This window comes from Mytilus edulis, chromosome 8 (assembly GCF_963676685.1).
Source record: "Mytilus edulis chromosome 8, xbMytEdul2.2, whole genome shotgun sequence".
Classification (NCBI taxonomy): domain Eukaryota; kingdom Metazoa; phylum Mollusca; class Bivalvia; order Mytilida; family Mytilidae; genus Mytilus; species Mytilus edulis.
The window spans coordinates 30180807-30463120 of NC_092351.1; the positions used below are offsets into that span (position 1 = coordinate 30180807).

General features: G+C 32.0%; 4 protein-coding genes and 1 long non-coding RNA gene across 5 annotated transcripts; 2 read left to right on the top strand and 3 right to left on the bottom strand.

Annotated features, from left to right (window-relative positions):
- Nucleotides 1-25891: 25891 nt before the first annotated feature.
- On the bottom strand, nt 25892-50208 carry LOC139486965 (uncharacterized). The gene is made up of 3 exons (XM_071272004.1): nt 50181-50208; nt 49392-49435; nt 25892-27934 (listed from the first exon to the last, which is right to left on the bottom strand). Exon 3 carries the CDS (start codon nt 27900-27902, stop codon nt 26337-26339), a length of 1566 nt encoding a protein of 521 aa, XP_071128105.1. The 5' UTR covers nt 27903-27934; nt 49392-49435; nt 50181-50208; the 3' UTR covers nt 25892-26336.
- Nucleotides 50209-76820: 26612 nt separating this feature from the next.
- Nucleotides 76821-80748, bottom strand: LOC139485365 (uncharacterized). Its single transcript, XR_011655301.1, has 3 exons — nt 80562-80748; nt 78124-78281; nt 76821-76940 (listed from the first exon to the last, which is right to left on the bottom strand). It is a non-coding gene; the product is annotated as an uncharacterized lncRNA (long non-coding RNA).
- A 30354-nt stretch (nt 80749-111102) lies between these two features.
- On the bottom strand, nt 111103-152252 carry LOC139485364 (glycine receptor subunit alpha-2-like). Its single transcript, XM_071269801.1, has 8 exons — nt 151854-152252; nt 121288-121358; nt 120365-120432; nt 115295-115521; nt 114738-114820; nt 114327-114461; nt 112609-112961; nt 111103-111418 (listed from the first exon to the last, which is right to left on the bottom strand). Exons 1-8 carry the CDS (start codon nt 151916-151918, stop codon nt 111290-111292), a joined length of 1131 nt encoding a protein of 376 aa, XP_071125902.1. The 5' UTR covers nt 151919-152252; the 3' UTR covers nt 111103-111289.
- Nucleotides 152253-155448: 3196 nt separating this feature from the next.
- LOC139486637 (CUB and sushi domain-containing protein 2-like) lies at nt 155449-199658 on the top strand. The gene is made up of 13 exons (XM_071271563.1): nt 155449-155536; nt 180491-180655; nt 183891-184067; nt 186075-186254; nt 187094-187270; nt 189037-189216; nt 189979-190155; nt 192161-192337; nt 193338-193514; nt 194021-194200; nt 196224-196403; nt 197907-198086; nt 199305-199658. Exons 1-13 carry the CDS (start codon nt 155449-155451, stop codon nt 199376-199378), a joined length of 2112 nt encoding a protein of 703 aa, XP_071127664.1. The 3' UTR covers nt 199379-199658.
- Nucleotides 199659-221363: 21705 nt separating this feature from the next.
- LOC139486638 (serine-rich adhesin for platelets-like) lies at nt 221364-277219 on the top strand. The gene is made up of 30 exons (XM_071271564.1): nt 221364-221420; nt 222627-222734; nt 230560-230888; nt 231503-231632; nt 232787-233115; nt 233731-233860; nt 235007-235335; nt 235929-236079; nt 237226-237554; nt 238169-238298; nt 239447-239775; nt 240390-240519; nt 241667-241995; nt 242610-242739; nt 243888-244216; nt 244831-244960; nt 246108-246436; nt 247051-247180; nt 248328-248656; nt 249271-249400; nt 250084-250263; nt 252081-252095; nt 258549-258771; nt 261403-261512; nt 262353-262490; nt 267826-267891; nt 268324-268503; nt 270014-270193; nt 271434-271622; nt 276671-277219. The coding sequence occupies exons 2-30, from the start codon at nt 222662-222664 to the stop codon at nt 277006-277008; spliced, it is 5844 nt and encodes a 1947-aa protein (XP_071127665.1). The 5' UTR covers nt 221364-221420; nt 222627-222661; the 3' UTR covers nt 277009-277219.
- The last annotated feature ends 5095 nt before the right edge of the window (nt 277220-282314 follow it).

Genomic DNA, 282314 nt, shown 5'->3' on the forward strand with positions numbered 1-282314 from the left:
CTCATTTAGATTAATAAAGATTTCGAGTTGAAATTCGAGCTATTTTATATGTCTTTTTGAGTTCGTAATTAAATTTTCTATCGCGGAACATGTAATAAATCATATATAGGCATCTGTACAGCCTTCAACACTCCGTATAGTCAACTACAAGAGGCCACCATGCACTATGTGAAAACAAAATCAAACGAAAAAACTAACGGTCTATTTTACAAAAAAACATATATGACACATATGTATACAACGACAACAATTGAACTTCATGCTCCTGACTTGGGGCAGGTACATAAAGAAAGGGCACGTGGCGGAGTTTAACATGTATGTGAGCGAACATCGGACTGTAACAGTAGTGTAACAGCACAACACGAGAAAAAAAATGTAAACTAGACAAAATGATGCCCCCGCACTCCACTCATTTAACCGCTTTTACCCCAAAAAGGACAAAGTTCAATTTTTCTCCCAAAAGCGGAAAAATAATAAAAAGAAAAACCCTGACCACATGCACACCTTCAATACATGTACAAACAGCTAGCAGAGTGATAAATTCCTAGCATTCAAACTGTAGGAGGAGTTATCTGGAAACGCCCTACTTATGCAAGGAAATTTCCCAAAAATGACAAAGTTCCACTTTCTCCCAAAAGAGCACATATTAATAAAAATTAAACTCTGACCACATGCAGCACACCTTCAATATATGTACAAACAGACAGTAAAGAGAAAACTGCCTAGGATTCAAACTGTTGGAGGAGTTATGCGGAATAACTATATACCCATAATGGGACGGAAAGACGGACGGACGGACAGGGGTTAAACACTATGCCCCCAACTTTCAATTGCGGTAAAGTTGCGGTGGCTTAAAACAGTTTCAATTGGTTGACTCAAAAGATCGGTACGACTGGGTAATTTAAATCCATCGGGGTAATCTCGGGTTCCCCAGAAAGGTAAGGAGATTCTGCTCAACGTGTGGCATCCGTCGTGTTATTCGCGAAATTACAAACGGAGTGATTTGGTTTTATTTGGAAGTTCACATTCGAGTAAAGGATGAAGGTATTATGGTTACGACAATTGGAACATGTTTGTCGTCACATGTGAAACAGATATTCCAAAAAAATTATTTTGCAATTAGTGCGAGATAGATCAGAAAATTCAATTGATTAAAAGTAAAAGATTGATATTCGTATATATGTTCAAATGATCATTCACGCTAACAAAAATCGGAGAACTCTTATTTTATAGTATTGATGCTTTGTCGCTTAGTCCGAGCCCCCATCCTCCGATTTTCCTGTGACTTAAGTGTAAGTTGATTTGAAGTGTTTCATTTGTTAAGAGAAAAGTTTAAGTCTTTTAATTTGTGTCGAGTCTGCGACATCAATGTATCGACAGTGAGACACAACAACGTCATCGAAAGTGGTGTCATTTCGGGACCTTTTATAGCTTACTATGGGGTATGGGTTTTGCTCATTGTTGAAAACCATTCAGTTTTGTTTTAGTTAAATAAAACCGAATTAAACTGTTGTGACATGGTAAATTTATTACCTCCATGAAGTGTTTTAAAACTTGTATAGGCGTTGTTCCTCAATATTAAGAAAAAGCATCTGCAAAAAAACATTTAAAAAAAAAAAGTTTTTACCGATGAATGTACAGCCGATCAACATTACGCTTTTACACTGAAAGCAGCAATATCAGGCAAGACACAGCATTTCGTTGACTATTTTAATAAATACTGCTTCTATTTGAGAACTTCGGATCAAATAACGGGACCCAGTGGTTTGGGGATATCCCAATTATGTCCGAAATACTGTAAAATTTGTAGGATTTTATTATTTTATTATTGTCTGCCGTTCCCCTTTTTCATACCAAATAACTCTGAACAACCACTCGAACTTTAATTTGAATTTTAACTTTGGCCATACCCATCCAGAGCACATTAGACAAACGACATATTGAAATCTGTTAAAGAAAAAGAGTGATGTCCCTTGTTGCTAAGGCTCGTTGAGATAGCACTCCGTTAAAAAGTTTAATTATTAATGAAATAGAGGTAAGATGGATCCACAACTTGAAGCAATATGTAAGCGTATGAATGCTGATCGTATGAAACGCCTCCTGAGTGTTCTACAAAACGAAGAAAGTAAATCTGACGGAGATGAAATGAATGAACATAATCAAAACAAAGAAAAAATGGCGTCTTTTTCTGAAGTAGTCACTGGTAAATCTCAAAACAAACAAACTGAAAACAATCAATCTGAGACACCTCAAAGTAATAATACCGGAAACTTTGTAAAACCCATCTTTCTTAAAGACGAAGATGTACATGGCTCAGTAAAACCCCCAAGAACTCTTTGGCTCACAAATGTAGAGATATACAATGCCATAGGTACCAAAGTCCCGGCAGAGTGTATTAAAGGTATTCAACGGATCAGAGAAATGTGGCGCCTTTATATGGACAACGAGGAGGACAGACTGTCTTTGTTAGTGACAGGGCTTAACCTGCGTGGCAGGCAGGTGCCCCTGTACTCACAAAATCCTCGCAATCCTGGTAGGCTTCAAGAAAATACTATTCGTATTAAGGTGAAGAATGTCCCTCTGTCCGCTGACGATGGACAAATCCACAGAGCTCTAACTCTACAAGGGTGTGAGATTCAAGACCTTTTCCGAGAATATTTGAGAGTCAATGGCGAATTAACTGCTTGCCAGACTGGTGACAGAGTGGTAATCAGCAAGGTACTAGACAAGACTATACCAAGAAATCTGCAGATAGGCAAATACATGGCTAGGATTTTCTATGCTGGACAACCTGAATTCAACAGAAGCATCAATTATGAAAACAATGTAAAAACTTGTCATAAATGCTTGCAGCCTGGTCACTTGATATATGAATGTCCAAATGACTGGGTTTGTAGAACTTGCAAAGAAAGTGGGCATAAAATGATGGACTGCCCAACTGACCTTCAAAGTGAACATAAAAATGATGACAACTCAGAGGTTGATGATAATGAAAGTGCAGAAAATCTACAATCCAATGAAGCTCAGACAAAAGAACAAATGTCTGAAACAACTGACAAAACCACTAACACATCACAACTTAAACCATCACAAAATAGTAAGGGGTCTAGTAAACACAGTGATACAAGAACAGGTTCAACAAAAAATGTGCAAATATCAAATGTCAGTAACTCAGCAAATGATAAATCCCAACAATCAATTGATAAATTTGTGAGAACTCCAAAAAATGCAAGAAGAACCACAGCGAGAAATCATACCCCACCAACACCTACTGATGACATTGCACCTAAGAAATCAAAAGGATAGACTATTTTATCATTTTATAGTCAAAACAACTGTTGTAACATATTTCAAAATATTGTATTGTAATGATTTACCACTGAAATGTACATTGTATACTATAATGAACTGAACATATATTTTTATATTATTTAGAAAAACAAAAACAAAAAAATATATAAATGGAAAAAAAAGCAAGCTCAAATACAGAGTTTAACCGAAGTAAAGATGAAATATTTAAAAATGTTGGAATGTTATTAAACAAGATATGGTATGAAAAAGTTAATATGATGTTGAAAAAGCTATTAATAAGACTAAAGTTATGCATTACTATACAAATGTTTGTATCTTTAAGATGTCAATTGAAAATATTAGAATCAAAGTTATGGTGTTACATAGATTATTTAACAGGTCAAAAGATAATATATATTTTCAGAATCATGATCAATCAGATTTTGCATAATCATTTGTTTAAGTATTATCATTGTATATACATAGGAAAAAAAGTCAACCAGCTGTTTTTAAAAAACTTGGTTTTCCCTATGCTATATTTAGAAACATCAAATCAGTGTGAAAATCTATCGGATAACAGAAGTTATTCATTGACCAAAAAAAATAGTTTATATTATACAATTTTTTGTTGCTTTATAAATTTCAATCAAATATATTTAGCTGTTAGTACTACACCAATAGTATCATGGACATGGGTATGTAGTACTATCATTTTGTTATCCGCCAAATGTATATTGATTAAATTTGAAATGTTCGTATCTGAAATGGAAATGATAATGTACAACATTTATGGTTTTATAGCACGAAGATCAACATGTGAAGTTGAGATTTTATACAATTACTATAAGAAAGTAGATGAGAAGTTAATCAAATTATATTATAAACAGAGGATTACATGTACAATGTCGAGGATGTTATATATCAAGCAATTTTGTGCTTACTTGCAATACTGGGTTTTCCAAAATCTATTTTTAGAAAGATGTTATAGCAAAAAAAATCGTAAAACTACTTTTAAACAAGAACAAGGTAGATTACATATTGTCATTTTCAAAACCTGTAACTGTACGTATGTGAAACAGTTATTTCTTACAATGTATTTGTATAATGTAATTGTGCGTAAATATGATTTAAATATGCATGTACATCATAAAGGCGATACGTTTTGTGAGACTTTATGGGACTTACTATTAGTTGATAACAAACACCAACCTTTTGTTGCAAGTGATAACAAAGTAATTCGTAAACAAACATATAAAAACAATCTTGGGTATATATCCAAAATTACTTACCTTATCAGAAATGTGTTCATCTTCAGAAAACATCTGTTTCAGAATTGTAAAAGTAATCCAAAAAATCATTTACGTATGAATTCTAAAACAGTATTTAAATCCATTCTAAGTTCAGGCTTATCTATAGTATGCCACATTTGCAAAAACACTTTTCAATTGCAAAATACTCAATTCAAATGTTTAAAAAGTCTAACTCGCACATTATTTCTATTTCACTTAGTTTTTAGTGTACTGCAACATAATCCATTTAAACCGATAGAGGTAGAATTATTTGTCCAAATTGAATGCTTTTTTAATATACACATTGTAACAGGTGATGAAACAAATTATGTATACCTGGGTACGTCCGTACTTCACGGGTTAATCATTGACACGAGATTAAACATGTTAAATAAGGTCGCAAATTTTTACCTGTTGTCAATTGAAAGTTTGTACTTTAATGTTAGAATAGATCGTGTAGATAGGTCAACGAAATTAAATAACCCTTTAATTAATCATTACAATGACAAATATCAATTTATGTACACTTAATGTTAATGGTATACAAAATAAAGAAAAAGGATTAAGAGTTATAGATTGGGTTAAACGTAATAAGTGTCCCATTGCCCTTTTACAAGAAACACATCTCAATGAAGAAACAAGGGCTAGTCTAGAAAAGGAAACTGATTTTATTTTTCACTGCAGTCATGGAACTACGGCAAGTAGGGGGGTAGCAATAGGTATCAACAAATATGCAGACATTGAGGTTATTAATAAATTCTGCGATAACGACGGAAGACTTATTTTATTAAATGTGAAAATGGACAATGTAATATTGTCTTTAGTTTGTCTATACGCGCCAAATTATAGAACAGATAGAAATTCTTTCTTTAAAAATGTAAACAATTTTATAAAAGAAAATTCTATAGGCATTACTCTGGTTGCCGGCGATTTTAATGAAGCGTTGAAGACTTTAGATAGGAAAAGCTTAAATAAAAATACGAAATTTTCTGAGCCTGTTAATAGTTTAAAAGTTCTAATGAAAAATCATAATTTTATAGATATTTGGCGTATTTTACATAAAAGCACACAACAGTTTACATGGAGAAGAAAGGATAAGACACAAGCCAGTAGGATAGATTTAATTTTAATTGCAAAAGAATTTCAGTCTCTCGTTGAATATTGTAAAATTAAACCGGCACTGATTAAGGTGACTGACCATCAAGGGATAGTTTTAAACTTTAAGACAGGGGCTTCAGAAAGAGGGAATGGATACTGGAAACTAAATAATTCTATTTTAAAGGATATTGAATATAAAAAAACAATCAACACAGTAATAAATCAGTTCGAAAATCGTTTAATCAATAATGACAGTAGCGATATCCGTCTATTATGGGACAATCTAAAGGTTGAAATTAGAGACGAATCTATTTTATACTGTAAAAGAAAATCGAAATTATCAAGGGAGACAACAAGAAAATTAGAAAGCGAATTAGAACACTTAACGACAATCAGAGATGAACAATTAAACGAAGATGAAACACTTACAAATAATATAAAACAATTAGAATTACAATTAGACACAATTTATGAATATAAAGCAAAGGGGGCTCAAATTAGATCAAGGGAGAAATGGATAGAGCTAGGGGAAAAAAATAATTCTTATTTTCTGGGATTAGAAAAACAGCGACAGGTAAAAAAATCTATTAATAAACTCAAAAATGAAAATAACGAGGTAACAACAAATCAAGAACAAATTTTAAAAATGATTAAAAACTATTATAAAATATTATATACAACCACGGCCCCAGATAAAGATCTACTGCATAAATATATAGGTGATACTGTTATGGAAAGGGAGATAAATGTAAATGAATTTAAAATTTGTGATGGGGAGGTTACTATAGATGAATGTACTAAAGCTATTAACACGATGAAGTTAAATAAATCACCGGGTCTAGATGGTTTAACATTAGAATTTTATAAGACGTTCTGGGAAAAATTAAAAACACTGTTAGTAAAAGTTCTAAACAAGGGACATGAGGAAAAACTTCTTTCATATACACAACGAACGGGTGTTCTTACTTTATTATTCAAGAAAAATGATCCATTATCTTTAGACAATTATCGTCCAATATCATTATTAAATGTAGATTTGAAAATACTATCTCATGTTTTAGCACAGAGACTAAAAGAACTTCTTCCTAAATTAATTAATGAAGATCAAACTGGATATGTAAAAAATCGATTTATTGGATTTAATTTACGGCAAATTCAAGATATAATGGACTATGCAGAATCAAACGGAATAGATGGGGCTATAATATTTGTTGATTTTACAAAAGCTTTTGATTCTTTGGAATGGGAATTTATGTTAGGTGTTCTAAAACATTTTGGTTTTAATGAATCATTCATATCATGGGTGGAAACATCATATAAGGGAATACAGACGTGTGTAATAAATAATGGATGGGTATCCGAAATTTTTGAAAACTCTAGAGGAATCCGTCAAGGGTGTCCTTTATCGGCTTTACTTTTTGTTTTATCGGTCGAAATTATGGCCGAGCGATTGAGGCAAACCTCAGACATTAAAGGTTTTCGCATTACTATAGACAATAAAACACATAGCATCAAAATATCACAATTAGCTGATGATACAACTCTGTTTTGTAGTTCAAAATCAGATATATCTAAAGCTATGAATATAATTGAAACATTTGGCTCTTTCTCAGGGTTGAAGCTAAACCGTAATAAAACAGAAGGAATTTGGATTGGGGCGCTTAAAAACAGCGTAGATAAGATTGAGGGCATACGCTGGACAGACAAACCTGTCAAAGCTTTAGGCATTTATTTTGGTCACGATAGACTTCAATGTGAAAAGTTAAATTGGGAACCTAAAATAGATAACATGAAATCATTAATTAAAACATGGGAAAAAAGAAAATTAACAATGGTTGGGAAAATATTGATCATAAAATCTTTAATATTACCAAAATTTACATTTTTGGCTACTTCGTGCAAAGTTCCAGATATTTACTTGAAAGAAATTGAAAGCTGTTGTTTCAAATATATTTGGGAAGGAAAAAATGACAAAGTAAAAAGAAACACACTTATTGGCGAATACCAAAAAGGGGGGTTAAGAATGATCGATTTTGACAGTTATTTTACAGCACTGAAAGCCTCATGGGTCTCTAAATTAACAACAACCAATATGCCAAACTGGAAGATTATTCCTTCTAAATATTTTAACAATCTTGGTAAAAACTTTCTTGTTTTTAACATGAATTTAGATAATATTAAATCAATAGATGAACTTGCAAAAATACCCGATTTTTATTTACAAGTAATTTCAAGTTGGGTTAAAACAGGAGGAGGTTTATCAACATTTTCTAATCACTTTTCTAATATTAGAAAACAGATTATTTGGGGAAATAAATATATTAAATGTCGCAACAAATGCTTATTTTTCCCGAACTGGGTTAAAAGTGGATTGGTTTATATTAACGACATATTCGATCGTGAAGGAAATTTATCCGAAAGTTTTATTTTAAAAAAGTTAATTAATAAAACAAACTGGATTGCAGAGTTTAAGATGTTAAAATCCTGCATCCCAAAAGAATGGATGCAAGTTTAAAAAAAAGAAAACTCCATTAAGAGTATAATCAATATATGTAAGGTTAAATTAAGATGGCAAAATAAACAAATTGAAACAAAAGATATCAACAATAAAATACTCTATAAAACTTTAGTAGATAAAAAATATATCAAGCCAATAGGTATCAACATTTGGACAAGATATTTAAAATTAGAATACATACCACAGATGTCATTTGTATACGATTTTATATTTAAAATTTTAAAGGAAAATAAGTTAAAAATTTTCAGATGGAAACTGCTTCAATATATTATTCCTACAAAGCAGCTACTATTAAAGTGGAAAATATCTGAGAACGATAAATGCAATTTTTGTAAAACAAAAGAAGAAGATTATTTGCATTTCTTTATTACATGTTCATTTTTGAAAGATTTTTGGGAGAAAGTACATTATCTTCTAGCAAAAATGAATTTTCAAAACAAGGTATTAGCAAAACATATAGTATTTGGATACAAAATATCAGATCAAGGGTATAACGGTTTTAATTATTTCTTGACAATTATAGGTTTTTGTATTTACAAGTCGTACTATGTATCCGAGCAAAAACTGAAATTTTTAGATGTGTATGCTATGTTTATAAAGGATTTACGAAGGTTTATGAATGAGAACCAAACAGTATCTCAAAATGTATTTTTCATAAAGTTAAAAAGATTAATATAATTGATGGGAAAAAAAAATAATGTTTTATTATATTTTATTATATTCTGTGTATTTTCCTGGATACTCAGAAAGTAATTCACAGGGATACTTTATTGAAGCTTGGCCAATGAAGTAAAGATGTAACAAGCAATTTGAAGAATAAAGAATATTTATTTGTTGGTAGAAAAAAAAAAAAGAAATCTGTTAAAAAATAGATTTTTTTTCACATAGTGCATGGTGTCCTTTTGTAGCTGACTACACGGAGTGTTGAAGACTGTACGATGTCCTACAAATGTATATATGATTTCTTACACCCACTGCATTTAAACTGTGGTGGATAGTTGTCTCATTGACAATCACACCACATCTAACTTTATTTCAAATCCTATATTGCGTTTTGTATACTGCAACATTGTTTATTTAGTACGCATATCCCGGAGCCCTCTTTTCGGAAGCCCGAGCAAAAGCCTTGTTCCGCGATAGCAAATTTAATTACGAACTCAAAAAGACATATAAAATAGCTCGAAGTTCAACTCGAAATCTTAATTAATTTAAATGAGACATAATTTCGAATCTTACTCAAACTCTACCTCAAGAAGTGACTCAAGTTCAAAGTTGTAACTAGAACTCTGTCTTTAAATGTGACTCAAACTCGAAGTCCAACTCGAAACGCAATGCTAACTGGAACTTTAGTTCTAAGCATGACTTGAATTCGAAAAATAATTCAAAGTTTAAGTCAAACAGTAACCCGAAATTTAATTTGAACACTAATTTAATAGATCATTCAAGGCACATACAACATGGACATGTATCTAAAAATAGAACAGGTTTTTCCGAATTGGTCACGTGGTTTTACCTCATCAAGTAATGAGATAACCACATCAAAAAATGACATGACCCGACCAATAATGAAACAAACACATCAAGTTGGGTTAAATCGTCAAATTTTGAAACATCATTACGTAGTAATGTTAAAACCATATAAAGAATAGACAAATCATTATTAAGAAATAATGTAATGAAACAACTACATTACGTTAAGTCACATACACATCAAGTAATGTTAAAACCACATTGACTAATGACACAACCATAATAAATAATGGCGAAACCACATCGAGTAACGACAAAACCATATTGAGTGATGACAAAACTATATCAAGTCAAAACGAAACCATATCGTGTAATATCGAAATATCATTAAGTAATGACTATTCCATATTGAGTTATATTAAAACATCATTACGTAATGTCAAAACCATATGAAGTAATATCAAAGTTCCACATAAGACAGCTGTGGCGTTCCATATATATTGATTGGTGTAAAAATGCAATATACATACAATTTATCTAGTTTTACGGGAAATTATTTTGCTCTACTTTATGAGTGTGCGTTATGCATAAAATTGAGAAAGGAAATGGGGAATGTGTCAAAGCGACAACAACCCGACCATAGAGCAGACAACTGCCGAAGGCCACCAATGGGTATTCAATGTAGCGAGAAAATCCCGGACCCGTAGGTGTCCTTCAGCTGCCCCCTTAAAAAAATATGTATACTAGTACAGTGGTAATGGACGTCATACTAAACTCCGACTTGTATACACAAGAAACTAAAATTAAAAATCATAAAAGACATGCGTTTACTTTTCTACATTGGTTAGAGGTATAGGGGGAGGGTTGGGATCTCACAAACATGTTTAACCCCGCCGCATTTTTGCGCCTGTCCCAAGTCAGGAGCCTCTGGCCTTTGTTAGTCTTGTATTATTTTAATTTTAGTTTCTTGTGTACAATTTGGAAATTAGTATGGCGTTCATTATCACTGGACTAGTATATATTTGTTTAGGGGCCAGCTGAAGGACGCCTCCGGGTGCGGGAATTTCTCGCTACATTGAAGACCTGTTGGTGACCTTCTGCTGTTGTTTTTATTTGGTCGGGTTGTTGTCTCTTTGACACATTCCCCATTTCCATTCTCAATTTTATTGTTTACATTTGTACCAATCACAGGTAAACAACATTTTTTTTGCTTTGTTTGTACATGTACATCTACAAATAAATTTTCCTGCTACCTGCTTTCATGTTGATCAATCGGTCATATGGATATTTCTTTCTGGGTAATAGTTCATTTTGGGGTTTTCTTCGAGTCCGCGTTTCAATAATTATAAAAATCAGAGACAATGGTTAAGATTTAAACAACTTATGCTCAAATACCAGGTGAAAATTGTAAACAATATATGTACATTATCAGAAATATAAAATGTATTAGTTCTCGCTGCGAAACAGGAGAAAATTCGGCAAGCCTCGCTTTTCGTCCTGTTTCTAAAGCTCGTACACATAAATTTCACGTTTATCGACAAAGTACATTTCTAATCAAGACATTATTCCACAGTTGTTGATATGAATTTATCTTTTTATTCAATATTTCAACGATATTCGTATAAATAAGAAACAGCAACTTATTTTCCGAACGGAGAGTCATAAATTCAATGAATATTATTGCGAGATATACGGTATAAACGGTAAGCTTCGATGCGTTTAGTTATGAACGCGAATGGTTCGATTAATATAGCTAATTACACAATTAAGCCAAATGTTCATAAAAGGGATTTGCTGCACATCATATTCTAAAAAATATTAAATTTCATACAAATATATTCTATTGAATCTAAATGTTATCATTCAAAAATTTATGTTTTGACAGTTTCCGTTAAATTTTGCCATTTTTAGATATATCGGTCCCTCTTTTCTCGGCTACTGTTAAAGCGAGACGTTTTATATATAAATTAATAGCTAGCGAGGCATGAAGTTCATATGATTCAATCCAAAGTATTCTCAAAGTGCGGAAACAATCTTGAATTGATGCAATCTTGTTCGCCTTGAAATCGACGTAACATATTTAGTCAAAATTCTTTAAAAAAAATCACCGTTATAACGAAAAGAAAACTGTGACAGAGTTTCACACGAAAGGGAAGGCTTAAATTCTTCTGTAATTTTCCGTCTACATTATATAAATTAAGAAAGTTCACTTGTCATGTTTTGTATTGTTGGAATTTCGGAGCCCTCTTGTTCGTCCGTTTAAAGCACCATGAAACAATTGCCAGCTAACTCCCAGTTTTCAAAAATCTTTAAATGTGCAGTATGTCATTGATACGATTTGAGTTCTCAAAATGAATCAAGATAAAATAAGGATATTAAGACATTTGTAAAAAATAAAAAACCCTTGGTATGTTTTATTACTTTTTGAGAACATCTTTATGTTAAAGATATGAATCAAAGTACTGAAGTACTAAACATCGGAAGACCGCAAGTTCTTGTGGACGGTCAAAAGCACTTGTCTCAGAAAACTAAATCACATCTCTTTACCTGAAAGTGACGCTTAAGTACAGATATATATTTTTTCTGAGACAAGTCCGTGCGTGGATGATAAATTCAACCTCATCGTAGTAGTGATACAAATCAGTAAACTCGATATATTGTTATACATATATCTAAATATTTGTTAATTACAGTTACATGTATATATATTTTTCATCCATTTGTATATCATTCTATTCCACTATATTATTTATAGTGCTGTGCAATTGCATGGTGGACATTCTTCTGTAATAATTCGATTTTTCTAATAGATTGAATTTGAGTGGAAATTCATATTTTCCAGCAAAACATTCAATGTCCCACGCAGAGAGAGGGAGCAAAGACATATAACTCTGCATGGGAGATTGCAAACGGTTTTGAGATATTCTTCTGCATGCGGTAACACACTTTTTCTGTACGTGTGTATAAATATTAAAGATTTTTTGCTTTATATATGTTTCTAACGAGTTTAACGACATTTTCATCTTATTAATTTATGTTAAAAAAATATAGTTTTAGGAGTATCCATATGCATTAAAAATGAATTAAGAACAAGTGATAGAATGTAATTTTGCACTCGATAATGTCCGCGTATTTATTATTATCATGTTTATAGATCGGTTACAATCTCAAAACGAAGGTTACGTAATGGACATTTAGGCGACAGCAATACACACGAATGCCCTCACGGCCATCCGATGTAAAAATGAATACAGAAGTTGTTCCTTAAGATATCATTAGATAACCAAACACACGGACCTAGTTTTGTTTTCTCTTTTTGATTTCTTATTAAATGACCAGTGGCGGAACCAGAATTTTTGAAAATGATGGAGCTGCATTTGTTGGATCTATAAGCAGTTTGATTAAGAGGGAGCTCGGGACTCAGATTTGCCAAAACTCCCTGTTTAAAAAATAGTACAAGATAAGAGGTGGCGAGAAAATATATTCGTCCTCGGTCAATATAATCTGAATAGACGCATATATAATGTGTTGACCTTGTCAAAAGTCTATAATTCATAAATGTGATTCGGCGCCTTCCAAAACCATATATTATGAAGATAAAGCGACCTATGAAATGATCCACTCGGTGCTGATGAAAGTGAACATTACATCATAAATAAGACCGTTAGTGATCTCGTTTGAATTATTTTACATAATCTTTTCGGGGCCTTTTATTGTTGACTATTCGGTATGGGCTTTGCTCATTGTTGAAGGCCGTACGGTGACCTAAAGTTGTTCATTTTTGTGTCATTTTGGTCTCTTGTGGTGAGTTGTCTCATAGACAATCATATCACGTCTTTTTTTTCATATCAACTTATTTTCCGTTCACATTTTCCGTAATGAAATGAGGTTGCATTCTGTTTTTTACATGTAGCTTTTTTTTGTTGCTTCGAATAACAGGGCAGTGCTTTTAGTTTCAGTCGATATCCACGCCATCTTGAAATAATTACTTGTCACATATAAATTCTGTTTGTTTGCTTCATGATGTGGATGATATTCAGCAACAACTATTGGCTTAAATGAGATTAAGAATTACAGACTGTTCTCTTCTGAGGATATTAAGCCATCAAATGTCGGAAAATTAACTATGTGTATTACATTTCAGATCAAATGTTATTAATTCATGGTCGTTTTATTATGCATATATTACACACTGAAATTGAAAATTAAAATATCAATCATTAATACGTTTTTATTTGCATTGCTTATCTGTAATATGCACGATTTATTTGCTAAAAAATGTTCCTGTACAATGTTTTCAAAAATGCATTAAATGTATTTTATGACTTTTGTCAATCTAGGCACACCTCCAGATAGACACACTTCGAGAATCGTGTCTATCTATTTGTAAATATTTTAATTTTCAACAAGTAAAATGAACAAAATATAAAAAGAATGGATGTATAACGCACACTCTTCAAGTAGAACAACATAATTACCCTTAAAAACTAAATATTTATATAACATTTTTATATCAATCATTATATATAGATTCTTACATTGATACCAGTGGATTATCGAATTTATCCAATCGAGATAGTTAAATTATAAATTTTAAAGTCCGAGCCGCCTCGGCGAGGACTTTAAAATTTATAATTTAACTATCGAGATTGGATAAATCCAATAATCCACGAGTAACTATGTAAGAATCTGTTTCTCTAATGGTTAAAAAGACATTTTCTTTTTTTGTTAACCAAAAATCCCCTTCGAGTGCCTTTCACATTGCACGAAGTTGTCAATTTCATTAACACCTGTTATCATATTTTGATTCATTCAGTTAGCTAAAAAGGTCATGAACCTTAAAATCATCCAATGATCTTTTGAGATCACTAGCAACCACACGTTGATTAAATTATTTTATACAATGGGTTCGGAAAGGGATAAATTTCCGTAGAGTTAGAGAAATAAAATTCCACATTTCCAATACTAGATCAACAACCCGATGCACACATATTACCTTCAGTTCACATTCAGCATCCAACGAATATTACCTTGAAACAAATACAGCGAAGTACTTCAGAGCTTTTTAGAAAGCTAAAACTTATAATTTTCTTAATTTTCAAAGTGTATATCACTGATGCGTTTTGTTTTAATCTGTGTCAAAAAAGCGTTTACCAGAACGTAATGGGTGTTTGCACATAACGTAATTGGTGTTTGGACATAACATAATAGGTATTTGCACATAACGTAATAGATGTTTGGACATAATGTATTATGCATTTGTACATAGCGTTATCGGTGTTTGCACATAATGTAAGCGGTATTTGCACTTTACGTAATAGTGTTTGCACATAATGATGAAGTTTTTATACATAACTTAATAGGTATTTGCACGTAACGCAATAGGTGTTTACATATAAGGTAAACTATGTTTGCACATAGGGTAAACGATGTTTGCACACAGGGGGAACGATGTTTGCACATAAGGTAAACGAGGCTTGCACAAAACGTATAAGTTGTTTGCACATAATGTAAAAGGCATTTGCACATGACGTAATGAATGCTCACAGAGAGTATCAATTGTTCGGCAAAACGCATATGAATTATACCATGATGTGTTGTGTTTTTCACTTGAGATACATATGTATAAACACAACATAACGCCAAAAGACTATAATATCATGCGGTTAAAATAGAACAAAGGTGTATCAAAACAAAACCTTTAGAACATTCTGCATAACAATCACATTTTAGACAGGACGCAATTTTTAACTGACTTACGTAAAAGAAGAATAGACACAACATAGATACAATATGAGAGAATGTAAAGGTGGTTGATCATAAAGTTTCCAAGTATTCACAGAATATATAGTAGTTAAAGCATGATGTAATGCATATTGTACACAACATACTATAGCAATGACATATCATACTACTTTTTGACCAAACAAATAACTAATGTGACATAACTCAGAGATGCCGTGTCATGAAATACAGACATTTGCACATAACATAAAGAAGAAACGACAGGACGTAAAGACAAAGCGACAGAACACATTAAATATTTACACTCTAAGACATTTCCGGCGTTCCATAGTATGCTATTTGAACAATTAATCTCATGAAACAATGTCAAGTCACATATATATTCTACACATATCTCTCCCTTCAAGTAAGTTAAACGATTATATTAAGATACCTTATTTCTGATATGCCATCACAGTTCAATAAGCCTTGCAAACGTGTTTATTTTCAGAACAAATTTGTGGTCATTCACATGTATGCACTTTATTGTTTACTTACATGAACATAAATTTATTACTATACAACTTTTTTTAATTTTTCATCCTTAAATGGTGACTGTTTCAAAGGAATGCCTTATCAAACAAAACCATAGTTGTAGAGCATAATTTCGACCTCTAAGTAAGGCACGAATTCGCCAGAATTGTTGCACAATTGCCTTCTCACTTCCAACTGCCAAAGAGTATCTTCGTTAAATGATTTCAGATGTTTACATCTCGGTGAAAATATATAATGAAACTCCCAAGGATTTTGATGATCCATGATTTACATGAGAACCAGACAACAAAGAGTAGCAAAGTGTGTCTTCTTTTAACACTGGACACTTTTAATTTGCAAAACACTCATTTGAAAATCCGCCGCCGCCTCAAATAAGACCTACAGTGTCATGTATATGACCAAAATGTGCGGAATTACATGGGATTCAATAATTTCATTGGTTTTCTACTGTTACTATTGAATTTATTTTGCTATTTGATTGATAAAAACATGGGATTTTCATTATCCCATGGGACAGGGCAAAATCCCATGGGTTTGACCATTATCGAATTGGATTTTGATTAAATCCCATGCGATGTTTTTTGGTCCCATGGGATAATTGTAGTCCAATGGGACAAACAAATCCGATGGGATTTTTAATATCCCTAATCCCCACCCCTAAACCATATATATTCTTGTATGAGACAATAAAACAAATCAAATGAGTATGGGACCATAGGAATGGCGAGTTATTGGAGCTTTGTTTGGGAGACCCAGTAACAGCATCCTGTTACAATTACTTCTTGTTTGAATATAATTTTGGTTTTTATTATGCATGTCTTACTTCTATATTTTTGGATAAATAGACTCATAATCTGGCAAATTGTGAGTTGAATCTTTTTCCAAATGATGCACACGTAAGGTAAAGGTAACGATATGAATGCAACTATGAGCAAAAACCATACCAGTGGCGGATCCAGGGGGAGGATTCCAGGGGTTGTAAGTTCAACCTCGAACCCCCCTTATTTTTGGACAATCAATGCATTTGAATGGGAACATATAGTTGGAACACCCCCCTACCCCCTTTGTCTTGGGTTGGGAGCCCCCCTTTTTAAAATGGCTGGATCCACCCAGTATATTATCTAGCTAGCTATACAGGCTATAAAAATATGAAATAAATCAAACAAGAAAATTAACGATGTAGGCAACTGTTTTGAATTTTAAAAAAAGCCTTTCATAACAATGTTAAATTTTGTGTGCATTTATTTTTTTATTATTTTCAATAATGGACAAAATTGCGTGATTGATTATTGTAATTTAAGTTAAATTTGCATACATACATGTTATAAAATGGGAAGTGGTAACTGGGAATTTGTCAAAGAGACAACAACCCAACCAAAGAGCAGACAACGGCCGAAGGTCACCTATGGGTCTTCAATGCAATGAAAAAATTTCGGCACTGGTCTTCAGCTCATAAATATGTATCAGAAATGAGAATGGATTACAGCTCTCAGTTGCATTAATAAAAACCTCGCAATACGTTCTGAATATCAGAATATACAGTATTGCACGATTCTCTTAAAATGTACATATGGAGCTGAGAAACTGTAAAATTAATCATGCTAATTTAACATTGAAGTCCTTGGAATCAATCTTAATAGTCATACTCTTGTACAAAAGAATATAAGTATGCAATAGACATATATGGTCTTCAAAAATAAGAGTATCGATGCTATTTATTCATAACAAGATCTTAATCAAGTAATAATTTTGGTTTGTTTTAAATATTTCGAAGGTTAGTATGACCTCCTTTTTTGTGATGATGTTTTCGTTTTAAGTTGGAAAACATTGTTTGTACCAACAAAAATAAAAACACAAAGTTAATCTAGAATTATGTTTTTATCATTATTTTGCATGTTTAGGTTGTCGGCAAGATGAAAAAAACAATTATGCAGTTCAAAAGTCAAAATGTGAATAAGCTGAGGTTCAAGTCCTACCTTTGCAGATTTTAATATTTTGCATGAATGAATTTTAAGTTTATATCATATAGGCAGAGAAGAAAAAAAAACTTTTCAATTTTCCTGCTTCTGAAGGATAAATGTAAAACATCTTGTTTTCGGTAAGTGTTATGCTCTGTTTTAATAGTATTTGTGCATTCATATGTCCAGTCCTTCCTCTAAATTGTATCCTCTTTAAGTTTTTGGTGAGTGTTCGCCATGAATTTCAGTAAGTAACTTGTGGATTAACATGTATATACTCAACATTTAGTACTAATATTAATGGGATTTTAATCATGTTTATGTTCCAGAACATATGAGTATTTGGACTGTACGCATACAGTCTTCCCAATTTTAAGAAGTTGGTCAAGTTTATTAGAAACAAATGTACATTACAGATCAACATAACTGAAATCTTTAATAGATTAATACAAAAAGATTAATTGCAGTTGAAATAAAAACACATGTTTGGTCGAGCTGGTACTAGACAGTACAAGTATACTCAAATGGTCTGACTGTATGCATATGGTCGGACTGTAAGAGTATACTTATATGTTCAAGACCGTAATCGTAGGGTCCAAATACTGATATGGTCTGGAACATGTATACATGTCTTAGAATAAATATCAAACACATTGGTGTGTGTGAACTTTGTAATAAGTTATTCGATAGAACTATAATATCCCATTTTTACTTTTAATATAGAAGATTATTGATGTATGTATAACTGTATATAAAAATGAGACAGCTAGCCAACAACACAACAAATTAGAATAAAACAATATAATTTTGTGTATCGATGTTTTAATTTCCAATATGTCCAAAGAGTTCAAGGTATTTTTTCATTGAAATAAAACACAAGTTGAACTCTGTCAGAACTTCAAAAGCTTACAGAAATATTGTTTTTGCTGTCTGCGTTTTGTATAATATATTGCAAATGCTTGTGAATAATGGAATGTTATTACAATTGCCTAAAGTTTTAACATTGATATTTTCATATATTATATATATAAGTTGGGAAAATACCCAAATGTTATAAAGAAGAATAAATTAATTGATTGTTATATAGTATTAAAATAGGAAGATGTGGTATATTGCTAATTTGACAACTCTCCATCAGAGACCAAAGGATGTAGGAGATTAGCAACCGATGACACTGGACAACCTTCAACAATCAGTAATATCCATACCGCATAGCTATTTTATTGAAAATCATATTATTGCAACATGTATGCAAACAATTTTGTATAATACATAACTTCAGATTTTATTGATTCTTTTTCAGAAGAATTGAAATTCATCACCTAGAATAAATGGAGAAAACATAGAAACAAGACCAGAATAAATTCAAAGACAAAAGTTGGATCAGATATTATTTTCATCACTCAGTCAATAATTTGAAGTTCTTAAATACCAAAAGATATTGAAACCACAATAATGTCAATGTTCTGTGCTGAATGACCAAACAGTGGACTATACGATCACACAATGCTGGATAATAATAAACTATTAATGTTTTGTGTGGAGGGATATTGTGAACAAAATAGATTTACTTAAATAGCTACTAGTATGATAATCCTAATAATAGAGTTTTTCATTGATTTCAAATGGTAAATAGTTGTGTTTCAAGAAAGTATTCTATAATTCACAAATAAACATATATTGATACTTACATTAACTGCTTTGTTGTTTAAAAGTTTAGTTTTGAACAGTTATAGAACAATATGTTGAATTAGCATTTCCAAAGAAAAAAAGATATTCAATTAAAAAGATTCATTTTATAACAATGTACTACCAAAAAGAATACATTGTAACATACACATTACTGTATATTTATATCTATATATTTATAATTTGAATCCCATGGAATTTAAATTTGTCCCACGAAATATTAAAAATCCCATGGGATAATTGTAGTCCCATGGGATATTTGTTGTCCCATGGGACAAAAAAATCCCATGGGACTACAATTATCCCATGGGACCAAAAAAAATGCCATGGGATTTAACCTAAATCCCATGGGATAATGGTTGATCCTATGGGATTTTGCCCTGTCCCATGGAATAATGAAAATCCAATGTTTTTATATATTAAATAGCAAAATAAATATAATAGTAACAGTAGAAAACCAATGAAATAATTGAATCCCATGTAATTCCGCACATTTTGGTTATATACATGACATTGTAGCTCTTATTTGAGGCGGCTGCGGATTTGCAAATGAATGTTTTGCAAATTAAAAGTGTCCAGTGTTTTTTGTTCCTAAATAATTGAAGCCTGCTTGCGCAATAAGATGTTGTACGTTATAGTCATCTGAAAATGATATAAGTGTGTATGTACACATTCTTGCAAAGAGGTTATCAAATGAAGCCCCTACCAACTGATATTGGAATTCTTTTGAACGAATTCTTTCTGAAATTTTTAATTTCTTTTCGCGTAAGGCACACTTTTTCAAAATAAAAGCTGTGCTTTGATGCACCAATGTTCCAGGTTCGAAGACATGCACCACAATGAAAGCATTGCATATAGTCCAAATTTTTAACACTGAAACACCCGCTTTCTGCTATAAGCTCTCTCACTCTCTGGCTTTGAATGGGGAATTTTGCAAGGGATTGCAATCTACTTTCATACGTTTGGAATGCTGGGGAATGCGGCTTCCCTTCGCCAAAAATAGTTCTAGCATCTATGAAAGGCTTAAGTGCAAGCTCGGCACGATTGGCAGGAACAAGACCATTTCGGCGATGCTCTGGTACCAATAACGGTATTGTTTGTCATGTGTCGCCGCCTCAAAAATACTTTGGTAAATTGTTATTAAATCATCGTATACTTACCATTTTTCAAACAAAGTCTGAAGGTTAAATTGTGTAACTCCTATCGCCCGAATAACTCTTATGGCATTTGAACCATAAAAATATCTAAATAAATCACTCAGACACAGTGTGTGGTATGCAGCACAGTTTTGCAACTTTTTCATGTCCACTGTCAAGCATTTGTCATTTATGAAAACACTTCAGTTTTGCAGAACAGAAATTGCCAGTGTCTTTATATCATGTGAGAGGCTATCTGGTAGCAGCTCTAGCTTGTTCAATCGACGCAGTGCGTTTATTTTGTGTTGACAAACTCATCAACGTTTTCACGATTCCTGTTACTGCTTGTTCCTCAGAAATAAAAAAATTAAGATCTTATTAACTTTGATATAGATATAGGAAGATGTGGTGTGAGTGCCAATGAGACAACTCTCCATCCAAATGACAATTTAAAAAGTAAACCATTATAGGTTAAAGTACGGCCTTCAACGCGGAGTCTTGGCTTACACCGAACAACAAGCTATAAAGGGCCCCAAAATTACTAGTGTAAAACCATTCAAACGGGAAAACCAACGGTCTAATGTCCTCTAGCAAAAGGAGGAATAGTTCGTTGCATTGGAGGATAAACGGCATTTCAACACAATCATTTAGTAGCAATGGACCGATACCACACCCCAGCTGTTCATTTGAAATTAGATTCACTGTGCAATCGATTGTCGTTTTAAATAAAATGGAACGAGATGAAGTTTTGTAATTTTTTAACTTGTCTAATGAGACGATTTAGTTCTTCAAAATAACTAGATCCTATCGGAAAGTCTGTTGTTCAATATATATATATATATAAATATATATAATGTCTAAAAATAGCAACAATCAACATTCAACCTATTTAAGCGTGGATCAGTTTGGGAAAATAAACTGATACAGTTACTGAATTAAAATTATATAAATGTCTAAGTATATAACTTAAACACGCTAATTGATACATTAAAAAGTTCTATTAGATTATAAATAGAAATACGCAATATTTCGCTAAACAAATTAGCTTCATCAGGCGTGTGCATCTCTCAAGGTGAAATCGGATGCATGACAAACAATATTTTTGTAGCTTAATCTATACAAGATTTAAGGAAAATGTAACATATTTATTGACGTTGCATAAAATATGTTTGTAGCTACAACTACATTAAGGTGGAATAAAAGTTTAACACTTTTTAAGATGTTCGATTATTTGTATGAATTTCTATAAATTAATTTGTATGATTTCAAAATAATTATGGTTTTGATTTGCTTTTAAATCTTTTCTACGGAATGCCAGTACAGGTGGCTCGGGAAAGATCTTGGAAATTGGAAAGAGATCGAAAAACATTCAAAACTATCCAAGATCTTTCCCGAGCCACCTGTACTGGCATTCCGTAGAAAAGATTTAAAAGCAAATCAAAACCATAATTATTTTGAAATCATACAAATTAATTTATAGAAATTCATACAAATAATCGAACATCTTAAAAAGTGTTAAACTTTTATTCCACCTTTATGTAGTTGTAGCTACAAACATATTTTATGCAACATCAATAAATATGTTACATTTTCCTTAAATCTTGTATAGATTAAGCTACAAAAATATTGTTTGTCATGCATCCGATTTCACCTTGAGAGATGCACACGCCTGATGAAGCTAATTTGTTTAGCGAAATATTGCGTATTTCTATTTTTAATCTAATAGAACTTTTTAATGTATCAATTAGCGTGTTTAAGTTATATACTTAGACATTTATATAATTTTAATTCAGTAACTGTATCAGTTTATTTTCCCAAACTGATCCACGCTTAAATAGGTTGAATGTTGATTGTTGCTATTTTTAGACATTATATATATTTATATATATATATATATATTGAACAACAGACTTTCCGATAGGATCTAGTTATTTTGAAGAACTAAATCGTCTCATTAGACAAGTTAAAAAATTACAAAACTTCATCTCGTTCCATTTTATTTAAAACGACAATCGATTGCACAGTGAATCTAATTTCAAATGAACAGCTGGGGTGTGGTATCGGTCCATTGCTACTAAATGATTGTGTTGAAATGCCGTTTATCCTCCAATGCAACGAACTATTCCTCCTTTTGCTAGAGGACATTAGACCGTTGGTTTTCCCGTTTGAATGGTTTTACACTAGTAATTTTGGGGCCCTTTATAGCTTGTTGTTCGGTGTGAGCCAAGGCTCCGCGTTGAAGGCCGTACTTTAACCTATAATGGTTTACTTTTTAAATTGTCATTTGGATGGAGAGTTGTCTCATTGGCACTCACACCACATCTTCCTATATCTATATCAAAGTTAATAAGATCCGAATTTTTATCGATTGATAACGAAAACGCCGCACTTACACTTGTATTGTGCCGTTATTTTTCATGTTTGAATTAATTTAAGTTTATCGATTTAGGCCATTTGATATACAGCTTCTTATATTGTCGTTAAGCCTAATTTTATCTTCAAAATATGACGTACAATGTAAATAGTATACAGTGATATTGACGGAAGATTTTTTAATTCATTTTGTGAACTCAAATACTCGAAAGAGGTGTGTCTACATTGGCAGAATTTATATAACAGATACAGATACAGATAAGCTAGGTATTCTGTGATGGAGAGATCGAGTTGTTGTAATTCCCATCATACCACATCTTCGTATTTTTATATAAAAAAATATAACCTATTAATGTATCATAGCAGATCGTGCATTCTCCTTAATATATATGCATGATATATACAAAAGGGAACATGCTATAACATAGCAATCTTCTCTCCATTTAAAGGTAGGTTAAAGTATGTGTGTGCTTTAAATCCAAATGGCAGCTACCTTACGAAAAATATATAAATACATTTTGTTGGTTATAAAAAAAGACAAAGCTTTATTAATTTCTTGCGTCCAAAGCGCTTTTCTGGATTAGTCTTCTTTGGAACGTCAACAGCCGGATACGTCAACAGCCGGATATTTAAAACAGTTTATCTTTTTATAGTTCGTTCTTTTGTTGTACTGTTACACCACTTTCCCAGGTTAGGGGAGGGTTGGGATCCCGCTAACATGTTTAACCCCGCCACATTATGTACGTATGTGCCTGTCCCAAGTCATGAGCCTGTAATTCAGTGGTTGTCGTTTGTTTATGTGTTAAATATTTGTTTTTCGTTCATTTTCTTTTATATAAATAAGGCCGTTAGTTTTCTCGTTTGAATTGTTTTACATTGTCATATTGGGGCCTTTTATATCTGACTATGCGGTATGGGCTTTGCTCATTGTTGAAGGCCGTACGGTGACTTATAGTTGTTTTGTCTGTGTCATTTTGGTCACTTGTGGACAGTTGTTTTATTTGCAATCATACCACATCTTCTTTTTTATATACATTTGGCCAAAAAAGACATTTTCTTTTCTCATGATCATAGTTGAATGCCGTACGGTGACATAAAGTTAGAATCTTTGTCGTTAAATCCCTTGTGAAGAGTTATCTTATTGACAGTCATACTACATCATTGTTTTTTTTTTAAATATATCTGAAACTATAGCATTTAGTGCAAATCTGACCAGTAAACTCATTGATGGTGTAGTTTTAAGAAAATTTGGCGATTTTTTGGTTATTATCTTAAAAAAACATAGTAGATAGAGCTGAACTGTAAACATCAATTATGATCTGATTCAGCAAATGACCATATACAACAAATTGATCAAAACTATCAATTGATCCTTTACGGAGTTATTGCCATTCTTAGTCAATGTTTAACGATTTTCATCCATTTTTGTAATATTTAACAAAAATCTTCTCTACATAATCTACTGAACCTTGCTAAGTTATTACCCTGGAGTGATAATCTAAGGAAACTTTTGCAGTTTTGGTTATTGTCTTTAACATCATTATAAATAAAGATAAGCTGTTAAGAGTACCAATGTTAAAAAAAGAAAGATCTACAATTAAGTCAAATGATCAAAATTGTCAATTTAATTCGCTGAAGGATTTTTTGCACTTAAAAGGCAATTTAACATAATTTGTTCAACATGTTGATGCAAGATTTAAAGAAAAAACTATAGGTGAGCGATTCAGGCTCTTGAGAGCTTTTTTTTTTTTTTTTTATCTAAAACCTTATAGCCAAATCAATTAAAGGTTAACTTGGCCCGAGGGAACAGAAACTTCAGTTTCTTAATCCTTTCTAAATTTATAACTTGCAAAGGAAGTCCACTGTCAGTAGTATCGACGCATTGATGTTAAAAAAACACTCAATAGTTCCTATCATGGTTTTCTTGGTAAAGGGTTTTGCTCTAAAGGAAGCTATGAAATCGAGAGTTCCATCTGGTGAATATGAAATCATCCTCGCCGAATAGCTTAAGAACACAATCACGAGTTGGTTAAACGTTATGGAATGTCCGTGTCACAGACGCTATCGGATATGTTCCTTATTATATATATATAATGTCGTAACTACAAACGCTTTCCATTTTCATGAATATGACCTACCGAATTATACTATGTGTCCGGTTTGTAATAGCATGAGCACCACGATGGGTGCCACATGTGGTTTAGGATTTGCTTACCTTTCCGGAACATCTGAGATAATCTCCAGGTTTTGTGGGAGTTCGTGTGGCTTGGTCTTACCTTTTCTATGTTGTTTCTTGTGTACAATTGTTTTTATGTTTGTCTTTTTTTCTTTTTTAACCATGTTGTTGTCAGTTTATTTTCGATCTATGAGTTTGACTATCACTATGGTAACTTTTGCCCCTCTTTTAATATGTTTCATTCATCCGAAGCGCTTTTTCGGATTATTTACGCTCACATCCGCAGTTTTAAAAGGCAAGGATGCAAAATGTATACAGTATAATATACCAACATTTGTAAGCAACTTTTGTTTTGAAATTTTGTCTTTTACTGTATTATTTGTATATTGGTCAAATCTGAATTCTTAAGCATTCTAATGTTTATTTTATCATCCATGTTATAATCATTGTTATACATTAGTTTTGATGTGTTTGAGCTTTAGCTTTTTTCCATTTGCTTATTGACTTTCTGTTTAGAATTTTCCACGGATTTCGATATTTTTTTTTATTTTAATTTTTCTATATTACGTTTGGATTTAAAATGCCTCAATTAACCATAATAGTTTAAAAGCAACTTTTTATCTTTTATGTGATGTCATATAATAAAAATTCATTCATACGTGTAGACAATTTGAACTGATATTGATATTGTTGATAGCATGACTGAACTAAGCTCTTTTATTATTTCTAGACAGTACGGGATGTTAACTTCACACTCAATCTCATGAAATAATTCCAATACGAATCACAGTTAAAATATATACAAATGTTTCTCTGCAATGTCATATTCAGAAGAACAAAAATAGCTTATACTATTAAATATTTCTAGTTCCTGTTATATCATTGCATTTTTTTTAAGCTTTTGAAATGTGTTACCTTTAGAAAAAATGGAAATTTATATACATGTTCTACTATAATTGTTGTCTTTTTACATAATATATATTTATAGCTTTACAGGTTTGTAAATTTTTACACCCTTATATGATGAATATTTTAAAAGAAATCGTCATCAGACCGAACTTATTTGTAGAGCATAATTTCCACCTCCAAGTAAGGCACGAGTTGGTCTGAGTTGTTACAAGATTCCTTTCGCATTTCATATTGTCGACGAGTATTATCGTTCAATGTATTCAGATGTTTACAATTCGGTGAAAATCTGTAATGAACCTCCAAAGGATCTTGATGTTCCTTAATATTTGTAAGACCAAGATAACAAGAGTAACATAGAATGTCTTCTTTTGTTCCTAAATAATAGAAGCCTGCTTCGGCAAACTGCTTCAGATGTGTAACGTTATATTCCTTCAAATTTGATAAAAGTGTGAATGTAAAATACCTTACTAACGGATTATCAAATGAATCCCCTACTAATAGATCTCGATATTCTTTTGAACGAATCTTTTCAGAAATTTCCTTTTTCTTTTCACGTAAGGAACAATGTTCAAAATAAAAATTGTGCTCCGATGCAGCAATGTTCCAGACTCGAAGACATGCGCCACATTCGTAGCATTGTATATAGTCAATATGGTTAACACTGAAACACCCGGCTTCTGCTATAAGATCTCTTACCCTCTCGCTTTTAATTGGGAATTGTGCTAGTGAACGCAATCTAGATTCTTTCGTTTGAAATTCTGGTGAGTGCAGCTTCCCGTCCATATATTTAGCTCTAGCGTCTATTAATGGTTTGAATGCTAGCTCGGCACGATCAGCAGGAAATAGTCCATTTCGGCGATACTGGTACCAATAGCGATATTGTTTGTCTTTTGTCGCCGCCTCAAAAATACCGTTGAAAATCGTTACTAAATCATCGTATAATTGAACGTTTTCAAACAAAGTCAAAAGGTTACACTTTGTAACTCCAGTCGCTCGAATAACTCGTATGGCATCATCGCTATTAAAACATCTAAATAAATCATCAAGACAAAGTCTCTCGTAAGAAGCACAGTTGTGTAACCTGTTCATATCCACTGTTAGGCATTTGTCATTTATAAATACACCCCAATGATGCATATAGGACATTGCCAATGCCTTTGTGTCAGGCAATGCGCTATCTGGCACAAGATGTGGCCTTTTCGATTTACGCACTGCGTTTGTCTGAGTAGATAAATTAATCATCAGTTTCACAATTCCTGTGATTGCTTGTTCATCAGATATAAAATATAACGATCGGATTAACTTTACTCCGTCATCATCCTCCCACAAAAGGTACGGATCATTGCACCGAAGAAGAAATGGCATTTCGACTTCATTATCTAATAACAATGGAACTATAGTACAACGCGGTAGTTCAGACATGGGTGGTTCATGCACGATTAGAGACACCGTACTTGCAATTGTCCTTTTAAATGCATTGATACGAGATGATTGTTTTGAAAGTACTATCATAATCTTTTGGACTATTTTAATTTGAGCTTGCAATTTATCAGAAAAACGATCTTCTAGCGTATAGTCGGTTGTAGAATATATATCGCTTATACCATTCCGTTTAAGACGACCAATAAATTTCCTTATCCTATCCACGTCTTCGGTTTCATCGCATACCAAAAATAAAATAGAAACATTACGGACATGTTGTGCCATTACTGCCATTACTGCTTCAAACAATGCCAGAGAAAATATGCCTAGAAATAAAAAAATAAAAATTGTGATTTAAAGTCAAAGGGAGTGGTTGAGTGGTTCACCATCATACAGACAAACATTTATATGTAATTGTTATCAATAAGAGATCAACACAATATTTGTGCAATGATTTCAAATTCGTATATTACAAAAGAACATTTCAAATATAATATAATACACGTTTATATATGTTCACATAATACTCAAATCTAACGCACTTTAAAAATATAATAGTGCTTGTAAATGCAAACATAATCATCATATTGATATTTCCAAAGGGTTTGTTGCACACAAGACCCATCTTTAAACGATTGTCACATCCATTGCATTCCAATACTCTAGTTCGTACGCTCCGTGTGAATGGAATGACACATACATATAGAAATAATAAAGTATATTTGGTTGAGGAATAGCTCACCTAAAACCTTTATCAGATTCGCTCCGTTTTAATTTATGTAACTACTTCAGGCTTTGATCTTTGAATTGACTCTTTCTTCATTTCTTCATGTTACGACTTTAAAAAAGGGGCGAAGGGACATTCAAACTCGTAGATCGAAATTAAACTGACAACGCCATGGCTTAAAAAGGAAAAGACAACCAGACAAATAACAGAACACATGACACAACAAAGAAAATTAAGGATTGGACACACAAACCCCACCATAAACTGGGGTGATCTAATGTGCTTCAAGAGGGAAAGCAGATCCTGCTCCACACGTGACACCCGTAGTGTTGCTCATGTTATTACGAACCAAGTAAATAGTCTAATCCGGTAGGTCACATTCGTGAAAGGGGACCGGGATTGTAGTTATGACATTAGAAACATATCGGATATCATCTGTGAAACAGATATTCCATAACAATCATCCAACTCGTGATGGTAGCCGTAAAATTTACGAAAGGATGATCTTAACGTCACTTCTTGGAACTCTTGATTTGTTAACTTCCTATAAAGCAGCAAGCCTCTTTCAAGGAAATCTTGATAGGAAATACAAGCCCAAGAAGGAATATCTTATCGATTGGGAGATAAATATACTCCGTATGCAGGCGCTACTGGAATGTTGCTACGTGAAAATGGAAAGTTCACAATTTAGATGCTGAAATCATCTCTTTTGTCGTAAAGCTTTGTATTCAAGCAACCCTCATTGCTGATTTTTAGATGTAACTGAAGATATTAGGCAGACTAAAATGTATTTTTTTTTCTTTATCTCTAGTTCGATGTGATAGCACGTTTAACATAACCACCAAACTTTATTCAGTGAGAGCACATCATCTATAAAGAGGAAAGTAAAGTTTAAGAATATTGCTAACTTCTTTTGTGTCTTCCTGCATAAAGTTAGCCTCATTTGAATAAAGGAACAAGTCGGCAAGACGAGGGGTATAATTGGTTTCCATGGGAATGCCGATAGTTGGTTGAAAAACACGTCCTCCAAATGTAACAAATATGCTGTCAATCAAGAATCTTGATAGTGTCAGTTTCAGAGATTTTTGTTGTTTAAATCAGAGTGATTCTTAACAAAGAAGAATTCAGTCCTTCTCAAGGCAAGATACTTGTATATACGTTAAACATTCTTTTTTTATGAAACTAAGCAATTCCAACTCTTTCAATTTGTCTTTTAATATGGAACGAATAATACTGGTCTTCAGTGTAGAAAGGTCAAACGTTTTAATACTAGTGCAAGATGAAAAGGTCGTTGATTGCATGTACTATAAAAGATGAATGAAATTCTTTAGAATCCACATCTGATTCCCGCTACCTCTAGAATAGACAGTATCACAATAAGTTTGAAGCCTGGCTTTGGTTGTTGATAACATTGATGTTAATGATTTAAAAAGAGGTTTCGTTGAGCACTTGGAAGAACTAGCAATATATTGTTGTTTGTTAAGACATCTATGTAGTTTAGGTATCCAATACTCTCCTTTATCTTTGTTTGCCGTTCCAAAGGAAAATAGAACATACCTTTGCTTATACAGGATTCCCTCTTTAGTAAGTGTCGTGGGGTATATGTTGGGAGTCAAAGTGAATTATCAATACCTAATTCAATAATTATTCAGTCTATGTTATGAGCTTCACACACAAAAACAATGTTGTTTTGGGCTTTGCTGTATATGCGGGCACAACAACATAATTGTAATGGAGGTAGGACTACTGTTTTTCAACATTCTGGTCTTTAAAGATTGACGTAGCATGGGTATTGATAGACCCTTTCAGTTACGTAATTCAGTTTTGTATCAACGACCTCATAATACATTCGAAAAGAGTATATCAGTCTTCTTTCTCGCGTTTTGCCATTGCCTGACTTAACTTATAAGACGTCTTGGTATTGGTTCCTGTCAGTTCCAAATTATTGTTTACAAATGAAAGATATAAGTAATTGAATAAGCTTGAACTTCACATTTTATACAAATTATTAGAATAACACAAATAATATTTAAGAAAAATGGAATGAGGTTCCTTAAATAGAAGTAATGATCGACTCTTTATAAGAACGTCCGTATAAGAACATACAAGTTGGAAGCAATAAATCAGTATACTGTAAGCCATATACCGAAGTTCCCCTCTTGAATCCACAGGTTTTTCATTTGATTAAATTCTTCATTAATAGATGTTTAGACAGCATGCTCACGTACATTAAATTTCTTTTAATCAACAAAAAATATGAGTGACAACAAATACGAGATAATGTACCGTTCAAAAATGTTGACACTATTTTGTAAAATCAGTCTCCTAAAGACTCTCGACATATCCCACATAGGTGTGTTTTTATATAAGAATCATCAAAAATTTATGATCGTTTGTGCGGAAGCAAGATCGAGTAAGATTGCGTCAGATTGAATTTTCGTAATTATGATATAAATGTTAAAAGGAACTGATATATCTGTTCAAAGTAACACTGCATTCACGCATTCGACCATTAATAGATTCCTTTTCCTTACCTCGTTATAAGATGAAAATTAGAACAAAAGATTATCACATTGGTTCCTTAAGGTGGTACCTAACACTACATCTTTAAAATCAGCTAAACGTTTTAGTTACGTTGTGTTGTAAAGGAAAAATTAAGCATCTCTATGATCACAATTATTGTTTGTCAAACTGCTATGTAACCAGTGTAATTTTGATGATAAAACGGTTGGTTCAATTTTTTTGAAATCTTTGTATTTTTGTCAAAGGGTCAAAGTAAATACTTTATCAAAATTTTATGAAAATCAAACGAGCCAAATTAATCTTAGTGAAGGTGTTGGGTACCACCTTAATACATTCAACATACATACTGTATAGTAACTTATATCGGGAATAGTGAAAGCATTTAACGAATGAAAAAAAACTTGTACATGTATTAAGGTAACTTAAACGGTTTGCAATTTATACAAGTTACTGTAGTGCGTGATAATATTTTGTTAGGGAATTCGATGATTGCTATACAACGGTTCATTCCAGTGCACTTAACCAATCAAGATAAACTTGTTCCAGTGTTTTAGGAAATAGTTTTACGTTGTATCCATGTATTATTTATGAAGCATTCAATATGTCAAAGGGGGAATTTTCTGCATAAAGTCAAAAATAGGGCTCTTCACGGTTAGTTCGGCCATATTGGATAGGGAGCAGATTTTTTAGAAAGAGGTGGAAATAGTATGAAAGTATGGAAAAATCCTATGTGTGTTTCCAAGCAACTGCTCTGTTTTAATGCTGTTTTCCCGTATTTTTCACACCAATTTTATCTCCATTATGAAAATCTGCCCCCTATCCAATATGGCCGAACTAACCGCGAAGAGCCCTATTATGATATACTTTTGACGCACAAACTTTCCATTGCCTTAAATACGCAAACGAACGTTACAAAAACTTTACCAATACAGAACGGCATGTTTCTGCAATTAGGCCTATAGCAAAACGTTTGGTTGACAAAGTTTTATACGCAATTGCAAACTTTAACTTAATACATACGTCATTTGCTCCCTACCCAGTTTACCGCTATTACGTATTATGATGTGAACCAGTCATTGTTATAGAATCTTACACAACTTGAGTCGGTAAAGTAAGTATAAGTTTGCCTTCATACGTTTTTTGCTTTGGTATATTGATTAAATCATAACATGCATGCATATGTTCATTGACTTAAATGACCTTCAAACTGGACACTTGACGAGTGCAAGTTATTATTTCATCATTGAAACTAAAGGAATGAAAGGTAAGAATTACCACTTCTTTTATTTTCACAAAATTAGAGTATTATTATTTTCGAGTAACCTTTTCCTGAAAAAAAAAAGAAAGTTTACAAATCAGACGTTTTAATTCATCACACAAGTAATTTTTCGAAGAGAATTGTCAAAATATATTATACACACGTCTACGCCAGGTAAATCTAGGTAGGTATCCCTATAATGAATGCATTTAAGGACTATGACATCCATGGGTAAGATAAAACGAAGGAACCTAAATTCAACGCTTTATCTGAAAGAATAATCAAACATCGCCCATTTCATATGAATACACGGCTTTGTTCATTAGCCTTCATTGTACAGTGATGATATTCTTACTATTCATAATGACGTATTTGTTGCTGATCACATAGATTATGTCTCAGACATTAGTTATATATGCCGTTAGTTTCAGGTTTAAATTGTTTTATAGTTTTCAATTATGTAGCTAATAATATGAAATGAATTTTGCTCTCTGTTACAGGCCGCATGGTATTCCAAAGATGTTAACATATATGTCACATAGTCTATGGTTGGGAGTTACACATTGGCAAGTATACCATATATTCGTATCAATATTAAAAGACGCATTTCATGGACTTCTTAAGAAATAGTTGAAATAAGCAAATCTTGTACCCTCCTTCCCCTTCTACATAATTACATCAGTGTGTATTAAAAATATCTTTCTTATATCATTAATGTTTGTCCTTTATCAAAGTTACGTAGTGGAACATTGAAGTTAAATATGAAAGTTCGTACTAATAATAACCCTAAAAAAAGTCGTTTATGTGAATGGTGTAATAAGAAGGACGAAATTAAGATACCAGAGGGACAGTCAAACTCATAGATTGAAAAAAAACTGACAACGCCATGGCTAAAAATAAAAATAAAAACAGACAATAATAGTACAGAAGACAAAACATAGAAAAACTAAAGACTAAACAACACAAACCCCATCATTGGAAAATGTGTGTTATTGCAAACGAATACCACTTTGTTCATGTTTGGCAAGTTTATAGATCTGTACGAACATACTGTTTATCAAAGTATTATCGTTTTTGTTTTAATAATCAATAACTATTGAATATACAACATGCTTCTATAAAGTACTATCAAATTATGCAATTATGTAAAATCTGTACGGAATACTCAATCTAGTATAGTCTCATAACTTTATATAACTTTGTATTACAATATTGGTCTCTGTTGTCTATTAATGTTGTATATTTTGTGAAATATGTTGTAAATGTCTATGCTTTTGCATATTGATTAAATTATAACATGCATGCATATGTTCATTCACGACAAAAAGATAGCAAACTGTTCATTTTTACATTTAGATGAATACACGGAGTTCTGGGCTATATAGCTATAAGACTCTGCTATAAACAAAAAATATCAAAACATAAAGTATGCAACATGGAAAACGAGAACAAAACTTTATCAATTTTGTGCATCTGACGCGTTTATCTTGATTTAATTCCATTAGGTGTGCTCATAGCCGAGTTTGTGAAAGCCAATTATATATTAGTACCAAAACAGTTGGAGGAGTTTATGATCAAAATGGAACCTAAATATCATAGCAAAGTCCATCTAATGTCAAATTTTCCTGATGAATTTGAAACTTTAAAGTATTAATTATTTCTAAATTTATAATTTGACAATCATAGACAGGTGTTTTTAAAAATCATCTCAGGTACTGACTACTAAACTGATGATACTCGGGGACCGATAGTCCAACAAAAGAAATTTCAACACATTGATTTAAAATCAAAACAATGCTTTATAAATTTCTTAAGCCAGAAGTGCTTCTCTGGATTTAACTAAAATAATTGATATTATTTCGCTACAGTATTAATGATATTTTCATTTTATAATTTTTTTTGTGATTTTTTAATTGTTCTAATTTAGCTAAATATTATTCGACTTGAAGTTATAAACCATGACATATTTGACGTGTATTCAATAACAAACATAACGGTAAGTTGTTTAATGCAAATAAAAAGAAGATATTCAAACCCATAAAACACCATGATGAAAACACAGAAACAAAAATTAAACAAAACAACAAAATAGAGCTTAAATATATTTCTCATTTATAACTGGTTTAACTAGTAACTCTATATTAACCACCAGTGCTTAATCTACGCTTATAAGTTAAACTGGTTATTACTCGAAAGTAAAGTTATTCAGAATATCAAGTATATCATGTATATCTGTTACAACAATATGTGATGACATATCGAAATCACTTCAATTTGTTTAAAGTTTAAAGATCTGTATTAACATAAAATGTAAAATAACATAAGGTTCACAAGTTCCACAGATCAGCAATTGAAAAAAAAATACATATGTAGTCAATATTTAAATATATTTTGGGAGCAAGCCAAGACTTACACAGATGATAAAAATAGAACGTTTAAATAACTATTATTAATTGATTCGCGTTGGTAGTCTCATTCAGAGCACTAAGTTAAAAAAATCAGTTTTTCTAATAGCGTTTTTAATTCAAACTGTATACAGATGTTCATTTTTTTCACTTGAAGTAAAGAGTTCCAACTCGCATTGTACACTATAGTCAAATAAGCCAAACAAACTAAAAGAACTTTTGATCTTACTTTTTGTTTGAGAATGTTGTGTTTTTAAAAGATTAAGACTTTGTTCAAATTATTCATAGTTTTTAGAAGATTACCAGAAAAATAAACACATGGATACTGTTGACAACCATGAACTAGACTCCCAATTTCCTTTGAATTTCTTTTGATAATATTAGGAAATGTTTATATCAGATGATATTGACATTGCAAAAGGAGAATATGTCAAAGACAACAACGCGATTAAAGAGCGTAAAACAGCCCTACGCCACCAATGAGTCTTCAATACTGAAAACATCGGATATCTTTAGCATGCCACTAAACAAAAATAAGTACTACATGTAGTTCAGTAAAAATAAACATCATACTAAACAAATTAATGAACTCAAATGAAAACAAACATGTCAAGCTAACACAGGCTTGAGGTTGCTGGTTTTGGACAGGCGCGAAAATGCGGCAGGATTTAACTGTTTCGTGAGATCTCAAGTTTCCCCTACACCTCTAGCCAATGTAGAATAAACAAAAGCACACCAATACACACAGTGAATTTTTTTTTAACAGAAGCTCGACTCCGATGACTGGATAGGTAACAGAAAAAACAAGCAAAATGACAGTTATACATAAATAAACAAAGGATTTCTAGCAGGCACTTTCATGCCATCTTCAGACCTTTATCAAACCGAATGAAAATATATGTCCTTTTCATATGAAAATCAAGCACAATCCCGCCTGTTAGGGGTTAAGTATCATAAAATATATGAGTAAAATATAACTCGCATCATGCCAACAACTGGTTTTAGAATAAATGTGTTGTTTCCGATGCAATGACCCTATGAGTGAAGCAATATTAGTTTCAAAATATGCCATCTGTAATTTCAACCGTCTCGTAACTATAACCCTTGAAAATAAGTTTGTTTAAAAGTTTTAAATGAATAAATCAACTGGGCTTCTTTAATACAATTAACATTTAACACATACTCAATATGACAGTACTGTTGCTATTATACTATTTAATTAAAAAAAATACACGTGTATTTATTGTTACGGTCATGAGTTCATGAGTTCATTCAAAACCAACAAAGGAATGTAATTAGATTAAATATAAATAAGAAAAAAAAAGTTGGCTTATACTTCAAATGTGGTATCTAATTAATATCGCGCATTTAATTATATTAAATAGCTATCTATTTCAATAATTTTTTAACGTACCTGTCCAGCTCATTTGTTTTATTTGTTGTTGACGACAACGCAAACACAGAGTTAAGCATAAAACAAAATAAACGGAAACGGACGTTATAATTAAATAACTTAAAACCATGCAGTGGACTACGAGGACACGGGTTTGAATTCATTTAATCCTACGATTACGGATGTTCTATAAAGTCTTCTCAACAAATGTACTGTTTTTGTATCTGATAAAGCCTACTACGCTCATGTTATACATGACATAAACCATGCTAGGGATTGTATAATTAAATAATGCAATTGTGTTGTCAAAAAGACAGCTTCTCAACAGCAAAGATAACATACATACAACTAGAGCGTAGGATTTTTGTTTTTGAATTCAAAGGTATAAACACAATATTGATAACGAAACTAAAGAGAACAAACACAAATTTACAATTTACACAAAATACTATATAAACAGGTTTAGCTAAGACATACTTCAACTAATGACGAACATTTATGACAGACATATTGAAATGTAAACAAGGAAACAGATTTTATTCTTTTATCCCGGTCATGCTGTATATATATCTCGACCGGTAGAATAAATCCCTTACAAAAACAACAAAAAAAACAGTCCAGAAAAAGCACTGATAAGTAGCAAGGACATTATACATAATCAGTTGGAAAGCAAGTCATTGAAAACGTCCGTTGTCGTCAAGCTCTATCAGCAACAATAGCAGCCTATGTATTGATTATGTGGCGCTACAGTCGGCGGTGGCGTTTAAAAGTCCTAGAAATCAATCGGCTAAAAAATCGACGTTTTTACTATTTTGTCAACTTGCCATTCTTTTATAAAATGATTTTTAAAATTTGAAGGTTTTGTGAGCAATATAGTTTCATAACGACACAGACACATTGTCCAAAATAACTTTTATTTACTATTTCCTAATCTTCTCCGTTCTAAAAAATTACCAGCCACTTTTTTTGTTCGCCAAAATCATCGAATTTAAATAACTTGACCTTTGCGTATCGAAATACGGAGAAGAACAGTAAAAATCTTAAAAGAAACCGGGTAACCTATTTCAAATTTATACACAATTATAAATCTTTGATAAACAGCAAACAAATATATTGTTATTTTATGGATTATAAAAAGGATTTTGACTGTGACGCTTTTTTAATTTTGGATGAAAATGGCGAAATGTGGTATAAATGGAAAAGTGTTAAATCTAATAAAATGTATTCTAACTGGAAATCATGTGTCAAACATAACGGACATTTTTCTAAGTTTGTTAACTGTAACTTTGGTTTAATACATGGAGAATCCTCATCACCTTCTTAAATGCTTTAAATTTTTAAATCTACGCTTAAAGGTTGAACTTGCTATTACTCGAAAGTAAAGTTATTCAGAATATCAAGTATATCTGCTACAACAATATGTGATGACATATCGAAAGCACTTCAATTTGTTTAAAGTTAAAAGATCTGTATTAACATAAAATGTAAAATAACATACCGTTCATAAGTCCCACAGATCAGCAAATGAAAAAAATACATATGTAGTCAATATTTAAATACATTTTGGGAGCAAGCCAAGACTTACGCAGATCGTAAAAATAGAACGTTTAAATAACTATTATAAATTGGTTCGCGTTGGTAGTCTCATTCATAGCACTTAGTTAACAAAAATCAGTTATTAAGGTCTTTCCTCTCCGCGAGGAAAGACCTTATTGTTTTTCTCCTGTTTTTTGTTTTTGTTTTTTTTTTTTTCATCCAGCATTTGTTTAACATGGCCTCCCCTTGTTTCTGTTGGAGTTATCAAGACCAAATATGGACCATCGGTAGACCTCATCATGAAGTATTACCAGATGAGGCTGTGTAGGATTTCATCATCCCCTTTAGAAGTTATCTCCCTTTTATTGTTTTTTTTCGACATGCCCCCCCCCCTCGTTGTTTCTAAAGATATCATGACCTTATTTGGACAATAGTTAGATCTCATCATGATGTGTTACCATGTGAGGCTGCTAAGGATTTCATCATTCCCTATGAGAGTTATGTCCCCTTGAAGCAATTTCTTTCTTTTACATTTTTCTCAAAATGTATTCAAGACAGAATCGATTTGAAAACGGCAACTTGTACAGGACCAGATGGCAATGTTAATTAACATATACAATCATTTTGTTGTTAATCCTTATAAGGAGTTATTTCCCTTGAAAAATATAAACAATTTTTGAAAAATTGTATCTCAAGAACCGGAAGTCGTAAAGACTTGGGACCTACACCAATAATCTTAAGTTCATGTGACCTTTAATTTGCACCCAAGGTCAAAGGTCACCGAGTGCAAAAAAAAAATTAAGCTGCAATTTCAAGCTTTCATATTAAGAAAACGATAAGAGTTTGCTGCATACTTACAGCGTATAAAATGTTTCTCTCGACGAGCTCTACATTTTATACACTTAGCTCAAAAGAGTCCGACTGTCTGTTCAAAAGTTACGACGGGATGATTCTTAAAAGTGTAGTATTGTGTGTCTATCTTTTTAAAGGTAACAGATATCAACCTACTATAAACTGCAAAGATGATCAGTAGTTCATGACCTTCAATTTGAGGTCAATGTCAAGTCATGATGAAATTTCACCTTGACCTTCGCATTTTAATATGACCTTGACCTTGTAATATTTGAAAGGTCAAGTAGTCCTGAGTTGAATGGTGATAGTCCCATGTCTCTACGACTTCCGGTTCTCAAGTTTTGTATTGCATCATATATTTGATGATTAATTGTGACCTTGGTGAACTTTGAAATTGTCCACATTCTTTTTCTATAATGTTGTCCTTCAACTGTAGATCATTTATCATTTAACAGATTTGAGATATCTATTGTCGTTTTAGAAATAATGCAGTTTCAAGTTTTGCGAGCGGAGGCATGTATTTCCGAATCATCAAGAGCTTACCACTTAAAATGTTTTAGAAATTGAAGAAGTTGACATAGTTATATGTTTGACCAAATACCAAAAACATTCCATGGAAAAAAACACCAAAAAATCAATTTGAAATTTTCATGTTTTGCATTGACTTTGTAAGTTTCATAACTTCTATTTATATAGTTGATATTGCATCATTATTTGCACTTTGTCAAATGGGGTCATCTGATATATCAAATTGAAGGTCTTAATAAACTCTACTTAAAAATGAAAATTTTAAACCCCCTTTTCATCCCAGGGGGAAGGGTGGGGTCATTTAGTGCAAACATTCAAATTTCTCAGATGGTAAGGTTGTCGCATATCAAATGAAAGAATATTAAACGTACATTTCAAATTTCAAATTGACGTCCCCCAAAAATAGGTTGGATGGGGTCATTAAGTGCAAAAATCAAACTTTCAAGAACATGGTGTTGTCGCATATCAAATGAAAGCTCATCTACCCTGTGTTACATATATCATACTTCCGATCTCAAAAATGTAGACGGATGAGGTCATTAAGTGTAAAAAGCGAAAAGTTTCAGAAGGTATGCTTGTCGTATATTTTGAATAGCGTTTTTAATTCAAATTGTATACAGATGTTCATTTTTTTCACTTGAAGTAAAGAGTTCCAACTCGCATTGTACACTATCGTCAAATAAGCCAAACAAACTAAAAGAACTTTTGATCTTACTTTTTGTTTGAGAATGTTGTGTTTTTAAAAGATTAAGACTTTGTTCAAATTATTCATAGTTTTTAGAAGATTACCAGAAAAATAAACACATGGATACTGTTGACAACCATGAACTAGACTCCCAATTTCCTTTGAATTTCTTTTGATAATATTAGGAAATGTTTATATCAGATGATATTGACATTGCAAAAGGAGAATATGTCAAAGACAACAACGCGATTAAAGAGCGTAAAACAGCCCTACGCCACCAATGAGTCTTCAATACTGGAAACATCGGATATCTTTAGCATGCCACTAAACAAAAATAAGTACTACATGTAGTTCAGTAAAAAAATCATCATACTTAACAAATTAATGAACTCAAATGAAAACAAACATATCAGGCTAACACAGGCTTGAGGTTGCTGGTTTTGGAAAGGCGCGAAAATGCGGCAGGATTTAACTGTTTCGTGAGATCTCAAGTTTTCCCCTATACCTCTAGCCAACGTAGAATAAACAAAAGCACACCAATACACACAGTGAAATTCTTTTTAACAGAAGTCCGACTCCGATGTCTGGATAGGTAACAGAAAAAACAAGCAAAATGACAGTTATACATAAATTAAGAAAGGATTTCTAGCAGGCACTTTCATCCTGTTCAGTGTTAGCCAAGGTTCCGCGTTGAAGTACTTAACTTGTATACTATTGATATATGTGACTTGGATCGATAGTTGTCTCATAAGAACTCATACCGCATCTTTTGTTTTCTATAGCTTCACATTATGAATTAACATGTGTCCAAACCTTTACGAGAATCGGTGATCAAACACACTTGTTTTACTTAAAACCTTTATCTTTTAGGGAAAAAAAGCAATGCCCAGCTGCTGTTGTGGATGACAGCTCCTAACAATTTTAGCTTTATAAACAAAACTTAACAGGCGGATACGTTCGATGTAATCTCAGCAGATAGAATCAACAGGTGTTAAAGTAATACAAAAATGACGTTGTGTTTCCTTCTGCCAAACCATAGCACCAAGCTATCTAAGAAATAAGAAATATAAACTACAGTAGAAGGAGCTAATGGAACATTTTATCTTTAAGGATAGGAACATCGACAATACAAAATCAAAAGCCGTCCTGTTTGCATAGTTAGTTTTTTGAATGGATATTACTATTTGTAATTCTAATATCAAATTGTAAAAAAAATGTTACTATTTCAAATTTATGATTAAATATGAATGACTTCAGGCGGATACAATTTATTTTTATACCGGATAAGTAATTGAGCACATGTATAATGTGTTTTTCTATGTTGTGATGTTATGCTATTGTTTCAGAAAAAGGGAGAAGGTTTTGATCCATTAAAACGTTTAATCCCGCTGCAAATGTTTGCACCTGTCCTAAGTCAGGAATCTGATGTACAGTAGTTGTCGCTTGTTTATGTAATATATACGTGTTTCTCGTTTCTCGTTTTGTTTATATAGATTAAACCGTTGGTTTTCCCGTTTGAATGGTTTTACACTAGTAATTTTGGGGCCCTTTATAGCTTGTTGTTTGGTGTGAGCCAAGGCTCCGTGTTGAAGGCCGTACTTTAACCTATAATGGTTTACTTTTAAAATTGTTATTTGGATGGAGAGTTGTCTCATTGGCACTCACTACAAATCTTCCTATATCTATATTATAAACAAAACATTAACAGGCGGATACGTTCGATGTAATCTCAGCAGATAGAATCAACAGGTGTTAAAGTAATACAAAAATGACGTTGTGTTTCCTTCTGCCAAACCATAGCACCAAGCTATCTAAGAAATAAGAAATATATACTACAGTAGAAGGAGCTAATGGAACATTTTATCTTTAAGGAAAGGGACATTGACAATACAAAATCAGAAGCCGTCCTGTTTACATAGTTAGTTTTTTGAATGGATATTACTATTTGAAATTCTAATATCAAATTGTAAAAAAAATGTTACTATTTCAAATTTATGATTAAATATGAATGACTTCAGGCGGATACAATTTATTTTTATACCGGATAAGTAATTGAGCACATGTATAATATAAATGTAGGCAATGGTACTCATAAGTGCGTTAGCCACGCTAAAGTGTGATGCTCCACGCTAATCTACGATGCTGTCTCACGCTCGACGGTCTACGCTAATGTACAATGGTGTCTCACGCTAAAGTTCGATGGTTGTTTGTTAGCTCTAGTTCGATGGTATGTCACGTTAGGTGCAATGGTTGGTTGTTACCTGAACGATGGGATATCACACTAATATTCGATGGACCAATAGGGTAGGGTCAAAGGACTGACAATGTCAGAGTGATTGGATGTTAAAGAATAGTCTTCTAAAGCTAGTATGCTAAGGGACAATATACATGTATGTGATGGATTTTATAATTTACCAGAGGGATTAAGTGATTGGTTCTACGTTAGAAGTCCAACCACGTAATAATTGCTTAAATTTAGATGTCACAAAAAACTATATTTCCTCTAAATGATTTTTTACAATTTGCACGTATCTAATATTTGAATTATTTGTGTAGCATGCCGTTCACACAGTCTATCAATAATCCGAACACCTCCCCTTACAGTTGAATTGTAAATTACAAATAAAAGTACGAATTCCTTCATAGCCGGATTATAAGTAACATATTTGTACAAGCTATAAGTTAAATGCGAGAGAAAGGCAATGTTTTCCGAGCTTTCTACTACTTCGTAGCGAGTATAAAAACATGTTATATTTTCCTATGTTTTAGCCGACAGTTCATAATTTCCGCTTAAAAACATATACATGTACCTTTACTTTACCGACAGTACCTTTTTTTTTTTTTTAATAAAAACGACAATATTTTAACGGGGACCGCAAAGTAAACTGCAAAGTAAACAACTATTTAAATGCATCCGTTCACTTCCGATAAAATCAGGTTACAGAATACTTATGAGTATACTATTTTGTATTTTTCCCTGGCTTTTAAATATCCGTATAATAGTTCAATATAAAGAAACTTTTTAAATCTTAATTTGGATCCGAATTGTGAGGTCAATACTGAATATTTTTGAAACCAGGCCAAGACTTACATAGATTATAAAAATATCAACGTTTTGTTAACACAAATTGTTTCCGCTTCGTTGCTCTCATTTAATATTCTTTAAACAGGTCGAGAATCCTAGATTTCCTGACGTCAGAATATATTTGCATAGTAATTTCCCAAACACAAGGCCAATATGGCCTTGAAAAACTGCAAATATGTGTATTGTCAAATATATAATATAATCTTGGATTTGCATGCTCAGATTAAAAAAGTATTGTTTGCTAGCTTCACTATTCGACTTTCTCTTTCGCCTTGTAAAAGTAGTTGAACAGTTCTTTTCCATTGTTATGTATTGCACCAATTGTGCAATAATTTCACGGACTGAAACAGTGAAATTTCAGACGAAGTGACCACTGTCTAGTATGAATTTTGTTTGAGCTTTTTTAAACCTGTATATTGTCATTCCAAAAACATTTCTGCCTCAAAAAACACGACAACTTACACTGAAACACTTCTTACTGAACTGGATGTGTAAACTTTTTATCAGGACCTGAACTAAAAGTAAGTTTCAAGTTGATTGGACTTCAACATCATCAAAAACTACCTCGACCAGAAACTTTAATCATCAAGTTTAACCTGACGCGGGACAGACCAGAAAACATAATGCCCATAAATGGGGCAGTACAATGGTCAAAATGTTATGGTCTATACATAAGGATGTATTGGTATCAATATAACTGGTCCCCTGATATTTAAATTTGTTAAAGTTTGTTTTGGTGATAAAATATCTAGAAGATTTTGTATCATAGAGCTGACCGGATACCACAATAAATAGGGCGATAATGTGTTGCAAGTGCTACTTGCTTAGTAGAGAGATTAAAAATTTCGTGTGCAGACGGGAAGACGGCAGTTTCATGAACAGTAAAAATCTTTAAACAAGCCAATAAACCTAATTTGCTTGAAAAGCGGGGCTAAAGATACCAGAGGGTATGATGGCCAGATGTGGACATTCTTTCTTTTGCGTTCTTGCGTTTTCTACTTTCACTCTGCAAACGCTAAATCGAGAAATTCGCAAATCCGAAAATCAATAAATTGAGAAAGCAAAAACGCGAAGTCGAGAAATCGATTTCCTGTTTTTGCGTTTTTGCCTTCGTGTTTTTGTGGTGTTGCTTACTAGCTTTCTCGATTTCTCGATTTGTCGAATTTACATTAAAGTGGAAGGAGAACGCGAAATGGCCACATCTGGCCACCATTAAAGAGACATTCAAACTCATGTGTTGAAGTCTATGAGATATCTACAGACACTTTGTACAACAAAAGAAATAGAAAGAAATAGAGACCATGACACAAAGAAGAGAAATGGTCTGTTTAAAAAATTTGACATAATGTTATTAAATCCTTATCCTTCCTGTTGTATTATAGACTCTCGACTATCTTATCAAGATGGTATCCATAATGATCGTATCAAACTATATATCTAAGATTGAGCAAGGGTTCATCAGATTGAATTTAAAAAAAAAGAACTCTTACATGGTTATGACATTAAAAATGACTCGCACAATACTTATATATGCCGTCCGTTCTTTTTTGAACTTTTTTTGTCATTTCGTGGCGTTTATATCGGAACATGAAATATGAATATTTCTTTTTGTTGAAGCCCGTTTCGTGATTTAAAGTTGTTACCTTTCACGTCAGTTTGTCACTGGTTGAGTGTTGTCACATGGCAATTATACCCCTTCTCCGTATTTTTAATAAGAAACAAACAAATTGTAAGGCCATTCTAACAAAATAATTGAAATTAACAAATCTTGCAACCCACCTGACATAAATAATGAATTGAGAAGGACAATAGAAGATCACCACTAGTTCATTTCCTCTTAAAGATGAGTTGCGTTTAATATTGCCATAAGACAGTGGCAATACGACAAAAATTACCAAAACAAAAGGTGGCAACATAAAAATGATAACAACACTTTGTCAATTTCATGCATTCGAAGCCCTTTTCTTGATTTGACTAAAATTGACATAAAACAGTATGGCCAAGCCCATTTAAGAACAACCTTTCCTGGGGAATTATTAGTTATTTAAAAATATTTGTAATCAGACAATTTCAGTTAGTTTTAAAACAAAAATTATATCAGTACAGACCTGTAATCCTGAACTGATGATAACCTCGGGAACTGATAGTCCAACGACAGTAACATTGACTCAGTACTGTACAAATAAAAAATAAAAAAAACAATACTTTAGAAATGCCTTGCGTCGAAAGTGCTTTTCTGGACTCGAATAAGTATGCAAATTTTAATATTTATCATATTTTTATTTCAGAGTTTTTGTACTAATAACACTTTTTGATTGTTTTGTATTTTTATTAAATATTATTCATCTTGGAGTTATAAACCATTGATTGGCTTTATTTATGCAATGAAAATAGAAAGTAGATACGATGGATATTCAAATCCATAGAAACAGAAATCACGATGGAAACAAAACAGAAACAAAACATGAAACAAAACGACAAAAAATGTTCTTAAAAATACAGATTTATCAATATATTTCTCAATTTTAAACGGTTTAAATAGTATCTCTATAGCAAAGAACACTCCTCTCACTTCAAATATAACGTAAGAACGCTGAAATATTCAGGATACCAAAGATGTATACTTTATAAGTTGTCTGGATAATGTTATATTCCATATTGAAAGCACTTCGATTCATTATAAACTTTTAAAAGGTACATTTTGAATCTGTATACCATGAAAATGTAAAATTACCTACCCCTCAGTCAGTCCCACAGAGCAGTAACTGGAACTAATTGATATCTAGCAAACATTAAATACATTTTGAACGCAAGCCAAAACTAACATACTAAATTGTTTCGCTTTGGTCTCATTCATAGTTCTTTGTTTAAACATAAGTTATTTAAATTGTGAATTCAGTTCTAAATGTATACAATTGTACACGTCTTTCACATCAGGTAAAGATTTACAAGTCGTAATGTACATACCCTTTAAGAAAACAAGCTCATTATAAACATAATGTAAGTTCTTTTGGACATACCTTTGTTTGAGAATGTTGTGTTGATAGAAGATAAATAAGTGTCTTTGTTCTTTTTATTCATACATTTTAGAAGATTTAACAGGAAGGTTTAAGCATATAAATATTGTTAAAGAAAATGGACTCAACTTATTATTTCTTTTGTTTTTGTTTGGGTGCGTTTTTCTTTTAACAATATTATGTATGGTAATATGTTTCGTTTATAATGAAATCGAGAATAAAAATGGGGAATGTGTCAGAGAGTCAACAGCCTGATCTCCGAATACGACACAGAAGAAACTAAGTAAAAGTTCACTGATACGTCGATTAACAAAGGACTACTAGCAGCTACCGAAATGCCAGCTCCGGACCTCAACTTAACCGAATGAAAGATTATGTCCTCATAATATGAAAATCACGCACAAACCCACTCATTATGGGGTAAGTATTATATCATCATTTTATTGACGAGAAGTACATAACCGGTAGCAATCCAGCATTTATGAACTAGTTTGAGCTGAGGGTTGTAGAATAAAGGAGTTTATTTCCGATGCAAAGATCTTATGAGTGAATCTTATTAACTTTAAAAAATGCCATCGTTAAATGAACTGGCAGCTTTATCAATCCCTTCTCAACAAGTCTGTTGTAAAGTTTCAAATGAATAAATCTACCTGGCTTATCTTATACAGTTTACATTCAACAAAAACTTTGTATACACTTTTTCTCTCTCCAAAAGCATGATAATGCTATTGAATTTACAAAATACACTTGTATTTACTGTCAGTGTAGTAAATTTATTCACAGCCTTCAAATGAATGTATATTGATTCTAACTGGAAAATAGTGCAATGGGGTATGAAGGAATATCACGCATTTAATTATTCATTCTATTTAAAAAAAAAGTACCTGCTCATTTATTTTTATTTGTTGTTGACAACTACACCAAACCAAAGTTAAGCATAAAGCAAAATAAACATAAAGCAGACGCTTAAATTTGAATAAGCAAAACCATGCTGTGAAGTAGGAGGCCACGGATTTTAAACCATTTAGATAGACCTACGCTTATATGTACTATATGAAAACTTCCAAACAAATGTGTTACTATATCAGGCTACGGAAAGAAGGGACAATAACTGTCATATTCCTTTCATGGTAGTAACATTTTTTGGGCAAATGGCTGCTTAACGTAAAGAAACCCATGTACATGTAAGTGACGTTTTGGTTAGTAAACAGATGTCAGATAGGAGGCAAACAAAATAGCAAACAAGAAGTACAGAGAGCGTGAAGACATAAGTTTAATATTGATTCGGTGTCAAAGGCGTATCGACTGTGTCATTGTTTTTATCATTTAGGATGTTCTACTGATTGTAATGCCTTTGTATTTGTACTCATTTCTCTTATAAGAAAATTATTATTCTAATATTTATACCTTTCATTTCCATTATAATATAATTATTTTTATTTGTTTGCAATAATGTTAAAGAAGTTGTGTTATAGTTAATCTCGCACGCTCATATGGTCATACTACCGATGTTAAGAAAAAAACAATTATACATTTGTATTTAAAAAACATATTGGAGGTCCTTGATTAAAAATTCACAAACGAATGAATGAAGGAAAATTTTCCTCATAAACATGCATGTATAAAGTAAAAAATATTTGGTTTAAAATTATCTACAGTTGCGTTTGTACTACAATATAAATGTTTCATAACTTTACGAAATATTTTATATTTAAGACATCCTCACCCAACATAAGGGATGGAAATCTTAACAAATGTTCTTTTGTTTTTTTCTAAATATAATTTTGGGGCCCTTTATAGCTTGTTGTTCGGTGTAGGCCAAGGCTCCGTGTTGAAGGCCGTACATTGACCTATAATGGTTAACTTTTTTAAACTGTTATTTGGATGGAGAGTTGTCTCATTGGCACCACATCTCCCTATATCTCTTTACATTATATTTTAAGATCATTTCGAAAACGAGAAGTCCCATTCGTGAAACTGAATTTGTTGAAAATGATCCTTCCATTTTTTGACTCAAATGAATACAATTATTATGGTGCAGTCACAAGGCCATGCATGCTATGGATTCTTATTTTGATGAAAAATGAAAAGGTTATAATATATTAGGTTTTATTAAAAAAAAAACCTAAAATCTCATGATCGGGAGGAATACATGTTTATCAAGATATTTTGGAGAAAATCACACCAATGAGGTATCTAATATCAATTCTGAAATGATGTCAGTACTTTTTCTATGCCGTCATCCCAATGAAAATATCTACCATAAAGTACTTCTTTCATCAATGAAAAAGTGGCATATTACCTGACAGAAATGAATACTTTCAATGATAACATGATTATGGTTGAACTAGAATAATTTGAATCTGGTAGATGGTATTATATATCAGACATAAGTCACCAACGCAAATAAAAATAACTAGTTAACAGTCGGTTTATGCATTTAATAGTTTTTGCAACTATTATAGTAATAAAATAATTATCAAAATTTGATAGCCTATACATAAGGATGTATTGGTATAGATATAACTGGTTCACTGATAATTATCCACATCTGGCCATCATTTAAGGGACATTCAAACTCGTGTGTTGAAGTCTATGAGATATCTACAGACACTTTGCACAACAACGGAAATAGAAAGAAATATAGACCATATCACAAATAAGAGAAATGGTCTGTTTAATAAATTTTCGCATTCGATCATAAATTAGCGAAATCAAATTAACTACAAAAACAAGCAGACTTTTCTAATAGTATAATATTATTCCTTATCAAACTTTATAACTACCAGGCAAAAAATGTATTGTGCATTTAAACCGGTCAGTTTTGTATACAACTTATGTAAAACTGCCAGTTTTGAGTTACAAGAGCCTTCAGTTTTAAAAAAAACCCACATAATCATCGTTTTAACAGATCCTATTCCTGCTTGTACCTAAGAAAATAAATTTGATATGTCCTCTTGAAAAGGGAAAAAAAGTTGTGTGCATTGGAGGATCGATGGCATTTTAATACTATCATCTAGTAGTAATGTACCAATACAATTTAGTCAAAATTAGATGCATTGTACATTCGGTTGCCTTTATAAATGCAGGGGAATGAGATGATGTTCTTGAAAGAACTATCATAATTGTTTGCAACATTTCGAATCAGACATTGAAATTCTATAAAATAACTTTCTCCTATTTCAAGTCGGTTGTAGAAAATATACCGCTTACACCGTTCTATTGCAGACAATCAATAAATGACTATGTCCAATCCACGTTTTCTGTTTTAGAGCATACCAAAAAAAGACAGAACTATTTCGACATTCCATGCCAATGCCAGTACTGTTTGAATCAATACTAGAGGAAATGTGCCTCAAAAGTGAAATTACAGTTTAATGCAAAGTAAAAGCGGAGGGAGCAAATAGTATTTTTATATACAGCTGTCAAAAAATATATAATGTTATTACAGCAATACAATCTGTCTGCGCATGAATTTCCAAATTGAAATATTAAGAACGTTTATATAGGTTCATCTTATATTGCTATTTACGTATTTTAATTCAATTGAGTCTTGTTTATGCAAATTAATAAAATATCAATAGCTTTGTTGCACACAAGGCCCACCTTTTATTTCGCTTTTCACCTAAGACCCTTTTTTTGTCATATAGATTTTTACATCTTGGATTTGAAATGTTTCGGTTTCCGTTTCGATTTCGATGTAATGACATGAATTTAACATAAGCGTATCGGACGAACGAAATTGGAATAAAACTGTAAAAAAAAAGGACTTACGAACTTTTCTTCCTCTCGACTCTAAGAGCTGAATCTGTGAAAGCCTAGAATATAAAGATACCAAAAAATGTGGGGAACTACATGTCTAAAATGTACCTAAAAATATAATTACAAAGTCCATCTAAGGTAAAAAAAATTCCTAATGTAATTGGAACTTTAGTTTATTAAAATTTTCTGAATTTATAATCAGACAATGTTTAACTTTTGTATTCGCTGATCTCGGTACTGAGCTGTTGACACCCTCGTGGACTTTGATAGCTGAACAGATTTCACTATTGATGATATTTTGGTTTTATAGTTTTTCTACTTATTTCATGTATTTTATAATACTTTCTGATTGTTTTCTGTTTAACAAAAATGAACATTATTCGTCGTGGAGTTACATGAAACATTTGACTTTTATTCTATAAAAACACAAATGTTTATTTCTTATTTCAAATGGAAAACAAATACAAAGGATATTTAAACCCCCACAAAATGGACAACAGGATGGTAACAGCCAGAAAAATATTAAACAAAACAACAAAATATGGACATTAAAAATACAGATTTGTCAGTTAATTCCTCACATATAACTTGGTAACTCTATATCAAACAATACTGCTTACACTTTATGTATAACTTAAAACAAACTCGAAAGTTGAATTATTCGGGATATTATATATGTATATTTATACATTAATTAAATTTGAAGTTGTCATGACAATTTGTTATGACACATTGAAAACACTTCAATTTGTTTCAAATTTTAGGGTAAATTTTAGATCTGTATTATAAGAAAACGCTTACCTACCTACCAAGTCAGTCACACAGATCAGCGGTTTGAACTAATCGATAGCTAGCCAATGTTAAATACGAGTATATTTTTGAAAGCAAGCCAAGACTTACATAAATGGTGAAAATAGAAAATCTAAAATAAGACTAAATTGAGTAGAAGTTTCATGTCAATGTTCTGTGTTTGTAAATTATTTGAATAGAGTATTCAATTCTAAATGTATGCAATTATATACGTCTTTCATTTCAAGTGAAGATTTCAAAGTCGTTATTTAAAGACCCTTTAACATTATTTAACCAAGACGAACAGAATTTAAATACTTTGAACACACATGTATCTTAAATGTCTTTGTTGAGATTATTTATATTTTTTAGTAAAATTAATATACGGTATACATGTGCATTTGATTTTGTGGAAAACAATGGTCTTAACTTAATTTTTATTGGTTGTCTTGTGTTTATGGGGCTTCTTTCAAATCTATTAATCATTGTGAAATGATTCAATATAATGATATTATGAATAAGGCTTCTCTTATACAGTTCACATTAAGAAACATACTATTTGTTTTCTAATATACTTCTTTTACATTATAATACTTACTGCCAGTGTGAATAGTTTATTCAAAGCCTTGAAGGTGGTATGTGTGTCTGAATAAAAATGATAGAATTTGTTTGAAGTTTGTAGTTTCAATTGATACATGTTCAATAATATAATAAAAGTGAATATTAAAAGAAAAAAAGGTTACTGTACGTTTTTTTCTGACTAAAATACAAAATAGCTAAATTAAATGTCGATTCTGAAAGAAAATGCACTATTTTAAAGTTACCAACCCTTAAAACGCCAATTTAAAACATTGAACTTTTGATATCGCCATTTAATTAGAGACTTTTTTCGGAGTTTTTCTCGGAGAAAACGTATCAAACACCATTCTGACCCTATCGAAATTTCGAACATTCCACACGACAGGAATGGAATATAACCACAATGTCATTGCCTGGCTGATATCGTAACTCTTTGCATCGTAGAAGAATTCAAACTTATAAATTTTAATGATAAAAACATAACCTAAGTACAGTCAATAACTGAAGAACATGCTAGATGATGCATACAAGCGCCTCCAAATTAAAAAAGACACACGGAATATAAAACATTTTATAGTAATTGAAATTTTTTAAAAGAAACAGTAAAAGTCATATGAAAAAAGATTTGATATTGATTGCAATTTCTATTCTTATTTGAGAACGACGTCGCCATTTCATTATTACAATCAATCAGCGATGTCTTAGTCTACACTGTTCAAATACTTACTGATATTGAGCGTAGCGATATCTATTAAGAATATTGCCTGATAAAAAAAACAATAGAACAACATGATTCGTACTCATACAAAGATCATACATAAGAAAGGCCACTTTGATTTAGGCACCGATTCTACCAAAGAGGTAAACACTATTTACAGATTTGAGAGTACACGCCGTTACTTACACATGTTACAGTTTGTTCAAAGTCTTTTAGATATCTTTAGCCTTTGTGTTGTCAGTTTGTTTCCGACTTATATAAGTTTTATAGTCCATGTGGTATCGCGTGCCATTATTGTTTTCTTAAGATGTCTTGCGCCAAGTCAAGAATATATCAGTTGTTATCAAGTAGTCTGTTTCTGGTTGCGTTTGTGTTTGTATTTATTACGTGATGTTGTTGGCCCAGTGTTTTTTACTAGTGTAAATGACATGTTCTCTGTGTTTCGTTACGGACCCGGATTTGTTTTTGAGTAATTGATTTTTGACTTCTGTAATGCGATATACTAATGTTGCCTTTATTTATACACAGTCGATCAAGTTTTCATTTGAAGAACGAAGTGGACGGAATGGACCATACACGGTTTGACCGATATTTTAACTTATCGGTATTTCGTTCATTCTCCTTTTGTTCTTATTGCCTAAATACTTTTATATCAAAGACATGCCATGATTCTCTAAAATCTTAGGCATTGACGCAAAAATCAGTGCATCGACTTTACATGTTCAATAAAGAAATGAAGATGTGGTAAGATTGTCAATGAGACAACTCTCCACAAGAGACCAAATGACAAAATAATTAACAACTATAGGTCACCGTACGGCCTTAAACACTGAGCAAAGCCCATACCGCATTATTAGCATTAAAGTTCCGAAAATTACAAAAGTAAAACAATTCAAACTATAAAACTAAGTGCCTAGTGTATGTACAAAATTAAACGGAAAACAAATATGTAACTCATCAACAAACGACAATCACTGAAATGCAGGTTTCAGACTTGGGACAGTCACAGACTTATAGAATGTTTCGGGGTTAAATATTTTAGCAGACCACCCTCCTAACACTGGACAGTGATGTAACAGCAAAACATAAGATCGAACTATAAAAATCAGTTTTAAAAAAGCTTAACTTATCAGATGGATACAAACAACATACAGTTAACAAGAAACACAGAGTGGACGTGGTCCGGTACTTGTATACCCCTTTCCTATAAAAATACAGTAAGTTGTGATAGGAGAGTACTCAAAGTTACTGACTGCCAGTTCAAAGCCAATAACAACAATTAAATATATCATACATCTGAGACTCAATTAGTAATTAGAACGCATCCAACATCTTATGGATTTAGTGTAAAGACGTCGTAACAATCACAGAAAAACATGCCAAAATAACAATATCGACATATTGTAGATCCATGAATGTGTATATGTATATTCCAATAATATTCAGTTTGCTTTTAAGTTACTGATAACAAAATCAATATTAATACCAATAAAATCAATATCTAATTATCTAATTACAGTGTTGAACTGGTAACCTCTCAGACTAAATTTTTTTGAATGATTGGTAAGTTTGCAAATATCGGGGGAAAAAATCCGGGCACGGTAAAAAACATTTCCATAAAAATAAGGATGTGCTATTCCGTTTGAACTTACAACCGAATTTATAAACCAAATCTTCACATCTATTGAAGAATTTAGTAAAGGTTTTAAGAAATTTACGTTCGTTAAAATCAAAACCGTCACAACAGACATAGGCATTCTGAACTAGTTGTGAAATATTAACACCGTCAGATGGTGCCAAAGGAACATCACCATCTAAAAGAAGAAATTTAACAGCTTCAATCATCTCATCACACCTACAGTCGATCATCGTCAAGTTATCAATGAAATGCACGCGACTTTATCCATACAACTGAAGACTTATAACAAAATTTTATCATCTCTTGGCACATTATCGTAATGAATGTTAATGTTTTTTTTCCTTGGGTAAAATCAACTATCTATCAAATAATTGAAATTTAAAATGTACGAAGTGTGTGTCGTTTGTCGCGTTGACATGTCTCAAATATCTTACTTCATATCTGCTTTGGATTTATACTGATATTATCTCCATGTTTAAGCCATATTTAGGGTATTAGAATGTTTATCTAAAATACGCACGTTGAAATATAAAGACAACAGTAAAATACCAGGGTTCATAAGACATAAATCAATTGAAACAAAAAATATGGGCGACAAACGAAAGCCGGAGGATATGCATTGATCAACTATCAGAGAAAAACAAAGGAACAACAGGAACACCAAATGCAACTAAAAATATACAACTGTCGACAATGTTGAAAAGTATCAATAAAACAATACGTGACAAAAGTACAACACATACGCAAGAACATTCATAATAAGCCCTCAAACAAATGATATAATAGTCAACACAACATATACAGTCTTTGTTTAATGTATAAGGTACACGAAATAACGCATAACTAAAAAGCAAACACGGTTTATCATAAACTTGCTTCTTTAAACAAGATTAATACTAACTAAATGGTAACTTCTATTAAATAGCATTCTTCACAGATTTTTTTTAAGATATCCAAACTGCACTGAAAGTGTTATAAACATCAAAAAGACTCGATGCCTTGTTGTTCATTTGTACCCAAATCGTGTCATTTGCTAACAGTCGCATATTGATGGTTTGGGATGCCATATTATAATATTTGTCAGTGTAGAGCCACGCCATAATCGCACCATTCTTCCGTATAGTAGTGTGAGCGGTTACAAGGCCTGACATCATAGTAACAGATACCGAGTAAAAACCGTCCATGTCTACAGTAAAAATACCCGTAGAGGGATCGTATGCATTTCCACTATTATCGATGACTTCGCTGTATTTGATAATACTATCTTTCTGGTATGGTTGCACACCTCCAGGTAATGTCACTGTAAACGCAGCTGTAAATGATTTAAAAATGTATTATAAATACACATGAACATAGTTCAATTGTTGTACTTTTCAAGGCTGTCCTATTTTAAAGGAGGTCTCGGTTCAAGCTTACAAATTTACATCGCCGCTTGCTATATATATGTGCATTTCCCAAATCAGGAGTTTACATTTCAGTGGTGGCCATACTTTAAGATTATAACCAAAAGATAGACGAAAAATGCCAAAGGGACATGTTTTTTTAGACGCGTCATTAGAGCGAAAAATGCATTTCAGGTCCTCAAATTGGCTGAATTTTGCCTAGTATATTGAATTTTGTAACTTAAACATGTTAATATTTGTTAAAAATATTAATTGTTTACAGTTTATATAAACATCTTTGTTACGTTTGGAGGACTTTTTGTCAACAAATTATCGACAAGCCCAAATGAATCAACTGTGTCCCTCTTCTAACCAAATTGTGCCTTTAATCTTTTCAGGCTGAGGTCATTAAGGAACTATGAAAGGAGGGAAATAATTAGCAGTATCCTTTGATTTTATTTTACGCTATAAGGAGTAGGTTCAGTAAGATTCCTTTTTGACTCAAAAATATAGCAGCTTTACAAAATTGTGAAAATGTTATCTATGTAAGCTAATTCCTGGACAGTAGATGCTTCTGCTGCATGACTATGCACTGTTTTTGACAATACAATGCACATATATCGGGTACTAGCATCAAAAAGTCATGCTATGTTACTGAAATCTTCACAATTTTAGCATCTTAGCTAAATTTTAGACGGTTTCCGTCTTAAATGGAAGTTGCTGCATTCGTGTTCATTCCTAATAGTTCAATGTAAGTTGTATATGATGATAGTACATAACATACATAAAGGTTGAGGATGAACATGGAACATGAACACTGTCATGTTATCATATTTAAACTTGATTCTGAGCGTCTTTAAATACTAAATCAGCTGCAAGCTTTCACTGAAACTAATTGAATTTTTTCAAATAGACGCTTTAAAAAGTGTCCAAAATCTTTCGTTAGATGAACCTGAAATCTGAATCAAAAATCGGCCCTTACCGTATCTATTTCTTTTTCAATGAAGCAGTTTAAACGCGGACCGTGGAGAGGACCCCCAAAATTAACTGGTTTACAAAAAGAAAAATCCACATTACCCCTTGCCCAACAATGAAGCGGGATAAAAGGAGACTGTATTCGTATATGTACAAATAAAGAAAAAATGTATTTGTTTACCTGTTATTTGTACAATAGATTGCTGATTGCAGGATAAAATGGATTGATCAGTTGACACTATTGCTATGTATCATGATAGTTTTATTACTTGGAACATATTTGTATTTTATTATTACTTATTTATTTTTTTATGAAATAAAAGCATTGCGTCCATTTTTCAAGAGAGTATTTACACATTTGAATATGAACCTTAAAACTTAAATACACTGTTTTATTTATGGGACAGGTTAAGGATGGCTTTCAAAACAAATGTAATAAAGCAGGACATAAATATCAGATCAAAAAATGCAAAACGAAAAAAGCCACAAAAAGCAAAGTATATAGCTTATTTCTATAAATGTAAAATATTATATGACTACGAAAAATACGCTTTGACAGAACATATACAGAACACATAACTAAGAACGCAAAATCATTAATAATGCTATATATCAAACTAATCTTACTAACAAGTAAAGTAAATATAATAGAGCAAAATAAAATGAAACAGCTCCAATTCTTTAGTTTTTGATTTCTATAATATTGAGAATGAAAATGAGGAAGGTGACATTAAACCGACCAAAGAGCAGAAAGCAGCCGAAGGCCACTAATTGATATGCAATACATAGTTAAAATTCAGCAACCGGAGGCGTGCTTCAGTTAAACCAAAGTATAATTGAACTAACTTATGAATTGATATATACTTACTTGGATTTGGAATGCCTGTAAATAGAAATCTTACAGTACAAAATCCTTATTTGAATGTGAACACAAAATGGGAATCAGGCGAAATACCTTTGCAATTATTTATGATGCAACGCTATGACACATCCCCTAACTTAAGTATTTTGTTATGTGGTAGATTGATTCCTTGCTGTCATATTAAAAAAATCATTGGTAGGTAAAAAAAAGTCCATCATTTAGCTCGGACTGTCGTCAGATAGTTCTCTTTAAAATAAATTATAAACTTTTCCAATCGAGATTTTCACCAGTTTGTCAGCTATTTTGTTATTATATATTACTCTTACAGACAGCCAGATTTTTGGTAGTTTGGTTTATTACTTACAAATGTAAGGATTTAATTAAAAGTAAAAAAAGCTAGAATGTTTAGTTTGAACAAGATTTTAATAGTCACCTTTAAATCCCTTTTTTAACTTAATCACTTAATCAATTTGAATTTTATTGGAAGTCCAGGTTAATTTGAAAAAAAGTTATATAACAATTTAAAGATAACTGTCTTAATACAGGTCAGAGACTCACACTATTCCGTAGTAAATTTCTTTTAGACAATAAATACAAATTGCGCTTTCTCAACAAAATTTGGACAGTGTGCTGTTCTACTTTTGGACCAATATGATAAAATTATAGTAAACTTCATCGGCTCTGCCTTAAATTAAAATATGGACAATTTTATGTTGAAGGAGTCTTGAAATCTTTTGACAACCTCCAATGTGCTGATTATTAACCTTTGTCTACTGGACCAAATCACTACTTAACTCTAAAACTCATGACCCAAATATTTTGACAGTGTCATTTGATCCCAGACTTGCTATTTGAGGCATAAACATGGATAATTACATTTAAAAGGGGCATAAAAAAAGATGGCAAGTAACACACTGTCAACACTTGGGACTATATTCAACAAAAAAATCAAGGGACGACAATTGAGTGTTTGGACCTAAAATGGCTTAAAATTCTATCGTTTTTTACTTATATTAATTAAATCCGTAGACTTGACAGCAATGAAACAAACTATATTACAACCTGTAATTCAGTAAGTTTAATATATAACTTAGTTGGCAGTATAGTTTGATGGTTGATTTAAAAAAAAATGCAAAAATTAAATGTGACTATTTGAATTCAGTCCCAACTGAAAATACAAAACCTACTTAACAAGATTAAATCCTTAAATTTGATTTCAATAAACCTCATTAAGCTATTAAGTTTTGTTAGCTCAATACATGATTTATTTTGATGAGCTGATTAATACAAGAGTAGACAAAATGTAAAGGTCAATACGGAGTCTAAGGTGGTCGACACTGGTCAAGACAGGTAAAGACCAGTAAAGACAGGTAAAGACATGTCAAGATTGAGTAAAGACTGGTCGAGACTGGTGAGACTGAACAGAGACTGATAAGACTGAAACGAGACTGGTCGAGCATTTGTACACACCATTTCGATTTCATCAATATTATCAAGTACTGAATCAGACTTATCAAGTAAAGTGTAGCCCAGAGCCGAGTATAGTAAAATAAGACTTTAAGTTATGTCGAGATAATTTCGAGTCTTGTAAAGTAAAATTTGTGTTCGGCCCTACTGTTCGAGCTCTAAATATAGTCTTTTCTTTTCATTGCCCACTGTCCCACATTTTCCTTGTTATAATTCTTTTACATGTATTAACAAGCATCTGAAAAAATCTTTGTTAATTTTTAATATTTGTTTAGAATATAAACTTGTCAATTACAAAAAAACAAGAGAGAACATTTCCCTCCAAAATTTTACAGGCTATTATCTAAGAAAACAAGCAAACGGACGTATATTTTTTTTCTTTTTGTTCATGATACCCTATCAATATATATATATATACTAATGTTATGAAAACGATCTATCTCGAAACTAAGTAGCAAACTTCTCTAAAAGTAGACAAAACTGACACTTAGTATAACTATATAAACATAATATATGGGACAAAACGGCTTAACGTAAGTTTTTTTTATTGCGGTACTTCATCATAAAATTATATTACCTCTCAATATAAACAAAACCTTAATTGAGATATGGCGGTTATATTTAGATTGGAATATTTCAAATTAAAATAAATGGTCTCCTACAAATCTGGTTAAATTCGTTAAACAGTGTGCAATTGTTCTAATACGGAATTTATCAGGTCAATACAATTCTTTAAGTAGGATAATTTGCACACTGTGTATCTTATAATATTTATTATGAATATTGGAATATAGGCCAATCGATATTTCTTTTTATTTTAACCTGAAATAAACATGAATGTAAAAACAACTTCATACAATAGAATGATGTATGCACATTTTTGCCATGACTGCTGCTTAATGAAAAATAAAATTAGTATGCTCCTTATAAACAAAATGTACAAAATGTTCGTACCACAGACTGGAGGACTTCCACTCCAGGTTTCATCCTTCATACATTGACGAATCAGATCACCAGATTTTCAATACATTATCACTATCACAAGCGTACGTAATATTGTCGTTTTCGTTTATACCAGTCTTATTCGTTATAGTAGCGAAATTTACTTCTGCAAGGTCAGGACATTCTATTAACTCTACAATTTAAAACGAAACCAATGTACATACATTTGTAGTTATGAATGATTGATCTTAGAAAAATTACCTAATCATTTCAGATAAAGGAAGAATGATATAAAATAAAACAACGGCCAAGACAGTACAACATTACTTTTTTTTATTTAAAGTTGATAAATCCAATAAAATCAAATCGTACCCTGTCAAAGGGTGGATCCAGAAAGATAAATGTTTATTTGCACAAAATAATTAGATCAATAGAGTGAAAAACGAGTGTGGCCAATAATTGAAAGTCTATAAACTATTATGATGTTTGTGATGATAAAGTTGCAAATATTAAAACAAAACAAAACATACTAAATATTTGCCAATACAATGACATACATACGTTATTCTGTGGGTAAACATAAGTGGACCGGTTATTGCATCTTTTCAATTTCGTCAACGACTTACTATTCAAAATTCCAAGACGAATAAACCTGTAATCTCGATATTTTGTTAATTTGGAATAATTTGAATAATGATGAAAATAACAAAACTTAAAAAAAAAATTAAATCGAAATTCCTCACATTCCCATCGTTTTTAAGACTAGGATATATCAAAATAAAGTCGTTTCTGATGGGTTTTTTTCAAATTTTTATTAACCTGATTGAGATAACATCAAAGTTTTAAAAAGCACCACTCCGAACTCTCTTATTCGAAAAGTATACGTCATAAGAAACTTCCAGGTTAGTAACTTTTATATATAGCTACCCTTTAATTTCAGTTTTTAGAAAATTTGAGAAAATCATATTTCCCTTAAATACCTCCGAAAAAAGAATTCGCATATTGAAAGAAACGTTATACACGGTATATAAAATGTCCGGTTGACATTATGCTTTGTTTTTGTTTTTTTTACATCGATTGATATGACATTCTTATTGACCAATTTACTGCTATTTCGCAAGTATAATAACGTTATAACTTCTACATCTGCCTTTGTTTGTTCTATGGGCAGGTTGTTGTCTCTCTGACACATTCCTCATTTTCATTTTTAATTTTATTATATAGAAATTTGTGTCTTGGGTCAGAGTCATTTTTTATAAAGTGTTTTTGTCTTTCTCTAAAGCATGATACTTTTATCTTCGTTCGTTTTTTAAGAACATTATATAACCATAATTTTTAATTGTCTTCAAGTTTAGAAGGATTAATACTTGTGAAAATGTAAATAACGTTCAATGTTAAATTCTATTGCAAATGAAAGAGTCTTAAAATCACGCACTCAAAGATCTTAGGATAATTAAAGTATCCACATCTAGTGACAAGTAGTTATTAAACATGTTCTCTTAAAACATACATTTACCAGTAGTACACACACTGTGCACAAAAATCTGATACTGACATGTGTTCATATCACAACATACATGTGTATTTACCATATGGCTTAAAAAAACTATTTGTATTGCTTTCCTTATGCTTTTTCTAATATATGCAATCAGTTTAAACAATATTGTAATCAATGTAGTGTACTAAACATATTTATTAATAAAGGATTAAGAAACAAGTTCTTGCAACTTCTATTAATCCCTTTCCCCTTTGTAGCGGCATAAGCCTGTCCCTTTCTTTCTACAAGGGTGTCTTTTACGTGCAAGAGATATATAAACTCATCATAGATACCAGGAATGATATTTATATTTACGACAGACGGGCGTTTCGTCTACAAACGGCTCATCTGTGACGCTCAAATAAAACAATGTTGAAAAAATAAAATAAAGTACGAGGCTGAAAAGCATTGAGAACCAAACCTTTCTTATATGGCACTAAACACGCGTCAGCCATGTACCGTCCCCTTACGATGGACTGTCATCGTTTCTAGAAGCCATATCGAGTTCTATCATTGAAATAATGGAAAATACATGTAATACATTATTATTCATCACAGCTTTGGGTGCTGTGATTAGCAATAAAACATTATTCCATTTTATTCACGTCATTCTAATTGAATAATAGTGTTGTATAATTTTACTATTCATGTTTAATATTTATTTAACATACATATTGTTTAAGTTGAATATGGTCTCTCATAAATCTGAACAGATTTGCTTATGTTTACAAACTGTATCTTTTGTAAATGTATTGTGTAATTTTATACATCAGGTGAGAGGTAGATAAAATATGGAATTGGAATTGAATTTCTATTCTATATACAATATTGAATTCCATATAAGTATACTAACCTAACTATTCACTGGGGTAAAGCTGATGACCGTAACTGCATTCACGGTCATCCCAAGATGTCGGATGAAAAATTGGGTCAGTATTTGTATTGTCTGTTTAAGTGTTTCTAAAGCATTTTCTTTACAAAGCATACATTGGTTCGATGTAAATGTATAAAAGAATCACACGGAAATCACATATTACTACCGAGAAATGTGTATGAAACAGGAAATTTGATTTGAAAAAATCGCTAAGATGACCGTAAATCGTAAGTAAAATATTTTCAAGATGACCGTAACATAAAACAAGGATGACCGTGATTGGTAAATAGATGACCGTAATTTGTAAAGGATGACCGTAATTTATAAAGGATGACCATCGATTCTAACAGATATTCGTATTTGTATTACCTTTTTTGTATCAAATAATCAGTAAGTGTGTTTTTATAAAACGTATTTATAAGACTGCATTATCCTATAGGTAGAAGAAAATAAGACTTGCTTCAAATACATAGTTCACCAACTGTATTAAATCGTATCCGAATGAAAGAGGAATCTTGCTAGCTTTAAACATGAGGGTTGGATTGTTCAACAATTTTTACATTTCTAAATCTATCCGATGTACAATGTATATATAGTACTGTAAAAAATCTAAATACAAGTAAAAACCAAATTATAAATTTAGAAGAACTAACTGTAGCATTCAAAAGATGTTCCATCAATTTTAAAGTCAGTGGCGATTATGTTCAAGAAGGGTATCCAACGGAATTAAAAATGAACTTTATTAGGTCGTTAGTTTTCTCGTTTGAATTTATTTTACATTGTTATTTAGGGGGCATTTTATACTGACTATGCGGTATTTACTTTGCTCATTGTTGAAGACCGTCCGGTGACCTATAGTTGTTGATTTCTGTGTCATTTTGGTCTCCAGTGGAGAATTGTCTTTTGGAGAGTTGTCAAATTGGCAATTATACCACATCTTTTTTATATTTATGAACTATTGCCAAAAATTGAAGCAAAACTAAAAGAGATAGGGCGATACGAAGACTTCATTTCCGTATTGAAATCCTTATCTAATGGAATATTTACTGAACATATTGCTTTTCATTTGTTACGGAATGTTTAATCTCAGGCAAACCAACTGAATGCCGAATACATTTTGCAGTTCCATCGGATCCGGTGTTGTCAATGGACTGTTTGTATACTTCAAGGCAGATGTTAAGATTTTAATCTGATTCCGCTGGATAATCTTATGCTTAATCAATGTCTTTTTTCTTTAACTTTTCGTCGCATTGCTGTCAATTTGTATTATATTCTTCCCTACACAGTTTTGAGTTATACAAGGAGATAACATAAGTCCTAACCTGTTTAAGATTTTCATCAATGACCTTCCCAACTATTTGGAAAAATCTCTAGACCATGTAAATATGAATAGGCATATTATCTCTAAATCCTTAAAAACTAGTACTGAATGCATGTTTTTGAGCATGCTATTAAGCTTATCCCTCTATATGGAAGTGAAATTTGGAGCTCATTCAATCCCTTGATAGCAAAATTTAGATATGGAAACCAACTAATTTGCATGTATAAAATGTATTCAAATTTAACTTGTGAAAAGCTACACAGTAAATTTTGTAAATTCATTCTGGTCGGCACAAATAAAAACACAAATTGTGCAGCCTTATTTTAACTTGGTCGGTTTCCACTGTACTTTAGTGAGGTCTATTTTGAATTATTGGCTTAGACTAAAAAATAAGAATAATTTCCTTTATTACAAGATGCATACCAGCATTCAAATCTCTATATTCTCAGTATAAATCGTCATGGTTAGCTTTCTCCAACACAATTTAAAAACTCTTTCTGGTTTTGCAAATCTAAATGATGGGGAAAATATTTCAAATAATACCATTAGGAAAATATTGAAAGAGACGTGTATACAAATTTTGGAAGGATCAACTGACCAAGAAATCAGAAGGAGAGCTCCGCACTTATGTGACAGTTAAGGATAATTATGGTTTCGAAAAGTATCTATATAAATATCATAACAAAATTTTAGCGTAGGAGATCATTAACAAAATTGGGGTAGTCATCTCACCATTTGTAGATTAAAATAGAACGATACCAGGGTACTCCTCCAAACCTTAGACCGTATGTCAGCAATGTTATTCTGGTAATATTGAAAATGAAGTTCATTTTCTCTTTTATTGCACAAAATATAACGAAGACAGACACTATTTATATCACATCTGAATCATGTTCCAATTTCATTAACTTAAATTCCCAAGGGAAATTGCTACGGCTGCTGTCTTGTGAGAACTCAACTGTATGAAAAGAGTTATGTAGATTCTTGGTTAAACACTGCAAATAGCAGATTTATATTCCATGTTTAGCAAAATTAGTTATTGTTGTTATTTAAAAAAAAAATTGTTAAATGACAGGATTCAGTTTCTCTATTGACGGTCAGCCTTTAAAAGTTACGGTCATCCTTAACAATTTACGGTCATCTTTTAACCAATTACGGTCAGCCTTGTTATGAATCGCTAATCCTGTTACGGTCATCTCGATTACGATTTACGGTCATCCTAGCGAATTTTTCAAATCCAAATTCCCGTTTTATACACGTTCCTCGGTAGAGATTTGTGACTTCCGTGTGAATCTTTTATAAATTTACATCGTATCAAAATCAAAAGTACAAAATCATAGGACGGCCGTAAGGCCTTTTACACGGAGCCTAAACTCAAAGCGAAAAGCAAGCTAGCATGATCCCCAAATTGTGTAAAAAAACTCTAGGCTGGAAACCGAACGTTTTAATCCATAAAAAAAAGGAGAAACACTAGCTCACTACATCAACAAACGACAATCACTAAACAGACTTCCAATTTAGGACAGGAGTTAACTGAAGCTAATTCAAATGTTTTAACCGGTTCCAACCTTCACTCTCAATGTAAACAGTAGTTTAACATTACAACATAAAAGGTCACACTATGAAATATCAATTGAAATGACTTAAATTGATCAAAATGAACGAATACATTTCATTAATGACACAATATAAGTACATTGTATCTGCATTTTGTCCGATATATAATTTCATAGTTATTATTAATAAAAAGCGACTTATTCAACTGTAAAAGAACACTTGTCTATAGGTCTAACAAAAAGGTAATTCGATTACTTTCAGTGATGGTTATTATCTTATTTGCAATTAGATATTAATTGAAATTTTGTAGTTAGTACTGGACAGGATAAACGTTTACTCGTGCCAAGAATTTTCATTTCCTTAGCTTGAATCGAAGATACATTTGTACATTTTTTTAATTAACAAAGATTAATAGGCTAATTTCATTGATGGTAAAATAAATTTAATGGGACAATTTCCAAATGATTCATGACTATTCCCTTTCAACTATGTTTGAACTATATAAGTAATTGCGAATTACCTTTCTTTCGTAGTATGCGCCTTTTTGGATTGGTTGCGTGTTTACAAAATGAACTGCAAATCGGGGCATTATCAGCTGGTGAACGGTCTGCTGGTTGATTAAACACCCTCTCATTTGGAGATACAGTTGTTTCCACATCTGAATGGTCAAAATTGAATTATAAAACAAATTTTGTAATTAAAATTTTCTATAACTATGATCGTTTTCGCGATTTACAAAAATATATACATTTGTCGTGAAAACATGTACTTATGTTAATATCACACTAAATTCATGATCTAAAATGAATGTCGTATATCAAAAGTGTTTATAGTGTTGACAAAGAATTTTGAGAGAATGACTTAAGGTGGTACCTAACACTAGCGGGAGATAACTCTGTAAAATCAGCTAAACGTTTTAATTACGTTGTGTTGTTACGGGAATATCAAGCTTCTCAATGATCAAAATCAGTGTTTGTCAAACTGCTATATAACCAGTGTAATTTTTATGATAAAATGCTTGGTTCAAATTTTTTAAAAGTTTTATATGTTTGTCAAAGGGTTAAAGTAAATACTTTGTCAAAATTTTATGAAAATTAAACGAGTCAAATTCATTTTAGTGAAAGTGTTGGGTACCACCTTAAGGAAATATTGAAAAAAAAACATATGTAACAGGAACATCTAAGCAGTTTTAACATCATGAATGATATGAGTGTTACTAAAAAAAAACTTATTGTAAATATGAAAGACATGATTTTACTCAGAAACACACATTATCACTCAAAAACAAAAAGGACTATTCAGCAGGAAACACATAGTATAAAATGTAGAATATTACTCCGAAACAATTTGTTTAACAAGGAAATATTCAGGAGGTATAACATATTATATTGCAACTAGTTGTTTTTATTTCCTAAATATAGTAACATAGCTACATGTATATTTTGTATAATATCAAATTCATGGAACACTTTTCCTACAATCAGGGGTTCATTAAGGCATGAAAATAAGATTGACAATGGCGTTACTATTTGAAAAGCTATCAATGTAGTTTTTGTTGCTGTATAAAACAATTTTAGGTCCATGACATAAGAATATAAACTTGTTTGTACTCGGCGCAAAACTGTGGAAGGGCTTCTAGAACCTCGTCCTTCTCCAGTTTCTCAGCCTCATACAAAAGAATTTACATTTTTCTTTCATTGACTTAATATTGTATATTTATACAGAAGTTGAACTTGCCATATGGAAGAATTTCTTGATTTAACAGAATGTTGAAAGGTTTTGAACAAATTAAAACACGTACTTGATTAGATATACACCAACAAGTATTGCTGTATCCTGCCCGGCGTCTGACATCGATTGTTTTTTTTTCATTTTTGAAAGCGACTTGTTATAGTGGAAAGTCAATTTACTTCTCAAAATAAATATTATAATTTTTAAATAATATTTGTTTTCGTATTTGTATACTTAGTAAATAGCTTTCAAATAAAAACCAAAGCTTGCACCAATAATTCGAAGAAACGAAAGACAAACATTTCCAGACACGCAAAATACAACGTTTAATCAATAGTAACTATGATAAGCTCAAATAAAGAAAAATGATTTGATTAATGCAAAACAAATAATACCCGATAATAAATAGAAGTAGTACAAGTTATCTGTGACCTTGATGAATTCTATACAAAGATATAACCATCTTTTAGCTGAAAAAGGACCGTCTGTATAGCTTTCTTTGCTCCTTAAACAGAAAAGAAGAAACACATATTTAATATCTCAATCTCAATTACATAACGTCAGTCAAATTATATTTTATAGATTTAATGTAATAATCTTATTGTATTTTATAAACTGTATAAATTCTACCTTCTTCACAAAGGAGTAGGTCCACTAAGACCACTTTTTTGGCCCCAAAATAAAAGCAGTTTTACAAAATTGTTAAAATGTAATCTTTTAGTTATTTATTGAAAAGTAGAATGTTTCTGCTACATAAATATGGGCTGTTTTTTTTTAAATACAATGCACATAAATCGGGTACTAGCATCATTTAGTCATTCTAAATTACTGAAATCTTCTTAATTTTAACATTTTAGTTAAATTTTGGACGGTTTTCGTCTTAAATGAAAGTAGCCGCATTTGTGTTCATTCATAATATTGAAATGTAAGTTGTATTTAATGATGATACATAACATATATAAAATTTGAGGATAAACACAGATGCGGCCACTTTCATTTTCTACAAAAAAAAACATATGAAAAGGGAATTTTTCTGGAATATTTGATAGATTTTTTCATATATAAGCTTGAATCGGGGCGTTTGTAGTGAGTAAAACAATTGAAATCGTTCATATAAACTAATTGAGTCAACTGAAATAGACACTTTAGTGTTGAAAAAATGTTCGAAATCTTTTGCAGCTGAACCTGAAATTTGTGGCCAAAATCGGCTTTAATCGGAACTACTGCTTTTGTTTTGAAATAAGGTATTATGCGGTAGTAATCTAGTCTCAACAAGTTACAATATACAATACTCTTAACTGTTTTTGTAACATTATTTCGTCTTTTTAGTTATTTTATTTGTTTTTATATTATTCTCATGCTCCACTTAATAATTTCGCGAGCCCATTTTTGATCTTTTGCGTCTTTTTAAATCAAGAAAAAAACGGTATGGTCACACTAAGCTCTTCTGCGTATACATAGTCGGATGTGTATGACTGAATAGATTCCGTGTTGTTGTAAATAGATTGAAACCAGATAGCTACATCTCTCACTAGTAAAATAAAAAAAATGTCCAAATTTCATGCGCATTTAGGAACTCATGTAAATACTTTTCAGGACAGTCAATTTTATTTTTTTTAAATCTATTTGTTTCTTATCTAGAATGATATGTGTGTGTGGAGAAGAAAACTATTTATACCGTAAAACACAAAATATTTGAAAAAAGTTTAAACTATCATGAGATATATAAATATACTAACTTAAAAACAGCAAAAGTTACTATATCACCACTCCATGATTTGTTAGAAATACAAGTCCATTCATTAATGGTCGTTCCAAAAACTGTTACATTTATGGACGACGGAGATGGTAGAGATGAGTTTTGAATCCGTAGAGTAGTTACTACACGTTCATCACTATCTGGTCTGGTATAATTATAGATCCACTCCATGTCGTCAAGTTCTTGAGGAAATATACATCCAATTGCATCTTTAAAAAAAAAAAAATTATTGACACTATGTAAGTTGCATTTTCAAGTATCATACTGGTGTCAATATTTGTTAGAAGTTTTAACATAAAATCGAATACAGTGTAACCTTGTTACTGCATGAGACCAGGTTCCTGACAATTTACGCATTTCACGATTAGCAGAAATAGTTTGAATAAATGCTGATAAGGATGACCTTACAAATTCGTGTAAAATTGATCTTTAATCTATTAGGGTCTTTTTTTTTTTATTCAGGATGTCCTTAAATCTGTCCAAAGGGTATCCTAAAGATAGATTGATGGATAACTTAGGCTTTTCTGAAAATGTTCACTATGCATTTGTATCGATTGTGGTAAACGCCATCCAAAGTTGTAATAAATAGTGAAGTTAAAGCGCATCTGTAATAAATAACACATATTTTAAGATATTTATTGTCGTATAATCAACCTATGATTGATCAAATGAGAGCCCATAAACTAATCCCATCAAACCTTACCCATGCCATTGTCTAATTGGATCTGTGTTTATTGACTACATTACTTTTCTCATGCGTTCATGTTTCAATACACCTTATGGCTCATGTATAGTGTGAATGCCACTTCGTTATCCAGTTGTATTAGAAATGTAACTCCGACTGCGTAACGCAAGACCTGATTTATTGGTACGGTATATGACATTTCCCGTTAATTCAATGTATCAACTTCAGAATCAAAATGCGGTTGGTGTATTTTTTTATGACATTCTTTACTCAGAAAAGTAGATAACTGTTTCCTCAATTTTTAATGTACTTTTCACATTAGTTGTTTTCTCTTTTACGACAGGATAAACAAAGTTTGTTTTAACTGATTATAAATATAAAATATATCCTACCAACCCAACATCGAAACTTTGTATGATTTATATGGCGCTATTTATGAAAATTGGGAATATTTGGTCATTTGATCATAAAGTGGATTAAATGCATTGAATGTTTAATGTTTACATGTTACGAAAATTTGCACGATGAAAGCAAGATATCATCATACGTAAACACCTAACACAAAAAACGCAAAACCACAGGTATGATATAAAATACAGTTTGATTCCAAACCATTTGTATATGCAACAAAAAAAAAAGCCGCGTTTGCGGAACCAAATGTATCGCTTACCATATGAATCTAATGACTATTTGAACAATTTTAACTGCAGATGGTATGTAATGGTAAATGGAAGAAACAATTAATCCATGATTTAATAGTAATATACGGAAAATATCTTTTACAAAATGTTCGTCTCGATACTAGCTTTTGATCATAAAACTAGTTTTTGTTACAAATCCATGGTCGTTCAAGAAAGTTATTAAGATTATTAAAACTTAAACCACAGAGCGAATGTAAAGTTAACTAGCAGAAAAACTTAATTCATTTGTAAGTAAAATATATTATGATCATAATAAAAACTTCTGTCAAAGTTGTGTAGGAATTCAAGATAAAAGTGATTAAAATTCCAGAACTTTAATAACCGAGTAAATGTAATATTAATTTGCAGAAAAAACTAATTTTAATTTTAATCAAAATACGGATAAACATAATTCGATATTCAAAATTTACTTCTGGATACTATTTATGATCATAAACAAGTTTCTGTCCAAGTTTTGTAGGAATCTAGGTTAGTTGAAGAAAGTTGTTAGAATTTCAAAAAAAATATTTGTGGGCGCCTCCATACATCACGGTAATGTAGGATCGACATGTCTCGCTTTTGCGAAAAAATGGGCAGATTTGACAAAATTTATTCACCAACACAAAGAATAACTTTAATAGTATGTTTACTCAGTTGTGTCATACTCTAAACGGTTATTGTTCCACTAATTAAAAACGTCGTGGTATTCATACAGGCTCCAGATTCATATAGTATACATTGCATTGCCTAAGACAACTTCATGATACCAATTTTATTTTATTCCACTTGTGTTTTGATATCTCTTTAATCTAATTATATATTATAAGTAGGTTAATCGTTACAGTCCCTGACCAAATGGCAAAACAAACGCCCAAAGAATGAACGAATGGAAAGCATTAGTATTTATGTGTATGGACATGATAAAAATCGAAAGTTCATGTTTTATGACTTTAAAAATATCAATCAATTTTGGTGAGTAGAGAAAATGCGTATTTCTGTACTATTGCATACGAGTCTGCAATATATGGAAAATAACTCACCAGGAACACCTCAACGAGAGAACTACAAATACAAGGTTGTAAAAGAACTGTACAAAACATCAAGAGACATTAAAAATAAAAACGTGTTAAAAAACTGCCTAGAACACTTAAACAAGATAGCTACAAATACAGGGTTTTCAAGAACTGCTCAGACAACTTAAACAAAACAACTCAAAATACAAGGTTATAATAGATCTGCCCAGAACACTTAAACAAGAGTACTACGAATACATGGTATTTAAAAAGAACTGCCCAGAAAACGTAAACGAAAGAACTAAAATACAGGGTTTTTAAAAGAACTGCCCAGAAAACTAAAACAAGATAACTACACATACCAGTTTTTTCAAGAACTACTCAAATCACTTAAACAAGACAGCTTAAGACATAAGATTTAAATCTAACAACATTGAACACCAGAATATAGGAACTACAAGTTTAAAACATCATTTAGAACACTTAAACAAAAATTGACTTTAACAAGGTTTACGATCCGTTACGGGTATATCATATGAGAATATAATACATGTTCAGCAATATAGTGCTACATTCCGTGTACAGTCAGAGAATAGACATTATAATGATAATAGTTTTTGTCATATTCATTTCAGCTTATATAAATAATGATAATCTTGATTAAATATTAATGTATCAGCTATTATGATATAGGGTTATTGCATGCATATTCCCCAATATTCACGCAATAACCCTTTTATTGTATATCAATATGACATTTAAAGTAAAAATTGGTTTAAACTAAATTTTTGTCGTTGATGACGCCATGAGTTCTGAAAATTTATTGTATAGTGCAATATTATAGGGTTATTGCATGAATATTGGGGAATACTGTCCCAAGTAGAATTTTATATTGCACGAGCTTGCGAGTGCAATATATGTTCTACGAGAGACAATGTATCGCTTACCATATGAATCTAATGACTATTTGAACAATTTTAACTGCAGATGGTATGTAATGGTATGGTAAATGGAAGAAACAATTAATCCATGATTTAATAGTAATATACGGAAAATATCTTTTACAAAATGTTCGTCTCGATACTAGCTTTTGATCATAAAACTAGTTTTTGTTACAAATCCATGGTCGTTCAAGAAAGTTATTAAGATTATTAAAACTTAAACCACAGAGCGAATGTAAAGTTAACTAGCAGAAAAACTTAATTCATTTGTAAGTAAAATATATTATGATCATAATAAAAACTTCTGTCAAAGTTGTGTAGGAATTCAAGATAAAAGTGATTAAAATTCCAGAACTTTAATAACCGAGTAAATGTAATATTAATTTGCAGAAAAAACTAATTTTAATTTTAATCAAAATACGGATAAACATAATTCGATATTCAAAATTTACTTCTGGATACTATTTATGATCATAAACAAGTTTCTGTCCAAGTTTTGTAGGAATCTAGGTTAGTTGAAGAAAGTTGTTAGAATTTCAAAAAAATTATTTGTGGGCGCCTCCATACATCACGGTAATGTAGGATCGACATGTCTCGCTTTTGCGAAAAAATGGGCAGATTTGACAAAATTTATTCACCAACACAAAGAATAACTTCAATAGAATGTTTACTCAGTTGTGTCATACTCTAAACGGTTATTGTTCCACTAATTAAAAACGTCGTGGTATTCATACAGGCTCCAGATTCATATAGTTTTCTAATCTACATTACGAAAAGTTCCAATTGATTTCAAATGTAATACATATAAATGTATACGTATAATGCATATTTTAATGAAGATCTAGACACTCAACTACTGTATAATCAAAAGCATTGGAAACACAAACAACAAACGTCAACAAACACACCAAATATAAAATATAAACGTACTAATCAAATTTTAAAGAAAGACGAGTCTCATTTATTGCAAAATTGAAACATGACAAATATGAAAATACGAGTAAAAAACCAGCGTGGAAGCTACTTTGACAGCCATTTGATTCTAATTAATATACTAGTTCATTGTATTGTCTTAAATCACTTCATGATACATATTTAGTTTTGATCTACTGGGATAATAAATTATGTCTTTACTATCAATCTTTGAGTTATATATTGAAAACTTAGCAATCGTTGAAATCAACGTTTTCTAAATAAATAAAAGGAAAAAAAGAAAAACACAATTTCTTAGGAAAAAAACATTGATCAAATGGCAAAATATAGACCCAACTTTAAACGAATGGAAAATAATGATAAGTATGTGTACGGATATGAAACAAATACAAATTCCATTTCTACATGACTATAAAGAACTAAAGTGATTTTGTTGAGTACAGAGATCAAATGATTATATAATATTGCACAAGAAACAAAAAAATGGTTTTAAGTACTCTATCACTCTAATTTTATATGTTTACCACATATGACTCTTACAGCATGTTATTTCACAGTTATTCTGAGGATCGCTTTTGATTTGTGATAAGAAAAAGATGCCTACAACTTCGAATTATTTTTTTTTAAACCATTTGAAAAACACGGCAATTTAACAATGGTGTAAGGAAATATATTAGTTTTGGATTTTCACTACCGTGAAGGCTCATTCTATTCGACATCTCGGGTTGAAAATTCAACGGAACACATTTTTAGACAGCATCCATTCAGTTTAATTTCCAAAAGCATTATATTTTTCGAATTTATTTCAAATTCAAATCTGTATAATATATGGGGTAAAATAATGTGAAATAACTTATAAAAAGTAAAAAATGTAAATACAGTAAGTAACCAGTGACTGTCGAAAACGCAAAGATATGACTGACCATTGTCATCGAATTAAAAAGGTAAATCTTGATATATTTATTCTACATGTATCTATAGAAAAATTTCAACTGGCTTAATAAATGTCACCAGGAAAGTATTGTATCCAAGATGTGACATTTTCTATGATTGGAGTTCAAAGGTGAATCTCAACATATGTTGACAGATGTCTACATGTTTTTTTTATGAATAATTTATTACTGGTTTAAATTAAAAAAAAATATAGAATAAAGAACTTTCTGCGAAGGATACTAAAGGAAAAAATATGCTTTAACCATAGATGTAATATCTATTATGAATGAATAAATTAAACTATAAAACGTTTTTAGATAATATTTACAACTGAATATCTACAATATTGTATACCAGATGTGACATTTATTATGATCAGAGTTTAAAGGTGAATATGGAAATAGATGCCTACATGTTTTTTATTTCTAAATGTCTCTATAGAAAAATTTCAGCTGGCTTAAGAAATGTCACCAGGAAAGTATTGTATCCCAGATGTGACATTCACTATGATGGGAGTTCAAAGGTGAATCTCAACATATGTTGACAGATGTCTACATGATTATTTTTATGAATAATTTTATTACTGGTTTAAAATTAAAAAAAAATAAAGAATAAAGAACTTTCTGCGAAGGACACTAAAGGAAAAATTATGCTTTAACCATAGATGTAATATCTATTATGAATGAATAAATTAAACTATAAAACGTTTTTAGATAATATTTACAACTGAATATCTACAATATTGTATACCAGATGTGACATTTAATATGATCAGAGTTTAAAGGTGAATATGGAAATAGATGCCTACATGGTTTTTTTTCTTAATGTCTCTATAGAAAAATCTCAGCTGGCTTAAGAAATGTCACCAGGAAAGTATTGTATCCCAGATGTGACATTCACTATGATGGGAGTTCAAAGGTGAATCTCAATATATGTTGACAGATGTCTACATGATTTTTTTTATGAATAATTTTATTACTGGTTTAAAATTATAAAAAATATAGAATAAAAAACTTTCTGCGAAGGAAACTAAAGGAAAAAAATATGCTTTAACCATAGATGTAATATCTATTATGAATTAATAAATTAAACTATAAAACGTTTTAGATAATATTTACAACTAAATATCTACAATATTGTATACCACATGTGACATTCATTATGATCAGAGTTTAAAGGTGAATCTCACCGTAGGGAAACAGATGCCTACACTACCAATAATTTACCCATACTTTTTTGGTACATTTCTACCCTCGTGCATATCAGTACTGCAAGGAAAGACTGAAAACTTATAATGTTATACTTTCAATGAAATCAGTACTGATTTTGACAGTACTGTTTCAGTACTGATTTTGACAGTACTGTTTTAGTACTGATTTTGTCAGTACTGTTTCAGTACTGATTTTGACAGTACTGTTTTAGTACTGATTTTGACAGTACTGTTTTAGTACTGATTTTGTCAGTACTGTTTCAGTACTGATTTTGACAGTACTGTTTTAGTACTGATTTTGACAGTACTGTTTCAGTACTGATTTTGACAGTACTGTTTTAGTACTGATTTTGACAGTACTGTTTTAGTACTGATTTTGACAGTACTGTTTCAGACAGTACTGATTTCGTCAGTAATGATTCAGTACTGATTTCGTAAGTAGTGTTTCGTTACTAATTTCTTCAGTACTGTTTCATTTTTTAAATCAAACTATCTGTATAGTGATGCCTAGTTGTTTTGTATATTTGGGGTGGGTTAATTGTTCTCTTTGACACTTACCCCATTTCCATTCATTTTCTATATCGTGACATGTAAATGTTTTCGTTATGTTTTTTTTTTATTTCTCTGATTTTTGTTGTCCTGAAGTGGTTCAGCTTTAGATCCAGCTCTTCGACAGTTACTTTAGCTTCTTTTTTTTTTCTTTTTTTTTTAAATATTCTGGCTTTATGTCATATTTATTGTCAGAATTGCATCTTGTGTGGTCTACAAGGTTTATGTTTTTAATACTTATTAATACTTCTATTTGACAATACCATATTACATGTATTTATATCTTGCTTGAGTCAAATCAGAACATATTGAACAGTGGAACTCGATATATTACTTTTGAGAAGATGGGTGGATGGATTGATGTTATGTGATCCAGTGGCAAGTTAAGTGCAGGAAGAGGACATGATACTCAGATATAAATACAATGTAATTAACATAGTTTGTACAGAACTAGATCAATAATGCACTGAGCTCCTTTTTAACATGCTAGTTCACCACAAGGAGAGAATCTGCTACAAGACGTGTCCCCCTACATGAACAGGTACCTTCAGACTGAACAGCGTATGTTTTTCTCCTTTTACTGTGAGCTGATCGAATATTCAGAATACGACCACTTTTTTTAGTCTAACTTCTCATAAATAAATTTCCAATCATATGCTCATTGTAAGATTTTTGTCGAGCCTTCGACTTTAGTCGAAAAAGCGAGACTAAGCGATCCTACTTTCCGTCGTCGTCAGTGTCGTCGTCGGCGGCGTCCACAAATATTCACTCTGTGGTTAAAGTTTTTGAAATTTTAATAACTTTCTTAAACTATACTGGATTTCTACCAAACTTGGACAGAAGCTTGTTTATGATCATAAGATAGTATCCAGAAGTAAATTTTGTAAAAATAAAATTCCATTTTTTCCGTATTTATCTTTTAAATGGACTTAGTTTTTTCTGCGGGGAAACATTACATTCACTCTGTGGTTAAAGTTTTTTGAATTTTATTAACTTTCTTAAACTATCCTGGGTTTGTACCAAACTTGGACAGAAGCTTGTTTATGATCATAAGATAGTATCCAGAAGTAAATTTTGTAAAAACAAAATTCCATTTTTTCCGTATTTATCTTTTAAATGGACTCAGTTTTTTCTGCGGGGAAACATTACATTCACTTTGTGGATAAAGTTTTTAGAATTTTAATAACTTTCTTAAACTATCCTTGTTTTGTACCAAACTAAGACAGAAGCTTGTTTATGATCATAAGATAGTATCCAGAAGCAAATTTTACAAAAAAATAAATCCATTTTTTCCGTATTTTACTTTTGAATGGACTTAGTTTTTCTGCAGTGAAACATTACATTCACTCTGTGGTAAAAGTTTTTAAAATTTAAATAACTTTCTTAAACTATCCTGGGTTGTACCAAACTTGAACAGAAGCTTTTTTATAATCATAAGATAGTATCCAGAATTAAATTTGAAGGAAAAAAAATCCACTTTTTCCATATTTTACTTTTAAATGGACTTAGATTATCTTCCAGTTAACATTACATACCTGTAAAGTCTGCAGTTAAAGTTTTTAAAGCATTTATTAGATTCATAAACTATGCTGGATTTTTACCAAACTTGGACAGTACATGGTAGCTTCTTACAATCAAAAGATTGTATCAAGAGGAATATTTTTATTGATTTTTTTCCTCATTTTTGTTAAGCCTGTGATTTACAGCAAAAGTAGGCGAGACACTGGGTTCCGCGGAACCCTTACAAATTTTTAATGGTTGAATACATTTATTGACAGATTTCTTTTTTTTTTTGTATACCTTAATCATGCAATTTCATTCACTTGTAATGAGTGTATTATGAATAGTAACTTAGATACATGTATGCACAACTCTTGTACTCTTTCTTATAAAACTGCAGAGCGTATTTTACGAAAAGAATATATGAAATTTGGTGTTACAATATTTAGGCATCCCGTTAACGGGGAGTTGAAAGGGTAAGCACTACATTACTCAGTATAGCATGTTCACATGAGGACTGATGACTTTCAGAAACTCTTGGTTTGTACTTCCTCAGAAATCTCTGATTGATTTGAATCTTACAGACATACAAACAAATGTACATTTTGTAAAATAGCATAAAAATTTAAAGAAAGATTTCCAACAGACTGATTAATGTCTGACGGAGGTCATTTGGTACATAATTAACCTTTTTGATTTTTGAACATATATGGTTTGCTTTTCAAAATTAATTTTTATTGACTGAATAAAAAACAAGCTGAAGAACTCAAATTTTTGTTCTATCTTCTTATCAACTGCAATAACTTCCATCGAAATACAATAAACAGTAATCTTAAGAATGAACAGCATTAAAAAGTACAAAAAATTGTGTTTTCTCTCTCTCAATTTAATGTTTTTTTTAAAATAACTGTTTCATAATTCTGCTTCAATGTCATTTTCCATTGCTCTTCCTATGCATGTGATATATATCTTTGCCAACTTGTTTCTGGAAAGGAAAAATTGGATTATAACATTTATCATTTTGTTAAAGTCCAATAATAAGATTAAACATAGGTCAACCATGACATAATGTGAATCAGTGTACATGCATTGCTAAAGGTGGTATAACGTTAATTATACAAGGTTTATATTATACAGGGAGAAAAATGAAAGAAAAAAATGGAACAATGTTTGATTTACCTACTTGAAAACTGGCCTTGAAGTCATTAAACTTTCGAGTCAGTTATTTACTCAAACTCCAAAATCAACAAATCAACCAATCAAAATGCTGGATTTCAATTTTCGACCACGATTTTTTTTTCTCCGGGCACTGAGAAAATTTTGTATGACTTCAGGGCCTGATCTTATACGATTTGGAGAAGAACTTTAGCGTCCCAAGTTTGGGTTCATGGCAAATGTCCATGTTTTCAATACGGGCTGCACTTTTAACATTTTTAATTTGTTTTGTTATAAATTAGGTCGTTAATTTTTCTGAATTAAATTGTTTCATATATTGTTTATGTCATGGTCTTTTGTAGCCGACAATACGGTATGAGTTTTCTCATTGTTGAAGTCTGCACAGTTGTATATTATTGTTCACATTCACATCGTCTCAAATTGGGTGGATAGTTGTCTCAGTGACAATCCTACAACTTTTTATCATTTTATACATATGCAATAGTTTAAAAATTAAATAAAAGTATTCTTTTTGTGAATTTTTTCATTATAAGTACCAGTGGAAATTCTCATTATAATAAATTACTATCTTTTAAATCTGTTATTCGGTTACAGAGAAAGAGATCTTTGTTTATATTTCCTTTAGGTTCCTAAGTTCAACTATGTCCTGCTGTAACACTCTGACATCTTTGGATCGGCAACAAAACACATATGTATTAATATAATCTGATTATTCGAGCACAATATCAATGCAATCTGTGAAACAGTTAAATGAGAAGTTGTGTGTACGGATATGTACTTCCCGTAGACTTCTTTGTTAACTTTAATGATATCTTTCAATTGTTGAAGAATTGTATTTCTACTCTTTATTTTTTTGAACTTGCTCGTTGTTGGTTTGTTGTCATATAAACACACTACAACATTTCATGATATTGAAATAAAATTATAGGAATAACTGCAAATACTTACTTTAAAAAATTCATAATTGAGTGTAAAACTATATATATACCTACCTTTCAAATTATTTCAATGTTCTACTGTCACCTTTCATACCAGTTCTATCTCTATCTCATATTTTATCTGTTCATGACAATTTTTAGTCGTTGATCTAAAACTTTATTTTCCTCATAGACTTAGTCTTTGTGTTCTGGTGGGATCCATTTTTAGATACCTATAACAATAGATCATACTGCATCAAATACTTTGCATGCATTTATAAAAAGTTGTTTTTCCCAACATGCATGTTATGGTATTAATTATGGACGTAACACTTTGTAAATTGTCCTTTGAAAAAATACATCATGAGATAAAGATTGTATCGATGATTTACAAAATTCTGTAAAGTGGTTCAGGAGTTATTGATAACACTTACGTGGGACATAAGGACAAGATATGTTCCATATGTGAACACATTCTCACTAAGAAAATGTCACCAGAAGTGCAAGTCAGTCATCACAACGGATAATGTTTATGTGATACAGTTAAACATTAAAACCATTGGTAGTAAAGTTGTGCGGGATGTTTAATTTTCAACAAATGCAAGATTGGTTATCTTTAATCGGATGCCTCATATAGCATGTATAGAAAGAAAGTGCCATGATCTCTGCAGGTTAATAACTATTGCAACAACTCTTTGAGAGGCCGTCGGTGGCCTTTTGTCTGAATATGCAGCAGGGCAAATTCCTGTCCACCTTCAATATGCTTTCGTTGTCCAGTGGCAGTCCAAGTTTCATTGACCTTCTTTCACCCCAGATGACATCTTTTACAGGACTTACCTATTGTACTTATTTAACAATTGTTTTGAACATGAATGTATTATTTGCTACTGGACATTAAGCAAATTTTTAATACATGTACTCTAATATGCTATTATTTTGAGGAATCTCAGTAGGATCATTTTAAACTATAGGGATTATCCTCTTAAAATATAAATATTATTCATACAAAGTATTGCTCAATAATTATGTGTCGGATTACTAGTATTCGTGTGTCGGTCCAATGGGTCGTCGGACTAATAGGGCGTCAGGCTATTGGGGTGTCGGACCAATATGGTGTCCGAACAGAAAGATTTAAAAGGCAAAAAAAATAAAAAATGTGCAACTTATAAAAGGTTCTGGTCTGGAAGTGGTTTCTTCATTTTTGTATTCTGTAATATTCTATATCATTTTTCACTTTTTATTATTAATTTTGCCTGTTATTCTCTTTTCTTCATATTCAAGCATCACACTATTATCGATTCTTCATTGCTTCTGTCTACTTTATAACAAAATTGGGAATAATGTGAAAGCCAGCCAAATAGGACATTGGAAAATTGTCTGTTTTCTGTTTCTTGGTTTATTCTTGCTTGTCGTTGGAGGCAAACTTTGTCTTTCTGTCTCTTTAGTTTGTGTGTATTATTATAAATTAAACGAATGTAACACAAATTTGCCATCTTTAAACAAATTTGTTGAACATTGCGTCTGTTATTTAATCTCTTTTAACAGAAGGAAAAAACTAAGATTAAATATAATCAACAGATATATAAAAACAACTATGAACTAAGTCTTTGAAGTTAGATGCATGATTTTTGTTATTAGTTGTTAGTGGCTTTGAACTAGCTGTCAGTAACTGCAAGTACTCTCAGATCTGTATTTAGTGACTTTTTTGTTGAGTAACGGTAACGTCCATTATGTTTTTGTTACTGAGATGTATTTCTATTTGCATTCATCTGTTATTTAAAGTTAAATAAACCTTTTTCAACTGAATTTTATAGTTTGTTGTTATGTAGTACTGTTACAACTCTGTTCACGGTTTAGGGGGAAGACCCTAGCATGTTTAACCGCACCAAATTCTGTATATATGTTCCTGTCCGAAGTCAGGAGCCTGTAATTCAGTGGTTGTTGTTTGTTGGTGTGTTACATATTCATTGTTCGTTCATTTTTGTACATGAATAAGAACGTTAGTTTTCTTGTTTGAATTCGTTGACATTTGTCATTCGGTGCCTTTTTTTAGCTGACTATGCGATATGGCTTTGCTCATTATTGATGGCCGTATGGTGACCTATATTTGTTAATTTCTGGTCATCTGATCTGTTGTGGAGAGTTGTGATTATTCCGCTCATTTTTGGTGCCATGATTGGCAAATAAAATATATGTTGTTGCTGTTGTTGTTGTGTCGTTGGCAATAATACGGCATCTTTTTTTATAAACAAATATATATGTAAATATAAATTTGAACTAAAGTCTTGAAGGGAAAGACATTGTTTTTGTAAAAATGTCAACAGAATATAGAATGTTGTGTCAACAGAATATAGAATGTTGTGTCAACAGAATATAGAATGTTGTGTCAACAGAATACTTCTGTTGACACAGTATACAGAATGTTGATTCCGGCAAAATATATGATCTGACAGGATGCTCACGGAATAAAACTTGTGATGGAAGAAGACATACATTTGACTTGTAAAACATACATGAACAATAGCAATCCGTAGATGATTCGAAAAGGATCCGCCATCTCTGACGTGTCGTAACAATCGTCTCTTTCTGTAACTTTAAGACTTTCTGCAAGTGGCTGGTAAACCGATATTTTCTCTGCTGTATTTCTGTATCCTATCCTTCCCGGCTGATCTACTGTTGTCTCAAATTTTGCCGTTGATGTTATTATCGTAATCACAAAAGAGCGTCAATATGGAACATACAATTGCCTATTGTAAAACGTTTATGTGATTGGATTTACACATGACGTCATTCATTGTTTACAAACGTTATTTTTGCACTCGCACTGACATTTCAACAGTTCAACAGTTCAAACTTCTTCTGGATTGAATACCACAATGGGATTGAAGGTAGATCAAGGTATAGTAGTACATTGTATATTTTAAAACTTCGAAAAGTGTAGCTATGCGATCTGGGCAATGCGATATATGGGTTTGCTCATTGTGCATTTGATGTGGTAAAAATCAGGGGCGGATCCCAGATTTTTGGAAGGGGGGCGAAGATATTAAATTTTGCCGAGCGGAGCGAGTCGGAAAGTTTTGGGACCTTTTTTTTTATGCTGTATTCTCCCTATTAATTGTCTATCATAAAATGATAGTATTGATCCAAAGCTGTGTACTGATATATTTGATGTAGGACTTGTCAGTAAAAAATAGACATGGAAATTAGATGAAATTTACAAGACCGACACGAGTTAAAAAAGACAAACAAGCAGTTTTTATCAAAATGTTTGATTGATATGTTTCACCCAACATAACTTAGGGAACCGAAGTGAGGGGTCCCAAATCCACTAAAGACTACGAAAGTGTCTGAAATGACAACGAAGTTATGAATGACGGTCAACAAATGGAGACATAAAAGTCACATCCAGTAGGCAGGTTGCATGCAGTCTGGTCTTGAAAAAAGTATTCAATATATATAAGTCCGGCAAAACAGACATTCCAGTCAGACATGCAAACCCCGGCCACAAAAAAATACGCCCGTTTTTATTCATCATGTTCATTTCATGCTAAATATTTTTGTTTGGAAATTTTAGTTTTTAATAGCAAAAAAGTGGACAAGACTATTGTTTTCAATCAAGATACGGCCAAAATTTTTGTTTAAGGCAAGAATCAGAGTCATTTTTTTTCTCTTAAATATCTCAGACTGCCTCCTCAAATCAAATGGTTCGTACCTGAGACTTGAAATTTTTCTAGAGCTTATACTGACTAGGGATCATTAATTTGTTAAACATGTTTTCGTAGGTAAATAATATTGTGGAACTTTTTTTTCATGAGAGTGTAATAGTCTATAGATCTAGAGTATTTACCATTACTTTCTGTTTAGTGGAATAGTGAAATAGAAGTCAATACGTTCTTGTGCTATCCTGTGTCGCTTTGAAGGTTTCCTGATTGTCATGACAACCTCAGCCTAAGCAATGTGTATTACTGTAATTTTAATTTCAAAATGACCGAGTGCCGTTTTTTCAACGCACTGGTCAACTCCACCATAGCAAATCACATGACTTTGACAATCAGTAAATACCGGCCAGCGAAAAATGTCTTTATAAGTAAAGAATTGTCGTATAAAAATTAAATACTCGGGAAATGGCAAAGTTCACGAAGTCTAGTCTGATTAATCATTTTACCAAAAAAAAAAAAAAAAAAAAAAGTCCGAGCAAAAAGGGGGGGGCGGGGCGTACCCCCTCTACGCCCCCTCTGAATCCGCCACTGAAAATCATTCAACAGTCTTCCTATTTTTATGTTGTAAATAAAGATGTCTGTGAAATATTTAAATTTCTATTTTATTTTGGTACTGGCTATGGTTACATTGAAATGTAACAGTCGTAAAAAAGTTATTGTTACAATGAAGTTTATAGGCTATATCGCCGGAATGCAGACCTAGGGTTGACTAAGGAACTACATAGAATACTTACGAGTGTAACAATGATACTTATGTCTACGGTTACATTGTGTTATTGTTACGTAAATGCACTCAAATGAAAAATTATTTTTTACAATATTTTATACATTTTTTTAATTTTAATTTGATTGTCAGTGTACACACAACCAGTATGTTGTTTCAGTCCGATGCATTTTTGGCCCGGTGTAACCACTCTCAGTGGCGGATCCAGAAATTTACATAAGTGGGGGACCACTGACTGACCTAAGAGGGGGCCAGCTCCAGTCACGCTTCAATGATTCCCCTATATAAGCAACCAATTTTTTTCCAAAAAGGGGGGGGGGCGGCTCCTCTGCCCCCCTAAATCCACCTCTGACTCTAGGCAGCCCTCATAAACAAGTAATTGGGGTGGATGGGTTGGGTGGCTCAGTGTTGTATTAATATATAAGAAGATGTGGTATAACTGCCAATGAGAAAAGTCTCCTGTTCATATAAGTCGTAATATGTAGAAGTAAACCATTATAGGTCAAAGTACGGTCTTCAACGCCATGCCTGCATGAGCTCTCACCGAACAGCAAGGTGTAAAGGGCCCCAAAAGTGACTAATGTAAAACCATTCAAACTTGAAAACCAACTACTGAATACCAAACTCCTGACTTAAGACAATAACCTTTTGTGTATTGTTGCAATCTCAAAAACGTGTCCGATAATTTAAGAATGTGTCCGGTTAAAAAAGCCAGAATATTTCAAAACTCATATACCCCCAATGATACTCTGTACAGTAAAAACGCAATTCAATATCAATGGTGTGGGATACGATAGAACCCGTATTGTTCGGTTGGATTGTAATTGATTAGAAAAAAAAGTCGAAGCAGGTGCCAAAAAAAAATCTGTAGGAAAGGTTTAGTAATCCGTACAGACAAATGTCCAAGGTATGCTACACTGTGCACGCTTTCTTCTGCTTGCAGACACAGACTATAGGTCTGGTTTAAAAAAAATTGCACAATAAAAAGTTATTTTTATTTGAAGCGCTTCAATTTATGATTTTCTTTATCAATATGATTATTATTATTATAAAGTTCAGACAGAGGTACTTCACAATTTAGATTTAACTAATACATCATGTACATTTTATATTGTATTTTCTTCCCGGTGCTTGACCACGTTTACTGTATGTCATTGATAAACATTAGTTTGTTCAGCATAGGTAATTCATAACAAGCATAGCTGCAGGCTAAGTTTACAACACATAATTAACTATTGATTACTTAATGTCCAGTGGCAAATATGTCATGCGTATTTAGAAAAAAAACCATTAACATTGCATTTAATAAGTTTTGTAAAGTTTAAATCATCGTTTATAAATAGTAAGTAAATTTTATTGTTTTAATATTATCCGGTGATGCCTATAAATGTCTTTTTACAAAATGTATGTCTATGACTGCTCGACCGGCGTCCCGCAGAAGTTGTTTCGCCAGTGCAATTTGACATGTTTATCAAATCATTGACGCGTTTTTGAGGAATCGGACACGTTTCTGTGTGCTACCATAGATAGATGTATAACATCTCTGGCTAGGTGCTACATATATGACTATGTACGATAAATTTTCAATTAAATTAAATTTGCACTTCAATCTATTAAACATTAATGTACTTTTGTATAAAGTAGTTAGTATATATTTAAATGTCTTTCGTCGTTGTTTCACGGATCTTATTATAAAGAGCACATACATAGACCGATGGTTAAAACTACACATGTATGAAATACTTGCCACTGGCAAACACCAATACTTTGATGATGATGAACTAAATTATCATATTTTCCTCTTTTTTTTTATTTAGAAACAAATTTCAACTTTGATTGATTACAATATTATATATACATGTAGTATCAGAAGTCCAGTCCATTAGTGATTACTCACGGGACTTATGGTAGTATATAAAGTAATAAGTAATTGTTGATGTCATACCATTCCCTTCCATAATTGTGCATTCTTTTTTATTTTTACATAACACAGAAATGAGGAAAGTTTTAACATAAGATAATTTATTGTAGCCTAGACCTGTTGGTGACTTTCTGCTGTTGTTTTTTTTTTTTGGTCGGGTTGTTCTCTTTGACACATTCCCCATATCCATTCTCAATTTTATTATTTATAAAATCATTACATTTTCTTTCCTCAGAATGATTAACAGCAATGGAGACAGGAGCAGACATGGGAATGTTCGATGTGAAAATTGAAGACCTATAAACAAAATGATGTATCTAGACAATATGGCACTCATCAGAAAAAAAAACCCCAACATTTAATCATGAACCATTGAATCCTGAGTTTCGTACAAGTACCAAAACATTAAAGGTGGATGCTTATAATGAGCTCATATTAGAACTAAAGTGTCCTCTTGAATTACCACTGTACATGTAAAAAGACACATCATATCAGGGACTTAATTGAGGAAAAGAGCCAGGAAACTTACATTCAACATAGCATTCCAAAGAAAAGATGGCATAGGGGGAGAGCAATGAAACATGATACATGCAAAATTAATTGTTTCTTTGATTGTTTTATTTATGTGCTTTAAAGGGTCATAAAATAACCAAGGGGCATGAAAATGACAGAGATTTTTGCCACAAACTTCACATGTTGGTATGACATTGTATGTTTTATTATATATTAAAAAATGGTAATGATAAATTAAAGAAATTCCAGTTATGATTAAAAATAAGGTAATCGAGACATTGTTTTGTGTTGATTATAATGCATTACCTAACATAGTAACATATAACTGCATTAATTACAACATATTTTAAGCAATAGCAAAATTCCAAAAAATGAACAGTATTGAAGATTCTTATCTTGTTTGATATATATATAAATTATGCGCTATTATACAATTGATACTGTAAAATATCAGCCTCGACCCACAGTGTGAATCTTCCTGATGTCGAGTGCGTATTATTTTTATTAACACTGAAAGACAGTCACAATCAAAATCAAGAAGTAAGCAAAGAATCACAAAACGAAAGGGCATTTACAACAACACATTGAAAAATACATATATAAAAACAACACGAACTCCATTAAAAACCGGGAGTAAATTCAGGTGCTCCTAATGCGTATTATTTTTATAAACACTGAAAGACAGTCACAACCAAAATCAAGAAGTAAGCAAAGAATCACAAAACAAAAGGGCATTTACAACAACACTTTGAAAAATACATAAAAGACAATACGAACACCATTAAAAACCGGGAGTGAATTCAGGTGCTCCTAATGGGTAAAATCCGATAAACTGCTTATCTTGCTTCATTTCTGTTGTGTTCTCCTTCGCTTCAATAGTATTTCGATAGACGAGAGTAAGCTTGATAATTTTCCTTGGTCATGTTCACGTCGCTAAAAAAAATCTGCGCAGCAGAGTGATATAGTCTAAGAGAAAAACGTAACCAGCTAAAAAAGGATAATAATAATATTGTCACAGAATTATCAAACCTATATTTGGATACCAACTGTACTGAGATGCACATTGTAAAAACTTCTCTAATGATAAACACTTAATCAGAGATATCTAGAAAAGATACAAAATATGCCACAAATTATTATATAGCATACTATACTTACCGAGTTTAAAAGTTTTCAGTTCCAAATATTTTTTGAAACAATACACATTCAAGTTAAAAAGATTAACAACACCAAATCTACTGAAACAGTACTGAAAATAACAATACCGAAATAGTACTGTCAACATCAGTACTGAAACAGTACTGACAAAATCAGTACTGAAACAGTACTGACAAAATCAGTACTGAAACAGTACTGTTAAAATCAGTACTGAAACAGTACTGACAAAACCAGTACTGAAACAGTACTGTCAAAATCAGTACTGAAAAAGTACTGATAAAATCAGTACTGAAACAGTACTGTCAAAATCAGTACTAAAACAGTACTGTCAAAATCAGTACTGAAACAGTACTGTCAAAATCAGTACTAAAACAGTACTGTCAAAATCAGTACTGAAACAGTACTGACAAAATCAGTACTGATTTCATTGAAAGTATAACATTATAAGTTTTCAGTCTTTCCTAACAGTACTGATATGCACGAGGGTAGAAATGTACCAAAAAAGTACGGGTAAATTATTGGTAGTGTACATGTTTTGTTTTTATCAAGTGTTTAAAACGTAAATTACAGATTTAAATAGGAATACTGAAATATTTTGCGAAAGTCACAAAAGAAACAATAATTGCTTCAAACATACATGTTAGATTTTATAAAAAGATGAGTAAATTAAACGATAAAATTGTTATTTTATAACATTGACAACTGTATATCTAAAGAAATATCAATAAAAATATGAAAAAAATCGGTTGAATGTAAAAACAAATCTAAATTTTCGATCACTGACTAACTTGAAATTTAAAACATACTCCTTGTGCTTAAAAAATATTCAAACGAAGTTTCAGATATTCTGTTCTACAGAATCGTCCATTGATTTCAAATGTAATACATGAACAAGTACATGTATGATGCAACGTTTAAAGAAATGAGCGATCCAACTGTGACTAAATCGAAACACTGGTAATACACACAATAAAAGTAAAAGATAACGCATCATAACGAAAAATTAGGATTAAAAAGTACGAATCACACCTTCAATAGTTGACACACTCATGTACTTTTAAAGTGTTACCAGTTATTGCTCCACTGGAATCAATGTGGTACTCAAACAGTCATATACTTAATTTTAATATTTATTGCCTTGTCTTAAACCTCTTCATGGTACACATTTTATTGTGGTCCTCCAGCTTTTTGATATCTCTATCTACTATCATACTTTGAGTTTTATATTTAAAACGATAACAAACGTTTAAGGCAACGTTTTCAATACATAGCTCGAAGTTTGATGGTAGCGATACCAAGTTTGTAGTTTACCGTAAAAATGAAGTATTAACTAAAATACCCAACTTTTATGAAAATTAAAATTGGAGAGTTCTGGTTAAATAGAAAAATCTAAAACATTAAACGAATAGAACAAAATGTAAGTTTGTGTATGAACATAAAAAAAAATCCAAATTCAATTTTTTCAGGACAATAAAGATATTTATTAATTTTGAAGGGTAGCGAAATCAAAGAACATTATACTACTGCTTGAGAAAAATACATCTGGATGTAATTTGTCTTACATATTATGCTGAAAAACATTTGTCTTGGTTTTTAATGCACTACTTCTTTTTTTATCTTTAAGGTTTATGTAAATCGTATATATGCGATGAAAAAGTGATACTTTCAACATGAAGATATTAGAGAATTCCCTGGTTGATGTCTAATAATGTGTCCATTGGCGATAAACCAAAAATACTTCAATTGTGTAAGAATTGTTTTTTTATTTTTTATTTTTTCTTACACATATGTCTTGGTTTTTAATGCACTACTTCTTTTTTTATCTTTAAGGTTTATGTAAATCGTATATATGCGATGAAAAAGTGATACTTTCAACATTAAGATATTAGAGAATTGCCTGGTTGATGATAGTTGTTTCTTTTATATTTGATAATAAGTTGTGTGAAATATATTTTGAAATACTTTGAAAGACTAAACTATATAACTATACTCTTATGAAAATAGCTGCTTAACATTTTCGATTTTAAAGTAGCTGCTTAACATTTTCGATTTTAAAGTAGCTTCTTAACATTTTCGATTTTAAAGTAGCTGCTCAACATTTTCGATTTTAAAGTAGCTTTTTTCAATTGCAATGTGTACCTGGCATAATCTTCTTATGCTACATATAAGTGAATACATTTGTCATAATGTGATTAGTATTCTTCTTCACAAGGACAATAACGAACCGAAGTTTAAAAAATAAAAATGAAGCTATTCATGAAATAAAAAATTAAAACAAAAACTTTTAAATTTCACCAATCGTTTATTTTCAAAGACGTAAAAAAGATGTATGAAATTTTAACTTCAATATTTATTAAGGCTGTACATAGATTTAGATAACTTAAAATTATCTTACCATTTCCAGACTGTGTTGTACATGTACATTCATCATGTATGCAAGCAAGACTGCTGCCTGAAGAACACAGTGTTACACTGCAGTCATTTGCCTGGTGGCACCGTTCGCCCATAACAACTGTAATTACAACATTTTATAAATTAAGTCATCCGAAGCGCTTAACTGGAATAACGGTCATTATAAATGTATCCAAAAAATTAAAAGCCAAGATACTGTGATTGTATTAATCCAAAAAGCAAAACGTAAAACATATCAAAACCAAGTAAAAACTCCATTTTACTTGCACGAGTTAGAACCTTCCTTTTTTCTAATGATTTCTAAATGAATTAATTGATAAGATAAGAAAACATCGATATGATTGTATTAAAAGAAACATTTTTCATATGTCTAGCGTCCTAATTAGTTTCTACATTAACCATCATAGAATTGTTCAAAGAATATTTGAATATTCTCAAACGGAAATAACACTGAGTCAGTACTATATACTGCACGAAAACGGATTTCGAATAGTTTAAATGACACATTAGTTAAGATATAAGGAGTATGCTACAATTGCAGTTACAAATAGACAACATTTTTTTTATAAACGAATATTACCTAGAACATGGGTCAATGCTTAAAACATCTACGGTTTAAGTTTGTACAGAAGAGTCAATGACTACAAAATATGAAACAACTCAAAAGAGAAAAAAATCAACGGCATGATACATGCTAACACAATAAATGACATTTCAGACAGACCCCAGCAGACGACATCCACGCTGGCTTGCAGAGTGTATTTGTGTTCGATAATTAAAAGTTGTCTAAATTTGGTAATTGCTATAAAAGTTTGAATCAAATTTGTTTTACAATAAGATATTTTTTTCCTTTTTTGCTTTAATCATTTTAAAAGGTCTTAACTCTTCAGATGGATACTAAACACACACAAATTTACAAAAATTCAAACGAAACAAAGCACAGATCTGAGACTTCTCGCAGTTACTAATGAACTCATCATAGATACCGGCTTGAAATTTTGTATTTGCGCCAAACGCGCGTTTCTCCTACAAAAGACTCATCAGTGCCTCTCGAACTAAAAAAAGGTTTATGTAAGATCAGTTTAATAATATTAAGTTATGAAATGATTATTCATAATTAAAATAATTATACAAAAATATGAAGGCAATGTTAAAATATCTTACAACAATGTAAATTATGACAAGAATATGAATATTAACATAATTTATAACATTTATTAAAAAAAACAACATTAAAAACTCTGGCAGCTTTGACCTCATATGAAAATTGATAGTAGGTGCATGTACCACTAATTGAATAATTTATAGAATAAGATATAACTTACCGACACAAAGAGCCAAGCACAGAATAAGAAGCTTCATGTTAATGTTCAAAGGTGAGAAGAATTTAAAATCTAACTATCAATGACTTGAAATCAGATCTTTTATACTGAGAAAATCTTAACGCGTCATAGATAATGCCGTATTATTACACATTTTCATGACATTGAAAGACTGTAAATCATATTCCAAATATAGAATATACAGACACGTAATAACTCTCCAGAACTATTACTGAATGTGTTTATTTTGGAAAATGGTTGCATTTCGCGATTGTACCCTCTTTCTAAGGAAATGTATTATAAACAGCTCTTCTAGCTCTATTATGAATTAATAAATTAAACTATAAAACGTTTTTAGATAATATTTACAACTAAATATCTACAATATTGTATACCACATGTGACATTCATTATGATCAGAGTTTAAAGGTGAATCTCACCGTAGGGAAACAGATGCCTACATGTTTTGTGTTTATCAAGTGTTTAAAACGTAAATTACAGATTTAAATAGGAATACTGAAATATTTTGCGAAAGTCACAAAAGAAACAATAATTGCTTCAAACATACATGTAAGATTTCATAAAAAGATGAGTAAATTAAACGATAAAATTGTTATTTTATAACATTGACAACTGTATATCTAAAGAAATATCAATAAAAATATGAAAAAAATCGGTTGAATGTAAAAACAAATCTAAATTTTCGATCACTGACTAACTTGAAATTTAAAACATACTCCTTGTGCTTAAAAAATATTCAAACGAAGTTTCAGATATTCTGTTCTACAAAATCGTCCATTGATTTCAAATGTAATACATGAACAAGTACATGTATGATGCAACGTTTAAAGAAATGAGCATTCCAACTGTGACTAAATCGAAACACTGGTAATACACACAATAAAAGTAAAAGATAACGCATCATAACGAAAAATTAGGATTAAAAAGTACGAATCACACCTTCAATAGTTGACACACTCATGTACTTTTAAAGTGTTACCAGTTATTGCTCCACTGGAATCAATGTGGTACTCAAACAGTCATATACTTAATTTTAATATTTATTGCCTTGTCTTGAACCTCTTCATGGTACACATTTTATTGTGGTCCTCCAGCTTTTTGATATCTCTATCTACTATCATACTTTGAGTTTTATATTTAAAATGATAACAAACGTTTAAGGCAACGTTTTCAATACATAGCTCGAAGTTTGATGGTAGCGATACCAAGTTTGTAGTTTACCGTAAAAATGAAGTATTAACTAAAATACCCAACTTTTATGAAAATTCATATTGGAGAGTTCTGGTTAAATAGAAAAATCTAAAACATTAAACGAATAGAACAAAATGTAAGTTTGTGTATGAACATAAAAAAAAGCCCAAATTCAATTTTTTCAGGACAATAAAGATATTTATTAATTTGGACGAGTAGCGAAATCAAAAAACATTATACTATTGCTTGAAAAAAATACATCTGGATGTAATTTGTCTTACATATTATGTTGAAAATCTTTGATTCCCCAGCTTATTCAGTAAAATTTCCAAAACACCTTTTTCAAATTCAGTTTAAATTAAAAACTGTAGAAAAAGTTTTTTGAAATCCGGCAATCAATTATATACAGTACATAAAATTAACACTAAAATACCTGATACTGTCGAAGAAACCAAGAAATGAATGACCACTGTCATCGAATTAAAAAGGAAAATCTTGAAATTCATTCTGAATATCTCAGTTGACAAATCTCTATGGATGACGAAATTTAACCAGACAAGTATTTTATATCAAATGCCACACTCACTATGGTTGAAGTTCAAAGGTGAATCTCGCCATATGTTGACAGAACTCAACATGTGTTTTTATTATCAATTTTATAATTAGTGTAAAGGGGAAAATATGAATGAGACTAAATACCATGGGTCAGAGATTTCTAAATGAATAAATTAGTTAAATGATTAAAATGTTATTTAATGATATTAACTACTAAATTTTGGTAAACATATCAATTCAGCATAAAATAAATCGGTTTGTGGTGCATATACCTAAAATTGAGTTCACTGACGTATCTGTATTTAAAAGATACTCTGAGTGCAGTTAAACATTTCAAACAAAATGTTTGTTTGTTTAGGGGCCAGCTGAAGGACGCCTCCAGGTGCTGGAATTTCTCGCTACATTGAAGACCTGTTGGTGACCTTCTGCTGTTGTTTTTTATTTGGTCGGGTTGTTGTCTCTTTGACACATTCCCCATTTCCATTCTCAATTTTATTATATATACTTCAAAATGTTACATAATTACATGCATGACAATGTATATTGTAACTCAACTTTTGAAAAATCAAAAACATTGAAAATACACACATCAAAAGTTGAAGCAAAGGCCACCGCAACGTAAAACTAAGATTAAGCAACACCAACAACGCATAAAAGTATTAAAAGGCTTACAGCAGTTCAGGTAAGCTATAATACCAAATGTTCCAATTGAATTCAACGAAAATAAAGTTTAATCAACACAAATTTCACCTTAAAGTTGAACACTGATAACACTCATGTGCTATCCACGTGTAAGCAGTTGTTGAACAACTAGTACAAATTATTGCTATTCATACAGCTATCTGATTCATTTATGAATTGAATGCTTCTTTTAAAGAAAATTGCGGCATAAAAGTGTGACCGAAGTACATTTTGAAAATACTAAAAATGTACGCACTATCAACACTTTAACAACAGTATAAAACTATAAAAAAAAATTCAGTACTTATAACTACATTATTTGGCTACAATTATGACAATCACTAAAAATGTACGCACTATCAACACTTTAACAACAGTATAAAACTATAAAAAAAAAATTCAGTACTTATAACTACATTATTTGGCTACAATTATGACAATCACGAGTACTATCAAGTTTTGCTAGTAATTACATGTGTACTTTATTTTTAATATCTATTTCAGAACGACACGACATTGCTGTTAGCCTATCTAAATAACGTATTATAATGAATCTTACATGTAATGTAATTTCATATGTAAATATTGCATTGGCTTTAACCTCTTCAGGAAATATTATTTTAGTTAATTAGTAGTTTGATGTCTCTACTATTAGACTTTGAATTCTATTATAAATTAACTAAACATTTAATGCAACATTTTTTTAATATATAGCCCGAAGTATGATTGAAGGGATATCAAGCTTGTAGTATATCGTTACACGTAACAAAAGAAAATCTCGAACTGTAAAGCCTCGGTCACACCTTACCGGATAGCTCGAACGGACGCCTAACGGATAAAAAAAAAGTTATCCGTTGACAAAATTTTTATCCGTTGGGAGTCCGTTGGTGTACTAACGGACATGTAACGAATGCCTAACGGACACACAACGGACATTGAACGTACGTGAAACGGATACGTACCGGACAGAACGGACGTCGAACGTACATCCAACGGACGAGTACCGGATAAAACGGACACCCAACGGAAGCGTAACGGATAAAACGGATGAACAAAATAATCTGAAAATTAAAGGCAATAAACCATCTAAAAATTTAAGGCAATAAACCATCTGAAAATTAAAAGCAATAAACCATCTGAAAATTAAAGGCAATAAACCATCTGAAAATTAAAGGCAATAAACCACATACACGTGACCTTAAAATGATTGTATCTAGTACATGTATATATGTTATAATATTTGCTTCTGGGAAAGTGTGGTCAGTAGGACAGGTATCAAAGTCACACGTACCAAACAAATAGAACAATTTATCCGATTTTTTTTAACGTTTTTACACACGAGGGTCACTTTAGTTAACTGGTTTAGTTGATTTTATTTTGTATTGCGTCTTGTTTAGCATGATATGTGTGCAAATATAGAGCTACTCTGATTAAAAAAAATCAAGGTAGAAGCAGTGTGGTAATTCAGTCTTATAGAGTTTAAGTTGATTTTCTGAATTTGTTTATATTATGTACCTCTGGTATGAAAACGGATATGGTGTTATGCGGAATTCTCCATCCGTACTGCATGCTACGATATTTTACTCCAGAAGCAAGGTGTCTAAGTGTAATTGCTAACTTGAGTCCTGGTTCCAGCGGATTTCTGTAAAAGGTATTCTGCTTGGCTATGCGAGGTCCAACCTGCAATATATCGTCGAACATCTCTGTGGGCATTCGAAGGAAGTGTACAAAGGACTACCGATCCTCCCGCCTAAGTTCGGTCATGAGTTGGTCATATAGACCAAAACTGCGTCGTCTTTCAGGACTAAGCCATGGTCGTGTCCACCATCTCCTTTGTCTTCTCCTTCTTCTCCTTTCGACAGCTATAAGGTTTATATTTGCTACATTTAAGTTGAGTCTAGTCTGAATAAGAGCTACTTTGTAGCGAAGACGTGCTCTTACTCCAAGATCCATCACGAATAATAAATATTCATGACACTCAAGAAAATCTGACATACCAATTATTGGCATTTCTGACGTGAAATTTCAATTGGCATTTGTCCGTTTTACATCCGGTAGGCATCCGTTTTATCCGTTATCCTTCCGTTAATGTCCGTTTCACATCCGTTTTATCCGTTAGGCGTCCGTTAGGCGTCCGGTAGACGTCCGTTGGTGAATTGGTCTACCGGATCTCCAACGGATGCATAACGGACACGTAACGGATACAAAACGGACGACTAACGGACGCCTAACGGACGTTCAACGGACATTTTATCCGTTGGACGTCCGTTCAAAGTTTTGAACATGCTCAAAATTTTCCACCGGACAGAACGGACGTCAACGGATAAAACGGACGCTTAACGGACATGCAACGGATATGGACGGACGCCTAACGGATAAGAACGGACGTCTAACGGACATGAACGGATTGAAAAAAAGTTATCCGTTAGGCGTCCGTTCGAGCTATCCGGTAAGGTGTGACCGAGGCTTAAGGAACATTTAAATAGGAAAGTCCCTGGTTAGTAGCAAACTCTAAACTTAAACATTAAATGAAAGGAAAATAATTGTAAGTATCTGTTAGTGAATAGACACAAAAAAAAAGAAATCCATTTCCTCATGAGGATTAACACAATCAAAATAATTTATGAGGAGAGAAATCAAACGTTTCTATAATCCGAATTAGATAAAGGCAACAGTAGTATACCGCTGTTCAAAACTCATAAATCAATGGACATAAAACAAAATCGGGGTAACAAACCAAAACCGAGGGAAACGCATTAAATATAAGAGGAGAACAACGACACAACACCGAAACGCAACACACACAGAAACGGACCAAGCATCAGACAAAACACCACGAGAATAACAAATATAACATGAAAACCAAATACATGAATTTGGGATAGACAAGTACCGTGCCACGTCTTATCTCAATATCTCAAAAATAAGAGAAAACCCAAACGACTCAACGTTAAAATGCAACACACAGAGAAACGACTAATAATATAACAATGGCCATCTTCCTGACTTGGTACAGGAAACGTTTAAAGGGGAATAAAAGTGGTGGGTTGAACCTGGTTTTATGGCATGCCAAACCTCGCACTTTAATGGCAAAGTTAAATAGAAAAAGACATTAAGTTGTAATTATTCTTACAATTGTTTTTAAAAACTTTAGAGTTCACAGCCTACTCGACCTGTTTCTTGTTTCAGCAAAAGTTTGAAAACCGCTTTTGATTTGTAAAGAAATAGATGGTAGAAACTAGGAAAGAGGTTTTAAATATTATTTGACAGAACCAGAAATATAGCATTTGAAGGGACATATTTTCATTTTGAACATCCATTAGCGTAACGCGACATCAAATCCGATATAAAGGATATAAAAAAAATGTGAAATTAGTTATAAACAGTAAATGATATATATATATATGATAAAATATCTGATACTGTCGAAGAAAAAGTAAGAGATGAATGACCACTGTAATTATATTACAAAAGAAAATCATTATCAAGACCGCTGTTGATAAACCTCATATGGCCAAAGAAATGAAACCAGAAAACTATTTTATATCACATGTGTCACTCACTATGGTCGTAGTTCAAAGGTTTATCTAACCATATGTTGCCAGAACTCAAAATCTGTTTTGAATAATAATTGTATTACTCGTGTGAAGGGAAAAATATAAATTAGACTGATAAACTTTTTCGAAAGTATCTCTTTAAAGACAATCAAACATTTAAACCGTGGTGAACGATTTCGCAATATATCAATTAGAAAAGCGATTACAATTTTAATCCGCGTGCTGTAAAAAAAATATCAAACCAAATGTGTGTTAATACGTGTAACGTTAAAACGTTTAATCCCGCTGCAAATGTTTGCACCTGTCCTAAGTCAGGAATCTGATGTACAGTAGTTCTCGTTTGTTTATGTATTTTATACGTGTTTCTCGTTTTTTTATATAGATTAGACCGTTGGTTTTCCCGTTTGAATTGTTTTACACTAGTAGTTTTGGGGCCCTTTATAGCTTGTTGTTCGGTGTGAGCCAAGGATCCGTGTTGAAGGCCGTACAATGACCTATAATGGTTTACTTTTTTTATAAATTGTTATTTGGATGGAGAGTTGTCTCATTGGCACTCACACCACATCTTCCTATATCTATATACTTCAAATGTTCAAAAAGATTAAACAAGAAGTGCCACAACTTAGACAGTGGGTTAATGCATTTGCTTTGTATGTGTTAGCTTCACTTGTAACAACCATTGTGCCACACATACAGCCACCTGACGTATGGTAATATACATTGCATCGCCTAAAAAGTCTATAGTATAAACATTTTGGTTGTGATGTCCCTACTACAACTTTGGTTAAATTTCTAAAGCATCACATTTTTCGAATTTAGTCTAAATTCAAAACTGTATTAAAAATGTTATTAAAATAATGTGAAATCAATTATCAACTTTAAAGTTTGCTCAACTAGTAACATTGTACCTGTTACTTTCGACAACAAAAAGAGGTGATAAGTGACTAATGTTATATAATATCTGAAATTCACTTACTCGCCAAATGTATAGCACAAAATATTTGAATTGATCTAATTCAAATATAATGTTCAGTTCTAGCTTGACCAATGTAAAATCTCTTATATACTTTCAACACGTGTATGATAATAACCAAATACACGTGGTAAGGTTTACATACCGGTGAACATAACTTTAATAAATATATCTATGACGTGTATTTTTGATTGAGTTAAATCTGCCAATTGATATTTTATCGTGTGTTTTTCTATGTTGTGATGTTATGCTATTGTTTCAGAAAAAGGGAGAAGGTTTGGATCCAATAAAACGTTTAATCCCGCTGCAAATGTTTGCACCTGTCCTAAGTCAGGAATCTGATGTACAGTAGTTGTCGTCTGTTTATGTAATATATACGTGTTTCTTGTTTCTCGTTTCTCGTTTTGTTTATATAGATAAGACCGTTGGTTTTCCCGTTTGAATGGTTTTACACTAGTAATGTTAGGGCCCTTTATAGCTTGTTGTTCGGTGTGAGCCAATGCAAGGCTCTGTGTTGAAGGCCGTACTTTAACCTATAATGGTTTACTTTTTAAATTGTTATTTGGATGGAGAGTTGTCTCATTGGCACTCACACCACATCTTCCTTTATCTATATATCTACAATCAGGTTTACTGGGATAAGATACTTGCATTTAACCGAACAGAGTATATTACACCTTTAAATGTTCAGTCGTTTTTGAGATGACTGTTTTGTCTCAGAAATGCTTTAGCAAAAATAGTTTGATGTATATTATTGCTTCTGATTCGATTTTTATATAATTATGCTACATATTGATATAATACTAATAAATAAAGGCAACGGTATTATACCGCTGTTCAAAATCATAAATCCATAGACAAAAAACAAGCATCAGACATAATCCAACGAGAATAACAAATATAACATCAAAACCAAACACATGAATTTGTGATAGACAAGTACCGTGACACGTCTTATCGCAATGTGAATTTTCACTAGAAAATAAGAGAAAATTCGTAGTTACAAGAAGTGAAGTTCTTTTTTAATGAATAGATTTCCTTGAATAACAACAATATAAGTATCTGGAGCTACCAAAAGTTATGTGGTGTATCATTTAAAGTATTAATTTTGTTTGTGTACACTCATTTCAAAATCAAAATTAAGGTATAGTAATTATTTGTTCTATTCTAAACGAACTGATATTTTCAACAACTGTCCCAAACAAGTTGTTATCCTGCTCATTATAATAAAAGCATTCCGTATAGGCAGGCAATCAGTGACAAGTGAATATGTGCCAAAACATAAATAACTGAAGGAAAAAACGACTGGGTCAATTCGAAACCCGCTTAAAAAGACTAGGTTATAAATACACAAAGATTATCAGAAAGGAAAAGCAGGGAATATTCATGTATCAAAATTTATTACAATTCAGAAAATTTAAATTGTAATGAATTCCAAACGACTCAAGTCCACAACGATGGTGTGTAGGTGTGCGACATCAACAGGAAGTACTAGCAGGTTTCGAGTGATTGGTGTGTTTTAAAAAATCTTATATCATACTGAATACCTTTTTAAGCTCACCTGGCCCATAGGGCCAAGTGAGCTTTTCTCATCACTTGGCGTCCGTCGTCGTTAACTTTTACAAAATTTTTCTCTTCTGAAACTACTCTGCCAAATTTAACCAAACTTGGCAATAATCTTTATTGGGGTATCTTGTTCAAAAAATGTGTCCGGTGATCTGGTCAACCAACCAAGATTTTCGCCATGTCTAAAAATAGAACATAGGGGTAAATTGTGGATTTTGGATGTAGGACACTGAAACCAGAGCATTTAGAGCAGATAATACAGGGGTCTAATTTTTTATCAAGTAACGATCTATCTGCTCTGAACTTTACGGATGAATCAGACAACCGGTTGTTGGGTTGCAGTCCATGAATTGGTAATTTCATAGAAATTTTGTCGTTTTTGGGTTATTATATTGAATACTATTATAGATAGAGATAAACTGTAAACAGCAATAATGTTCAGCAAAGTAAGATCTACAAATGTGTCATCATGCCCAAAATGGTCAATTGACCCCTTAAGATGTAACTGCCCTTTATAGTCATTTTTTACCATTTTTTCATAAATTTTTGTAATCTTTCACAAAAATCTTCTCCTCTGAGACTACACGGCCAAATTTAAACAAACTTGGCCACAATCATCATTGGGGTTTCTTGTTAAAAAAAATTGTCCAATGACCCGACCTACCAATCAAGATGGCCGCAATGGCTAAAAATAGAACAGAGTGGTAAAATTTAGATTTTGGCTTATAACTCTGAAACCAAAGCATTTGGAGCAAATCTGAGATTGATTTAAATTGTTGATTAAGTAAATATCTCTCTGCTCTGAAATTTTTAAATGAAATGGACGAATGGTTGTTGGGTTGCTGCCCCCAATTGGTAATTTTTAAAGAAATTTTGCCGTTTTTGGTTATTATCTTGAATACTATTATAGATAGAGATAAATTGTAAACAGCAATAATGTTGAGCAAAGTAAGATCATCAAACATGTCATTTTTGGTCAGTTGACCCCTCGAGGAGTTATTGCCCTTTACAGTAAATTTTTAACATTTTTTATTGATTTGGTAAATTTTTATAAAATTTTAAAAAATAATTCCCTCTGTTACTAATGGGCAAAGTTGATTTTAGATAGAGATATTTGTAAGTTGCAAGAACGTTCAGTAAAGAGCTTCAAACATTTCACCATCCCCAAAACATATTTTCTCGTGAATCCATCTGTGTCCTTTGTTTAATATACACATATACAAATGTGAGCGACACAGGCTCTTAAGAGCTTCTAGTTACAGTTACTACTATATTTTGACTTCATGATTGTATCAATAGGCAGACACGAAAACGAAAAAGTATTGAATTGTTTTTTATATTTTTTTTTTATTTGGTCTTATAACCAATGTATGAAATGAATGCATGTCTGACCTGACCTTGACCTAGATTTTATGAATCATTGGACAATTATATGTTTTGATGATTTTGTCAATTAGTCAGATATTATTATCAATGGTCACTCATGTTTGGTGTATATAATGAGTGAATGAGTGACGTTTCTGTCTAGCAGGGTTTATCTGTCCTCGATCTAATTTGATGGTTCATTGGTTAATGTTACTTTGTCATGTTTTTAGTTTTATCAGGCACATTAAGCAATAGGTCAAATTTGTTGTGGAATGGAATGATTGTAAGGTGCACGTGTCTGTCTGGTAGTTTGTTTTTTTACATTGACCTTTTAATTTTTATTCCATTATGATTAAAAGATAGACAGAAGAGACATTTCAGCGTGTGCAATCGAAATAGCTAAACATAAATTTATAGCTATTGTTGTATAACATTTGATAGAGACACAGACATTAAAGAAAGTATATTAAGATCCTTAACGTCATTTTATCAATACAATTTTATAACATCATCTTCGTATAGTACTGTATAAGAGTGGCAAAATATACCAGAGGGACAGTCAAGACTATCTTACACCAGTTTCGTTGCCCAAATCGTAAGAATTTTTATGCATTCATAGTTAATGTAAGCATGATATGTAAATCAACCGTACTACATGTTTTAATATGCAAGAGATTTTACATAGGCTTGGCGCGAATTCAAATGAATAAATAAAGCATCCACAATATAGACAAATTTAATTGTATGAAAACATTGATACGTATGGCAGTTGAAAAACACTCGTATTTCTATTTTTTGAAGTGGGAAATATGTCAATATGATATGAAACAGTATTTGATAAAACAAAATTATTAAACTAAAGCTCAACACTTAAAGCAGAATTTGTATAAAAAAGCGAACCATTTCTGACGTCATGGTATCCTCTAATCGACGTTGCCAGCATATTAACAAGTCCATCGGATGAAATTGCTAGATAAGGAACAGTAAATTTCTTATGTATTTTTTGTTTTATTTTTCTGTAATTATATATTCTCATTCGAGTAATTGCTATCCCTTTATGATAGCATATGCCAGCCAATAAAGTCCATACATGTGTATTCATTACATTATATTCCTTTCTATTATAAATGTCTTTTAAGTCATTATAAATGACACGTACATTGCTCGTTAAAAACCAACGTCAACACAGAAGTTGATAACATATTCCTTAGATATTCTTTTGTCACGAAATTTGAAATCTATAGATACAGAAAGATGTGGTGTGAGTGCAATGAGACAACTGTCCATTCAAAACTATGTATGTTTGCAGCAACCATGTTTGCAAGACGAAACCGTTTGAGGAAGAAGTGACACAATTCCATACAATAAATTAAATGTAAAGTGCTCTGGAAGAGTAAGTATATCTAAATTGTCTGTCATACATTGTTAAAATCTTGTTCCTGAAAAATAACACGTTAAAGGCTTTAGGGTCTTGGTATTTGATATAGTATACATGATTCCAGAACATTTCAGTACTACAAACTTCTTCAAAACAAATTTTCACATGTGTTATCTTTATAAAGATAGGTATGTATGTGAGTGCATTATGTAAGGTCCTAATATCAATTACATAAACTGTGGGGTCCGCTGGATTATCTTGTCCTGATTTTCCAAGTGAAGACAGGGAGGTAATAATAGCAGGTTACTAGTAGATAAGTAATAAAATATGATATAGTCAGTTATCGCCTGCCACAACTACTGTTCACTTGATTCCAGTTGGTTATCTACCACGGTTTCTTAATAACATGTATTTATTTATAGAAAATATAATCCATGTGGGACAGATAGCACATATTAACTCGACATATCCATCTAGATTTGTTTCAATGTGTTGATTTAAAACATGAATGTCAGTCTATATTACAAACACATCAGTCTATACACGAAAGCAGTCCATTTAAGATAAATTATGGATACATGATGGCAATGATGAAAAAGTAAAATCACAAAAATACTGAACTCAGAGGAAAATCAATACGGAAAGTCTATTATCACATGGCAAAATCAAATAACAAAACGCATCAAAACCCTAATGTTTATTTTAAAACTAAACCACATCCTAACAACAATTTTAAACAAGGTACAATGTATTTTTTTTTTTTTTATATTTAACATATTTTATTTATAATCACCTGTTACATCAACCCTCAGTTGCCCAGGGAACAACTAAGGGGGCCCCATTTTTACAGACTCATTTGTCGGGGAAAAAGCAAATGAGAAAAAAAACCTCCCACTATAAATTATTAACATCCACCTTTATAAATATTATCTATCCTTGTACAAATGTACCTGTACATGTAGTCCTTATCGATCTATATATCTATACCTCTCACCATATATAATTATTTGAATAAAGTATGTTTTTATCATTTTTTATTTCTCACAAAGGCTACCTGTATTTATTAAGCAGTTTCAATTTTATCGTACATCACGTCTTTTGTTATGTTAATAATAAGGTACAATGTATTGATATGAAGGAAATATACACAAATCAGATGATGATTCTTAAAATAGACTATAAAAACTCCAGTGTCTAGGCCGTTATAATTGTAATTTCGAATTAAAAAGGGGTTTCACTGCACACAATGTATAAACAATAATATTTTAATTTATAATATACATTCGTGCTCAGTTTGTTGTGCAGTAGGTTTGATTGTGTGATTTTTTTCTTTGTCTTGTTTTGTGTCTTTTTTTCATGGTACATGTGTATCTTATGAGGTAGCCCCATTATGCGGTATCGGTGAATTGACTCATTGAATTAGTCAAAACGTTGTCCTAAGATATGTCACTTTAATGGACATGGGAGGAACATCTTTCTAGAGTAATCCTATCAATTTTGATGTTATGTTTCAAATATAATTTAAGGCGTTAATGATGATTTTGTTTGTTTGTTTACATTGAACCATTTTTGATTGTTTACATTTAATCATAAATAATTAACCATTTTTAACCACTTCGCTGTAATTCTAATTTACCTCGTGGTCACCCATAGATTAATAATAATAATATGGAAACTTAATTTACTTAAAAAATGTATGTCTTGAAATAAGAAAAAAACTGCTGACACTCGTGACATGAAAATGAATAAGTTATATTTAACTCAAAGAATACCATTTTTTATATCGAACAGGTAGATTCAGTGACCTAGACATTTATAAAAGGTTGGAATATTAAAGTAAGATGCAGGCATAATCTCTTATAAAGACGTTTTAGAATAAAATAATCTTTTTTGATTCGAGCGTCACTGATGAGTCTTTTGTAGACGAAACGCGTCTGGCTTTAATATAAAAAAATGTTTCTATGATGAGTTTATTTAAAACCTTTTTGAATTGTTCTACCTCTGTGGAACATTAAAAAAATGTAAGAATGACTTTATGGGCACAGCTGTCGTATTTTGTTCACGGATAGAAAAAAAGAAATATATAGTATTATATAGCAGACATAAAAATTTGGAACCATTTCAATGATAGTTTATGTCAACAAAGACAATGTATATACTGTATCTCTTTATTTTGCAACGTTATCTGTTTTTAATAGAAATTTGAAAGTTTGTAGAAAACTACTACAGCAAGTACGATTAATCATAGTAGGCCATATCATGAAATATGAACAAAATGATATGTAGGTGACACACACAAAGTTCAAAGCGTTTTCTTTTAGATGTAATGCTCAAACTTCGAAACTGCTACAAATGTATATGAAATTCATCCATTAAAAGTAAATTTTGGTTGAAGGATTTTTTTTGTTTATCTCAGATTCATACTGCTAACATTACTTATCCTCGAGATTTTTTTAAAGATTTTAAATCATATCAGAGCCGAACGAACTTACTGTTAGGCTGATTGTATTTTCGTGGACGCACAATGCAAGCTGGGGTGTATTGATCATGCATTAGCTAATATAATAATACTGTAAAAGGTTTAGGTTCATCAAATATATTGTCAATATAAGCTACTAGTCCAGCTGATTCGTGCATATTTTCAAAAGAATTGTGGGTTTGATGATAAAAGCATGAGACTTTGCATAAAGGTAAACATGTATATTGTGGTCAATTTAGGCTATGGACCCACTCTGAAAAATCCAAAATGGCGGAAATTTTCAAGATGGCGGACAGATGCTATAAATTTCAAAAATTTACCAAAAAAAAGCTAAGAGATTTGACACTAAATCTTTTTAGAGTAAATACAACATAAGGAATCATTTCAGATAAGTTCTATTACTATTTCGAACTACTCAATAATTTTCAAAATGGTGAACATTTTAAAAATGGCCGCCAAAGCAAGTGAAATACACAAAACCAAAACTGCTAAAACCTTCAACTATTTTTTTCACTATCAAATTGTACTTTAAAAACATTTCTTCACGAAAGTAATTACAGTTCTTCAGTTGTCAAAGTGTATCACAAATTGATTGGTCATCTAGTCTCTGTCACATTCCCCACCACATTTACAAAGTGCTGTGCATAACAGCATGGCCTTCACGAATTTGCATCGTCTACGACATCCATTTTCAATTTTACAGCCACACTTTATCAGCTCCTTACAACAGGCTGAGGCTTGTTGCAAGGATGTCCAATAGGGTATCCACATCTGTGTTTTGTCCTTTTGTCATCCCCATTCACTCGGTGAACCTACTTGGGGAGAAGGTTCTAGACATTTCCCCCAACAAAGGCTTGCCATGTAAACAGCTCGTTTTGTATGTTCTAGTAGAGCAGATTCTGATGGAGGAATGTTATATATTGCCCTTCCTTTCCTAGTGAATAGATCTTTCCGTGCGTCGTTCACCTTCGTACATTGGCTTGTTTTATCATACATTAGTATAACATATCGCTCTATCTGAAGCATGAAATTGGAAATAACATTTGGTGATGCTGTTCTACTTAATGTTTCAAACACAGGTGTAATCTCTTCAAAAGAGCTCCATGTATCCCATGCGGTTTTCTTTCCTTTGTAAGCGAACGACGATACTTGATCACAACCTGTAAAGGAGTGAAAGAACAAAAGTCCCCGTGAACGTAAAGGTCCAAGACTTTTGGCGATGTCATGAACAGCTAAATATCTGAAATATTTGCCAACTCCAAAAGCAATCCAAAACTCATTCACCTCAATTTCATGGACAATAGAAATTGCAATAACTACGACATCTGTATCAACTGTCCTCAATATAACCCGTTTTAATCCTTCTTCTACAGCATCATACACATGCAGCATCATCCGTGTATCTGCTTCCTCGTGTGTGCACGGTGATAATTTACTAATATCTTTTGGTAGGCTGCATAGAACATCAGTTCCTTTCGTAGTAATCACCTGTTTCTGTTCATCAGACCCTCTTGCTGAAGCCACTAATTGTTCAGCTAAATATATGAACAGCTCTGTTTTATTGTCATTAACCCTAAGAAATGCCTCCCAGTTTCCTGGTACTCTTGAATCTGGCAGGACACGTCTTTTCACACCTTTGCCTCTTTTACATCTTGTTGAGGCTTTCAAACTATTCGAGATGTACTCATCCCAAACTACATCAAGTCTACTTACAAAGCGCAACTGATCATGTATGTAAGGCATGAAAATGTCATTGAAATAGTCTTCACATGTCTTACTTCCACGGGGTTTCAACATATTAATGATGGCGGCGCCATCTATGAACAACACGTCTGCATTTGGTGCCTCCTCGTGCAGCTCTGTCAATCTTTCTAATGGAACTAACAGGTCAGATTTTGATCCTAGACGCATTTCTCCAAACTGTGAAAGAGCTGGAGGATATGATTGGTTTTCATGCCGAAAGAATTCCTCTAAGTTACCATTTCTTACTTGGCATGAAACATATAATTGTGAAAAATGAGAACAGTTTTGCTTCAAAGATGTTATCTGCTGTTTGTCTTTTGTTTCGGTTGTTGTCGACTGAACAGCAATAGCTTGTTTTGTTTTATTGGTACATGAAGCGACTTTGATTTATTTTGGAGTCTTTTAGTTACAAACTGATGGTATTGTTCTTTTCCAAGATTTTCTACATTTCGTATAGTCTCACAGACACGTGGATCAACAATGTCTCGTGTATCTAGAATCAACAAATCTGTACTTTGCTCCTGAAAAGGATTTCCCATTTCCTCAAAAACGGCACACAAAGCTTTAACTTGATTTGAAAGAGTTGTTTGTTTACTCTTTGTTTGTTCATGATGTCGAACATCAGGTCCCTTACTTTGATCTCTTTTAATCCATTCTTGTGGCGTTTGGAATTCGTTGATTACTCTGGCCATTTCCAGTCCAGACACCATCCAACGCTGAAGTTGTGCCATATTTTCAGTCAAGCCTATTGCTCCACCTTCTCCTTTGACAAGTTTATTGTTTTGTTCGTGTGCTTGATCTATAGCAATTGACGAAAATTTACTATGCGATTTATGCAACACAAACTTGCCATTTTCAAATTCTGTTGCAACACTTGGAGCTGTATCGTTCAATGCCATCATATCCCGTACATGTACTGGAAGCCACCTTGCATAGTTTGGATGGTCTAAAGCAAAGAACCATGGAATAATCTGTGTCATAGAATCTTTGTATAATTTGAAGTTACCTTCTCTTAATGATCGTACAAACAGCAGAATGTACAATTCAAACCTCAATGTTAACGACCAGAAGTGAAAAAGTGGACTTTCAATTTCTCTCAGCTCACGCCAACATCAGTATCTTCAAGGCTAGGTTCTTCCATACACACCCTGTATGCTCGTTGCATAAGAATATACAGTGCACTTGCAATTACTTCATGGGCGTGTCGTGTTCTGGAGACATGAGAAGCTCTCAAAAACGAATCTGCTGTTCCTGATGATGCTATATTCGATTGACTCAAGGCACTTGTCCAACCACTATTGTCTAACCAATCGCCTATGGTTCTCAGCGCTGCTATTTCTATGTGAAGACTTCCAAACAGGACGACAATTTGTTTGGCCAATTCCATTGAACTAATTTCGCAAGTGCATAGAGAGGCTGATCACAGGTTATTACTGGTATCTGTCCAGGATTTAAAAATTGAACACATTGTTTTGCTATATTCATAGAATGTCTAATCATTGCGATAGATTTAGCTTCTTCCTGAAACATGGGTAACAGTGAACTTATATCTAACGGTGCATTGATATCTGATGTGGCTTGACTAGCGTGGAAAGCTGCCCAGGAATATTCCATGTCTTCAATGTCATCTGCTTCAATTTTGGTATTTACATGATTAAACCACCTGAAACATTATGTTTTACTTTATATTGAGTTAGTAATAAATGATAAAGTGTTCTAATATATATGTGTGCATAGAGACAGACGAATAAGCAATTAACATAGCAAATGTGCAAATAATGAGTGTTAATATCACATGAGAGGCGAGCAGTTGAAGCATGGCTATAAATGGTAAGTATATGTGTATAGTTTTCTATAAAGGTTAGTATTATTGACATAGGCATACAGTTTTCTAAAGGTAAGAATTAGTTTTATATACGTATATAGTGCTAGAATTAAAAAGGTGAGTATTGGTATAGTTTAGGCAACCATTCTACAAGTTGTGCTAATGTATACTGTTATGGAAAGAGCAGAATATTCACAATGTGTTCAAACATCAAACATTTGAAAACTCAACGTTCAGACAACAGCTAACCTACCAAACTCAATCAAATAAAAGCTACAATAATAGTTGTTTATTGCAACTTTTTAAAGCTGGTATCATATTGCGGTTCTCAACCAGACTTTTGTCTTTCAGCATACGTCTGAAAATTAGAACATACCTGTACTCCAAATTCATTGCACTTGCTATCACTGTACCATCGTTAATCATCGGACCATGAACCGTTGGTATTTCTGCAGGTTCTTTTGGAAGAACAACAGGAGGGACGATGGTATAGGCTTTTGGTAACGGTTTCAGGTCTTCCCTCTTTGATACTGTAGAATCAATTGGTATGGTTAATCTCTCGACACCAACATTTCCTGGAACTGGATGTTGAAAAAGTGATATGGCAGTTCCATGCAACGATCCTTGAGCAGTTGTCGAACTCGGGTTATGGTCGATATTATCCACGGCTGCAGTTGTAAACACACCACTCCGAAGTTTTGCTGGACATACCACATTTTCATTATTGAAAGCCTCACAGATAGAGTTGCCAAGAGCAGTAGATAAATTCATTATTCTGTCATAGGATAATGATAAACCTAAAGAGTACATTTTATCAATCAACCCTCGTTTCCTCGTTTCAGCATGTAGCAGAAGGCCTAAATATATTGGGAGAGGTGGCTCTCGTTCTGTTGAATGGAAAACTGCGGAGGAATCCTTTCGTCTGCGTATGGAGGAATTAAACTGAAGCAGCTGTGAAATAGTTAGTGTAGTCTGTGCTTCAATAGAATTGCTTGAATGCATTTTAATATTTGGTCCACCAAGGATCATTCCGACTAATGTTTTCAATGATTGTGGAACAGAGTTTTGTTGACAACCTGTCTCAAACGTTCCATTAAATATATATTGCATTGCCATCATGTCCTTTCGCACTATTTGTGCAGCCTTAGACAATAAAATTGCCTCATCATCATAATTTGTTCTTGTTGCCTGTTTTATTGCAGCACCAACATCATCGTTATATAATAATAGCACGTCTCTTCCTTGTTTATGGACCTGCAAGTCTGGGATTGCTGCAAGAATTCGGTTTTTTAGATCTGTTGAATGCACCCTTGCATATGTTTCTAACCCAAACTGTTCCATTCGAGAGGTATACATCCGCGTTAAGTCTGCTAATTTGAAAATTGGAATTACATCAGAGTCTATGCGTGATTCTTCTATGTACACTACCAGCTCCGCGAGGACGATCCCGTGGATACGACTGTCTGAACTTTCATCAATAATCTTTAGTGGTCTTGCTCTATTATACAAATGTGTCAGGCACTTAACATGATAAATGGCTTCTTTGGGAAATCATGTCACCTGCGCTTAGTTTTGCCAAAAGTACTGTATCTTGCAGGTCAAGTGCACATTTACGTGCATGTTTGTCTATTTGAAACGTAGATGCTTTGTGTAGATCTCCTGAAGACTCACCACAGAAGAATCAATCTTCAGTCATAGTCATTGTTGCAGAGCCAACACTTTGTCGTGTTATTTTACTTTTAGTCCCAACCTGCTCACCACTCTCTCCTTTTCTCTTCTGCTTTTCGTGTCTGTCAATCTTTAACTCTGAAAACTTATTTCTACATGTTTTGTGCCATTTTGCATTGTGCAGCTGCAAGTTTAAAGCCAAACCGTTTTCGTCAATGAAATGTTTTAATCTAATCGGAATCGGGAACCATTCAATTAGCTGACATCGTTCTAAAATTGTTTCAAGTGTTTTGTATCCTGTTCCTACATCTACGTCAGATCGCTTGCTATTAGCGGGACACTGTAAATTTTCTTTAGTCTGTTCTTGGCAAAAAATACATTCGTTCCAATCAAAGTCGTCAGATATAGAAGATGTTGATGGTAATTCCGGATCTACAATTTTGCACTGTTTTGACATTGCTAAAACTACTAGTTTATATCTCAAAATATACTGCTACAAGACTACCAATACCTAAAATGACAAAAACAAATCTTATTTGTTCATAATGCAATCAAGTTTCCCTACTTTTAAACTCTTTAGCACCCCCAAAAAATCATATGGTAACCTAGGATTAGCCAAATTTGTTAATTTTTATATATGACGGCGGCCATCTTGAAAAAAAGCCGCCATTTTGAAATTTCAAGGTGGGTCCATAGCTAATATTGTTTAGAATACCCATCTCTACTACCATGCAAAATTTGATGCTTTTATCATCAAACCCACAATTATTTCACCAATCAGCCGAGGGTTCTGAGAGACAGCTGTTTAACCTCCAACAGCAGATACAATGCATACTCAAGACAAGCAAAATATATATTTACATTGTTTGTACTAGACCGACATCGACATGATGAGCAGAGTCATGATGAATTGCTACTTCATATCGTCTGTTGTTTTACCCGGTAGAGGTTTCGACTCTATGACATCTCGCATTGGAGGAAAACACACTACAAACTGACCAACAATTCAAAAAAGAAATTGTCTCTTTTTTAAGCAATGCAAGAAAGTTTTGATCTGTGAACTAAACAAACGTTAAAACAACCATTGATCTGATGCACTTTAATTTGATTATTGAGAAAACATCATGTTTGTCATTAGAAAATTTTTAGATGAATGGTATGATATTGATTGAACCTTTATAACTCTTTCTTATCTTGTTTCATCAATTATTTAGATGAAAGTCTAGTGTCATTAAAACGAAAGAAACATTTTTTATCTTTCATAATCCATTTTCATCTTTCCAATTAATTTTCTTCTTTGCTATGTTTGATATACAAATAAAGCGTACATTATAGGAAAAAAAAGATTTAGTTTGAACAAATTTTAGATATAGGAAAAAAGTGAGTCTTGCCGAGCTTTTATTTTGTTTCATTAGCAAGTAAAAAATATAGATTGTTTTGTCTTTATGTCTATTTACTTTTCTTTGTTGAGATTTTTTTATATCTGTATGTCTATCTACAAATGTACATCTATCATATATTGAAATTCAAATAATGCATGCAATAAATACAGTTTATATTTTAATTTTCGTCTAGACATTGACAATGAGGGTCGGTTGAAACCCACAATTTACGACAAAAGAGACGACTTCAGCTTCCCTATTATAAACGTTCTTTTTTATGTTGCAATATTCCACCAGTGTGCATAGCTAGTATATATCTCTGAGTTGAATCATTATTACAGGGTTTTTTTTCTATCATGACTTTCTTAATAGAGGGTTGCTGCTCACTTGGAAGCTTTTAAACCTTTTAAATCTTAAAATATACACTTAATAAATTTAACGGACGCCATCATTTTTTGGATGACCTATATGGAATATCTGTTCGAAAATAACAACTGATATGTTCCAATATTCGAAACTACTACTATATGCCCTTTATTAAAAAGTGGCCAACCGAATAAGATTAATCATTGGGTTTGTACCAACATGAACAACACGACGGTTGCCACGTGTATAGCAGGATCTTCTCACTCTCCGTAACACCTGCAATGAAGTTGTCAGATTACCTTTGAACAATGAGTTATGAATGGCCCATTTGTACCTTTTGTGTGTTTTCAAGTCTCAAGACAGCTAAAATTTTGATTATCATGTATCCACTATGACACTGACAATAAAGCAGAGATACAGGATAAAATTTAAAAGGAATATGAAACTTCAGATGCGGTGATCCTGCAGATCAAGAACATCGCCGTCACTAAAATCAGACCCAAAACACTGAATATATTAATATGAAACAAAGACATTTATTTTTTTTCCTTCTAAAGTGCGTTTTTTTTTATTGAATTTAATTGTATACAAAAGTGCAAATAAATTATAGCAAAGTATCACAGTTTTACACACCTATATTTTCATTTTAATCTTTATCGTCATCTTTGGCACCGTTTTCAATGTAGCATGGAATGTTAAAAGGATAATGAAACATCTATTTACTAAACCAAGTAATAAATCCAAAACACTAAATTAAATATGATAAATGACAATGGGAAGATAAGTCTTGATAGTTTGTCTACTTGTCGGGCCTTTACTCTGTCTGTAAGTACACTATCACTACGACAGAACTGAAATGAGATTAAAAAAAGTAGTATCAAATTAACGCTTTTAACAGGCGTATTACAAATTTACTAAACAATCAAAGGTTGTTGATTATAACCTATTGTATTCAAGTTTTTATTATTTTTTAATTTGTTATCATATCAAAATACACTTCTAGTCAATATATTTTATAATTCCAATTGTTTTTTTAAATGACATAATAGAATAAGAATTTATTTTCTTATGACATAATTCTTATTTCATTTAAAATCAAAACTCAAACGCGAGAAAAAAAAGTATATAAGAATAAACATAATTAAAGCATGGTGCATGGCTAAAGAATAAGTTTAAATCGGGAAATAATAACCATATATCTATCTGTATTTTTATAACAAAAGTATATATTAATATTCATCGGTACACATTTGCTTCACGCTTTTTTGGTAGAGTTCTTGTTACTTAGTCGTTAATTTTCTATGTTGTGTGTTGCATACTATTATTTGTCTGTGTGTCTTTCTATTTTTAGCCCTGGCGGTGTCAGTGTATTTTCGATCATCTGTGAGTTTGTGTGTGCTTATGTTAATTTTCGCCCATCTTTTGAACTACATCCAAATTAAATCGATAATACATAAAACAAATAAAACACATATGACAGAATAGCAAATGATATTATATTTAACACTTTTTTATCATATGAATTATAAGATAAAAAAATCTAAAATTCAATTTTATCTAAATAACAAAATAAAATAGTTTTATAAATGTGTACATTGAAGCGTTTTTTTTTCTTTCTAAACAAGTTATACTAAATTAAATGAGGATGTGCTGGACTTTACAATTCAGTTTGATGTATCTTAATGAATTATTTTTTCTATTTCAGTATAGTATATTGTTTATTCCAAATAAGTATTAAGTAATTTTACCATCACATATTCTTTATAAAAAATATGCAAACACAATCTAAAATTGAGAATGGAAATGTGGAAGTGTCAAATGAGACAACAACCCGACCGATAGACAGAAAACAGCCGAAGGCAAAAGTTGGGTTGACTTTTACTCTTATCTAATTCTTTAATCGTTTTTAACACAAGTTGATATTACAAACTGTCAGCCTGAAAAGTATGAAAAATGAAAAACTTTTTGAAAAAAAACACAGATTACAATTGTATAACAAAAATAGAATTAAGAAGAAGATGAAATATTTCTATGTACGTACATGTTTCTTATCTGTAGAATTTTCTTTGCTTTTTCGTCTTGCTTGGACGTTGACGTATGCAAATTCTAGCAATGAAGCAAACACAAAGATTAAACATACTGACATCCAGACATCTATGGCCTTAACATATGATACTTTTGGTAAAGATTCGCGTGCACCGGCACTTTGTGTTGTCATGGTGAGCACAGTCAGCACGCCTAGTGAGATTCGTGCTGGAATAGCATCAATATCCAACCAGAATGATACCCATGACAACGTGACAATAAGAATGCTGGGAACAAAAATTTGTATGATGTAATATCCCCTGTTCCTTTGAAGATGTAGTTCGGCTAACAGACATGCAAACTCTCCAGCTAAAAAGAAATAAAAAGCGAAAAAGAATGTTGAACAGTTCAAATGAAATGAAAAGGATTAAGATTATTATCTATTATATAGTTATATAGACCCTTTTCAATTTAAAAAGAATCTATATGAATTTGTGTGAAACACTTCGACCGTATATGTTTGAAACCATTCAATTATATGCATTATGCACGTATACACAGTATAATTGAACATCGTAGGAATTGGGTAACAAATCAAAAAATTGCAACCAGTAACCTTGATCCAAACCAGTATTGGAACCATAGGGCGACAATAAGATTTTTTCCGAATAAGACACCAATATTTAAATTAAGAAAGCAGGTCTTGAATCATGATTTATTTTGATGTTCACTTATATATATGTTTCTATCTAAACGCTGAAGTAAAGTAAAAGATAACAACAGAAACTTCGTTTTAAGCTATACTATCAGGAATAAAAAAATATATGGAAAGGTTATAATGTTACAACTCATGACTACTAGTACTTAGTCTAATTATGTAACCACAGGTGGAGCAGGATCTGCTCACTATTTCATCTGATATCACCATCTGTTTCTTTTGGGGTTCGTGTTGGTCAGGCTTTATCAATTTTTATATAAAATTACTTTTCTATGAAAATTGTCGTCTTTTTAATTTTCTTTTACTGCCATTGCATTGTCATTTTATTTTTGACTAATGAGTTTGTCCGTTTCATATATATTTCGCCTCTTTTTAAAAGCTCTGCACTGGATATACTAGGTATAATAGCAAAAACTATCATCTGATATATTTTACAGATACATATAAGAAAAGATTTGTCCATATCACATTTACACATTTATACCAGAAACTAGTGTTACAGCTACTAAATTAAATGCATAAACATCAGGTTTGAAGTACATAAATAGTAGACATTATACGACTACGACCTACCAAATAAGACTATTTATCGGGTTCGAACAACATGAGCAACACGACAGGTGCCACATGTGGACTAGGATCTTCTTACTTTTTCGGAGCATCTGGGATCACCTTTAAATTTTGCGTGGGGTTCGCGCTGCTTGTCAATGTTGTTTATTCTGTTCTATTATTATGTGTCTGTTTGTCTTTTATCCTTGGCGTTGTAATTTTTTTTTATCTATGAGTTTAACTGTCCCTCTGCTATTTTCGCCCCTCTTATACAGACAAATGACTCACAAAATACCATGGCATAAGCAATTAAAACTCTATATTAACAAAACAAGCTTCCGAGCGAGAACTTCTCTATTTTCACTACTTTGGAAAAAAAGCCTTCGGCTATTGTCTGCACTATGGACTGGTAGTTGTCGCTTAAAATATTTACCAAAATGGTAAAAAGAAAAAAATAGTTTACTTACTTGTATTAGTACGCCTAAAACAGCTTTTAATATCATATTCGTCAAAAAGAGTAAACTGTGCAAGTTCTTTTTCATCAAATTCGATTGGTTCTATGGGTTCCCAATTAAATTTGACATTGTCAACGGTATATCCATCTAAAAAGTACAAATCAAGACAAATTGCATAAATTAAATTCCAATTTAAAAACAAATACAAGACATATGTCAGGTCAGGGTCCATCGGATATTACATGCAATAGTTAATTGGGAAATGTTGTATTAATTTTCAATGGAATAATGCTTTACATGTAATTATTTAATATCTACTAGCTAACAAGCCCATAGTTTCAGAGCTAGCAATCCGTTTTATATAGAAAACACGTATATTCACAATCAAAACATATGATTTTAAAACATGACGTCTATACTTACAACTTTCTATCTGTATAGGACATGTCTGTGAATCCAATGGATATTTGGACAAATCCATAACACAACTGAGAGTTAATCCAACCCTGAATAACATATGTTATATATAATTTGTTTTCTTATATACAAAAGTTACAAGATTATATTGCTATGTCAATAAGTTCTATAAGATCGATCATGTCTTATATCTTCTTTTGAACGAATATTTTTTGAAATGAATGTATTTAGATAAGTTCACAAAAATAAGAAACAAATACCAAATGCATAAGCAAAAACTCAGTTTTCTATTTAGTTCTGCTTTCACATATAATGGTTTACCCTTAAAAATTGTGACTTGAATTGAGACTTGTCTGGCACTCATACCACATCTTCATATATCTATGTACATGTAATTTCGTATTTTATTGCATCTTTATTATGTTATTCGATTTATTGGAAACATTTTTATATTTAGCATCTGTATTGTGATTGTGAATTGACTATATTTCAAGGAAGTGAATTCACCAATATATCTTTTATTCAGCTCATGTAGTGTTTCAAATTTAATTCCTTCGATTTACCTCAAGCTATAGAAAACAGTGCCATTTCGGAAAAGATGCATCATTTTATTCGGAACAGTAATATCATGGAATAATCCTCTCTTTTCATTTGCAAAATAAGTATCTGGTACCCATATCTTATCCATTACTTTTTGATCCAGCTCTAGTGATTTGTCATCTGTTAAATGTTCAAATGACAGCCTCTCGTCGACCCATTTTTGCCTTAGAAATATGTCAATTGAAAAATCCTGCAAGGATCAAAATATTTATGATTGTAAATTGAATAAACATGTTATAAACTTTGTTGGCAACTTCAACAATTATCATCTGGTGTACACGGTTTCCAAATTGTCTATGCTATCTAATTTTTATATTTTCAAGTGCTTATATAAATGAACACAGTCATGATGAATTTCAACAAAAAAAAATTTTTTTTTCAATTTATAATACATTTATACTTGTCACTAGCCATTTTACCTTCACATATAGTATAGATAAAATATAAATATATAAACCTCAAGATTACAAAGTTCTAAACCACAACTGATAGCATTTCCAAATACAGAAGCTGAATATATCATGATGTTATGTAAGTTTTTGACGGATAAGCAAACTAACGGGCGAATAAGACAATAGAATTAAATATGCCTATTCGTCAAAGACGTGAAGTACATGTTCGGTGAGTAATATCAAATAAATGCATTTGTGCATCTACAACAACTACAATTGTTATTCCTTTGTATACAGACAACCGTTGAAAATAGGAGTACAAGGAGGCCAACAAAAATTTGTTAATGTGCATGTTCCTATTTATGTAATATTTTTCTCTGTTTACATGCGAAAACTATTATATCTTGTTAATTAAATGAAACGTGTACGTCATTAGATATCATTTGAATAAGAAATGTCAAAGGATTGCAAGTACATAATGTTTTACATAAATATTTCGCATGCAAATTTAAAAAGTAGCATCTACAATGATTAGATCTGACGGAAGTTGCATTCTTGAAAAAAGATATAACACATAAATATGTTCGTAATCCATATCACATGATGAGTAATAGTATAAATCACACACAATTATACAACATGTAACTGCATCTTTATTTTTAACATTCTTCACAAGAGATATTTGTCTTCCTTTGTACAACCCCTTAGGTGTATCTTTTGTACAATAAATATATATTTTAATTAATTAAAAGACGAATTAGACGCAAACAAAAAACACATAAAAAACCAAAGTATACTTAAATGAAGGATTAAAAAATAGGAACAATGACATGTGGTACGATTATAAATGTGCAAACTATCCTCTAGAGACCAACACACGTGACTTGTTTTTCTGTCAACTAAAAAGCATTTCAAAATATCAATGAATGAATTTAGTAAATGTGGTCAAAACTTGAAAATTGATGAATTAAATGATATTAATGTTTTGTTTTTGAATTCATGTTTAACAATGTAAACATGACGGAAATTTTGCTGAGTTTGTTTTTTAATTGTGGATTTAGCCTAATGAAAGGCAAATCCTTATTTATTTTCTATATCATGTCAATAACATTGAAATATAATTAATAAAACAAGGTTGTAAATCATCTGACATGAGGATGGTCAATCTATATTTATCAAAAAAATGTCGATGGTAGAGTTATATTCAGCGAAAAAAATACATGATTTTCAAAGAAAGATTGTCATTGTTTTGTATTTTTTACGGGTATGATTTGCAAATAAATATTTTAAAACTCTTTATATTTTTTAAGAGAATTAATTTTTGAATTAAAAAAATTTTATTTGCAGACTCCGATTGAATCTGTAAAATGATGTAGTATTATCATAAATTGTTAAAAACTGAGAAATGTATTCTTAAGATATTCTTAAACAAGAAACTAAACGGCTAAAAATAACTAAAACAAAGCAACGGACATAGGGTAAACATGATCAGCAGAAACGCTACAGTATGGTTCGTTTGATCTCAGTAATTCATTGGTTAAAATCCGATTATGACGTCGAATTTTCTTGCTTTTCTCTGAATTTCCTATTATGACGGCATTATAAAGGCGACCATGTCTGATGACGTCACATAGAAAGAACACGTATATCATTCAAAATGAAGGAATAAGTTTGCCTGCATAATGTTAGAATATCATTAGAGAAACAGATTCCACCTCTAAATCTCGTGTAATACGATATTTATCCACTCTCGACGGTTAAATTTTGAATACATGTATCTTGTCTTAGGAAGGGATAAATCCTACTTTGTAAAGAATCACTCTGATTCAAACAAAAAATTCTCTGAAACCGATATTATCAAGATGCTTGATTTCTTGATTGACAACATATTTTTTACGTTCGGAGGACGTGTTTTTCAACAGACTGTCGGCATCCCAATGGGAACAAACTGTGCCCCTCTACTTGCTGACTTGTTTCTTTATTATTATGAGGCTGACTTCATGCAGGAACTTCTTAGGAAGAAAGATAAGAAGTTAGCAATATCCTTTAACTCTACTTTCCGCTATATAGATGACGTTCTTTCACTAAACAATTCAAAATTTGGTGACTTTGTGGATCGCATCTATCCCATCGAATTGGAGATAAAGGATACTACAGATACAGTTAAGTCGGCTTCATATCTTGACTTACATCTAGAAATTGACAATGAGGGTCGGTTGAAGACAAAACTTTACGACAAAAGAGATGATTTCAGCTTTCCAATTGTGAACTTTCCATTTCTAAGTAGCAACATTCCAGCAGCACCTCCATACGGGGTATATATCTCCCAATTGATACGATATTCCCGTGCTTCCATTTCCTATCATGATTTTCTTGATAGAGGGTTACTGCTTACAAGGAAGCTATTAAACCAAGAGTTCCAAATGGTGAAGTTGAAATCATCCCTTCGTAAATGTTACGGACGCCATCACGAGTTGGTTGACCGTTATGGAATAACCGTTTCACAAATGATATCAGATATGTTCCTTACGTCGTAACTACAATCCCCTTCCCTTTCATGAATTTGACCTACCGAATTAGACTATTTACCGGATTTGTAATCACATAAGCAACACGATGGGTGCCGCATGTGGAGCAGGATCTGCTTACCCTTCTGGAGCACCTGAGATCACCCCTAGTTTTTGGTGGGGTTCGTGTTGTCTATTCTTTAGTTTTCTATGTTGTGTCATGTGCACTATTATTTTTCTGTTTGTGTTTTTTCATTTTTAGCCATTGGCGTTTTCAGTTTGTTTTGGATTTATGAGTTTGACTGTCCCTTTGGTATCTTTCGTCCCTCTTTTTTTAAACGCTTGGACAAGCCTCGAATTTTGAATTTGAAAATTTAACTGTCTCGAGTGGATAAATATCGTATTACAATCGATGCAGTGGTATAATCTATATGTATCAGGCTTCAAGATTGACAAGTTATTATGTTCACAATATCATGCTCTAAGATTGTATGTGATTGCATATCTGAAAAACCCGGATAATTCATAAATGGTATTGGAATTAAACGATAAAAAGGGTAAATAAACGACAAAACATAACCACACATTTTCATTCTTTTATAAATAAAAAAAACTATGTATCGCTTATATAATAATTATAATATAATTATAAGTTACATCAAGTAAATCTAAGGTTTTAATCTAGGTAAATATTAAAATCTATTATTCTAAATCTACATTAATTAAACATTTACATATTAACGGTATACTTATGGTTAAATTAAGAATGTAATATTCATTTGTGTTATTCTTTGCTATAGACTGGATTACATGTATATAATTGTCTATTCCTACATTTGTCAAACACCATGCTAAAATGGTATGTAAAAACATTACGGTTGTAAGCTGACCAATGGGCTTCTTCTTTTTTCTACCCTAGCAATAAATACCAAGTACGTTTGATGACGGTTATTTTTTAGTAATTTTATGATTGTTCTTGAAACAAATGTACTAAAACTAAAAGAAGAAGGGATAGATTAGTAAGTACAAAGGCAAAGGTAAAAGTAAGACACTTTCTAATGAAAGTATTCATTAATACGCTGAAAGGTTTTGTTGCTCTTGAGAATTTTGTACTAATATATCTTTCAAAAAGATCGTCTCAGGCATTAATAAATAGTTTTTCGTTCATCTGATGCAACTAGTTTCAGAATCGATAAAATACCAACGTGCAATGACAATGATGTTACATTACTAACAAGCAAGTTTGTTATTATTTATTATTATACTACACGTTAAAATGCCATATTTTGATTGGCTAAGACGAGGGTGTCAATTAACTCTATCACATGGTTGAGCGGGTGACAATTTTGTTTAATATCACCCTCTCGTCTAGACCAAGCAGAAATCGATAATTCAAAGAACAGTGAATTGAATTTACATCAAGGAATTAAATACAATGCTTAAGTTCTACGTTTTGGCTCAGATTTTATTATCGACTGTTAAAATAAATAAAATAAAACATCTTGCTTGACTTTTGTTGTTTTTTTCTAATGCCCGTAACGTTGTTATAAATGTAACGTCATAGAAAATACTTAAAAAAAAAAGTAATCTGTATAAGCCAATAATGAAAGGACATTCAGTATAATAAATTAAATAACACATAGCTTAAAGGGTGATAGAGGAGATTGGAACCCCTCGAAAAGGCATTGTCAACCTTGGCTTCACCGCGGTTGACAATGTTTTCTCGGGGTACCGATCTGCTCTATCACCCTCTCAGCTATGTGTTTATTTTATTTCATTTAAGCCACTCAAAAAATATGTTCCGTAGGGATCTTAAATATAAGTTATCGCACCTTTATATGATAACAGACGACTTGGGTCAAGTCAATTCGTTTTTTTGTTGATTATTTTTGTGGTAGTTGGTTGCATATCAAGCAAACATATCCTCGTGAGAAGCCCTTATAAGGCTTAAAAGTATTGGTATAGAAAAGTTAGAATATATTTGGCCTATAAAATACAAATGTAAGGGTTTATTTCTTATATTTTTTTTATAAACTAAAACACTCTTTAGTGCATTTTTCTTTGTTATATATAATCATCTTTTCCTTCTGTTTTTATAACAGAAGAGAACGTTGTTTATATAAGGTTTACTCACCATCGAAATCTCACTGACTGAATGTAAATTAGTTAACTTGATCTGAATAGTGACATTAGTAGGGTGATCTACAAAATAAGATAAAAAGATCGTTGATTCAGTGAAAATAAAGAGAAACGTCATTAAAATGCAGAGAACGTAGAACTCTCCTAACATGGATTGGTGGTTTTGATGTCAACTTTCAAACTAAACGTGGCAGTATATCCAGCAAATACAATGTGTTGCCCATTTAATATTCATGTTAACGTTCTGTACTGTCTGAAATTAATATACCCGAGGACAACATTCATATATCCTAGTTAATCCATTTGATACTACACTGTCCTATATAGTATGCACGTGAATAAGTACAGTTATCAAAGGTACCAGGATTATAATTTTACTACGACAAACGCTCGTTTCGTCTTCATAAGAATCATCGGTGACGCTCAGATCAAAAGAGTCAAAAAGCCAAACAAATACAAAGTTGAAGGGTTTTTAAACTGATTTAATTTAATGCAGTTACCTCAAATTTGCAAATACATCTTCTAAAGATCGAAAATGTTCGAACAGACCTTTTTGGTGTCCATTTTATGTTATGTTTTATGTTATGTTATTTTATTAAATAAATACTGACATGAGTTTGTCAATAATTCAAATTATACTGATTATTATATTTAATGCTTGTACATAATAATATCAATGAAATCATTACACTAACACCTTTATATAATGTACATGTACCTCCTTATTTTTAATAAGACCGCATTGAAAAACTGAAATCACTTTAACAATGTGTTTCCAGTTTTGTAATGTGAGAAATTGTATACTTCCTGTTGGTATTTGATCGAATATTCTTATGATTCAGAAAATATCTACCGACTATGTTTTCATTTTCATTCATAAAACTATATAGCTTTTCTATAAATTTGCTATCTTTTTACCTTTTTCAAAGTCTGGAGCAATAGTTGCATCATATGTTGTGTTGTTCATCAAATTCTTAAGCACTTCTTGTCTGAAATTTAAAAATAAGATAATTACTTTTCGAAAGCCAAATATTTATACTATATTTCATATCATACCTATTCCGTCAACACCCTTTATCAAGTTGTATCCCTTCCCCCGGCCAGTAAATCATTGATTGTATTTCTTTATTATTTTCTCACACAAACTTAAGTAACCACATCGTATTATCAATATTTCTTATTTAATTTGCATATGTGGGAATACAGTAATAAAAATGGTCGAGAGGACGTCCGGTAGCTAATCTTGACGCTGTTTATTTTTCGATAGACGACGTTGACCGAACCTCTTTTTGGAACTAATGTAATCAAGAAGGCCGCGATAATAACTCCGATGTTAACACAATTTATTTCTACTGCACGTTTATCGTTAAATTAAATAATAAACACAAAAACATTCGTTTAAATTATAATAAGTGTTTTTGTACTTTATTATTTTTATTTTATTGAGTACATATTTGTGCGTTAAACTACTAATATATTCATGCGTCAGGCCTGTTTGATGACACAAATGTACAATTCACGTGTGATAGAGTATTTCAAAGAATTAAATGGTTTAATCGCTTGTTTAAAGGCACTTATTGGTTAATAAACTGAATCAAGTCACTCACAAACATATCATATGTTTGTGAGTGAATTGGTCAAGTTTATACACCAATAAATTCCTTTAAAAAAGCGTTGTATCCTATAATAAATGCAATAATTAAACATGTTGTATTATACATTGTCCAAAAACATAGAAAGGAACGATTAGGGAAGGTTTGATAGACATAAAAGTATTTACGGGCCAGGTGTGCTTTATTAATGCTGCATTATGGTTTAATCCTACATATTGTGACTTGGATTGCGAGTTGTTTCATTGGCACTCATATAACATCTTTTAATATTTATATTTGTATTCTTAAAATAAAGTCATCATTAACAAAAGAAAAAAATAAGGTATCAGGAATAATCCTGTTATAACCAGTTCAAACCGTCAGTATCGCGGTGATGTTTAAATAATACATCTTATTTATGGCACCACTGAGACAAATACTATGCCGTAATCGTGTAAACTTTGTTTGCAACGATACTTTGTTAGAATGTATTGCATTCACATTATGGTTCATTGATTTACTATTGATGTAAATCTCTTGGTACATTTTAAAAATAAATTGTCTTTAAAACAATCGAAGGATAAATAAAACATCACATAAAAAGCGGTGAAAAGTTCCAAGGGAACATCCAAAACTCATATAAGTAAAACAAAATCTGACAACACAACGACAAAAAATGAAAACGACGAAAATGAGAACAAAAATTAAGTCCAAAGTTAAATAATTTATTTATTTTTTGCAAGACATCGAACATATTTCGAAAGCAATTAAATAAGCGGCATTAACCGATAACAGTTGTATGTTTGTTTGTACTGAATTATACCTATGTCTGCTGTGTCTTTGGTTGATGGTTTTCATATCCTATTACTATTTGTCCGCAATTATTACTAGAAATCAAACATTTCCACTGGAGATTTTGGTACATGTACATGTAGTTAAAGTGTTCTTGGATAGTGTCTATCACAGATTCCCAAACTAGCAATATCGTCTTCACTAATTAAAGGAAATATGTTTGCCAAACGTATTTGTTAGATTAATCACTATAAATTAAATTATAGATCTTATCTTAAACTCATCGGATCTGATATAATGCTTCATTAATAATGAAATTTTAATTAATGGAAGCATTACTAGTATTACTTTATCGAGGAACTATTAAAGATTAAAAAAATATGGGAGTGTATAAGATAACCAATAACATTTGGGCTACTTTCATCTCATAACGTTTTAAACTTAAACATTAAGTGAATGTGATACAGTAAAAGTTTATCGAAGATAATTGGGAAACGGACGTTATATTTGTTATCTTATTTTCTGTACTGTCAAACATTTATTTTAATCATTACTAAACACGGTGATCATATACATACTCTATATTCCAAGTGTTGTTATACTTGCCAATATAGTTCCTTTATCATTTATTAACAATGAAAGATCCTTACGATGGAAGTTTCATGACACATTTAATACTCCCTTGGTACAAAATACTATGTATATTGCATAACTTCTAAGTTCAGGTTGGCTAAGTGTAATGTGAGTTTTAATTACTCTATGGTGTCAGTATCCGTTTGAAAAATTCAATACATAAACATATTAAAACATAACAGAGGTTGTATGATGCATTCACTGTTTAAAACAATTACAAAGGTTTTCTATCAATTATCGAATTTTCGACCTGAAATCTATTAATGCATGCAATACAGCGATCTAGTGTTGTACCATAAATCTAAATAATTAAGGTTCCGTTTAGCGTTTATATTTATCTTCTTAAGTTTTTATTTAACATATACCTCGTGTCCATGAGAGTCAAACATTAACAATTGATAAAATAATATATTCATAAAGATATTTCGTCTAAATGAGGAGCGGCTTTTTTTTCTCGATGGAATACTTAATAAAACTAAATACCGCAGATTGTGTTTTTTAATAAAAGCTGTTCCCACTACTCATGCATGTAAATGATAACAAAGAATAGATTGTTGACAAACCTTTAATGCAAATGATGACGAGAACATTGATATGACGTTGTATGAACCCTTCTGTGTACAAATTAACGGTCTACATGAAGGCATGTTGCCATATTTTTTTAATTCTTTGGGTCGAATAGCAAAAAACTCCCATACCTCATTCTTGCTAAGTTTGATTTCAATGAAAATTTGTTAGACATGAAATGTGAGTTATCAATCTGAAGGACGGCGTCAAGCGATTATAAAAGAGAGGTCTTTTGTTTGATGTATTTGAGGTTGTTTTTTTTGTCACTTGATTTTTTGGTGGGGTTCGTGTTGTTTAGTTTTTAGTTTTCTATGTTGTGTCATGTGTACTATTGTTTTCTGGTTTTTTTTTTCATCTTTTGCCATGGCGTTGTCAGTTTGTTTTGGATTTGTGGGTTTGACTGTCCCTTTGGTATCTTTCGTCCCTCTTTTCTCTTTGCTTAACGAGTTTGCGTTTACAATTTACCTCGGAGTTCGGTGTTTTGTTTTTACTGTTTACAGGCTAGGCGAACTAAATTTTGGACTTTAATGAATCTATGACAACAATTATATAGTTGAAGGCGGGCGGAGTCAACAAGACAACCAAGTTTTCAGTTTAAAGTGTAGCGTAGACTTGCAGAAGCTTCGAATACTGACAAAAGGCTAAAAAAAAATGTACTCAATGGAGATCTGGGATATTGACAACACAATGTTGAACTTGAAATATTTTAACGCATGTTTTGGGCCACCATCATCTAAATGACATTTAAAGAGAAAGTTTGGATAAATGACTCCTTTGGTAGTGAACGATTCATCTTTGAAGAAACTGTTCACAGAAACACAATAAACGTGTACTGTTAGTAGTCCATGTGACACTTGTTTTTGTTTGTACTTGCAACACTCATGTGAACGTTAAACTAATAAATAACTGGTTTTTGAGATATTTGTTACAGAGATAAATCTCGGACCCTTTACTACAGTTCAATTCAAACAAAGTATAGTGTTTAGAACCAAAACATCTTTATTTCACTTAAAATTCTAGAGTAGGGACAACAATTTTAAAGGACGATGTATGATAAGAGTCATTTTTGGCCCCCTCTCAGAACCTGTCCATATTTATACCATCAATAGCCATTGGGCAGGTACTTAAAAAATACCAACTTTTATTTGTTCCCGTGACTTATTGGATGCCTAGCAACCAATTTCTAAAATAAAACTTGCATTGTCTGTTTTTCGTCAAACAATCTCTTTTTTAATGATTTTTGATGGTTTATAATGTTGAACAATATTATATTGATAATCTGTTCAAGGTTTTTTGATTCCTTCAACAAAGAAAATACATGTATAATGCATAGCAACTACAGAACACAGATAATTTTGCTTAGCAATCACACTATTAAGGGCATGTTATGTATGTATTTGAACAAAAAAGTTACATTAGGTGTATGACAAGAACATAGTACTAATACAAACAAGCTAGTTTGTTCCATGCATCACTTTCAGACTTGAATTTTGCTTACAAACTACCTAGCAACGTGGATTTTGCATAGCAACCGGACTATTTTAGGCATTTCACAGATGAAGATGCACATACCACAAAACCACAAATAAATAGTTAATACCTACTGGCTAGATTTTCAAATGCATTAGTTTTAATAATGGTATTTTCAATAAAATCTACTAACTAACGTGTATTTTTCATAGCAACAATACTATTTCAGGCATTTAATGTATGTTATTGCATACATAACATACATTTGGTGCTTGATAACATATTATTCATACAGATAAGCTAGTTTGTTCCTTTCATAAGTTTCAGACTGGTATTTTGCTCAAAAACTACCTAGCAACATGTATTTTACATAGCAACCATACTATTTCAAGAAATAAATATTTATTTGCGCATACATATTTCGTGGCATGACATCAACAAACTTTTTCTTCTTGCAATCTTTGGTTTCCTAAGCATCAGTTTCTAATTAGTTCTTTGACCTAACACTACCTTGCAATGTCAATTTTGCATGGTAACCATTTTTTGTGGAATCTTCAGTAACCTTGTGTCCAAAAATGCATATGTCGGTCGGAAATAAGTACAATGCAAACTTAAAAAAAAAAACTCATGCTCAATTTTCAACAAGATCATTTTGGATGTCAGTCGTTCGTTTACATTGATTTGTATGTTAAAAAAAAGAGGGACGAAATATACCAGAGGAATAATCAAACTCATGGATTAAACGCCATGGGATAAGATTAAAAAGACAAAGAAACAAATAATAGTACAGAAACGCAACATAGAAAACTAAAGACTTAGCAACACGAATTTGTATTTAAAATTGACATAATACCATGCAGCATTTACAATTACGTATATATCTATACTATTAAACGATAAAACATAATTGTATGTGCCGCTTCTCCTCTTTCCACAATAAATCCGCTTCTCCTCTTTCCACAATAAATTAATCACCGTGCGTTGTTGTCCTATAGTGTTACATAGTCGCATTTGTCATCCATTCTTATGCTTATTCAGTTCAGGTTATTTTGAGAGAAAAAACGAAAAAAAGACGTCCAGATATTGTTTCTGTCACTGGACGTTGTTTTATGTCAGAATAGACTTCCGGTTTTGCGTCTTTTCTGTATACTTTGAACATACATTAATACAGTGTATTTGCTATCTGCTATCATTTTCAAGTTTACTATCTCTAGTGAGGGTGTAAATAATATATCAATGACCGCCGTTAATCGATATCAATATCCTGAGAAAAGATAGTAAAAAGAAAATAAATTTTATTTAAAGTAATGAATGTTCATAATATACAGATAAACGCTAACATTATTGAAATTAACAGAAAAAAGAGGAACCTGGCTAGAAAAACAATTGTTCTGTCCCTAAGCACCCATGACTTTTGATACTTTTGTGAAATTCTACAGTCATACAAACATTCATCGGGTCACTAAGTATTAAATAGAGAGGGTCTGGATATTATATCAATGACCGACGTGGATTGATTTGTAAACTGAGAAATGTTAGTAAAAAGCAAACATACTTTATGTATAGTAATGAATGTTCATAATACACTAAATGAATGTTCATTAAAATTAATACAAAACAAAACATATGGAATTTTGGGAAAAAAGGAGGAGGGGTAGAAAAAACAATTGTACTGTCATCGAGTACCTATGACTTTTGATACCTTTCCTGAATAGAAAACAACAAATTGGGAATTTTTGAAAGAAAGAGGAAATGTAGAAAACAATTATCCTGTCCTCAAATACTTGATACCTTTCATTAACTTATTTACAAAACACTCATCCCTCAACACTTAACATACTTACAACCACCCTCTGAAAGCCCTCTATATCGTGGGTGTGTTCTAGTATAATTATATGTAACAAGCGTTTGAATAACTTTTATCGAAAACGGAAAGTCGAACAATTGTCTGTCATTCAAAAGTATTCAAATAATAAAATGTCAAACTCACACACGTTCAAGATAAGGGTTAGCTGTCGGTGTTTTAGGTCACGATCAACTCTATTGTTGGTCAGCTTATTTTAGTAGATGCAACTTGAAATACGGGGAGAACCATCTACTTTTAGATGGAAAACTGTCAAATTTCGGTAAATAAGATTAAAATCCAAAAGAGTTTGCTACGTGTCATGCTTATCATACAATAGAAATAATAAGACCGCAATCGAGACTCCTTCACAATAATAGGAACAACACGTGAAATGTGTTGTCAACTTTTCTGTGAGTAATATATAAATTCTGTAAGTTAATGTAGTTTTCAAACAATTGTATTTATCTGCACACAGCGACTCTCGTCAATGTTTTGGCTTGATATTTCATGTTTTGGTATGCAGCTTGTCTACATTATTCCTTAACACATTAAAAGTCATTTATGTTGGAAGTTCAATGGAATATTAAGTGCTCTCTTGGTACATTGGTGTACAAAGCACTATTTATTGCGTTATTTTCAAACTCGGCTAGGCAAGTTTGATTTGTATTGTTCATAATCACTTGTCGTCATTTGACATATGGTTGTATGAAGTCTGATATAAATATAACGATATGCTTTCAATTATCAAATGAACGGCTGTTAATCTATTAATACATGCAAAAATAGGAAAGCAATCTGATGCAATATCATAACTCTGTATGATTGAAATTCCGTTTGAATTGATAAACTGGAGTGTATATTAAACATATGCTACATTAACTCAACTATTTGTATGCATTAATGATCAACATTGGTTAAATATAGTTTATTAATGAGAGTGGAACATAAAACGCTCATAAGATAACATTAAGTCAAGAAATAATTTATAATTAGAAAAACATATGAAATATAAACTACTTCTTCCTAATCAACTACATCAATAGTTACACAGAAAGATGAAGATGAGAGTAATCTAAAATATAAAACCTTTAAATATTTCTAAATTTATCTTTTCTTTGATAATAACAATAAAAATCCGTTCGGTATGCTCTTTGGCCATCTGTTTGAACTCAATTTCATTAAAATCCGATGTTCTGATAAGCTACACTCCCTAATCAGATCATTGGATTTTAATGACATTGGTTTAAACTGGTTTTGTTTCAAGTTAAATATGATAAACCATCCAGTCAGTAAGGAAAAACAACACATCCATAATGAACTAAATATGCAGACAGTCTGATGACAATCTAGATATTAGATTTTTAACGGGGGTACGAGTTGGACTTATTTGAAAGAACACACTATGTTCAATAACGTAAAAATGTTACTTTCTATTAAAGTCTAACAGACAAAACTGTCTTAAAAGAGCCTTGGTCCTACTACATGTTGTAGTTTAATTGAAGTACTGTGTTTCCCCAATTTGTTTTTACAAAAAAGACTTGGATGCGATTCCCTCCTAATTATAAGAATGAACTATTATCAACTTTCAAATATGAAAACCTTGGTCATCCTAGTTAAGCTTATAAAAAAAAGTTTCTGTTAAAATGAGATGAAAATTAGAATGTTTGCATTTTCAAGTATAGAATTATTCAAACGATGTATTTAGCTATGACGAGAAAGAAAACACAAGATGAATTATGCAATACCTAACATCTATTGTTTCGACATATTAATTATAGCTATCATAACAATGATGCACATAATTACATCAATTCCTTCGAATTCGTCTTTTAAAATTCTGAATAATTTTATTTTTGATGTAACGCGTCTTGTGATTGGCTGACGTTGTTTTGCTTATCAGCTCATAGACATATTCTAGTCATATGACCGTGAAGTCGTCAACGTTTTTTTTTATGGTTTACCCCGGTTTAAAATGGGATTTAGAATTAAATTAAATTCGAAATAACATAAAAAATGTGGTGCATACTTTAAAATAACGCGCTACGAGGTTATTCAGTGTACACCACATTGTTTATGTTGTTTCTTCATAGACATATAAAAAAAAATACAGTTATACCTTAAATGTAATTTCGGTATAAAGCTACGTAATGTTTATATAATGTAAGTAATCAATCACTTTAGTTGAGTAGTTTGATTCGTAGTGAAATTAATCTAAAGAGGACAAACTACAGGGCTTAGGATGTTTGGAAGATAATAAATAATTAGCCGTTAATGAAAAGGAAGATTCTAAGTTAGCTATGCGTATGTGATCAATAATGGTAAAATGTGAAATAGGTAAATATTCACAACAAATATTATAATATAGGATAAAATCCATTTTAACATCGACTACCTTATCTTGTATTAAACATGTACAAGGTTGTTGTTCATTCGAGTTTTGATAGTTTTACTAGTCAGCACAATAACTCATGCCTTTATTGTGCAGCATTGTTATTCTAACACAGCACTGAATCTGAATTTTGCAACAATGTGGTTTGTTTGATAACTTATTGCTTGACTTTTAGTCAATCAGTCCTTCAAACACAATAATTTTTGAAACAACATAACTTTCGGCATTCAATTTTTCATTCATGTTATAAAAAAATGTACTTTCAATTAGAGAACATTTGAAAAATACGTTTAACAATACTTTTATATTCGCGTGCTGTCTACACTGTCATGCTGTCAGTTAACTTATAAACTTATTTCGTCCTTGAAAATCTGTTGTCATTATCTAAACAGATTGTATCAAGCATATGTTAGAGGTTGGCAGACAGTATCAAAAGTGTTAAGTTCAAATTACATCGAGAATGAAACGGAGAATGTGTCAAAGATACAACAATCCGACGAAAACAAAAGAAAAAAGTGTTTCAGGAAACTCGCACATACACTTTGTGTTTAATGATAAACTCACACACGTTTAAGATAAGGGTTGGCTGGCGGTGTTTTACGTCACGATCAACTCTATTGTTGGTCAGCTTATTTTGATCGATGCAACCGGAAATACTGGGAGAACCATCTACTGTTGGCGAGAAACTGTCAAATCTCTGTAAATAAGATTAAACTCGAACGTGTTTGCAACGTGTCATATTTAAGGAATGACTGTAATATTTTTTCTGTCTATGAAAAAATAACATAAAAAAATGTGGTGCACACTGAAGTACGCGCGTAGTGGGTTATTTAACAGTGTGCACCACATTTTTATATCATTTCGAATAGACAGAAAAATATATTACAGTCATTACTTATAATTTAATTCTAAATTCTATTTTTAACCGGAGTAAACCATGAAAAAACGTAAATTACGTCACGATAACATGACTAAATTATGTCTATGGGCTAATAACAAAATAACTTCATCAAATCATTAGACGCGTTACATCCAAATCTATTTTTTTTACAAATGACAGGCTAATCTAAATTAGGAGAACTGATAAAACCACTCGGCAATCGAGACCCCTTCAAAACAATAGGAAAATACGTTATAAACATTTTCTACTTTTCTGTCAAAAAACGTATAAATTCTGTAAAATGAATGTTGTGTTCAAACCGTTATCATTATCTGCACACAGTGACTCCCGTCAATGTATCTAGCATACCGACTTGGCTCGATATTTTATGTTTTGTTATGGTTATCTACATCATTCTTTTATCACATTAAAAGCCATGTATGATGGGAGTTCAATGGAATAAAAGGTGCTCCCTCGGTACATTGGTGTACAAAGTACTATTTTATATATCGTAACTTTAAAAGTTTGCATGGCAAAGTCTCATTTGAGTTGTGTAAAATCACGTGGCGTCATTTGACAGTCCATAAACTGTCAATACATAAACATTCAAGCTTAACAAAAGGTTGCATGATACTTCTGAAGTCTGAAACAATTATATTGGAATACTCTTAAAAAGTGTATGCTTGTTAATTAATTCAATCTGTAAGATTGAAATTCCGTTTTAATTCATAAACTTGGGTGTATATTAAACATTTGCTACATTTTCTTGTGTCTTGATGATGAAGCTTAAATACATATAATTTGTTTATGAGAGTATTACACTAAAAACGAATAACAAAAAATCTAGTCTAGAAATAAATTCAGAATAATTTAACAAACAATTACACGGCTCCTACTTAATCAATCACAACAATATATTTTCAAACAGATCAAGATGAAAGATATAACAGATTAAATATTTCTAAATTTATGTTTGTTTTCTTCGATATTAACAATATATTTACGGTCCAAAGTGAAATGAAGCCTACTGTTTTAACTGGTTTTGTTTCAAGTGAAATTTGAATATTAACAGACACATAATGAACGAAATATGAATACTGTCTTAATGTATGTCCTAATACTAGATTATTAACGTTGGATACAAGTTTGTCTTATTTGAAAGAGCACTCTATTTTCGATAACGTAAGATTATTCCTTTTAGTGTTACAGACAAAGATGCATAAACAACTACATTTTGGTGCAGTGTCATTTATACCAGTTAAATCTAGGGGCCATGACTTCATTGATGTGATGTAACTGATTTACAAATATTTTAACTTCGACACAAAACCCTCCTGTTAATAAGAATGAACTATTAACAGCTTTCAAACAAAGTCACCATCGTCACCCTCGTGCAGCTAATAAAAAGTTTCTATTAAACTAAGATCAAAACATTGTATGTATGCATTTCCAAGCATAGAATCACACAAAACAGAGACAGAAAAGCACAACAAGATGACTTATGTAATACCTAACATCTCTATCGTTCCGACATATTAATTATAGCTATCACAACAATAATGCACACTATTACATGATCTTACATCATCAATCTATTCTAATTTGACTTCTACATAGGTGGCTGTGATTTCCGTATTTAACTTAGCAAAACAATTTTCATATAACACTAGTCATCAATAATTATAGTTGGGAATTTTGTTTTTGAGGACTAGATAATAGGGGCTTAGGATGTTTGAATAAAAAACATATCTAAGCCGTGCATGAAAAGGAGAATTCTTAGTTTTGTAAAATATAAAATATATAAATATTCACAACAAATATAATAATATGGGATATAATACATTTCAACATCGACTACCTTATTTCGTATATAACATATACAAGGCTGTTGTTCAATATATTTTTTATATTAAATAATCAGTACAATGAAGCATGTCTTTGTTGCGCAGCATTGTTAATTCTAACACAGCACTTAGTTTATCCCGTCAATTTGGGGGGAAAAAAGGTTGAAAGTGGTTGGTTGGCTGGTGTTTTGGTGTATATGACTGAATGTTATTTTTTTCAAAATGACTTGTTGCTTGACTTTTAGTACATCTGTGTTTCTATGGTGATACCCTGTGTACTTTTTTACATTTCGAGAAGAAACATAATAATTATAGAAAAATATAATTTTAAGCATTCAATTCTTCATTCTTCTTACAAACCAAGTATTGTACAATAAGAGACTTTCATTTGAGAAGACCACTAAAAAATACTTGAATATATGCGTGCTGTCTACACTGTCATGCTGTCAATAAATGTATAAACTTTTATCCTTGAATTTTGTTATCTTTATCTAAACAGATTTTATTAAACATATGTGAAAGGTCGGCAGTACCATAAGTTTAAAGTTCAAATAAATGATTAAGAGAGGAAGTGGGGAATGTGTCGACGGGACAACAGCCGGATCGAAACAGCCGAGGGCCACTAGTGGAAAAATCATCACTCGGAGGCGAGCTTAAACTGGCCCCTGAACAAACGGTATGGACGTCATATGGATCTCGAAAACATATTATAAAGGAACTAAGATTTGAAATCACTCAAGTCTACATGTAACAAAGACGACAGGATTCTGGCTTGGAAGAGTAGCAAAAATACAGCGGGGTTTAACTTGCTTTAGGAGATCTCAACCCGCTATCTATTTATCAATAAACTCATCATAGATACCAGGATTAAACTTTTAAATCTACGCCAGACGCAAATATATAGCAAACATGCGAATGAGATAGCTTTGAAAATATATTCCATCAGTTCCGAATCTAAACGTTTTTGCTAACGGAAACATATATTTTTGTAAATTATCTACCTACATTGTATAGGACTTTGAAATAAAAACAAAACTCAAAAGACACATAAATCCTAAGCAGTAAATACAATAAATCTCACCAAACAAAAACACAAAGAAAAGTGCCACAATACAAACTATAAAACAACAAAACATCCACAAACCGAAAGGAATATATCTGTTATTCCATATCTTTAAAAATAAAAGATGAATATCCGACATTTTTAAGCAGCCAAAATAATTAATCAAATTAAAAACGTAAGTGAGCAACACAAAATATATGATCATATATATAGCTCGATCAAAAATATTTATTTGGTTCTGCCAGGTATGTTTTCTTCTTGTTTTAATGGATTCTATATAGTGTTCATTGTAATTACTCAATCACTAATTGTGGAATTGAATTGGTAGATTGTTATGTGAAAGTACTGTTCAGTATGCACGAACTTACGACGTTGTCATTTTGTTTCTCTTCTACGATATTTTCTGTTAGATGTTAATCAATCCATGAACATTTTACACTTATTACGAATTTTATTACCCCTGATATGTCAAAGAAAAAAGAAAAACTATTAAACCGTTCTATCAGCAAAGTTTGTGAAAGTGAAAGAGCTGGAACGGGTGTTGCTGAATCCTAACTTTGCTTAAAAAGTGTGTACTTCAACATTGATTTTTGTTTGATTTTTATACTTAAATTAATGGCCACGTCTTACCTTCTGTGGCGTGTGATATAAGTTACCCCGATGCATTTTCTTACACTGAGGGGTAACATAATTTGAATTTGCAAACACTTTAAGTTTCAGCGTTCAATTCAATTTTGTTTGTCTAATAAGCATATTATAATACCAGGTTCAACCCACCATTTTCTACACTTGTAAATGCATTTACCAAATTTTTGGCATTTTGCCATTTAATTTGAGACTTTCCGTTTTGAATTTTTCTCGGAGTTCAGTATTTGTGTGAATTTTCTTTTTTATATTCTATTTTAATTCACGATGATGACACTGTCAATAAACTAATGACCTTATTGTATCCTTGAACTTCTTTTATATTATATGAACAGATTTTGTAAAAATAAGATTGAGAGGTTAGAAATACCATGCCATGGGTTCAAAGTTCAAAGCACGCATGTGTATGTGAAACCTGTGAGGTGGTTGACATGAGTTTCGAATATCAGTTGAAAAACATACGTTTCTAAAATACGTAATTATAGAAATTCATAAATTAAAGCAACCTCACAAGACACACAAATCATTGTCAGGATATTGAAGAAATCTATAAAAACAAAACGGAATGGAAACTTAAAAAAAACTGTTCCAAATGAACAAAATAAAACACAAACATTCACCAATCGAAAGAAAATATCTGTTTTCCCCAATCTACCAAGGACACAACCAAAATAGATTTTCAAAATGTATACGCACCCCAAGAAATAGATAAAATTCCAGAAGAATTTATTGGCTCTGCCGAGTATGTTATTTTGTTGCCTTTGCTTGACCATTGTTTCATTTTGTTTATTATGTACTATCTGTCTATGATGTGCATTTTTATTACTCAACCGCTATTTTATTTAACTTAATTGATATATATTGTTTTTTTACAAGTAGTGTTATGTTTATATATGGTGATGCTCTAAACCGAGCGCGGAAATTAAAATACGATCTTGGTTAGCTCATTATAATTCTGAATTAAATTTTATTTAAGGTGTACTGTTGAATGAATTGTTGCTCAACTGATATGTGTCCATCTAAAGCTATGCATTTTCAGTTGCCTTTTATAGTTTCTTACTATATTGTATTGTTACTTTATGGGGGAGGGGTTGACCGCTCATAAACGAGTGTATTCCCGCTATGATTTTGATATGCCCATTCCATGTCAGGAGTCTGTAGTTCAGTGGTTGTGATTGGTTTATGTCTGTCATATTTGTTTTTCGAAAATTGTGTGTAATAATTAGGCCGTTAAATTTTCACAATTGAATTGTTTCATATTTTCAATGTCAGAGCCTTTATTACTGACTATATTGCATGGATTTTTGTCATTCGTGATGTCCAGTTACCTATAACTGCTTGCAGCCACTTCATTTGAACTGGTTTGGTTGGTTGTCTCATTGATTATCACACCACATCTTCTCATTTATATAGTATTCACAGAATTAGAACTTGTTCATTTTATTTTATCAGCTATGATATTTGTCCATTGTATCCCATTCATAAACGTTTTGCACTTTTAACAATTTTATCAGTTTATGATGATACACAGAGGAAAAAAAAAATATTTTACCATGAAATCGGCAAATTTTCGAAATAAGTGGAGGAGTCGGGGAGGTTATAATTCTGAATATAATTTTTCAAAAGTGTGCACTGTTAAAAGGATTGTGGTTTGACTTTTATTCATTTTAATTGCTTCTTTTGTCCTTTTGTGGCATATGATTTGGGATAGCGCTATGCATTTTTTTATGTTTCACGTTGAAATACTTTAAATTTGCAAACAATTTAAGTTGTTGCATTCAATTCTTCTTTATTCGTCCTAACAGCATATTGTATATTCAATTATAGACTTAGCTATGTTTTTAATATTTATTTTGAAAATGCTTAACAATACTTTCATTCGCGTGCTGTCTACACTGCCATGGGATCATTTATTTTATCCTTGAAATTATCTATATTCATCTTAACATATTTTATCAAACATATGGGAGAGATTGGAAATATCATAAATGTAAAGTTAAAAGCACACATGTGTATGTAAAATCTGTAAAAATACTTTCCATCAGCTTCGAACGATTAAACAAATATTAATGATATAAATGTTATCCGTACAATGCAAGTACCAATGTAAGTGTGGCAAGATGTACGCGTATTTTCGTTTAAATTCAGCAATACCAAACGTTCAAAGTTCAAAGAGCACAAGTGCATGTGAAATCTGGTAAAAATAGGTTTGCAAAACAGTAAAAACACAAAAATTTATAAAATAATAACTTAAGGAATCTTTATTAAACACAACTTCAAAAGGCACAAAAAAACTCATAAACAACCAAGACAAAGCTCAAATATATATACCAAATTAACAAACGAACAAACAAAAAAATCAGCAACAACAACACCAAATCGAAAAAAATATAAGTATTATCCCAAATCTTATATGAACACAAATAAAAAAAACAAGTTTACGCACTCAAATCAAAATCAAGCTAAAAACACATTTGAACAAATAATATCATCTGATTAAAAATGATGTTTTGCCCTTCCACGAATAATATGTTGTTTTCTCTGTTTGCTCATTGTTTCTTTTTTTAGTTTTTATGGAATCTGTTTCTGTAGTGTGATTTATTCATTAATAAACTACTAGTTGTGCAATTACATCCCCTTTGATAGATTTTTTCTTCTTGGATGTGTTTTTCAATAATAATCAATCCATGAACAGTTTGTACATGTTACGAAATTTGTTAATTCGTGATATTTCACAGAAAAAAATGAAAAAATATGTTAATAGGAATTGAATCATAAACTGTTATATATCAAATGACACAGTTTAATGGAATTTCAAAAGTGGTCAAAACTGAAGTTTTCTGTATGTTTTTGAGATGGTTTTTAATAATAATAAAAATGTATCAGTCCAAATGAAATTGACGAAACCATCTCAAAAAAGGAATTAAAAAAGTCCACAAAACACTGCATAGAAACCCAGGGACTCAGCAACATGAACCTTATCAAAATCCTGTTTTATTCTTAGGAACCCCGAAAGGGAAAGAAAATACTGCTACACTAATTAACCTGTTATGTTCCTAGTGGTTAGCACTCATTCGGCGATAAGACTAAATTTGTAAAATCGCACTTCAGAAAAATAAGAACGAGTTGTGGGAACTACAATTTGAACATATCCGAAGTACTCATTTAACACAGATATTCAATAACAGTCAATTAACTCGAAATGGCATTCAATATAGAGAGAAATGGATTCTATGTCAAATCATTAAGTAAGCAGAATAAGAAAACCATCTCCCAACTACTTTCATCTCTAATTGATAGTTTGATGTACTTTTCTTTCTCTGTACAATGTTACTCCATAGCTGTTTGATGTGTCAGAGTAAGATTGTGTCTGGGTTATTTTCAATTTCGAGCATATATTAGTTAATTCATTATCTTTTCAACTATGCATTCTGCGGAGTTATAGTAATTTAGGTGTTTTTTTTTTATATATTTTGTACAAAAATCAAGTTGAAAATAGATCAATTTACACTAGGACATTTAGTGCATTTTATTTCTGATATATTGATATATTCGTAGGTTTATATATTATTTATGAGATAAATAATTATTGTATACGCTCTGCAATTTTCGGATGGCGGTAGTGTTATTTACAAAAGTAACGCGTTGTTCAGACACGTACATTATTCCTTATAGAATAATGCCTCGTCTAGCCATTTATAATCTGTCTTACATCTGTATAAATGTATTCAAATTATAAAAAGTTTATTATACATTGATATCAGACGGAGCTAATAATACAAAACAAGGAAATGAAAAACGTATAGTCCCTAAACGATTATTAGTTACTTAAAATAAATGGCCAGTGATAGATACTTCATTCATGAACATAAACTGGCTAGTCCAATAAAGGAAAATATTTGTTGAATATGCTTATCTCTAAATTTAGTCTAGTTTTTGGATCGTAAGGTTGAGGTTTCATTGACATGGTAATGTCAGAAGCACTCTCATTTGAATTGAAATTGAAAAGTATATTGTATATAACTTTATAATAAATTATTTAAATCATTTTGTGGATGTTATAATATTTTACAATAAACCATGCTCTCACAAGAAAAATGCATAATCTATTAACGGTTTGGAGATAGTTCGAAGACTGGCACATGTATTTAGCTCCAAAAAACCTATACCCTACGGAGATATGAGATATTGACGAAACAATGTTGAATCTGCGATCTTTTACCGACGCCTAACAGGGACAATCAGCTACTCAATTGTCATTTTAATAGAAAGTTTGGATGAATTACTCCATTGAACATGTTGAATGTGAACTATTCTCCGATATTGTTTAAGTACCTATCATAATAAACCTCAACCGTCCTTAATTCACACTATCTCAACTAGAGACGGGTTTTCGTAATTAAAATTTGTCAATTGTGAGATCGAGAATTTTCATACTATTTCACCATCGGACATTCATAGCTTGGATGATAATGACAATACCATGGCAATAAATAAACTGAGTGACACAAACCTCACCAAAATTCAGAAAGAATATATCAACACTCACGTGAACGTGGTTATAACGAAAAACTGATTTTCAAGATATTTGTTAATGAGGAAAAAGTCGGATCCTTTTCTACTGCTAAAAGTATATTGTTTAAAACCTAAACATCTATATTTCTGTTTAAATTCTGGAATATATAGACTAATTTTAAGCTTTGTATGATTTACAGTAACATTATAACCACAAATACATGTGGTTGTGGGAAATTATTGTAATGCATACGTCCGAAAACTCATACTCAACTTCCATCAACATCATTTTGAAATTAAGTCGCACGTTTACATGGATTTGTAGTACGTAATGCTTTAAATATTTTTTATATATTTTTTAACTAAAAACTGCAGTATTACCATGCAACATAGGCAAATACGTATACATCAACATAGATCTGAATTACAAGTCACAAACATTTAAATTATTCTATCGAAAACGGACAGTCAAACAATCGAAAGTGTTCGAGGAACTCTAACATATACATGTATCTAGTGTTTAAGGATTATGTACCCTTGTGTTGATTCAATGCTGATCATATGAAAATGTTAGAGAAAATCCACATCATTTATATTTGTAGTTTCATATTTGGCTATTTCAGGACTGGTATATATAAGTTTATTGCATGCAGTGCTAGCACTGATTTCCTTTTAACGAGTTTATGAATGTAGCTATTGCTTAAAACAAATTAAAATATGGACCAAATCAAGTACACCTTTTAGGGTGCGCTGGACTTTAGTGACTCAGCACCAGGTATTTGGGAATTTACAGGTTGCTTGGAATTGTTTGTAAAATATACACACACTAGCACATCATAGAAAAGCAAGTGAGTAATATATATTTTAAATGTTACAACAAAAATCTCTGTATTAAATGCTGTCGATTTTCTATAGAAATATTGGTTTATTTGCCACAAAGTACTCTTTTTCTATGTAATGTAATGAAACAATTAATACTAATACTTTGAATCAAGTTTCCTCTTTGTAAATGTACAAAATGGTTTATCTCTATTATTCATTTCATCTGTAGTTTTGAAACAATTGAAGTTAAAAAAACTCGTAAAAAAATGACTACAGAAGCGGTCATTAACCTAAATGCCAAACCCACGAACGTTCAAGATACCGGTTGGCTGTTGGTTTTTCGCGTAACTATTATCTCTATTGGTATCCAGCTTATTTTAGTTGATGCAACCGGAGTGTCAAGAGAGAACCGAATACCTTTGGCGGACAAACTGTCAAATCTTGGTAATTAAGATTAAAACCGAACGTGTTTGCTTCGTGTCATGTTCAGAGATGACATGCTAATCATGCAACATTATATAAATAACACATAGCAGAGAGGTTGATAGAGCAGATTGTTACCCAAAGAAAACATTGTCAACCTCGGCAAAGCCACAGCACACAGCGGAGAAGGTGATAGAGCAGATTGTTACCCCAAGAAGCCAAGGTTGACAATGTGTTTTTCAAGGGGTACCAATCTGCTCCATCACGTTCTCAGCTATGTGTTATTCAATTTATTGTTCTGAATGTCCTATCATTATAGTCTTTTACAGATACATTTTATTTTAAAAGTATTTTCTATGACGTCACATACAAAACAACGTTACGGGTATTAGAAAAAAAAGTTTGGAGGTTTTTTTTGGTATTTTTTGACAGACAAATAATAAAATCTGAGCCAAAACGTAGAACTTACTTTAGCATTGGTTTTAATTACTTGATGTAAGGTTAATTCACTGTCCTTTAAACTACCGATTTTTGATTGGTCTAAACGATACGTTAACATTAAAAACATGTAACCCTCTCAGCCATGTGATAGAGTAAACTAACAGCCTCGTATCAGCAAATCAAAACATGAGATTTTAACGTGATGTATACTAATAAGACCATTCGGCAATCGAGACCCCATCAAAATAATAGGAACAACACGTGATATCTTGTGTTTTCTCTTCTGTCAGTAAACGTATAAAGTCTATGAATTAATGTAGTGTTCAAACACAGTGACTTCTGTCAATGAAATCTATAATCCAGACTTGACTCGATATTTCGTGTTTTGTTATGCTTGTCGACATCATTCTTTTATCACATTAAACCCTATGTGTGTTGGAAGTTCAATGGAATAATAAGTGCTCCCCTGGTACAAAAAGACTTAAAGTACTGTTGTATATTGCGTAACTTTTAAACTCGACTTGACAAAGTCTCATTTGAGTTGTTTATAATCACATATGGCGTCATTTGATAGTCCATTATAAACTGTCAATAAATAAACATAAAAGCAAAACAAAGGGTTGTGTGATGCCTTCGACGTCTGAAACCATTATAACGATATGCTTTTCTCAAGTGCATGGCTGTAAATTCATTAATGCATGCCAAAGTTGGACAGCAATCTGATGCAATACCATAACTCTGTATGGTTAAATTTCCGTTTGAATTGACGAACGTCAGTGTATATTAAACATATGCTACATTAACTCAACTATAACTGTGTCCTAATGATGAAGATGGAATACATATAATTTGTTTATGAGAGTCTTACATTAAAAACGAATAAAAGAACGTCAAGTCTAGAAATAATTTCAGATTTGAAAAACATATGATTTTACACGACCTCATCTTAATCAATTACAAAAATATTTTTACAGACAGATCAAGATGAAATTACTCTACGATACTAGTATAACAGAATGAAATATTTCTAAATTTATTCTTGTTTTCCTCCATAGTTGATCATATGTTAAGTAGTAAATACAGTAGATTTGCATATTTGATAAATAGCCAGCTGGTTAATCCATATCGCGCACCTTTGACGCGCATCCTTTATGGCATACCCTTTATCGCATACCCTCTATCACACCCTTACCCTTTATAGTAAACCTTTGATCACACCCCTACCCTAATTTGTAAAACAACAGCACACAAATTATAAGGTAACCAGGAGCTTCGGATAAGTTAGCAGTTCTTTTAAGGCTTTTGAAACTAGACAAAAGTAGAACTGAAGGTAACTTAGTGTTATGGCTCAGAAAACAGTTCATATAATATAATACTCTCCTATCGAAATATATGATAAAGCGTATAAAACATGGCATAAAGACCCTTGGGCTGATATTGGTGTCTCGGGATGATACGACATATGATACGGATTTTGCCATGTATTATCCTCTATATATCTCCGGTCCAATATGAATTTAAGCCGTCTGTGTTAACTGGTTTCAACTGTGTTTCAGGTAACATTTAACCAAGAAGCCAGTACGGATAACAAAATGCACACAATTTAAATTAAAAATCACACATAGTGAACTAAATATGCATACGGTCTTATTATAGTTTGAATATTAGATTTTTAACGTGGGATACGATTTTGTCTTATTTAAAAGAACTCTCTAATTTCGATGACGTTAGTTTTTCCTTTTAGTGTTACAGACATAATTTACTCGAAAACTACATTTGTGTGCAGTTCCATGTATACTATTTTAATTTAGAGACTAAGACTAGAGAATTAACTATTTAAACAACTTTTAAGCCAGGTTACCATGGTCACCTTTGTGCGGCTTATAAAATGCTTCTGTAAAACTTGGATGAGAACAAATATGCATTCATTTTCAAATATAAAATCATTCAGACTCTACTTTTCAGCTAGAACGAGAAGGAAAAACACAAGATGAATTATGTAATACATAACATCTATCGTCCCGACATATTTATTATAGCCATCACAACAATAATGCACACAATTACATCATCAATCAATTCTAATTTGACTTTTACATAGGTGGCTGTGATTTCGGTATTTAACTAAGCAATGTTCATATAACAGTAGTCATCAATAACTATATACAGTTGGGGAGTTTGTTTCTCAGTGAAATTAATCTAAAGAGTACTAGATAATAGGTGCTTTGGATGTTTGGAATATAAAATATATCTAAGTCGTGTATAAAAAAGAGTATTCTTAATTTTGTAAAATATGAAATATGTAAATATTCACAACAAATAAAATAATATGGGATATAATACAGTTTAACATCGACTACTTTATCTGGTATACAACATATACAAAACTGTTGTTCAATAGATTTTATTAATATAAATTAGTCAGAATCATCTAACCTTTCGGGAAGGATCAAATTAATTTTGGAAAAAATATAGCTTTAAACATTCAATTCTTCATTTTTCTTACAAACCTATTATTGTACAATTAGAGTCTTAACTATTTTTATTTTTTTTCATTTGAGAAGAACGCTAAACAATACGTTAATACATGCGTGCTGTCTACACTGTTATTCTGTCATTCTGTCACTTATGAACTTATTTTATCCTTGACCATCTATTATCTTTATCTAAACAGATTTTATTAAACACATGTGAGAGGTCGGCAGTACCATAAGTTTAAAGTTAAAGTAAAATTGTTAACGCAAGTGGTGATGTGTCAAAGAGAAACCCACCCGACCAAAGAGCAGAAAACAGCCAAAGGTCACAAATGGATATTCAATGCAGTGAGAAAATCATCACCCAAAAACATACAAGAGAACTTAAATTAGAAATCAATCAAGATAAACAAAGGCAACAGGCTTCTGACTTGGAACAGACGCAAATTACGAAGAGGTTTAACAACTCTCTCCTATTCAGCAAACATGCGAATATAAAATCTGTGAAAATAGCTTGTAAAATATTAAGCTATAGGACTTTAAAATTTAAACAAAATACTCACAAGACACATAAATCCTTTTCAGTAAATAAAATTAATCTCACCAAACAAAAACATAAAGAAAAGTACCCAATTACAAACAAAATAACGACAAAACATCCACAAATCAGTTAAAGACTATATATCTGTCATTCCATAATAAAAATAATAGATGAATATCTGACATTTATACGCACCTCCAAATATTATCAAATTACATACGCAAATACCCATATGCACAAATAATGTCTCCTTACTGAAACTGATATGTTGGCTCTTTCAGATACCTTACACGCATGTGGTTTTCTTCAATTGGTAATTGTTCGATTTTGTTTTTATTTTTTTCGGATTCAGTGTCTTTAGTGTACATGTATTAATTATTCCATCACTAATTGTACAATTACATTGATAGATTGGTATGTGTGACATAACTGTTCAGTAGTCACGATATTGGAACTGGGTCAACTTTTTTTCCAGGAGGAATTGTTCGATAATAGGCACTACATGAACAATTTGCACTTGTTACGAATTCATTAACTCGCATAACGTCAAAATAGAAATAAAAAAGTCAAATGTCAAAGTCAAATGGAATTGACCAGAGTCGAAGAAATTCAGTATATCCATATGAATAAAAGAAAAACATCAAGGAGGCTTTAAAAATTTATCAGTCGAAAAGAAACTGACAATATAAAAAGAAGATAAAAACATGTATGGTATGATTGCCAATGAGTCAACTTCCGAAAGAGACTAAACAACACAGAAAGTAATAGCTATAAAGGACACCATACGACCTGCAACAATGAAAAATCCCATAATGTATAGTCAGCTTTTAAAGGCGCCGAAATCCCATATGTAAAACAATTAAATGTAGATACATTAACGGCCTAATTAATGTTTTAAAAAAATGAACGAAAAACAATTATGTAACTCAGCAACAAACGACAACCACTGAATAACAGACTCCTGATTTGGGACAGACACACACATAGAAGACGTTGCGGGTTAAACATTTTCGTGCGACCCACCACCCTCCCCTAAATCTGGGACAGTAGTGTAACACCGATTAATTGAAAAGGGATTAAAATCATATTTAAAATCGATGATTTTCTTTTATTAAATCGCAAATTGAATGTTTAATTATGAGTTTTTCAAAATATAATAAAAAGTATGAGTCACAGGACTTTTTTTCACGGTACAGGTTGTGAAACATTGTCAAAAATGAATGAATTTTTCATGGAAAATCCAATTTTGTGTGATAAAAAGACAACTTAAAGGAGGTTAAGGTTTACGATAAAATGTGAGAAGATAATTCAAACTTAAAACAACCTTTCAGATAAAAAAAATATGAAAAAATGGGGTCAGTTTTCTTTCTTTGTATTGAAAAAGGTAAATTCACAACACTTTCTATTATAAAATTTACTTTATCGGAGTTATCTATCATTTCGTCAAAAATCAAGACCTACATGTAATGATCTCTGCAAGTTCAAAATCCAAGTTAGAGGAGACTCCCGAACCACCTTATGAATGTATTCTTCTGACGTTTCAGTCTCGATGAAATGTTGTTCTGGAATTAATTTCCAAAACATGTGGTACAAGTCGAAAATATCAATGAATTTTTAAAATATCATAATAAAACATAACTCTGTCAAGAATTGTGGATTTACAATACATGGTTTTTGTGTAATACCGTTTTCAAATTTTACGACCAATCAAGTCAGTCTTTTTAGCCATTATTTTGAGAAAATAGGTGATGGGTACAAAAATTTATTTTAAAAGAATCTTGTACATCCCATATCATTTTTGTCTTTTCAATTTTCTAAGATACATGTTTTTTCAATCATTTATAATGGAAAAGTTGAAATAATATGCGTTTTGTTCTTAAAATTGAGAAAAATCACAAATTGACAAAATTGACAGCATGGCAAATTTGACAAAAGAAAACATCAAAATATGATAAAACTTTCTTATAACAAAACCTACCTATTTTTTTTTAGTTAAATTTATTCAGATTGGTCAATTTCATCTTTATTGAAAGTATGAAAAAAAGTTTAATTGTTGAACTATGAATTTTTTACGATAATAGCCAAAATACACAAAAATTAATGTAAAATGGGGGAATCATCAAAATTGGGTATTTTCAAAGGGTCGTAGCAACAAAACAAAGTGCACTTCCATATGATTTTTTCCTTGCCAATTATTTTTTAGAGTCTTATAAATCCAAAAATCAGAATAAGAGAAAAAGTTTAATTCTAGAAATGTTTGGCTCCTCAGAGGTGTACATCCTTAAGGATGTATTCTTCTGACGTTTCGGTCTCGTTCAAATCTAGTTCCAGAATTATTTCAAAAACATATGATACAAGTAGTAAATATGATTTTACAAGAATCATGTACATTCCATATCATTGTTGTCTAATTAAATTTCTAAGATATATTATTATAATCATTTAAAACAAAAAAGTTGAAATACATAATATGCATTTTGTTCTAAAAATTTTAAAAAATCACGAATTTTCAAAATTGACCTCAAAGTAAATTTGACACAAAAAGGCATCAACATATGACGACACTTTCTTATTACAGATTGGTCCACATCATCTTTATTGAAAGTATGAAACAATTTAAAGTTTAAATGTGGAACTGTGATTTTTTCACAAATTGGGTATTTTTAAAGGGTTGTAGCAAAAAAAGAAGTGCACCACAATATGATTTTTTCTTCACCAATCCAGTCATATTAACCAATAAATCGGGTTAAGAAAAAAAGTTTAATTCTAAAAAAATTTGGCTCCTCAGAGGTGTACATCCTTATCCAGCAGATTGATAAAATTATAAATACGGACAGCTATTTCAAAGCCAATAGCAAAGACTATTAGATGGTGCATCCAAGACTTTATTATTGATAAGTACACACCCAACATTAAATAGATTAAGTGCAAAGACGTCATATACAGTCAAAGAAAAACACGACCTTGTGCAATGCCCAGATACAGGAGTCGGCAGATTGTATTAGATCCATGAGTGCATAATTATGTACATAAAAATAATGTTTAGTTTGCTTTTAATTTACTAAACACAAAACCATTGTTAATACTAATAAAAACAATATTTAAAGATCTAATGACAGTGTTGATTTGGTAACCTTTTAGAAAAAGTTTTTTTAAAGGATCGATTACTTTACCAATATCGTTTCTAAATTTCCAGGCACGGTGAACAAAATCTCCACACAAACTATGATGGGATTTGAAATAATTTTTCTACCTATACAACCAAATTTCAAAACCAAAGTTTTATATCTATGGAAAAATTAAGTGAAAGCTTTAAGTAATTTGTGGTAACGAAAAGCCCTGACTTTATAATTTACCCGTAATACATTATAGATGCATCATTACGTTCATTAAAATCTAAAAAGTCATCTCACAAAACTAATCCAAAATGAAGTCCGCAAAACACTACCTAGAAACCTTAATGACTAAGCAATAGGAACCTCATTAAAACTGGTGTAATTCTGAGGTACTCCGGAAGGGAAAGAAAATGCTTATGCATCTGTTTTGTAGCTCGTGTTAGACAACAATTCGCGATTGGCGTTACGTCTCATTGGGTGAAGTCACACTCATGAAAAGAGGACGGGTTCTTGGGAAAGACAGTTGGAACATATTCGTGGTCATTAGACAAAGATATTCAATAACGGTTAACCAATTCGTGATGGTATTCAATATATGAAGAAATAGATTTTTCTTTCAAATCATGAACTAGACATGAACATGTAATTTTCTACTATTGTTTCTCTTTAATTAATTATTTGATGTACTTTTTTTCTCTGTATATTTTTACTCCATAGCTATATAGTTAAATCGATTATTGTGCCAGAATAAGATTGTGCAACTATTTATATCATTATCTTTTCAATTATGCATTTTGCAGTCAGAGTTGTAGTAATTTAGGGTTTTCAATATAATATTTTGTATCATGAAATCAAGGAGAAAATAATGCAATTATCACAAGGGTAGTCAGTGCACAATTTATTTCTTTTATAATGTTTTGCTTATTGGTAAAAGTCATAATTTATATATTGTTAATGTAAACTAATTATTTTATACGCTCTGCAATTTTCAGATTGCGGCAATGTGAGATACTGAAACATAGCGTCGCTCTGACGCGTTTATTATACCTAAATGGTATTATGCCTCGTCTAGCCAAATACTCTGACCTACATCTTTTAGACTTTATAAATCAATTTCAATTATAAAAAGTTCATAATACAGGCCCATCGATGTTAGAAGCAGCTGTTGATACAAAAACAGGGGACACAATTTACTAGCTTATGAAAAAAATGTAAGGCCACTAAATAATTATTTGTTACATAAAATTAATGTCCAGTGGCAAATAATTCATGAACAGGTAGAGACATGCCCATTATACATTGTAGATACTTATAGATTATCGTTGATCATCTCAACGAGATTGATTTTCTCGCTTGAGCTGGAACAGCGAAAGTGAGAAAAGCAATCGAGTTGAGATGACCAATGATAATCTTTTTATCGCTATTTTACCTATAACGACGTTGTCAATTTTAATGTCAATTTCGTTAGCAACGCCAAGTGGTCTCCTTAGTTTCTAGCGATAATTTTTCCATCTCAAGCTAGAAGCATGATATGAAATTTATCACAAAAAAGATCAAAAGAAAAATGCACAAAATAGCGATAAATATATTTATTGCAAATGCTGATCTCTAGCTTTATTTTACTTTTGGGTCGTTTGGTTGCTGTTCCATTGATAGAAGGCTGCATTCAAACATCTTTTATTTATATTGAAATGAACAAATTAAGCTGACCGGATAAATAGCATTTTAATTATTTGGACTATGATACTTCTGACTCTAATTATTATATCTTTTAATTGTCATTATGAACTCAAAAAATCCCACGCAATTATCTTTTGGTTAAAAATGTATGTGTCTACTAATCCGATAATGGACTTCGTATCTACGTGTCACAGACCGTTTTAACCGATTATCTGGACAATGGACAATAATTGCTTAATCTCTATAACATGTATTTCTTTATTATTCTGTTTTATATACTTCATAAAACTGATTAATAACATTTTGAATCATCACCAAAAAGTATACAGATCTTTAGATTAATATAAAAAAGAAGTGTGTAAAGTTTAAAGCAATAATCATAAATCGAATTTGAGATACGGCGCGACATGTAAAAACCCCTCCCCGTTTTTTACAAAAAAAATCAATAACTCAAAAATGAAATTTTGAATCATCACCAAAAAGTATACAGATCTTAGGGTTAATTTAATTAATTTAACGAAAAAATGTTTTTGATATTCGGTGCGACATGTGAAAAAAACACACTCCTATTTTAGTTACAAAGTGCTGTAACTCAAAAAGTTTTAATCTTATTTTCACCAAAAAGTAAACAGATCAATTGACCATCATAAGAAACAACTATGATAAGTTTCATGAAACTTGGATAAATCGTTCTCAAGTTACGGTGCAACATGTTTACGCCGGACAGACAGGCAGGCGACAGACGGACGAACGGACGGACACCGGACATTTGTATAACATAATTATATGTCCCGTCAAAATTTTGACGGGCCTATAAAAAATCAAGGTGCTATACTCTTCTTGACCTTAGTAGGTAAGTGATGTTGAATTATGATTTTTTGGTATGACATCCTTATACTTCACACGTTTTTCAAATAGTCAACCAATTTTATATATAAAGAAATGAAATAAGTATGCTTCAACTTATGAATGCATTGTACTTGTATGATTCCAAACATTGTACGAGTTGTTATCATCATGGTGAAAACAATAAATAAAAAAAAATGACAGAAAGGGCAAATTTCATTCTTTTAAAAAAAAAAAAAGTGTCATATATAAAATGCAACCAATTGTTTACGAGTACTGTCTATATAATGTTAAATCAAAATAGTAATATTTTATAATTGATTCTGATACCAAAGAAAGTTAATTTCCCGAAGGGTGAAACGTTATGAAGGGAAAACTGTGAGATCAGCCTTACTATTTTTGTGACTGATTGAGATAAATAAATACATCGCTCCCATTTGGGTAAATATATGCATTGCTCGTCTTTTTTTCTAATGCATGCATCGTCACCCAGGGAGTTGATAACAAATATATCGGCACCAGCTATAAGTTCATTTTTATTTTCCGCATCTTTGTGTTGAACGATCATTAGAATCATTGCTATTTTTTAGGATTATAATTTTTTGCCATATCGTTTATAGATAATTCTGCCAGAAGTCTGACGTCCAAAATCAGAAGTATGGTAACTTTTGTGACTTTTTAAATTACATTCTTATCGAGATTTTGAGTTGTTTTTTTTCTTTTTTTTATAAAAAAAGACGATGTGGTATGATTACCAATTGGACAAATCTCAACAAGAGACCAAGTAACACAGACATTAACAACTATAGGTCACCATACGGTCTTCAATAATGAGCAAAGCCCGTACCGATTAGTCAGCTATAGATACCCCAAAATCACAAATGTAAAATGGTGGTTATACATGTACCTTTAAACATTTTGATTACGTTCTTTGTCTTATAACCTGTTAATTATTTAATATAAGACGATATTCCTATTGTTCTTTCTTCGTTTTTGAGCTCAATGACGACATGCATCTAGGTAAATGACGACTCATGCATAAATAAAATATTCATTATTACTCTTCTATATTGAGAAAAAGATTGAAGATCGATGGAAATAAATGCATGCATAATTTACATTTCAAATGACAAAAGTCATGCGATGTCTTTCTTTTCTCAAATGGATTTAGTGTTACTTTAGTGCACATAAAATATGAATTATTTATGAACAATCAAATTAATATATCGGATAACTATTTGAACAACAACAAATGGAAGTTTTTAACGACCTTGACTGGCTATACAGCCCTTGCACGGTCGGTTATTTGAACACGTTCAATACCTACATTTTATTTGATTCCAATGCTCGTTACTGATTTGGCCTTCCAAATATTGTGATGCGAGCACAGGTGATAAGTTTAGTTTGTACTACAAAAGATATAAGTTTTTTTCCAAGATTTTACCTAGGATGGACATGTCAGAATTTTTTGCATAGTAGAACTGTCTTTAGCTTTAACTGTCAAAATCTGTTTTTGGAGTAGATCTGTCAGAATTGGATATAGGATAAAACTGTCCACAACGGTAGTACTGTCCAGATTATCTGTTTTCAGATAAAACTATCATAGTAAAACGTTCTAGGATAGTACGTGTATAATCTGTTCTAGTGTAGGATTGTCAAATCGACTATAGAGTGGAAGTGTTACAATCTGTTGTAGTGTAAAACAGCTTCTTATTTTTATGCTCCACCTACGATAGTAGAGGGGCATTATGCTTTCTGGTCTGTGCGTCCGTTCGTCCGTCCGTTCGCCCGTTTGTCTGTCCATCTTCAGGTTTAAGTTTTTGGTCGCGGTAGTTTTTGATGAAGTTGAAGTCCAATCAACCTGAAACTTAGTATATATGTGACCTTATGATATGATCAATTTAAACGCCAAATTAAAGTCCTGGCACCAATTTCACGGTTCACTTAACATTGATAATGATAGTGGGAGTGGGGCATCCGTGTACTGGGAACACATTCTTGTTATAAACTGCGTTAAAGGTATCATAAGAAATGGTCTACTTTTATATTTAAGAGACCAACCTCAACAGTTTTTCTGTCCCATTTGTGGGCATTATGTTTTTCTGGTCTGTGCGTCCGTTCGTTCGTTTGTTCGTTTGTCCATCTGCCCTGCTCTAGTTTGTAGTTTTTCATGTTAATTTTTTTTTATTAATGCGACACAATGTTTTAAAAAACTTATAAATGAATACATTGTGGTATGTGGCATACTATGGACACATTGTTGTTGTATTTCATTCACATAACACGAACTTAAAAACTTATTTACATACAATTAATTTTACATCTCCTCGTAAATATTTCAAGCAAAAAATTAGAAAAAATAAAATTTTCAAAGCGTATAGACTTGATGAATTTGGTGAAGATAAATTTTTATAGTCAATTTTAGAAAGGAAGGTCGTGTAAATAATGGTCAAAGAATACGTTAACTGCACATAAATTTGCTGTCTCGTTTTAACATATAAGATTTTTGGGTTTCTCCATAACAGGTATTACATCGACATACTAGGACTCAAGTTGTTTCTGGATAAAGAAAACGAGCTAAAGGTATTATGATGTTTTGAGCAGCTACTATCATAGATATAATGATGAGTTTCAAGGCTATAGTCTTATATGTCTTTATTTGTAAGTGAGATATGTATTCTGGTTATTAGATGTGAAATTCGCTTTCAGTATTCGACGTCAAACTTTGTCATACATAACACACATAGCTTCTTCAGCGCAAAGAACAGGAAATGTAAATTATATTATGGATGAAACATTCCAGATATATATGTAAATATTCATAGCATCTGTTACATTTACTGTATATTATTTATACGTGTATCGAATACAATATAATTGGATAATTATATTAATTGTAACTTACCTTGATAGTTTGGGTTCTACATTTACTAAGTACACAAAGAAAACAATAATAACACTTATATCCATCCTCTTGAATCAGTAATTGTAGTTAATTGCGAGGAGACGTACTTATAACATCAATAGTATTATCGACCGTTTGTATGCGCTATTGTAGTGTATTATAGTTCTCACACTCGATTTAAGTATTGATCGTCAATAACAAAATAATAACATTAAGTTAAGCAAAAAGTTGATGCTATGTCACTCTGGCTGTTATATATAACAAACTAAGTATATAGAAGTTACATCTCTGGCTAAAAATCAAAGTACACACACAGCTACGTGATATGTGCCCTGCTTATTTTCGATTCGTGTAATAACATAATTGATGCCAACTAATAGCATTGTAAAAATTAAATAAAGGGTAAAAGGGTGTGTATGTATGTGCATTGTCTAAATAGAATCTTGTACTGCACAAAACAAAAACGACAACGCCTATTTAATTTGTCCTATAATACCTACATGGATGTATGTAAAATATATCATATTATTAATTGTCACTGCCTTGTAATTGGTTGCATAATATTATTTATTATTTGTTCTATACAAGAATAAACAACATTATACAATTGCTGTCTTTTGATGAGGTAATTACGTAGTTTTATTGACTTTTGAAAAACTGATATTCAAGAGGCGGAGTGAGAGGGTCCAGATGCCGAAATCCCGGGCTTAAAAAAACAAAATCCCGAGGTCCCGAATTTAAATAAATTTAAATCCCTACATCCCGAAATTCGAAAAAAGAATTCAAGGATCCGGAAAGGGTCAATCTTTCACTGAGGCTAACGTCCGAAGTGAATATCAGTTTTTTTTTTAAATTCAATTAAACCACATATTTACCGAAACAAAAGACAGTATTTGTTTAGTATCACATTCCCAGATGTACAATGTATGTAATGGCAATTATTTATGCCCGCGTCACCCTGTCCCGATTTTTATATACGATGGACACCCGAATGCGAAAAATGTAAGTTCGTACGAAGTTGGTCACGATCTCATTAAAATACCAAAAAGTTACCGAAGGAAGTACGATGAATAACAAAGTCTATACGATGGTGCCGAAATTATATACGATAGCAAAAGATGGACATACGAAGGTTATCCGAAGACGGGTATTTAAGCTTCATATCTCAGCCGAAGACTACACGATGGATCACGAAGGCTACATGATAGATTACAAGCTAGGGCTACACGATGGATAACGATGATGGCGCGATGGCCATACGATGTCTAAAAGACGTCGTGTACAGCTTACGATGCATTTAGATTATATACCGAAGGCATCACGCGTTTTAAATTGTTTGATCAATATTGAATATATATTATATTGTACATTTCATTTCTGGTTTAATCATAAGACAGAAGGCCGTGGGCTTGAAGTGTAAAACTTAACTCTGAGTCTCTGCATATAATGCCACCAACATCAGGGAGAAGAGGGGGGGGGGGGAGAGGAAAAATAGTTTATGTATCAAATATGCATATTCAATTTACCATTATCTGCATGTGTCATATACAAATAAAGTGTCCATATGTGTCCCAAATATGTTACATACGAGAAGATGCCACGCTCGGCATTGCCTTGTTTGAACTGTAAAATGTGTCTGAATAATCACCCATAGTAATTATGCCCATGTTTACTGATCTATCTTAAAGGTAAGGTAATGGGATCGTTGATCCCTTTTATTCAAAAAGAGCTCTTTCCAGGAGAATATCATAATAATATAGACAAAAGGAAGGATGTGGGGAAAGCAACAAATGCGGCAAAATATGACATAAAAAAACAAAAGGTTATGGAGTAAGCATTTGTGTGCCAACAACTCAGACGATACATTAAAAAATCAGAATAATGAAGAAAAAGTTGGTTTCCCTATATACGTGTACCTGCAGTGTTTGTGTACGAGGCGCGTTTAAGATTTTCACTATGTTACTTGATATGAAAAATTGACAAAAAATAATATTTTACTTTTGAAAGTAAATTCTGAGCCTGTAATAACTGCTCTCCTTGTTCCATTTGAATTAATAGGTAAATATACCTTATCCTATCATAAAAGAAATTAACAAGAATTGATTTGAATTTTGTTTCATAAAACATATAATGGTCAATGTATATGTAATGCCATAAATATACATTTTATGAGCTAAGATTATGCTCTATATATTATATATAAATATACTAAATAAATAAATGATTTGGAAAATACGTTGAAGGTATAAAAAGTCATGAGAATGCCGAATGCAATAAGGTTCTATCCGGGCACTCTGGTTCTAAACCCTGGTTCCATCTGGGTTGTTTGGTTCTGAACCTTGGTTCTTTGGTTCGAAACCATGGTAACTGGTTCAACATCCGGGTTGTTTGGTTATAGCAACCCGAATTCCTGGTACCATCTGGGTTCTTTTCTAGATTATTCTAATGTTCCCGTTGAACTTGAAGAAGATACCCACAAGTATCCGAATAAAAAGGTAAAGTAGGTCAAAGACGCTAAAATTGTTTTATAACATTAATCATTTCAGGATCGACGGCAAAAGAAGCTGTAAGGTATTATTGTCTCATTCTAATGATTAGGAAACTAGATAAAAATAAAGCATCGTTTAGATTTTAAAAATAAATCGAAATGGTACATTATATCGAACATTATTTAATTAATTCAGTCGTTCTGTTTTTATTTATTTCCGATAATATTTCTAGACGTTTTAAAACAACAAACTTTGGAGACCTGTCGTTCAATTGGCCAACGATATATGCATCTAGCCACTTCACCAGTTGACGACTTGCATATATATTTAAATGCACATTTAAAGTTCGAATGCATTTTATTTAATAGCTGCTTTGTAATAATGTCAGATTTGATAGAAATACGTTTGAAGTATATATGTAACAAATCGTTTTGTTCAAAATGGAATCTTAAAAGACATATAAAAAGAAAGTGATGATCAATTTAAGTTTAATTGAAAAATAAGTTATAGAATATAACAAAAATGTATTATGTACAATAAATTTGTCAAATTTGATACTACTTGTGAGATTTAGGCATGCATATAATCATTATAGGTCAAAAAGAATCAAATCAAAATGAAGATTGAATATTTTTATAAATAAAATTTTGTGTGCGTGTGTTAATAACAGTGCTGGTGGAATGCCTAGCACCAGCACACTAGTCAGAACTTCTGTGTTGGTACCATAGAAAAGGGGCATAAACTGCGGAGTTAGTCTAGTCCGTTCGTCCCGAACGTAAAAAAAAAAAGGTTCCGTTGTTTTAACTTTAGTTGCCTCAACCAAATACTACAAAACTTATACACAAAATAAAAAGAAGATGTGTCATGAGTGCCAATAAGAATACTCCACAAAAGACTAAATGACACAGAAATTAACAGCTATAAGTCACCCTACGGCCTTCGACAATGAGCAAAGTCCGTACCGCATAGTCAGTTATAAAAAGCACCGAGAAAAGAAAATGACAAATTATGTACAAAAAATGAACATAAACAAATATGTAACACACAAACAAACGACAATTCATAAATTAGAGTCTCCTGACTTGGAACAGGTTCATACAAACAGAATGCGGCAGATTAAACATGCTAGCAGTATCCCCACCCTTCACCTCATGTGGCATGAGCGCCAAAGAAGAACTCTCCACAAGAGACCAGGTAACACAGAAATTAACATATATCATGATGTTACCATACGGCCTTCAACAATGAGCAAATAGGTATAGAAGATGTTGTATGAGTGCCAATGAGACAAATCTCTATCCAAATAACAATTTATAAAGGTAAACCATTATAGGTCAATGTACGGTCTTCATACGGAGCCTTGGCTTTCACCGAACCACAAGCTATAAAGGGCCCCAAAACTACTAGTGTAAATCAATTCAATCGAGAAAACCAACGGTCTAATCTAAATAAAAAACGAGAAACGAGAAAAACGTATAAATTACACAAACAAACTGTACATTAGATTCCTGACTCAGGACAGGTGCAAACATTTGCTGCCGGATGAAACTATATTATAACATCACAACATAGAAAAAACACAATAAAACGAAATTCAAACGAGGAAAGAAATGGACAAATGTATAGGCAACTGACTTGCGACAGGCACATGCATACTAACTAGGGCGGGGTTGAACATGTTAGCGGGGTCTTCACCATCTCCCTAACCTGGGACAATGGTTATTTCCACATACAAAAAAATGAACTTAAAATTTGGTGGCGTCACTTATACCGTTCAAGAGTTATCATGTTCCTTTAAAAACATAGAAAATGCTGAATTTGCGTTTTCGTTCTTTTAAATAAGTTTGATTCAATCAAATTTTATAAACCTTATACGTTATGCTTATTACCCCATAACACAGCTCAATCAAGTTCAATATTGGGTGGTGTTACTGTTTAAGAGTTATTAGATATAAGAAGTTAGTACTAGTACTAATGATACAAATATCAACACGAAGACTAAAGATAGGAAAGATGCTTAATCTGTTGTTTCTGTTCTTTAACTTTAGTTTGCCTCAACCAAATGTTTTGAAACTTATACACAATGCTTATCGTCACTTAACAGTCAAAATTACGTGAATCCTGTTTCTATATGTGGAGTTTACTTGTGTTTTCTTTTCACAAGCAGGGGCATCTGTGGCCCATAGACATATTGTACATTTATTACAGTAAACGGTTTATTTACTTCCTTTGGATTCTACGTCTATATATATATATATTAGAATTAACTTGCATATTTTTTTTTAGGATTGCGGTGCAGTTTGATAACAGACAGTGACCAGCATAAAAAAGTGTTTCACTAGATTGAGCTCTTTGTCTAAGTGTACTTTAAAGGTTCTTCGCACTGAGTTCAGTTTATTGATATGCGTATACCTTCATGTGGTTTTTAAGATGCTTAAACAGACTATCCATATCAACATGTCCATCAAATGAAATCCAAAGTAAAATGATTGAACCATTTTGAATTATCAATCTAACACAACTTGCAGTACATGGTGCTACTAGAGCAGTAAATATTCTTTCTTATTTTCACGGCAATTACAAGATTTAGTTTTCATTTGATCAACACATTCTTCATATCAAAAATTGAGAATGGAAATGTGAAATGTGTTAAAGAGACATTAACATGACAAAAAAGCAAAAAGCAGTCAAAGGTCACCAATGGGTTTTTAACAAAAACGGTAAGATAACACATTAAAACACTTAAGGTGGTATGGGAGTCTAAAATAAAAATGATAGAATTTGTTCGTACTTTGTCAAAACGTAGTATCTATTAATATATGTTGAAATAAAACATAAAAATGATAGCTACAGGACGCGACAAAATGACACATTTTGTAAGGATTATACAGTAAAAAACACCAGTTTGTGGTTTACAACTAAACAAAATGATAGAATTGTTAAATACTTAAGGAAAAGATAGCTTTCAGACAATGCTTTGAGAATCTTAAATGAAAAGATAGGGTCACCGTTATTTTTTTCAGGTTAAAATACAAAATAGGAAAATTCATGTAAAATCCTTTAGAAAATGCACTATTTTAGAGTTACCTCCCCTTAAAATAGCAATTTAAAAAAAATAATTAAAAACAAACAAAAATAATCAATTTTTGCAAAAATATTAATATTTATAAGTAATATTTTTATGAATTGGTTCTTTTAAATGAAAATTCATATTAAATATCTGCATTCCTGCATCAAATTTTGCTAACTTGGTTAGTTTCTAACCTTCCCATGTGATATCACTATGGTAAACTGATAGACACACTTGATGCAGTCAGGAAATTGATTATTTGCAATAGAACAAGAACAATACAAGAAAGAGTAAGAAACAAATGAAAGTAATGATACATACGAACTTTTCATCACAATGCACAAACTAGGAACCATAGTTTTTATACATTTTATTCTTTTAAAATGTACGCTCCCGTTAAACAATGGAAATTAACGCTGTATATTTATATAAACGATCAATCTTGTAATAAAGATAAATAAAATCGAAATGGTTCTGAAGTTGACGAATTTCTTTTTTGTTTAGGTCTGGAGAACATTTTTTTAAACTGGCAATTAGCATTTCTATTTTAATTTTATGTGTTGTCACCTTGTCCGTTAATCTTTTAATTTAACTAGAACACACCCGCTAAATCGCGGGCATTCAGAACGTAGTTTAAAGTATGTAAAGTGTTATTGGAAGAGTTTTGTAAAATATTGAATGACTGGAGAATTTCAGCAAAAGTATCATAAGTCATTGTGGACAGGAAAATACTTTTTTTTTTATCCCTCCTCCTTTATTTCCAATTTTCCCATCTTTTGGTTTTCTATCAATTTCAATATGAACATTCAAGTAAGGAGCCTGTAATTCAGTGGTTGTTGTTTGTTTATGTGTTACATATTTTTTTTTTCGTTCATTTTTTTGTACATAAAAAAGGCCGCTATTTTCTGGTTTGAATTGTTTTACATTGTCAGTTCGGGGCCTTTTAAAGGTGAATATGCGGTTGTGGTTTTGCTCGTTGTTGAAGGTCATACGGTAACCTATAGTTAATATCTGTGTCATATGATGATATTGGTCTCTTGTTGAGAGTCGTCTCAACATGGTTATCATACCACATCTTCTTTTTTTTGTAATCAATGAATTTTGTAAGAGATTTAATGACTGGATAATTTCAGAAAAGGTATCAAAAGTTCACATGAATATTTTTAGCGCTTATCTGTATATTATGAACATTCAATACTATATAAATGTAGTGTACTATTTTCGAAGTTTACTAATCGATCCATAGTGGTCATTGAAATAGTATACAGACCCTCTTTATTCAATAAACCCTGTGACTACGGGGCGCCGAATGGGACTCTTGTGGTTTTGTACAAAATTCAATTTTGTCATAACAAAATCATTTTTGTCTACAAAACTATGTGCTACAGACTTGTTTTGTGAGAACTTCAATTTTGTGATGACAAAATTCATTTGTGTAGACAAAATTCATTTTTGTAGACAAAATTCATATTTGTCATGACAAAAGTCAATTTTGTCTAAAAGGAATGCAAATATAAACATATTTGCATACAAAATTCACTTTTGTTAGTACCTGATATGGAAATTAAATCACAAAAGTCAATTGTGTGAGGTCAGATTCAATTTTGTGAGACAAAATTCAATTCTGTCAATTTTGTTGAGACAAAAGTCAATTTTGTCAATTTTGTTAATTTTGTTGAGACAAAAGTCAATTTTGTCCATTTTGTTGAGACAAAAGTCAATTTTGTCAATTTTGTTGAGACAAAAATCAATTTTGTCAATTTTTTGAGACAAAAGTCAATTTTGTCAATTTTGTTGAGACAAAATTCAATTTTGTGACGACAAAATTCATTTTTGTGATGACAAAATTCAATTTTGTAACAACAAAATTGACTTTTATGAGACAAAATTGACTTTCATGAGACAAAATTGACTTTCGTGAGACAAAAATCAATTTTGTTGAGACAAAATTCAATTTTGTCAATTTTGTCGAGACAAAATTGAATTTTGTCAATTTTGTTGAGACAAAAGTCAATTTTGTCAATTTTGTTGAGACAAAAGTCAATTTTGTGTAACAAAGTCAATTTTGTGTAACAAAAGTCAATTTTGTGTAACAAAAGTCAATTTTGTGTAACAAAAGTCAATTTTGTGTAACAAAAGTCAATTTTGTGTAACAAAAGTCAATTTTGTGTAACAAAAGTCAATTTTGTGTAACAAAAGTCAATTTTGTGTAACAAAAGTCGATTTTGTATGCAAATTAGTTCACAGAAACAAAACTAAACTAATTTGAATACAAAATTCACTTTTGTCGCCCAATTTTCAAATTAGGTAACAAAAGTCAAGTCTGTGTAACAAAAATGAATTTTGTCATGACAAAAGTGACTTTTGTCCGCTGATAGATAATTTTGTATGACAAAATTTTAAATTAGTAGTATGATACAAATTTTGTTAAACTGAACTCATTTTTGTTGAACAAAAGTCACTTTTGTCCGTACAAAATTGAATTTTGAGTACAAAACCACAAGAGTTCCATTCGGCGCCCCGTAGTGACTGCCGTGTATAGTAAACTTGAAAATGATAGCAGATAGAATTCTGAAATTACATTTTATTCTTTGTATATGTATGTTCAAAGTATACAGAAAAACGCAAACCGGAAGTCTAATCTGACTTGAAATTTCGTGCAATGACGGGACAATATACGGATGCCTTTTTTCTCGTTTTCTCCAAAAATAACTCAATCTGAATAATCATATGAATGGATGACAAATGGCACTTTGCGCTGTACCTATAGGACACAGAGGCGTGTTGATTAATTTATTGTGGAAAGAAGAGAAGCGACACCCAAAATGAGGTCTTCTCGTTTAATAGTATAGATGAAGAGATGTGGCATGAATATCAATGAGACAACTATCAACCAGAGTTCATATATGAAGTGGATGTAAGCAATTATAATCCACAATAAATAAAATAGTCAAAATACGCGAATATCAGTCATCATCGTACAACAATTCCAAAAAGGAACAATCCAACAGAACACAAAAAAATCTACTATCTACGAACACATTGATTGATTTGAGTGTCTGACGTCAGAAAATGTTTTATACGTCACATACATTTGTCGTTCAATGTGCATACAAACAATTTTAAAATTTACATAACCAATGTTAGCATACAGGGTTAAAAAATCAAAAGTATGTAAGAATAAATTTCAGAAATAGAGATTTAAACTAGTCCAAAAGTTATATATAGAATTTATAAGAATCCAAAAATAGTTGATTCCACTACGCGATTGAATGATTTTGACGTTCGTGGTTCAACGTATATTGTAATTCATAATAGAAATATACCATAATACCTTATAATAGAGCAATATCATACTGACGGGATCTTTTAAAGTACAAAGTCATATTTTAAGAACAAAAGAATACACTTTAAACATTTAATTTAGTAGCAATTCTCTTAACTTAAAAGATCGGTACTAGGCACAAGACACCTCACATAAAGACAATAGACACAAAGTCTCTATAATAAATCTATCGTGCATCAAAATGATATCATTCCTGATTAAGGTGCAAACAAATGCAGCTGGATTGAACGTTTCAATAGGTACCAACCTTCATCCTTATCTGAAACAATAGTGTAACATCACAACATAGAAATACACACCATACAATATCAATTGAAATGGCTTAACTAAATCAAACGACATATTACCACTAGTGAACATAAACCGAACGATACCATATGCATGTTTAGATCCATGCTTCTGTAGTTAAAACGAAATAACACCTTTCAATATATAATTAAATGGGGAGTCCTTCGGTAATTTAACTTTGTATATATTTATCTATCGTCCTTTGAAAATTTTTGATTGACAGAAATCCAACGCCTGAGCGCTCTTTATGGAAAGTCCCAATTAGCCTGCAGACTGCTAATTTTATGATATATTGACGCTTTCCTTGATATAGTTAAGGACTGTCATCATAACCATAGTAGTATCATCATATATTTCCATGGTTATAATCTGGTTATCATAAGATTTATTATTTGATGAAACAATACATATCGGATATACAAGTGAAGAAAAAACGAACAGTTGTTATAATATACGGTGAATAGTGGTTCAGCACAAGGTCATGCAGGAAGTATTGGAGTAGCATTTTGGCAAAATGTTATGATATATCAATTAAACTGTCTAATAACAGCTAATCATACTACTAAAAATACAGCTAAGCATCTGACAGAGGGATGTCAATCAAGCTAGAACGGTTTGAGATAATCAATCAACGGATGGATCTGTTTAAAAAAAAATTAAAAAGTAGATGCTGTATGATTACAAATGAGAAAAAAATAACAAGAGACCAAATGACATATAATACAAAAATATATAAGTCACTGGATGGCCTTCAACAAAGAGAAAAATACCATACTACATAGTAAGATATAAAAGGTACCGACATGAGTTTATAATATAAAGCTTCAATCTAACTTCACATTTCCAGTTAGTGTATCTAGCATACTTTCCTTTATCGTTACAAAAACGGCTTAAAAGGAGCTACAACAGATGCATTTACAATCGTATTTTTCAAAAAAAAACACAATTTGTCAAATATGGCAATATTTTCCTAATAAAATTGTGTTGAAAAATAGTGTATAAAGAAGGAAAATCATCACTGTCATTGGATCTAAAAGTACCATGAAAATATAAAAAAGAAGATGTGGTATGATTGCCAATGAGACAACTATCCACAAAAGACCAAAATGACACAGATATTAACAACTATAGGAAAGCATGTATTTTATCTTAGAACACATAATTATTTCAACACTCCAAAAATAATTAATACCATTATTTGTACACACCTTAAGTTCTTTGATTGTAGTTATAAGGTAGATAGCACTGACAGAATAGAAGAAGATGCATTGTTTGTTGTTGATGATCTGGATATAATACTTAATTGTAAATATGTGTCTGAATGATTGTTTATGCACTTACACTCCAATAAAATTATAAAAAAACTTTAAATTCTTAATCTAATGTCGAGAAATCTCTGGTTTTTACCCCATTCTAATCGAATTCCTTTGCCGTGACTGCACACAAGATGTAACCCTGGTTTGTAAAATACTCACAGGCTCTCCACTCCAACTGGGATTTTATTTACATGTGAATGGTTAATGACTAAGAAGGAGCATTACCATATTATATTTAAAGAAGATCATAAAGATAATTTAGAAACAGTATTAAGATCGTTTTCACTAGTATTAAGTATTTTGGTATGTTCATATGCACCAATTGATTTTCATTAAATATGTTTTTTTAACAATTTAAAAAAAAGTATCTCTTTCAAATTAGTGCACAAAAATATGAATACCTGCGACACTTTATATTTGTTTTTGAAATCAGATGAACTATATAGTTATAGCCTTTAAATTAACCATATCACACTTGTAAGTACTATTTGTTTGGTCCGTTTGTGCTTTTGAATGTGCTTTTTGATTATGGTCTTTCCATTTTGAATTTTCAGCATTTTTGTGATTTAGCATTTGTTTGTGTGGTATTCGAAATTCACACTAGTTCTATCCGCTGTGAACCACCTATTGGATAAATTTTAGTCTGAGTATTAATTGGATATTTGTTAAATAAAATGCGAAACCAACACTGATATGTTAATACTAGTATATTTTTTTCATAGTAATTTAAAACGTTTTTATCCGTTATTCGAAGTGCAACTTTGAATAAAAACCCTTCCAGTTATACATAAAACTGCTATTGCATTGTAAATATATAGACCCGTCTAATTAATTGCTTTGAGTATTATAGTTGGTTAGTTTTATATTTGATCCCGACCTTTTCCCAAGTGATAGTCCTGTAAGGTATAACTGTTTAATATGACACCACTTACACGAATAAATCCAACATTACTTTCGAATAGATAAGTTTTATAATGCTTCGAGTGCGAAGACCTAGATGTCCCTAATCACTAATGCTCTCTGTATTCTGTGCGTTGCCTCATAAAACATTTGTAAATTGAATTGTTTTATCCAGATATAATTACACATACATTCCTTTGGGTCTTTAATGTTCGCATGACAGCGTTGGTTAATCAGCTTGTTTGAAATGGAGATTCCCCATACGGAATTCAAATATTAAAAAGCGAAGTGTGTTCAGATCCACGTGGATCATGGTGATGATGTGAAAATTAGTAAATCAGTAGTGTTTAAAATTATAACACAATGTTTACTGCTACAACCTTATTTTTGACATTTTATGTATGTTTGTTTTGTTCACACACAGTTGGCAAACTTCATACAAGTAAGAGGTTTCGCAAGCTTTAAAACAAAATTAATCTACCATTTTCTGAATTAGAAAATGCCTATCAAGGACAGGAATAAGACAGCTGTTGCCAATTCGGCTAATGTTTTTTACCTTTGCTTTGCCATTTGTTGAATGACATACAATGCATAATTATAATGATTGAATCTTGTTCACCTGCATGATGAATAAAGGATACTCAATTACATTCAATAAATGGCATGTTCCCGTGTGAATATGTATATATCTTATTATTTCCATATGAGTTTATGATTGACAGAAATCAAATTTTGAAAATTATTATAATTCAGACTGGTAACATATTGATGCTTTCTTTGATTAGTATAGGGCTGTCGTCGTAAAGAAGTAGCATATTATATTTGTAGGCGTATTATTGGATTTTCGCGTAGTTGATGTTTTAATTTGTGATATAATATATATTAGATAATATAAAAAAAACCAGTTGCTACAAAATGAATAATGCTATAGTACAAGGTCATGTAGCAATCATCAGAATTGTTTTAGACAAATTGTGTTATATATCAATTAACCTGCCTAATGAAAGCTAATCAATGTGCTGCTTATAAACGTTAGCATCTGACAGAAAGTTGGCAATCACGCTAGAACAGTTTGAGATAATAAAACAACGGTTTAATAAGTTTTTAAGCTGTTTATACTGCACTATTTTGCTTGGTAATTCAAAGTTTTTCCAATTCATTATTATCTATACATGTAACATTTGACTGAAGGGTGTTAATCAAGCTAATAGAGTTTCGAAAAATACATTTACCCGTTACTATAATTATTAATAATGGTATTTGAATATGAAGTCTTACAAGCACTTATAATAATAAGTTTGATCCCGAGCTTTTCCCAAGTTACAAACCTTTAAGGTTTTACTGTAAAATGTATATCTTGACACCACTTCAACGAATACTCCTAACCTTACTTAAGAATTGATACGATTTCTAATGCATCGAATGCAAAAATCTAAGTGCCCTTAAACGTAAATGCTATCTTTGTTCTTTTATTTACCCCCATAAACCATTGATGAATTGTTATTATCCAGAGATAATTACACATAATTTCCTATGGGTCCTCATAACCGCGTTAGTTAATCTCTTTGTGTTATTTTAGATAGCCTTATTAGAGCTTTCGACATAAAAAAAAACAGCTTAAAATTATTCAGCTTCCCATTGAGCTATGTTGATGATGTGAAAATAATTAGTTTGACAGTTTCAGTATGTGTTTTATAGGGACAGTCTCCTTACACGAAGCATCGGATTATACGACCAAAACACCGACTGTGTAATTACACATGCCACACAACCGAACAGACTTATTTTATCAGTAATTACACTGCTGGATAGAAGAGAACGAGCGACAGCTTTATCCTGTATGTAAAATATTTATCGATTTAAGCTTCCTTTTGACTTTTTGAAATATTGTAAAAAAATCCCATCGCACTGAACATTGCATATCTATAGGAATAAGGAGATATGTAACGGTTAACAACGAAATGATAAGGACGAAGATGTTAAAATCTGGTGCATTTTTTATTTCATCTTATAAGATAACAAATATTTTCGAACTTAAATATGAATTAGTACACATCTGAGGGATTAAGTTAAGGACGTCATAAGCAGTTCGAGAAAAGCATGATCCTGTAAAATGCTAAAAGTGTGTCAAGACAAGATGTTACAGTAGATCTACAAGTATTTATATTTACGATTTAATTTAAGGGAAAACAATTTTGTAAAAAATGCAAGGATCAAACCGAAATTGAGAAGATTTGTGGTGTCGACCAGTTTTCTTAGTTCTGTTTTTCTTTTCTTATCTTGCATCTTTTTTTGTTCCGTCTTGGGTTTTTTTCTGTCTTTATTCTACTATAAGTTGCTGATGACTCTTTATTACCTTCCTACTTTTTTATAAAAAAAATCTCTATCCATTTACATGTGTTGATATCGATATTTGATTTGATGATATATATTCCTTTTTCAAATGAAACAACAAATAGGAAGAGACCACTTGCATAATAACAAACCATCAGTAATTGCAATCAAATCTTTTGAATAAGAAGAAAACATGTGTCCACAAAAAAATATTATGACACAGGTTGACATTTGTTTTGTCAAGTTTTAAGTTTGCGTTGAACACATTAATGTAAAACAAATTTGTGTGAATATTTGGCTAAAAGTTAGAGATTTCTTTTTTTGTGGTTTTCAGTCAAATAACATAAGTATGTTGTCTCAAATGCTGTTATAAGCACCAATGTAACGTAAGGGTTCCCGAAATGCACCTAATGTGACAGTTTTTCCATGTTTATCTATCTAAAAATAATAGATAACATACCGTTCTGTTTTAGTAGATGTATACACTATATAATCAAGTCATAGATTAAATTTTTAAGTTACACTGAATCATAAAAAAATGTTTTGTACCATCCGCAAACGATCAAAGAATCAGTTATCAGAAGTACATAAACTGCGATTAAGATTAACTACACATCCTAAAAATTCGATTTAGTGATTTGGTGTGTACTTAGTAATTTTTCCAGATATTTGTTTTTAAATTGGGCATCGTACTTTCTTGTTTAAGTATTGAATGACATAGATATTTGTTTCATATTTCAATTTATCGATTTAAAAAATTTGCTTTGTATAGACGTTATCAGCACCAATGTGACGCGAGGGTTCCCGAATTGCACCTAATGTGACATTTTTTTCATCCTTATCTATCTAAAAGGTTACGTTGCCGTATATTGTATCCTTTTCCCACGAGACATATGGAATATTTAGCAATGATGAAAGACGCGTATATTACAATTCTGTTTCTTAAATCTAAGAGAAAAAAATCAATTTGAAACTGATTTTTCCTCAAGAAACCGTTTTGATGAGTGACAAAATTATTGTATTGAAGCTTGACTTTAATATTAAAAAAAATTTAACTGTAATTTGTTCTTTTGTTGTATTATTCTATACATGATGAAAACAGTTAAGAGCATATCCAACAGTTTCCCGTAAATTCACGGAGTTTCAACGACGTCATAGTTGCCGTCTGGAAAGGGTGGTTTCTGTCCTCAATAGAAAGGACACGACGGGAATCGGCAAAAAACTCATACAGAATATTAACAGAACTAGAACTCAAAACTTAAGATATCTTTGTCATCTTGGTCTCTTATAAAAGAACTGCAATTCTCTTGATCACTACTAGATCATACTCACTTAAGTTTCCGTTTTATTAAAATTATTTTCAATACAGTAGAAAACAACGAAAGCAAATGCGTAATAATTTATTATTGCATTAGAACACACAAACTGTCATTAGTTCTTTACCAAACTTTTCCGAGATTTTGTCATTCAGGATAGAAAACTCAAAGTTTGGTTTTACATGAAAAAGATGGAAAAAATGGCTTCTTGGGAAAAATAAAATACGGCGTAAACTAACATTTATCATGCATCTAGCTGTGCGTTGAAGTGCTAATATATACAGTACCGGTAAACAATGTAAAACAAAAGATGACACAGTAATAAAATAATATTGAAATTGGTAAACATTGTAATATATGCACTGACGATGTTGGTGTTTACTTATGTATGAGGAAACAAATATATAATTTAACAAAAAAAGAAGTGTAGGTCTTGACATACTAGACACGCCTTCTTAAGGATAGAAAAAAACAGCAATGGAAATACCATAATTCAAAATAATTTTTTTTGGAGTGAGGGGCTAGTAGCTTATTTCTAGATTTTTATCATTATTCAACTTAATCTAGTACGGCATACGTTTTACCGCTAGCAAACTCTTTATATCTTGATAGTGTATCCATCATTTATTTCAGATCCACTTTCGCCTCGTCGTAAATATGCGTGATATACTTGCCACCGGAGCACGGGAGCAATCAATTCATCAGTTTCATATAGTGATACATAACCATCAGTTCTCAACTGCTAATTGTCTCAAACAGTTTTCCAGTTTTGGTATTTAATTTTATTTCATTTTTTTTTAAACGAAAATTTTAGAGAATTTCTTTCCGCATCTTTCTCTTTGAATTCATTTGTTTGAACAATCAATAATAATATAGTAGTCTACATCAGTGGTTACATTGTATGCAGCCAAACTATGTAGAGGGCAGTAGAACAGAAAACAATCTCCATTGTGCATATATGCAATATCTCATATGTTTTCAAGTGTAAAATCACGGCAGTCATGCTCGTTTAGGTGGACAAATACTGTGTCAATTATTTATTTCGACTAAACGAGGCTGCAAATGTATACATCCGAGCAGCTAACCGGCCGCAATATTTCTATACCCAATCAATTCTTTTTTTATGAAAAAGATTTTAGATGTATACATTAACATGATTAATACGACAACAACCTAACGAAACTTATAATTCAAAACACTAAGAGTCAAAATACAGATTTTTGTTATAGCTAAAAGCCTGTAAAGAAAAGAAAAAAACAAAACTGTCACATGAATTTTTAATACAGAGTCGATGAGATTTTAGACAAGTGTTTAGTTGCAAAATTTCACGTGCTCTCTTTTTGATTTCGATATGTGAAATTATAGACAGTTTCATACAAATCAGTGTAAGAAAAACACTTCTATGTAAAGTAACGGTAAAATAAATAATGATTATGGATGACGGACGTCAAGTTGAATATTAAATGAATAATCAGACCAAAAACATCAAATATAATATGAAAATTAACCCTGCTTTGTACTATAGACCGACACACAGAAACGGATTGCTAACGTGTAATACGTTTGTTTTAAAAGAGGGATAACAAATACCTGAGCCGGGGACTATTTTGATAGTTTGTAATTCCATGGTTTGCATGTATTGTTTCACACTCGGCTTTCACAATTTTGACAAGCACAATAGTAAAGCTATCTGAATCATTATCTCGTACAGATACTGGTCCATTATAAATAAGAAGATGCGGTATGAGAGCTATCGAGAATAAAGAATAAGAAGATGCGGCATGAGTGCTATCGAGAATGAAAAATAAGAAGATGCGGTATGAGTGCTATCGAGACAACTATCCAACAAAGTCACAGTGTAAAAATACATTTGTCTGCCACACCGTAGCACTGCCTTTGAAAAATTAGCGGGGAAATATATCGTTACGTCCCGAAACGTCTTAAATTTTGGCACAATTTGTGAGGCTTACGGAAGGGATTGAGTAATGGCCGCGTCACACTGTCCCGATTTTTACGCCGATGGCAACACGATTATGGAAATTTTCAAAATCGCGACTGATCGTATCCAGATCGGGCTATTCATAGTGCCATCTTTAACCATCGTAGAACCATCGGCCACTTTTTCTAGGATTCGGGGACAACTTCGGGAAGGGTGTAAATTTTTTAACATGTTAAAAAATCCCCGAAGGTGCGTCCGATGTTGAGTGTTCGTATTGAGTTCGTATCACCATCCTCACCATCGTAATGTCATCGGGAATGCATCTTTGAACATCGTATTGCATTCGTGTTTCCATCGCTTCCATCGGGCAATTTTGACATTGCGATGTCTTCACGAATGAATCACGAAGCTATTTGAAGGTCTTACGATGGCAACACGACTTCGTGAGGACCTCGTAATCCCGTCGTGTTGTCATCGAATAAAAGTACGAAGGCGACAAGATGGAACTACGACGGCAATAAATCCAGCTAAATGTAAGTTAATTTTCGCGCTACAATACATTTAAAGTACCATGCGCGATACGCACTGGTCAGTCTAATACGACATTTAAGAAAGACGTTCACAAAACATGTTAAACCCGCCGCATTTTTGCTCCTGTCCCCAGTCAGCAGCTTCTTGTGTTTGTTAGTCTTGTATTATTTGAATTTTGGTTTCTTGTGTACAATTCGGAAATTAGAATGGCGTTCATTATCAATTAACTAGTATGCATTTGTTATGGGGCGAGCTGAAGAACGACTCCGGGTGCGTGAATTTCTCGTTACATTGAAGACCTGTTGGTGACCTTCTGCTGTTGTTTTTTCTTTGGTCGGATTGTTGTCTCTTTGACACATTCCCCATTTCTATTCTCAATTTTAGCTCATATCATATGATTCTATGAGAACAAGAAAGGCGACAGCGTTGTTTCTATTAATTTAAATGGAACAAGAAGAGCAGCTATTGCAGGCTCAGGGTTTACTTTTTCATGTAAAATATAATTTTTGTAAATTTTTCATATCAAGTTACATAATGAAAATCATAAACGCGCCTCGTACACCAACACTGCAGGTACACGTATATAGAGAAACCAACTTTTTCTTTATTATTCTATTTTTTATGTATCGTCTGAGTTGTTGTCACACGAATGTTTACTCCATAACCATTTTGTTTTCTATATGTCATATTTTGCCTCATTTGTCGCTATCCCCACATTCTTCCTTTTGTCTATATTAATATTAATAATGATATTCTCCTGGAAAGAGCTCTTTTTGAATAAAAGGGATCAACGAACCCATTACCTTACCTTTAAGATTGATCGTTAACATGGGCATAATTATGGGTGATTATTCAGACTAGTGCACACATTTTACAGTTCAAACAAGGCAATGCCGAGCGTGGCATCCCCTCGTATGTAACATATTGAGGACAAATATGGACACTATATTTGTATATAAACTCATCATATATACCAGGAATAAATTTAGTATATACACCAGACGCGCGTTTCGTCTACAAAAGACTCATCAGTGACGATCGAATAAAAAAAAAGTTAAAAAGACCAAATAAATTACGAAGTTGAAGAGCATTGAGAACCAAAATTCCTAAATTTTTTGCCAAATACAGCTTAGGTTATCTATGCCCGAGGTAGAAAAGACCGGTGTAGAAAAGCCTTAGTATTTCATTTTTTTTTTAAATATAACCATATCAATGACAATTCATGTCAGCACAAAAAGTGCTGACTACTGGAATTGTATATGACACATGCAGTAAATGATAAATTGAATATGCATATTTGATACATAAACACATTAAAAAACATCTAAAGTGCCATGCGCGATATGCACTGGTCAGTCTGATCAGTTAGGGGAGAAGTCGACGCTTGTTGTTCCGTCTTTTGGGGATCTTGGTCCTGTTTATTGATTTCTTGTTAAGTTTTGATCGGAATTCCAGTTCTTTGTCTCTTTTTCTCTGTGCTATGGGTATCCGATTCCGAACTTTCCACTTTTATATCTATTTTTCTTGTACTTTCCTTCTAGGCTCATACCCCTCCATTTTACTCTTCCTCTCCCTGATTTTGGTGGCATTATATGCAGAGACTCAGAGTCAAGTTTTACCCTTCAAGCCCACGGTCTTCTGTCTTATGATTAAACCATAAATGAAATGTATATATATATATATATATTTAATATTGACCAAACAATTTAAAACTTGTGAAACCTTCGGCATATAATTAAAATGCATTGTAAGATGTACACGATGACTTTTAGACATCGTATGGCCATCGCGCCATCATCGTAATCCATCGTGTAGGCTTCGGCTGGGATGTGAAGCTTAAATACCTGTCTTCGGTTAACCTTCGTTTTTCCATCTTTTGCTATCGTATATAATTTCGGCACCATCGTATAGACTTCGTTATTCATCGTACTTGCTTTTGTCACTTTTTGGTATTTCAACGAGATCGGGACCAACTTCGTACGAACTTACAATTTTCGCATTCGGGTGTCCATCGTATATAAAAATCGGGACAGTGTGACGCGGGCATAAACAATACTATATTACTCCATTTTTCTTAAAAACAAGTATAGTGACAAATATTTTGCAAAACGTTATGACGTTCCTTTTTTTCGCAGAATAACACATCTTACATTGGTCAAATCGACACCGTTTAAAATAATTAAAAGAATTCTAAATGTGCATTTCAGATGTTCACTTCTTGCTGTTTTGGGGGGAAATTATAACGTTTTTGGCTTTATTTGGGTAAGAATTAATTCTTTAAATGGTAAAGTTAGATTTTTCAAACCATCTTGAAATATTTTGCTTCAATTTGAGCCCCATTATATCAGTATATGTTTATTAAAAAATCATATTTAATTTTTTTTTATCAAAAAACCTCTGTCTCTTCCAAATTGCAAAAATGTTTAATTTTCAGCAGTATTTTTTGCAAAAACAAAATCGACGGCATATATTTTTTTTGGCAAAATTTTATTCTCTGTCAATTGAAGAATGAAATATCTTTAAGGGAAAAAATTCTCACCGTCAAAATAAACTGTATGATATACCCTTAAGAAAATTAACATTTTTTTTCATTACAGTGATTGAACTACCATTTACCAGTAAGAACCAGATATGCTTTCTTTAGCTGTTCAATATTTTTAAGAAAGAAGAGGGCTATTCTGAAAGATATTTGAGAGCTAAACAATCAGTGAAATGAAGAACAGGTAAAACAAAAGAATGACGTCAAAACAATGTTTTAAGAAACATTTTAAACGTTCCGTAGTATATATTGCCTTACGTTTTTTTAAATGTTTTTAAAATCTGAGAGTATCCCTTTAATTTTAGTGATCGAATATTAAGATCTTTTCACGTCAAACTGATTTGTTTTATATATGAATTGATATTGCTTCAAATACTCAGTTGCTTATGTTATCAACTGTCATTTTTATCGTTTAATGAATGTTTTGTTTCTTAATTTTCCGTCGCAAAAAAAAAGCATCATTCTTCATATTTTTATTTTTTACACTAATGATAAAAACATTTTTTTTTTAAATATGTAGACATCTGTCAACATATGGTGCAATATATCCTTGAACTACGATTATAGTATGAGTTACAATTTTTATCTTTATGTGTTCTTTTAAAAAAAAACATGTTATCATCTGCCAAACTATGGTGAGATTCACCTTTGAACTCCGATAATTGTGAGTGTATCATATGGTATACAAATTTTCCTGATGACATTCCTTAATTCAGATGAGATTTATCTATAGAGACATTTCGAATGAGTTTCAAGATTTACCTTTACAAGTCGATGACAGTAGTCATTTATATTTGGTGTTTTCGACAGTAACATGTGACTTGTTGTGTTATATATTATTTACTGTGTACAAATTATTTCCGGTTTTTTTATTAAAGGTTTCATAGAGTTTTGATTTTAAACCTAACCAAAGGAATTTTGTCAACGACGTTCCTTTGAATTTTTAACTAAAGATGTCAAATTTTGGTGTTCCTTCACAGTAAAAGAATTAATATTTTCCCTTACGTAAATGCAATATTTCTAGGTCTGTAAAATTGTATTCAAAACCTCGTTTGAAGTTGTTAGCATCTTTTTCATGTCACAAATCAAAAGCTACCTTTAAACAATTCGACTATGAAAGAACATACTGTAAGCGTCAGCTGTAGAAATATTCAAAAGAATCTGTACGAGTATTACAACTTAATGTATTTTTACCCTCATCAAGCAAGTTTTCTATTTGTTTAATGTCCCAGTCTAGATTTAACCATTTGATCGATTTTTTTCCGATTTAAATTTTCCTAAGAGATCATTATTTTTCTTTTCTTTTCACGACATACTACAAGAAAAAACTACTTGATATTTCTGCCATAATACTTCGAGCGATAAAACGAAAACACTACAATGCATCTTGGGTGACAACCTGTTTTATATATATATATATATATATATATATATATATATATATATATATATATATATATCCCAAAGTCTGATAGCAGAGACATCAAATTAAATTACCAAGGGAAAAAAATAAATAAAATATAATTTCGTTTGAATATTTTTAAAGCACTCAGCATATCTTACAAAAACAGATATGTCAGTTAACCCAAATTAAGAAATATGTCAGTGAACCAAAATTAAACTTTAAACCGACCTTTTCCTTGGCTGAGTTGATGTTTTACTCATAAAGTTATCAAATAACATTGAAATCGTTTAACTCATTTATCCATCGGGAAAGCTTTCACCTAAGATTTATGCTTGTTTTTCATTCTTGAGTTTTCTTCGAAAAATATGTAACAGTCTTATTCATATATTTACCTTCACACTAATAACAAACTTATTATTCAAAACACATGTTGAGTTCTGTCAACATATGGTGAGTTTCACCTTTGAACTCCGACCATAGTGAGTGTCTCATATAGTATAAAATACTTTTCGGATTATTTCGTCAGCCAGATGAGATTTCTCAACTGAGATATTCAGAATGAATTTCAAGATTTTCTTTTGTTATTCGATTACAGTGGTCATTCATCTCTTGGATTCAGTATCAGGTATTTTTGTTTATACATTATTTACTGTGTTGATTGATTTCATATTTGTTATAGCATTCTGTTTATACATTTTGTTATTTGAACTTAATTCAAAAAATTAATGTTTTATTTTTAAATTTAACTAAACGAATTCCCTTCAACATGTGCCTTTGAGTTTTCAGCTGTTGAATTTGATGTTCCTTTAAGCCAATGAATATGAAGCCAAATACACGTCCTTACAAAAATGTAATATTACTGGGTCTGTCAATTGGTATTCATAACCTTTTTCCAAGTTGGAAGCATCTTTTTATGCACAAATCAAAAGCAACCTTCCGAATAACTGTGTAACAACATATTGTAAGAGTCTGAATTGGAAACTAAATATAAATACAATCTGTAATAGTACTCACAACTATTATTTTCTCATGCAGTGTTATTCAAACATTCGACTTCACCACTCATCAAAATTAGTTGATTTCTTTGTCTTCATGCAGAAATGGCATTTTGAATTTTTTATCCTGGTTGTGCACATACTCAGCATATTATTCCTATTGTTTTAAATTTGAGTTTAGGGTGTGCCATTGAACCAGGGACTATCCGATTTGAATTTGACTGCGAGTTCGGAGGTTGTGTTAACTTAATTTTTATAGCATTAATAATTAATTTTTACAACAGACTACAAATTTGATATCCCTACCATCGTACTTCGAGCTATATATTGAAACGTTACTTTTAATTTGTCAACGTTTTTTAAAATATAACTCAAAGTCTGATAGTAGAGACATCAAATTAGCAGTGGACTAAAGTACAATTATTTCATGAAGAGGTTTAAGGGAATGCAATGTATAGAATCCATTATGACACCTTATTTTGAGTGGCTAACAACAATACCGTATCGTTCTGAAATTAACATTTAATTTAAAATTGAATGCGTCTTTTCGTTAATTCATTGGGGTGTAAAAGCGTTGACCGAAGTACCCGAAGTACATTCTGTATGAAGCACGGAAGAGCTTCATTCAGAAAATGTGTGCACAGTCAACGCTTTTCCAACCTTTTGATATTACAAAAAGATGCATTCAATATTTGTAATTTAATTTTTAAGCTAGGATCATGAAAATACGATTTCGATAACGTTTTTCTTTAATTTACCTGAGCACTTCATTGTGTGAGCTCGTGTCATCATGAGTGTTACATTTCATTGTGTAATGGATGTTAATTTCAGAAGGATGCAAGATTGTTGTAGGCCGATCAAAATAACGTATAAGAATGAAACATAAATGCATGTAATTATTTCAAAATGAAATGTAACCATAATGATGACAAGAGCTTCCGCAATAAAGAACATAAGAGAAAAACTTGATAGAACTCGTGTTTTATAATTCTAGCAAACATATGTAGTTACTAGTATTGAATGCTTCTTAATTAATTTTAAAGGGGTTATAAAAGCGTTGACCCTGCGTTTTTCAATGGAATGACGCTTCATACAGTATGTACTTCGGTCAACGCTTTTACGCCAAAATAAATTTCAAAAAGAAGCATTCAATTATTTAAGGAATTAGATACTAGTAGTGTATAAGTAACACGATTATTTTCACCAGTTGAGCAACAACTGCTTACAAGTAGAAAGCACATGCGTATACCCATTGTTTAAGGAGTTATTCGTGTTGCTTTGAAATGTTTACAGGACTCAGAATATCTTTGAAATACAGATATGCCGATGAAACCAAATTGAGAAAGATGCAATTAACACTGATTTTTCCCTGAACTGCATTGATTCATCCTTGAACTTCGTCGATAGTGAATGTTACAATTTTTATTTTATTTATTATATTTAAAAAAAAACTAACTTATCATCTGTCAACATATGGTGAACTCCGATAATAGTGAGTGTCACATATGGTGAACTCCGATAATAGTGAGTGTCACATATGGTGACCTCCGATAATAGTGAGTGTCACATATGGTGAACTCCGATAATAGTGAGTGTCACATACGGTATACAATACTTTCCTGGTGACATATCTTAAGCCATAATGAGATTTATCAATAGAGATATTCAGAATGAATTTCAAGATTTACCTTAAAAGTTTATAATTCGATGACAGTAGTCATTTATATTTGGTGTTTTCGACAGTAACATGTGACTTGTTGTGTTATATTATTTACTGTATATAATTTATTAATTCAAATGTTGTTTTCTTTATTAAACCGAATGAATTTTGACCAATACGTTCCCTTTCAACTAAAGATGTCGAATTTGGTGTTTCTTCACGGTAAAGGCATTAATATTGTTCCTTACAAAAACAATTATTGCAAGGTCTGCAAAACTGTACTCAAACCCTCTTTCGAAGAGTTGAGTGTAGAATCTTAAATATTTAAAAGAATCTTTCAGAGTACTTACAACTATACGGTTTTTTTTCACATGCAAAAGTATTGAAACATTTAATTTCTCTGGTCCTCAAACAAATTTTCTATTCGTTTAACGTCTTAGTCTGGATTATGCCATATGATCAATATTTTTCCAATTTGAATTGTCCTAAGAGTTCGCGATTTTTTTCATTTTTTTTCTTTTCTTATTACGACATCTTTATATTTCTACCATCAATGATAAAAACGTTGCTGTACAGCTTGATTTGTCAACGTTTTTGATATAAAACTCAAAGTCTGATAAAAGAGACATAAACTTGGAACAAAACAAAATTAAAATAAAATTTCGTTTGAAATTTTTTTACAGCACTCAGAAATATCTTTGAAATACAGATATGTCAGTGAACCCAAATTAAGAAATATGCACTTCAACCCGATTTTGTCTTTGGCTGAATTGATGTTTAATTCGATATTCAGTAGTTAAAGGTATCAAATAACATTTAAATCGTTTAACTCATTTATTTACTGGTAAATCTTTCATCTATGGTTGTTTTTTTATCTTGAGTTCCCTTACGAAAAAATATTTATCAGTCTTATTGATATTTTCCCCTTCACACTAATAATAAAATCACTATTCAAAACACATGTTGAGTTCTGTCAACATATGGTAATATTCACCTTTGAACTCCAACCATAGTGAGTGGCACATACGGTATAAAATTCTTTTCTGGTTACATTTTTTCAGCAATCCTATATTTTTCAACTGAAATATTTAGAACGAATTTCAAGAATTTCCTTTGTAATTCGATTACAGTGGTCATACATCTCTTGGTTCCTTCGACCGAATCAGGTATTCATTATGTATACATTATTTACTGTTTATAATTGAGTTCACATTTTTATAGCATTATTTTTAAACAGTTTCATTGGAATTTGTACACTTAATGTTTATTTTTAAATTAAACTGAAGGAATTCTCTTCAATGTGTGCATTTGAGTTTTTGGCCCAAAATGTCAAATTTGATGATCCTTTGCCTTAATGAATGTCAAAGTCTGATAGTAGAGACATCAAAATAAAAGTGGACAAAAATAAGATTTGTATCATGAACAGTTTTCAAGCAATTTTAATGTTTATTGAAATTAATGGCTGTATGACGATTTTCACTAGTGGAACAAGAACTGCTCATCAGCAGGATCTGTACATAGCACATGCCTTTACCCGCTGTTTAATGTGGTTTGTGTTGCTAAAATTTTTATAGTGTTTGTGTGGACTTTGTATTTTCAATGTTTTGGCTTTGTCAAAATTTGAATCGCTTATTCCTTTAAAAGTTGCATTATATATTACATATTCATGTTTATAATTGATTCACATTTTTGAATATCATTTTTCATACAGTTTTTATTTGAACTTAATTCGATATATTATGATTTTCACTACTGGAACAAGAACTGCTCATCAGCAGGATCTGTACATAGCACATGCCTTTACCCGCTGTTTAAAGTGGTTTGTGTTGCTAAACTTTTTATAGTGTTTGTGTGGACTTTGTATTTTCAATGTTTTGGGACAGGCGCACAAATTTGTTATTAAACTGGATATCTAAAGTCACTTCAGTTCATCTTTGAAAAAAAATCTGTTTGACTCAAAAAAAATAATATAAAATTATCGACAGCTTTTAATTATGAAATTTGACTCCTATGATTGAAGCAAATCTTGTTACTTTTGTTTTTTTCGCAACAAAATTCATCATTCTTATCTATATTTCTAATTTCACACTAATAATGAAGTTATTAATTTAAAAAAACACATGTAGACATCTGTCAACATATGGTGAGATTCACCTTTAAACTTCAATCATATTGAGCATTACATCTGGTATCCAATACGGCTGGTTACATTTCATAAGCTGGATTATATTTATCTACAGAAGTATACAGAATGAATTGTGTTAACATTACTTACTGCATTTAATTGATTTTCCAATTTTACTATAAAGAAAATCCTACAGTTTTATATTTGAACTTAATGCGACAAAGAAAAGAATGTTTTTTTAACCTCACTGTAAGGTATATCCAAAATGAATATATTTCCTTTAAAAATTGTCATATTGGTGGGTCTGTCAATTGGTAATCAAAACTTATTTTCAAGTTGCTAACATCTATATCACATATGACACAAGATACTGTTTGAGTAAGCTGTGGAAACTAATATATTAAAAAAATTATGTTAGTGTACTTACAAATAGATGTCTTTTTCTCATGCAAAATTATAGAAGTGTTTGATTTCTTTGTTCATCAAAATTATTTTATAATGTTAATCGTCATGAGGAAATGGAATTTGTTTTTATCTATCTGTACACATACTTACAAATATTTCCCCTTCTTTTTATGTTTGAGTTAAGATTTTGCTACTAAACATGGTTTTTCTTCAATTTAAATTTTCCTTATTAATTTTTTTAACCTTCACACTAATGATAACATTATTATTCAAAACACATGTTGAGTTCTGTCAACATATGGTGATATTCACCTTTGAACTCAGATCATAGTAAATGTGGCATATGGTATACAATACTTTTCTGGTATTTTATCAGCCAGATGAGATTTTTCAGCTCAGATATTCAGAATGAATTTCAAGGTTTTCTTTAATTTGTAATTCGATAACAGTGGTCATCTTATTTTGACTTCAGATGTTCAGTTGTCAATGTGAAATAATTCTGGTTTCTTTTGTTTTCCTCGCAAAAAAAATCATCAGTCTTTTTCATACTAAGTCTTTTAATTTTACATTAATGATAAAAAATACTTTTACATGAAAAACATTTAGACATCAGTCAACATATGGTGAGATTCACTATTCAACTCCGATCATATTAAGTGTCACATATAGTATACAATACTTTTCTGGTTACATTTTTCGTAAACCAGATGAGATTTTTAACGGAGAAATTCAGAATGTATTTCAAGATTGTTCTTAATAATTCGATGTAAGTAGTCACACATCTCTTGGTGTTTTTTTATAGTGACATGTGCCATATTGTGTTTAGATTATTTAATGCATAAAATTAATTGGCCATTTTTTTTAAATACTTTTGTTCCTTCAGTTTTGAATCTGAACTAAAGTCGAAACAAAATGCTGTTTAAAAATCAAACTGATAGAATGCTGTTCAACTTGTTCCTTTGAGTTTTCAATTAAAGATGTCAAATTTGATCTTTCTTAACGGTAAAGGATATTCAGAATTAATACATTTCCTTCCAAAGTTGTTGATTTGCAGGGTCTGTCTAATGCGATTTTTAGACTAACTGTGAATCAACATACTGTGAAAGTCAGCTGTGGAAAATAAAAATATCAAGAAAAATCTGTAAGAATACTTACAAGTAAATGTTTGTTTCTTGTGTATAGGTATATACAAAAAATTGATTTCTTTACTTATCAAAATTACATTAATTCTTTATCGTCGTACACATACTGTCAATTATTTTCAATTCGTTTAACGTTTGAGTCTATTTTTTGCCCTTTTGCCAATTGATCATTGTTTTTTCGATTTGGTATATCCAAAGAATTCTGTATGTTTCTTCTTCTATTGATGTAGAAAATGTTGATTTTTAAGAAATGTTAGTTTTTAACATATAATTCAAAGTCTGATAGTCAAAATACCAGTGGAACAAAACAAAATTGGTATTATGAAGAAATCTAAGGCAATGCTGTGTATATTGTTAAGAATCAGATACATAAAGTAGCACAACGATTTTCACTAGCGGAAACAACTTCTTACACGTTTGACGTGTGGTTCGTGTTGCAATTTGCTTCTTAAGTTGTTTTCGTATTTCCATGTTTCGTTTTATGCAATAACGTCTTCCTTACTTCATACACTTTATATTTATATTTTGGAACGCTTCGTAAAGAAGATTAGCAAACTTTTGTATTAAAAATAATTGAGGCACTAATAGTATACTTTTAATTTCAAGGTTGTCAGCGATCAAATATTGAGATTTGTCACGTCAGACAGATTCGGTTTTAAAAAAGCCCTTTGACAATATTAATTATATTGGAAATTGCATTGTAGTTGCTTGCAGGTCATCATTTATTTAAGATATGTTAAAATCGTTTAAAGGAAGAAAACATATGTTTTTGTTTGTTATTGCTCTTTGATAGATAATGTGTGCCAAATGGGAAACATTGAAACTATGTTCTTTTAGTTTCAGCTGCATGTCCGATTGGATCTACTATTGATGAAGATGGGAAAACCTGCATTAAATGTCCAGCAGATGAATACTGGGTGAACCCAACTGCCTGTGAACCTTGTCCGAATAACGGAACGACCGAAGGGAAAACTGGTGTCACGGGCGTTGAATTTTGCAAAGGTGAGTTTTTGTTTAGATCGAAGTAAAACAATAAGGGTAATACTCGCATTCATAAAATGATTTTTCATTGTTTGACTTTATTTATCCCACTGCTTTACTTTTTCTTTTGTTGGGTTGTTGTTTCTCTGATATAATCCCCATTTCATTCTTTATTTTATTATAGAATATTTTGATATACAGACACTTTATAATTTCTTGTTGTAACATTACACATTGCGTGTACGTCCACTGAGAAATCTACCTATATAGTTTCACGTATGTTTCGATCGATCTAATGTCAACTTCCATATTTACATGTCATCGCCTTGGTAAACAGGCTTAATCGATGCAAACAAACTTATTCTAATGTCGATTCCAGTAAATGAATGTCATACGAACAATATTAATCTGTATGTCAGTGTACTCATATAGATTTCATAGTGTAAAAATAATAGAATACAATGGACTTATGTTTTAATGATAATGAAAGTGCCCACTGCTAATCTGAATAATTTTTAAAAATATATATACAATGATTGTTTAAAACAATTGCAGATAAAACAAATGCATAAGGAAAACAATACAAATAAATTAATAAAATAAAACCATATGCTAAATACACATGTATGTCGTAGTGTGAGCACATGTGAGCAAAATATGTATGTCCACATAGTGTGTAGTACTGGTTAATATGGGCGTTAGCATTATTATGTTTAATTTACTATTTGGCACTAAATGTGGATACTTAAATAATCAGAAAATCTTTTAGAGGGCTTTATCTTGAAACTCCTTCATATGTAACAGAACTTAATTATTTGACGTTTTTAGATCTTCACACGTATTACTCCTTCTAAACTTAAAAATTAAAAGAGATGTTTAAGCTTTGACCAACGCAGATAAAGCCTGATGAGTCTTATGTAGACGAAACGCGCGTCTGGCGTATGAAATTATAATCCTGGTACTTTTGATAACTATTTACACCACTGGGTCGATGCCACTGCTGGTGGACGTTTCGTCCCCGAGGGTATCACCAGCCCAGTAGTCAGCACTTCGGTGTTGACATGAATATCAATTATATGGTCATTTTTATAAATTTTCTGTTTACAAAACTTTGAACTTTTCGAAAAACTAAGGATTTTCTTACCCCAGGAGTAGATTACCTTAGCCGTATTTGGCACAACTTTTTGGAATTTTTGGTCCTCAATGCTCTTCAACTTTGTATATGTTTTGGCTTTTTCACTATTTTGATCTGAGCGTCACTGATGAGTCTTATGTAGACGAAACGCGCGTCTGGCGTATGAAATTATAATCCTGGTACTTTTGATAACTATTAGTATCTTGTCTTAGGGAGATATAAATCGCAATTCATAAACAAAAATAACTCAACACAAAAACTTCTGTATAATTCATAACGTTATTATACTTGCACTATATTCAGTCGGCCTATACGCATGTCATATCACTCGATTTATTCAAAACAAAAACAAAGCATTATGTCAGCCGGGCATCTTACCTACCATGCATTACGTTTCATTAAATGTACGTATCCTTTCAATCGAAGGAATTTAAGGGAAAATACAAGTCTCCGACTTTTCTAAAAATTGAAAGTAAGGTGAATCGGGTATATTCGAAGGTTATTTTTGTTTAGTTTAAACATATTTATTCATATCTAATTGGGAAACAAAAAAGGTGTCTACAAGGGTGTCTTTTACGTGCAAGAGATATGACTCTCTCAGCTATTTATCGTTCCCTTCCGACGGACTGTCATCGGTTCTTCAAGAGCATACTCAAGAGAGAGCCGAAAATTCAGTCCAGATATTTTATTCCCGAAACGGGAATCGAACCATGAACCTTTGTGCTAATAGTCCGATGCACTAACCACTACACCACGGCTCTATAAAGGTTCTATCAGAAATACCGTAATTTTTGTTATTTTCATTTTTATCGAGAGTGATTCAAATTGGTCGAACAAATAAGGTGGCCCGGACCATTAAGCTAAAAATATTACTTTTAACCGGGTATATAAAAGAGACAATTTTTTAATGAAATGCTAGGGAAAAAAGAGGTATTGACATATTTTTTCGGAATATCAAAATTAAAAACTGTCTGTGACTCTTTGTCCAAATTAAAACTGTAATATAAAAAGCTGAAACATAGCTTTAAAGAATGAGCAAATTAGATAAAAATGTACATGTAGATCACCGATAAGGAAAAAAAATATTTTGATTAAAACCCAAAATTTTGACAAGAAAATGGTGAAATAGGGTAAAATGTCATTTTGAGCTTTTCACAGATACACATAATAACGATAACATATTTTTAGTGACAAAAATTCGTTCATTTTTTTTTATCAATTTAAATGTGAAAACAAACTTTTCGTACGCGCGTGTGCATGGTAATTCATGTGTGAAATTATGCGCAGTCGAATAATCCCGATCCCCCTTAAAGGTAAGCTATAGTTATAAACTGGATTTTTTTAATGTGCATAATTTGCAAATAAGGAAGTTTTGGGTAATCTCAATCAAGTTAATAAAATTGTGTGACAAACCCGACGAAACCATTTTTGATGGTATCTCAATCAAAAACTTAACAACACCCCTTTATTTTGATATATCTAAACTGGTCGGAAAAAAACTATTGGAATCTGAAGAATTTCGTTATCAATAAAACAATATGGGATTTATGTTATTTTCATCAACTTAAATCATTTGAAATAAACGACCAGATGGTGGTTTAAATCGTCTTGGATTTCTAGACTACAACGTCGATTATAAAATTTAAAGGTACAATAATTGGCCCTTTTATGTCGAAGGATAACGTAAGTAAGACATATTATTGGAAACCTCTGGTTTGTATTTTCTAATATTCGTAACTTATACTTCATCGTCACAAATATTCTTTTAATTTGGAAAAATAGTGAAATTCATCTGTCACTCTATTGCTATTTTAAATACTAAGTCAATTTGGTTAAAAATAAAATATCAATTACCAATATAGACTCATTCTATGCAAATAAACATTAATCTTTCAGGATCCAACCTATGGCAGTGTACGATTTGATTTGCAATCTTTTGTTAAAAGAAGTTATGTTGTACGTACTGTCTTGGCCGTTGTTTTGTTTTCTATCATTCTTCTTTAATTTAAAGTTTTCACTTGATTTTTCCACAATCTATCATTAATAACTATGTACATTTTCTATTCTAATAATCTCATCACTTAACAAAAACCGTTTGTTATTTGTTTTTTACCATTGCAGCTGTTATAGAATGTCAAGACCTTGAAGAAGTAGATTTTGCTACTATAACTGAACAGACTGGTATCAACGAAAACGACACAACTACGTACAAATGTAATATTGGATATGAATTGATCTCTGGCGACCTGACTCGTCAATGTATCAGGGATACGTGGAATGGAAGTTCTCCAGTCTGTGGTACGAATACGCTGTAGATTTTGTTTATAAACGTCGTACTTAATATTTTTGTTAAATGTTTTATTTTTTTTCATTAAAACATGTGAATTATTTATAGTATGAAGTGGTCTTCATATGTAACACATTCATGTGTATTACTATTGAAATATATCAAAATACAAACTGGTTTCTATTCAAACATTCAATACACATATATAACTAATCACACAGTGTGCAAATTGTCCTAATTAAAGAATTGTATTGATCTGATAAATTCCGTATTAAAAATAGCTTAATGTGTAACTCACCAAAGTTTACCAAAAAAAACCGAGATTATCAAAGATGTCAGGATTGACATTTTATATTAACACCAGACGCATGTTTCGTCTATATAAGACTCTTCATAACGCACGAATAAAAAATGTTAAAAAAGCCAAATGATGTAAAGGTACAAATTAGTTAAATCCTTACAATATATAGACACATTTTACATAATAAATGAAATGAAGAAATAGTTTTATTAATTAAAGAAATGAATAAAAGTCAAATGATTTATTCTATAAAATCATTTTAAAACATTATTATAAACATTAATTGTAAAATGTTAAGAACAATATGTCAAAATCATAACCCAAATTTCTAAAATTTTAGGCACAATATATTAAAATGTTGAACACAATATTAATATAATATGCTTTAGATCTGTTTTTACAACAATATCCACATTTAAAAAACCTTTTCCTTCGCATATCGAATCAGACATGCCTAAGAGAAATAAAGTGTTTACTAAATATATTTGAAGGTTCCCCCAAAGAAAGGACTTTAGCAACACCACACTGGTTTCAGTTAGATACCATGTTTTGTGACCAGGCACAGAACAATTTGTTTTTTTAGTTTTCCTTATCTTTTTATTGTGTGGAATTGCTATGAAAATATTACACCAAATGCCAACTTCCTCTTAAAAAATATTCTATTTCTCTTTAGTTCTGCTTGTTTTTCTGTTTTTCAGTTTGAAGCTCATGTTCATTTGAACAAAAGTAAAAACAACAAAACCCAACAAAACTGATGTTCCAAAATCTTCTTCGCCGATTTTTTAACACATACCACACATAAAATGCTCTGTGGATTAACACATAGAACATGAACATCTATATGACGCTTGATTTAAAAAAAAAAAAAAACAATACATATTATGTTATCGTTATAAAGGGAATGTCAATATCATTAATTTTAAAGTATTTAACTTTATCTCGAAACCCTGTGTTGGTTATATCTTTTAAATTATCCTCTGTGTTTAAAAGCAAAATTATTTCATCTGGCAAGGAATATGAAAGAAAACAATGATAAATGTCTATAATAAAAAAAATGGATCCTTACATTATTGATAATCTTCGAAATCATGTTAGGGAATTTGTAGAATAATTATTTCATGTAAAATCACTGGTCATTTTCAGGAATAATATATAATTACTAATGATTTTAGTGATTCTGCATATTCCTTAAAAAATCAAGGATTCTACTTGATCCCTGATTAAACAAATTCACTGTAATATATATAGTTATCCAGTAAAATAGTCAATAGTGTATAACTGTTAATGTTGTTTGTTTTGTGTCAATTTTGTCTACTTTTAAGGAAGTTCGCTACTTCATATCAAAATATAAAGAAAGTGCTCCTTACACTATTATACAGTTATTGGGGAGTAATACAGAAACAGAAAGACTAAAAACATATTAACCGTGTGCTTGTTTCAAAGATATTAGCCAACAATCAAACGATAATCCTTTTGAAATTTGTGGTGGTGGGTAGTGTCCAATATCTAAAAAGAAAAAATATTTTTAACCGACATTTTGTCTGTTTGTTCATTGCGTTGATATTTTTTCTTTTCAGATTTTCTATTTTCATACTTTTTTTTAAGCGTTGATATGAGTTTTCATCATACGCCAAACATTTATAAATATTTTACCAAAATATTTCACTCATAAATGAAATAACTCAAACTTTAGAAACAAAGTTTTATACTTTTGCAGTTATAGTTAGTTGTCCATGCCTTGCAGACGTGAAATTCTCTAATATAGCTACTCAGACTGGTGGGAACTACCAAGACACAATAACTTACGCTTGTAACCCTGGCTATGAATTGACGTCTGGTAGCCTAACCCGTCAATGTATGGTTGATAAAACCTGGAATGGAAGTGCTCCAATCTGCGGTAAAAACATCTTTAAAAGTTGCAACATTATTGTCTATTAAAATTTTATTCATTTAAAAGTTAAAGCTTAATTTATGAAAAAGATGTGTATATTGACTTTTGATAGAACAAGTATCAGGTGGTTTCTAAATGTAATCAAATCAATGTATTTTCAATAGAAACAGAAGATATTAATTGGTTGATATTCGAAAGTTCAAAATCCAGCTCATTGAGAATTAGTTATGTGCGAGGTAACACAAATTTCTAATGGACCATTCTCTTACAATTTGTACATTGAGCGGTTATTGTCAATTTAATGTAAAAATTACATATTTTTATCAAAGCTTTGTGAACAAATATGAAAATGAAGATGTAGTATTATTGCCAATGAGATAACTGTCCACAAGAGACCAAAATGACACAGACATTAACAACTATAGGTCACCGTACTGCCTTAAAAAATGAACAAACCTTATACCGCATATTCAGGTATAAAAGGCCCCAATAAGACAATGTAAAACAATTTAAACGAGAAAACTAACAGCCTTTTTTAGATGCAAAATGAACGAAAAACAAACATGTAACACATAAACAAACGACAACCACTGAATTACAGGCTCCTGACTTGGGACAGGCACATACAAAAAAAATGTGGCGGGGTTAAACATGTTGGCGAGATCCCAACCCTCCTCCTAACTGGAAAGAATATATATATATGTACGGAAGTTATTATGCTCTCTTACTCGTTTTATATTTTTTTCTATATTCATACTATACTTATATGTGTCTATTCGAGTTTTGATTTTCATAGTCCTTACATGTTTTATTAATTCACCTAAATATTACATTTACTTATGCAGAGATAGTAAGTTGTCCGAGCCTTGCAGACGTGAACTTCTCTATTGCTGCCCAGACTGGTTCAAACTACCAAGATACAATAACTTACGCTTGTATTGCTGGCTATGAATTGACGTCTGGTAGTCTGACTCGGCAATGTATGGATGATAAAACCTGGAATGGAAGTATTCCTGTCTGCGGTAAAACAAAATATTTTTCAAACGTTTTATCTTTATGTTTAAATAGGATATTTTATTTCTTAAACCTGTTAAGGCTGTAATAATGAAAAAGGTTTGTATGCAGATGTTTGCTACAATGAGGTGGTATCCAAAATATAACTCCAGTTAAGTTGCTTTGATTTAAATATACTGAGTGCTAATGAAAACGCAACACTTTTGTTTTTTAAAAATATCTTATAACTTTTATTTGATTTATACTATAGCTTTGTATAGTTGGTTAAAAATTACTTTTAGACAATTGTCGACAATTTTACGGTTGAGTGATTTTTGGAACAAATGCGGAGTAAGGGTTATTTTGAACGGACATAAACCGAGTTCACCGTTTTTCAACCTACGCACAATTTTCACGATTTTGTCATTTGAAGCTTGGCTAATGTCATGAATTTTCCAGCCCTTATTGTTAAGAAACTGCAATAAACATCTGAGTAAATGTCAGGACTTTCTGACATCCAACGACATGCAGTTTTATGCATGATCCAATGAAGCCTTTCACAGCATACAATTACGAGAAAACTAAAGTTGTAGCCTTTACAATATCCCAAATCATCCTCAAATTCAACCAAAATGGATTATTTAATGATAATTTACATCCCGAGATACAAAAAGCAAGAAATTCTCAGCAAGACCGATACATCTGGTCTTAAACATATCCGATATCAACTCTTATGGCTGTTCAAAGGTCACTCTAGAGTTCAATGGTGGTCACGGTGGAACCTTTGGCGCAATTGCAGTTAAGCTCCATTTGCGCAAAAATTGTTAAAGATCCCCACAGTCTTTCCTTAGTGATATCTAAACGGCTGTCTGGCGTAAAAATGGAATTCTGTAGACCAAAAATAAATTCATTATGTACCAAAAACCGTCAGTGGTGGTTACATAGACATTAGGCACCCGCCTTGGCCAAAAGTCATGCTTTTCGCCGGATTATGGTCCGATCAAATTTGACATGGTTTAGACGATGAAAGCAACGACCAATAACATAAAGTCAGCTTAAGATTGCTTTGCGGGACAAGTGGAATAACATTCCTCAGGATCACATTAAACGTTCAGGATGATCAATTCCACGGCTCTGTCGAGATTACGCTGCACCACGTAGTTGTTACATTTTTTTTGTTAGGAACGTGAGTTGATAATTCGACATTTGATGTTTCGTTTACCTATTGCGTACGAAAAATGACAATGAAACCTTTTTGTTTGAAAGTTTGAATTCGATTAAAGGTAATCAAGTCATTGTGAATTGTTTATATGTAATGAAACAACGATTGTCAAGGAATCATTTGCGAAAACCTTGTTAATAATGTCTGTTTTAATTATCAAATTAAATATATTATCTCGTGATTCTTATACTATTACAAAAATGTGTGTGTTTAGGTATTCAATAGTGTCATGTGTTTTTCCTAGTCAATCATGTTCATGTTCATTTCTTTTAAACATAAAAAGTATTAATTGATTTAAAACAGCTATTACGAATTACTTGTGCAAGTAATAAGTAATTAGCCTACAATCATTTACATGCATTTTGTGGTTGATTTTGTCAAACTTTTGTAAATAAAAAAATGTTTGGAATTTTTTTTTTGTCTGGAGTGTTTTTTATTTCGCATTATTCATATCATCATTAAATGCTCATTAGACTTTTTTTTATAATCCTAACATTCATTAATATTTTACCTTTATATTTCACTAATGAATGAAATAACTCAAACTTATACACAAAGTTTCATTTTTTGCAGGTATAGTAGGATGTTCACTCCTTACAGACGTCAAGTTCTCTAATATTACTACACAGACGGGTGGGAACTACCAGGACACAATTACTTACGCTTGTATCCCTGGCTATGAATTGACCTCTGGTAGCTTGACTCGTCAATGTATGGCTAATGGAACCTGGTTCGGAAGTGCTCCAGTCTGCGGTTAATAACATTATTCAATAGTTGTATCTTTATCTTTAAATAGGATATTGCATTTCTTAAACATGTTAAGCTAAATCAATAAACAAAATGTGTATATGCCAATTTTTCATGTGATTTCCAAAATGTTTTTAAATTCAAAAACTATTAATTGGTTTATATTTGAAAATCCATAATCCAAATCATTATATAATAATTTTGTATGAAGAAACATAGATTTCTAAGGGACCATTCTCTACCAATTTGTATTTTGTGTATAAAGTCAATTTGAGGATCTTTATCCCGTAATGCTTATATAATTTGAAATGTTTGTATTCAGATATGCAAAAGTGTGGTGTGTGTTCGACATACAATTGTGTTTATTTTTTATTTCCATTAAGAAAAAGTCTGTATAGTGTGTCATATACAATCATCTCTAATCGTATCATAAAAAAATGTGCATGAAAGCATTGACAATCCAACGGTAATCTTGAAGCCTTTTGTGGTTATGGGTTCTGTCAAAGTTTTGTAAAAAGAAAATACTCACCGGTTTTCTTTTTATCTTTTTCCTTTTTACCCCGATGGCCATTTCATAATGTCTTTCTTGTATCTTTCGCCACTCTTTTTTACTTTTTTGTGTGTATTTTACTTTCTATATATATTCGTACTGTATTTATATGTGCTGATTCGAGTTTTCATCATAAGCCCAACATTCATAATTATTGTACCTACAATTTCACTTATAAATGAAATAACTCAAACATTAATCGTTTTATACTTTTGCAGATATAATAAGTTGTCCAAACCTTGCAGACGTGGGGTTCTCTGTTGCTATCCAGACTGGTACAAATTACAAAGATACAATAACTTACGCGTGTATCACTGGCTATGAATTGACGTCTGGTAGTCTGACTCGTCAATGTATGGAGGATAAAATCTGGAATGGAAGTGCTCCAATCTGTGGTAAACATTTTTCAGAGTTGTATCAGTATTGTCAACTACGATATTTCATTTCTAAAGCATGTTAGGGTAGTTCAGGAACATACCGAAATCTTTAGTTGTACAATCACAGTATATAATCGGTCTAGTATCTTTAAATTTGCCCAAATCTGCCAATTTGGAGACAAATATGCAATTTCTTGGTTACACTGTTTTTTTTCATATAAAGACCACTTCGTTATTCATTGCATTCTCAAAAATATTTTAACAAATACCAAATAGTTGTGCTATTAAAATTCATTTTTCAAATAAATCATTTAAGGGGAGATAACTCTTTAAGTTCAAAATTTATACTGGACATATAGGGACATTTTCTTTATTGTAAGAAAACAAGTTCGAAGACACCATTTTTATTTTTATTTTCTTAAATATATTATAAAACCTATCTACTCATAAATTTATTTCAAAATTATCTCTCATAGATTTCTTTCTATGCACCAAAGTGTGTTTTTTTCATGAACAATCTCAGCAAAGTTTGGCAATTTTGAACGGCTCGTACCTTCAAAAAAAGTGCGGTGACCCATACTTTTAATCATTAAAAAAAACATAGTAAAGACTTCATTTTGGCAGAGTATAAGAAAATTCTGTCATTTCTTATCACTTGAACTAAGTATATCTGTAATGTTATGAAAACGAAATGAATGCCTAAAATCTGGTTTGAAATTGTTCTATTCTTCAGTAAAAAAAAAAAAAAAAATATTTTCATTTTCTTAAAAAAAAGATATTTCATATATTTAACATGTTAAGGCTTAAGTTATAAAAATTGTGTATTCCGATTTTCGATAGTATCAGATTGTTTCAAATATAGAATCAAATTAATGTTACGTTCAACTTAGAAATAGGAACGATTAATTGATTTATATTCGAAAATCTGTTATGTAACTCATTTTGAATTTTCTTTTGTGTAATGTATCAACGGTTTACAAAGGAAAGGATTAGGTTCAGTAAGATTTCTGTTTGGCCCCAAAATTTAGCAGTTTTACAAAATTGTTAAAATGTAAACGTGTATTTACTCATTGGACAGTAGAATGCTTCTGCTACATACATATGGGCTGTTTTTGATAATACAATACATCGGGAACTAGCATCATTAAGTCAGCTAAATTACTGCAATCTTCACAATTTTAGCATTTTAGTTAAAATTCAGACGGTTTCCGTCTGAAAGGAAAGTTGCCGCATTTGTGTTCATTCTTGATATTTAAATGTTAGTTATATTTGATAATAATACATACTATATATAAAGGTGGATGATGAACACGGATGCGGCCACTTTCATTTTTGACAAAAAAAACATCTAAAAAACACAGTTTTTTGCCGATTTGATAGATTTGTCATATTGTAGCCTGAATGGGAACGTTTGTAATGATTACATCAGTTAAAATCTTTCACATAAACTAATTGAATCAACTAAAATAGACACTGAAGTTTTTAAAAAGTGTCCAAAATCTTTCGTCGGATGAACCTAAAATTTGAGGCCAAAATCGGCCCTTACCGGACCTACTCCTTTTTTAGTTACTTGTGTTATGTGAGTTTGGGCATGTGTGAATAGATATTTTTTCCCGTAATGCTAAAAAAATGCTAATTTTTGTGTTCAAATATTCAATACCGTAATGTGGTGTCAATTAACAATAATATTCCTGTAAATCTCCATTCAAAATAAGGACTACATATGGTTTTATAAAGAAACATCCCTAATAATATCATGAATAACTTGTCCCAGGAATCAATGATAATCCAATGATCATCCTATAGCAATAATTGGTTGTGGATTATGTAAATGTTTTATAAAAAGAAAATATTTGAGTACCGACATTTTGTACTTTCTTGTGCGTTTTTTACTTTCTATATTTATTCTATATATATAAAAGCTGATTTTTTTCATATGCCCAACATTCTTAGTTTTCAACTAAATATAATACTTGTAAGATTAATAAATATTTCAAACATTTATAGTTTTATACTTTTGCAGAGAGGGTAATTTGTCCGCGCCTTGTAGACGTTGAGTTCTCTAATGCTATCCAGACTGGTTCAAACTACCAAGACACAATAACTTACGATTGTATCACTGGCTATGAATTGACTTCTGGTAGCCTGACTCGGCAATGTATGGATGATAAAACCTGGAATGGGAGTGCTCCAATCTGTGGTAAAAACAAATAAGTTGAATCCTTATTGTCAGATAACATATTTCATTTCTTGAACATGTTATGAAAAAGGTTTGATTGCGGATTTATGATTGTACCAGATGGTTTTTCAAATATAATCAAATTCATGCTTCTTTTAGTTAAAAAGTAACTATTTCATTGGTTTATATACCAAAATCCCTAACCCAACTCATGATGAATTAGTTCTGTGAAAGGTAATAAAGATTTCCAAGAGACCATTTTCTAGCAATTTGTATTTTGTGGGTTTGACTTTCGAAATAAGATAAAATTTATTTAAATTTCAATTGAAAATTACAACTATCAATTGTTTCATATCCAAACATCCCTTATAATATCATGAACTTGTTTAAGGAATCAATGGTAATCCAACGACCATCATAGTCCAACAGTTATAATTATTTCACCTAATATATCACTTATACTGTGGATTCATTATTATTCGTTGGATACCAATTCTCGTAGGTTGCGTGGGTACAGGTGAACCACGAATTCAAATGTTCAACGAATATCATATTTTGAATAGGCTTTGTATACAGAGATGGGCAAATCAAAGGTACCTGGATTATAATTTAGTACGCCAGACGCGCGTTTCGTCTACGTAAGACTCATCAGTGACGCTCATATTAAATTTTTTATTAAGCCAAACAATTACAAAGTTAAAGAGCATTGAGCATACAAAATTCCAAAACGTTGTACCAAATACGGCTATGGTAATCTATGCCTGGGATAAGAAAAGCCTTCGTTTTTTGGAAAAATTCAAAGTTTTGTAAACAGGAAATTTATAAAAATGACCAAATTATTGATATTAATGTCAACACTGAAATGTTGACTACTGGGCTGGTGATACCCTCCGCAAAACCACGAAATCAAATGACAACGAAAATGCAAGTTTTCAGCAATCCAAGAAAATTGGTACCTAAGAAAAAAATTGAATCAATCGTAAATACAATATCTCAATCTTATCGTTTTATACTTTTGCAGAGATAGTTAGTTGTCCGAGCCTTGAAAATGTGAACTTCTCTATTGCTGCTCAAACTGGTTCAAACCTCCAAGACACAATACTTTACGCTTGTATCACTGGCTATGAATTGACGTCTGGTAGCCTGACTCGTCAATGTCTGGACGATAAAACCTGGAATGGAAGTGTTCCGATCTGCGGTAAGAGAAACATTTTTCAAAAGTTATTTCATTATGTTCAAATAGGTTTTTTTCCTTCATACATGTAAAATCTAAAGTTATAAAAAATATGATATATATTTAAGATATGCTTAGTTTATGTGTTAAGCTATTCAATAGTCGGATGTGGTTTCAAAAACGACCAAATCATGTTACTTTCCATTACAATTAAAACTATCAATTGATTAATATTCAAACATTCATGATCAATAAAATGAATACATTTTGCAAGAAATCAATGATAATCGATCTATCATTTTCTAGCAATTTGTGGTTGTGTGTTGTGTCAAACGTTTGTAAAACAAAGTATGTACTGAAATTTCGAAACATCATGAGTGTTCTTTAAACTTTGTTCATGTTATGGATTCTTTATTTCAGGTGTTTATTTCAGTTTTCGCAAAGGCAATTGATTCATAATTATTTACCGTAATATATATCTCACTAATAAATCCAAATTCTCAAAATATTAACGCTGTATTCTTTTGCAGAAATTGTAACTTGTCCTGGCCTTGCTGACGTGAAATTCGCTAACATTACTAACGAAACTGGTTCAAATTACCAAGACACAATAACTTATGCTTGTATTACTGGCTATGAATTGACGTATGGTAGCCTGACTCTTCGATGTATGGATGATAAAACCTGGGATAGAAATTCTCCAGTCTGCGGTAAAACAATAGTGTTTGTTAGAATTTTTATAAGATCGAGTGGTTTCATAATACAATCCTATCCATATGAAATAAACAAAAATAAACACCTTTAACTGGTTTTAGTTTATAATCGAATAACCTATAGCAGGATATTTATGTTTTAGGAAACATCCATTTTCCAGCCATCATTTTTTGACAAGTTGAATTGTGGGTTTTAAAACAAAAAAAATCAAAATTTAAAATTCAAAATATCTACCGGAATTTTGCACCGTTTTCAATATTTCTAGTGTTTATTCTTTATACATTTTGAAATGTTTATGTGAATGTTTTTGAAAGTCTATCAATCATGCTAATGTTTAACAGCTCTCTCAAAATATCCCACTAATAAATCAAACAACTTAATTTATTGAAGTTTTACACGTTTGAAGATATAGTAGCTTGTCCAGGCGCTTCGCAGCAGGTACAATCCTTTGAAGGTGTAAACCACTTACTAACACTATACAGCAATACACCACACACTCTGTCACATTACACCTTTAAACCATACACCTTACACATTTCACTATAATGCAATTTCATTTTTTTTAAAACAGCATGCGTCTACAAAGGTTTTTAATTATATTTAAAAATGAATTTTAATCACAATATTGCCAATCAAAGTAAAAATTCAAAATCAGTTTTTATTAATATTTTGCAAAGTTTTAAATGTCGTACACCATTCACGCTCGCACGCTACACTATTACACCAGTTCATTCCCTTACACCATACACCATAGTAGCATACACCTTCTACCATTGCACAATGTGTCATACACCATTACACCATACACGTTTTTTGGTGAAGTTTACACCATCCAAGGGCTGTAATCACACTATAAAAACTACCAGAACGATACAAATTTGCAAGATAAAATAGCATAGTTTTGTTTCAAAGATGAGAGCGGATGTGTCCCTAATGTTGTACATAAAAAACCGTCCCCTTTTCACAAATATGACCTACCGAATAAGATTAAGTCCGGTTTTCCTAAACAATGTGCAAACCAATGGTGCCACATGCAAATCTTGATCTGCATACCCTTTTAAGAGCACATGATATCCCACAAAGTTTAAGACGGGGTTCGGGTTGCTTAGTGTTTAATATTCTATGTTTTGTTTTGTGTATATTTATTTGTTTGTTGGGTGTTTTTAAACCAGGCATAGCGTTGTCAGTCTGTTTTCACTTATTAGTTTTTAGGTTCCGCAAGTATCATACACATCTATCTTATGAAAAGTCTGTGTATGTTTGATTTTTGGTAGTTTAAGGATGTTCACAAAATGTAATCAGATTGATGTCCCTTTCAATCAAAAATACAAATTAATAATTTGTTGATATATGAAAAGATAGTCAACTCATTCTATGCAAGGTACTAATAATTTCTAGGGACCATTGTCTAGCAGCATGTATCGGATGGATTTAGTCAATTTTATGATCAAATTAGACTTTTCATCCCTTTATGCTTCATAATTCATGATATTATGTTACCAAAATATTTCACTTCTACATCAAACAACTAGAACTTTTATATTCCCCACCTACGATAGTAGAGGGGCATTATGTTTTCTGGTCTGTGCCTCCGTTCGTTCGTCCGTTCGTCCGTCCGTCTGTGCGTCCGTTCGTCCCGCTTCAGGCTAAAGTTTTTGGTCGAGGTAGTTTTTGATGAAGTTGAAGTCCAATCAATTTGAAACTTAGTACACATGTTCCCCATGATATGATATTTCTAATTGTGTGCCAAATTATAGTTTTGACCCCAATTACATGGTCCACTGAACATAGAAAATGATAGTGCGAAGTTCAGGTTAAAGTTTTTGGTCAAGGTAGTTTTTGATGAAGTTAAAGTTACATCAACTTGAAACTTAGTACACATGTTCCCTATGACATGATTTTTTAAATTTTAATTCCAAATTAAAGTTCTTACCCCAATTTTCGCGGTCCACTGAACACAGAAAATGATAGTGCGAGTGGAGCATCCGTGTACTATGGACACATTCTTGTTTGTTTCAGAGATAGATACTTGTCCAGTCCTTGCAGACATGATATTCGCTATCACTACTAACGAAACTGGTACAAACTACCAAGACACAATAACTTACGCTTGTAACACTGGCTATGAATTGACGTCTGGTAGTCTGACTCGGCAATGTATGGAGGATAAAACCTGGAATGGAAGTGCTCCAATCTGTGGTAAACATTTTTCAAAAGTTTCAATATTATACTCAAATTAGATTTTTCATTTTGTGACAATGTTAAGGTCAAAGTTATAAGTAGATTTTGATAGGAGCAGATGGTTTCCAAATATTATCAAATTTGTAATTATTTCAAATGAAATTAAAAAACAGCAATTGGTTAAATTCAACACATCCTTATTCACTTTGTATTACAGAGCTACGAAACAACGATTGTCCAGTCACCATTCTTTTCAATTTGTGAATTTAATGTTTTGTCAACTTTTTGTCCAAAAAAAACGAAATGTATATCGGAGTTCTGTACTGTCCTGAGTATTCTTTATTTCTTATTTTACATACTCTATATTCAAGGCATATGTGAATGTTTAAAAGACTAATCATTCATCTATATTCAACTACTTTCTCGAAATATCTCACTATAAAATCCAAAATGTAATTTTTTTATACGTATTCAGAAATAGTAGCTTGTCAAGGTTTCGCACCATTTTATTGAACTTCATAAACTACCTCGACTGACAAAAACTATTAAAAACAATAACTTACGCTTGTAACACTGGGTATGAATTACAGTATGGTAGCCTGACTCTTCAATGTATAGATGAAAAAACATGGAACAATAGTATTTCATTCTGCTGTAAAATCATTTTACAAACGTTGTATCATTGTGATCAAATGAGATATTTTATTTTACGCATTTTATGGCTTCTGAAATAAAATCATGTCTTCGTAAATTGTACTAACGCCGTCACGAGTTGGTTGACCATAATGAAATATTCATTTCACAGATGATATCGAATGTGTTTCTTATAAATGTCGTTACTAAATTACATTTCGCTTTTCCCGAATGAGACTTGTAACTTTATTTGTACAGCCAAGGCGTTGTCAGTTTGTTTCGACTTACGAAGTTGAAAATTTCTCTTGCATATATCGTCCCTCTCTAGTACAACAAATTTATATGCGGATGTTTGATGGTTTTGTGTGGTTTCAAAATAAGAATACATTCATGTAACACTAAAAAAGAAGTAGAAACTATTTATTGTTTTATAATAACAAATCCGTGATCCAACTCATTACAAATAATTTGATTTCCAGGTACAATTCCTTAATGCATAAATTATAGAAAATATGTGTAAATGGATATGCAGTAGTGTGTACGGATTTCGTTTACAATCAATTTCATGTTTTATTTTTATTCAGAAATAAAAATTGTGAATTCTTTCTTATCCAATCATTCATAAATAGTATCATGTAAATTATGGTGCAAGGAAGCGATAATTATCAAACGCTCATCATCTAGCAATTTGTGGTTTTCGGTTTTGTCAACGGTTCGCCGACAATAAAGAACAAAATATATACTAGTACCTGATTTGTGTACTGTCTTGAGTGTTCTTTGCTTTCGATTATTCATTCTATATCAGAAGTGTTTAAGTCGGTTTTTTACACACTATATATAGCTAATAAATCCAACAACTCAAACTTTTAACGAATTATATTTTTGCAGAGATAGTAGCTTGTCCATGCCCTGCAGATGTTGATTTCGCTAAAATAACTTGTCAGACTGGTTCACACTTCCAAGACACAATATCTTACGCTTGTATCACTGGATATAAATTGACGTCTGGTAGCCTGACTCGTCAATGTATGGCTGATAAGACATGGAACGGTAGTCCTCCAGTCTGCGGTAAAAAAAAAATTTTTTTTTTTATTATAATCTTAAATTATATATATACTTTTTAATTTTGTAAGCACGTTAAGTTTTAAAACAATATGTGTATGCAGATTAATTACAGTATGATGGCGTTTCCAAATGTAATCAAAGTTAAACTCGTCCCAATGAAAATAGAATAGATTAATTGTGTTTTTATCATTACAATCCATAATACCACTTATTATTAGGTTTCGTTTTTTAACTATTTTGACGTGATGAATAATAAGTATTGCTATTTAAGGCTACCGAACAGTTAACGACTTATAATGCTAGAGATCACCCGCTTGCATTATGAATCTATATATCTTAGGGAACAATGATTTCACAAGGATCACCACCTAGCAAGTTGAACCTTTACCTGTAAGAAAACAATGATTTAAAAGGGATCATTCTCTAGCATTCTGAATCATTAACTGTAATGTGACAATATCTTAACAGGGATCATCCTTTAGCAATATAAGGTGTTATGTGTAAAGGAAGAAGAATTGCATATCATCAAATTTAAGAGTAGATTTGGTATGATTGCCAATGAGACGACTCTTCTCAGGAGACAATATGACACAAAAATTAACAACTCTATATCACTATAAGACCTTCAGCGATGTGCAAAGACCATGCTACATAGTCACCTATCAAATGAATTGAAAAATGTAAAACAATTCAAACGAAAAATTAAACAGCCTAATTTATTTTAAAATAATAAACAAATAAACGAAAATAATACGTAACACAGCAGCAAACGCCAACCACATGAATTACCGGCTCCATGACTGCACTTACAGAATGTGGCGGAGTTAAACATGATTGTTAGCCCGCAACCCTCCAGATGGAATCAAAACGAAATACATCTAACATAAACGTAAAGTAGACGTGGTTAGGTAAAACCTATTTCAAACTACATTTAGATATTGTAGAGTACACTTACAACACATCATAGTAAACACAGATTTAGTGTTTGTCTTCTACATTTATTTGTTTTACACTTTAAACGATCGTTTTACTAGATAAAATCAATGGTAAATTACTATTCCTTTATTGAAGCAAACTGTAGCAAAAATTGAAGCTAGTGGTTTGGATTAGATGATGGAAGCAAATGTCTACCCTACAGTAGGAACACAGCATGTATCTGTTTCAAATTATCAAATAATGCATATGTATTCGTTGTTACTTAAGTTTTTTCTCCTTTAACAGATCATCGTTATGGTTATGGTCGTAGAAGTCATCGAAATCGTCGTGGTCGTCCAAGTCACAGATGGTGGGGATAAATTCTCTTGAATACAGTATCACTGTGGATGAATATGTATATAGTAGTTGTGTATCTGCTGAAATTGACTTTTTATAAATATAAGCAAACAATATTCTATTCAGTGATTGTTGATCTAAAGCTTATTAGCTTTCGCGTTTGTTGCTGCAGTTTTCTGGATCGTGACATTGATAAACAATCAACACAGAGCCAGTGGACAACGTGACATATAAATGGGCTGAAAGAGACATGATATTCTTGTCTTTAAATATTTTAACTTTACAGTTGTAAATTAATTTTTGTATTAAACTTCTTTTACTTAATTTTATTTATTAATTATCGGAAAAAATTGACATCTTTTTTCTGAAAAACATCGAATGAACATATACATTTAGATCAATAGTTTCAGGACACATGGTACAAACAAATATTCTTGTAACAACGGGTACACCATGTGAAGGAGCTTACCATCCCACAGAACCTGATATCCCCTCCCCCTACCTCATCCATCACCATCACCATCACCATTTTTTGGTGGGATTGGTTTTGTCTTTAGTTTTTCTATAATGATGTTGTGTTTTGTGCATAGACGTTATTCTGTCTGTCTGTTTATCTTTTTCATTCACAGTGTTGCCAGTTTATTTTTGGCTTTAATGTCCATTTTTGTACCTTTCTTTGGATCCGATCTTGTAAATGTAGATATATGTACGTTTTAAACATGTACATGGCACTGGTTACCTCAATCAGTTGGCGCTTATTACTTCAAAATGATAAGTCAAATACATAACGAGTCCACAAAATTTACTGTTTAGCGACACAAACTCCACAAAAATCATGGATTAACACAGATGATGTGTGTGTGTGGTGAAAAGGAGCTTAGTGTAGATCGTTCTCCTCTTCACAAGCAATGGATTCTAATCGCGTGGATGTCCATCATACTTATGAAAATCTAAAATGCCCAGTGTTTGATAGGATCACAGTCTTCTGGCATTTTTTAAACGTTGAACTTCATTTGCGCCAAATGTTCGGTTTCTTTATATAAAAAGCCTTCATTAACCTAGAGTGGTAAAACAGAAGAAAAAAAAACAATTGTGGCGTTTTACCTAGTGTAAATGCATATGATAATTGCGGCGATGGAGAAAGAACTAAACTAGATTATTACTATAGATAAATGATATTAAACGTTTTTTCCTACACTGAAAAGTTTAGGTTAGTTTGTCTTAAAACAAAATAAAATGTATAAATATATATCGATGAAAATGTTCATGCTGTGATAGGTATTTGTTTTAATGTCCGCCCTACATTAGTTTGAAATGGAATTGGGGTGCAAGTTTTTATTCATTGCATCTAGCAAGAAAATAGGGTTGTTTGCACAAATATTATCAATAGGCACAAACGCAAATCCCTATTTGATGGTGGTTTCGACTATTTAAGAAGTGTATCAAGACGTAGTGTTGTCTGCAAAACTTTCATTTTCACTAACAGCTCAATTCCGTTCACTACCAAAGAGTCGTTGCTATGATTGAATAGGCTTATGATTGTGATATTAGTGTAGAAGAGATACCAAAAGCTATCAAAGGTAAATTCAAACTCATAAATAGTTACACGAGCCCCACCAAAACCTGTGTTGTGGTAACATGACCGCGGTTGAGGGAGACTTGATAAGCTACCAGAGACATGTTAAACCTTCCCCTATTTTGTGTATGCATGTTTATAAGACGCCTGTTATGAAATGATTTTCATTTATTGTTTTGTACATAAATTAGACAGTTATCTTTCTCGTTTGAATTATTGTACATTTTTCATCGCGGGACTTTTTATAACTTACTTATTGGAAGAGTCGTGTAAATTGTTGAAGGCCGGTTTGTGACCTATAGTTGCTACTTTCAATATATTTCGCGATCGGTCTCTGGTGAAGAGTTGTTCTTTGCAAATCATACCACATCGTCTGAAGTTTAAACGTATGAACACATGTGATATCATTTGATATTTGTCTCAAACAAACAGAATCTTCGTATTTCTATATTGGCTTTTTTTCATCAAAAGACGACTTTGTTTAATCAATTCCTTTTCAGTTTTCTCTTCAGATCTTTGAATTACAACTTCTTTATAATTAGAAGAGAATAAACCTACATGTATGCATAAACGTTATGCACCTTCCATTATACAGTTGTTTAAATAATCAATATTCTAAAAAAGATTATTTCCATATATTTGATGTCTACCCTAATCAGATAAACTCATTCACAAAGTATTGTCATGGTCTCTTTTAAAATAGTTTAATGATTCCAAGGCTGCAAAAACACCTAACCAATGTAGATGTATGACGTTTTCAAGCCATTGATCCACTTATACATGTAAATAAACTGCCTATGCTACTTCTACATATCGTACAATTTGTACAATCAAAAACCTGGAAAACTATATATATTTTTTTATTGCAAAACTACCACTTTACAACGTGGGCAAGCTGCGTCATCAAAGGTACACATCATAGTATTTGCAAACAACATTATATGATTGTAATAAAAATAGTACAAGATACTTTCAAAAAGCTTTTAAAAAATACATTAACGCTAAAATATCATAAAACATTGGTTATATCGTAAAAGTGCATTACCATGACCATTTCATATGCATATATATACTTTGAAATATTTCGTCCATAAAAGTTTAAAAACAATCTTGAAACTTGAAACCTTCGCACTCAGTTCTAGATATCATACATTGAAAATGTTATAAAGTAGAAAAGAACGTTCATTCATAACGTCCACAAGGTATTTTTTACGATCTTATCTAAACTTTTACCCAAGTCTGAGGGATACAAGCCCAGATCACCTATCATGAACTGTATTTGTAAGGGTGGCAACTCTGAAAACAGATATCCATTTTTACACTCACGAACCATGATGTATGTCAGTACTTTTTTTTTTTTTTTTGATAACCGAGAAAGAAAGACAATCTTACATAACATGAAAGATATTCTCAGTCGCATTTGAGGAACATAGCTGGCACTCATTATTTGTTGTCAGATTCATTCGTTGAAGTGTTGCATTTATAGACAGACAATTCGTTCTTGCCAAAATTTTTAGCCTTGTTGAGCGGAAGTCGTCAACATTTGATAGATACGGTTGCTTATGATTAACAACCACAAATGATTGGTACAAGTTTAGGCTACTCTTTCCTAAAATATTAAATAGTTGAGTATTGGTCGTTCCGTTACCATAAAGTGTATTAAAGATGTTAACGCGTTTTTTTTTCCATTTGCATAATGGTCAAGTCCTGCAGTCTGTAGAATAGTTTCGGTATTTTCTATATATTTCCATTCATTAAATTTAACAGGTATAATGTCATCTAGGATGATTTTAGACAGCCCATTATTGGGAATAATGCCGTATGTGGCAAAACCTTTTCAACTTTTGATCTTCAGTGCTGATAACTTTGTACCTTTTTCACTTTCGATCTTTTATATCTGGGCGTTATGTATTCGGGTTTAGTTTTCTGTAATTAGTTAATACTTCAGTTTCTTTATGTATATCTCTTTCATATTCATTTGATAAAATTTACTGTTTGCAATATCATGAAATGTTCTATATAATAAGAATGTTCTTTTCCCCTTCATAAAAACGATGCCGTATTTGGCGAAACCTTTTCAATTTTTGAAATTCAGTGCTGTACAACTTTGTACTTTTTTCACGTTCGATCTTTTATATCTGGGTGTCACTGGTGAGTTTTGTGTGGACAAGGCGCGTTTTTTGCGTATTGAATTTTAAACTTGATGCTTTTTGTTATCTATTAATCATGTTTTTCTTTGTCAAATATGTTCTCCTATTTGTATTGTAGTCCTGTAATATAATATTGTCATTTCAATGTTATATTTAACTTTGCCATTAAAGTGCGAGGTTTGCCATGCCATAAAACCAGGTTCAACCCACCACTTTTATTCCCCTTTAAAAGTGTCCTGTACCAAGTCAGGAAGATGGCCATTGTTATATTATTGTTCGTTTCTGTGTGTGTTGCATTTTAACGTTGAGTCGTTTGTGTTTTCTCTTTTTTTTTGAGATAAGACGTGGCACGGTACTTGTCTATCCCAATTCATGTATTTGGTTTTCATGTTATATTTGTTATTCTCGTGGTGTTTTGTCTGATGCTTGGTCCGTTTCTGTGTTTGTTGCGTTTCGGTGTTGTGTCGTTGTTCTCCTCTTATATTTAATGCGTTTCCCTCGGTTTTGGTTTGTTACCCCGATTTTGTTTTTTGTCCATGGATTTATGAGTTTTGAAAAGCGGTATACTACTGTTGCCTTTATTTATCAGACTTTTACAGATGGCTTATCATTGTACATGTAAAAGATTTACAAAAAGAAAAATGGGGGTCACCGGGCAATTTTTTTCAAGGCATTCAAATGGATGAAACCAGAGGATTCCGAAACTCTGACAAAAAAACCAAAACATGACAACCCAGCTTCCTTAAAGGCTTCAATATAAAACATATCATAGTAAAGTTTAATTTTACAAAAAAGAATCGTTCAGGCATACATGTATAACCAATTTACAAACTTGACATTTACATTCCGCAGGACTTAATGGACTGCTTTTATGAGGACGAGGAACTGGAGGATGCTCTATGTGAATACTGCGGCACAACAAAGAAATACAAGAAGAATATTCCAATTACACTTCCAACAACATTAGTCATCTCAATAAAAAGATACCATCTCAACCAATTTCAGCGTATTGTAAAAAACGGAACACATATCAACACGGATAACCCAATACACTTCAACCCAGAAAAGTCCAAAGCTGAAGAATATACATTTAGATCTGCCATTCTGCATCATGGCCATTCACCTCATTCTGGGCATTACACATCTGTCATCAAAGTTGGAAATAGATTCATATCTATTGATGACACTACAATTAAACCAAATATACCAACCAACTAAGTATTAGTTTATCGATCTACTACCTTACAGAGTGTAGAAACCAGAATACCATGTTTATGTCTGTCGAATTCATCCTGCCTTGACACACTGGCCCTAATAGCAGAAAACTCAAATTTTATGTCACCACAAAAGAGAAATATCATTGAACGACTGCAAACATATGGAATTGTGAAAGTTAGTGACAACAATGAGGACGAGTTGGTGTATCTACTGCGCAATGTCCCCACATCTGGTGGTAAACTGTTTGTTGGTGAATTACTACAGTACTAACTCAAACAATTTCCCAGTGAGCAAAGACGTATATACGGAGTAGGTACTATCCGTGTTGCCTGTTGTAATAATTGTGGCATATCTACCCAAATTCAGGCGCATGAACCTATGATTGGTCTAGCTCTATTATTAGCAAATGAGGGAGTTGCAATTCAAACATTTTGTCAGAATTGTCAGAAATCCGTGGAAGCCAAAGAGACCATCACGTCCGTTGGTAATTTACTGATGATTGAAATCAACGAGGAAGACAAATGGACATTTAATAACAACCAGATTGAAATTAGCAGTTCTTTAAACGTTATTCATTCTTATGAATCAGTTATATACACGATAATTGCTTGCTACTTCCCAACAAACATGAATGCAATTACATGTGCAAAAGGAAACCTTTTATTTGTAGAGGACTCAAGAGTCGTACAAGAGTTGCAAAACACAGATATTAAACAGTACATCAAAGGAAAGAGAGTAACCATTTACTGCGATAAAGAAAAGACAATCCCAACAGAACAAGTCAACAAGCACGAAGATAAAAAAAATTTCCAAATGTTTTTGTTGGAAAATCTTGAACAAACCTTTTTACCCGTATTATCTCCTCGAGAATTTGACAAACTAACAATGTTTCCCAGGGAAGTGGAGTTCAAAGGATTAAAGTTGGATAAACTTGAAATGAAGCGATTTCTGAATGGCTGGTTGACGGACAAACATATTGACATCTATGAAGCTTCAATTATGGAACAATATCAAAGGAAAGACATTAAAGTTCTTCCGGCTGCCTAGTTTAAAGAAAAGATTTCTCTACATCACACGATGGAGCAGTACGATAAAGTAATGGAGAAATCTTGTCTTTTGATACCTGTTAATATAGATGACCAACATTGGGTACTGCTGTCAATATTGCCAACTGAAAAACGAATAGTTTATATGGATCCTCTTGGTAAGTATTGTGTATAAGACAGTAAATTATAATAGAATAAGGAAGATGCGAATTCAAATGAATTTATTTGACGTAAGTATGAAGAAGAACACATGTGGTTTTTTTTAGAATAACATGTCCATGTTTTCCTTTTCAATGCAATGCTATTTCCGTCTGAAAACGCTTGATAAAGAAAATAGCCTCATATTCCCTTTCTGGTGTAGTCTGCTTCATCATTTATTAAAACAGCTTAACAATTTTTTACAACAGCAATCCTTTGAAGACTTATTTCTCTTCATTCATTTGCCGATAACCAATTCGATTATGTTATAAATAAAACACATATTAAATGAATTACTTCCCTTTGTCAATCGTAGACTGATTCCTGATAGCAATATTCCGCATGCTATTTGTCGTAAATTAAGTCCATAAAAACCGATTCAGTTAAAGTTATTTATACTCTTTTAACATACTACACATCGTTATGTTCCCAAATACTGCAGAAGCAAACTACAAAGGAACTATTCACGAATAACTGACCACGTACAATCATACAAATTCATTTTATACACTAGATATCGAACTGGAGTAATTGTGAACTAATCTTTGAGATTTAAAACAAAGTTGTGCAATATTTGGTCCAAGGACACAGTTATCGTCCTTTGGTTTCCGGTCTACTAATATAGTCAATGATAGTGTGAACTGTGTATAACTTGCATTTTTTATTTGATATACCTTCCCAATTTATTTCTTGACATTTAACATAAGTGAAGTATTAAGTAGAGGTGTAATAACAGGTTAAAAAAATGGGTGCTGAATCCTGATGTTAAGTAATGATTTGGTCCAGTTAAAAAATGATCAAATTGTATTACGTCTAAATCTGTCAAACTGACTTTTAGACCTTCTTAACACAGAATTGTCAATATTTTTTAGTAAGAGGTGGTTGAAATTTCTATCAATTTGATATTATTTGTTCCACTAGTACCACATTGCACTATAAAATGTTAGTTGCAGAGAAAGAGCGAGTGCGATTTATTTAATTTTAATGTATTGTCTAAAAGAAATGCACTACGAAATAACTGCATGTTCTCGGGCATATAGTCGAAATCGGAAATACATAAGGTAACAGTGACGGATCAGGAAATTTTCATAAGTGGGGGGCCCACTGACTGACCTAAGAGGGGCCGCTCCAGTCACTCTACAACGATTCTCTATATAAGCAAAAATGGGGAGCGTGCCCCCTGTGCCCCCCCCCCCCCCCCCTTAAATCCGCCTCTGGGTAAGATGAATGTTACAGACAATAAGTTAACCCAATTGAATAGTACGTTGACAATATGTTTACATGTAAGAGCTGCATTGGTAAATTTCATGAAAGGTTATAATGGTGTAGAGAGGCAGACTGTTAAACATCAAAGGTACATGTCGTCAATAGTGTGGAAATGTAATGACAGTTTTATCCTCATCAGCAAAATAAATATTATATTTAATCATAATTCTTTTCTGTAGGAAACTTCGACAAGAAAGTCTTTCAAAATGTTAAGAAATATCTGCAGATGTATGTCTACATGACGACTCAGAGTAAACTGAAAGAAGATGAATGGCAGCTGCACATCCCGTCTAAATCCTGTATACCGCTTCAACCATACGGTTCTAGTTGTGTTACATTACACAAACAGAGCTTTAATTCGATTTTTGGAAGGAAGACATGACTTTGCGACAATATATGTTATGGGAAATTCTGGAATTTGGCTATTTTAACCAGAAACAGGAATTTGGTATAAAGGAAGCAATGTTAAGCAATGAACTCGATATATTTGTACAAGAAATGCTGTCTGCTGATACAAATTCGGTTGGACCACAGTTTGAACATCATCAACAATTTCTTGATGATCCATTGGTGTTTTCAACAAAAATGTTCGTAAATTTTGGAGGAGAATATTTCTCACCTGACACAGTTGCTCATCTGCAAAAGTACTTGCACGACAAATACTTTGGAATACGACGAAAGGATCCATCAAAAATATTTTATGTATAATCCAAAGGAAAGAAAGCACACAAGAGCTAACAGTTCACATTCTTGTATTTTGTGTTGTTGAATTGCTGTCCCTTTAACGTCTCTATCACATCTTCTTTTCGTATATATGTACGCGACTTTGATATCGTCATATAAATCGCGCCATGCATGGACACATACTTCACTTTTCGTTTCATTTTCGTATTTTGATATGATTAGTTTACAAATAAGAAGATATGGTATAATTGACAAATTCGAGTACTTATAGTACATAACATAGACGGTGTCATGATCACAAAACTTTCCAATAAATTTGACATTGGTCATCAGTTATATGTATTTCACTAATTTGTAAATTTGAGCTATTTGTAGCACGTTCCTTCGTTCACGTTTCCGTAAAAAGAAAACGTGTTTCCTTCTCGCACTTAAACGGCCCTTTTCCGCAATTATGTTCAAAAAAAAATTATAGAACAATCCATCCATATTATGAAATCCCCAGCAATGAAATTTATTTGAATATTAAACGTGGACTGCAACGAGAGCATCTAGATTAAAGTTGTGAAGTTAGAAAGGCAATTTTTTTCATCTAGTAATTACTGCTAAAATATGCATTATACAATTATATATGACAGAAACATTGGGGAAATTTTTTATTATTATCTGACGAGCTTTGCAATGTTTAAGTAACCTGTTGATCTCAAAAACGTTTTTTAATACCGAAAATATAAAGATATATTTTTTTAATATTCCTTTTGGACCAGACCGACCGTGCGATTGTTAATTTATTACAAGAATCATTCTACATGCAGACATAAAGATAGTCCCTTCGTTACCCTATTTCAATTTTCATTTATCATTTGCTGCTTTTACACAAATAACAAACATGTGTGACCAGTGACCGGTATTACAGTTTACACAGGTTTAAAAGTTCGTTGAGCTGTACAAGTTTAGCAAGACAAAACTGTTCACTAAATGAATTCAACAAATGTCAATCTCATCTATATCAATTTTATTATTTCACAAACAAATGTTTTTAAGTACTAGCTATTTCAAATGTCGGTATAATTGTTAATGTTGGGGTTTTTTTTTACACTGAAAATATAAGATATATCTATTAAAACTATGTATACACACTGAATAATTTCTTTTCCTTTTACGGGCGTTTCTAAAAAGATACGACTACGTCAATAAAGGAATACAGAAAAAGAGGAACGATAAATATTCAGTAATACAATAATTCTACGAATACAACATGGACACATTTAAACAGATATATAAGTGATAATTTCACCTCTTAAATGTAATTCAAATCTATTTATTGTCTTATAATTGATTAAAAATAAATATCACATCTAGGTTTGTAATGAGCACAATTACGACCTTCTTATAATCTTTCCTGTTTTTATTTTTTCGAACGTCTATTTCAAAGACCACACCTTACTTACATGCCACGAGTTTTCATATTAGTATGCAATATTGAAAACGAATAATTTGATAAAAAGAGCTATTTTATTTTTAAACTGATTGACACTTTGTGCTTTTTAAATCGTGCATCAATATTTATAAATTTACTATATATGTATTCATTCTTTTATCTTTATTGTGAAGCATGTCGTTTACTAGTATATATATTCAGATTATATATAAAACATATTGTATATTAAACTATCTATCAGTTAATTATCGATAACGCTGGCCGCGGATTAATGAAAGATACACGAGGATGTTGTTCTGCTTGAATGATTCACCTTACAAAAAGGCGGACACTTTAAAGTTTAAATGGACTTAACATCAGTTTGATTTCGTTTAACGGGGGCGTGGCTAATTAGTTTGACACAGTTTAACCATAATCTTAAATTATCTTGTTTTACCGCTAGGGAATCTACTTGACTGGTATTAAAATGATTTGATATTGATTTAAATGCATTGAAAATATTTTTTAATTTTTGTCAATCTTTATTCAATTTTCATTAATCTTTTTTAAATGCCGGTAAGGCGTTTTTGTCCATTCAAGCTAAATTTGAGTTACTAGTGTTCCCTAGATGCAATTTTTCTGTGTCATTTGATTGATTGTGGAGAGTTGTCGCATTGGCAATAATACCACTTCTTTTTAGATAAAAAAAAATTTCACGACCTGTACTCAACCCTTTTTTTCAGTTTAAGTCTCTTGTGGAGAGTTGTCTCATTAGCAATTATACCACATTATCTTTTTAATATTAAGCATACTCGACCAAAGGTTTGAACAATACCCAACCAGTCTGAACCCTACTTGACCAAAGAACCGCATTTTTATATTTTAACTGTTAATATAAATTCCCAGATTGCTTATTCTTTTATATACATGTATACAAAAGTCATGTTCTATTATATCTTAAATTAAATCTTCTAATATCTGCCCCCCCTAAAAACAACAATACCAAGAACCATCAAAAAAGTGACTAGAGAATAGAAATGTGGACACATTTGGTCTTCTTCTTTATTTTGTTTGCTGTTCGGGATGTCTTAATACGTAGCCACGTCTGGTCAGCTTGAGGACGTTTTATTCGATGACTTGTATAAAGGGAATACCATGCCCTTTCCACGTTAACCCATTGTCTTTTTTAACAATAAATACAAAAAAGGAAATGTGTTATGATTGCCAATAAGACAACTCTCCGCAAAAGAAAAACCAAATGACACAGAAATAAACAACTATATTTCAATATAGGCCTTCCTTGCAACAATGAATAAAGCCCATACCGCATAGTCAGCGATTAAAGGCCCCGATTTCAAAATGTACACAATTCAAACCCAAAAAAATTAACGGTCTAATGTATGTACAAAAAATGAACGAAAAACAAATATGAAGCACATAAACAAACGGCAACAACTGAATTACAGCTCCTAACTTGGGACAGGCACATACATACAGAATGTGGTGGGTGAATGATGTTAGCAAGATCCCAACCCTTCTCCTAATCAAGGACATTGATATAACAGTACAACACAAGAACGAACTATAAAAATCAGTTGAAAAAGGCTTAACTCATCAGATGATATAAGTACAAATACTACAAATGAAAGTGGACGTGGCCAGGTACTTGTTCATCCCAACATCAAAAAGACAATTAGTATATATCTGAAATTACTCACAGTTACTGACAGCTAGTTCAATGCCACGAACAACTCATACAAAATTAAACTAAATTATCAATAATTACACATCCGCAATCCAATGGATTAAGTGTAAAGACGTCATAAACAGTCCAAGAAAAACATGACATTGTGCAATGCCAAGATACAGGTATCGACAAATTGTAGATCCATGAATGTGTATATAAAATTGAATGAAGCCAATGTAGAAAAATACACGCATAACAATACGCACATTAAAATTCAGTTCAAGAGAAGTCCGAGTATGTTGTCAGAATATGTCAGAATAATGTAACAAAAGAAACAAATCAAAATGACAATAATACATAAATAACAACAGACTACCAGCAGTTAACTGACATGCCAGCTTCAGACTTCAATTACACTGATTGAAAGATTATGTCCCTCGCGTTAGGGATTTAGTATCATACTATCATAACATATATGAGATGAACACAACCCGTGTCATGCCAACAACTGGGTTTTAAATAAATGTGTTTAGTTCCGATGCAAAGACCCTATAGGTAAATCAATATTAAAGCCAAAATATACAATCTTTAATGACCTGACAACAGTATCGTAACTATAATACCCCTTCGTAAAGTATATTTAAAGGTTTTGTTCGCTTCTGAGATGAATATTGCATTTTTGTTCTTGATAAAGAATATTACCATAAAAGATTGGAAGTGAAATACCTGAACGTATAAGAAGTCTGCATGTTGAGTTATATTTACTAATGGTGTCCTTGTACCGATGATAACATTAAGTAAATGTTTTTTAACTAGTTTATGATATCGAAAACCCTGGTGTAATATTTTTTTAGTAATACATAAATTTGTGTATATAACATACCAGTTATATTTAGTTTGCTTTTAATTTAATGATAACAAAATCAATATTAGTACCAATAAAAACAGTATGCAATGATCTTATTACAGTGTTAAATTGGTAACCTTTTAGAATAAGTCTATTTAAAGGATCGTTAAGTTTACCAGGATCGTTTCTAAAAGAGGAACGAGAGATACCAAAGGGACAGTCAAACTCATAAATCTAAAACAAACTGACAACGCCATGGCTAAAAATGTAAAAGACAAACAGAAAAACAATAGTACACATGACACAACTTAGAAAACTACAGAAAAAACAACACGAACCCCAATTCTAAATTTCCGGGCATTTTAATATGTTTTAAAAACTTAACTAAAATAAACGTTAAACATCTTTACAGCAACTCTTTGTAGAGTCAGCAGATGACTTAATGAGGGAAAAAATTGTCCCTAACCAACTTATCTTCTTTTCCAGAGGCAATAAAAATTTCCCGACATTCATTTCGGACGATACATTTTACAAGGAATGTCTTTTGTTAACTTGTACTCTACCAGAATATGCATGAAATATTTTCACCTGGATTTTAAGCACAAATCAACCAAGCAAGCAATCGTATATATTTTGTCCTAAAATGCATCGAATGTTACAAGGCCATATGCCTCTCACGACAAATATGCAAAATCTTAAATATTGATGAATGTAAAAATTTGATTCTGATCACAGAAAAAAGAAACATAAATAAATCTTCATCAAGAGGAACGAATATAAAGTGGTCCATTTTCACGTCTTCACTAGAAGAAAAGACACAAGAATGCTGCATTCAATAGTTCTGAATTTGTGATTTAAAATTTAAAAGTCGGTACTATTTTTTGGATACAAAAGTGCATTTTCTCTAAATAAAGGCGCCAACTTGTGATACACAAAGCTTAACTTTAAAATGAACATGTCAGCACGCATTTTAGTTGAATATTTCAATTATTTGCAATATGAAATTGAGAATATGCAAATTAAAGGAACAACTGCACGAACAAAGAGCAGCATAGAGAAACATCTCAAAGCTACTGTGAACATGCATGTAGCCAGCATTATGGGTCTTCGAAAGTGCGAGAAAATTCCGAAAACAGATGCGGGCTTCCGCAGGCCCTTCAAGAAATTATTTTCTATTTCAGAGAAAATGAAGGTCACACTAAATTTTGAAACATATAAAAGAACCAATATTAGAAAAAAAAACACACAAGACTGACAAAAGCCAAATGTTCATGAGTTGGGACAGGCTCAACAATGTATCGGGGTTAAAATGTTTTATGAGATCGGAACCCTCCTTTTATATCTCTAACCAAATGAAAATTGGAAAACACACAGCAATAAATACCGAACAAAATAGTTCAAAAGAAGTCCGAGTCTGCTGTAAGAATAGGTAACAGAAAGAGTAAGCAAAATGGAAATGATACATAGATTAACAAATAAAATATGAAAAAGATATGGGTAACGTGCCAAATAGACAATAACCCGACAATATAACAGACAACAGCCGAAGGCCACCAATGGGTCTTCAATGCAGCGAGAAACTCCCGCACCAGGAGGCGTCCTTCAGCTGCAATGGTCCCTAAACAAATATGTATACTAGGTAAGTGATAATGAATAAATGACTACTATACACTGACATGCAAGCTCCAGACCTCATTTAATATTTAGCTCAATCCTTCCTGTTCGTAATTAAATTTCACACTCTCTTTAAATATACGAGTAGAAAATGATCCGTATCATGCTTACAACTGGTTTTGAGTGAAAAATAAAAACAAAAACAGCCAAGGCTCCATGTTGAAGACCGTACTTTAACCTATAATGGTTTACTTTTTAAATTTTTATTTGGATGGAGAGTTGTCTCATTGGCACTCACACCATGCACATCTTCCTATATCTAGTTCATGCCTATACATGAGGCAAAGTGGTATACTGCAGAGTGCAGACTCTACCAAAGTAATTAATCCATATTTTCAAATGCCTTATTTCAACAATTTTTTCCAAAAAAAAAACAAAAAAAAATGCTGTATAGGACATTTCACGCGCATTCTTAATAATCAGAGGTCGGCAATGGATTACGTATTTTTTACAAAAAGCTTGTCAAAAAATGTCTCTAGTAGATAGATATAGGAAGATGTGTTGTGAGTGTCAATGAGACAACTCTCCATCCAAATAACAATTTAAAAAGTAAACCATTATATGTTAAAGTACGGCCTTCAACACGGAGCCTTGGCTCACACCGAACAAAAAGCTATAAAGGGCCCCAAAATTACTAGTGTAAAACCATTCAAACGGGAAAACCAACGGTCTAATCTATAAACAAAACGAGAAACGAGAAACACGTATATATTACATAAACAAACGACAACTACTGTACATCAGATTTCATAGACGATTCAGGCAGGTTCGACTTGCACAGTGACCATGGTTTGATAAGATTAACTTGTAAATCTATTGTACAGAATAAGACACAAAATAATAAATAAGTTTAGAAAATAAACGATCAAACAGACTGGACCCTCTTCCAGAAGAAACTTTATGAAAATATGAGCCATTTACTAAAGAAAGCGACAAAATAAACGATGAACACCGACTTAGGGATTTATTGAAATATGCGGTAGAAAAATCTGCAATCGGTAAAGCCAAACCCGTAATAAAATACAAAGACTTTTGGGATAAAGAACTTGATTATCTTTTTATGCAACGCCGTAACGCCAATAGATTAAGCGGCACCCATAACAAATGTCATCCGCATGATGACGAAATCGGCAAAAGACTTTTAAGAAATTATATTAATCGGAAAACACAAGTACAAGAGGCCATCAAACAAAAAGAACGCTCAGCCAAAATCCGACAGTAAATGGTAAATGTATAATTGCAAAAAATAAAATGAAAGGGTTTTGGAATTTTCTTAAAATAAAACGAAACGATACAGGTCTTTAGAGCTTAACGATCCACATGATCCGGATAAAATATTAAAGTATACAGATGAGATAAATAATGCCCTTTAAAAGTATTCCTTTTAAAGTGAAAATGATGAACTTGAAAAAGATGTTAAAAACCTTATAACAAATATTGACGAAAATATATTAATTTCAGTTTCTCCCCTATCGGTTACTTTCGACGAAAATAAAATTTCACATAATTTAAAAAGTCTCAAATCTGGAAAAGCATGACTCTCACATCCAATGTATATAAGGTATACTGTAATTGAGTGTAATCTCATGGGCTATATTGAAGATAAAGGGATACTTGGGGAAACCCAAGGTGTTTTCCGAAAAGATAGAAGGGTGAAGGATCACATTTTTACACTTAATGGAATTTGTTCAAAGAAAACGTCAAGGAAGGAAAAAAACTTTGCTTGCCTTCTTTTATCTTTCATCGGCTTTCGATAAAGTTTGGCGGGATGGACTGTTCTATCTGCTATGGAAAAAGGGTATCCAGGGTATTTAAATGCTGGAAGATGCTACGGGCACTATATAAGAATGTTAGCAATAAAGTCCTTTTTGGTAATTACGAGTCTGAATGGGTCGATGAAGAATTTGGTCTTAAAAATGTCTTAATGACTGACCTGTGCGATATTCTGAGGGAGGCAAATTTAGTTACAAGCATCGCTGAGTTAATTAACTGCCTTCTATTCGCTGATGACATTGTCCTGTTAGGAAACGCTGAAGATGAGCTACAAATTCTCTTAAACATAGCGCATGAATTTCTCTCAAAATGGAGCTTAAAGTTTAATTGATCCAAGTTGGGGTTCTAGTTACATGTTAAAAGAAAGAGGCAGAAAAGAAAATACCGAATAAGTTGAGAAATATATATTTCATGTTCCTTCTATTCGCTGATGACATTGTCCTGTTAGAAAACACTGAAGATGAGCTGCAAATTCTTTTAAACATAGCACACAAATGTGTCTCAAATAGAGCTTAACGTTTAATTCATCAAAGTCGGAGGTCCTGGTTTCAGGTAAAATGAAGACTTTTTCCACGTCCACTTGTATTTTTGTCCATTTGATGAGTTAAGCCTTTATCAACTGATTTTTAAAGTTCGTTCTTATGTTGTACTGTTATATCACGGTCCCAACGTTGTGCACGATGTTCCTATAACAAGACGTTACACCACCACGACGTCAAAAAGAGTTTTCTGAAACTTATGACGCACGTTTATTCAATTTGCAAGTTTCATTTGCTTTTTTCGTGTAGTTGGTTGATTCCAAATATGTCTCTATTAAATTTGTGATGTCTATTTACCATGAATTTATTTATATCAAGTTGTGGAAATCGATTAAATAATTTTACCCATAATTAACCTTAAAATGTTGTATTGTCGTAAGTAATGAACTTGAAGGAAGGGAAAATGGGACAGAAGTATACGGTTTTCAATAAATGAATTATAACAAAACTTCACTCGCAGACTGCTAAGATTGCATGGTGAATATCATATGTCATGTAAATTTTTCATATCTTGATTCAACCCTTATACAAATATATATACATATATACAAGGGTAAATATGTTTTTATTTACTTGCAGAGTGTCGGATATATGTGTCGGATATATACATATATCCGACCCTCTGCAAGTAAATAAAAACATATTTACCCTTGATTAATTTGAATTGATCTGTATTAAAAAATTGCTTGACACATAACTTGTCGCAATACAACCATTAAAAAAATTATCATAACCCGATCTAGAAAATATTTTCCCAGTCATTTGAAGTTGCTTTCTTTCAAAATGTACGAATCTTCTCCTGAATCGTTCGTATAATACGGGGCAATCTAATTGAAATGTTGATCTCTGATTACGTTATACTGCATATGAGCGGCAATCTAATTGAAATGTTGATCTCTGATTACGTTATACTGCATATGAGCTCATATGCAGTATAACGTAATCAGAGGTCAACATTTCAATTAGATTGAATACGGGGTTGCATCAATTCAATGAAACTGTTTTTGTCGCTGTTTCCGATAAGTCTTTCAGTTACCTCCGTTTCATGCACAACATGCACCGTTTTTTTTTTGTCGACAACTGGCAATTATTTTTTAAATTTCACCAAACGATTCGTTTTAAGTATCGGGAATATGCAATGGAACAAATTTTGCACATGTAACGTCGAAAAAAAAGCGTTTGTTTGTTTTTTCGACGTTTTTCCAGGTTAGTGGGAGGGTTGGGATCCCGCTAACATGTTTAACCCCGACACAATATTTATGTATGTACCTGTCCCAAGTCAAGAGCCTGTAATGCAGTGGTTGTCGTTTGTTTATGTGTTACATATTTTTTTCATTATTTTTTTTACATACATAAGGCCGTTAGTTTTCTCGTTTGAATTGTTTTACATTGTATAATCGGGGCCTTTTATAGCTGACTATGCGGTATGGGCTTTGCTCATTGTTGAAGACCGTACGGTGACCTATAGTTGTTAATGTCTGTGTCATTTTGGTCTTTTGTGGATAGCTGTCTCATTGGCAATCATACCATATCTTCTTTTTTTATATTTTTTTGTTTACTTTCGAAATTTTGGATTGCTCTTCAAATCCCAGGAAACTAGTACAAACTCGAGGATAAAACTAGTAAAACGACCCCGCCCTGTAACACTTACCCTTCCGGAGCACCTGAGATCACCGCTAGTTTTTGGTGGGGTCCGTATTGTTTATTCTTTAGTTTTCTATGTTTTGTCCTGTTTACTATTGTTTGTCTTTTTCATTGTTAGCCATGGCGTTGTCAGTTTATTTTAGATTTATGAGTTTGACTGTCCCTTTGGTATCTTTCGTCCCTCTTTTACGTATATAATAAGTAGAATAAGAAGACTTGACCTGATTGCCAATGAGACAACTCTTCTTCAGAGACCAACTGACATAGACGTTAATAACAACTACAGTTCGCCGTACAAGTTTCAACACGCAGCAAAAAACCATACCCAATAGTTAGCATCGAAAGGCCCCGAAATGACAAATGCAAACCAATTCAAATGAGAAAAATTCACGGCCTGATTATAAATACATGTAAAAACACAAAATGAATGACATAATGATATTCAGCATTAAACACCACCCGCTGATTTGAAAGCTCCTGACATGGGACAGGCGAGCCATTTTTCTTGGAACTTATTCCTAACCAGGTTGATTTTTTTTCTTGCAAAAGTTATATTTGGGCGGAATAAATATATCGTTATTTGAACAACAGACAAACGTACACACTGGTTACCGCAACTTTGGATTTACCAAACCAGGTACTTCATATCTGAAAAACAGGCAAAATATGCACTCTTGATCAATTTTAGAATGCATTCATACATTTGTGTGTCATTCAGAATTGTCAGTCAATATGTGTTGTAGATGGACCCGCAGTCTTCCACCTTTCATTCAAGATACATTCATAAATAAATTATATTCTAAATAGTTCTATAGAAACACCCATCCGTAGGAACTATGTTGTTTAAAATGTGTAATACTTTCTTATACGTTCTTTTGTCAGCAGGTCCGAATTCTTAGTGGTTCTTCTAGTCCAGTTAAGCGCATACTAAAAGAATATACACACAAACCTTGTTGTGAAATTAGCACAGACATATTTTTTGGTATTCCCTTTTTTTTTTTTTGCTAAGTTGCTTGGTCTATATGACTTTTTGTGGTTCTTTGATACATAGTACGTCGCTTTGTTCATATACATACCGTTATATTGTTATTGTTCTATACATTTTTGTTGTATTTTTGTCTTTAAATTTATTGTTCAGCCTTTTTGTGTTTTTTTTTACACATAGGACGTGGTCTGTACTTATGCATCCCGTTATTGTGCTAATGTGATTTGTCTTTATATTTAAAAAAAAAAAAGGAAGATGTGGTATGCCTTTTTGTGCTCCTTTCTTACATAATTGTTTTTTAAATAATGATTAAGACTATAACACAATGTTGACTGCTTCACACATTTTTGGGTCATTTTTACCTATTTATATTTCTGTTTGTTTTGACTCTTTATAGACAATCATACCACACCTTCTTTCAACTGTAAATGTATTTTCAGACACGTGTATTGTACATACATTTTATAGAACACACATGCCATTCACATGCATGTGTGTTTATATACTAATATTCATAAAAGCTCAAATGCGTATGTAGTGTCACGTTTGTGAAGTCGAAGATGATTATTTTCAGACAAATTTATGCGATCACATGCTTGGCAGGAAACATGCGTGTCACGCATGTGAAACACCTGTGACACATGCGTTTCTAAGTTCATGCAAGACCATTGTGTGGCATGTTTGCCCTATAACATAAAGCATTGATTTCTCTATTCATCTTTTATAGTTTAGTTTTTTGTAGAACCTACTACCATCATCCAGTTGGCAGCTTGAATATAATCAGATTTATTCAAGTAAACCACTTCACCGGCATCAACTGTGGGTTTAACGGGGATGATATTGTTGGGTCGTAAGTTTATCAGTGCAGTTTGTTCTTCGGGGGTATAGGTGTCGTAATATCTAATACTTTCCCCTGGAATTTCTAAACATGTCTGACTTAAAATTGTCATAAAAAAATTCTGAGGCGGTATTTATGCCGCATTTTTGAATCCAAGTACATATTTTAGATAATTTTATAGTACTATAAAAGAATGGCCTACTTGAACGGTTATTTACATCGTAGTTCGTAGGCAATACATGTAACTGTTATACTCAAGACAAAGCTATACACACATGTACATTTGTAGTTGTCCATGAATGAACATAAAATTTTCTCTCTACTGTAACTAGAAAAATCAAGATGTAACATTAAAGATCTGTACGTATTCACTCAAGCACATCAACACAATTTGTGTAGCTTGCTAAGTTCTTTGAGTTTTGATGTCTCAAAGAATTGCAAATGTCATTCGCTTGTATTTATTTTGCCCATGCGATCATTCACAAACAGCTATTTTGCCCATGTACATATTCCCATGCATTAATTTTGCCCATGCGAACATTCACAAACAGCTATTTTGCCCATGCACATATTCCCAAACAGTGAAGTATTTTGACTACGCTTAGATTCCCAAAAAGTTATTTTGATTACTAGTATGCGATATTTGCCGCAAGATAAGGCCATTATTGTGAATTATTCCATCATTCAAAACTTTTCATTAGAAAATGCGTATTATACAATTAAAAGGGGCAAAAAACTCGCACAAAAATAAATGTTTCGACCTCTGTCAATAAGCGTTCAGATAAAATGACCATAATATTTTAAAAATCTGCTTGAAAAATAAAAAGGCAATTCGACAAGGTTGGCATTGAGAAAATCAATTGATCTGTACTGCCTAAAGAAAATAAAAAAGAAAGAAACGACGCGTCAAATTTAAGGTACAACACATGCCGGGGAGGATCCAGCCATTTTAAAAAGGGGGTTCCCCATCCAGGACAAAGGAGGGGGGTCCAACTATATGTCCCCATTCAAATGTATTGATCGGTCAAAAAAGGGGGGGATCCAACTCCGGACCCCCCCCCCTTTTTTCTCGATCCGCCACTGACATGCATACGATTTCCAAATAGTTAGAATATCTTAAAAACAGTTGATAGAGTGTCACATGGTGACTTTATTTACCTATTTATGTATCATAATTAATTAGGTGATTTCCACTTTTTCTTGGGAATTTCCCTGTAAACCCGTCGAACGGGTTGAGTGTAACGTGCTACCTGTTCGTGATACGCTGGGTAACAACATATCAACAAGTAAAGGTTTGGTAGGTGTATGTATGTTTAAAATTAGATTGCAGTGTGGCATAGATTTCTTAGGTAGGATTCAATTTATTCCGGTAATGGTTAAGGATTATGTACCCTTGTGTTGATCCAATGCTCGACATATGATATGAAAATTTTATAGAAAATCTACAGCCTTCCCCCTTGTACTCTCATATTTAGCGATTCGATGCTTGCTTGATATAGGATTATTGCATGTAGTGCTATCAATGATAGCAATGATTTACTTTAAACATATTTATGAATTTAGATATTGGTTAAAACAAACATAAATATGGACAAATTCAAGTACACCTTTTAGGGAGCACTCGACTTTCATGACTCAGTACTATGTGTTTTAGAAAATAAAGGTTGTATAGAACTTTTGGTAAACAATAAACGCTAAGTCGAAGGTTCTAGTTACAGGTAAAAAGAAGATTTTTTTTTACCTTCGAAATTTTGGATTTCTCTTCAAATCCAAGGAAATGGGAATGATTCCGAGGATAAAACTAGTAAAACGTCCCCGCCCTGTTACACATTACGTGTATAATAAGCAGAATAAGAAGACGTGACCTGATTGCCAAAGAGACAACTCTTCTCCAGAAACCAACTGACATAGAAGTTAAATACATTAATATTTAAATTATTTTATTAGTTATTGCTACATGTATATATATCGTTAACTTAAAGTAAAACAATTCTCATTATTATAATTAGTACCCGCGCTTTCTGTAATCTTTTCAGTCGTCGTGAAATATTCCATCATTCAAACCCTTTCATATTTAGAAAATGCGTTTTATACAATTGAAAGGGGCAAACAAACTCGCAGAAGAAGAAATGTTTCGACCTCTGTCAATTAGTGTTCAGAAAAAATGACAATAGTATTTTAATAACCTGCTTGAAAAAAAAAAGGCAATTCCACAAGGTTGGCATTGAGAATTGTCAATTCATCTGTACCGCCGAAAGAAAACAAAGGAGAAAGATACGACGCTTCAAACTTAAGGTACAAGACATGAATACGATTTCCAAATAGTCAGAATATCTTAAAAACAGTTGATAAGAGTGTCACACGGTGACTTTATTTACCTATTTATATATCATAATTAATTAGGTGATTTCCACTTTTTCTTGGGAATTTCCCTGTAAACCCGTCGAACGGGTTGAGTGTAACGTGCTACCTGTTCGTGATACGCTGGGTAACAACATATCAACAAGTAAAGGTTTGGTAGGTGTATGTATGTTTAAAATTAGATTGCAGTGTGGCATAGATTTCTTAGGTAGGATTCAATTTATTCTTACTGTTAAGGATTATGTACCCTTGTGTTGATCCAATGCTAAACACGATATGGAAATTCTATAGAAAATCTTCAGCCTTACCCCTTGTACTCTCATATTTAGAGATTCGATGCTTGATAGATAGATGATTATTGCATGCAGTGCTAGCAATGATTTACTTAAAACAAATTTATAAATTTAGATATTGGTTAAAACAAATTTATAAATTTAGATATTGGTTAAAACAAATATAAATATGGACCAACTCAAGTACACCTTGTAGGGAGCGCTCGACTTTGGTGACTCAGTACTATGTGTTTTGGAATTTAAAGGTTGTATAGGACTTTTAGTAAACAATAAACGCTAGCTGATTATAGAAAATCAAGAGAGTAATCTATGTTTTTAAATTTTATAACAAAAATCTCTTTATGATCTTTTTATCTACGATTCAATAATGGAGAAAAATAATAGTTTAAGGTTTGTAACCCCTTCTGTAGCCATGTGAATTACGACATTTTCAAACGACAATAGTAGCAATACATTATAAATAATGAATAATAAAGATGGACCATTTTGTACATATTCCAAGGGGAAAATCCGTGCAAAGCATTATTATTAATTGCTTTATTGCATCTAATAGATAAAAGGATTTTGTGGCAAATAAAACCGAAATGTTTGTAGAAAACGCACATACTTTCAAAAAACAATCTTTAAATTAAAAAAAAAAACGTTGTGCTGAGTCACTTAAGTAGGGTGCACCCTAGAGGGTGTGTGTTCTTGAATTTGTCCATATTAATATTTGATAAAAGGTTCATCAAAAGGAATTAAAAAAACATGGCAGTGTTTACACTACCAAGATTTACTGTGAGTGCAAACAAACTGATGCATCTAGAAACGTTTAAATGCATGGCAGGACCTAGATATATAAAAGTTATATCTAGTCGTCTAGGTTTCAAGAAGAACAAACCAGGATTTTGATGTGCATTTTTGTTCCAGCCTGCAGAAGATATTCTTTACGTACTGTAAAAAATATAAGTTATCTACTTTATTATAAGTATATAATAATATCAGATTATTACATGACAATTTTCATATCACCTGTATCATCAGCACATGGTTCAATATCAGCCCGAGATAAATGATATTTTCTGCTTTCATTTAGAAGTCAGATGAGATTGTTCAACAGAGAGATCCAGTATGAAGTTCAAGATTTTTCTTTTTAATTTGATGACAGTAATCATTCATCTTTTGTCGTTTTCGAACATCACAGGTAACTTATTGTTTATCCATTTTTTTTAAAAGTGAATAGTTGATTTCACATGTTAAAACATACTTTCAATTCATAGTTGCATGTCAAGAATTTCAAATGTGAACTCAGTTCGATAAGATGATGCTTTTGCAATTAAGGTATAAGAGTTATCTTTAATTTGTTAACATATTAGTTCCCTCGGTTTTAGTTTTCCGGATGTGTTTTTCCAATCGAATGATAACTTTCGAACAGCAGTATACTACTTCTACCTTAATTGCCTCTGAAAGCCGTTCATTTTGAATATTGCATCACACTTGTATATCAAATGTATCTGCTATGTCAACATAAAACTGGTGTCTAATCTTGTAACTTTGTCGGAGGGAATTTCCCAAGGTTTAAAAAAAACACTCAGAAAATTCTCTTTCAATACTTTGTCGAAGTGCAGATCAAACATTTTCGGATGTTATAGTGACTTGAGTTTCATCAATATCACTCTGATTACAATTCTACCTTGTAATAGCCTAGAAAATACATATTTAGCCTGGAGAATTGAAAGGTCAGGTTAACCTATTGAACAAAGGGATTTGATAAATTTTGGCTTAATGCCGTTTACCTTGTCCAAAAATAAGGTCACTATTGTTGTGATATTGTTAAAATACAGAAGAACCTACATGTATACTTACACTTTGTGCATCTTGAGTTACTTGTTCAAAATCTGTTCATGTTGAATTGTTTGGGTTATTTTAGGCCTTTTAATAGCATATTCATTTACATGGTATTTTTTTTATTATATAATAAAATGTTATCTGCTTGCCTGTTATAGAAATAGACTATGCTTGCAGGTTTTTTATTACACTTGTCTTGTTTACAATAAAATCTGATGGTTATTTCTTTCATTGCAAAATAGTTTAAATGAGAGCTGACATACTTTCATTTTTGAGATTTTTCATAACAAATGGACAAATATGTCGTATTATGCATCGAAAAAAATATTCTTCGTACAGACAAAATTTTTAATATCCATAATCAGCTCCTTGGCTTTGTTGATTTTCTCGCTGATTTACACTCGTGCTGGCTTTACCATGGTACAAGACTTCTCCGTTTTTCCATCACGCTGATTTTTGTGCTGAAAAGTAGCATTAAATTGAGAAGGAGCACTCGATAAATAATTAAAGTTAGGCTAAGCATCAGCATTCTTCCCTTTAGAAATGCGTTTACATACGCCTTGTTTTTTGCTTTATAAATTTAGTTATCATCGTCAGAGTCAATTAATATTGCTACTGGGTTAATTTCATACTGTCAAACAGTCTCCTACCCCCCTTTGCTGAAATCGGCGATTTTGATAAATTTATATCGCCTTTTGATCATATCAATAACTTCTTTGATAGTATCTCGTGCGTAATCAACTTTTGATTTATCAATTGCCCAAATGGATTGTGAAAGATCTTCTAAAAATTCAGTGTTAAGAAGGAATTGAACTGTATTCCCCTCGTATTTCCAATTGCACTGGGATTCAGCTTTAAACTTTTTGACTGGCGAAGCACCAGAAACAGTAGCCCCGTGAACTTCTTAGAAATATCTTTCCTTAAACTAGCGTTAAATTCACCTTGCGTTTTTACAACTTGCATCACATCACTATGCGAAACGGTCATGAACATGTAACTCCTCATTTTCAGACCTAACCAACAAATTAATTTACCAAGTGATTAAATAGAATCGCTCGCTTTGGTGCTGTCGTGATGCATGACCGAATCCTCCGTTCGTTTGGAAACTGATCACACGATAGGTACGCCTATACATCATAAAAAGACAAGAAAAAATAATATCACTTTTTTTACTACGTTCAACCGTATGAAACTATATATATAGTGCATTAAATTACAGTTTAAATCACATATCGATAATATATCTTCAAAATGATGAGGTTCTTGCTGAGTTTGAACATTTGTGGTTTTTTTCTTTAAGTCTATTATTTCTATGTCTCATAACTGGTTTAAAGGAATGAGCATAATTTCAGTAACTTATAACAGTTTCATTTTTCAGGTTCTAAGCTCTTAATATCCTTTTTCACTTGTTTAAGCTATTCCTAATTTATTTTTTCTCAGGTCTGTTAATAGTTGTCAGCATGCATGCAATTTCTCCTGTTCACATCTGAAATAGTTAGTACATTGGGGATTGAAGCAAGGTTTCCGCCTGTGTTCCCGGTGCCTTATGTTCAAGAACAAATGTATATAAAAGTTTGAAATCTAATAGATCTACTAACAAAAGGAAAAGGTTCCTGTACCTGTTTGCACATTTTCTTAATTTGTTTTCTAAATTTAGCAATTCTTGTTGTTCTTCTTTTCCAGCTTTGAAGTGTTATTATTTAATATTTTGTCTAAGCCAGGTTGCACAATTTTCCAAAGAACTTCATAAGTTTTAACTATTATAGTATCATCAACTTTTTGCAGAGTTATATTTGCATGTTGTCTTTTTAGTCATTAAATTTTAAGCTATCAATCTTAAATATATTCTAAATCTTCAGGACGATGAAGGCACTTGAAACTTGTATTGTGAACAACTCCTATCTCCTTAAAACTGTTGCTAGATCATGAAAAAGAAGGACTTATGTTTGGCCAAACATCATATATATCCTGTCTGAACTAATGACATTGAATGCAACACTTTTACATAACATAATTGGCATGAGGTAATCTTAAAACTTAAGTAGCGGGTGCTAAACAGTTCATAACTTGTTTCTGACCAGTTCAAAATTGATATGCATAGCTTTACTTTAATTAGAACAAAAATAAATGTACATAAAGTAGGTTTAAATGGTCATGACCTGAGTGAGTGTGCATGTCACTTTGAATAGTTACAGAAGTATCAGTTGGGGATTAACAGAGACAGAAACTGGTTTTTCATTGGTTAACTTATGTTAGAATACATATTAGGATGATGCATTGTGGGAATCCAAATGAAAAAGGATTTACAGGCAGTCCATAATCAAACGGATGATTCCTTTTCTGAAACATACCTGGAGCAGAATTAGGCCTATAACCACTTCTTTTGTTTTCCTAGGGGCTAACAAAGTTATCATCACTTTCGTCGGAAGTCTTAATTTCTTTGTAATATAACTAATTTCACACATTATAAAAGTTTTTCAAGATAATGGGAAACACTTTTTTATCGTTTTGTTCTGTACTAGGATCTTTATTTTGATAATATATCTTTAAAGTGATGAGGTTGTTCATGAGACAAGCTGAGTTTGAATATTTGAAGGGGTTGGTTGCTTTAAGTCAATGTCTCATAACCGGTTTAAAGGAATGAGCATAATACCTGTAACTTACAATAGTGTCATTTTCAAGTTCTAATCTGTAAATATAATTTTTCAATTGTAAAGCTCTTCCTAAATTTTTTTATTTTCAAATCTGTTGTCGGCATGCAATTTCTCCTATTCACATCTGAAATAGTTAGTACATTGGGAATTAGACCAAGATTTCCGCCTGTGTTTCCTGTGCCTTGTAGTCAAGTACAAATGTGTATGGCAGTTTGAACATCTAATAGTAAAGGTTCTTGTACCTGTTTGCACATTTTCTTAATTAATTTTTTTAAATCCAGCAATTCTTGTTTTTCTTCTTTTCAAGTTTTGAAGTGTTATTGTTTAGTATTTTGTCTAAAGCAGGTTGCACAATTTTCCAAAGAACTTCATAAGTATTCACTTTTATAGTATTATCTACTTTTTGCAGAGTTATATTGGCATGTTCCAATTGTATTTTTTTCATCAGATTTTAAGCTATCAATCTTACATATTCTAAATTTTCAGGAGGAAACTTTTATTGTCAACAAATCCTTCCTCCTGAAAACTATTGCTAGATCTTGAAAAAGATGGACTAATGCTTTGCCAAACATCATCTATATCCATTCTGAACTAATAAACAACTAAATTTGACATTGAACGCAACACTTTTATATAGCATTATTGGCAAGAGGTACTCTGAATATTTGAGTAGCTCATGCTAAACAGTTCATAACTTGTTTATGACCAGTTCAAAATTGATATGCATAGCTTTACTTTAATTAGGAACAAAAATAAATGTACAAAAAGTAATTTAATTAAACCTGATTGATTTTGCATGTCAGATTGACTTTGATTTGATTCAGTATCAGTTGAAGATGTAACAGTAGTAGTGACAAAAACTGGTTGTTTAACTGGTGAACAAATGTTAGAAAACATGCTAGGATGATGCATATGTTCCATTGGTAAATCCATATAAATAGGGATTTACTGGCACTCCCTTATTAAACGGATGATACATTCAGTGAAACATACCTGGAGCAGAATTAGGCGTATAACCACTCCTTTTGTTTTCTTAGGGGCTAACAAAGTTATCATCACTATCGTTGGAGGTCTTAATTTCTCCCTTATATAACTAATAGCACACATAATCAAAGTTTTTCCAGATATTAATAAACATTTTTTTATCGTTTTGTTCTGTACTAGGATCTTTATTTTGATAATATATCTTTAAAGTGATGAGGTTGTTCATGAGACAAGCTGAGTTTGAATATTTGTAGGGGTTGGTTTCTTTAAGTCAATGTCTCATAACCGGTTTAAAGGAATGAGCATAATACCTGTAACTTACAATAGTGTCATTTTCAAGTTCTAATCTTTTTTAAATATAATTTTTCAATTGTTAAGCTCTTCCTAAATTATTTTTTTTCAAATCTGTAGTTGGCATGCAATTTCTCCTATTCACATCTGAAATAGTTAGTACATTGGAGATTGGAGCAAGGTTTCCGCCTGTGTTCCCTGTGCCTTGTGGCCAAATACAATTGTGTATGGCAGTTTGAACATCTAATAGTAAAGGTTCCTGTACCTGTTTACACATTTTCTTAATTAATTTTTTTTAATCCAGCAGTTCTTGTTTTTCTTCTTTTCAAGCTTTGAAGTGTTGTTGTTTAGTATTTTGTCTAAAGCAGGTTGAATTAGGCATATAACCACTTGTTTAGTTTCTTTCTAATATAACTAATGGCACACATTATCAAAGTCTTTCAAGATATTGGTGAACACTTTCTTATCGTTTTGTTATGTTCAAGGAACTTTATTTTGATAATATTTCTTCAAAGTGATGAGATCCTTGATGAGACAAGCTATATCTCATAACCGGTTTAAAGGAATGAGCATACTAACTGTAACTTACAACAGTGCCATTTTCAAGTTCTAAGCTTTCATATCCCTTATCACTTGGTTGAGCTCTTCCTCTACTTATATTTTTTCAAGTCTGTAGTCGGCAAGGCTTTTCTTCTGTCTACATCTGAAATAGTTAGTACATTTGGGATTGGAGCAAGGTTTCCTCCTGTGTACACTGTGCCTTGTGGTCAAGTACAAATGTGTATGGCAGTTTGAACATCTAATAGTAAAGGTTCCTGTACCTGTTTGCACATTTTCTTAATTAATTTTTTTTAAATCCAGCAATTCTTGTTTTTCTTCTTTTCAAGCTTTGAAGTGTTATTGTTTAGTATTTTGTCTAAAGCAGGTTGCACAATTTTCCAAAGAACTTTATAAGTATTAACTATTATAGTATCATCAACTTTTTGCAGAGTTATATTGGCATGTTCCAATTGTATTTTTTTCCAGCAAATTTTAAGCCATCAATCTTTAAATATATTCTAAATCTTCAGGAAGATGAAGGCACTTGAAACTATCATTGTCAACAAATGCAATCTTCTTAAAATTGTTGCTAGATCTTGAAAAAGATGGACTAATGTTTAGCCGAACATCATCTTTATCTAAAATTGACATTGAATGCAACACATTTACATAACATAATTGCCATTGGGTACTCTGAAAACTTGAGTAGCTCACGCTAAACAGTTCATAACTTGTTTTGGCCAGTTCAAAATTGAAATGCATAGCTTTAATTTAATTAGAAACAAAATAAATGTACAGAAAGTAAGTTCTGATTGTCATGACCTGAGTGGGTTTGCATGTCAAATTGACTTTGACTTGTTACAAAAGTATAAGTTGTAGATGTAACAGACGCAGATACAAAAACATCTGGTATGCCATGATCTACATATTTTAAACATTTTACCCCCATCAAACGTGGATCTCATATGCATCCAGCATTCGGTTTGTTGTAAAGTTACCTATCAAACTGATGCTTTTCTTAGCCACGTTGTTTAATATCAATGATATGTCCTGACGCATTGCACTGTCCAAGTCTGATGGGAATTAATCATAATCAAACCGATATTCTTCTTGTGGCTCTAATTGGGTTCCATCGGACCACATAGATGCCTGATCAGTAAAAGCATTATCATCAGTGTCATCATTGTCTAAATCTATATGCTGACCAGCATTTGTCTTACTTGCTTTCCCAGCTTTGCAGAATTCACTACACCTAGTATGGTCACCGTATACATGTGATAATGTGTTTCTTATATTAAATTCTAGTTGTTTTGCAGCCTTTAATTTATCTTTCTCTTTCGATCTCATGCGAATTGCACATCTAACAGCACTTGTTATTCTAATTCTTGTTCGTTTAAAAAGTTTTTCTTTGCCTTTATAAGTTGGTGTCTCCACCACCAGCTTTTCCAGATTTGATCTGAGACATTTACAGGTGTGATTCGCACACTCTATTTTTTTAACATGCTTTCCCCATACTAGAACCTTTTGCTGTATTTGGGAATACACAGAGGAGTCACCATCACCAATTAAGTGCATATATCTTATTCCATGTTTGTCTGCTTTAAGAAAGCCTTCCACAGCTATATCCGCCTCCATTGCCTGGCTAGATTTATCCCAGTTCTTAAAACATTCATGTTCTGCAACATCAAGTTTCAAAGTTTTTGCCCTATTACAAATATAACAAAACTTATTCCTAACTCTCACATGAAGATTTTTTTTTTGGTTTCCACTCCAATGATGATTGCAATTCCCCCTTATGCATGTAGGTATGCTTATGTGATCTTTTAGACCCCCCCCCCCCCCCCCCATTACAAATGACACTAATTGATGGTACACCTAAAAAAAAATAAAAAAATATACATGATTAAAAAGACACATGTGGCACCCCTCCTGTTGGTTGACCGTTATGGAATAACCGTTTCACAAATAATATCGAATATGTTCCTTACGTCGTAACTACAATCCCCTTCCCTTTCATGAATTTGACATACCGAATTAGACTATTTACATGATTTGTAATCACATAAGCAACACGACGGGTGCCGCATGTGGAGCAGGATCTGCTTACCCTTCCGGAGCACCTGAGATCACCCCTGGTTTTTCGTGGGGTTCGTGTTGTTTATTCTTTAGTTTTCTATGTTGTGTCATGTGTACTATTGTTTTTCTGTGTTTCTGTTTGTCTTTTTTTTTAGATTTACGAGTTTGACTGTCCCTTTGGTATCTTTCGTCCCTCATTTGTAACTAATTAAGGTAATTATGGTGCGTCGAATAATTGAGCAGTTCTTTTAGGCCTTTGAAACAAGTAGAACTGAAGGTAATCCAGTGCTATGGATCAGAAAACAGTTCATAAAATATTATACTCTTCTGTTGAAATATATGATAAAGCGTATAATACATGGCAAAATCCGTATCACATGCCGTATCACCCTCGACCAATATCATCCCTCGGGCCTAAAGGCCCTTGGGCTGATATTGATGTCTCGGGATGATACGACATATGATACGGATTTTGCCATGTATTATTCTCTATGTAAAGAATGGTAACGAATGAGTTGTCATAACATTTTATTGGACAGCAAACAATGATTAACTCTGTATTAAATGTCAAATTTGAAGAAAAAAAATACTTGTAATTGCTGCTTTCGTTTTTTAATGCATTGTTTATTATAATAGGTGAACTTACAACAGTTTCAATGGGAACAACTACACAACCATCTACTATAGAGGTTACAACAGCTACAGAATGTGTTAAAGAAAAAGTTGTACTAGGCGAGTCTAATATTGATACAAATAACCCGTTGGCACCCTTGTCCACAAGCGACAAAGATGCACTTCAAGAGAAAGACGATAACAAGTTTGTTGAGACAAATGAATCTATTATGGTTCTGTTGATTGACGGTTTAGACGAAGAAGTAAATGGTGTAACAGTTTCTGGTGATGGCATTGCTACTATTACCGTGAAGTATAATCTTCCAGATAATCCAGAGTTTATAACTGTTCAGGTAAATGATTGTTATGATCGTCTCGGCTCCAAATAAGATAAAACTAATTTATGATATGTAACATGCATTTTGAATATACAAATTAGGTAGTGAGATTTCCCTTTTGAGTTTTTATATATTATCACATTTATTTTCATTATTGAAGCCGTATGGTAACCTTTACTTTCGTGTATCTTCGTCGATTGTCCTTCATTGGACAGTTGTCTCATTTGGATGCACACCTCATCTCCTTAATGTTATGTTATGTTAACATTAGAAGTCTATATGATGATATATTACGGGATTAATTGTAGGAGTTTTATTAGGAAATTTAATCGATTTTATCAATTCATTACAGTTAACAGAATACATATTCAGTATATAAAAACAAGGATCTTCAATAAACTGAATAAATACATATCTCTTTGGTTGATCGTATCAATCTCATTATCAGTCAATAGCTATATGTATATTATTAAAGTTCATTTTATTATACTTATTCAATAAGAAAGTAATTAAAAAACAGGCAAATTTAAAAAAAATTAATTTGAAATGAAATAAATTCATACATGCTTTTGATTAGATGTCGCAAAAGAACCACCTATATATTTTAGTTTCTTTCTACAATATTTCAGGCCCCAAATGTACAGCCGGGTGAAGAAATCCCATTGGAATCGAGAAAGTACAACGTTATAAGAATAACAGTCACAAAACAATCCGGCAGCAGTAGTATTCGTTTAGACAGTGTAGAACTTTCTACTTGTGGTAAGATTTGACTGTTATGTTGTCTAGCGCTATAAATCTTTGCAAAAACAAAACCACAAATTTCTGAACACCAAATATTCATTATATTTATTTCTTTTGACTCGAGTATTTTTTTACCCAGCCTTTGCCTTGTGCTTTTAAAGTATTCATGTTTTATTGGTATGAACCTGTTTTTAGTTTTTATATCTATCATGTATACATGTATAGATAGAATCTTTTTTTCTGCCATTTACAAGTATGAAAAATTGACAATGCATACATTTGTACTATCATAAGAGGGACAAGCTCACAAAGGTCCATTCTAACTCATAAGTAAAAAAGTATGTGACAAAGCCATGATTAAAAAGACACATGTGGCACCCCTCCTGTTGGTTGACCGTTATGGAATAACCGTTTCACAAATAATATCGAATATGTTCCTTACGTCGTAACTACAATCCCCTTCCCTTTCATGAATTTGACATACCGAATTAGACTATTTACATGATTTGTAATCACATAAGCAACACGACGGGTGCCGCATGTGGAGCAGGATCTGCTTACCCTTCCGGAGCACCTGAGATCACCCCTGGTTTTTCGTGGGGTTCGTGTTGTTTATTCTTTAGTTTTCTATGTTGTGTCATGTGTACTATTGTTTTTCTGTGTTTCTGTTTGTCTTTTTTTTTAGATTTTAGATTTACGAGTTTGACTGTCCCTTTGGTATCTTTCGTCCCTCATTTGTAACTAATTAAGGTAATTATGGTGCGTCGAATAATTGAGCAGTTCTTTTAGGCCTTTGAAACAAGTAGAACTGAAGGTAATCCAGTGCTATGGATCAGAAAACAGTTCATAAAATATTATACTCTTCTGTTGAAATATATGATAAAGCGTATAATACATGGCAAAATCCGTATCACATGCCGTATCACCCTCGACCAATATCATCCCTCGGGCCTAAAGGCCCTTGGGCTGATATTGATGTCTCGGGATGATACGACATATGATACGGATTTTGCCAAGTATTATTCTCTATGTAAAGAATGGTAACGAATGAGTTGTCATAACATTTTATTGGACAGCAAACAATGATTAACTCTGTATTAAATGTCAAATTTGAAAAAAAAAATACTTGTAATTGCTGCTTTCGTTTTTTAATGCATTGTTTATTATAATAGGTGAACTTACAACAGTTTCAATGGGAACAACTACACAACCATCTACTATAGAGGTTACAACAGCTACAGAATGTGTTAAAGAAAAAGTTGTACTAGGCGAGTCTAATATTGATACAAATAACCCGTTGGCACCATTGTCCACAAGCGACAAAGATGCACTTCAAGAGAAAGACGATAACAAGTTTGTTGAGACAAATGAATCTATTATGGTTCTGTTGATTGACGGTTTAGACGAAGAAGTAAATGGTGTAACAGTTTCTGGTGATGGCATTGCTACTATTACCGTGAAGTATAATCTTCCAGATAATCCAGAGTTTATAACTGTTCAGGTAAATGATTGTTATGATCGTCTCGGCTCCAAATAAGATCAAACTAATTTATGATATGTAACATGCATTTTGAATATACAAATTAGGTAGTGAGATTTCCCTTTTGAGTTTTTATATATTATCACATTTATTTTCATTATTGAAGCCGTATGGTAACCTTTACTTTCGTGTATCTTCGTCGATTGTCCTTCATTGGACAGTTGTCTCATTTGGATGCACACCTCATCTCCTTAATGTTATGTTATGTTAACATTAGAAGTCTATATGATGATATATTACGGGATTAATTGTAGGAGTTTTATTAGGAAATTTAATCGATTTTATCAATTCATTACAGTTAACAGAATACATATTCAGTATATAAAAACAAGGATCTTCAATAAACTGAATAAATACATATCTCTTTGGTTGATCGTATCAATCTCATTATCAGTCAATAGCTATATGTATATTATTAAAGTTCATTTAATTATACTTATTCAATAAGAAAGTAATTAAAAAACAGGCAAATTTAAAAAAAAATTAATTTGAAATGAAATAAATTCATACATGCTTTTGATTAGATGTCGCAAAAGAACCACCTATATATTTTAGTTTCTTTCTACAATATTTCAGGCCCCAAATGTACAGCCGGGTGAAGAAATCCCATTGGAATCGAGAAAGTACAACGTTATAAGAATAACAGTCACAAAACAATCCGGCAGCAGTAGTATTCGTTTAGACAGTGTAGAACTTTCTACTTGTGGTAAGATTTGACTGTTATGTTGTCTAGCGCTATAAATCTTTGCAAAAACAAAACCACAAATTTCTGAACACCAAATATTCATTATATTTATTTCTTTTGACTCGAGTATTTTTTTACCCAGCCTTTGCCTTGTGCTTTTAAAGTATTCATGTTTTATTGGTATGAACCTGTTTTTAGTTTTTATATCTATCATGTATACATGTATAGATAGAATCTTTTTTTCTGCCATTTACAAGTATGAAAAATTGACAATGCATACATTTGTACTATCATAAGAGGGACAAGCTCACAAAGGTCCATTCTAACTCATAAGTAAAAAAGTATGTGACAAAGCCATGATTAAAAAGACACATGTGGCACCCCTCCTGTTGGTTGACCGTTATGGAATAACCGTTTCACAAATAATATCGAATATGTTCCTTACGTCGTAACTACAATCCCCTTCCCTTTCATGAATTTGACATACCGAATTAGACTATTTACATGATTTGTAATCACATAAGCAACACGACGGGTGCCGCATGTGGAGCAGGATCTGCTTACCCTTCCGGAGCACCTGAGATCACCCCTGGTTTTTCGTGGGGTTCGTGTTGTTTATTCTTTAGTTTTCTATGTTGTGTCATGTGTACTATTGTTTTTCTGTGTTTCTGTTTGTCTTTTTTTTTTAGATTTACGAGTTTGACTGTCCCTTTGGTATCTTTCGTCCCTCATTTGTAACTAATTAAGGTAATTATGGTGCGTCGAATAATTGAGCAGTTCTTTTAGGCCTTTGAAACAAGTAGAACTGAAGGTAATCCAGTGCTATGGATCAGAAAACAGTTCATAAAATATTATACTCTTCTGTTGAAATATATAAAAGCGTATAATACATGGCAAAATCCGTATCACATGCCGTATCACCCTCGACCAATATCATCCCTCGGGCCTAAAGGCCCTTGGGCTGATATTGATGTCTCGGGATGATACGACATATGATACGGATTTTGCCATGTATTATTCTCTATGTAAAGAATGGTAACGAATGAGTTGTCATAACATTTTATTGGACAGCAAACAATGATTAACTGTGTATTAAATGTCAAATTTGAAAAAAAAAATACTTGTAATTGCTGCTTTCGTTTTTTAATGCATTGTTTATTATAATAGGTGAACTTACAACAGTTTCAATGGGAACAACTACACAACCATCTACTATAGAGGTTACAACAGCTACAGAATGTGTTAAAGAAAAAGTTGTACTAGGCGAGTCTAATATTGATACAAATAACCCGTTGGCACCCTTGTCCACAAGCGACAAAGATGCACTTCAAGAGAAAGACGATAACAAGTTTGTTGAGACAAATGAATCTATTATGGTTCTGTTGATTGACGGTTTAGACGAAGAAGTAAATGGTGTAACAGTTTCTGGTGATGGCATTGCTACTATTACCGTGAAGTATAATCTTCCAGATAATCCAGAGTTTATAACTGTTCAAGTAAATGATTGTTATGATCGTCTCGGCTCCAAATAAGATAAAACTAATTTATGATATGTAACATGCATTTTGAATATACAAATTAGGTAGTGAGATTTCCCTTTTGAGTTTTTATATATTATCACATTTATTTTCATTATTGAAGCCGTATGGTAACCTTTACTTTCGTGTATCTTCGTCGATTGTCCTTCATTGGACAGTTGTCTCATTTGGATGCACACCTCATCTCCTTAATGTTATGTTATGTTAACATTAGAAGTCTATATGATGATATATTACGGGATTAATTGTAGGAGTTTTATTAGGAAATTTAATCGATTTTATCAATTCATTACAGTTAACAGAATACATATTCAGTATATAAAAACAAGGATCTTCAATAAACTGAATAAATACATATCTCTTTGGTTGATCGTATCAATCTCATTATCAGTCAATAGCTATATGTATATTATTAAAGTTCATTTAATTATACTTATTCAATAAGAAAGTAATTCAAAAACAGGCAAATTTAAAAAAAATTAATTTGAAATGAAATAAATTCATACATGCTTTTGATTAGATGTCGCAAAAGAACCACCTATATATTTTAGTTTCTTTCTACAATATTTCAGGCCCCAAATGTACAGCCGGGTGAAGAAATCCCATTGGAATCGAGAAAGTACAACGTTATAAGAATAACAGTCACAAAACAATCCGGCAGCAGTAGTATTCGTTTAGACAGTGTAGAACTTTCTACTTGTGGTAAGATTTGACTGTTATGTTGTCTAGCGCTATAAATCTTTGCAAAAACAAAACCACAAATTTCTGAACACCAAATATTCATTATATTTATTTCTTTTGACTCGAGTATTTTTTTACCCAGCCTTTGCCTTGTGCTTTTAAAGTATTCATGTTTTATTGGTATGAACCTGTTTTTAGTTTTTATATCTATCATGTATACATGTATAGATAGAATCTTTTTTTCTGCCATTTACAAGTATGAAAAATTGACAATGCATACATTTGTACTATCATAAGAGGGACAAGCTCTCAAAGGTCCATTCTAACTCATAAGTAAAAAAGTATGTGACAAAGCCATGATTAAAAAGACACATGTGGCACCCCTCCTGTTGGTTGACCGTTATGGAATAACCGTTTCACAAATAATATCGAATATGTTCCTTACGTCGTAACTACAATCCCCTTCCCTTTCATGAATTTGACATACCGAATTAGACTATTTACATGATTTGTAATCACATAAGCAACACGACGGGTGCCGCATGTGGAGCAGGATCTGCTTACCCTTCCGGAGCACCTGAGATCACCCCTGGTTTTTCGTGGGGTTCGTGTTGTTTATTCTTTAGTTTTCTATGTTGTGTCATGTGTACTATTGTTTTTCTGTGTTTCTGTTTGTCTTTTTTTTTAGATTTACGAGTTTGACTGTCCCTTTGGTATCTTTCGTCCCTCATTTGTAACTAATTAAGGTAATTATGGTGCGTCGAATAATTGAGCAGTTCTTTTAGGCCTTTGAAACAAGTAGAACTGAAGGTAATCCAGTGCTATGGATCAGAAAACAGTTCATAAAATATTATACTCTTCTGTTGAAATATATGATAAAGCGTATAATACATGGCAAAATCCGTATCACATGCCGTATCACCCTCGACCAATATCATCCCTCGGGCCTAAAGGCCCTTGGGCTGATATTGATGTCTCGGGATGATACGACATATGATACGGATTTTGCCATGTATTATTCTCTATGTAAAGAATGGTAACGAATGAGTTGTCATAACATTTTATTGGACAGCAAACAATGATTAACTCTGTATTAAATGTCAAATTTGAAAAAAAAATACTTGTAATTGCTGCTTTCGTTTTTTAATGCATTGTTTATTATAATAGGTGAACTTACAACAGTTTCAATGGGAACAACTACACAACCATCTACTATAGAGGTTACAACAGCTACAGAATGTGTTAAAGAAAAAGTTGTACTAGGCGAGTCTAATATTGATACAAATAACCCGTTGGCACCCTTGTCCACAAGCGACAAAGATGCACTTCAAGAGAAAGACGATAACAAGTTTGTTGAGACAAATGAATCTATTATGGTTCTGTTGATTGACGGTTTAGACGAAGAAGTAAATGGTGTAACAGTTTCTGGTGATGGCATTGCTACTATTACCGTGAAGTATAATCTTCCAGATAATCCAGAGTTTATAACTGTTCAGGTAAATGATTGTTATGATCGTCTCGGCTCCAAATAAGATAAAACTAATTTATGATATGTAACATGCATTTTGAATATACAAATTAGGTAGTGAGATTTCCCTTTTGAGTTTTTATATATTATCACATTTATTTTCATTATTGAAGCCGTATGGTAACCTTTACTTTCGTGTATCTTCGTCGATTGTCCTTCATTGGACAGTTGTCTCATTTGGATGCACACCTCATCTCCTTAATGTTATGTTATGTTAACATTAGAAGTCTATATGATGATATATTACGGGATTAATTGTAGGAGTTTTATTAGGAAATTTAATCGATTTTATCAATTCATTACAGTTAACAGAATACATATTCAGTATATAAAAACAAGGATCTTCAATAAACTGAATAAATACATATCTCTTTGGTTGATCGTATCAATCTCATTATCAGTCAATAGCTATATGTATATTATTAAAGTTCATTTTATTATACTTATTCAATAAGAAAGTAATTAAAAAACAGGCAAATTTAAAAAAAATTAATTTGAAATGAAATAAATTCATACATGCTTTTGATTAGATGTCGCAAAAGAACCACCTATATATTTTAGTTTCTTTCTACAATATTTCAGGCCCCAAATGTACAGCCGGGTGAAGATATCCCATTGGAATCGAGAAAGTACAACGTTATAAGAATAACAGTCACAAAACAATCCGGCAGCAGTAGCATTCGTTTAGACAGTGTAGAACTTTCTACTTGTGGTAAGATTTGACTGTTATGTTGTCTAGCGCTATAAATCTTTGCAAAAACAAAACCACAAATTTCTGAACACCAAATATTCATTATATTTATTTCTTTTGACTCGAGTATTTTTTTACCCAGCCTTTGCCTTGTACTTTTAAAGTATTCATGTTTTATTGGTATGAACCTGTTTTTAGTTTTTATATCTATCATGTATACATGTATAGATAGAATCTTTTTTTCTGCCATTTACAAGTATGAAAAATTGACAATGCATACATTTGTACTATCATAAGAGGGACAAGCTCTCAAAGGTCCATTCTAACTCATAAGTAAAAAAGTATGTGACAAAGCCATGATTAAAAAGACACATGTGGCACCCCTCCTGTTGGTTGACCGTTATGGAATAACCGTTTCACAAATAATATCGAATATGTTCCTTACGTCGTAACTACAATCCCCTTCCCTTTCATGAATTTGACATACCGAATTAGACTATTTACATGATTTGTAATCACATAAGCAACACGACGGGTGCCGCATGTGGAGCAGGATCTGCTTACCCTTCCGGAGCACCTGAGATCACCCCTGGTTTTTCGTGGGGTTCGTGTTGTTTATTCTTTAGTTTTCTATGTTGTGTCATGTGTACTATTGTTTTTCTGTGTTTCTGTTTGTCTTTTTTTTTTAGATTTACGAGTTTGACTGTCCCTTTGGTATCTTTCGTCCCTCATTTGTAACTAATTAAGGTAATTATGGTGCGTCGAATAATTGAGCAGTTCTTTTAGGCCTTTGAAACAAGTAGAACTGAAGGTAATCCAGTGCTATGGATCAGAAAACAGTTCATAAAATATTATACTCTTCTGTTGAAATATATGATAAAGCGTATAATACATGGCAAAATCCGTATCACATGCCGTATCACCCTCGACCAATATCATCCCTCGGGCCTAAAGGCCCTTGGGCTGATATTGATGTCTCGGGATGATACGACATATGATACGGATTTTGCCATGTATTATTCTCTATGTAAAGAATGGTAACGAATGAGTTGTCATAACATTTTATTGGACAGCAAACAATGATTAACTCTGTATTAAATGTCAAATTTGAAAAAAAAAATACTTGTAATTGCTGCTTTCGTTTTTTAATGCATTGTTTATTATAATAGGTGAACTTACAACAGTTTCAATGGGAACAACTACACAACCATCTACTATAGAGGTTACAACAGCTACAGAATGTGTTAAAGAAAAAGTTGTACTAGGCGAGTCTAATATTGATACAAATAACCCGTTGGCACCCTTGTCCACAAGCGACAAAGATGCACTTCAAGAGAAAGACGATAACAAGTTTGTTGAGACAAATGAATCTATTATGGTTCTGTTGATTGACGGTTTAGACGAAGAAGTAAATGGTGTAACAGTTTCTGGTGATGGCATTGCTACTATTACCGTGAAGTATAATCTTCCAGATAATCCAGAGTTTATAACTGTTCAGGTAAATGATTGTTATGATCGTCTCGGCTCCAAATAAGATAAAACTAATTTATGATATGTAACATGCATTTTGAATATACAAATTAGGTAGTGAGATTTCCCTTTTGAGTTTTTATATATTATCACATTTATTTTCATTATTGAAGCCGTATGGTAACCTTTACTTTCGTGTATCTTCGTCGATTGTCCTTCATTGGACAGTTGTCTCATTTGGATGCACACCTCATCTCCTTAATGTTATGTTATGTTAACATTAGAAGTCTATATGATGATATATTACGGGATTAATTGTAGGAGTTTTATTAGGAAATTTAATCGATTTTATCAATTCATTACAGTTAACAGAATACATATTCAGTATATAAAAACAAGGATCTTCAATAAACTGAATAAATACATATCTCTTTGGTTGATCGTATCAATCTCATTATCAGTCAATAGCTATATGTATATTATTAAAGTTCATTTTATTATACTTATTCAATAAGAAAGTAATTAAAAAACAGGCAAATTTAAAAAAAAATAATTTGAAATGAAATAAATTCATACATGCTTTTGATTAGATGTCGCAAAAGAACCACCTATATATTTTAGTTTCTTTCTACAATATTTCAGGCCCCAAATGTACAGCCGGGTGAAGAAATCCCATTGGAATCGAGAAAGTACAACGTTATAAGAATAACAGTCACAAAACAATCCGGCAGCAGTAGTATTCGTTTAGACAGTGTAGAACTTTCTACTTGTGGTAAGATTTGACTGTTATGTTGTCTAGCGCTATAAATCTTTGCAAAAACAAAACCACAAATTTCTGAACACCAAATATTCATTATATTTATTTCTTTTGACTCGAGTATTTTTTTACCCAGCCTTTGCCTTGTGCTTTTAAAGTATTCATGTTTTATTGGTATGAACCTGTTTTTAGTTTTTATATCTATCATGTATACATGTATAGATAGAATCTTTTTTTCTGCCATTTACAAGTATGAAAAATTGACAATGCATACATTTGTACTATCATAAGAGGGACAAGCTCTCAAAGGTCCATTCTAACTCATAAGTAAAAAAGTATGTGACAAAGCCATGATTAAAAAGACACATGTGGCACCCCTCCTGTTGGTTGACCGTTATGGAATAACCGTTTCACAAATAATATCGAATATGTTCCTTACGTCGTAACTACAATCCCCTTCCCTTTCATGAATTTGACATACCGAATTAGACTATTTACATGATTTGTAATCACATAAGCAACACGACGGGTGCCGCATGTGGAGCAGGATCTGCTTACCCTTCCGGAGCACCTGAGATCACCCCTGGTTTTTCGTGGGGTTCGTGTTGTTTATTCTTTAGTTTTCTATGTTGTGTCATGTGTACTATTGTTTTTCTGTGTTTCTGTTTGTCTTTTTTTTTAGATTTACGAGTTTGACTGTCCCTTTGGTATCTTTCGTCCCTCATTTGTAACTAATTAAGGTAATTATGGTGCGTCGAATAATTGAGCAGTTCTTTTAGGCCTTTGAAACAAGTAGAACTGAAGGTAATCCAGTGCTATGGATCAGAAAACAGTTCATAAAATATTATACTCTTCTGTTGAAATATATGATAAAGCGTATAATACATGGCAAAATCCGTATCACATGCCGTATCACCCTCGACCAATATCATCCCTCGGGCCTAAAGGCCCTTGGGCTGATATTGATGTCTCGGGATGATACGACATATGATACGGATTTTGCCATGTATTATTCTCTATGTAAAGAATGGTAACGAATGAGTTGTCATAACATTTTATTGGACAGCAAACAATGATTAACTCTGTATTAAATGTCAAATTTGAAAAAAAAAATACTTGTAATTGCTGCTTTCGTTTTTTAATGCATTGTTTATTATAATAGGTGAACTTACAACAGTTTCAATGGGAACAACTACACAACCATCTACTATAGAGGTTACAACAGCTACAGAATGTGTTAAAGAAAAAGTTGTACTAGGCGAGTCTAATATTGATACAAATAACCCGTTGGCACCCTTGTCCACAAGCGACAAAGATGCACTTCAAGAGAAAGACGATAACAAGTTTGTTGAGACAAATGAATCTATTATGGTTCTGTTGATTGACGGTTTAGACGAAGAAGTAAATGGTGTAACAGTTTCTGGTGATGGCATTGCTACTATTACCGTGAAGTATAATCTTCCAGATAATCCAGAGTTTATAACTGTTCAGGTAAATGATTGTTATGATCGTCTCGGCTCCAAATAAGATAAAACTAATTTATGATATGTAACATGCATTTTGAATATACAAATTAGGTAGTGAGATTTCCCTTTTGAGTTTTTATATATTATCACATTTATTTTCATTATTGAAGCCGTATGGTAACCTTTACTTTCGTGTATCTTCGTCGATTGTCCTTCATTGGACAGTTGTCTCATTTGGATGCACACCTCATCTCCTTAATGTTATGTTATGTTAACATTAGAAGTCTATATGATGATATATTACGGGATTAATTGTAGGAGTTTTATTAGGAAATTTAATCGATTTTATCAATTCATTACAGTTAACAGAATACATATTCAGTATATAAAAACAAGGATCTTCAATAAACTGAATAAATACATATCTCTTTGGTTGATCGTATCAATCTCATTATCAGTCAATAGCTATATGTATATTATTAAAGTTCATTTTATTATACTTATTCAATAAGAAAGTAATTAAAAAACAGGCAAATTTAAAAAAAATTAATTTGAAATGAAATAAATTCATACATGCTTTTGATTAGATGTCGCAAAAGAACCACCTATATATTTTAGTTTCTTTCTACAATATTTCAGGCCCCAAATGTACAGCCGGGTGAAGAAATCCCATTGGAATCGAGAAAGTACAACGTTATAAGAATAACAGTCACAAAACAATCCGGCAGCAGTAGTATTCGTTTAGACAGTGTAGAACTTTCTACTTGTGGTAAGATTTGACTGTTATGTTGTCTAGCGCTATAAATCTTTGCAAAAACAAAACCACAAATTTCTGAACACCAAATATTCATTATATTTATTTCTTTTGACTCGAGTATTTTTTTACCCAGCCTTTGCCTTGTACTTTTAAAGTATTCATGTTTTATTGGTATGAACCTGTTTTTAGTTTTTATATCTATCATGTATACATGTATAGATAGAATCTTTTTTTCTGCCATTTACAAGTATGAAAAATTGACAATGCATACATTTGTACTATCATAAGAGGGACAAGCTCTCAAAGGTCCATTCTAACTCATAAGTAAAAAAGTATGTGACAAAGCCATGATTAAAAAGACACATGTGGCACCCCTCCTGTTGGTTGACCGTTATGGAATAACCGTTTCACAAATAATATCGAATATGTTCCTTACGTCGTAACTACAATCCCCTTCCCTTTCATGAATTTGACATACCGAATTAGACTATTTACATGATTTGTAATCACATAAGCAACACGACGGGTGCCGCATGTGGAGCAGGATCTGCTTACCCTTCCGGAGCACCTGAGATCACCCCTGGTTTTTCGTGGGGTTCGTGTTGTTTATTCTTTAGTTTTCTATGTTGTGTCATGTGTACTATTGTTTTTCTGTGTTTCTGTTTGTCTTTTTTTTTTAGATTTACGAGTTTGACTGTCCCTTTGGTATCTTTCGTCCCTCATTTGTAACTAATTAAGGTAATTATGGTGCGTCGAATAATTGAGCAGTTCTTTTAGGCCTTTGAAACAAGTAGAACTGAAGGTAATCCAGTGCTATGGATCAGAAAACAGTTCATAAAATATTATACTCTTCTGTTGAAATATATGATAAAGCGTATAATACATGGCAAAATCCGTATCACATGCCGTATCACCCTCGACCAATATCATCCCTCGGGCCTAAAGGCCCTTGGGCTGATATTGATGTCTCGGGATGATACGACATATGATACGGATTTTGCCATGTATTATTCTCTATGTGAAGAATGGTAACGAATGAGTTGTCATAACATTTTATTGGACAGCAAACAATGATTAACTGTGTCTTAAATGTCAAATTTGAAAAAAAAAATACTTGTAATTGCTGCTTTCGTTTTTTAATGCATTGTTTATTATAATAGGTGAACTTACAACAGTTTCAATGGGAACAACTACACAACCATCTACTATAGAGGTTACAACAGCTACAGAATGTGTTAAAGAAAAAGTTGTACTAGGCGAGTCTAATATTGATACAAATAACCCGTTGGCACCCTTGTCCACAAGCGACAAAGATGCACTTCAAGAGAAAGACGATAACAAGTTTGTTGAGACAAATGAATCTATTATGGTTCTGTTGATTGACGGTTTAGACGAAGAAGTAAATGGTGTAACAGTTTCTGGTGATGGCATTGCTACTATTACCGTGAAGTATAATCTTCCAGATAATCCAGAGTTTATAACTGTTCAGGTAAATGATTGTTATGATCGTCTCGGCTCCAAATAAGATAAAACTAATTTATGATATGTAACATGCATTTTGAATATACAAATTAGGTAGTGAGATTTCCCTTTTGAGTTTTTATATATTATCACATTTATTTTCATTATTGAAGCCGTATGGTAACCTTTACTTTCGTGTATCTTCGTCGATTGTCCTTCATTGGACAGTTGTCTCATTTGGATGCACACCTCATCTCCTTAATGTTATGTTATGTTAACATTAGAAGTCTATATGATGATATATTACGGGATTAATTGTAGGAGTTTTATTAGGAAATTTAATCGATTTTATCAATTCATTACAGTTAACAGAATACATATTCAGTATATAAAAACAAGGATCTTCAATAAACTGAATAAATACATATCTCTTTGGTTGATCGTATCAATCTCATTATCAGTCAATAGCTATATGTATATTATTAAAGTTCATTTTATTATACTTATTCAATAAGAAAGTAATTAAAAAACAGGCAAATTTAAAAAAAATTAATTTGAAATGAAATAAATTCATACATGCTTTTGATTAGATGTCGCAAAAGAACCACCTATATATTTTAGTTTCTTTCTACAATATTTCAGGCCCCAAATGTACAGCCGGGTGAAGAAATCCCATTGGAATCGAGAAAGTACAACGTTATAAGAATAACAGTCACAAAACAATCCGGCAGCAGTAGCATTCGTTTAGACAGTGTAGAACTTTCTACTTGTGGTAAGATTTGACTGTTATGTTGTCTAGCGCTATAAATCTTTGCAAAAACAAAACCACAAATTTCTGAACACCAAATATTCATTATATTTATTTCTTTTGACTCGAGTATTTTTTTACCCAGCCTTTGCCTTGTACTTTTAAAGTATTCATGTTTTATTGGTATGAACCTGTTTTTAGTTTTTATATCTATCATGTATACATGTATAGATAGAATCTTTTTTTCTGCCATTTACAAGTATGAAAAATTGACAATGCATACATTTGTACTATCATAAGAGGGACAAGCTCTCAAAGGTCCATTCTAACTCATAAGTAAAAAAGTATGTGACAAAGCCATGATTAAAAAGACACATGTGGCACCCCTCCTGTTGGTTGACCGTTATGGAATAACCGTTTCACAAATAATATCGAATATGTTCCTTACGTCGTAACTACAATCCCCTTCCCTTTCATGAATTTGACATACCGAATTAGACTATTTACATGATTTGTAATCACATAAGCAACACGACGGGTGCCGCATGTGGAGCAGGATCTGCTTACCCTTCCGGAGCACCTGAGATCACCCCTGGTTTTTCGTGGGGTTCGTGTTGTTTATTCTTTAGTTTTCTATGTTGTGTCATGTGTACTATTGTTTTTCTGTGTTTCTGTTTGTCTTTTTTTTTAGATTTACGAGTTTGACTGTCCCTTTGGTATCTTTCGTCCCTCATTTGTAACTAATTAAGGTAATTATGGTGCGTCGAATAATTGAGCAGTTCTTTTAGGCCTTTGAAACAAGTAGAACTGAAGGTAATCCAGTGCTATGGATCAGAAAACAGTTCATAAAATATTATACTCTTCTGTTGAAATATATGATAAAGCGTATAATACATGGCAAAATCCGTATCACATGCCGTATCACCCTCGACCAATATCATCCCTCGGGCCTAAAGGCCCTTGGGCTGATATTGATGTCTCGGGATGATACGACATATGATACGGATTTTGCCATGTATTATTCTCTATGTGAAGAATGGTAACGAATGAGTTGTCATAACATTTTATTGGACAGCAAACAATGATTAACTGTGTCTTAAATGTCAAATTTGAAAAAAAAAATACTTGTAATTGCTGCTTTCGTTTTTTAATGCATTGTTTATTATAATAGGTGAACTTACAACAGTTTCAATGGGAACAACTACACAACCATCTACTATAGAGGTTACAACAGCTACAGAATGTGTTAAAGAAAAAGTTGTACTAGGCGAGTCTAATATTGATACAAATAACCCGTTGGCACCCTTGTCCACAAGCGACAAAGATGCACTTCAAGAGAAAGACGATAACAAGTTTGTTGAGACAAATGAATCTATTATGGTTCTGTTGATTGACGGTTTAGACGAAGAAGTAAATGGTGTAACAGTTTCTGGTGATGGCATTGCTACTATTACCGTGAAGTATAATCTTCCAGATAATCCAGAGTTTATAACTGTTCAGGTAAATGATTGTTATGATCGTCTCGGCTCCAAATAAGATAAAACTAATTTATGATATGTAACATGCATTTTGAATATACAAATTAGGTAGTGAGATTTCCCTTTTGAGTTTTTATATATTATCACATTTATTTTCATTATTGAAGCCGTATGGTAACCTTTACTTTCGTGTATCTTCGTCGATTGTCCTTCATTGGACAGTTGTCTCATTTGGATGCACACCTCATCTCCTTAATGTTATGTTATGTTAACATTAGAAGTCTATATGATGATATATTACGGGATTAATTGTAGGAGTTTTATTAGGAAATTTAATCGATTTTATCAATTCATTACAGTTAACAGAATACATATTCAGTATATAAAAACAAGGATCTTCAATAAACTGAATAAATACATATCTCTTTGGTTGATCGTATCAATCTCATTATCAGTCAATAGCTATATGTATATTATTAAAGTTCATTTTATTATACTTATTCAATAAGAAAGTAATTAAAAAACAGGCAAATTTAAAAAAAATTAATTTGAAATGAAATAAATTCATACATGCTTTTGATTAGATGTCGCAAAAGAACCACCTATATATTTTAGTTTCTTTCTACAATATTTCAGGCCCCAAATGTACAGCCGGGTGAAGAAATCCCATTGGAATCGAGAAAGTACAACGTTATAAGAATAACAGTCACAAAACAATCCGGCAGCAGTAGTATTCGTTTAGACAGTGTAGAACTTTCTACTTGTGGTAAGATTTGACTGTTATGTTGTCTAGCGCTATAAATCTTTGCAAAAACAAAACCACAAATTTCTGAACACCAAATATTCATTATATGTATTTCTTTTGACTCGAGTATTTTTTTACCCAGCCTTTGCCTTGTGCTTTTAAAGTATTCATGTTTTATTGGTATGAACCTGTTTTTAGTTTTTATATCTATCATGTATACATGTATAGATAGAATCTTTTTTTCTGCCATTTACAAGTATGAAAAATTGACAATGCATACATTTGTACTATCATAAGAGGGACAAGCTCTCAAAGGTCCATTCTAACTCATAAGTAAAAAAGTATGTGACAAAGCCATGATTAAAAAGACACATGTGGCACCCCTCCTGTTGGTTGACCGTTATGGAATAACCGTTTCACAAATAATATCGAATATGTTCCTTACGTCGTAACTACAATCCCCTTCCCTTTCATGAATTTGACATACCGAATTAGACTATTTACATGATTTGTAATCACATAAGCAACACGACGGGTGCCGCATGTGGAGCAGGATCTGCTTACCCTTCCGGAGCACCTGAGATCACCCCTGGTTTTTCGTGGGGTTCGTGTTGTTTATTCTTTAGTTTTCTATGTTGTGTCATGTGTACTATTGTTTTTCTGTGTTTCTGTTTGTCTTTTTTTTTAGATTTACGAGTTTGACTGTCCCTTTGGTATCTTTCGTCCCTCATTTGTAACTAATTAAGGTAATTATGGTGCGTCGAATAATTGAGCAGTTCTTTTAGGCCTTTGAAACAAGTAGAACTGAAGGTAATCCAGTGCTATGGATCAGAAAACAGTTCATAAAATATTATACTCTTCTGTTGAAATATATGATAAAGCGTATAATACATGGCAAAATCCGTATCACATGCCGTATCACCCTCGACCAATATCATCCCTCGGGCCTAAAGGCCCTTGGGCTGATATTGATGTCTCGGGATGATACGACATATGATACGGATTTTGCCATGTATTATTCTCTATGTAAAGAATGGTAACGAATGAGTTGTCATAACATTTTATTGGACAGCAAACAATGATTAACTCTGTATTAAATGTCAAATTTGAAAAAAAAAATACTTGTAATTGCTGCTTTCGTTTTTTAATGCATTGTTTATTATAATAGGTGAACTTACAACAGTTTCAATGGGAACAACTACACAACCATCTACTATAGAGGTTACAACAGCTACAGAATGTGTTAAAGAAAAAGTTGTACTAGGCGAATCTAATATTGATACAAATAACCCGTTGGCACCCTTGTCCACAAGCGACAAAGATGCACTTCAAGAGAAAGACGATAACAAGTTTGTTGAGACAAATGAATCTATTATGGTTCTGTTGATTGACGGTTTAGACGAAGAAGTAAATGGTGTAACAGTTTCTGGTGATGGCATTGCTACTATTACCGTGAAGTATAATCTTCCAGATAATCCAGAGTTTATAACTGTTCAGGTAAATGATTGTTATGATCGTCTCGGCTCCAAATAAGATAAAACTAATTTATGATATGTAACATGCATTTTGAATATACAAATTAGGTAGTGAGATTTCCCTTTTGAGTTTTTATATATTATCACATTTATTTTCATTATTGAAGCCGTATGGTAACCTTTACTTTCGTGTATCTTCGTCGATTGTCCTTCATTGGACAGTTGTCTCATTTGGATGCACACCTCATCTCCTTAATGTTATGTTATGTTAACATTAGAAGTCTATATGATGATATATTACGGGATTAATTGTAGGAGTTTTATTAGGAAATTTAATCGATTTTATCAATTCATTACAGTTAACAGAATACATATTCAGTATATAAAAACAAGGATCTTCAATAAACTGAATAAATACATATCTCTTTGGTTGATCGTATCAATCTCATTATCAGTCAATAGCTATATGTATATTATTAAAGTTCATTTTATTATACTTATTCAATAAGAAAGTAATTAAAAAACAGGCAAATTTAAAAAAAATTAATTTGAAATGAAATAAATTCATACATGCTTTTGATTAGATGTCGCAAAAGAACCACCTATATATTTTAGTTTCTTTCTACAATATTTCAGGCCCCAAATGTACAGCCGGGTGAAGAAATCCCATTGGAATCGAGAAAGTACAACGTTATAAGAATAACAGTCACAAAACAATCCGGCAGCAGTAGTATTCGTTTAGACAGTGTAGAACTTTCTACTTGTGGTAAGATTTGACTATTATGTTGTCTTCGAATGTAACCTATCGAATTATACTATTTATCTGGTAAACATAATAACATAAGCAACACAACCGGTGCAGCCAGTTGAGCAGGATCCGCTCTCTCTTCTGGAGCACCTTTTATCGTCCCAAGTTTTTGATATAGTTTGTCTTGTTTAGTCTGTAATTTTCATCGTCGCTTTAAAGGAACTTATAATTGTCTGTTCGACTTTTTCCTTTGCAGTCATGGCGGTGTCAGTTTCAAAATCCCTCAGGTATCTTCCGCCCCCTTTTTAAAATTATAATCCAGGTACTTTTGAGAAGTATTAAAATCCTTATATAAAGACCAAATATAGTGGATTCATTTATGTTCGTGGGTACCAATTTTCGCGTATTGAGGAAAACTTACATGTTCGTGGATATTTAGTTTTGTGGTTTTGCTGAAGTATGTAAAATGTAATTATATTTTTCAAATAAACATTTATCTTTCTGGATCCACCCTGTGGCAGGGTACGATTTGATGCTATTGGATTTATCAACATTTATTAAAAAAAAGTAATGTTGTACTGTCTTGGCCGTTGTTTTATTTTATATCATTCTTCCTTTATCTGAAATGCTTAGGTAATTTATCTAAGATCAATCATTCATAACTACAAATGTATGTACATTGATTTTGTTTTAAATTGTAGAGTTAATAGAATGTCCTGACCTTGCAGAAGTAAATTTCGCTACTATAACGAATAAGACTGGTATAAACGAAAACGACAATATTACGTATGCTTGTGATAGTGATAATGTATTGAAGTCTGGTGACCTGACTCGTCAATGTATGAAGGATGAAACCTGGAGTGGAAGTCCTCCGGTCTGTGGTACGAACACTTTGTACATTTTGTTTATAAGGAGCATACTAATTTTATTTTTCATTAAGCAGCCGTTATGGCAAACATGTGCATACATATTTCTATTGTATGAAGTTGTTTTTACATTCATGTTTATTTCAGGTTAAAATAAAAAGAAAAATCGATTGGCTTATATTCCAACATTCATAATAAATATTATTAGATACACAGTATGCAAATTATCCTACTTAAAGAATTTTACTTTACAAGACTCGAAATTATCTCGACAGAACTTAAGTCTTATTTTACTATAATCGGCTCTGGGCTACACTTTACTTGATAAGTCTGACTCAGTACTTGATAATATTGATGAAATCGAAATGCTGTGTACAAATGCTCGACCAGTCTCGTTTCAGTCTTACCAGTCTCTGTTCAGTTCCACCAGTCTCGACCAGTCTTTACTCAATCTTGACATGTCTTTACCTGTCTTTACTGGTCTTTACCTGTCTTGACCAGTGTCGACCACCTTAGACTCCGTATTGACCTTTACATTTTGTCTACTCTTGTATTAATCAGCTCATCAAAATAAATCATGTATTGAGCTAACAAAACATAATACTTTAGTGAGGTTTATTGAAATCAAATTCAAGGATTTAAAATTGTTAAGTAGGTTTTGAAAGCTTGAATATCAGTTGGGATCGAATTCAAATAGTCACACTTTACTTTTTGCATTAATTTTTTTTTAAATCAACCATCAAACTATACTGCCAACTAAGTTATATATTAAACTTACTGAATTACAGGTTGTAATATAGTTTGTTTCATTGCTGTCAAGTCTACGGATTTAATTAATATAAGTAAAAAACGATAGAATTTTAAGCCCGGACTATAGGTCCAAACACTCAATTGTCGTCCCTTGATTTTGTTGTTGAATATAGTCCCAAGTGTTGACAGTGTGGTACTTGCCATCTTTTTTATGCCCCTTTTAAATGTAATTATCCATGTTTATGCCTCAAATAGCAAGTCTGGGATCAAATGACACTGTCAAAATATTTGGGTCATGAGTTTTAGAGTTAAGTAGTGATTTGGTCCAGTAGACAAAGGTTAATAATCAGCACATTGGAGGTTGTCAAAAGATTTCAAGACTCCTTCAACATAAAATTGTCCATATTTTAATTTAAGGCAGAGCCGGTGAAGTTTTCTATAATTTTATCATATTGGTCCAAAAGTAGAACAGCACACTGTCCAAATTTTGTTGAGAAAGCGCAATTTGTATTTATTGTCTAAAAGAAATTTACTACGGAATAGTGTGGGTCTCTAACCTGTATTAAGACAGTTATCTTTAAATTGTTATATAACTTTTTTTCAAATTAACCTGGACTTCCAATAAAATTCAAATTGATTAAGTGATTAAGTTAAAAAAAGGGATTTAAAGGTGACTATTAAAATCTTGTTCAAACTAAACATTCTAGCTTTTTTTACTTTTAATTAAATCCTTACATTTGTAAGTAATAAACCAAACTACCAAAAATCTGGCTGTCTGTAAGAGTAATATATAATAACAAAATAGCTGACAAACTGGTGAAAATCTCGATTGGAAAAGTTTATAATTTATTTTAAAGAGAACTATCTGACGACAGTCCGAGCTAAATGATGGACTTTTTTTTACCTACCAATGATTTTTTTAATATGACAGGAAGGAATCAATCTACCACATAACAAAATACTTAAGTTAGGGGATGTGTCATAGCGTTGCATCATAAATAATTGCAAAGGTATTTCGCCTGATTCCCATTTTGTGTTCACATTCAAATAAGGATTTTGTACTGTAAGATTTCTATTTACAGGCATTCCAAATCCAAGTAAGTATATATCAATTCATAAGTTAGTTCAATTATACTTTGGTTTAACTGAGTAATTTAAAGGTCAAATTCATGGAAAAGATAACAGTATTGTATTCACTGTGAAATGGATATTCAATAACCATGATACCGTAACAGTCAACCAACTTGTAAGTGTTAAATTGAAAAAAATCAGGATTTTGAACTCTTGGTTTATTATATAAACATTGAAAAAAAGCTGCTTTCTGAGCAGCAACCCTCTGAAGAAAATTATGATAGGATAAACAAGCCCTTGAATATCTTTTTAGGTGGAGATATTTACTCTGAATGCAGGAGTCAGGGGCGGATCCAGACATTTTAAAAAGGGGTAGGGGTTCCTAAACCAGGACAAAAGGGGGAGAGTCCAATTACATGTCCCCATTCAAATGCATTGATCGTCCAAAAAAAGGGGGGGGGGGGTTTCCAACCTGAAATTATCTCTTTTGTCATTCAGTTTTTTTTTCAAGAGACCTTCATTGTCAATTTCTAGACTTGTTGCAATAGCTTTACATGTATTAGGAAGTGTAGAACATGAGTATCTGTATAGTGATATTTTGTTATTCTATTGTTCTCCTGTTGTATATATATCTTAAAATCATACATTGCAACGGATATGGCCAGCTTATGATTATTTATTACTTGGACTTCAATGTACTAATCATAGTTGACTATGTTAAGTTGTTAGCAAGGAATAACAAGAGCATAATCGACAGTCAAGGTAGATAAAAACTTCTATTTATAAAGAAAAGGCGGTCCAATGGACAAAGAACTTCATAAGTTTTAACTATTATAGTTTCATAAACTTTTTGCAGAGTTATATTGGCATGTTCCAATTGTATTTTTTTCATCAAATTTTAAGTCATCAACCTTTAAATATATTCTAAATATCCCTTATCACTTGTTTGAGCTCTTTCTCTACTTATATTGTTTTAAGTATGTAGTCGGCAAGGCTTTTCTTCTGTCCACGTCTGAAATAGTTAGTACCATGGGGATTTAGGCAAGGTTTCAGCATGTTCTCCTTTGCCATGTGATGAAATATATGACAGTTTGAACATCTAACAGATCTACTACTACAAGGTAAAGGTTACTACACCTGTTTTCACATGTTCGTAGATAATATTTCTAAATCCAGCAATGCTCTTTTATTTAGTATTTATCTAAAACAAGGTGTGCAATTTTCAAAGGAACTGCAGTCGTTTTAACGTTTATGGTTTCATCAACTTTTTGCACAGTTATATTTGCATGTTCTGATTTTCTGTTTTCCACAAATTTTAGGCTATCATTCTTTAAAATATATTCTAAATCTTTAAGAAGATGAATGTACTTTAAACTTGTATGGTTAACTAATCCTTCCTTCTTTTAACTTTGCTAAATCTTGAAAAAGATGGACTATTGTTCAACCAAACATCATCTATATCCATTCTGAACTAATCAACAACTTAATTTGACATTGAATGCAACAACTTTAAATAATATTTCTGTCATGAAGTACTCTGAAAACTTGAATAGTTAGGTCATGCTGACCAGTTCGTAACTTGTTACCGACCAGTCCAAAATTGACATGAATAGCTTTACTTTATCAGGGAAGATTTCAAAATGTATTTTGAAACAAGTAAAAAAAATATCCAGAATTTACTTATTTAGTATTGTCCATTTGACTTCTATATATTTGCAGAAAAAAATTCATTTTTAAAAATTAATATTTTTTTTCTTGATGTATGTTAATATATGATACATACGAACTCTGACTATTAATTTCATTAATTTTGGTCAATAAATAAAAAAGTTTCCCATTAGGTCTCTATGTTAATTTTATTTTTTGAAGTGTTGATTACCTGATGGAGTAAGTATAAGTGGTGTAATGGCCTTCCAACCAAAACAAAAAAAACACTTCAGATTATTGATTTTATATCATTATATAAGTTGACTAACTATACACAAACTTTTCATGCTTTTAGCATGGTGAGTTGCATAAAAAGACAAAGGCTCTGAAAAGTTTTATCTAAATTTTTGAAAACAGAAAATGGAAAATACAGAATCTATCATACATGTCATATATAGAACAATTATAACAATCACATGACATGAAATCTTATGTTGTTCGTTGGTCAGTACAGGTCATCTTTATATTCAAATATACAAAGTCACATGGTACAAATAAACAAACTTTAAAAGCACATGTATGTTGTTTTTGTTTTGGTTGGAAGGCCGTTACACCACTTATACTTACTCCATCAGGTAATCAACACTTCAAAAAATAAAATTAACATAGAGACCCAATGGGAAACTTTTTTATTTATTGACCAAAAATTATGAAATTAATAGTCAGAGTTCGTATGTATCATATATTAACATACATCAAGAAAAAGATTAATAATTTTTAAAAATGAATTTTTAAGAATTTTTTTCTGCAAATATATAGAAGTCAAATGGACAATATTATGGAAGACCTTAACCGTTTTTGTTAATCAGAATGGTGAATATAAATAGACTAAGATCCTTATAATTTTATATTTATTTTTAAATTTTAATCTGGTAATATGAAATTCCAATCAGAACATGTAATTCGAACTCATATTCAAAACAATAATAAGAACTAGTTGATTGTTGGTTGCTTTACGCCGCATTAGCACAAAAAGGCTATTTCGCGGCAATATAAGAACTAGTAAACCAGCTATACTTGACAAGATGATAATGATTACACAACATTCTTAATAGAAACACTTCTTCTTAATAATCAATAGGAATTCTTAATGTGCTTCTCAAAGTGTTAACCAAACGATAAATTAAGTGTTTAACATAGCAATGAGGGTAAAATAAATTTTTTTCAGTATAATAAAAATATTATAGAATTATTAACATAGTTTTAAAAATGAACGTTTGAAGGAGGACTGCTGATGTCTACAGGAAATGAGGAAATGTAGCGAGTATTTTGCCCCCTTTCCTCCTTACCAAAGAAATGTATAAATAAAACAGCGTTATCAAGCATCAGCTGAATCTCTTCTTTGTTAATGATGTGTACTATTTTGATATGTTCAGTTTTTGTATGTTTACATTTTAGATTGTTACCTTCGCTCTAACTTTATCTTCATGTAAATACATGTTAAAGACATGGGACTTTCTGATTTAGGTTTTTAGCCTTATTCTGTTGAATTATTTTTCTGAATGCTTGAGATGCTATTGCTTGTATTTAATTTTCTTCGAAGAAATGATTACTAAAAATTTATAGGGTAAATTGACATTGATGGGAGTGTTCGCCCTTCTTATATTTAGAGGTCGAGAAGGTATAACATTTTATCATTTGTATTCTGAGTGTAAACTAATAATTGTATAGCCATTCGAAAGAGGCGAAACAACTATACTGAACAGTTCGTAAAAAATCATTGAAAAGTAATCTGTTTTTACGAAAAAAAAACACTTAAAAAAATAAACACATATAACCTTCTCCTGTCATAAGCTGATATAATATGTTACTTACTTAAATGCATCTTAAACTGTAAATGCAATACTGAGGATTGCGGTAACTGAAATTGGTAAAATATCATAGGATTAAACACATTTTTTTCTAGAGGTTATTGATGTGTAAATCGAAGACTTCTATTCATTTTGTGAGTTAATCTCCCCAGTTTACACACCAATTACCCCTAGAAATAATATACATATAAGTCTGCAAATTACTAGACTTAGATTTTTCTGTTGACACATTTTTGTCCGTCCCTCTGCGCGATTCAAACTCACTACACTACATCACCAATAGCTTAGCCTCATGTTCAGCTCTATAGACCACTCCACCATATCCGCTATCTATACTATTAAACGAGAAGACCTCATTTTGGGTGTCGCTTCTCTTCTTTCCACAATAAATTAATCATCATGCCTCTGTGTCCTATGGGTTCAGTGCATAATCGCATTTGTCATCCATTCATATGATTATTCAGATTGAGTTATTTTGGGTGAAAAACGAGAAAAAAGACTTCCGGATATGTTTCCGTCATTGGGCGAAATTTTAAGTCAGATTATACTTCCGGTTTGCGTTTTTCTGTATACTTTGAACATACATTAATACTACGAATACAGTGTATGTTCTGTCTTATCTATATCCGTCATTGGACGAAATTTAAGTCAGATTAGACCACCGGTTTGCGTTTTTCTTTTTACTTTGAAACAAATACATATACTACGAATAAAGTGTATTTTCTGTCTGATATCATTTTCAAGTTTACTATCCACGGCAGTCACAGGGTTTATTTAATAGGGAGGGTCTGAATAATATATCAATGACCGCTGTGGATCAATTATTAAACTGAGAATTGACTGTAAAAAGAAAATACACTTTCAGGACGTCTGGAGCGGGTGTTTTTAAGATCGAAATTTCAGCATTGACCATTTCGGGATCCGGGATTTCTTTTTTCGAATTTCGGGATGTCGAGATATTTAATTTGTATAATAAATTCAAAACCTCGGGATTTCATGTTTTTAAGCCCGGGATATTGGGATCAGGGCCCCTCCGAAGTGGCGGATCCAGAAATGTTCATACGCAGGGGCCCGTTGACTGCCTAAGAAGGGGTCCGCTCCGGTCATGCTTCAGTTATGCCCTCTATAATCAACCAATTATTTTTCAGAAAGGGGGGGGGGGGGGGGGGCGGGCTCCCTAAATCCGCCTCTGCCCCGATCCCCCATTAATGAATGTTCATAATATACAAATAAGCGCTAAAATTATTCATGTGTTATTAAAATTAATAGAGAACAAAAAAAAATGTTTGTTTGAAGAAGGAGGAGCCGGGCTAGAAAAACAATTATCCTTTCCCAAATTACCTATGACTTTTGATACCTTTTCTGAAATTCTCAAGTCGCTAAATGTTTTACAAAAAAAGAAGATGTGGTATTATGAATGCCAATGAGACAGCTCTCCACAAGAGACCAAAATGACACAAATTAACATGTAAAGGTCACCTTACGGCCTTCAACAATAAGCAAAAGCCGATACTGCATAGTCTGATATAAAAGGACCCGAAATGACAATTTAAACAATTTAAATGAGAAAATTAACAGCCTTATTTATGTAAAAAAAATGAACGAAAAACAAATATCACTGAACCACGGAATTACAGGCTCCTGACTGGAATGTTCATAATACGTGTACACTAAGTGTATGTTAATAATGACATTAATAGAAAACAAAAAATAGGAATTTTGGAAATAAAGGACGAGGGTTAATCAAAAAAACATTTTCCTGTCCCCAAGTACCTATGACTTTTGATACTTTTCCTGAAATTCTGAAGTCATTATAAATCTTTTACAAAATTCTGCCTACAACACTTTACATCCTCTCAAATACGCTCTGAATGCCCGCGATTTCGCGGGTGTGTTCTAGTATATATTTATATTAAAATACAAACTACTCTTATACTTCTGTTTTTCAATCTCCATTTAATGAAAATCCAAGGATCGATCGCTGTATGCATGTCTATCGCGCATGAATAGATCACAGTGAATGTAACGAAACTAGTTTTGAAAACATGGTGTATCGGAATATAAACCAATGGAAACAGTTATAATTCATCAAACCGGGTGAAGAATTTATAGATAGGCAAATCATTTAAGAATTATCATAAGATAGATTCGATGTACAATTTGAGATAAAACGTTGTCCAGTTCTAATAGATATAGGAAGATGTGGTGTGAGTGCCAATGAGACAACTCTCCATCCAAATAACAATTTAAAAATTAAACCATTATAGGTTAAAGTACGGCCTTCAACACGGAGCCTTGGCTCACACCGAACAACAAGCTATAAAGGGCCCCAAAATTACTAGTGTAAAACCATTCAAACGGGAAAACCAACGGTCTAATCTATATAAACAAAACGAGAAACGAGAAACACGTATATATTACATAAACAAACGACAACTACTGTACATCAGATTCCTGACTTAGGACAGGTGCAAACATTTGCAGCGGGATTAAACGTTTTAATGGGCCCAAACCTTCTCCCTTTTTCTGAAACAATAGCATAACATCACAACATATAAAAACATACGATAAAATATCAATTAGCAGACTTAACTCAATCAAAAAACGTATGATTACACAAAGAACGAATAAATTTGTAGGTTATTATTAACACACATTTAAGGAAACCATTGATGAAAAAGATTACTAAAACAAAATATTGAGGAATCACTTTAACGTATCCATTTTAAATATGAACCACTTGCATGGAGCACATCTGCGAAATATGTCTGTTTATCGCAAGGTGCGTCATAATATGTGTATCTTGTCCCGGAACCTAACATCATTACATTTTGATCTTTGTTAACTCTATCTTAATACTAGTACTACTGTTTTATGTATAGATTTTGAGAAATTTTGACATCGGTAGGTTACTTTCATGTGCAACATAAATAGTGCTTAATACATTTACCTTTTTTATAGATGGAATTTGTACGCTACCTCCAGAACTTAGGAATACGGAATGGATTTATGAGTATACCAAACCAGATAATAACCAACCGGTAACAACTACACTTCAGTTTCTGAATACAATTCTACCAAAACAGTCATCCATGAGTGTAAGTGCTTTAGGAACGATAATGGACACATGGACTTGCATATCTAACTTAACAATATCAGATACAGATTCTGTTGTTGTTTTTAAGTGAGTATATAATACATTTCTGTTTTCGAGGTTTCTTTTCATTAAATTATATACACACTAGACATGCTAGTCAAACAGACCATGATTTTATATTTGATAGTGTTTCAGATAAGTGTCCGTTTTTTAGTAATCAAAATATCAGATTTAAGAATGTGTCAAATGCATAGTACCTAGAAACAAATATCTCATACTCTGTACTATTTTTTAATTCTTGTATTGTATGCATAATTTTTTTCAAATAAGTATGTAAATCTGGATACTTGTTTTAGATAAGACAGAACAAAAGAACTATTCTGAAAAATATTTACTCACGTTGCTAATTGCACGTGACATGTGGACATTTTTATTATACACATGCAACTTGAAGCTATAACCTCCAGTAAAAGCAAAACGGAATCAGTACAAGCCTCATATTTTTGTCTACACATAAAAGCGAAAGGTCGCCATCATGTAGTGCCAGTATTCACCCCAGAAACTAACAAAACCTTAAATAGACTTATTGAAGGACGCCTCCGGGTACGGGAATTTCTCGCTACATTGAAAACCTGTTGGTGACCTTCTGCTGTTGTTTTTTATTTGGTCGGGTTGTTGTCTCTTTGACATATTCCCCATTTCCATTCTCAATTTTATTATTAAGAAGCGATATAGTTACGATAATGTTGTCAGGTCAATAAAGATTGCATATTTTGGCGTTATTATTAATTTACTTCTTCGCATCGGAACTAAACACATTTATTATAAAAAAAAACAGTTGTTGGCATGATACGGGTTATGTTCTTCTCATATATGTTATGATGGTATGATACTAAACCCCTAACGGGACGGATTATGCCTGATACTTATATCAGAGATAGGTCCAATTACTTTCAATGTAATTGATTAAATTACAATACCTTTGTTATTTGTACGATTAAATTAAACTGATGATTACATCATTTCTGAAAGTGTCTGATTAAATTAATGATTACCTTGGCAAAGGTATCATGATTACATATGATTACAATGAATTTTTTTTAAACACACATTTTAAATGATGTGAATGAACAAACGTTTAATATACATTGTAACTATAGCATTTTTTAGAGAGGATTTTGTTTGATATATTATAAAATGTTAACTGCAAACTTCATCTATTTAATAAACCACAAAATGTCACTGTACATACATACATGAACATTGTGTCACTGGTAATCACCCATTACACTTTATCATCATTGATCTCTGAATTATTTTGAATTCAATTAAATATAACTTTATAAAAAGTATGCTGTTTGTCCTCTAACCTATTCCAGGCTTTATATGTGTTTCAAGATGCAGGTTATGGAGGTTAAAATATCATGAAATAAAGTTATCAGTTAAAAACTGTAAAATTTTAATGGAATTGTGATATACATTGTAAACAAAATACAAGTACTAACTTCTGACATCAGACTCGGCCTTCTCTTAAACTGATTTTAATGTTCGTATTGTTATGCGTTTACCTTTATTCATTGGCAAGAGGTATAGGGGAGGGTTGAGATCTCATTAACATGTTTAAACGCCGCCGCATTTTTTGAGTCTGTCCCAAGTCGGGAGCCTCAGTCTTGTATTATTTTAATTTAGTTTCTTATGTACAGTTTGGAGTTAAGTATGGCGTTCATTATCACTGAACTAGTACATATTTGTTAAGGGACCAGCTGAAGGACGCCTCCTGGTGCGGGAATTTCTCGCTACATTGAAGACCTGTTGGTGACCTTCTGCTGTTGTTTTTTTTTCTATGGTTGTGTTGTTGTCTCTTTAACACATTCCCAATGTCCATCCTCAATGTTGTTATAGCTAGGGAAAGTGCTTGATTCTAAGACACAGAAGAACCAAAAAAGGACGATTGAAATCCTACGACGCCGAAAAAAAAGAGCATGGCACAATAAGAACAAACATAACGAAAGTTCCTCTAATAACTTGATAGCCAATGAAAGAAAAGCAAAGTCTGAGTTATACAGACCCCTTCCAAAGCGACAAATAAAAAGACGAAAGCATGTAAAAAACTTGGTTAAGAATAAAAGAGGGACGAAAGATACCAAAGAGACAGTCAAACTCATAAATCTACAACAAACTGACAACGCCATGGCTAAAAATGAAAAAGACAAACAGAAAAACAATAATACACATGACACAACATAGAAAACTAAAGAATAAACAACACGAACCCCACCAAAAACTAAGGGTGATCTCAGGTGCTCCGGAAGGGTAAACAGATCCTGCTCCACATGTGGCACCCGTCGTGTTGATTATGTGATTACAAATCTGGTAAATAGTCTAATTCGGTAGGTCACATTCATGAAAGGGAAGGGGATTGTAGTTACGTAAGGAACATATCCGATATCATTTGTGAAACGGTTATTCCATAACGGTCAACCAACTCGTGATTGCGTCCGTAAAATATACGAAGGGATTTCAACTTCACCATTTGGAACTAAATTATAAAGTAATCACACAATACATTTCTTTCTAAAGAATGCATTGTTAAGTTACTAAACTTTACACAGTTTATATAATACAATCAGCAAATCACATTAAGTCGATGACATATGCTCGGACGAAGGTAAGGTCATTCAGATATTTCTTTTTGTTAATTTTTCTTTTCTGCTTTAGAAGCGATACTAGTTATTCAGCTGGGCCTTTTTCCGGACAAAGATGGTTATATCTTTGTATGAAATTCACAAAGGTCACAGACAACTTGTTTTACTTCTACTTATTATCAGGTATATTTTGTATATCCAACACTGTCATTTATCTTCGTTTAGGGATTTTTATCTTTCTACAGATTAAAAGCTGTCTTTTATTTTATCTTGAAGCGATATATAAAAAAAACAGAGAATTTTTTAAAAACAGATGATCATTTTTATATTGAAAAGTGATTTTTAAAAAAGTTTTTTTTTTTTAACTCGAACAAATTTTCAAAAAGTTATAAAAGAATCAAAAGACAGACGTGAGTTAATAAGACAACGTGGTCAACAAATATACTGGACCAATGTTATCAAAGTTCTGTTTGTCAGGGAAAACAAATGATTGTGGATGTTTACCTATCTGTTTATCAGAAATATTTCAAAACCTTTCAAAATTCAGGTAGACCATGAAATTTCTAAATGTTGAAAATTCAACGGCTGAATAATGCTATGTGTTTTTGAATACTCTTTGTGTTTCTGAGTAATACAAGTTGTTTCTGAAAACAATTATGTGTTTCTTAGTGAAACAAGTGTTCCTGGGTAACATTTTGCGTTTCTCGGTAATACTGAAATTGAGGATGGATTACTTGTTTCAGTTGTATTAATCACGATAACAGAACTGCGAAAATATATTTTGTAGATTATTTGCTTTATTTCTTTATATACCATATACACTAATAAAATAGTACAATTGCTGAAATTATGGTTCTTATCGACATTATTACATTTTGTAACTAAATAAACCTACATCTTTTTACGACAAATTTATTATTCTTTGTCTATTACGAAAGAAGTAAATGTATACATCATCAATACCCTTATAATGGTAAATTCTAATTACAAAGTTTTGTTTGTTATTCAATTTGGAATATTTAGATGTGGATAAAACTGTATTTCCGAACGAGAGGGTATTCAATCCAAAAGCAAATAGTGTACCAGCTAATACAGACCCATTGTGTACTACCTTTTGTCAACATTCAACAATACCAAAAAGGCGCACACTACGAAAGAAAGGTAATATTTTTCATGATTTTTTTTCCTCAATCACATACTATAGTTTTCTGTAATAGACTATGACATACTTGAATGGAAAAAAGCAAGACACATGTGCAACATCTGCAAGGAGTAATAATACAATTGTTTGCCCCTACTACTCTTCATAAAATCATGGTTTTCAAAACAAATGGGCCACCCTTAAAAAATGTTTGTTTGGCATTGCCGACCCACACTATCAGCAGGTGGGTCGATAGGTAGGGAAATTTTATGTTCTTTTTACATTCAAAAGCTTTATATTTTCAGACTGTTTTTTTCACAGGAAAAAGGAGGAAGATATGACATTAACGATTTAAATTTAATGCAACATATTAAGGAACAGCAAAAATTAAATTCTATTTTCATGAAAAAACATTTTCTGTCTGTCTGTTAGATAGTTGATTTTTGAAATCAAACCCCTATCTATTTAACCTGGCAATCTGACACTGATTGAAAAGCAAATATGATTATATTGTGTATTAAACACCACACATTAATGTAGCATCTGACAGTGTCAGAAATAAAACATTCAAAGTGCCTAACATTTAACAATTATAATGTTCAAACAAAATACAGTACTTCACTGCAGACTAGTAGTTAAATAATAGTGACTAGAGGTTATGCTTGCATTTTTCCTTCATATGATGTATATCTATAATATACACTTGTTTAAAAATAAAATAAAACTATTTTATACTTAAACTAAACATTTTAAACTCTGCCATATGTTTATTTTTGGTACAAAAACATATATGTATATGTATACCAATTTTATGACACTTCTGACAGAGTCTTCAAAGAGCAGTATGTTTTCCACATTTCAAACTATTTAATTTTTCAAAAGTTAATTTTTTTTATTGGATTTCGCTTTTGGATTTCACCTCCAGCTGCCTAGCACTGCATACACACGGGCAACAGAACCCTATTTTTTGACAAGTTCTTGATCTTTCTGTTTTCTTTCTGCATCACAATGGCAACATATGCATATGTCCTTTCGTGTGTTGTTAGCAGAATAGTAGGGAAATTCTATTAGTGAGGTGCAACTAAGTTGGAGTCTGACAAACACTAAGCCTTGCCATGTATCTCTTATAAAAAAAATAAAAAAGTTGGTATGACAAAGCTATCTGAAAAACATGATAACTTATTAAACACGAATTTACTAAACCATGAAAATGGGGTAAAAGTCAGATGTGTTCGATGCTTAGGAATTTAAAAGCTTTACTTTCAGTGTCTCAAATTTGATGTTCAGGAAGATTGTCAACAGTCATGCAATATTATAAAAAGCTTTTGAATGTAGTCATTCAATGACTGCGTTAAATGAGCACGTAAGCTAAATTCAAAATGGGAATATTGTAACGTTCCGGGGTTTTCTTGTCAGGATATTACTCTTGTGAAGGAAGTAATAATGAAAATCATAATGGAAGTTCATACATTGTATTATTTCTATTTAAACAAAACATCAAATACAGCGATTCAAGAATCAAAATACGTTAATAACTATATACAATAAGAAATACGGCAAGGTGCATTAGGGAGCTACCATTTGATTTTGATGGGAGGGCTAGGATGGAAAAATGTTGTCCTGCATTTTTTTTTATGTTGTAATCTCTGTCCTGCCTTTTCATTTTTCACTCTATCCGGTCCTGCTTTTTATTTTTTAGTTTATCCTGACTTTTTTTACATAAAGTGTCATCCTGAATTTTTTTTTTTGCAAGTGTCTCATCCTGCTTTTTTTTTACTCAAAACTCCTGTCCTGCTTATTTTTTTCAAATTTCATCCTAGCCCCCCCCCCCCCCCCCCCCCCCAATAAAAATCAAATCGGAGCTCCCTTACTTGCACTAAGATTAACAAAACCGTTGCTAGGTGCAAGAATATCTACTTGGTGCACGGCATTCAAATACTCAGCGTACTCGGTGCAGCAAATCTACTTGTTGCACTGCATTACTTGGTGCAGGAAAATCTACTTGGTGCACTGCATTTATATACTTTCACCAAGCAACTTTACTTGGTACAGCAAATCTACTTGGTGCACTGAATTTATATACTTTCACCAAGCAACTTTACTTGGTGCAGCAAATCTACTTGGTGCACTGCATTATCACCAAGTTCTCTTACTTGGTGCAGCTAATTCTAGTTTAATAGAGACAGCTAACTGCATGGAGGTTTTTGAAGAGAAGCCCAACGTAGGAACATGCGTACCTTATTGTATACCATGTGTGACGTAATACACAAGTTCTTCGTAAACAAGAACACGTAACGTTACATTTGGCGCGTTATATCAAAACTAAGCATAACCAAATACAAAAAGAACAATTACACATATAAATAAAGTAGATATATAGATTTAAAGAAGTCAGTATACAATTTAAGGTCAAATTATGCTATTTCTCTGTAAAATACAAATCAGAAAACAACAACGGACATCTGCGTGTATCAAGTGTGGAACGGAGAACACGGTAAAAACTATGTTAGCTTTCAAATCACCGGGGCGTAACAATATGCCGCAGGACAGAACATTTTTACAGATAAATAGATTTTGGGTTGTAATGCTTGTTTGATAAACAGGGTTCTGGACATACATGACATGAATACAGATTGATTCATGAGCTCTTAACAATTGGGGAGGTGGGGATTTATGCATCGGTGGTACACTAGATACATTTATAAATATGTTGCTGTCAGATATCTTTCAGGTTTTAAAAATTCTTATACATAACAATATTTATAGTAAATTTTAATTACAAATCTTTGTTTGTAATTTAATTTGGAATTTTCAGATGTGGATAAAACTGTATTCAACGAGAGGATATTAAATCCACCAGCAAATAGTGTACAAGCTAATACAGACCCATTGTGTAGTACGTTTTGTCAACATTCAATAATACCAAAAAGGCGCTCCTGTAAATCTGGGACCATTTTGGTCTTTTAGCTTTGATGCTTTCGTGAAGCTAATCCTTTTAGCCATCATCATCTTGAATGCATCGTTTTTGTTTTGACTAGTAGATGCTTTGTTCTCTGGTTCAGGGCAAAATTTGTCAATAATAAATTTCACATATTTAAGAGATTTATCAAAAGTTGAAACCACAGATATTTGTTCTGTCATGTGCGGGTGAAAAGCTTCTATCCCATTAAGCGACGACGTCAAAAAGACATCAAAGGTGTCTGCTTTACCAAAGACAGAACGTCCTCCCATGTTTCGTCCAAAGAATAGCTGAAAATCTTAATTTTGATAAAATGTTGATATCTTAACCTGATGCATTGCAGCATAGGGGGTGCTTTCTACTGCCGGCCTCTTGGACATTATTACTTTTGGCAGACGTGTTTCTGTTCTGTGTCATTTAAACGTTGGTTCTCACAACAGTTTACAGATTGCGATTTGAAATAAGTAAAGCCCGGATCAAACTCCACGGATACAATTAAAATTCCGGCACGATTCCCATTTTTTTTTAATACAAAAACAAAATCTGAAATGCAAATGAAAACATGTTGGCGGCAACTTTTTCAGTGGGTCGGGTCGCAATGCAAAATAAAAGAAATTTTATTTTAAGCCATGTTCATAATTTATCATTGTTTCAATTTGAAAAATTCTTTGATCGAATAAATATGTCCCTGTCCAGTACTACAGACAACATTTTACAAAACATGTCATTGCATTTAAGATAATAACCATTACTGAAAGTTAAATATGTATATATACATGTATATGTATATGTAGTTCCTATATATAGTAAACCTCAGTATGATGAAACGGACTTCACAATTTTGAACAAAACACAACTCACAAGTTCAATAAGTTTAAATACTACCTAGAGGGTTTCATTAATCATATGAACAGATGCTATACTGACTATAACAAATGTTTTGTTATCCTACAATTAAGGAGAGATAATATATTTGGATTTGAATTGTCTTTCTTTGATAGTTGAAATTAAGTTGAGTGGGTATACATTTGTTGGGGTTTTCTCCCTGAACCGTTTTAATTGGAAACAGGTTATCAAAATTTTATTTTTATTTATAATATAACAGACAACATATCATAATATGACAATCATGGTTTTTTTTACTCTTGCCTTTTTTTATTTAGTACAATTATTGTTTGCACAATGTTTCACCAACCTATTGGTTTATTAATGCATGGATGTAGATTTATATATCCTCTTGTTTATTCAGATATAATATTACAGCTTTGTGTTTTGATAGACAGTTGTATGAGTCAAAGTGTCATGAGAGAAATGAAATTCACAAATGGATTGTTTATGATATATCAAAGCTATGTAAGGTTTTGTCCGTATATATCAAAAGGATGGGAAGGCCTTTAATCCTAGATATTTGAGAAGATATAAATAAAACTTACTTTAAGCAATGATTTGGTTCTATTTGTTTTTTTTAACAAAAACAGATAAAAATGACATAAGAAACTTTGTAATTCTTTTAACAAAATTTTACATTTATAGCAGCAAATGATCAATGGAACAAACCAATATGGTAGCAATAAAACAATATTTAAAAAGAAAACTTATAAGTAGAAAAAAATCTATTTTATAAAATAAAATATCAGTAGGGCAGAGATTTGCTAAAAGCCCCTGATTCCTTTATTGTCATAACAGCAAAAAGATATATACCCAAACAGTCATTGTCTTGCATTCATATTATGCTATGTATCAAACTATTACACCGAGTAAATTACAGCTGTGTCCGTCGAATATAGTATAGATCTTCTGTTTATTGTAAATAACTATTGTGCATACAAGTGTGTATAACTCATAACGTGCATGTGCCAAAAAGAAAAGAAATTCATTATTAATAAAAAGTAGTTGAAGTTATCAATGACATTCATTTTCACGAAAAGAGAAACATCTGAAAAGGTAGATGCTTTTCACAACAATTTAGCAACTGAAAAGTGCGAAACATCTTTTGTGACATTGGGGCCTTTTATATAAACTTTTAGTTACAGTGGTTGCATGTGTGTTATTTGTTCACTGGAATGTATTGTGTGTGATGTTTATCGATGTTAGCATAATAAACAGTTGTATATTCGACGTAAAGTTAAAATTTTGTAAGAAGCAATGAAAAGAAAGTAAGAAGAGATTAGATGAAATTGTATACTGTTAACAATTATCGTTCAGATATTTTAAGACTAATTATCCTTTTTTTTGTTGGAACGGTCGCTTTTTTATTGATAATGACTATGCAATTATAAAAAATAGACATTGATCATATGTTAAACAGAGACATTATTTATATATTAACATTTAACAGGCAAATGAAATATTGGAATTTGGTATATTCGTATGTGATATTACTGTATCTATTCCAGGTACTACCGATGTCATGCCAAGTGATGCACGTTTGTGTACGCCTTGTGAAAGTCCATGTGAGGAACGTAAGTTGAATATAATTCTTGAGTTAGACTTGAAAATGAGCTTCAACTCCTGAATTTAACGAGGTGGTCATAATCCAACACCTAAAACAATACACTCGAACATTAATTAACCTTGAAAATAATTGTAATAAATGCTCCAATATTTTATATTGAAAATTTAAAAAAAAAACAATACGTTGATTTAAAAAAAACATATCATGAATAATTATGTGCAAATCAACAATAATCTTCCAGCATCAATGGTTGGATTTATCAACTTTATGAAGAAAAAAAAAACATTTTTTTTTTGTATTGTCCAGATTGTTGTTTTATGTTCTATTAATCTTCTTTTATCTAAATTGTTTTTATGATTTTTTTAATTTCTATCATTTATATTCATTTAAAATTCCCTATTCCTATTAATAAACACAAACAACTTGCATTCCATTGCAGAGGTCATTGTTTGTCCGGACCTTACTCCAGTACATTTTGCTACGATAACAAACCAGACTGGTACAAACTACCAAGATACAATAACTTACACATGTAACACTGGCTATGAATTGACGTCTGGTAGTCTGACTCGGCAATGTATGGATGATAAAACCTGGAATGGAAGTCTGTCAGTCTGCGGTAAAGATATTTTTCATAAGATGATTAATTAATAATTCATGGAAGCCATAGATTAGTTGGAAATCAATACTAACGCTCAGGATAAAATTTGAATATCTCGGCCAAAATATATGGCTTCAGTTTAAAATTTTAGTTTATGTTTAAATTTTTTAAAAGGTCAGGGCATATAAATGTTAAAAATATGCCGCACAGACCTATATTTTGACATTTGAATAAAATAGTAGGGCATATCAACTTACCGTTCTGGGATATTATTTTTCACGAAACTTCATAGTAAAAGTGTCACAGTTTTAGACGCAAAGGGAGTTCCTATGTGAAATTGCATTGTGTATATTTACAGAAATGCAACCTGTAGCTTGCATGAATCATTTATTTAATAACCGCTCGAAAAAATATGATCGATTCTTTAAATTCCTAAATGTATCAATTGAAAATTATAGTTTTCATTTTTCTCTCGAAAGCTTTTGTCAAATTCAATGTTGACATTTTGTAACCACGGAGCCGCCGTGTTGACTAGCTGAAATCAGTAAATGTGCGAATAATGCAACAGAAAAGGAAAAAGCAATACCTACCTCCAGACTTTATTTTAATGCGATAGTGATTTAATACAGTGATGCGTATCTGGTGTGAAAATCAATTGTATTGGTTATTTAAATATAATTATGTATGTTAAACTATAATTGTATAAACGCATTTGATATTTTCCCTGGTCAAGTGAGGCTGTTAAATTACAGGGGCCCCTAAGTATGCGACCTGGCCTGCGTAGGTAATTATATATGTGGAAATGATTGAATAAAATATTTGTTATCGTTAAAAAAAAGTCCAAAAATATGTTTTTAATTTAGTTTCTGTTGTATAATTCGGAGTTTAGTATGACGTCCATTATCACTGAACTAGTATACATATTGTTTAGGGACCAGCTGAAGGACGCCTCCGGATGCGGGAGTTTCTCGATACATTGACGACTAATCAGTGGCTTTCGGCTGTTGTCTGCTCTATGGTCGGGTTGTTGCCTCTCTGACACATTCCCCATTTCCGTTCTCAATTTTATGGATTTTGACAAATTTTATGATACAAGTAGATACGTTATCCGTTTGTGCTTAAAATAATGAATATTAGTGAATACAGATTATCAACAATGCGAATGTCCATATATAATCAAATGTTTGATTAGTTTAGTTGACTATAAAAACGTTTCAATTGTTTTGTATCCAAACATCTATAATCTATATTTTGCATAATTCTGTGCAAAGACTTAATTATTATTCAGAGATAACCTGTAACAACTTGTTATTTTTCAGTATGACAATATTTTGCTAAAAAAAAATACAATGTATCTACCAAAATTGTGTACTGTCTTGAGTGTTCTTTGTTTTCCCATTATTCATTCTATATTTGAAGTGCTTATGTGAGTTAAATTTAATTTAATGGCCCAACATTTATAGTTATATTCCGAAATATATCACTAACTTATTATTAAAAAACTCAAACTTTTACTGTTCTTTTGTAGAGATAGTAACTTGTCCAGGCCTTGCAGACGTGAAGTTCGCTAAAATAACTACTCAGACTGGTTCAAATTTCCAAGACATCATGACGTATGCTTGTATCACTGGGTATGAATTGACGTCTGGTAGCTTGACTCGTCAATGTATGGCCGATGGAACCTGGGATGGAAGTCATCCAGTCTGCGGTAAAAAAAAATCAAAAAGTTTTATCATTATGATCAATAAAGATATGTTATCCTTTAAGAAGACATGGTAGGGGTGCCAATGAGACAACTATCCATCCAAGTCACAATTTGTAAAAAAAAATCATCATAGGGTACAGCACGGTCTTTTACAGGGAGCCTTGGCTCACTCCGATTATATGTTGTAGCAAGCTATTAAGGGCCCAATGAATGATACGTAAAACCGTTTATACGGGGAAGTAAACGAAAACCACTTATGAAGCACATCGTGTAAAGCATGTTATGACTAAAGTCATTAAAAATCTGTTGTGGCAGATTTCTTATTTTTGAGGTAGATTCCAAATTTAATCAGTCAAATGTCTTTCAAATTAAGGTGGTACCCAACACTTTCACTAAAATTAATTTGGCTCGTTTAATTTTCATAAAATTTTGTCAAAGTAAAAATTTCAAAAATTTTGAACCAACTGTTTTGTCAGAAAAATTACACTGGTTATATAGCAGTTTGACAAACACCAATTTTTATCATTGAGAAGCTTAACATTCCTTTTACAATACAACGTAATTAAAACGTTTAGCTGACTATACAGAGTTATCTCCCTGTAGTATAAGGTACCACCTAATAAAAAAGAAAAAAACGCTATACGGCTCATTATGAATAATTAACTGAAAGGTTACAATGATTTATCAGGGATCATTCTCTAGCAATTTGTAATTACATGTAGTGTTTTTTTTGTCAAATTAAATGATCAAATTAGAAAAAGCATGCCATTGTGCTAAAGTTATGGAAAACATATGTATAATACATTTTTTCTGTTATGTGAAGTTCCTATTTAAATTTTCGAATTATAAAACTATCAATTGGTTTTATCAAAGATCGTGCAAAAATTTAGGCGAGAAAATAAATTTTAAGCATCATCCTCTAGCAGTGCTTGATTGTTTACTTTTTGTCTACTTTTTGTATGTTCCGGAGTTTTAATCTGTCTTCAGTGTACTATATTTTCCATTATTCACTCTCTGTTTAAAGAGTTTTTGTGAGTTTTTGCTAAGGCCAATCATTCATGATTGTCTAAAATAATTTTACTTTTTTACATTCGAGCGTCGCAAAAAAGTCTTTCGTATACGAAACGCGCGTCTGAAGTAAATACAAAATTTAATCCTGGTATCTATGATGAGTTTATTTATCACAATAACTCATAATTGATGAAATCTAAAAAAATAACTTTGAAGTGTTATACTTTTACAGAGATAGTAGCTTGTCGAGGCCTTGCAAAAGTTAATTTCTCTAGAATAACTTCCCAGACTGGCAAAAACTACAAAGACACAATAACGTACGCGTGTGCCAAAGGCTATAAACCAAAGCATGGTAGTCATTTAACTCGAACTTGTAAAGCTGATGGAACCTGGAATAATCATCCTCCTATTTGTAAGAAGAGTAAGTACTTTTAAAAACTCTTATAGTTTTTATTAGAATTTGTATTGTATTGTTGTTTTGAAAATGACACTTGTATTACAAAATGTCCTAAGTTCATGGATTTTTTTTTATATTAAAAGACTTTAAAAGTATGGTTCCTATAGTTTTAAATTAAAACGATACCATGCAGCATCACCTCCTTTTCCCCCAACAAAAGAGGAGTATGCATGAATAGTGGTTGTTGATGGAATGTATATGTTTTGAACTTGTAAACTGTCTTACATATATAGATATTTTTCTATATATATTTTTTATCACATAAAAAGCTGTGTTTCGTAAACATCTTTGTCGAAACCATTTCAGTTTTACCAATTTTTTCGATGGTTGAATTATGTTTTTAGAATTTATTGACGGGCATCATTGCAGAGATAATAATTATCGAAATGCGCATCTAAGAACAATTCTAAAGTCAGACTTAAAAGGGTAGTATCTTTAACCTATAGAGTTCCATGTATATCACAATTATAATATGCTTGCTAAAACAGCGAAATGGGCAAACAGGGAATACGAAAATAATGATTGATTGATTGATTGATGATAAATGTTCAATGGCAAATATTGAATGCATGTTCAGCACGAAAACAAATGCACAATAGTTCTGAAGGGAGGTCCTGTTTGAAACTCCGTTATAGTTGAAGATGGACATGGCTGAGTACTTGTACATCCCGCAATGACAAACCGAAGCTCTTCTTTGGCAAGTGTATACGTGCTATCGAAAGAAGATTTAAGTGACACTTTTTATATTCTTAGCCACAAATGGAATGCTGTTGAAAAGAAATAGTCAGGAATGGTACACGTCCAATTCGATTAAAGAAATGATGCAAATGAATATTTTGTACTACAAATATTAAGAATTTCTTTGTGAAAATATTTTTCGTGCTGAATTAATGACCCGTTATATATATAATTATATATAACAATCGATTTAAAAGCAATATTTTATCAGCAAAAAAAAAATTCAACTGATAACAAATGGTCTAAGAGTGCTATTGAATTTAGTGGTATTTTAACGTAGCTTTTATTTTTTTTCAAATACGATAGGAAAATAAAATAATTCCAAATGTTAATGTAGTAGTTGTATTCAATATATGTAAGTTCAACAAATATTAACTACAATCAACGTTTTTAATACATTGTTTTATGAACGCTTATAAACCTACACAAGGCCTATATTGAGTAACAACTGGATGTAATCAAAATCTGTTTAAAACCATATTATACTCATATGCGGTAAAGCTTAGCGAAAGGTATTGCGACGTAATCAGTCAAACAAACTTTATTAGATTAACTCTTTAAGGAATGATCGTTTTCATTGGTCAATTCAAACCTTCGACCTCACACCTGCGAAAATAGAACACGCGTACTATAACGTTGAATGCACGTAGCTGGTCAAGGTCGTTTAAAGCTGCCATCGTCATATTTGCGTACATGAGTGTGTTCTTGATTAGGCAATCACAATTCTAGCTTTTATAAATGTGCATGTGAAATTCATTGGTTTTATAATTTTCTGCAATTGATAGTAAAATTTTAAACTTTAAAATCTTAACAGTTTACACATCGAAATATTTAATTCAAATTTGTCCTCTGGATCAAGGGACGACATCAAAAGTTCAATGAAAAATTTAAAAAAAAACTCAATCCACATATTTTTTTCATTGACTCCCCCCTCCCCCCTCCATGTTGCTCATCCTGCCTTTTTTCACTCAATGGACTCGATGAATTAGCGTTGTACTTGAAAAATGAAACCGTACTATTCTACAAACACTTTTCATATTTTTTGACAAGTTTTAGGTACTCGACATAGGATGGTGATTTTTTTTCTGATTCCGTTTACTTGAGTAAATTCTTAACATGTAACCAACCATGCTTTGTTAAAAAAAAAACGGAGATGGCAAACCCTGGCACAGGGGAATTAAATGTAGTTAATAAACTCCAGCGATATACTTCATGAGGTTTTGCTATTCTCGGTTGAAACACGAACGTAAATTGTATATTGTAAATATGTACATGTAAATAGAAACAATCCGTTTTTAAAAAAAGTGTTTATTCATAAAATGTTTTGATAAAAAGGTGAGTTTCTTCTTGTACATGCATTTAGTCATCCTTAATTTCTTGATATTTTGTTTATCATTTTATCATACATGTTTCGTTTTGTATTTCATGTTATGGTGGCTTGAAAAACACCGGTACCACTCAGATTACGATTCTACCTTGACAGGTAAGTTTGTATCTAGCCTATAAAATACTTATTTAGCCTTGAGAATTGAAAGGTCAGTTTATCCCATTCATACAAAAGAAGTTTACCTATGAGGTTCAGAATGGGGTTTACAGAATAGAGAATACATGTAATAGCAACAAAAAATAATAGAGAATATAGAAAATGAATATCAAAATAAAGAAAAGAAAATAATTTACTGCATTGCAAAAGTATAAAGAATAACTGTGCAAAATATAGGGTTACTTAGGTAACTGTAATGCAATACTGATGATGTAATCATGATCAATGTACATAATTGATAAATAATCTTGTAACAGAAAGACTAAATTGGAAAATCATTTTCATGAGAATTTTACAGAATGAGTTATTTCAAGGCTATTAAAAGAAAATGCCCTAAAACTTTAAAGAATACAGATATTAAAAAAACCCATCCAGGTCCTCATGTTATTTACATTGTCAAAATATAGGCCACACCATTGTTATTCCAAGAGTAATCTAGACATCTAGTCAAACTGGTTTTTAACTAAAGATCTAGTCAAACTGGTTTGGTATAACTGACAGTTTGCTCCTGCCCTAGATGTCTATTTCACAGTGACCTTATGTGTTTGTGCTTAGAGTACATTGTACTGTCATATTTATTGATTTTTTGTTGGGACATGACCTAAACATGCAAAACAGTGGCTTGAGATTTAAATTTAAAAGGAATCAATAAAATCTTAGAAAGTTTATTCTATATGAACTTATTTTAGTATAATAAATTAATATTTGGAATTTTATATCCTGATTGATGATTTTTTTGGGGACCAAGATGTTTTCGTCATTCTAATTCACATATAATTATTCAACCTTCAATTTACATTAAAAGATAAAAAAAAATTTCAGCTCTCTTTTAAAATATTTTGCAACTAAATTTAATAATCCGTTAGAATTTGGTGTAAACAAAAAACAAGAGAACCTGCAAGCATAGTCTATTTCTATTAAGTCAAGCCGATAGTTTTTTTATATCTGAAAAGAAAACTAACACATAAAAAAAAGGGCAAAAGTAACCCCTAAAATTCAACATTAACATATTTTAAACAATTGAATCAAGATGCACAAAGTTTAAGCATTGGGCAGAATATAGGGTTCTTTTGTACTTTAACAATATCACAATAACAATAAAGTGACCTTAATGTTGGACAAGGTAAATGGCATGAAGCCAATTTTACCAACTTCTTTTGTATGAATGGGATAAACTGACCTTTCAATTCTCAAGGCTAAATAAGTATTTTATAGGCTAGATACAAACTTACATGTCAAGGTAGAATTGTAATATGAGTGGTATCGGTGTTTTTCAAGTCACCATAAATACGAATACATACTACATGTACTTTAGCGAATAGTTCAACAATGTTATGCAGCTCTATTCTTACAGTATCAAATTAAAAATTAAATGTTCATCCATTTAAAATCGAAAACAGTACATTTATATTTAAAAAAAGAAGATGTGGTATGATTGCCCTTCTGATCTTTTCTGTCCGGTGGGCGTCCGTTTTTTTACGGATGTGTTCTTAAAAAGTAACAATTATAACTGCGGGATAATACCTAGCTTGTATACTATAAATACATATATAAAAGAAGATGTTGTATGATTGCCAATGAGACAACTCTCCACAAGAGACCAAAATAACACAGAAATTAACAACTATAGATCACCGTACGGCTTTCAATAATGAGCAAAACCCATACCGCAAAGTCAGTCATAAAAGGCCCCGAAATGACAACTTGATGTAAAACAATTCAAACGAGAATTGTTCCTTATAAACTACGACATTTCTCGCAATTATTAATTTATTATTTTGTTCAACACATGCAAAGGAAATAATCTTCGCCGATGTAACATTTCAATTTATTACAACAACATGCCTTCACTGAATTCATTCAGGTGCACAAATGATACGGTTAAAGTTATTTTGTTTCTATTTTGGGGGACAATTTCCTCCGTTTATGGTACGCTTAGCTACTGTGTGCATGTTTTATAGCATATTATAAGTGACTACGACATTGTTAGGATTATAATTAACCTATCGTCAGTATGAAAGAAATTAAAAGTGGTTCATATATTCATTTGTATAAAAGCGGCACATGCATTTTATTTTAACCTTATATTTCTCATTATGCGGTACACGATAATTGAGTTGCTGCATGCATAAAGAACTTAGAATATTACTTAATACAAAATATCAGTGTAATATTTCGACCCCACTATTTGAAGTTAACAAAAGATGTATTTAATTCTTTTGACCAAAGGTTTGTAAACTAAACAAATCCTTGTTTTTACGTTCGTAGTAACATAGTAAATTCCATTGTCGGTCACCTGTGTCAATTCACGTGCACACTGACTACATTGTTGTTGTATTTGAATCTTTCGGCCAATGAAATGAGACGTTACAAGTTGTTTGTTTATGATACGCAAGAATGTTATCAATGAACTATCAAATGCTAAACTTCACTGCATTTCACTGTAACAACTGTAGAGGACATTTACATCAACGAGTTTATTTCAAGGTGAACATGGCCTTAGTGTGTTTGTTAATAATTTGTTTCCTCTTAATGGTTTTATGAGATTAGATCATCGTTGAATTACTCTTGCATATTTTCGCTTACTATTGCGAAAAGCTGGTGATTTGGATTACATCACAAAATGCTATTTCTACCGTACAGTCGTGACCAGAGTATATCTATTTCAACTCAAAAACTTTAACCTACATATTAGGTCTTACTCAAGGTTTTTTTTACTCTCTTTTAACAGGTTATGGTCATGGTTATTGTTATGACTGTTGTCGAGATCATCGAAATCATCGTCGTCGAAGTCATCGTCGTCGTAGTCATCCAAGTCATTCAAGTCGTCGAAGTCATCGCAGAAGTCTCAGTCGAAGTAGTCAAAGTAGTCGAAGTCATCGGAGTAGTCAAAGTAGTCGAATTCATCGTCGTCGTAGTCGTCCAAGTCATTCAAGTCGTCGAAGTCATCGCAGAAGTCACAGTCGAAGTAGTCAAAGTAGTCGAAGTCATCGAAAAAGTCGTAGTCGAAGTAATCAAAGTCATCGAAGAAGTCGAAGTAGTCAAAGTCATCGGAGTCGTAGAAGTTAATGAAAATTGAGATAATGTATCTAATATACGGCAAGACTATGGAGTTAGATGTTTATAGAATTTGTGTAACTGTTGTAAATTAAAAAAAAATAATGAGTGTTAGCAACACATATATTTACAACAGAACTAATTATAGGTTTCATAACAAGTGATAATGGAATATCGCTTGAAATCAACTCATACTACAAAATTAAAGTCATATAAATCAATTTTTTTCATAAATTTTATTTTTGATAAAAATTATTGAACCAATGAATGCATATATGTATACTTAACTGATACCAGTATGCACGTTCTTTTATTCTTTTATTTATATCGCATTTATAAGGTATTATTGAAAAAAAATATTTCATTCAGTGATTGTGTAGCAACATATCTTCGAGTTAATGTACAGGAAGACAACATTTCAACAGTAGTGTACATGTATTTATGAAATTTTTTACAAAACTAGACGATGTCTGTATAATTGACGTACAATTTGGCAAGTGTTGAAACAAAGTCTTTTTGAATTTCGTAGGCAGTACTTTCGACTGAGCATGAGCGAAAGCGAAAAAAAGATGAATCGACAACAGTCTGCGAATTAGATTATATTTTTTTAACTAAAGAAAGTAACAATAACACTACATGCATTTGTTTAGGGGCCAGTTGAAGGACGCCTCCGGGTGCGGGAATTTCTCGCTACATTGAAGACCTGTTGGTGACCTTCTGCTGTTGTTTTTTTATATGGTCGGGTTGTTGTCTCTTTGACACATTCCCCATTTCCATTCTCAATTTTATACATCATATCAGAAATATTCGAAACTCTAAATCTTTTTTAATTAAAGAATCATAAGACCTTTAAAATATACGGACATTATTATTTCATATTAATGTTACGCATAAATCATATCATTAATTCTTTTGATAAAATCCGAAATAATATTTGAAAACTTCGCTCTAACAGTAGATCAAAAGTTTCAAAACAAATGATACAAACAAAAATTAGAAGAGTATGAATCTTTCATCGACGGGTTATATCAATGTTGTACAAGTTTGTACTAACATGAACAATATAACCGGTAAAATGTAGAGGAGGATCTGCTTACTCTTTCAGAGGACCTTTGATCACCCACAGTTAACGGTTGGGTTTGTGTTGCTATTTCTTTAGTTTTCTATGTTGTCTTGTGTACTATTGTTATTCTGTTGATCTTTTTATCTTTTTTAGCCATGGCATTCTCAGTTTATTTTCGTCTTAGTTAAAATTTCCCTTTGAAATGTCTCTTTTCCATATATATATACGTTTTTGACACATAATCAGGGCAAACAAAATCAACCCCCAAAAGTTGGCGCTTATGACTAAATCATTGATAAACCAAATTAGTGAGTCCACAGAACTAGCGGTACATCGACACATTCTCAACCAAAATTAAAAATGATCACAAATGAGCTGTTTGCGGAATTACTGGATAGTAAATTGTGTTCACTCCAGTTCATTTACTATTCACTTTTTCATATTTTATATATTTTACGAAATTAGTAAGCATAAAGTTTATATAAAAAATAAAATTTTGACAAAAATCAATTATCGTCAATGGCATTCCACCAGACATAAGAAAGTATAAACCCTTTGATAATTTGTGTTTAAAAGTGAAACTGTGTTTGCGATTTCTTCACATAAAACGTCTTTTTTTAAATAGATGGGAAACAGAAAAATCTAATTGCGTTGTTTATGAAGCAGTTGCAGCGACGAAGAAAAAGACACATTTTGTGATGTTCTACATATAAACGATATTAAAGGATATTTATCAACGTTCTTTTTGAAATAATGCTTTCCTGATATATAAATAGAATGTATCTGTTGATGGATTTTGATGAATTATTTGATGAAATATACGCCCTAAATAATGTCACATGGAAATCGTGTGCCATTCCTGCATAAATGAAATATATATTGTAATGTTGGTAGAATTTTAATATGGTTGATTGCACAAGTAAGGCCATACTTGTTTTTTTATTTGTTTTGCGTCCGCGTGCGGGTAGGTTTTCGGCCAATTTGTGTCAAAAACAAACACAAACTTTTTTTTGTTCGTCAGTAGAAAATCCGGATTTTCCGGGTTTTTCCAGCCGTGTTTTTGTGTATTCTTATACTCAAATCTATTTTCCGCTTTAAATAACAAGTACGCTCCTTATTTAAAGCGTTTAAGCGATCTTGACTTCGATACATGTGACAGCAGAAATGGCCAGTATTAATGTACCGGCGAGCGAGATCGTTTGTGTTTCACTTTTCAAAGATAAAAGGATCGTTCTGGCTCCATATGCCTTTCCGCTCGCCGGCACAGAAACTTTTTCTCAGATCCTAGAGAGCCTTTACGTAGCCAGCATAAGAGACACGTTAAATACAAGATTCAATGAACCTATCACCATAGGGGATAAAACTCTGATAAAATGTTATGTTTCATCTAGCTCTAACGGGGAAAAAATTGAAATGAATACATCTCTCAAGGCTATAGATGCTGTTAAAATGTTTTGTGCATATGAAAGCTTTGAGCTGACTGACAAATTTTGTGAAAAAACTAATTCAAATCAACAAAAGAGTGCCTTTGATGTGCTTATGTCTTCAAAAACACCTTTATACTTTAGTTCTCATGTTAAGTTTTGATTTATTTGTTTTAAATTTTGTTTTAAGAATTGTTTTCAATTAATAAAACATTTGAATGTATCAGAGCTTTCATTTAATATTAAGATTCACTAAATTTGATATTGAAAAGATCAACCAATTTCACTGTAATGGTTCTTCCTTGGTACAGGTCTTACAGTAGGCGTTCCTTACTTGCTTGAAGAAAGAGTTACCTCCCATTTGCAAAGTTATCTTATTTTATAATTGAAATAAATTTTTATACTTTTTTAAATGAAAAATAGTAGTTTTTGCAAATATTTCTAATAAATTTCTTTAAATGATATCTACTGTCTGTTAGGATAGGATAAATTAGTATGTACATTTTTAATTCCACAAGATATTAAGATATAAAACATAATTTCATTAGTTTATTTTCTGAAAAAAAAGTATGCAGAACAAAATATTAATATATTGCCAAAAAGTTTACATAAAGTATTTAAATTATAGGAAGATAACTCTGCAAATGGGAGATAATTCATGCTTAAAGCATTATTGATTTGATACAGGGAATTAATGATTATACATAGGTTTTAATACAACATGACACATCTCAGATCAAAACATGTCTCTTCTCAAAGGCTTCAGTATAAATGGGAAATGTTTGAAATACCAAGGCCGTTTATGATTTCTCAGAATATAGTCATATCAAGTTTGTACATTGCTAAATTTCCTGTTTGTCATGTTTGCTCTTTCACTTAGATATGACAGTATTGATCTAAGGCACTGTTAATCAGTCCAGAACTTAAGCAGACTCTTGTGTTATTTTCTTTGTGTGTGTTTTTTTTCCTTGCTGTCTGGTAGGTTTTCTCAGAATCAGTTGACGCAAAACAAAGAAAAAAACAGACACGGCCTAATGTCATTAGCGAATTTTTATTTCGACTATTTAATATAAATGTGGTCATCTTAAGTAATAAATTTTGTTATACAGCTATTTCACTGTTTTTGGTTTTTATACTTCCAAGGCTTTCAAATATTCAGCTATGTGTGTTTTTGATGAAGGTTAAGCCAGAAAAACGCTTTGGCATAATGTCATTGTTTGTATTAGTTGTACAGAATGTAGACAGTATATTACAGGACAAATTACCAGTCGATATTTAGGCCTTTGAAAATTAAAAACACAAAAATACTGAACTCCGAGAAAAATTAAAAAAAGGAAAGTCCCAAATCAAATGGCAAAATCAATAGTTCAAACACATCAAACTAATGGATGACAACTGTCATATTCCTGACTTAGTTCAGGCATTTTCTTATGTAGAAAATGGTGGATTGAACCTGGTTTTATAGCTAGCTAAACCTCTCACTTGTATGGGTATGACAGTCGCATCAAATTCCATTACATTGTCAACGATGTGTGAAAAAAACAAACAGACGCAATAAGTAAAAATGTCAAAAATAGGGGTACAACAGTCAACAATGTGTTATCATCTTAATCACTATAAAAACAACAAATGTAAAGAAGGAGCACAAAAAGGAATACATCAAATTTAACAACCACTTCATTTTGCTTATATTCTACGATTTTATTTATCAATGTGAAATCTACCCATAAAGGATGACTTAGTATAGGCATTTTCTTATATAGGAAATGGTGGTTAAACCCTGGTCTTATAGCTAGCTAAACATATCCCTTGTTTGAAAGTCGCATACAATTCCATTATATTGGCAACGATGTATGAACAAAATAAACAGACGATATAGGTAAACATGTCAAAAATATGAGTACAGCAGTCAACATTGTGTTTTATCTTAATCACTATTAAAAAAAATATAACATAGAAACACAAAAAGGCATAAATACTAATAAAGATGAGAATAGAAATCGTGAATGTGTCAATGAGGCAACAATCCGACCTATGATCAGAAAGCAGCCGAAGGCAACCATTGATTCTTCAACACAGCGAGAAGATCTCGTTCCCGGAAGCGTGCAGCAGCATGCCTCTAAACAAATTTGTGTACTTGTTCAGTGATAATGGACGTCATACTTAACTCCAAAACATATAAATAAACTAATATTAGAAATCATACAAAACTAACAAAATTCAGAAGCTCCTGACTTGGGTTTTCTCGCTCTTTCGAAAACCCATCCGTGGTCTTAGTTTGGATACTGTATCTTTGACACATTTCCCATTGCTATTCTCATTTTATATCAGTGGAAGACTTTGAAATGAATAACTAAAACTTTGTGATGACATGTTCATTTTTAAGTCTGGTTTTGTGTATTGGTTAATTTTTTTCTGAAAAATAGTACCAACATCTAACGTAAATCTTAATCTTAAAAACCCAAGGCAATTACATAGACATTCAAACAGAAGTCTTTTCTTTCTTTTTGAAAACTATTGAAGTCTTAGGCTTCTATGAAAATGAAAATGGGTGTTATCGGGCACAACATATTATCCTGTATCGTAGGGGGGAAACAAGTTCTAAATAACTTCGACAAAAAATGTTTAGTATATTCTGAAGTATAAAAAAGAAGATGCGGTATGATTGCCAATGAGACAATTATCCACAAAAGACCAAAATGACACAAACATCAACAACTATAGGTCACCGTACGACCTTCAACAATGAGCAAAGCCCATACCGCATAGTCAGCCTGTACCTTTGTCTTAAGTAGAGAGTGGTCGTATCCTCACAGCAGCGTCAGTTCACA

What these genes read in the sequence shown, in the direction of transcription:
- LOC139486965 (XM_071272004.1), bottom strand. Translation starts at nt 27,902, where the DNA reads ATGGCAGTAATGGCACAACATGTCCGTAATGTTTCTATTTTATTTTTG.
- LOC139485364 (XM_071269801.1), bottom strand. Translation starts at nt 151,918, where the DNA reads ATGGATATAAGTGTTATTATTGTTTTCTTTGTGTACTTAGTAAATGTA. An exon ending in GTAGAACCCAAACTATCAAG is followed by an intron (nt 121,359 to 151,853) that starts GTAAGTTACAAT and finishes TTTAAATTTCAG; the next exon opens with ACAAGAAGTGCTTAAGAATT. An exon ending in CAGTCAGTGAGATTTCGATG is followed by an intron (nt 115,522 to 120,364) that starts GTGAGTAAACCT and finishes TGATCCTTGCAG; the next exon opens with GATTTTTCAATTGACATATT.
- LOC139486637 (XM_071271563.1), top strand. Translation starts at nt 155,449, where the DNA reads ATGCGGCAGATTAAACATGCTAGCAGTATCCCCACCCTTCACCTCATG. An exon ending in TGGGAGTGCTCCAATCTGTG is followed by an intron (nt 192,338 to 193,337) that starts GTAAAAACAAAT and finishes ATACTTTTGCAG; the next exon opens with AGATAGTTAGTTGTCCGAGC. An exon ending in TAGAAATTCTCCAGTCTGCG is followed by an intron (nt 194,201 to 196,223) that starts GTAAAACAATAG and finishes TGTTTGTTTCAG; the next exon opens with AGATAGATACTTGTCCAGTC.
- LOC139486638 (XM_071271564.1), top strand. Translation starts at nt 222,662, where the DNA reads ATGAAGTTCAAGATTTTTCTTTTTAATTTGATGACAGTAATCATTCAT. An exon ending in TGTAGAACTTTCTACTTGTG is followed by an intron (nt 238,299 to 239,446) that starts GTAAGATTTGAC and finishes TTATTATAATAG; the next exon opens with GTGAACTTACAACAGTTTCA. An exon ending in TGGAAGTCTGTCAGTCTGCG is followed by an intron (nt 268,504 to 270,013) that starts GTAAAGATATTT and finishes GTTCTTTTGTAG; the next exon opens with AGATAGTAACTTGTCCAGGC.